Consider the following 248,776-nt stretch of genomic DNA (forward strand, 5'->3'; position numbering starts at 1 on the left):
ATGGCCCTGTGCTCACTCACCGCTCCCATGACTGCCTTCTCCATGGGCACATTGTCATGGTTATTTCACAACCACACCATTTCCCTCAGGAGGCTGAGAGTTCCTTCTGTGCCCCAGTTTACTCATTTTTTGAAATTCCAACTCCTGGCACATCGTCTGACAGTTACAGAGCAAATGTTATAAAAATATGGAGTTGTTGGAGCAGTAAATAACACAATACCTCTCTATGTCGAAACAGCCTATAAAAGGCAGCTTGCTCTTCCCTTTCCCCAAATCAAGGTACCCTCTTTAATTCATATATTACACATGTAGAAGTTGAGAAAAATCAGAGAAGCCTAGTTGGGTAGTTTCTTTGAAACCATCTGATATAGTTTGGCTCTGTGTCCCCACCCAAATCTCACCTCGAATTGTAATCCCCATTATCCCCACGTGTGAAGGGCAGGGCCAGGTGGAGGTCATGGGATCATGGGGGTGGTTCCCCCATGCTATTCTCCTGAGAGTGAGTGAATCTCACGAGATCTAATGGTTTTATAAGTGTCTGGCATTCCCCCTGCTTGTGCTCACTCTGTCCTGCCGCCCTGTGAAGAAGGTGCCTGCTTCTCCTTTGCCTTCCGCCATGATTGTAAATTTCCTGAGGCCTCCCCAGCAGTGCAGAACTGTGAGTCAATTAAACCTCTTTCCTTCATAAATTACCCAGTGTCAGGTAGTTCTTCATAGCAGCGTGAGAATGGACTAATACACCATCCATAATAAGTGACTAATCTCTCTAATTCTTAGCGTCTCCCTCTGTTAGATCAGGGTAATAACTATCCACACTAAGTTGATGTGAGGATTAAAAGAGACAATGTGGGCAAAGTGCTTGGTGCATAGTAAGTGCTCAGTAAAGGGGAGTTCTTATTCTTACTTTTACAAGGTAACATGAAATCTCTGGCAGAAGGGGCTATAAATTGTGCTCTGTGGGAGTTCAGAGGAGAGGGGAAGCACATCTGATGGAGGGCTGGGGAAGTTGTGAAAGCAGCAATGGGTCAAGGAGCATGGCTAGGAGCTGCCTGGTGGAAACAGGAAGGCCATTTCCAGGGAGAGACAGGCATGTGGTCGGGTTTCGTCTGGTGTGTTGGGTTCTGGGGGAATAAGCACCAACTTTTCCATCACTCTCAAGCATTTCATTCATACATGATGAAAATGCTGATTGCAAATTTTCTCTTTGCATGCATTCCAGAAGGCAGCAAGAAATTTGACTAGGCAAATTCTATTTTGTTAGCTATGTTGCTGTGGGTATCTTTAAAGTTCTCTTAAAAATCATCCAACAGTCTATAATTCAGCCTCTTGCCTTTGTCAGATAGAGCTCTACGCAGTTATCTAAATTGGGGTGGCTTTTGGAAGATGGAAGCTGCCAACCACTTACAGGGACCACCTACTCTTCCTGGTCCCTCTTCAGAGATTACCTGGGAAGCACACAGATGACACCAACCTCTCTCCAGGTGTAGGACTTTGTGGAAAGCACTGGTCTCTCCAGGCAAATTGCTAGTAGGCTCCAATATTTGTCTTCATCCTTTCACAGACTTCTATGAGCCAACGATGGCTCCAGGTACCAGGGATACAAAAGTGTTCACAGTTTGAACCTTGCCTCTGGTGCTGATGGCCTGAAACTGGCTCCACTCCTTGGGGCAAAGGTCCCCTTCCTCCCTTCCCCCTTGCCCACTGCCACCATCCACATTTCCCATCCCTGTAGGAAGCATAGGCAATTTTAGTGCTCATTAGATCATGGAATGTGGTGGTTAAGAGCATGGAGTCAGTAGCCGGCTGCAGTCCTGGCTTCTCCCCCCATTTTAGCTGTGGGACCTTGAACAAGTCTCTTAGCCCTTGTATTAGGCCATGCTTGCATTGCTATAAAGAAATATCTGAGACTGGATAATTCATCAAAGAAAAGAGGTTTAATTGGCTCATGGTTCTGCAGGCCATAGAAGCATGGCACCTGCTTTGCTTCTGGGGAGGCCTCAAGGAGATTTTAATCATGGCAGAAGGTGAAGTGGGAGTGGATACTTCACATGGCCAGAGCAGGAGCAAGGGAGGCAGGTGCCACATACTTTCACACAACCAGATCTGATGTGAACTTAGAATGAGAGCTCACTTTTCACCAAGGGGGTGGCCCAAGCCATTTATGAGAGCTCTACCCCTATGATTTAAATACCTCCCACCAGGTCCCACCCCCAACGTTGGGGATTACATTTTGAAATGAGATTTGGAGAGGAGAAATATTCAAATTATATTATTCCACCCCATCCCCCACCCCAATCTCATGTCCTTCTCACCTTTCTAAATACAGTCATGCCCTCCCAATGGTCTCCTAAAGTCTTAGCTCGTTTTAGCATTAACTCAAAAGTCCGAAGACTAAGGTCTCATCTGAGACAAGGCAAGTCCCTTCCACCTATGAGGCTGAGGCTGCAAAATCAAAAACAAGTTAGTTACTTCTTTTTTTTTTTTTTTTTTGAGACAGAGTCTCACTCTGTCACCCAGGCTGGAGTGCAGTGGCAGCATCTCGGCTCACTGTATCTTCCACCTCCCCTCCTGGATTCAAGTGATTCTCATGCCTCAGCTTCCTGAGTAGCTGGGACTACAGGCATGTGCCACCACATCTGGCTAATTTTTTGTATTTTTAGTACAAACAGGGTTTCACCATGTTGGTCAGACTGGTCTTGAACTCCTGACCTCAGGTGATCCACCCGCCTCAGCCTCCCAAAGTGCTGGGATTACAGGCGTGAGCTACCCATGCCCGGCCACAAGTTAGTTACTTTTAAGATCCAGTGGGGATATAGGCATTAGATAAACATTTTGAAAGGGAGACATCAGCAAAACAAAAGCTTTCAAACCCCATGCAAGTTTGAAACCCAGCAGGCAGTCATTAAATTTTAAAGCTCCAAAATAATCTCTTTTGATTCCATGTCACACATCCAGGGCACACGGGTGCAGGAGACAAGCTCTTAAGGCCTTAGGCAGCTCTGCCCTTGTGGCTTTGCAGGGTATAGTCCCCATGGCTGCTCTCACAGGTTGTACCCTGTGGCTTTTTCAGGCACAGGGTACAAGCTGCCAGTGGATTTACCATTCTGTGGTCTGGAGGATGGTGGCCACCTTTCCACAGTATCCACTAAGCAGTGCCCTGATGGGGACTCTGTGTGGGACCTCCTACTCCATATTTCCCTTTGGCACTGCCCTAGTAGAGGTTCTCTGTGAAGGCTCTGCCCCTGCAGCAGGATTTTGCCTGGGCACCCAAGGTTTCTCATATAGCCTCTGAAAATTAGGCAGAGGCTGCCAAGCCTCCTTCACTCTTGCACTCTATGCACCTGCAGGCTTAACACCATGTGGTAGCCATCAAGGTTTACAGCTTGTGCCCTCCAGAGCAGCAGCCCTAGCTGTACGTGGGCCCCTTTGAGCCATGGCCGGAGGTAAGACAGCCAAGATATGGGCAGCAGTGTCCTGAGGCTACGTAGGACCTGGCCCATGAGACCATTGTTTCTTCCTAGGCCTCCCAGGCCTATGATGTAGGGGCTGCTGTGAAGGTCTCTGAAATGCCTTTAAGGCCTTTTGCACATTGTCTTGGCTGTCAATACTTGGCTCCTTTTTTTTTTTTCTTGAGATGGAATCTCACTCTGTGTCCTGGGCCGGAGTGCAGTGGCGTGATCTTGGCTCACTGCAACCTCCACCGCCCAGGTTCAAGTGATTCTCCTGCCTCAGCCTCCTGAGTAGCTGGGATTACAGTCGCCCACCACGACACCCAGCTAATTTTTTGTATTTTTAGTAGAGACGGGATTTCATCATGTTGGCCAGGCTGGTCTTGAACTTCTCACCTTGTGATTTGCCTGCCTTGGCCTCCTAAAGTGCTGGGATTACAGGCGTGAGCCACCGCGCCCAGCCATCCTCCTTTTCAGTTATGCAAATCTCTCTAGCAAGCAGTTGCTACATAGTCTGCTTTAATTTCTCTTCTGAAAAAGCTTTTTTTCTTTTTTTTCTCTGCCGCATGGCCAGGCTACAAATTTTCTAAACTTTTAGGCTATACTTTCTGTTTAAATATAAATTCCAACTCTAAGTCATTTCTTTGCTCCTGCATCTAAGAATAGGCTGTTAGAAGCAGCCAGGCCACATATTAAATGCTTTTTTTGCTTAGAAATTTCTTCTGCTAGATACCCTAGATCATCACTCTGAAGTTTAAATTTCCACAGATCCCTAGGCATGGACACAGTGCAGCCAAGCTTTTGCTAAGGCATAACATGGATGATCTTTGCTCCAGTTCCCAATAATTTCCTCATTTTCATTTGAGACCTTAGTAGCCTGGACTTCACTGTCCATATCACTATCAGCATTTTGTTCACAACCATTTAACCAGTCTCTAAAAAATTTCAAACTTTCTCTCATCTTCCTGTCTTCTTTTGAGCCCTCCAAACTCTTCTAACCTCTGCCCATTTCCCAGTTTCAAAGTTGCTTCCACAGTTTCAGGTATTTTTATAGCAATACCACACTTCTCGTAGCAATTTTTTTTGTATTAGGCCATTTTTGCATTGCTCTAAAGAAATAGCTGAGACTGGGTAATTTATAAAGAAAGAGGTTTAATTGGCTCATGGTTCTGCAGGCTGTATAGGAAACGGTAATGGGATCTGCTCAGCTTCTGGGAGGCTTCAGGGAGCTTTTACTTATAGCAGAAGGCAAAGGGGGAGCAGGCATCTCCCATGGTAGAGGAGGAACAAGACAGAGAGTGGTGGGGGAAGTGCCACATTCTTTTAAAGACCAGATCTCATAAGAGCTCACTCACCAACACAAGGACAGCACCAATGGTGCTGTCCAATGGGATGATGCTAAACCATTTATGAGAAATCTTCCCCATGATCCAATCACCTCCCCCTAGGCCCCACCTCTAACACTGAGGATTACATTTCAACATAAGATTTGGGTGGGGACAAATATCCGAACTATATTTAGCCCCCATGCCTCAGTTTCCCCACCTGTAAAATGGATATAATAATGGCACCAGCTTCACAAGATGACTATGAGCATTTGTTGAACTAACAATTATAAATTTCTTAGAGTAGAGCCTGAGCCAGGGGAGCACCACCTAAAAGTTTATTAGATTATATTCATTTATTATTCATTCATTATTTATTAATATTACCCCACTCTTTCACTCATTACTTTTTCAGTTATTCTTCATGCAATTATTATTGTTCATTTATTCCCTTGGCATTGAGTGCTTGCTGAAATCCAGGCCCTGTCTTCAATAATACAGCCACGAACAAGGCCAGGCTCCTGCCCGGGAGCTTCAGCAAGGGACATTCACGCACATGCAATTTGCACCACCCTGCAAAAAGCATCACTCCCACCTTTTTACATTTGAGGAGCTGGGGCTTTGTGGAGGTTAAGTAACTGGCCCGGGCCTCATAGCAAAAGGTGGCAGAGCCAGGGTCTGAGCCTTGAGGCATCCCACTTTGTTAGACGCCTAGGCCTCCTGGGTTCAACTGACATGTTCCCCTCAAGGGGCAGCTTGAGGGGGCCAGGTGCTCAGCCCACCTGCAGGCCCCAATATTTCCAATGCCTGCTCTGGGCTGCCTGGGGCAGATGGGAGCAACAGGAAGGAACAGTGGCTGCAGGGTGCCTGGAGTGACCCATGGAGCTGTGCTGAGGCTGCTGATTTCACAAGGCAGCTAGGAAAGTCAACCGCAGAACATGCTTCTGGAGCAGCCTGTTGGGCATTGATGATGGAAACACCCAACAGTGCGAGATCCGCTGCCCTTTGGTATTCAGCACCCCCACTGCATTGCGGGAGCCAGCAGCCGTCAGGTTAACGTCAGGGACTGAATGTTTTCATACCCCCCAAACTCCTATGCTGAAACCTAATCCCCAACGTGATGTTATTAGGAGGTGGGGCCTTTAGGAGGTGATTAGGTCATTAGGCACAGCCCTCATGAATGGGATTAGTGCCCTTATAAAGAGGCCCCAGAGGCTGGGCATGGTGATTCATGCTTGTAAACCCACAACTTTGGGAGGCCAAGGTGGGAAGATCACTTCAGCCCGTGAGTTCAAGACCATCCTGGGCAACATGGTGAAAACCCATCTCTACAAAAAATAAAAAATTAGCCAGGCATGGTGGTGCACACCTGTAGTCCAGGTTACTCAGGAGGCTGAGGCAGGAGGATTCCTTGAGCTTGGGAGGTTGAGGCTGCAGTGAGCTGTGTTCGCACTACTGCACTCCAGCCTCTGCAATCAAGCAAGACCCTGTCTCAAAAAAAAAAAAAAAAAAAAATGGCCCAGAGAGCTCCCTCTTTCCTTCTACTGTGTGAGGACATCTATGAACCAGGAAGGCCACCTTTCTCCCTGTACTAAGTTGAAAAGTACCCTCAAAAATTCTTGTCCATGGCTGGGCATGGTGGCTCACGCCTATAATCCCAGCACTTTGGGAGGCCAAGGTGGGCGGATCGCCTGAGGTCAGGAGTTTGAGACCAGCCTGGCCAACATGGTGAAACCCCACCTCTACTAAAAATATAAAAAAAAAAATTAGCCAGGCGTGGTGGTAGGCACCTGTAATCCCAGCTACCTGGGAGGCTGAGGCAGGAGAATCGCTTGAACCCTGGAGGCGGAGGTTGCAGTGAGCTGAGATTATGTCACTGCACTCTAGCCTGGGCAACAAGAGCAAAACTCTGTCTCAAAAAAAAAAAAAAAGATTTTGAATAAAACTATACCGAATTCATGGATTAATCTGGGGAGAATTGACATCTTTAGGATATTCAATCTTCTCAAGTATAAATATGGTATATTCCTCCATTTATTTAGAAAAAACTTTAAATACAATTTGCAGTGTTTCAGTGTTTTCACTGGATTTATTCCCAGGTACCTTATAATACTGTAGCCATTATGAGTGGAATTTCCTTTTCTCTTTAATTTTACTTTCTAATTGGTGAGTGTTTATATAGAGAAACATTCCTGATTTTTGTGTAGTATTCTTGTATCCAACAATCTTGCTGATCTTTTATATGGTTTAATAGTTTGTAAATTATTTTTGGCTTTGAATAGCGACTTTTATTCTCCTTTTTTAGTCCTCTACAGTCACATGGCAGAGATTCTTAGTTGTCCCCTATTATCCATTCTCCCCTCCTCTACAGTAATAGTCTGGTGTTTTCTGCCACTAAATATGTTCTTTTTTCCTCTGACACCAAATGTGTGATGTCTTTTCCAACAACAAATGTGTCGTTTCAACACCAACCAATTATCTCCTTCTCCAGCCCCAACTGAGTGTCTGTCTTGGGCCGGTTGGGCTGCGGTAACAAGACACCATAGACTTTGTGGCTTATAAACAACAGGACCTTATTTCTCACAGTTCTGGAGGCTGGGAAGTCCAAGATCAAGGCTCTGGCAGATTCAGTGTCTGGTGAGGGCCCGCTTCCTAGTTCATCTTCCTGCTGTGTCCTCACACGGTAGAAAGGATGCGGGGTCATTTAGGCCTCTTTTGTAAGCACACTAACCCCATTCATGAGGGTTCTGCCCTTGACCTAATCACCTCCCAAAAGGCCCTCCTAATAGCATCACTTTGGGGCTTAGAATTTCAACATGTGATTTTGGGGGGACACAAACATTCAGTTCATTGCAATGTCCAGCAATTCAATTCAATTCTGACACTAACTACTACTTGGAGACAGAACAGATCCTACAAGTTAATGGCCTAGTGCCACAAGATTGTCCCCACCAGACACCAGCTGCAAATGGCCCCAGACTACCTGTACTTCTGCTTGTTGGCTACAAATTTGGTTCCCATGACTCCTACCCATGGTTGAATAATTCTCTAGAATGACTCAGGACTCAGAAGAAAGTGCTCTATTTATGATAACAGCTTTACTATAAAGGTACATTTCAAGAACAGACAAATGGAAGTCATGCATAGGGCAAGGTTTGGGAGGGAGAGGGGAGCAGAGCTTCCATGACCTTTCTGGGTTTGTCACGCTCCAGCACCTTGATGTATCAACCTCAAAGCTCCATGAGCCCTGCTATTCAAGAATTTTTATCAGGCTGGGTATGGTGGCTCATGCCTATAATCCTAGCAGTTTTGGGAGCCTAGGTGGGAGGATCCCTTGAGCCTAGGAGTTTGAGACCATCCTGGGCAAGATGACAAGACCCATCTCTACAAAAAAAAAAAAAATTAGCCAGGATGATGGTGCACACCTGCAGTCCCAGCTACTTGGGAGACTGAAGCAGAAGAGGACTTGAGCCCAGGAGGTGAAGGCTGCAGTGAGCTATGATGTTGCCACTACACTCCAGCCTGAGTGATAAAATGAGACTGTCTCTAAAGAAAAAAAAAAGAGTTTTTATCAAAGTTCCATTTTTGCAGGCATAATTGATTAAATCATTGGTTATTGGTGAACATACTCAGTCTCCAGTCCCCTCTCCCTGCCACAGAGGTAGGGTTTGGGGCTGAAAAGTCCATCCCCCTAACCATGTACGTGGTCTCTCTGGTGACTAGCCCCCATCCTGAAGTCATTTGGGACCCCAGCAGGAATTACCTCATTAGCATAAACTCAGGTGTGGTCAATGGGAGTCATTTGAATAAAAAAAGATACTCCTATCACTCAGGAAATTCTAACGGTTTCAGGAGCTCTGTGCCTGAAACTGTGCACAGAGACCAAATATATATTTTTTATTATGCCACAAATAGAAATTCCCATTTTTAGCTGGACATATGACTGCCTAGTTTAAAGACTATACTTTCCCACTTCCCTGTGGCTAAGATGACCACAGAAGTCATGTACTGTCAATAGAGCGTGGGGGACTGTTGTGCGCAGCTTGCAGAATGTGTCCTTAACGGAAGTGTCAAGAGACTTTTGAACCAGAGTGACTCCATCTTGGATAGGGGCTGGGAAAATGAGTTTACGGCCTGCTGGGCTGCATTCCCTGGAGGTTAGGCATTCTTAGTCACAGGAAGAGATGAGACAGGAGGTTACAAGATGCAGTTCTCAAAGACCCAGCTGATAAAACAGGATTCAGTCAAAGAGCTGGCCCAAACCTGCCAAATCCAAGATGGCAACCAAAGTGACCTCTCATTGTCCTTACTGCTCATTATACCCTAATTATAATAGATTACAATGCTAAAAGACACTCCTACCAGGGCCATGACAGTTTACAGATGCCATGGCGACATCCAGAAATTACCCTAAAAGTCTAAAAGGAAAAGAAACCTCCATTCTGAGAATTCCCCACACCTTTCCTGGAAAACTCATGAATAATCTACCCCTTGGTTAGCACACGATCAATAAATACCATAAAAACAGCCAACCAGCTGGGCGTGGTGGCTCATGCCTGTAATCCCAGCATTCTGGGAGGCTGAGGCAGGCAGATCACTCTAGGCTAGGAGTTCAAGACCAGCCTGGCCAACATGGTGAAACCCCGTCTCTACTAAAAATACAAAAATTAGGCGGGCGTGGTGGCTGGCGCCTGTAATCCCAGCAATTCGGGAGGCTGAGGCAGGGGAATTGCTTGAACCCGGGAGGCAGAGGTTGCAGTGAGCCATTGTGCCACTGCACTCCAGCCTGGGCGACAGAGAGAGACTCCGTCTCAAAAAAAACAAAACAAAACAAAACAAAAAAACAGCCAACCAGCAGCCCTGAGGGCTGGAGGAGCCTATGGAGTAGGCATTTTTCCATTCCTAATTTTTCTATTCTTAATAAACGTGCTTTCACTTTACTCTGTGGACTCATCCTGAATTCTTTCTTGCAGGAGATCCGAGAACTCTCTCTTGGGGTCTGGATTAGGACCCATTTCCGGTAACAAAAGGGGCATGTTCTTCCTCACTTTCTCCACTCCACTGCCAGGAATGGGGCATGGTGGCAGGCCATGGTGGACTATAGGATGAGGGCAGCACTCCATGATACATGGAGACCTAGACGGACCATGATGGATGGTGGACCATAGGATGAGGGCAGGTCTGCACGATAGATCTATCGTATTGTTTTATGACACATGCAGTCTAGGTCTCTGCACGATCTCATGGAGATCAAGTGCCAGCCCCGGGCCACCTCCAGATACTCATGTGAAAAAGAAATATCCATTTCAGTTTTTTTTTTAAATAGCTTTATTAAAAACTTTATTTGGATCACTTGAGTTCAGGAGTTCGAGACCAGCCTGGCCAATATGGCAAAACCCCATCTCTACTAAAAATATTCTTTAAAAAATATTAGCCAGGTATGGTGGCGTGCACCTATAGTCCCAGCTACTCGGGAGGCTGAGGCATGAGAATCGCTTGAACCCGGGAGGCAGAGAATGCAGTGTTAAATGTCTCCTGGGAAGCAAAATCGTTTCCCTCCCTCACTTTGTTTAAGTCACTATCAATTCTCAGTGGTGTCAATTAAATCAAGACAAATAAAAAAAAATTTTTTTTTTGAGACCAAGTCTCTTTCTGTCACCCAGGCTGGAGTACAGTGGTGCGATCTTGGCTCACTGCCACCTCTGCTTCTGGAATTCAAATGATTCTCCTGCCTCAGCCTCCCGAGTAGCTGGGATTACAGGTGTGCGCCACCACGCCCAGCTAATTTTTGTATTTTTAGTAGAGGCAGGGTTTCAGCATGTTGGTCAAGCTGGTCTTGAACTCCTGACCTCAAGGGATCTGCCCACCTTGGCCTCCCAAAGTGCTGGGATTACAGGCGTGAGCCACCACACCTGACCCTTAAATGAAGCCAAATATTTATCCAAAGTAATTTTTGCTGTTATTATTGTTTATTATGTTGGCTGAAAATTTCTGTAAAATATTAAATTAAAATGATGAAGCAGACATACTTATTTTGTTATTGTCTTTTTTTTTTTTTTAAGAGATGGGGTCTCACTATGTTACCCAGGCTGGTCTCAAACTCCTGGTCTCAAGTGATCTTCTCACCTTGGCCTCTCAAAGTGCTGGGATTACAGGTGTGAGTCACCGCCTGGCCTCAACTCTAATCTTTATTTATTTATTTATTCATTTTGAGACGAAGTCTCACTCTGTCACCCAGGCTGGAGTGCAATGGCACACCAGGGTTCAAGTGATTCTCTTGTCTCAGCCTCCTGAGTAGCTGAGATTGCAGGCATGCATCACCATGCCTGGCTAATTTTTTATATTTTTAGTAGAGGGGGATTTCACCATGTTGGCCAGGCTGGTCTGGAACTCATGACCTCAAGTGATCCACCCGCCTTGGTCTCCCAAAATACTGGGATTACAGGCGTGAGCCACTGCACCCAGCCTAAAGAAAATAATTCTAATATCTTACCATTAAGTGTGATGCTTTAAAGAATGTGACAGAATTTAAAAAGTTTATTAATTTGTTTCAAATTCTACACTGAAACTAACTTTTAAAATATATAATAGTGGTACACATGTGGGGGGTACATTAGGATGCTTTTTTTTTTGGTAGGGTTTTGGTAGATGTTTCATATTGGTTTAAGAACGTTTCTATCTATTCTTGTTTGCTGAGAATTTTTAAAATCACGATTGGGTATTACATTTTATTAAACACCCTTTTTGCATCTAATAGGATGAGCATATGGACTTTCTCCTTTAATGTTTCAATGTGGTGGATTTCTTTAGCAGATATTTTAGTGTTCGACTGTCTTTAAATTCCTGAGTTAAAGTCTTCATGTTCATAACGAAGTGTTTATGTACAGATTGCCTGATTTGCTTTGCTAATTTTGATTTGAGACTTGTGTGTCTGTGTTCCTATTTTTTTTGCAGACATCATTCTTGCCTGCTTCTGGCATTAATTTATGCCACCCTTTTAAAAGCAGTTAGGGAGCCCCTCCTGCCCCTATCCCAAGAAACTTCTATGGAACAATTTGTATGTGATAGGAGTTATTTGCTCCTTAAAGATTGGGTAAGACTCATCTGTAATGCTGTCTGACTTGGTACTTTTGTTGCCAATGGGTTTGTGACTACTGATTTAATGTTTGAATGCTTACAGATTTTCTACTACTTTTTTAAGATAGTGTTGATAATTTCTACCTTTCTATGCATTTTTCTATTTCATCTGTTTTAAAATTTTTTGCCCCAAAGTTTTTAATAGTCCTTTTTTTTGTTTTTCTAAAGAATTTTGCCATATATTCCTTCCTTTGTATTCATGATATTTATATGTGATTTCCCTTTTTTCATAATCTTTATTTCCAAAAGTTCATCTACTTTGTCTTCTTGAAGAATTAACTTTACATTTGTTAATTCTTTCTTTTGTACATTTTCTGTTTCATACATTTTTGTCTTTATCTTTATTATTTTTTTTTCCTTACATTCTTTTTTTATTTTGGGGGTATTTTTTCTCATTTTTTTGTGTTGAATGCTTGCCTTATTAATTTTCACTATTACTTGCTACTGAATGTTTTTTGTTTGTTTGTTTGTTTTTTGAGACAGAGTCTTGTTCTGTCGCTCAGGCTGGAATGCAGTGGCATGATCTCAGCTCACTGCAGCCTTCAGCTCCTAGGTTCAAGTGATTCTCCTGTCTCAGCCTCCTGAGTAGCTGGGATTGCAGGCACCCGCCACCACGCCCAGCTAATTTTTGTATTTTTAGTAGAGATGGGGTTTCACCATGTTGGCCAGACTCGTCTCAAACTCCTGACCTCAGGTGATTTGCCTGCTTCAGCCTTCCAAAGTGCTGGGATTACAGGAGCGAGCCACCGCGCCCGGCCTGTAATGAGTGTTTTAAATTATTCTTTTTCGCAATTTCTAAAAAATAGAGACGGGGTCTCGCTGTGTTGCCCAGGCTTGTCTGAAACTCCTGGCCTCAAGTGATCCTCCTGCCTCGGCCTCCCAAAGCAACTGTGTCCAGCCTCATTATTCTTATCGCCTTTAGCTGTATCCCACGGGAGGGTACGCCATTCTTTCACTGCCATTTACTTCTAAATGTTTGATACTTTTATTATGATTTATCTTTTGGATTATTTAGAAGTGTGCTTTTTAGCTTCCAAGTATTTGAGATTTCTCATTTTATTATTTAGCATCAGAGGAGGTAGTCTGTATATCAGTTCTCTGGTGTTTATTGAAATTTCTTTTGTAGCCTAATATCTAATTGTTTTCAGTGTCAGGCATGTGTTTGAAAAGAATGTTTAGTTCCGAAGGGTGCAGCGGTTCATGCCTATAATCTCAACACTGGGAGGCCGAGGCTGGAGGACTGCTTGAGCCCAGGAGTTTGAGACCAGCCTGGGCAACATAGCAAAACTTTGTCTCTATAAAATAAAATAAAATAGCCGGGTGTGGTAGCACATGCCTACGGTTCCAGCTACTCAGGAGGCTGAGTGGGGAGAATTGCTTGAGTCCAGGAGGTCGAGGCTGCAGTAAGCCATGATTGAGCCACTGCATTCCAGCCTGGGTGACAGAGCAAGGCCCTGCTTAAAGAAAAAAAAAAAAAGAATGTTTAGTTTCTATGGATGTCTAGATCAAGCTTGTTAGTTGTGTGGTTTGAATCTTCTATATTCCTACTAATTTAAGCTACAGTTTTGTAACAAAGATATGTTAAAATTTTCCACTGTAATTGCAAGGTGGTTTCTCCTTCAGTTTTGTTTCTATAGTTGAGACCAAATGGTTAGATGCACAGAGGCTCAGGATTAGTACATTTCTTGAAGAATTATTTATTTTATAATTGACTAGCAACTTGCTTTTTATCTTAATGACTCATTTGTCTGGTATTAATATTGCTATACCAGCTTTCTTTTGTATACATATTTCTTTCAACTTTTATTTTTAATCTTTCTGTGTTGTTTGGGTTTAGTTGTAACTTTAAACTTTTGATGGCCAGGTGTGGTGGCTCACACCCATAATCCCAGCACTTTGGGAGGCCAAGGCAGGTGGATCACGAGGTCAGGAGTTCAAGACAAGCCTGGCCAACACGGGGAAACCCTGTCTGTACTAAAAATACGAAAATTAGCCGGGCATGGTGACACGCTCCTGTAGTCCCAGCTCCTCAGGAAGCTGAGGCAGGAGAATTGCTTGAACCCAGGAGGCAGAGGTTGCAGCGAGCCGAGATCGCACCATTGCACTTGAGCCTAGGTGACAGAACGAGACTCTGTTTCAAAAAAAAAAAAAAAAACTTTTGGATAGATGGATTTTTTTTTTAATTCTATGAGTCTCAGTCAATTAATAGGCAAGTTTAATACATTTACTATTATTGTAATTACTCATATATTTGGACTTACTTCTATTAACTTACCTATCAGTCTTTTCTCTAATTTTGTCCTCGCATCTTGCACGTTATTATTGGCTAGCTTTTTTTCTTTTCTTTTTTTTCGAGACAGAGTTTCACTTTGTCACTCAAGCTGGAGTCCAGTGGCGCGATCTCGGCTCACTGCATCCTCAACTTCCCAGGCTCCAGTGATCTTCCCACCTCAGTCCCCCAGGTAGCTGGGATTACAGGCATGCGCCACCACACATGGCTAATTTTAATATGTTTAATAGAGACAAGACCTTGCCATGTTGCCCAGGCTGGTCTTGAACTCCTGGACTCAAGTGATTTGCCCATTATTGGCTAATATTTTATTTTTGCTTTTTTTCTTCCAGTTTTGTAGTCAATTATCACATTTTATTCGTCCCCTGAATCTTGATGTTGTAATGAGGCTATACTGCCCCCATGTGGTATGGACTGCCCAGGAACTTTATTCTGAACTAGTAGTCTGCAAACTTGCTGTAAAGGGCCAGTTAGTAAATATTTTAGACTTTGAGGGTCTATAGTCTTTTTTCTTTTTCTTTTCTTCTTTTTTCTTTTTGTAGAGATGAACCCTCACTATGTTGCCTAGGCTGGTTTCAAACTCCTGAGTTCAAGTGATCCTCTGCCTCAGCCTCCCAAAGTGCTTGGATTACAGGCATAAGCCACCATACCCGGCCAATTTCACTTTGTTTTTAATCTTCTGGGCTAATTGTCATGATCATTATTAATATTAGTATTATTTATAGCAATGCTTGTTAGGTTAACTATCATTTAAATTCTCCTGGATTTAATTTCCACTCCAAGGGAAGCAAACTTCTTAATAGTACATTCAGTGAGGATCCACGAATGGTAAATTCTCTGCCTTTGTCTGAAAATGTCTCCATTTTAGCCCTCCCTTTTGGATGGTAGTTTAGCTGGGCATATAATTCTAGGTTAACAGAGACACTCCTTCAGTGCTTTGAAGATATTAAAGGCTTGTCTTCTGGCATCCACTGACAATGCTGAGAATTCTATTAATCAAAGTGTTATTTCTTTTTAGGCAAGTAGTTTTATCTCTTTGGTTTCTTTTTTTGTTTGTTTGTTTTGTTTTGTTTTTTCATTTGTTTATTTTTGAGATGGAGTCTTGCCTTCTCGCCCAGGCTAGAGTGCAGTGGTGTGATCTCAGCTCACTGCAACCTCCGCCTCCTGCCTTCAAGCGATTCTCCTGCTTCAGCCTCCCGAGTAGCTGGGATTACAGGCACACGCCACCACACCCGGCTAATTTTTGTATTTTTAGTAGAGACAGTGTTTCACTATGTTGGCCAGGCTGGTCTTGAACTCCTGACCTCAGGTGATCCGCCAGCCTCAGCCTCCCAAAGTGCTGCGATTACAGGCGTGAACCACCACACCCAGCTGGTTTCTTCTAAGATCTCTATGTCTTTGATGTTCTCTAGTTTCTCCACAGTGTATCCAGATGTGTATTTACTTTTTATTTACCCTGTTTGGATAATGTGATACTTTGATGACTTGTTCCTTCAGTTATGGAAAAATCCTGTCATTTTGCATTTTGAATTTGCCTCTCCCCACCTCACGTTGTCTTTAATCTCTTCTAAATCTATAAAACACGTGCTCAACCTACTCATTCTGTCTTCCACATTTCCTTATTGTGCTTTCATATTTTCATACTTTTCATCTCTTTATATCTCTGTGCTACATTTTAGATGATTTCCTTTTATTTATCTTCTATTTCTGTAATTCTTTCTTCGATGTGCTCTTCTCTGCTATTTATCTCAGAAATTTAATTTATAATTTCAATGAAAATATTTTTTACATCTAGATCTATTTGATTAGTTTCCAGGTCTGCTTACTCTATTTTCAAAATGTTTTTTCTTTATGATTTTGATTCCTTCTTTTTCTTCTCATGTCATTTTAAACACATTTCAAAGGCATGTCTGCCTTGTCACATGTGGAAAGAAAAAATATTCAGTTATTGGTGCACCAATTCCCCTTTTGTTATGTTTGTTTATTTATGTATGTATTTATTTATTGAGTCAGGGTCTCACTCTGTCACCAAGGCTGGAGTATAGTGGTATAATCATAGCTCACTGCAGCCCCAAACCCCTGGGCTCAAGTGATCCTCCTACCTCAGCCTCCTGAATAGCTGGGACTACAGACACACACCACCATGTCAGACTAATTTTTTTTTTTTTTTTTTTTTGGTAGGGACAAGGTCTTGCTATGTTGCCCAAGCTGGTCTCAAACTCCTGATCTCAGACAATCCTCCTGCCTTGGCTTCCCAAAGTGCAGGGATTACAGGTGTGAGCCATCAGGCTCAGCCTCCTTTTGTTAGTTCTAATGTCTCTCTTTCAAGGTGGTTTGTTTATTATATGTTTTGTCTATTTTTGGAGGGGGCTTATATTGAAAGCATTTGCCCCCACTCCTGTGGAAGTTCAGTGTTCTCTAGTTTGTGTAACTGTCCCTGAAGGGCACTTTCATCTTTGCTTCTGCCAAGGCTCACATATGTCAATGGTTCTGGACCAGTTTTGATATTATTTTCTTGACTCAGACCGCCTGAGCTCTCACATAGTATAAAATCACACTCTGCCCCAATTTTTGGCATAGGATTTGGATTTTGATATCTGACAACTGGCTTCTTTTTTGCTATCCAAAGCCCTAAGTCCCCGGTCCAAAAGGTGAAGTTTTTCTAGTCCCCTTTTCACCATCTTAAGGGCAGTAATCTACAGCTCCAGGCTTTGAACTGGGGCTCCATTCCCACCACATTACCTCAAGTAAGCTCCAAATGTCACCTCCTGTTCCCACCTTGGAACCTCAGTCCCACCTGAAACCTTGAGGATTGCCAGTCTCTGCTGTCCTGCTGTGACCTGGAACTCTACTTCCCATCCTGAGGATTTATCTTTCCTTCTTTTGAGTGTTTGTTTTGAGTAGTTGTTTTTTTTGTTGTTGTTCTTTCCTCTTTGTGTTTGAAGAAGGAGAAAAGCCCAGGTCCACTTGGTCTGCGCGGTGATTGGAAGCCCTTCTTCCCCTCCAGTCACCTGGGTTCACCTGGTTCTGTTTGTCTGTGTGGTTTTTTTGTTTTGTTTTGTTTTTGTTTTGAGATGGAGACTCACTCTCAGGCTGGAATGCAGTGGCACAATCTCAGCTCACTGCAACTTCTGCCTCCCAGGTTCAAGCAATTCTCCTGTCTCAGCCTTCCGAGTATCTGGTATTACAGGCACGCGCCACCACGCCCAGTTATTTTTTGTATTTTTAGTAAAGACGGGGTTTCACCATGTTGGCCAGGCTGGTCTCAAACTCCTGACTTCAAGTGATCCACCCACCTCAGCCTCCCAAAGTGCTGGGATTACAGGTGTGAGCCACCGTGCCTGGCCTGTTTGTTTGTGTTTTTTGAGACAGGGTCTCTATCTGTTGCCCAGGCTAGAGTGCAGTGGCGCCATCTCAGCTCACTGCAGCTTTAATCTCCCAGGCTCAAGCGATCCTCTTGCCTCAGCCCCCTGAGTAGCTGGGACCACAGGCATGTGCCACCACACCCGGCTTAATTTCATTTTATTTGTTGTAGAGACAAAAGTCTTACTACGTTGCCCAGCCTGGTCTTGAACTCCTGGCCTCAAGCTATCTTCCCACCTCGGCCTCACATAAATGCTGGGATTACAGCGTGAGCCACTGTGCCTGGTCTTACTTGGTGGAACAAAAACACAAACATCATTCGAAGAGCCCTTATAGAGAGGAGACCAGAGGGAAGGGCAAGGCCAGAAAGAGAGAGACTGAACAATGATGAAAGAATGGGGCTGCGGGGCCTCAGGGGCAGTTTCTACAGGGATGAATTTGGAGAGACCAGCTTTGGGATCAGAGAAGGGCTTACTTACATTAACAGCCCAGGGGATGGGAGAGTGTGTAATCTGAGAGGCAGCTTTGAAGAGTAGACACTGTGTGCCTATCTCTAGTTACCTCTCTCTCTCTCTCTCTTTTTTTTTTTTTTTTTTTTGAGATGGAGTCTCGCTCTGTCACCCAGGCTGGAGTGCAGTGGTACAATCTCAGCTTACTGCAACCTCCACCTCCTGGGTTCAAGGGATTCTCCTGCCTCAGTCTCCTGGGCAGCTGGGATTACAGGTGCATGCCACCACGCCCAACTGATTTTTGTATTTTTAGTACAGACGGGGTTTCACCGTGTTGGCCAGGCTGGTCTCGAACTCCTGACCTCAAGTGATCTGCCTGCCTTGGCCTCCCAAAGTGTTGGGATTACGGGCATGAGCCACCACGCACGGCTATCTCTTTTCAGCTGTCACATGACCTCATGGGAATCACAGCTGCGGTTGCCATATGTCAGCACCTGGGAGTCACCTGCCCCCTGCAGGGGTCCAGCCTGCAGGCCATGTGGGCCCCCACGGGCAGTGCACTGAGCCCCACAGCTCTAGATGTCAGGACAGAAAGAGGACGCTGGAGGGGGAGCTTCGCAGAGAGCCACTGGCAGTTGGGAGAAGCCATCAATCTCTGGTAAAATGGAAGCCTGCCTGTTTCCGGTCGCCAATCAACCAGAGGAGACAGAAGAGGCGGCTGTCACCAAGCTGCCACCACTCCGGAATCACTGCTGAGTAATTGCTCGGTGCTTCAAGTCCTGGACTGGGGGCTCTCCAAGCAATATTTCATGTGCAAGATATTGAGCCCTCATCGAGAAGAAGAAATATGGTTGTTAAACAGGCAGCTAATGGTGCACCATCTATCTGATGGCAAGTCGGGGAGGCTCATTAAGCTGGCCAGCTCAGCCTCTGAAGGGGAATGCAAAATTAGCCAGACGAGGGAATAAGTTAGGAAATTAAAGGGGAAGGGCCAGGCGCAGTGGCTCACGCCTGTAATCCCAGCACTTTGGGAGGCTGAGGCGGGTGGATCACTTGAGGTCAGGAATTCGAGACCAGCCTGGCCAACATGGTGAAATTCTGTCTCTACTAAAGGTATAAAAATTAGCCTGGCGTGGCAGCGTGTGCCTGTAATCCCAGCTACTGGGGAAGCTGAGGCAGGAGAATTGCTTGAATCTGGGAAGCAATTGCAGATCGCTGGTTGCAGTGAGCTCATACGCACCAATGTACTCCAGCTTGGACAACAGAGCAAGACTCCATCTCAAAAAAAATAAAAATAAAAATATATATAAATAAGCAAACAAATAATAAAGGGGAAGGGGCAGAGAATGCTGATCGTACAAATCGGTGTGGTTCCAAAACACTGAAGGGAAGGAATTGCAAGTTTGCTTTCTTCCCCGCTCCTCAGAGGGAGTATTTTGACTCTGCAGCACGGACTTCTGAGAGGAATCTCCAGTAAGTGCCTCTGAGACCCCTCCACAAATTCAGCAACTTCCATTGTTAAATTCTCGCCTTACAACCATCCCCGAACCCAGAAAGCTACTCTGCAAAAACCTGCACAATCAACCCAGCCTCTGGATAATCAGAAAATCAAGAACAACCTCACCTTCATCAGGGAAAAGCTAGGAACCTACCTGCCCTGGGAAATCTATATGTAAATTCAGATTTGCAGCCTTCCCTAGCACGGTGCCGTTCCTGATCTCCAGCCAGACGCCAAGCTAAGATGACACAGAGCCAGCAGCAGATCGCAGTTCAGAGCTGAGGGGTTTCTGTTGGGGTCGGGTGAGGGGAAGGGGTGTCCAGGCTGCTTCTGAAAGTCATAGAAAGTCAAATGGTCTCTACGTTGTCCTAGGGAGCCCAAACCTACAGCTCATATTCTAGTTCTTAAAATTGTAATTTGCAGTTGAAAAAAAAATAAAAGGAGGCTGCTGGTGGGGGAAATCAATCATTTTGAAATATTACAAAGCAAACTTTCTCTTTTTTTTATTTCACACAGGGTCATGCTGTCGCCCAGGCTGGAGTGCAGTGGCACGATCACGGCTCACTGCAGCCTCAACCTCCTGGGCTCAAGTGATGCTCCCACCTCAGCCTTCCGAGTAGCTGGGACCACAGGTGCACATCACCACACCCAGCTAACATTTTTTACTTTTTTGTAGAGATGTGGCCTCACCATGTTTCCCAGGCTGGTCTCAAATTCCTGGGCTCAAGAGATCCTCCCACCTCGGCCTCCCAAAGTGCTGGGATTATCAGGCAAGAGCCACCATGCCCAGCAAAAGCAACTTTTTTTTTTTTTTTTTTTTTTGAGACAGGGTCTCACCCTGTCCCCCAGGGTGGAGTGCACTGGCGCCATCTCGGCTCACTGCAAGCTCCGCCTCCCGGTTTCACGCCATTCTCCTGCCTCAGCCTCCCGAGTAGCTGAAACAACAGGCGCCCACCACCACACCCTGCTAATTTTTTGTATTTTTACTAGAGACGGGGTTTCACTGTGTTAGCCAGGATGGTCTCGATCTCCTGACCCCGTGATCCACCTGCCTGGGCCTCCCAAAGTGCTGGGATTACAAGCAAGAGCCATGGCGCCCGGCCCTTTTTGTGTGTGTTTTTTTGTTTGTTTTTTTTTTTTGAGACAGCGTCGTCCTCTGTCGCCCAGGCTGGAGTACACTGGCGCAATCATGGCTCGCTGCAACCTTCGCCTCCAGTGTCAAGCAAAATCTCCTGCCTCAGCCTACCAAGTAGCTGGGATTACAGGCATGCACGACCACGCCACGCTAACTTTTGTATTATTAGTAGAGATGAGGTTTCACCATGTTGGCCACGCTGTTCTCAAACTCCTGACCTCAGGTGATCTGCCCGCCTCAGCCTCCCAAAGTGCTGGGACTACAGGCGTGGGCCACCCCAGTTGGCCTTATGGTACTTTAAGGTATCCTGTCAAACTGAAATAACCAAAAGGATCAAAATCCAGTTTAAGAGAGTTGATTTAAGCTAAAAGCTGAGAATAACCAGGGACACAGACCCCACAGGAACAGGGTCAGTGCTCCGAAGTTAAAAGTTAAGGTCTTAGCTGGGCACAGTGGCTCACGACTGTAACCCCAGTGTGTCCGGAATTTGTGGGTTCTTGGTCTCACCGACTTCAAGAATGAAGCCGCGGACCCTCATAGTGAGTGTTACAGCTCTTAAGGTGGCGCGTCTGGAGTCTGTCCCTTCTGATGTTCAGATGTGTTCGGACTTTCTTCCTTCTGGTGGGTTCATGGTCTGGCTGGCTCAGGATTGAAGCTGCAGACTTTCGCAGTGAGTGTTACAGCTCTTAAGACACTGCGTCTGGAGTCGTTCGTTCCTCCCGGTGGATTCATGGTCTCGCTGGGCTCAGGAGTGAAGCTGCAGATCTTTGCAGTGAGTGTTACAGCTCATAAAAACAGCGTGGACCCAAACAGTGAGCAGTAACAAGATTTATTGCAAAGAGCAAAAGAACAAATCTTCCACAGTATGGAAAGTAACCCGAGCGGGTTGCCAATGCTGGCTCGGGTTGCCAATGCTGGCTCGGGCAGCCTGCTTTTATTCTCTTATCTGGCCCCACCCACATCCTGCTGATTGGTAGAGCTGAGTGGCCTGTTTTGTCAGGGCGCTGATTGGTGCGTTTACAATCCCTGAGCTAGATACAAATGTTCTCCACGTCCCCATCAGATTAGTTAGATACAGAGTTTTGACACACAGGTTCTCCAAGGCCCCACCAGAGCAGCTAGATACAGAGTGTCGATTGGTGCACTCACAAACCTTGAGCTAAACACAGAGTGCTGACTGGTGTGTTTACAAACCTTGAGCTAGATACAGAGTGCCGATTGGTGTATTTACAATCCCTGAGCTAGACATAAAGGTTCTCCAAGGCCCCACCAGAGCAGCTAGATACAGAGTGTGGATTGGTGCACTCACAAACCTTGAGCTAAACACAGGGTGCCAATTGGTGTATTTACAATTGCTGAGCTAGACACAAAGGTTCTCCAAGGCCCCACCAGAGCAGCTAGATACAGAGTGTCGATTGGTGCACTCACAAACCCTGAGCTAGACACAGGGTGCTGATTGGTGTGTTTACAATCCGTGAGCTAGATATAAAGACTCTCCACATCCCCACCAGACTCAGGAGCCCAGCTGGCTTCATCTAGTGGATCCCGCACCAGGGCTGCAGGTGGAGCTGCCTGCCAGTCCTGCACCATGTGCTCGCACTCCTCAGCCCTTGGGCGGTCGATGGGACTGGGCGCCGTGGAGGCATTCGTCGGAGAGGCTTGGGCTGCACAGGAGCCCACGGAGGCGGGGGAAGGCTCAGGCATGGCAGGCTGCAGGTCCCGAGCCCTGCCCCGTGGGAAGGCAGCTAAGGCCCGGCGAGAAATTGAGCGCAGCGCCGGTGGGCTGGCACTGCTGGGGGACCCAGTACACCCTCCGCAGCCGCTGGCCCAGGTGCTAAGCCCCTCACTGCCCGGGGCCGGCAGGGCCGGCCAGCTGCTCTGAGTGGGGGGCCCGCCAAGCCCTCGCCCACCCGGAACTCCAGCTGTCCCGCAAGCGCTGCACGCAGCCCCAGTTCCTGCTCGCGCCTCTCCCTCCACACCTCCCTGCAAGCTGAGGGAGCCGGCACTGGCCTTGGCCAGCCCAGAAAGGGGCTCCCGCAGTGCAGCAGTGGGCTGAAGGGCTCCTCAAGTGCCGCCAAAGTGGGAGCCCAGGCAGAGGAGGCGCGGAGAGCGTGCGAGGGCTGTAAGGACTGCCAGCACGCTGTCACCTCTCACCAGCACTTTGGGAGGCCCTGGCAGATGGATCCTTTGAGCCCAGGAGTTTGAGACCAGCCTGGGCAAGATGATGAGACCCCTATCTCTAAAAAAAAGTTTAAAAATTAGCCGGGTGTGGTGGTGCACACCTGTGGTCCCAGCTAGTAGGGAGGCTGAGGTGAGAGATCACTTAAGGCCAGGCAGTCAAGGCTGCAGTGAGCTGTGATTGTGCCACTGCACTCCAGCCTGGGCAACAGAGCAAGACTGTCTCAAAAAAAAAAAAAAGTTAGTCTTGCTTGTATAGTCAGAAAACAAAGAAATTTAGTAGGAATATAGCACTTTGTATACAAGTCTAGTTTATGAGTTACGATTTATTTTTATTTTATTTTATTTATTTATTTATTTATTTATTTATTTATTTATTTATTTATTTTTTGAGACGGAGTTTCGCTCTTGTTGCCCGAGCTGGAGTGCAATGGTATGATCTCGACTCACTGCAACCTCCACCTCCCGGGTTCAAGCGATTCTCCTGCCTCAGCCTCCTGAGTAGCTGGGACTGCAGGCACCCACCACCACGCCCGGCTAATTCTTTGTATTTTTAGTAGAGGCGGGGTTTCACCATGTTAGCCCGGACGGTCTTGATCTCCTGACCTCGTGATCTGCCCACCTCGGTCTCCCAAAGTGCTGGGATTACAGGCGTGAGCCACCGCGCCCGGCTTAGTTACAACAATTTAATCAGTCACAATTTATTTTCTGTACAACTTGTTTTTATTTCCTTTCCAATTTAAGAGTCTATTTAATGTTCTTAGACAATGTGATAGTCATGAAGTCTTTGTACGAGAAAGGAAAGGGGGAAGTTAATCTATGATGAAGACCAACAGTGAAGAGGGAAGGGGTCTTCCCTGCCACACTTCAGTCACAACATTTTCAAAACAATGTAGGTAAGGAAAAATGCTCATCTATAATCAGAGAAACAAAGGTTATAGCTGCCTGTTTATGTCACTTATGTCCTATAATCACAATCCCTTAGGGCTCAAAATATTTTAAAGTTTCAACAGCTTAGACTTTTTTTTTTCCTCGCTCTGTCGCCCAGGCTGGAGTACAGTGGTGCAATCTCAACTCACTGCAGCCTCTGTCTCCCGGGTTCAAGCAATTCTTCTGCCTCAGCCTCCTTAGTAGCTGGGATTACAGGTGCCCACCACCACACCCAGCTAATTTTTGCATTTTTAATAGAGACAGGGTTTCACCTCTTACTTGTTGACTCCATACGTGGGTGGCAAGAAAGAGTGAGCTGGTGCCATATGCTGCTATTGCAATTTCAGTGAAAATGTATTACTATTGGCTGGGCTCAGTGGCTCACACCAGTAACCTCAGCACTTCGGGAGGCTGAGGCAGGCAGATCACTTGAGGCCAGGAGTTTGAGACCAGCTTGGCCAACATGGCAAAACCCTGTCTCTACTAAAAATATAAAAATTAGCTGGGCGTGGTGGCGGGCACCTGTAAGCCCAGCTACTAGGGAGGCTGAGGCGGGAGAATTGCTTGAACCTAGGAGACAGAGGCTGTGGTGAGTTGAGATTGTACCACTGTACTCCAGCCTAGGCAACAAAGAGCAAAACTCCATCTCAAAAACAAAAAATTAGCTGGGCGTGGTGGCACGCACCTGTAGTCCCAGCTACTTGGGAGGTTGAGGCATGGGAATTGCTTGAACCCAGGAAGCAGAGGTTGCAGTGAGCTGAGATTGCACCTCTGCACTCCGGCCTGGGTGACAGAGTGAGACCCTGTCTCAAAAAAGAAAGGGGAGAGGGGAGGGGAGAGGGGGGAGGGTTAAAATTAAGTAAAACTAAAAATTCAGTTGCTTAGTTGCACTAGCCACATTTTAAGTGTTCGGGGGTCACGTGCAGCTAGTGGCTACATATTACACACACACACACACACACACACACACACACAGAAAGAAAGAGACAGCCAAGTGAAAGGCCTTTCATAAAGTAGACTCGAAGTCACACAGCATCATTTCAACCTCATTCGGTTCGTCAGACAGTCACAAGCCCAACCAGGTTGAAGGTGAGGGGAAACAGACACCAGCTCCTGAAGGAAAAGCATGCAGACATGGAAATATTGCTGGGGCCATTTTTGGAAACCAGCCACCCCTCCTCTGTGCATCTCCCGACCCTACACCCCACTCTCTTGCACCCATATTCCTGGCCTGGGATGAATCCTCAGCTGAACACATTACAGGGGCCAGCACTTGGCAGCTTGCCTGGAAAGGGCCTGCCGTCAGTGGGGTGCTGGGCACCAGGGCTGAGGACCGTTGTATTGTATGATTCACTCACTAGGTTTACTGTCTATTTTCTCCCGCTAGGATGTCGGCTTCTCAAAAGAGATTATTAATCTCTTTGGTCACTGCTCTGTCTCCAGGGCCTCGAATAGGGCGAGATACATCGTAAGCATTTGATAAATATTTGCTGAATGAATGAATGAATGAACCCATGTCAGGCGTCCCCCACCTGGGAGGTCTCCGGGAGAGTGATGGCATGGTGACTCATTACGTTCCTGTCTTTGTTCTTCCGCAGCCAACCAGGCCAGGGCACAGTTTGGGATAGGATAAAGCCTAAGCTCCTTGTGTAACTGAACTATGGACCCTGGGGGTGGCGAGAATGCTGCTGCGGGTGGAGAGTCAGCCTGGGTGCAATTCTGGAAGCAAAGGACATACAGTGTGGGTGGTCTCCTTAGTAATGGGATCTGCGCCCCAGGAAGCACCAAGGCCAGGGCTGCCCCAGGGTTCTGTGCCAGCCTCGGGGAACAGCCTGAGGCCAAACCCAGTGTGCCGTTGAGGGTGGGGGGCACTGCTCCATCTAATAATGTCAGGCAGGGACCCATCTGAGAAATACTTCACACCCCTTCTGCCATCACTGATCTAGCCCATCTCTGAGAACTGATACTAGGTTTTGGAGGGGGTGGGGTGTGGACGGCGGTCACCCCCAAAAGACCTATAAAGATCCTCATCACTGCATCATAAGGGAGGCAATATGGAGGAAACCCTGCCCCGCAGGTCCAGAGCCCTGTTCCCCTCTCGTTCCCCTGGGGTTAGGTCTACACTTGTAGGACATGCTCCTTGGGATCGCTGTGGCCCATGGATAGAGGGTTAGGTTTCTTGGTGCGGATGGTTCTCGTGTTTTTTTGTTTTGCTTTGTTTTGTTTGAGACAGGATCTCACTTCATTGGCCAGCCTGGAATGCAGCGGCAGGACCATGGCTCACTGCAGCCTCTACCTCCCAGGCTCAAAATATCCTCCCGCTTCAGCCTCCCAAGTAGCCAGGACCACAGGTGCATGCCAGCACGCCTGGCCAAATCTTATATTTTTTGTAGAGATGGGGGTCTCAGGGTTTTGCTATGTTGCCCCGGCTGGTCTCAAACTCCTGGACTCAAGGGATCTTCCCATCTCTGCCTCCCAAAGCGCTGGGATTACAGGCATGAGCCACCATGCCTGCCCTTGTTTTATCTTGTTTTGTTTTGTTGGGTATATTTTTTCCTTTCCAACATTTATTTTAGGGTCAGGAGGTACATGTACAGTTTTCTTCCATAAGTAAATTGCATGTCTCTGGGGTACAGATAGGTCGTTTGACTTTCTCTTTCTTTCTTTCTTTCTTTCTTTCTTTCTTTCTTTCTTTCTTTTCTTTCTTTCTTTCTTTCCTTTCTTTCTTTCTTTTCTTTCTTTCAGATGGAATCTCACTCTATTCCCCCAGCTGGAGTGCAGTGGCACGATCTCAGCTCACTACAGTCTCCACCTCCCTGGCTCAAGTGATTCTCCTGCCTCAGCCTCCCGAGTAGCTGGGACTACAGGTGCATGCCACCATGCCTGGCTAATTTTTGTATTTTTAGTAGAGACGGGGTTTCACTATGTTGGCCAGGCTGGTCTCGAACTCCTGACCTTGTGATCCGCCTGCCTCGGCCTCCCAAGTGCTGGGATTACAGGCATGAGCCACTGTGCCCAGCCGATAGGTAAGTTTTCAATCCTCGCCATCCTCCCACCCGCCACCCTCAAATAGACCCTGGTGTCTATTGGTCTCTTCTTTGTGTCCAGGTGTACTCAATGTTTAGCTCCCACTTATAAGTGAGAACATGGTTTTCTGTTCCTGCATTCATTCACTTAGGATTCAGTGCTTTTTTTTTTTTTTTTTTTTTTTGAGACGGAGTCTCGCTCTGTCTCCCAGGCTGGAGTGCAGTGGTGAGATCTCAGCTCACTGCAAGCTCTGCCTCCCAGGTTCACGCCATTCTCCTGCCTCAGCCTCCCAAGTAGCTGCGACTACAGGTGCCTGCCACCACGCCCGCCATCGCACCCAGCTAACTTTTTGTATTTTTAGTAGAGACGGGGTTTCACCATGTTAGCCAGGATGGTCTCGATCTCCTGACCTTGTGATCTGCCCACCTCGGCCTCCCAAAGTGCTGGGATTACAGGTGTGAGCCACCTCGCCCAGCTGGATTAAGTGCTTTTTAACTTTATTATTTATTTATTTATTTACTTATTTACTTATTATTATTATTATTTTGAGACAGATCTCACTCTGTCACCCAGGTTGGGAGTGCAGTGGCCCAATCTTGGCTCGCTGCAATCTTTGCCTCCCAGGTTCAAGCAATTCTCCTGCCTCAGCCTCCCAAGTAGCTGGGATTACAGGTGCCCTCCACCATACCCAGCTAATTTTTTTTGTATTTTTACTAGAGACGGGGTTTCACCATGTTGGCCAGGCTGGTTTCGAACTCCTGACCTCAAGTGATCCTCCCACCTCAGCCTCCCAAAGTGCTAGGATTGTAGGTGTGGGCCACTGCACCTGGCCTAGATTAAGTATTTTTAAATTTGCAGATTATATAACAGATTATATAACCGCCTGGCCTTGGGCAGGTCACAAAACCTCAGTGTCCATCTACCTCCCCATCTGTGAAGCAGAGATCGTGACAGCATCTGTGGTGAATTCTGGAAACTCTATGGTCAGAGGGTACAGGTCCCACAAGGCAGCCCCCACTTCAGACCCCAGCCACAACGATGAGGGTCCCAGGACCACCCTCACTTTAGACCAGCTCGCTATGAATGTGGGGGCCCGCACAACCACCGTCTCATTTGATAATTTTCTAGAATGACCTATAGAACTCAGGAGAGTGCTATACTTAACAATTATAGTTACCGCAAAAGGTTACAAATTAATGGCCTGGCGCAATAGCTCACACCTGTAATCCCAGCACTTTGGGAGGCTGAGGCAGCCGGATCACAAGGTCAGGAGTTCAAGACCAGTCTGGCCAACATGGTGAAACCCCACCTCTCCTAAAAATACAAAAATTAGCCAGGCACGGTGGCGCACGCCTATAATCCCAGCTATTGAGGAGGCTGAGGCAGGAGAATTGCTTGAACCCAGGAGGTGGAGGTTGCAATGAGCCGAGATCAAACTACTGCACTCCAGCCCAGGTGATAGAGCAAGACTCTGTCTCAGAATAAATAAATAAATAAATAAATAAATAAATAAATAAATAAATAAATAAGTTACAAATTAGGACCAGCCATGGGACAAGATGCACAGGCCGAAGTCTGATGGGATCTAAACGCGGAGCCTCTGGCCGTCTTCTCCCCAGGGAGCCCTGGGCGGTCTTCCCACCTCCTGGCCCTAATGCCTGACAACATTCAAGAGTGCTTCCTGCCAGGGAAGCTCACCTGAGGCTTTGGGGTCCAGAGCTTTTCCTGGGGCTCCATCACACGCTAACCATGTGACTCACCTATCCTCTTCAGTCCCTCTGGAGGTCGGCACTGATACGGGATGTCCTGAGGCCCCCATCATAAACCGCATTGCTGGACCCTCCAGGGGCCAAAGCCGTTGCGCAACAAAGACACTCCTGTCAGGAGAGACATGGTGGGGCCTAGAGATCACCCTCCTCCCCGGTAACCAGGTCAGAGGCCAGGCATTCTTTGGGTCAGTTCTCTCTCCTGCACGCAGTGTCTAGCTCCTAGGGCTGTGAGGGTTCTGCAAGCTAATCTCTCAAAGTGTTTGTCGCGGTGAATGCTTGATACACGTGAGTTGCCATCATATCACAGCACTGTATTTAGAAAGGATGCTGTCTCAGGCTGTTAGAGCAGGGCTGAGTTTTGGCTGGAGAGATGATGCTATAGATACCAGGGACCCTGCCCTGCCAGGTGCAGGATTTACAGCAGGATGAAGGAGAACCGCCCCGGTCTCTTGAGCCCCCTCACTCTCTCCCAGAACCCTAGAAGGGAGAATTTCCAAGAGCACAGTGTTCCCAGCCAGTGGACCCTCAGAAAATAGAAGTTGACCGAGAGTCTAAGATGGGCTTGAGCAAGGCAGTTTATCAGGGCTTTCAGCTAGAGCAGCAAGGGGGACAGTACAGGAAGAGACCTGCAGCTGGCTCCCCAAAGCTGGTCGGACCGTTGATTTATTTTCCTTCCGGCCTCCTCCAGATGACGTCATTGCATGTTTAGGGTGGTCTGTCCATCATGACTGCACAGTCTCTGTCACGCTTCTTTACGCCACGCATGTCTCATTAGCATCTCAACTCTCCATCCGGGGTATGATGTTTACCATTAAAATGAAGCAAAGGTGCAGTTAGGGCGGGCTAGGACCTTGCTGGGGGTGTGCATTTGGGGATTGTGGAGAGTCCCTACTGTTAACAGCCACGACACTTGTGGTTTAAGAGCTCTGTGTGTTTTAGATTTACTTGGCCTATTTTTGTGAAAGGAAGAGTTTGTGGTTACAGGGCTGCAAGGCTGAGTATGGCTGCAGTCAGCATGGTGTGTAAGGAAAACAGGGACCCTTCCCCCGTCCCTGTCCTGCTTTCCCCAGCTGTCTCAAAAAGGGCACTTACAGCGGGGCACCAAGCGAGGGGAACGGGCAGCTAAGGCTGAAGACCCAAACTCCCGACAGCTCACAAGCAGGGGTTTTGTTTGTTTGTTCGTTTGTTTTGAGACAGAGTTTTGCTCTTGTCACCCAGGCTGGAGTGCAGTGGAATGATCTCGGCTCACTGCAACCTCCGCCTCCCGGGTTCGAGCTGTTCTCCTGCCTCAGCCTCCCGAGTAGCTGGGGTTACAGGCACCTGCCACCACGCCTGGCTAATTTTGTATTTTTTAGTAGAGACGGGGTTTCACCATGTTGGCCAGGCTGGTCTTGAACCCCTGACCTCAAGTGATCTGCCCACCTTAGCCTCCCAAAGTGCCAGGATTACAGGCGTGAGCACAAGCAAGGGTTTTTAAAGGCAGGGATGCATTTCAGGAAAGTGAGGGGTGCATTGCAGGTAAAGTTGTAAACCCATACATGGAGGCTGTACCTCAGTGTGGCCATGGGCATGATTCTCCAGGCCTCTCAGGATGAAATTCTGAACAAAGAACGGCAGTCAGAGTGCCGCCCTCCATTCCCCGCATCTGAGGTCTATGGGATAGAGGCTGGCAGTGGGGGTTTCTGAAAAACAACTCGAGAACATATGTGAAGATGTTATCTTTAGTTTCTGTAGGAACCAAAACACCTTGTTCCTCTGGCTTGCTTGGGAGGCTCCTGTTGCTCTCATCTTGTTTGTTGCTATCTTCCTGCTTATCCGGCTGCTCATTTATTCTCCAAGGCTAGCTAGTGCCTGGAATTTCTCCTGAAGGAACTCAAGATTTTTCCTTTATTTCCATGCTGTGGTTGGGGGGTGGGTGCGGGCAGACCCCTAGGCGGGTCCCCGCTCTGTCTCTGCATCAGGAGAACTCATGGGCCCCCCCCCCCCCACCCAGAGAGCCTTGAAATGTGTCTCCTGCAGCAGAGAAATGCAAAGCATGGACACCTGGCCCAGCCTGGAAACGCATGAGTGAGGGAGCCAGGGGTCTGCCTCCCCCAGAAACATCTCCATGGTGAGGAAATGGCTGTGGCCATTCAGGTGGTGGAGCGGGAGCCCTACAGGCCCAGGTTTGTGTGTCAGAGCAAGGAGATGGGAGTGTTCCTTGCAGACTAGAGAGAGAATCACGAGGGGCTGCCCAAGGACCCTACCAGTGGGGCCGTCTGGAAGGGGATGGGGCAGTGCCCAGAAGGATGCTCAGGGGGGCTTCTGCTGGACGTCACATGGGACTACCCAGGATTTGAGGAGCATCCCCCAGGGTCACAGGGACCCAGAGCCCAGCAGGGAACCTTCCAGGAGCCCTTGGAAGCCAAGAGGGGAAGCTGTCCAGGCGAGTGAGGACCACCCTAGCAGGTTCCCACCTCCTTCCCCCCCAACCCCCTCTCTCTGCCAGGGCTGGGGCAGATCATCCGCCCCATCCCCTTCCCATTGCAGCCTCTGGACTGGAGCAGGCTGAGCTGGGGAAGGGAGAAGATTCAACCCCTAGTTCCCTTGAGAGATATGATTAAATATCATGGGCTTGTAGGGGTGGAAAACTCATTTGTTCCTACAATACTCATAAGTTCTCAGCTGGAACAGCCTCCTGGAACAAAAAGACAGATTAACAAGAGAAAGGCAGACATGTATCAGCATGCATGCTGCCTTTTTCTTTTCTTTCTTTTTTTTTTTTTTTTTTTTTGATATGGAGTCTCGCTCTGTTGCCCAGGCTGGAGTGCAGTGGCAGGATCTCAGCTCACTGCAACCTCTGCCTCCCAGGTTCAAGCAATTCTCCTACCTCAGCCTCCTGAGTAGCTGGGATTACAGGCATGCGCCACCACACCCAGCTAATTTTTGTATTTTTAGTAGGGACGGGGTTTTGTCATGTTGGCCAGGCTGGTCTCAAACTCCTGACCTCAAGTGATCTGCCCACCTTGGCCTCCCAAAGTGCTGGGATTACAGGCATGAGCCACCACACCCGGCCTCTGTTTTTGTTTTTTGTATAAAAAGGAAGGCACTCAGGATAGGGAGTTTTCCTTTGCAGCTGAATTCTGGAGTCTTGGTATGAAACAGGCAAAGCTGGTCGACCGTCTGGCCTGCTCAGGGAGGCTTCCCCCAGAACCCCTCAAGGTGGCCTCTGGTGTGGGGACTCTGGGATTTTCTGCTTTTGAGCTGGAATTTTTTTCCCCTGCATGTGGCATCCTTCACAGAGATCAGAACAGGGCAAAGGCAATTTGAAGTAAGGAGCCCAAGATAGTGGGAGAAAAGGAGAAAAATAAAACCTCATTGTCTTTGACATTTCTGGAAGGCTCTGGGTTAATTGCAGTGCCGGAAACTGTGTGTGGGAACCACAGAGCCTGCTCCTCCCCTGTGGCCAGGGCAACTTCTGGAATACTCTGTCATTAATAGTGTCCTTTCCGGTAGTGGCTTCGGTAGTGGCTTCTCAGTCTCTCATCAGGCCCATCTCCTGGAAACAAAGACCTGTTCAGGGGTGCTGGGCCTTCTGGTAATTTCCTTCCTCAATCCGTTTGTCTGGAGAAGAGTTCACTTGAAAAGGACTTCCAATGAATTCCATTTTACGATCACAAAAGCACTGGGGGCAGTTGCCATAGCAACCAGGATGGGCCAGTCTATTAATTTGTAGAGGAACAATGATGGATGTCCTGACCCTCACAGGAAGCCTGAGGTCGGCATGACCATTGTTTCTCCGATTCTCCTCCCATCATCTCTGAGCAAGGGAAAAATAAACCTGTGTGGTCAGCACTGGACCAGAATAAGAGAATTATCCAGAACCTCCGAGGCCCCTGGTTCGTCAATGTCCCCTGCTCCGGCTTCTTTCCAAATATGTTTATATCCTGTCCCCGACTCTCCGAAAACAAGAGGCACAAGTGTCAGCTGTGTGTTTAAATAAATAAATCTCCATCAACCCCAAAGGACAAATCCGGAGATGCCTGGTAAAGAAAACAGCTTCCCAGGGCAAGGCCTTGGGGGAGGGTGGGGTGGGAGGCCTCTGAGGGATTTCTCAGTATCCACCTGCCTGCCTTCACAGTCTTGCAAAACTTTTTTTTTTTGTTTTTGAGACAAGGCCTCGCTCTGTTGCTCAGGCTAGAGTGCAGCGGCGCAATCGTGGTTCACCTCAGCCTTGATCTTCCAGGCTCAGGTGATCCTCCCACCTCAGCTTCTCAAGTAGCTGGAACTACAAATGTGCACCACCAAGCCTGGGTTTTAAAAAAAAAAATTACTTATAGAGATGGTGTCTTGCCATGTTGCCCAAGCTGGTCTCAAACTCCTGGGCTCAAGTGATCCTCCTGCCTCAGCCTCCCAAAGTGCTGGGATTACAGGCATGAACCACCTCACCCAGTCCCCAGTCTTACAAAACTTAATGTTGACTTTCATTTTATCTAAGGATGAAGGAAAGTCAGGGGGGTGTAGGGTTAGAGCTCAGGAAAACCTTGCCTGAGGTTGTGCTAAGAGCTGGAAGGAGAGGCCGGGCACGGTGGCTCACACCTGTAATCCCAGCACTGGGAGGCTGAGGCAGGAGAATTGCTTGAACCGGGACCTGGGAGGTGGAGGTTGCAGTGAGCCAAGATTGCACCGCTGCACTCTAGCCTGGGCTACAGAGCGAGACTCTGAAGAGCTGGAAGGAGAAGCCCAGGAAGACTGGGAATCCCTTCCCCTAAGATGCTATACCAGAGAAGAACCAGGGGAGCCAGCGATTGCTCCTCTCATCTGTAAAACCTTCCATAGGAGCCCCCATGCTTGGTTCAATACAAAGCCTACAGCCTCTCCTCCACCTGCAGAGCTGAGACCGGCAGAGACCAGGGAGCATGGTATGTCTTGGACAAGAGATGGGAGGGGCAGCAACAGGGCCACCTCCCTGGCCCCAGTTCCAACTTGGCCTTTCTTTCTTTTCTGGCACTTTCCCAGGCAGACCAGAGCCATGCACTCAATTAACCCTCAACACTGGAGAAATTGGTCTTCAGCCAGAAAAATATAAATATAAATATAAACAGGCACCTCAGCGTTTTCTTAATCTTCACAACAGTTCTGTGGGCTAGGACTGCCACTGCCCAGAGGGGGACCTTTTTCAGATTTACCCAAAGGTACCACATAAAGCCAACAGCCACCCCGGTAGCCTCCACTTTAGACAGGAAGAAACTCAGAGAGGTTAAGTAACATATATAAGATCACACAGCTGGTCAGTGGTCATTGGGATTCAAGCTAAGTCTTTCCATTTCACCGGTGGAGAAACCGAGGCTCAGAGAAGTGAATTATCTGTCCAAGTTATACAGCCAAGAGGTGACTGAGCAAGGCTTCGACCTCATCTTTGATTTCTAAGCTTGTGGTTCCCACCGTGTTATGTTGCTGATGCTCCACCCAGCAGAGTCCCTGGTCTCTGGACATTTCCCTTTAAACACGGCATCTGTTGAGGTCTTTTGCTCAGCAGAACCTTGCTTTAGGCAATGCTATAGAATGCAAAGACCAGACTTGGATCCCAAGATCACTGACCAGCTGTGTGATTTTAGACATGTTACTTAACCTCTCTGTGTTTCTTCATTTCTAAAATGGAAGCTGTCAGGGTGGCTATCATATGGTACCTTTGGGCAAATCTGAGAAAGGCTCCCCTCTGGGTGATTGCAGCCTGTGTGTGGGCTCCCAGTTGGGTGCATGGAGCCCAGGCTGGATTTCAGCCCCGCTCAGCATTTGGCCTTTTGCTCTTATGCAGTAAAAACCTGCACAACTGTACAGGGCGGCCTTGGGAACTGCAGAGGGTCTTGGATGCAGTGAAAAACAAGCTTTGGAATCAAAGATGAGGGCCTGAACCCTTGCTTGGTCATATGTGCAAAATATCTTGTGCAGCAAAGGTGCAACGAATGGGGGCGAAAACAAGAAGCAATGCCTTGAGCAGAAGCAGCTCTGATGGCCAGAGCGTGAACTAGGGTTCCAGGGCCACGCTGTCTCCACATTTCCAGTCCACATAGGACCTGCTCCTGGCTAAGGGCAAGAACAGACTTGGGAGAAGGCAGGGAGCTGCCCCATGATGGGTCCCTTCCTGGCCACCCCAGAGTCGAGCCGGAGAGTTAGACCAACCAGCAGTGTATAGCCAGCCCTGCCTGCCTTCTCCCTGCCCACCTCCACTGACGCAGGGCTGTGGTTACAGAAATGCAAAAAGCCCTTGTATTCCTCTGTTCTCACATTGCTATTAAAAAACGCCTTGAGACTGGGTAATTCATAAAGAAAGGAGGTTTAATTGGCTCATGGTTCTGCAGGCTGTACAGGAAGCATGGCGCTGGCCTCTGCTCGGCTTCTGGAGAGGCCTCAGGAAACAATCATGGTGGAAGACGAAGGAGGAGTCGACGCCTCACATAGGGAAAGCAGGAGCTGGGCCAGGAAGGTGCTACACACTTTTATTATTATTTATTTATTTATTTTGAGATAGAGTCTTGCTCTGTCGCCCAGGCTGGAGTGCAATGGCTCGATCTCTACTCACTGCAACCTCTGCCTCCTGGGTTCAAGCGATTCTCCTGCCTCAGCCTCCCAAGTAGCTGGGATTACAGGCGTGCGCCACCACGCCTGGCTAATTTTTTATATTTTTAGTAGAGACAGGATTTAGCCATGTTGGCCAGGCTGGTCTCTAACTCCTGACCTCAGGTGATCTACCTGCCTCAGCCTCCCAAAGTACTGGGATTACAGACGTGAGCCACTGCACCCAGCCTGCTACACACTTTTAAACAAGCAGATCTCAGGAGAGCTCACTCTCACTGTCCTGAGGACAGCATCCAGGCAATGGTGCTAAACCATTCATGAGAAGCTGCCCTCATGATCCAGTCACCTCCCACCAGGCTCCATCTCCAACACTGGGGATTACAATTGAACATGAGATTTGGGTGGGGACACAGACCCACACCATGTCAGCTCTCAACCTCCCACTTCAAGGTATGTAGCCCCATCCACGCCAAGTCCTGGGGCTTGGGGCTCAGCCCTCCAGCATGCCTTATGCGTGGCCACGCCCTCCACAGACTCCAAAAAACTGGAATCAAATTCCCTCCAGAGTCAGGAAAGGCCTCCACGCCAGTCACAGGGTGTGGCTGCAGAATCATGGCCCCCAAAGGTGCTCATGTCCTAGGCCCTGGAACCTGTGACCATATTACTTACATGGCAAAAGGGACTTTGTAGATGGGGCTAAGTTGTGACGCTGAGATGTGGAGACTGTCCTGGACCATCCAGGTGGCCCAATCTCAGCATGTGGCGGCTCAAAGGGGAAGGGGGAGGAGAAATGATGGCGATGTCTGGCGTCTCATCACACATCCGTGTGGCAGGAGGTCACGGGTCCTGAGCACAATGGAAGCTTTGCAGGTGGGACCCTCCGAGATGCCACCCCACACACCTTACCCTGTGGCTGGCTGATTTGTATCCTTTGTTAAAATAAAACTGAAATCCTAAATTGAATAGTTTCCTGAGTTCTGTAAGCATTCTAGTGGGTTGAAACTTAGGGGGTAAGAGAAACCCCTGAATGTACAGCCAGCTGATCAGAAGTGAGGTGACTGGGGACCCCGACCTTGCAGCTGAAGGGAGCGCAGTCTCCTGTCCTTCATCTGTGACGTGTGGCCCAAATCATGGTGACTCCCTGCCCTGGAGGAAGGGTGTCCCAGGGGTGGCCAGAGCGTGGCCTTCTGCAGCCTGGGGCTCAGGGCAGGGGTCCCACTTGCTTAGGTGGAAGGGTGGTCCCCAGCTTTAAGGGACAGCTGTATTTTAGGATAACAGGCTCTGAGACAGTGCAGGGGAGGAATTGGTAGGAGCAAGCTGGTCCAGGTGGCACATAAGGGTCTCAAGGACAGTGAGGACAGGAAGAGGGGAGCCCCTAGGCTCTGCTAAACCTCACACAGGTAACCTGGGGTCACCCCACAAGCTTCTACCAAATAGCCAGTGGTTCCCTTGACCTGAGGACTTAAGGGATAGCAAAGCCCCGCAGAAGTGCAAATAGGGCCGAGTGCTCCAAAGTCCCCTGAGGTACTGTCTGGAACCCTGGAGTATTTGGCTGGGCCATAGCTTCCTGGAACTTCCCAGTGATTTTTCTCATGCTTGGATTCCACTCTTCCCAGCCCCAAGCACAGAGAAAAATTGAAAATCAAATTTACCAAGAAGGGATAAAAGAGAAAGCTGACTTGCATTATAATGATTTCTTTTTTTTTTTTTTTTTTTTTTTGCCACAGCTAAAATTTCCCTTTTAAATAGCGAGCACCCCTGGGGCAGTGGAAATGGAATTCAGCTTACAAAATCAGGGTTCACGCTCCAATTTTAGGGACCCCTCTACTGCACTGGGTAAAGCCAACCTGGCCTCTGAAGATCATATTTTGGAAGGTGGAGGAAGAAGCCGTTTGCATGTTACCCATCAGACAGCGGCTCTGAGGCAGCGCCCACAGAATGACAGACGTCATTCTTCCCAGTTTCCTAAACCCTGGCGATTTCAGCTATTATATTAACAGATAAATATTTTTGCAGGAGATTCTATTTGTGCTCATGCGATTTTATTCTTTTTAATAAAGGAGAGTTGTTCAATGCGTAACAGAAAGTGACTTAATGTTTACGGCTGTTTGGGTGACGCTCCCGGGATGCACTGTGGTTGCCTCAGTCATGGCAGCGGGAGGGGGAGTTCTCGTTATTAGAAGGAATCTTGTGCCTGCCGAGGAACCAGGGATAGCTGAAGCCCCAGGCTGGGATGAGCTGCAATGAGGCAGGCCAGATGGTGCAGACCTGGCTCTTGTCATCTTTTTCTTTTTCTTGAGACGGAGTCTCGCTCTTGTTGCCCAGGCTGGAATGCAACGGCGTGATCCCAGCTCACTGCTACCTCCGCCTCCTGGGTTCAAGCGATTCTCCTGCCTCAGCCTCTCAAGTAGCTGGGATTACAGGCACGCGCCACCAAGTCTGGCTAAGTTTTGTATTTTTAGTAGAGACGGGGGTTTGCCATGTTGGCCAGGCTGGTCTCGAACTCCTGACCTCAGGTGATCCCCCCGCCTCGGCCTCCCAAAATGCTAGGATTACAGACGCGAGCCACCGCGCCCAGCCTCTTGTCACCTTTTTTACCTAAATGCATTCTCAAGTTGAAGAAGGGAATCCAGAGCCATCATTTTTGGCTCAGAAAATATAGAGTTTTTCCCTTAGTTTTCTTTTCCCCTGCCTTCCCCAAGATGAACTTGACTTCTCTGTACAGCTGCTCCAGAAGGAATTAAATTGCTCCTCTACATCCGGGGATCCCAGTTGCTATTGCCCCTCGGGTACTCGGACACTGTCCTCCAACTACCTGGTCACTGCAGAGGCCCTCTCTCCCCATCGCTACCTCCCCCACCGACTGTGGCAAGGTGGGCTGTGGGCCTCTTTCTCTACCTCAGTAGGGAAGTCTTGGCTGTTTGCAAAAGCTTGCCTGAGGCTTCTTTAACAAGAGGTGGGGGCAGATGCTTGAGCCCAGGAGTTCAAGTTCGAGGCTGCAGTGAATGAACCCTGATCGCCGCACTGCCCTCCAGCCTGGGTGACAGAGTGAGACCCTGTCTAAAAAAAACAAAACAAAACAAAACAGCAACAACAAAACAAAAGCTATTCAAGAAAAAGCCTTTTCTGGCAATTTAGCTGTGAGTGTGTGTCAAAGTTGAGCACATATCAAAAATCGGCACACACACAAGTTCAGAATCCTCTCTGGAGAGGGGTGGGGCCTTCCAGGCCCTCTATCTGAGCGTGTGGTGCAGACACCGCTGAGCTCAGGGCAGAGATGTCACTCCTAATTTGGGCTGGGGTCTTTGAGCGAATGTGGGTGGGAGTTTGTCTCTGAGGTTTCTGAGACACAGGGCTGAGTGCGAGTGTGATCTGATGTGGGGGACCAGCAACTGAAGAGTGGCAGCCATTCCGGGCAGCATCTCCGGGCAGCACTTGCAGCCTGTGGGCACCCACATGTGTGCATGCTCACGCACCTGCCCAGCCTGTGTGCATGAGCGCCCGAGGCCCACACACACTTCCCCTGCTGGGGCTACGTGGAGGAACACACACACATCAGTGTGCGCACTTTGCCAAGCATTCGGGGAACAACGGGCAGACTGTTTCGAGGGAGTCCCACCTGGTGAGTGCTCTCAGCAGCCCCTGGGTGCCCACAACAGAGATTCTTTGCCAAGGATGCAGGCGAAGCCCTTTTCCCCAGCCCTGGCTCCCTCCATCTTCCTTCATCAGAGAGTGGCCCCACGTGGACTCCTGCAGGCTGACCCATCATCTCAGGCAGTTTGTAGTGGCCTGAAGTCTTGATTCCCACGAGTGACTCTAGCCTGGCCTCAGGGGCTCTGTCATTCTGGCAGCAGCAGGGGTGGGGTCTGCCCTCCCAGTCAGGAGGGTGCATTAAGAGGACTCATGGGGTGGAGATGGCCACGTCCCCTGGAACTGCCATCCCTGGGAAGAGAAGCTGGCAGACCGGACATTCTCCTTAGATTGCTGGGGAAGGGTTATCATGGGGGCTTCTGTGCAAAGGAATTAGAGGTACTAGAGTCCTCTAAGTTGTGGTCAGTAGATAGAAAAGGGCAGAATAAATGCTGCCTGTGAATTCCCTCCCAGGGTTTGGACGAAGCAGTCTCAACAAACTCTTTGGCCCTCGTCAAGCCTCAAGGTAAGGGATGGGGATGTGTCTGAACCCGGGGCCCCAGACAGAATCTCAAAGCCCAGCTTCTGATGCTCAGAGGCAGAGACCAGATAGGCAGCCCTTCCTTGCTTCAGAATTCTGTCCTAACAGGGCTCTCATTTATCTGGGGACGCTCAATGCTAACAACAACAATAGTAATGGCTGTCTTTCAGGGAATCCAGCAAAAAAACCACCACCGGCTCCTTGGGGCAGGCTCAGGAGCAGATTGATGTGTATCACTTCCCCAGGGAAGCCCCCAGCCCTCTTTGTCCCCTGCCCATGGTCCTGGAAGGCTTTGGGGCAGGAGAGCTGTCAACCACTGGGCTCCCAGGAAGCTCTCTGGCCGCCAGCCTACAACAGGCTGGGGAAGTATCAGAGGGAGCCCAGACTCTAGTAACCTCTCAGCTGGCAGCAGGCAGCAGAGGGGCGGGGGACATCGTGATACACTGCAGATGGAGGAACGGCTCAGCAGCGGGGCCTGGAAGCATCCCTGGGACTTGCAGCAGGCCCCGAGCTGGATTCTCAGAGTTGTTTCAGCTTCCACATGGCCTTCTCCCCACTTCTAGGGCCTTGGGCCAGGGGAGGGGGCAGTAAAGGGCTCTGCCTGCTGGGAGCCGAGCAGGATGGAAGGTCTAGTCCAGTGACCAGGGGAGACGCCATGACCAGGAGCGTCCTTGCACCCAGGCCCTGCTTGGGCCCCACACTGGAGAGGGCCCTATTTGACTAGGCCTCACCTTGAGGGCGAGGGTCTGGGGCCACAAAGGCCCTACAGTCTTTTGTATACTCAGAGGGAATTATTTTCTAGGAACTTTATTGATTTTTTTTTTTTTTTTCTGTCTTTGAGACAGAGTCTCACTCCGTCACCCAGGCTGGAGTGCACTGACTCGATCTCGGCTCACTGCAACCTCTGCCTCCTGGGTTTAAGCAATTCTCCTGCCTCAGCCTCCCAAGCAGCTGGGACCACAGGCACCCACCACCACGCCTGGCTAATTTTTGTATTTTTAGTAGAGACGAGGTCTCACCATATTGGCCTGGCTGGTCTCGAACTCCTGACCTCAGGTGATCTACCCACCTCGGCCTTCCGAAGTGCTGGAATTACAGGGCATTACAGGGGTCAATCACCACACCCTGCCAGGTTTTTTTTTTTTTTTTTTCAATTGTGGCAAAAAACACATAACATAAAACCACCATCTTAACCATTTTTAAGTGTACCCTTCAGTAGAGTTAAGTACATTCACGTTGCGATGCAACCCATCTCCAGGACCCTTTATCTCGCAAAACTGAAACTCTGTCCCCATTAAATCACTCCCCATTCCCCCTCCCTCCAGCCCCTGGCAACCACCATTCTACTGTCTGTCTCTAATTTTAACTATTCTAAGAGTCTCATATAAGTGGAATCATACAGCATTTGTCCTTTTGTGACCAGCTTAATTTATTTAACATAATGTCTCCAAGGTTCTCCGGTGTTATGGCCTGTATCAAAAATTCCTTCCTTGGTGCCAGGCATGGTGGCTCAGGCCCTGGTGCCGGGCATGGTGGCTCAGGCCTGTAATCCCAGCACTTTGGGAGGCCAAGGCAGGTGGATGGAACACTTCGAGGCAGGTGGATGGATCAGTTTGAGACCAGCCTGGCCAACATGGTGAAACCCCGTATCTACTAAAAATACAAAAATTAGCTGGGTGTGGTGGCGCATGCCTGTAATCCCAGCTACTCAGGAGGCTGAGGCACGAGAATCACTTGAGCTTGGGAGGCAGAGGTTGCAGTGAGCCAAGATTGTGCCATTGCACTCCAGCCTGGGTGACAGAGGGAAACTGTCTCAAAAACAAAAAAAGAAAAAAAAAGAAAAAAAAATTCCTTCCTTGGCCAGGCTCAGTGGCTCATGCCTATAATCCCAGCGCTTGGGGAGGCTGAAGCGGGAGGATCGCTTGAAGCCAGGAGTTCAAGACCAGCCTGGGCAACATGATGAGACCCCCCATCTCTACAAAAAATAAAAAATTAGCAGCGTGTGGTGGCTCGCACTTGTAGTCCTTGCTAGTCAGGAGGCTGAGATGGGAGGATCACTTGAGCCTAGGAGGTTGAGGCTACAGTGAGCCATGACGGTGCCACTGCACTCCAGCCTGGGTGACAGAGCAAAACCGTCTCAAATTAAAAAAAAAAAAAAAAAAGAAAAGAAAAAAAGAAAAAAAAATTCTCAGGCCAGGCGCGGTGGCTCACATCTGTAATCTCAGCACTTTGGGAGGCTGAGGTGGGCAGATCACCTGAGGTTAGGAGTTCAAGACCAGCCTGGCCAACGTGGTGAAACCCCACCTCCACTAAAAATACAAAAATTAGCTGGGCATGGTGGCACGCACCTGTAATCCCAGCTGCCTGGGAGACTGAGGCAGGAGAATTGCTTGAACCTGGGAGGCAGAGGGAGGCTGCAGTGTGCTGAGATCATGCCACTGCACTCCAGCCTGGGCAACAGAGTGAGACTCTGCCTCAAAAAAAAAAATTCTTCTTTTGTAAGGCTGAGTAATGTTTCATTGTATGGATAAGCCACATTTTGTTTATCCGTTCATCCATAGGTAGACACCTGGGTTGCTTCCACATTTTAGCGATTGCAAACAATGCTGCTATAAAGTTTGAAGGAATTATTTTTTTTTTTTTTAGATGGAGTCTCGCTCTGTCCTCCATGCTGGAGTGCAGTGGCGCAATCTCAGCTTACTGCAACCTCTGCCTCCCGGGTTCAAGCAACTCTCCTGCCTCAGCCTCCCGAGTAGCTGGGATTACAGGCATGCACCACCACACCTGGGTAATTTTTGTATTTTTTTTGAGTAGAGACAGGGTTTTGCCATGTTGGCCAGGCTGGTCTCCAACTCCTGACCTCAACTGATCTGCCTGCCTCAGCCTCCCAAAGTGCTGAGATTACAGACATGACCCACTGCATCCATCCAGGAACTTTAATTTGGAAATATTTTCAAACTTATTTTAAAAAGTTGGAAGAACAGTACCAAAAAACTCCTGTGTATCATTTACCCAGACTCATCATTTTTTAAAAAATAAATTTTTATTTTTGAATAATTTTAGATTTGCTGAAAATGCAAAGTAATTACCACTCCCATCTCCATTTCACTCAGCTTCCCCCGATTTTAACATCCTACCTAACCGGGGTGCATACATCTGTCAAAACTAAGAAATGGGCACTGGTACCAGACTGTTAACTAAACTACAGACTTTATTAGAATCCCACCAGTTTCTCCTCTAAAGTCTTTTTTTCTGTTGCAGGATCTAATCCAGGGTCCCACGTTGCCTCTAGTCAGACACCAGTCAGAATTGGTAAGAGATGACACAAGCCAGCTGAGACTGAAATGTCATTAATTGTCAAGTTCAAGGTGAAATCTCTCCCTGGTTGCGAGGAGGTGTAAGCAGGGCTCTAAGGAGGATTAGAGATTGGAAAGGAAGCTGCTGTCTCTGACTGTCTGTGGAGAGGTGATGTGAGCACCTTGACCGCCTAAGGGGAAGACTTGGCCCAGGGCCTCTACGAACCCCACAGCCAGGGGCGGGAGGGTGCATAGGTCAAGGGTCCACGTGGGGAGCTATGCCTCAGCAGCCTCTTCCAGGCTGGAGGAGAAGGGAGGAGGGCAGCGGGTGCAGGGCTGGGGCGATGTACAGGAAGCCAAGGGAAGCAAGCCTGGAAGCCTCTGCTCTTCCCCAGGAAGCAGGGTCCTCGGGTCATCTGCTAAGTGGGAGGGGAGCGGGGTGGGGTTTGGGAGCCTTGCTGTGGCCCGCTGCTGAGGATGCCCCAGAGTGTGGGGCAGGCACGTGCTGCCTCCAGGGAGGTGCGCTCCAGAGGCTGTGCAGGCCAAGGTGACACGAGGAGGCGGCCACAGGCTGATGCAGGGCTGGGTGGACTGGCAGCTAGGACTGAGGGTACAAGGAGGGGCAGTTAGGTGAGCAGCTTTGTTGTTAGAAAAACAAAGTGCTGTCCCTGTTCCACCTCAGACATGCAAAAGCAGCCACTGGCAAAGGCCTCCACCCCCTGGGTGGGGTCATGTGAAGAAGGCGATGCCCCTTCCCCGGTAAGCTGGACAGCTCTTTTCATGGCAATGGGTTTGTCTGACTCCCCAAGGTTTTACGTCTGTCCCCAGGGAGCTGCTCATCTACCCACAAGTGTTCTCTGAGCAGAACCTCCCAGGATGCTTGGATGAGAACAGGCGGGGTTTAAACAAAGGAAACCCCCAAAAGCCAAGCCTGGGCACTCGTGGTGGGATTCTGGCTGTGAGAGTCTGGGTGGGTGGGTAGAGGGACTGCCACCTCCCCTCAGAGTCTGTGACCTTCCTGCGTCTTGCCTCTGCACAAAACAAGCATGCTTTTGGGTCCCACGTCAGCCTGGAAATGGGCGGGTGGGGCTCTGTTTGTGGGTGCCTGTGACCTGCATTTGAAGACGGTGCTGCATTGCTTAAAATTGCAAACCCCTGTTTCTCTGATCACCAGTTTCCGGGGCTGCTGGTTTCTTTTTCCATAGCATCTTTCACACTATTTATCATGCATGCACTGTCTACTGTCCACTGCCTGCTTCCCCTGCCAGAATGTAGGCTCCTTGAAGGCAGGTTCCTTCTCGGATGTGTCCACTTCTGCATCTCCAGAATAGCGCCTGGCAGAGGAGCTGTTCGTGGATGCTGATCCAAGGAGGGTGTGCACCTCGGCCTGGTGACCCCAGGGAGTCAGCCTAGGGCCTCTCCCTGCAGATGCAGGATCTCCCAGGACAGAGGACAGATGCTCAAATGACACCAAGCTGCCCTTCTCCATCCTCCCTCCCACCTTCGGCTGCCTCTCTGTCAAGCATGAGCCACAATTCCCCCAATTTGCTAGCAAATAGTGGATTATTCCCTCCAGTACCTCCCTACTGAGCCCAGGAGAGACTGTGAGGTCTAAAGCTGTTTCTATGGCAACGGGATCAGGGATCAGGGATTTGATGCTACAGGAGCTGGTTAGGAGGCAGCTGGCTGCCTCCCCGCTCCTGGCGAGGGTCTTGTCTGAACTGGGGTGTGGGTGGGGTAGTATTGTCATAGAACTGCGTCATGAGATGGAAAACATCCAGACATTGACGGACCTTTATCCCAAATTCATCACCTTCTTTACTTCTCTAAGCCTCAGTTTCCACATCCCTAAAATGGGGATTAAAAGGCTGTTTTAGGAGTCACTGAGAAAGCTGCTATAAGGTACCAAGCATGGCCTGGGCAGAGCAGGGCTCGTGGATGTGAAACTGCCTGGCACCGAGAAGAACCTTGCCATGGCAGGGGCAGGGGTGGGCAACACGTGGGCAGGCTGTGGGCTGACGCCACTCAGGGCTGAGGGAGCTCAGGGCTGGTGGGAAAGCAGCCTTTGGTTGTAGGCAGTTTCCCCATTTCTCTTTCTGAATTCTCTCCCCAGTCTGCCAGCGGGCAAAAAAAGCCCCTCTCCAGCTCCAGAATACTTTATTTTCCCAGTCGCATCCCCGCAGCTAAATTTCAAGGCTACGCTTTACTCTCTTTCAAACGATAATCCCCCCTCCCCCCACCCCAGCCTCCCAAAGTGCTAGGATTACAGGCTTGAGCCACTGCACCTGGCCAGGGATCCACTCTTTTAGGGGCTGGCTCTCAGCTGGAGAAAATGTATGTGGGGCTAGTTAAGGCACCTCACTCCCTGCCAGAGTGTTTCCTAAATGGCATCTTGCCTTTCCCAGGAGACATGGCTTTAATCCATTTGAGGGGCACGAGTCCCCAGATGGCTCCAAAGAGTGACTCCTACGGCTAGGGTTCCAGGCTCCTGGACAGGCCCCAGCAGAGACCTCTACACAGCTGAAGTCTAGACCAGGGGCTCAGCTGGCCAGATTTACAAATGTGAATAAGATGAGCCTAATAGGGCTGTCTTCCCATCCCTCTCAAGTGCTGTGATTAGCCACAGAAAAGGCGAGTACTTGGCCAGGTGCAGTGGCTCATGCCTATAATCCCAGCACTTTGGGAGACCGAGGTGGGTAGATCACCTGAGGTCAGGAGTTAGAGAGCAGCCAGGCCAACATGTTGAAACCCCGTCTCTACTAAAAATACAAAAATTAGCCAGGCATGGTGGTGCGTGTGTAATCCCAGCTACTCGGGAGGCCGAGGCAGGAGAATTGCTTGAACCCAGGAGGCAGAGGTTGCAGTGCGCCAAGATGGCGCTACTGCACTCCAGCCTGGGCAATAGAGCAAAAACTCCATCTCAAAAAAAAGAAAGAAAGAAAGAAAGAAAAGGTGAGTGCTGGAAAGGCCTGGAGAAACCACTAAACTCTGGCTGCAGACACCCAGCTACAGGGCCATGTAGGTGATGGGAGTGGGTGGGGAGAACCATAGGGCATGGTGGAGCCTGTGGCAGACTGGAGAGCACGTGACCCTTCTCTAGGGGCAGCCACTACCCAGCTCCCGTGGGCTGTTACCACGTGGGCACGTGACCCTTGTGGATGGATGATCTGTAATCCCACCTACTGGCACCTGTAATCCCAGCTACTCGGGAGGCTGAGGCAGGAGAATTACTTGAACCCAGGAGGTGGAGGTTGCAGTGAGCCAAGATCATGCCACTGCACTCCAGCCTGGCAACAGAGCAAGACTCTGTCTCAAAAAAAAAAAAAAAACAAAAAACAGAAAAAAAGTTGAAGTCCAATTTTTTCTCTTATGGTTTATGCTTTTTATACCTTATCTAAGAAATCTTTGCCTAACCTAAGGCCACTAAAATTTTCTCCTGTTTTCTTCTAGAAGTTTCATAGTTTTAGGTTTTCCATGTAGGTCTATGATCCAGCTTCAGTTATTTTTGTATATGGCAGAAGATATGGCTCTAGGCTCATCCTTTGGCATATTAATGAGCAATTAATTGTCCAACCATTTGTTGATATAATGACTTTTTTTTTTTTTAGAGACAGGGTCTTGCTCTGTTGCCCAGGCTGGAGTACAATGGTGCAATCATAGCTCACTCCATCCTTGACCTCTTAGGCTCAAGCACGCTGGCTCACGCCTGTAATCCCAGCACTTTGGGGGGCCGAGGTGGGTGGATCACCTGAGGTCAGGAGTTTGAGACCAGCTTGGCCAACGTGGTGAAACGCTGTCTCTACTAAAAATACAAAAAATTAGTGGGCTTGGTGGCGGGCACCTATAATCTCAGCTACTCAGGAGGCTGAGGCAGGAGGATCGCTTGAACCCAGGAGGCAGAGGTTGTGGCGAGCCAAGATCGCGCCACTGCACTCCAGCCTGGGTGACGGAGTGAGACTCCATCTCAAAAAAAAAAAAAATTGCAAAATAATCTCACAATGTGTCAGGTGTGGTGGCTCATGCCTGTAATCCTAGCACTTTGAGAGGCTGAGGAGGGAAGATCGCTTGATCCCTGGAGTTTGAGAGCAGCCTGGGCACCATAGTGAGACCCTGTTTCTATTTTAAAATTTCATTTATTAAAAAGTATGTTTTAAAAAAAAATCTCATGTTTTAAGAAAGTTTACAGATTTGTATGGGCTGCATTCAAACCATCCTGGGCCACATGTGTCCCATGGGCCACAGGTTGGACAAGCTTGTTCTATAGGTTTATTTTCACATTGCCCATCTTCCTTTGAGTGCAGGAGTCTGAGATGGAGATTAGCATGTAAGAGGCTTCTAGGGAGCACTCTTGGACCAATAGCTTTGAGAGGGAAAGGAAAGAAGCAGAACTGAGCAAAAAGAGAATTTGAGCTGGCACTGCAGTGTCAACAGAGGCCTCAGCCTACCCTACGGACATGCTGAAAAAATCAGACAACCCTTCTGAACTGCTTGGGTTGCGGTGAGAAGGCCAGGCCTCTGTACCCTGCATCAATCAGTCAGTCCAGTCTGAGCAGAGCCAATGACAGTGGCAAAGGACTAACAAAGTTCCAGGTTCTGCAGAGTTTGAGGGAGAAGCCCAGGAGAAGCCTCAGCCTTTTCCCAAGAGGATTATCCTACTTGTGTTCAAGGTCACACAATCTATGGACTCCAGACAACTGGCAGGACGTATTTGCATTCTAGCAAAGCTGAAACCACAAATGTTTTCTCTCTTCTATGCTTACTTTCTGTCTCCTTCCTACAGGTGATATGGGTGGCAAGGCCTATGTGGGGACGCTGCTTTTCTTAGGATAAATTTTGGGGAGGGGTAACAGCTGTTTCAGGATGATGAGTTATCCTGAAAAACCTCCCTCTCAACCACACCTAAAACTGCAGGTAAAACATTTTAAACACTCTTTGGCATACAAAGGTGAACTCAGAAGAAAGTGAAGGAAGTCCTCAGAGGTCCCAAATGAAGCAGGAGCACAAATCCATGGGGCCATCTCAGGGACTCGTTAGAACTTCGGGGAAGTGTTACACTGGAGACATTTGAAATTGGTTTATCATGGAAACCAAATCTGGTTCTAGTGAAAGGCAGCTTGGGCTCTAATGGCTAAAGAAGGAACACAGGTGTTTGGAACTTGTTGCTTTGGAAATTTAACTTCCATAAGGAGAGGAAGATTTTGTTTGGCATTCTAATTCTTGGCGGAAACTTGCTCAGGGAAAGGTGTTTGTATCCACACTTTGGACACTGGGTATCTGGGCTTTCTGATCTCATGCTGTGCAAGGTAAACCCCTCCTTAATGACCTAGGTGTCTGTATTAGTCTGTTCTCATGCTGCTGATAAAGACATACCCAGACTGGGCAATTTACAAAAGAAAGAGGTTTAATGGACTTACAGTCCCACATGGCTGGGGAAGACTCACAATCATAGTGGAAGGCAAAGGAGGAGCAAAGGCACATCTTACATGGATGGCAGCAGGCAGAGAGCATTTGTGCAGGGAAACTCCCATTTTAAAAACCATCAGATCTCATGAGACTCATTTACTATCATGAGAACAGCATAGGAAAGACCCGCCCCCATGATTCAATCATCTCCCACTGGGTCCCTTCCACAACACATGGGAATTGTGGGAGCTACAAGATGAGGTTTGGGTGGGGACACAGAGCCAAACCATATCAGTTTCCAATGTAGCTCAACATAATTTGAGATGGAAATAACCTAGAGTACAGGAGTTACTCGATGCTTTGTCTATCACTGGATTGCAGGAGCTTCAAGAAGCCTTTTTATTTGTTTTTGTTTGTTTAAAATGAGAGTCTCACTATCTTGCCCAGGCTGGACTCAAACTCCTGGGCTCAAGCGATCCTCCCGCTTCAGCCTCCCAAATAGCTGGGACTACAGGCATGAGCCACCACACCTAGTTCTAGAGGGCTTTGAAGGGTCCTAACAAGGACTGCAGGTGTGTCCTAACACCTGCACTGGTCCTAACAAGACATGCAGGTGTGAGGACAATTACTGGGGAAACAGTCATATGGAAGTAAGTGCAGGGCTTTCTTAAGATTTGATTATTCTCTTCCCTGGAAGGAGTGGCTATAACTTGAAGCGGCCATAGGTTTTGCTGTTGATATGGTTTGGGTGTTTTGTTCCCTCCAAACCTCATGTCAAAATATGACCTCCAATATTGGAGGTGGGGCCTAGTGGGAGGTGTCTGGGTCATGGGGGCGATCCCTCATGAATGGCTTAGTGCCCTCCCCACGGTAATGAGTGGTAATGAGTTCACCAAGAGCTGGTTGTTTAAAGGAGCCTGACTTCTCTGCCCCCTTCACTTCTGCTCTCTCCATGTGATGCATCTGCTACCCCTTTGCCTTCCACCATGACTGGAAGCTTCCAGAGACCTCACCAGAAGCAGATGCTGGCACCATGCTTCCTGTATAGCTTGCATAACTGTGAGCCAGCAAAACCTCTTTTCTTTATAAATCACTCGGTGTCAGGTATTCTTTTATAGCAACAAAAACAGACTAATACAGTTGTTAAACCCAATGGAATGAAAACAGAGACTGGAGAGAAAATCTTCATCCCCTCCCCTCAACCTCTTAGTCAGCATTCAGGGCTGTTGTGGCCTCAACTGTGTTCCCCTAAAATTCATATGCTGAAGCCCGAACTCCCCTTCCCCTTCTATGTGACTATATCTGGAGATAGGGTCTTTAAGGGGCAGGTAAGTTTAAATGAGGTCGTAACGGTGGGGCCCTCATGGAACTGGGGCTTTATAAGAAGAGGAGATTCTCTCTCTGTCTCTCTTTTTCTCTCTCTCTCCTTCTGCCATGGGAGGACACAGCAAGAAGGTGACCTTCTGTGAGCCAGGGAGGGAGCTCTCACCAGAACCCAAACATGCTGGCACCCTGACCCCTAATTTCTAGCCTCTAGAATAGCATGATAAAATGCATTTCTTTTGTGTAAGCCACCCCATCTATATTATTTGCTTATGACAGCCCAAGCAGACTAATACAAGGACATTGATGGAACACACTTACTACTCAGCATAGAGAACCTGGAGGAAAATGATACACTCTTCAAGCCTCTGTTTCTTCCCCCGTGACCTCCATGCCGTGGGATAGGAAGGTTGAACCAGGGCCTCCCAGGGCACCATCTTGCTTCTTCTTGTCCCTCAAAGCTTGCCTAAGTGCAGCCTTTATTACAGCCCAATTCTTTACAGGGAGCCAGCCAGAGGGTGGTAAATTCCCAAGATCTGTGTCTGTTTTGATTTTGTTTGCTTTTATTTCAGCCTTTATGAAGATAACATATGCCTGTTGAAAAAATCAAAAGGTACAGAGAACTTATAATAAAAAACAACAGCCTCCTGTCTTATCCTTCCTTCCTTCCCTGGTTCACCCCCTGGAGGTATCCTGGAGGGTTAGACTGCAGTCTAGCCACTTCTAATTGCCCTATTTCTGGTGGTTATCTCTGAAAGTCTAGATAATGTACAAATATTACTATTTCTTGATTTTTCAACTTTAACCAAAAGCCATTGGATTCCCACTGTGAAACATGAAGATTCAGCTCACTTCCTTCTCTTCCCCCTCTGCCTCTCCTAGTTTGATGGTGGTTGTTATTTGGGTTGCACTGTATACCTTTTAACTCTAGTAAATGAATCTCTATTTTATGTGGCATCAACTTTTGACAGTATCTCTTTGTAATTCATCTCTTTTCCCAGCAATTCTTTCCACTCCTGATGACCATTTTGATTTTTACATTGTCAAAGTTCTCCACAGTTATCATCTGTCCCTGAACTTCAACCAGGTCTTCTCTGTGTTATCCATAGCTTGATTCTAAAAGTTGAAAAGAATAAGATGTTCGTATTTTTATCCACGCAAATATTTTTTGCTGTTGAATCAAGCAGTATACTAAAATATTCACTTTGGGTCCAATGTCCAACCTTGGATCACTCATAGATTATTTCTAACATCAAGGACCAATAGATTCTCTTTTCTCACACTGAATCAATAGTTTACAATCATGTCACATTTAATATTTTTTGAGTTGGGTCATCATTTTCTCATATAATTGTTTATTTTTCCTAGAGTTTCTAATTGCCTTTTTTGTATTATGTACTTTAATCATATCTCCATCATACTATAAATTCTATGGCATTCCTTTTTCCCTAGGCAACCTCCCTTATAGAGTCTACTCTTCTTGCTACAATTTTCACTGGTTGGTCTCTAGGCCTAGGGTTACAGGATCCTTGGTGTGTCAATTTTTTTTCCAGAAACCTCTGTGGCCAGTGGCACCTTTGCCCGAGTTCTTGTCCTGTGTCCAGGAAGAATGAGGTACACAGACAAGTGAAGGGTGAGCAAGACGAAGAGGAGCTTTATTGAGTGTTACAACAGCTCAGTAAGACCCGCAATAGGTAGGTCGTCTCTGTAGGCAGGTTGTCCCATCAAGTGTTCAGCAATCAGCAGAGAGGAGGCCTTGGAAAGTGTGGCTCCCCTCTGCAGGTAGGTCATTTGGATGTCTCTGCAGGGCTCTGAGGTTCTCAACAGAGAGGGTAGCTCCTTTCTGCAGCCGGCTGCCCTGTCATATATCTGCTCAGCTCTGGCTGATCCTGGGGCTTTTATGGGCCTCAGAGAGGAGGAAGTGTATGGGCAGCCATGGGTGGGCTCGGAAAAGGCACCAGTTCCCACTTCAGTCAGTGGGACTGGCAGCCTGGCCCCTAGCCTTCAGGACCTCCCTGGCCTGAAGGTGATGCCTCACCAGGGACCTGCCCACTTCTGCCGGGAATCTGCCTCCTGCTGCTGTTCATGGCACCTGGGCTCAGCCTGACTTTTCTCCAAGATCAGAGCAGGCATTGACAGCAGAAAGAAGCCAGACAGTGGGGGCAGGCACTTCTGAGCCTGCGAAGGCAGGGGTGCCTTCCTGGGACCCCAGCAGTGCAGAGATGCCTGAGTCTGCTGCTGCAGTTTGGGTGGCTCCAGTGGCACCTGGGAGGGCAGGGCTCCTGCCTGCTTCTGGCCCCCCAAGAGCACAAGGAAGCTCAGATCTGCAGCCACAACTTGGGTGGCTGCTGCCCCACCAGGAGGGCAGGACTCCTGCCTGCTCTGTAGAGTGTACAGCCCCAGCCATGCCTCCCAGCATGATGGCAGCGCCAGGCCATCTGGAGCAGCTGCTGCCATCACTAGGGTCACCCATCACCTTGGTTTTCCCAGGACTGCAAGGTTCCCCAGGAGATGACTTTCAGTACTGAAACTAAAAAGTCCCAGCCAACTGGGATGAGTTGGTCACCCTGTCTAGGCCTGAGATCAAATCTCAGAACTTCCCTTGACTCTCTTCTAGGTTGGATTCAGTTTCCTGGATCTTCCTCTTTCTTTGTTTACTCCCTGATTTCTCTGGAGAACATTATCAAGCAACTTTTAAAGAAAGGCAGCTGGGTGCAGTGGCTCATGCCTTCAATCCCAGCACTTTGGGAGGCTGAGATGGGTGGATCACAAGTTCAGGAGATCGAGACCATCCTGGCTAACACGGTGAAACCCCATCTCTACTAAAAATACAAAAATTAGCCAGGCGTGGTGGCGGGCGCCTGTAGTCCCAGCTACTCAGGAGGCTGAGGCAGGAGAATGGCATGAACCCGGGAGGTGGAGCTTGCAGTGAGCCGAGATGGCACCACTGCACTCCAGCCTGGGTGACAGAGCAAGACTCCATCTCAAAAAATAAATAAATAAATAAATAAAATAAAGAAAGGCTGTGTTTGTATATGTATATCAAATCATCACATTGTACACCTTAAATATATACAATTTCTATTTGTCAATGGTACTTCGATAAAGCTGGGGAAAAATGTTTAAGTGGGTGTGTTGAAGATAATCTCTGTCCTTACGTGTTTGAAATGTCTTTATTCTGCCATGAGGTTTTTGACAGATAATGTAGCTAGATATATAATTCCAGGTTGAAAATAATTTTCCCTTCTAACATGCAGCCATCCTGCACCCATTCCCTTCTAGCACCCAGTGTTACTGGTAGGCAATGGGGTCCTAGTCTGCCCTCCTTTCTTTCTGTACAGAGCCTGCTCCTCTTCTTTCTGGGTTCCCCAGCTCTGTTTCCTTTAGCTTTTGCATTTTGAGATTGTGTATGTTCCAGTCCTTCTATTGAACTTTTCATTTTAGCAAGCATATTTGTTCATCTCCGGCGCTCTTTGATGGTTCTCTGGGGTTTTCTTATTCCAAGAAAACTGAGCTCTCTTATAGATGGAATATATTCTGCAGTCTCCCTGAGTATATTCATTAGAGGGCTTCAATGCTATCTTCTGTTCCGTGAATTATTTCTGCTTCCTCTGGGCCAGTGTTTTTATTGCTTTCCTGCTTTTTCTCCTTCGCATGGATGGTCTTCAAATGCCTGGGGATCCTTCATGGCTCATTCACGTGTAAGAGGGAAGGACACGTGTAAGAGGGTGGCAGGTTGGCATTTCCTCTGCTATGGAGTCAATTGGCCTCTCCATCCCCTCCTGTGTAGGCTGGGGTGGGGGCCTGTATGTGGGATGGGCAGGGATTTTCTCTGGAGCATGAACATCTTCACAGGTGCACACCCATAGTTGGCGGCCTTGCGGTTCAGAGGCCTTAGCTTTCCCCAGAAGTTTTCTTCTTTAGCGAGGAGCCTTCCAGAGTGTCGCTGAGTGAAATGCACAGAGGGCGGGAGAGGGTGAACCGCTACTTATGCAGTTATTTCATAAACAGACCGTCAGTGACTCCCCTGTGCTCAGCAACCACATGTTGCTCTACAGAATCTCTTGCCCCTGAGCCCCGAGTCTCGGAGGCTCTGTCTGGTCACTGCCCCTCTCTCTGCAATTCTATCCTGAGCTGCAGCACTCTCTACCTGTGTAGCAAGCAACGCCTCCCATCCACTGTCTCCCAGGGATTGGTGACCCCCCCCACCCCTGTCCTGGTGTTGTGGGTTTATTCCTTTTAGTCTATTACATTTGCATTTCAGGGCCAGGGGGCGGAGGGGAGCTTGGAAGATTCTCACATGCACAGCCTTCAAAACAGAAGCTTCGCCTCAAGATTGAATTGGGGCTTGCCACGAAATACAGGCTCCCATGACACAAATAAAATTGGACATTTATGGACGCTTGTAACACGCGAGGCTCTGTATTTCACATGCTTTGTCTTTTTTAGTTCTCATTGTTTTTATCCCCATTTTACAATTTAAAACTGAGATGTATAAAAATTAAGTAATTTGCTCCAAATCACATGGCAGGTAAAAAGTGGAGGCAGAATTCTAACCCTCGCCCACTCAAAGTGAAATTAGCCAAGTACCTGCCAAGCAGCTGGAGAGATGTTCCTGTGGGGCTGCTTCCAGAATCCCCACCCACATTTGTGTTACAGGAAAACTGCACACACCAGGCTTCCTCCAGAAGCTTCCCCCAAGAGAGGCAGCCTTGGGAGCCATCTGACCCAGCCTGGGGCAGGTATGGGGGCTGCATCCTGCCCCTTCCTCTCTTCCATGCCATTAATGGGCCTCAGCTAGAGCCTCCCCTGGGGCCACCTCCTGCTCTGACAGCTAGGGAGGAGGAGGGAGCTGAGACTTCCTTCAAGCTGAGCCTAAGGCAGAGCTGTTCCACCGCATTCCCTCCCCCGGGCTGCAGGTAACACCACCCGAATGAGACAGGAATAAACACAGGGTGGGTTACAGGATAATTACAAAATTCCAGGCAGCAGTTTTGTCAGAAATGTTGGAACCAGAGCAACTCCATCTTGAATAGGGGCTGGGTAAAAACAGGCTGAGGCCTGCTGTGAGATAAGAGGTCGGCACAAGATACAGGTCATAAAGACCTTGCTGATAAAACAGTTTGCAGTAAAGAAGCCCACCAAAGCCGAAACCAAACCAAGATGGCAACGAGAGTGACCTCTGGTCGTCCTCACTGCTACACTCCCACCAGCACCATGACAGTTTACAAACGCCATAGCAACATCAGGAAGTTACCCTATATGGTCTAAAAAGGGGAGGCATGAATAATCCACCCCTTGTTTAACATATAATCAAGAAATAACCATTAAAATGGGCAACCAGCAGCCTCGTCTGTAGAGTAGCCATTCTATTATTCCTTTGCTTTAGTAATAAACTTGCTTTCACTTTATTCTACAGACTTACCCTGAATTCTTTCTTGCACAAGATCCAAGAACCCTTTCTTGGGGTCTGGATTGGGACCCCTTTCCTATAACAGTGTCACACGACTAGAGGTTATGGGCCGGTAAAACCCTGAAAACCAGGGTGTGTGGACCAAGCTGGCTGAGACCAACGGGACCCAACAAGGTGCTGGATTTGAGCCGGGTTCCTCCTAGGACCTCGTTATATGCTCATTAACATCCTAAATCACACACCTGCCAGCGCCAGGACAGTTCCAAGACCACCCGTATTTGGTGTAAAAATGAGTGGCACCACAATTCTGAGAAACGTCCACCTTTTTTCCAGGAATTTTCATGAATATCCCATCCCTTGGCTAAAGAAACCCATAAGGATGAAACCCCAAACCCCACTGTGCGATCCTGTCTTGAGAACGCCGCACTCCCCTTTCTTGAGTGTGTACTTTTTGATTTGCAATAAATCTCCATACTTTCACTGTTTTCTGACTCATCCTTGAATTCCTTCACGAAATGGTGTCAAGAGCTGGGGTTGAGGTCCCAACGGCATTCGGGGACCTCCCCAGGCCCATCGGTATCATGAAGAGTAAAGTGACAGCCACTGCGTACTGAAGGACTACCATGGTCAAATACATCAGCTCCAATTCTCCATAACCCTTAAAGATAGGGACTTGCATCCCCATTCTCCTGATAAGAAAACTGAGGCTCAGCGGTGAAGGAACTTGCCCAAACCACCCAGCTGGTCAGCAGCAGAGCCGGACTTGAACTGGGTCTGAAATGTGCTCATGCCAGCGTGCCCTATAGACAGCGACAGGACTTCTACCTCCTCCACAGCCTGGCATGGCCCTGTTTAAATTTCAGTGCTGCAGAAGGAATAGCACTCGAATATAAAATTTTCTTTTTTAATTCTTAGCAAGGCAAGTTACTTCTATAGAAGGGTGCGCCCTTACAGATGGAGCAATGGTGAGCGCACACTCGGACAAAGGAGGGGAAGGGGGCCCTTAACCCTGAGGCACGTGGCCCCTGCTGCTGTGTCGTTCCCCTATTGGCTAGGGTTAGACCGCACAGGCTAAACTAATTCCGACTGGCTAATTTAAAGAGAATGATGGGGTAAATGCTTTGGCAGGAGTCAGGGCAGAGCAGGTAGCAGGTAATCTGAATGAGTCAGGGTGGAGCAGGTGATCAGAATGAATCAGGGTGGAGTACATAATCAAAAAAGGTTGCTTTACGAGAAAGTTAAGTTTAAAAGTAGAAGGCAAAGAATTGAATATACTGACATATTAATTCTTTGCAAATAAATTTAGAACTCATATCTAATAGCCCTAAGGGGCAGCCAGGCCCCAAAGCCCGGGCTGAGGCTCAAGAGGCCCCTAGCCAAGGCGTTCCCAACGCCACTGGGTTTCGACCCTTGGGAGTTTTCAAAGGTGAACTTTGGGCACTGCCCCCTTCAGACCCATTGTCTGGGAAAAACAGCCACCTGATTGTTGGCCAAGATTCCGGATTAATCCTTCACCTGCCTGGCCCCAGCTGGCCACTTGACCCAGTGCTGTGCCCCAGCCAGGGATGTGTCCTTGCAGCCAGCAGCGCTTCCTTCAGCATTAATCACATTTACAGCTGGCTCACAGAGCGGCCAGCCTGGAAGATGCAGCTGCGGAGAATGTGAGTTGAGGGGTGGTGGTAAAAAAAAAAAAAAAAAACAAAACAAAACTCGCGGACTCCAGGGAAGGGGGAGGGGGTGTGGGTGGGAATGACAGGAAAGGAACAGGATGTAAGGTCTAACTTTTAAGGGTAATTGTCACAAAGACTGGAGATTGTAGAGAAAACATTTGCAAAAGCATCTAGCCCACTGCCTCCCCTCTCCCAGAGGAAGTCTGTGCCAGAGACCAAAGAGGTAGGGAGGGGGTCTTGGTGCAGAGGGTGCACCAGGAAGGGCTGGAACGGGGCACTAGGTTCTCCGGGCAGGAAGCGCTGCACAGAGCCACTGGGCGGAGCGGCCGGAACCCCAGGGGAGCTCCCGCTGCCTGCCAGGCTCTTAGCAGGCTGAGCTCATGCAATTGCCCTGAAGACCGCGAATGGAGATCGCACAGTGCCCCCCTCACCGATGAGTCTCACTCCACTTTATGGCAGCCTTGCCTCAAGAAATTTCTATTTTCACCACCAAGGGTTGGTCTTGGGCTTCAGCCTTGGATCCTGCCCTCTGGGGACCCCTCTCCTCCTTCCCGACTTGGGAGGAGGAGAAGGCAGGGCTGGGGCGGGTGAGCAGCCGAGGGTCTCCAGGCACAGCTCCTCATGCATAAAACAGGAGGGCTTTTCCTCCGCAGCTAATCAGAACCTCTGGGCCGAAAGATGCAAATGAAGGGCCTCGTCAAGTCATTTCCCTTGCAAATGAAGCTGCCGCTCCGGCGCTTTTTCCTCTTTAATACCTCATCAACACCGCAGGTGACCCGGAGCCCGCTGCTCCGCTCGGCCCCGCGCCGGGCAGCTATTTGGCACATTTCAATTAGCGTAACGGGTGCCTGGTAAACAGCCGAGGCCGGCTGCGGGCACCTGCGATCCCCGACCCCCGACGCCCTCCCCGAGACCCTGGAGACGCGGCTCCGCCCCCACCGGTAATTAGGAGATTTTCAAGGCCGATGTCCCCAAAGCCCAGCCCAGCTGGAGAGATCAGCCCTGCGGTCTTGCCGCGCACTCCACCGCCAGCCTCTCGGGAGTCAAGGGATCCGCCTTCAGGGTGTAAGTGGGGCTGGGGAGCCTCTGGAGAGGAAGGGTGGTGTTTGGGGAGTCCAGGCCAGTTCTTAAGGCAGACAGCTACGGGCCACGTCCGCTGGCAGAGCTCAGCTTCAGATAAACCCAGAGATGAAGAAAAACTCAAGCCGCTCACCCTCTGGGTGCCTCAAAGTCTTTCTATCTGTAACATAGGCTAATGAAATTACCTACCTTGTAGGGACTTAGGAGGGAGTAAATGAGATGATCTGGGTATAGCCTTTGCAACAGTATCTGGAACTTAGGAAGTGCTCAATAGGGGCCAGGCGCGGTGGCTCACGCCTGTAATCCCAACACTTTGGGAGGCCAAGGCGGGCAGATCATCTGAGGTCAGGAGTTCGAGACCAGCCTGGCCAACATGGTGAACTCTTGTCTCTACTAAAAATACAAAAAATTAGCCGGGCTTGGTGGCGCACGCCTGTAATCCCAGCTACTCAGGAGGCTGAGGCAGGAGAATCGCTTGAACCTGGGAGACGGAGATGGCAGTGAGCCGAGATGGCGCCATTGCACTCTGGCCTGGGCGGCGAGCGAAACTCCGTCTCAAAAAAAAGAGAAAGTGCTCAATAGATGCTAGCCACAATTTTTGTTAATATTCTATCAGCGCTTTCCCTGAGTGCAGATATCAAACCCACCACAGAGTGTACAGTGATCCTACTGCAGAAATAGCCACTTACCGTGAGAGGGAGGATGAATTACTTAACCTCTGTGCTGCTGTTCTTGAGCATAAATAATGTACCTATTTTGCCTGGCGGGGTGGCTCATGCCTGTAGTCCCAGCACTTTGGGAGGCCGAGGCAGGAGGATCGCTTGAGGTCAGGAGTTCGAGGCCAGCCTGGGCACCATAGCAAGATCCCGACTCTACAAAAAGTAAAAAAATTAGTTGGGCCTAGTAGTGTGCACCTGTAGTCCCAGCTATTGAGGAGGCTGAAGTGGGAGGGCCACTTGAGCTCCTCAGCCTCCTGGTTGAAGCTGCAGTGAGCTGTGATCGAGCCACTGTAGTCTAGCCAGGGCAACAGAGTGAGATCCTGTCTCTAAAAATAAAGTACCTATTTTGTGGGGTTACTTGGGGGACTGACAGATAACAGAGCTCAAGTGCTCTTTAAGGACTTTGAACCAGATTGCTGCATCCAAATCCTGGCCCCACCCCACCTAGCTGTGTGACCTTGGGCAAACTACTTAAAGTCGCTATGCCTCTGTTCCTCCTCGTAGCATGAGGGCATGTAGTAGTTCTCACTACTAGGATTATAAAGCATTGCTAGAGAATACTTTTTATAAAGGAATATCATGGCTTCATCAAATAGAACAAACACGTGTCCATGATTTTATTTAACTCATTAATTCACGAGGGATCCTGCAAGGTGCTACAACCAAGTTCAAAGGAGAATTCAAAGAGCATTCCTAAGTAAGCAGTCAGGAACGTGGAAATGAATTTACAAATAGATGCAAAACTGGCCACAAGGCAGGAATCAATTGCATTCCATCCAAAGCTTCCTTCTTGGCACTGAGCTTGGGTGTGGGGACCCCTTGCCAGGGCTTCTGAGGCCAGAGCTCCTGGGGTCATCATGGCCTGTCCAGCCATCCCTTTTCAGGACCTGTCACCTTGTAGGGAGCCTCCTAGGACTGGGACACAGGTTCCCCCACCCTCCGAATCATCTGCCCTCAAAGCTCCAATCCTCTTCCTTTCTGGGGAACATTTAGTGACATTTAGTGAAACTGTCTCCCATTCTCCAAGCCTCAGAGCCGTCCCACCCTCAGAAGTTTATCTTCCACCCTCCTAGCCCTTAGGGGTGGATGAGAGAGGAGAGAGAGGGGAGAGAGGAGAGAGAGGAGAGAGAGGGGAGAGAGAGATCTGAATTCGGATTCTTTTAAAGTGAGGACAAATGACACATTACCATGCTGGGAAATTATCCTGCCCCAAATGGTCACCACTACTTTAAAATGTTGCCTTGCGTCTGTTCAGAGGGGGGCTTCTCAGTTCACGCAGGAGGGAGAGACCCTCAGAACTCTGCCAGTCATCTTCTCAGGGAAGCCTTTCCTGTTCTCACCTCCCACCTCGTCCCAGCAGCCCGGCTCTGCGTTGCCAGAACTCCAGGGCTTAGCTCAGGCCCTACAGGTGTGGTCTGTCTGCCTGCAATGACCCAGGAGCTCCCTGAGGGCAGGGCTGGGTCTTCATCTCTCCACTGTCTGGCATCATCCTAGCAGGGGTGGAGCTCAACACATAGCCCAGCCGAAGTCCCCCAAATGAATGAGCAAACCCTGAGTCTTGGTTCGAGGCTTGGTTCATGCAGCAGGCTCATGCCTTGGCCCTGGGAAAGCTCCCAGATGAGTAGGGCTGGGCAGAGGTGCAGGGCCCTCAGCCTCTGGCTTACCCCACTCTCTTCCACTTTACTCCACTCTCATCTCCTCCATCCACCCCACCTCTGCTAGTTAGCAAAGCTCCTTGGAGATTCCTCTTGAATTTTCATTAATTTCTATTGAATAATTAAAACCAGGAAATTAATACTTTCATCCTAAACCTGAATTGCAGTGTGTGGTTTTTCATAATTATAATTCCACTGTAGCATTAAATGTTCAAGTGAGGCATCTCTCGAGGGGCAGAGGGGACAAAGGGCTGTGTCCTGGGTGCTTAAACACAGTATTTGGCTCAGGATAGGCACGCAATAATTACTTTTTAATGGATGGATGGATGGATACATGGGTGGGTGGAAACAAAGACCTTTCCAGGCCCCAGCAACTGATACCCCAAAACATGGCGCTTTGACATGAGGTGGCCTCAAGGTCTCTCTGACCGCCCCGCAGTCCTCTGTCTCTCTCAGAGCACAGGATGAAGCCGTTCTCTGAAGTTTCCTTATCTACCCGGAAACCAGACCTGCCAAAGAAGGATGCAATTGCCTTCCCTGAGGCTTTTCTTTTCTTTTCTTTTGAGTTTTTTTCTTTTTGTTTTTTTTGAGACAGAGTCTCACTCGGTTGCCCAGACTGGAGTGCAGTGACATGATCTCAGCTCACTGCAACCTCCGCGCCCCAGGTTCAAGCAATTCTCCTGCCTCAGCCTCCCAAGTAGCTGGGACTACAGGCACACGCCACCACGCCTGGCTAATTTTTGTATTTTTAGTAGAGACAGGGTTTCACCATGTTGGTCAGGCTGGTCTCAAACACCTGACCTCAAATGATCTTCCCGCCTTGGCCTCCCAAAGTGCTGGGATTATAGGGGTGAGCCACCACACCCAGCCACTTCCCTGAGTTTTCATTACTAACTCATATTGCAGGAAGAAAGACTGCTGTCTGTCAACACACCTAGGCAGACTTGACACATTGCTCTGTGGGCCCAACAGACTCTGTCCCAGGCCATTATATGTTCTCCAAGCCCACAGAATCCCCCTAAAAATCATTTACCCTCTTAAAACATCCTTCTTGAAATCATCCCCATTTTCCCACCTTCCCTTCCCCTATGACAAAAGGTACATAAGTATCTGTGCTGGACACAGTAGCTCACGCCTATAATTCCAGCACTTTGGGAGGCCAAGGCGGGTGGATCACCTGAGGTCAGGAGTTTGAGACCAGCCTGGCCAACATGGCAAAACCCTGTCTCTACTAAAAAGACAAGAAATTAGCTAGGCATGGTAGCAGGTGCCTGTAATCCCAGCTGCTTGGGAGGCTGAGGCAGGAGAATCGCTTGAACCCAGGAGGCAGAGGTTGCAGTGAGCCAAGATCACACCATTGCACTCCAGCCTGGGGGACAAGAGTGAACCTCTGTCTCAAAATTAAAAAAAAAAAAAAGGTATATAAGTATCTGTAAGCCACCAAGTTACTGGGTGATCATTCTACAATTCCCCCGTGCTATGCACATTACAATAAATTGTGAATGCCGTTTCTCCTATTAATCTGCCTTTGGTCAACTGATTTTCAGTGAAGCTTCACCCCTACATATCAACAGCCAAGAGAGCTGTTTGGAAGCTTCTGAAATTAGGGCTGACACCTCTACTTCCTGGGCTTTGTTTCTTTCATCGAAATAAAATGGAAATTGCAGGATACCAAGAGGGAGGAACCTGGTCAAAGAGGCTTTGCTTTTTCTGTCTTCCTTTTTTTTTTTTTTTTTTTTTGAGATGGAGTCTCACTCTGTCGCCCAGGCTGGAGTGCAGTGGTACAATCTTGGCTCACTACAACCTCTGCCTCCTGGGTTCAAGTGATTCTCCTGCCTCAGCCTCCCAAGCAGCTGGGATTCCAGGCCTGTGCCACCACACCTGGCTAATGTTTGTTTGCTTGTTTGTTTTTAGTAGAGATGGGATTTCACCATGTTGGCCAGGCTGGTTTCGAACTCCTGACCTCAGGTGATCCGCCCGCCTTGGCCTCCCAAGTGTCGGGATTACAGGCGTGAGCCACCGTGCCTTTTCTTTGCTTTTCCTGTATTCCTACCCAGTGCCAGGCCACCTCACATCCAGGTGTTCCCTGCCCTGCATCCAGCCTTGCCCGAAAAGTGGGATTCCTCAAACACGGCATCTATTCCGGGCTCTGGAACAGGCTGACTGATGAGAGGGAGCAGAAAGGTTTGGTCGCAGCTCACAGCCTGGACCCTCGGGGACAGCCAGGAGATTGCTCTCACAGGTGTGGACACCCTTCTAATCCCGATTACTACCTCTCTCGCTCCTGGCAGGAATTGGGGTTCCACCATGTCACCCTCATGGAGCTTTCGTTAGCCTTGTTTGGGATACAAAGGGGTAAGTGTCCCCTCATTTTAGAGAAAGATCAAGAGCCAGTGAACAGGATTTCCCAGCCAGGGACGTGGAGCAGGGCACCTGCAGATGGTCCACGTGCTCTTGGCTGATGGCAGCCCACCTCCGGGAGGGGCCTGTGCACCTTTCTCCCAGGAGGAGGGAAGGACCCAATCATTATCCAGAGTCAACGGTGAGTCCCAGCCTCATGTTGTGGGTTGGGGGCAGCAGTGGTTTCTAAGGGGGTCTCAACAGGAAGAGGGTAAGGCTGACATAGCCAGGGAAGCAGGAAGAGAAGCCAGTGGGAGAGAGATGGGAAATGAGTGGGATATAGCCTCTAAGGTGAAGCTGCCTCCTAGACCCACCTTGGGGGCTCCTGAGAGGTGGGAGATGCGGAGGGAGGGCTCTCCAGGTTCCACCTGCCCTTGTGTAAGTCAGGATGCCCAGGGTTTTTTTTTGTTTTTTTTTGAGATGGAGTTTCACTCTTGTTGCCCAGGCTAGTGTGCAATGGCATGATTTCAGCACACCGCAACCTCCGCCTCCTGGGTCAAGTGATTCTCCTGCCTCAGCCTCTCAAGTAGCTGGGATTACAGGCATGTGCCACCAAACCGGCTAATTCTGTATTTTCAGTAGAGACAGGGTTTCTCCATGTTGGTCAGGCTGGTCTCGACCTCCTGACCTCAGGTGATCCGCCCGCCTCGGCCTCCCAAAGTGCTGGGATTATGGGTGTGAGCCACCACGCCTGGCCAAGCTTTTCAGGGCAGTGCTCCCACCTGGCCAATCAGAAGCCCCCGGGAGCCACATACCTCACCACCAGCCATCTAAGTGTTTCTCCATGGTGGGGCCCTCCCCATAGACACTGAGCTCTTTGAGAATGAGGATGGCTATGTTTACCACTGTATCTCAAGGTTCAAGTCCAGGGCCACCCACAGGACTGGAGTTCAGCAACTCTTAGAACAGGTCTGATCCTCACTCTCCCCTCCCTGCTCTGCTCCACCCATGCTAGCCTCTTTCCTCCATCTTGCACCTGCCTCAGGGCCTTTGCACAGGCTGTTCCTGCTGCCTGGGTGCTCGTCCTTTTGGCTCACTCCCTCACTTCCTGCCCAAATGTCATCTCCATGAGATCGCCCTGGAAACCCAGGACTACCTTCCCACCTTCCACACTCCCTTGCCCTCTTGCTATAATTTTCTCTATGGCATGTATTAAATATTTGTTTATTGTCTGTCTTCTGCCAACTGCATTATAAGCTCCCCGAGAGCAGGCACCTTCTTTTGTACACAGCTGTATCTCCAGAGTGGTGCTTGCGGGCAGCAGTTTCTCAATAAACTTGATGAATTAATGAATGAATGACCATCCCTGGCCAGGGAAGGAGCACAGGGCATTGGGCCTAGTAGGGGAAACCTGTTCCCTTTAGACCCAGCTGGCACGCAGGGGCCAAGTGGCCTGAGTTTGGCACCAGGGATTTCATCCTCTCCCTCGGTAGCAAATGGTCACCTGCTTCCAGGCCATCCTGTTCCCTCTCTGCTGGTGGCCATGGCTGCAGCAGCCCTCTCAGACTGAAGGCCCACTCTGATCTTTGGGACCACACGCCTCCAGGTCCTCCCCATGCTTTCTGGCTGTACCCTCATCCTCAGGACGAACCTCCCCACCTCCTCCCATCATCTCAGGCTCCATCTGCAAAGTTGGGATCAGAGAGAGGCCCAGACTGCGCTGGGCAACCGAGCCAGTTTTCATTTCAAATCGAAGTTGAAAAGATGCCACTTTTAATTATGCTTGAGTGCAGTGTACCCTGAGGCCTTTTGTGGTAAATGGCTCTCAATAATCCCAGTTTATTCATTAATTATTATTATTTTCTTAAGTAGTGGCAAGGGGAGGCAGGGCCCCGCTCAGACCGCAAGTCGCACATTGACTGTCAAATCCTCGATGAGCAGGCTCTGAAGAGTTGCCTGTGCCGGCTCCAATCTGGCTTGCCTGGGCCCGGGCTAGGGTGCCAGGAGCACTCTGGACTGAGGCGGGGCTTCCAGAGTGTGGGGCAGGGCTGGGGGAAAGGAGGGCCTGGAGGAGCCACAGGCCACACTGGACAAAAAAACCTTCCACCAGGGTGGCACTTCACCTTCGGGAAGCTCCTTCACTGGATAATGAAGACTTTTGTTTTCAGCAAAGTGAGGAAGAAAAGAATTACCATTACCACCAGCCAAGGCACCTGACACATGTGGTCAGTGGTGAACTGGTAAACTCGCTCTCCAGAAACAAAACAATCATCTAAGTCATCTAACATTTCTTTCCTCTTTTTTTTTTTTTTTTGATACAGGATCTTACTCTGTCACCCAGGCTGGAGTGCAGTGGCGCAATCTTGGCTCACTGCAGCCTCAACCTTCCAGGCTCAAGTGATCTTCCCACCTCAGCCTCTTAAGTACCTGGGACTACAGGCGCACACCACCATACCTGCCTAATTTTTGTATTTTTTGTAGAGATGGGGTTTCGCCATGTTGCCCAAGCTGGTCTCAAACTCCTGAGCTCAAGTGATCCTCCCACCTCGGTCTTGAGGCTTGAGCCACTGCACCTGGCCTACCATTTCATTATTTATGATTCTATAATATTCCACTGTAGGGGCATACAGGTCCCTTAACTTCTCGGTTCCTTACTACTGGGCCATTTCCCACTTTTCATTATTCTAAACAAATTTGATGAACAGGCTTTTGCATAGATATCTACCCATACCCTCGTTCACTTACCTAGGTGACATTTCTAAAGGTGAAATTAACTGATCAAAGGATGTGTGTTTTTAAGGCTTTGATGCACATTACTTAACTTTAACCTCAGGAAAAACGGTGATAAATTATACCCCAAGGCCAGCACTTGGGAAGCTGAGATGGGCCGATCACTTGAGGTCAGGAGTTGGAGACCAGCCTGGCCAACATGGTAAAACCCCATCTCCACTAAAAATACAAAAATTAGTGGGTGTGGTGGCATGTGTCTGTAATCTCAGCTACTAGGGAGTCTGAGGCAAGGGAATCACTTGAACCCAGAAGGCGGAGGCTGCAGTGAGCCAAGATCACAGCACTGCATTCCAGCCTGGGCAACAGAGTGAGACTCGGTCTCAAAAAAAAAAAAAAAAAAAAAAAAAAAAAAAAATATATATATATATATATATATATATGTATATGTGTATACACACACACCCACACACCCCAAGGATAGATACTTATAGGGGATCACACTGATCTTTATATACGAGGTCTAGAACAAGGCAAAATGCAAATAAGAAAAAGTCCTGAATTCTAGTACTTGCCAGTTTCCATGGTATAATACTCCCATCCTGGCCAGCCTGGAGATACTAACAATTTAACAACTGGCTTGCAAAATTCCTGAAAATCTAACAACCGTCTCTGGGAGCTCATGGGAGCTGACCCCGGCACCTTAGTGTGTGTGATGAGATTTCCTCCTTCTCTGAAAGGAGGTCATAGTAATTTCATCTGTCAACTTGACTGGGCCACGGGGTGCTAAGGTGCTGGTCAAACATTCTGGGTGTTTCTCTGAGAGTGTTTCTGGATGAGATTAACATTTGAAGTCTTGGTGCAGTGGCTCATGCCTGTCATCCCAGCACTTTGGGAGGCCAAGGCGGCCAGATCGCTTGAGCTCAGGAGTTCGAGACCAGCCTGGGCAACACGACAAAACCCCATCTCTACTAAAAATACAACAATTAGCTGGGCGTGGAGGCGCATACCTGTAGTCCCAGCTACCTGGGAGGCTGAGGTGGGAGGATCACGTGAGCCTAGGAAGTTGAGGCTGCAGTAAGCCGTGCTCACACCAGTGCACTCCAGCCTGGGCAACAGAGTGAGACCCTGTTTCAAAAAAAAAAAAAGTGAAAGAGGGAGGCAGGAGAGTCAGCATCAGAGGAATGAGATACAGGAAGGAGTCGACTGGTCATTGCTGGCTCTAAAGATGCAGGAAGGGGTCGAGAACCAGGGAGTGCCGGCAGCCTCTAGAAAACACAAGAGGAAGAAAATGGATTCTCCCGCAGAACCTCCAGGAGGGATGCAGGCAGCCCTGCCGACACATTGATTTTAGCCCAGTGAGGGCCGTTCCGGGCTTCTGATGTTCAGGACTAAGATATATTGTGTTATTTTATGCCACTAAGTTTGTGGCCATTTGTTTCCAAGACGGTGGTATTGTCCCCATTTAACCAGGTGATGGAACAAAATTTCAGAGACGTGAACTCTGTGGGTCACAGCTAGTGATGGGGGCCCAAAACAGGGTTTGACCCCAGGGCTGTCTGACTCCATGGCCCACGTTCTTTGTTGTATCCCAGAAGAGAAGCCACTCTTTACGTGAAAGCACCTCCGGGAAGGTTAACAACTTCGTCATGTGTCAGGCACGGGAACTGCGTAGCCTTTCTTTGTGAAACACCAGAAAACAAAAGAAACCGGCCGGACACGGTGGCTCTGTCACCCTAGCACTTTGGGAGGCCAAGACGGGCAGATCAGTTGAGGTCAGGAGTGTGAGATCAGCCTGGACAACATGGCAAAACCCTGTCTCTACTAAAAATACAAAAAAAAAAAAAATAGCCAGGAGTAGTGGTGGGCGCCTGTAACCCCAGCTACGTGACAGGCTGAGGCAGGAGAATTGCTTGAACCCAGGAGGTGGAGGTTGCAGTGATCCAGGATCGCACCACTGCCCTCCAGCCTGGGTGACAGAGCACAAGGCTCAGTCAAGAGAAGAGAAGAAAAGCGGAGGGGAGGAGAGGGGGAGAAGAAGAGAAAGGAAGGAAAGGAAAGGAAAGGAACCACCACAAGCATCCACATCCAGCTTAAGGCAGAGATGAGTTTGCAGGAAGGAGGGGAAGCCCAAGGGCCGGAGTGAACCAGGAGCTGAAAACCAGACGGTGGCCACGTGAGTGTGGCCAGCGCAGGCCGAGGCTTCCTGGTCCTGGGGTCCAGGGCTTGGACTCTGACTCCTCCACGGAGATGAGAGGTGTGGCCTGGGGGATGGACATGCAGAATCGAGACCCCTGCATAAAGCCAGGCCCCTTCAGGACTGCGGTCTCTGTGGAAGGACAGAGCAAAAACACCCATCCCCAGCACAGGGAGATTGGGAGAGGGGCCTGTCACTATGGGAGAAGGAAGATCAGAGATATTGGCAGGGTGGTCTCCAGAACTGATTAAAACCAGGCACCAGCAGATTCAGGAAGCCCACCTGAGTCCTCAGCAGGCCCCAGCCCTGGACACAGGGGCTCAGGACACAGCCACTAGACAGGAGACTGTACCCTCCGGGCCTAGTGCCTTACCAAGCACTGCTCCTGGGAGAATGTTTGCTGAACGGATGGTGATGGGGAGAGGGAAAAGAGAGGGGAAAGTGAGAGTGTCTAAGTCCAGCTTGAGACAAGGCCGGGGGATTCATAGTCTCCACCCACCCTCTGCCTTCAGAGGTCCAAGGATGGGGTGGGCACCAGCATGGGGCTGGGGGAGCCACGGGGGCCAGGGGTATCTGCTGTGGGCTCAAGGAGCCCTCCCAGGGCTCAGACCCCAGCCTGAAACTCTCCCAGCACTCCAAAAGCCAAATCCCACCCAGCTCTGGGCTGCTTCGTGGGGCCCCAGACTGGAGAAGACACCCCACAAAGGGTCTCTAAGGAAGAGGCGGCTGGTGGTCAGGCCTGGGCAGCTGTGGGAGCTGAGAGTTTAATGCGGAGAACGTGCTCTGTTGGCTTCATGCTCCAACATCAGGGGGAACCAGCTGCATCGTTTCCCCAGAATCACGGTCTCTTGAGCCCAATATTCAAATATATGCAGACGTCGGAGCCTGGACTATTTTTAGCTGAGACTCAGAGGGAGATGATCTCAGGCTGACTCGGAGAGTGGCCCAGTCCCAGAGGAGCGCAGAATCAACCTGAAAAGTCAGGCTTGGGGACCACCCCCTTCTCCTGCTGTAAGCGCCTGGATTCTGCACCCCAGGTGCCCTGAAGGTCTGTGTTGTGGGTGTTTATTTGGGGCGGAGGGACTGGTCTGCATCCCTGGGGGGCTGTGTTCTTTTTCCTTTGAGGCCTTTTTTCAGCAAACACTTTGCTTTTCTGTGAAAAGACAAAGTGGGCTGCATGCTGGAGCCAGCGGCCTGGCTAGGGGGCCATTTACCTCCCGACTCGGGATGCGTGGCTCAGCCTCTTATTATCTTGAAAAGCAGCAGAAGTCTGACCCCTTCTGTGTGAGCTTCCCATGGCTGTTATAGTCACTTACCACCGGCTGTGGCTTAAAACCGCAGGAGCCTATTTCCTCACAGTTCTGGAGGCCAGAAGTCCAGCATCAGGGTGCCAGCAGGGCCGTGTTCCCTCTGAAGGCGCCAGAGAAGGGTCCATCTTTGCCCTCCCAGCTTCCGGCGGTCACCAGCAGGCCTTAGTGTTTGCTGGCGCAGCTGCATGGCTCTGATCTCTGCCTCTGTCTTCACAGGGATTTCTTCCGTGTGTGTCCCTGGGCCCTCTTCTGATAACGACACCAGTCATTGGACTTAAGGCCCATGCTAATCCAGTCTGGCCTCATCTCAAATTGATGAACATCTGCACACACCCTATTTCCAAGTAAGATCCTATTCACAGGCACCAGGGGTGCCTTCAATGCATCTTTTGCGGGGAACACAATTCAACCCACAGCATCTTCTGTGTTGTTCTGCCCAAGGACAGCCACCCCCCAGCAGCCGCGGTGAGAAGTTCCCCCAGGTTTGGGGTTTCCAATCTTGGGTGGCGGCAGGCTGGGAGCCAGGGACCGCTTGAGCCTTACTGTGCTCTCCTGCTAGGAGGGGCGGCAGCTCCTTGCCCCTGGAGACAGCACGGCTCCCCAGAGCAGCTGAGTGTCTTGCAGTCATCAACAGCCACCTCATCTCAGAAGCAGCACCTGGAATCTTACCTGCCTTACCTCCTTTAGTCCTCAAAACACCTGTGTCCCAGGATTATGTCCCTTATTCTACAGAGGAGGAAGCTGAAGTGCAAACTAAAAGGAAGTTCCGAAGCAGCAGGTTGGGGTGCCGGGTGCCAGCCTGGCGAGGAGCTCGGGGCTCTCGCGAGGACCGTGACGGGGCTTTCACCCCATCTTCCCTTCTGAGTCGGGCTTGTCGGGATGGGGTGGTGGGGTCTGCACCTGCACAGCCAAGGAGGAGCAGGGCAGCCTCACCCTAGCACAGTCCTGAAAAGAGGGCCCCGCCCCCTTTAAGGGAATACGTTGATTCCCTTTTAGAGAGTGCTAGGCCAATACTTGGAGGAGCCAGTGTGGTCGGGCAGAAAGGGGTGGACAAACCTAAACCCTACGGACCTCTTTTTTGAGACCCCAAACTGCCTGGGCTCTTGCCTCCCAGAAGTCAGATCTTCCCCAGGGGAGGGTGTGAGAAGGTGGGGTTAGGGAACATACGGGGTCTTTGGGAGCCTTCTAAGTCAGCCAAGGGAGTTGGGGCAGCTGCAGGGCCAGAGCACAGGGAAGGCAGGTCCACCAGGTCTAGCTGCTCGGCCTCCAGCCCTGCCAGGCCCAGCTAAGAGGGTGCTTTGGCTGCCAAGAGAAGAACCCAGGGTGGGGACTGCCTCCTGGACCTCCACAGGCAGCTGGCCTCCTACAGTCCTGCTGGGACCTGGGACCCCGTCCTCTCTGCTACCCTCCAGCTTCCCTGGCTCTGAGGGACAGAACTTGTTACCAGCCTCCCACTCATGTTATTTCTCCTGCCCTTGAACTTCAGGACTGTCTTGGAGCCAGCCGAGGCCTGTTTGCATCCTTTGCCCCCAGGTCCAGCTGGATCCCCCGCCTTTCCCTCCACTGGGTTCAGCCTAGTGGGCCCTGGGCTGCAAGAGAAGTTGCTTCAGCCCAGGGGCTGGGGCTGGAGGCCAAGGCTTCAAATGAGGCCTCCCCAAGTTGGTACTCAACCTCCTCTCCCTCCTTGGAGGGCAAAGCCACGAGGGCTGCAGAGAGGAGCTAGCCAGGTATGATGGGTAAGTGCAGTGGTTCACAGTAGAACCACACTAGACACATAGAGGAGTGCTTTATGAAATGCTGATGCCCAGCTGGGTGTGGTGGCTCACGCCTGTAATCCCAACACTTGGGGAGGCTGAGGTGGGAGGATCACTTGAGCCTAGGAGTTTGAGACAAGTCTGGGCAACATAGTGAGAACCCCCCCCACCCCCATCTCTATAAAAAAAATTAGCCAGGTTTGGTGACGCATGCTGGTGGTCCCAGCTACTCAGGAGGCTGAGGTGGGAAGATTGCTTGAGCCCAGAAGTTTGAGGGCTCCAGCCTGGGTGACAGAGTGAGACTCTGACTCTAAAAATAGGAATTTTTTTTTTTTTTTTGAGATGGAGTCTCAACCTCCACCTCCTGGGCTCAAGTGATTCTCCTGCCTCAGCCTGCCAAGTAGCTGGGATTACAGGCGTGCACCACCATGCCCAGCTAATTTTTGTATTTTTAGTACAGACGGGGTTTCACCATGTTGGCCAGGCTGGTCTCGAACTCCTGACTTCAAATGATCTGCCTACGTCGGCCTCCCAAAGTTCTGGGATTACAGGCATGAGCCACCCTGCCTAGATATTTTGGTTTCTGGTTTAATTGGCTCCTCAGGTGAGTCCACGGGCTGAGGGGCTTCATCACACCTGTTTCCTCACCTGTGAGTGGGGAGGGGTGGTCACCTGGCAGGGTGGTGGTGAGGCCGGCCCGTGCCTGCCCTTCCCTCCACTGTTCAGAGTTGGACCAGGGCTGAAGGAGGCGTGGCCAGCTTCAGAGGAAGGTGTGGGAGCCGCGGCTCTGCCTGGCACTGACATCTGGGCTGTAAATTCTTTCTAATTCTCAACTTCTCCCCCACTGCCAGCCAGCCCCTCCAGCTTCATTTAAAAGTTCAGACAGGATTCAAAAGTAGGCTGATATATAAAGACCTATTAAAACTCAACACTAAGAAAACAACTCAATTAAAAAATGGGCAAAAGACCTGAACAGACACCTCGCCAAAGATGATACACAGATGGCAAATATATATGTCACGTCATATGTCATCAGGGAAATGCAAATTAAAACAGCAATGAGATACCACTGCACATCTATCAGAATGGCCCAAATCCAAAACACTGACAACCCCAAGTGCTGGTGAGGCTGTGGAGCAACAGGAATTCTCATTCAGGGCTGGTAATACAAAATGCTATAGCCACTTGGGAAGACAGCTTGGCAGTTTCTTACAAAGCTAAACATACTTTTACCATACGATCCAGCAATCGTGTTCCTTGGCATTTACCCGAATTAGTTGGAAATTTTGTCCAGGAGCTTCTGGACAGCTGAACATGTGGAGGTTCCTGGGAGGTGGCCGTCCAGGGAAGGCACGGAAGTTCCGTGTCCTCCGCCCCCCTCATACCTCACCCTATGCATCTCTTCATCTGTACCCTTTGTAAAATCCTTTACAATAAACCGATAAACCTAAGTATGGCCATGTGACTAAGCTCTGGCCAATGGAGCACAATCAGAAGTAGCATGAGCTGACTCCCCCTCTCCTTTTTCTCTTTCATTGGATGGAATGAGGCCTTAGAAGGGAGCCATCTTGGACTGGATGAGGACAACAGTCCAGAAATGCTGGAAGACCAAGATGCATCTTTGGCAGATTATATTTTCCAAAGATAGAGACAACACTATATCCCATTCCACGAGCACTTCTTCTGCTGTGACTTTGACACCCCTCCCATTGAGAGGTGGCATCTATGTCCCCTCCTCATGAGCTGCAGCAGGAGCTTTGTGACTCTCTTGACCAATAGAGTATGCCAGCATTGACAGCGTGTGGCTTCCAAGGCTAGTTCAAAAAAATGCCTTTCACTTCCACCTTGTTCTCCCGGGATGTTCACTCTTGGAACCCAGCCACTATGCTGCAAGGAAGCACAAGAGTCCTTGGAAAGGCCTACATGGATGGGAACCACGGCCCCCAGCCCAAATCCCCTGCTGAGCTCCCCAGCTGACAGCACCAACTTGCCAGCCACATGAGTGAGCTGTCCTGGAAGTGATTCTCCAGCCTTGGGGCGAGCCACCTCAGCTGATGCCATGTGAAGCAGAGACAAATTACCTCCACCAAGCCCTGCCCAAATTGCAGATCTGTGAGCAAAACAAATGACTGTGACTGTTATAAGCAGAAAATAGAAAAGAAAATGGATTCCACTCAAAAACTTGGACGTGAACATTTATAGCAGCTTTATTCAGAACTGCCAAAACTTGGAGGCAACCAAGATGTCCTTCAGTAGGTGAATTTGTAAACAAACTGTGATCCATCCAGACAATGGAATATTATTCAGTGCTAAATGGAAATGAGGCACCGGGCCACGAGAAGATGCAGAGGAATGCTAGATGCATGTTACGAGGTACTAGGGGAAAGGAGCCAACCTGAGAAGGCTACAAACTGTAGGGCTCCAACTACCTGATGATCTGGAAAAGGTGAAACTATGGAGACGGTTGGAAGATCACGGTTTTCCAGGGTTAGGAGGAGGCAGAGATGTATAGGGGTAGCACAGAGGATTTTTAGGGCAATGGAACCACTCTGTATGGTGCCATAATAGTGGATACATCTCATTAAAGATTTGTCAAAACACATAGAATACACGGCACCAGGAGTGAGCCCTAATGTGAACTGTGTTTGGTTGATGATACGTCAGTGTAGGCTCATAGATTGGAACACATGGACCACTCTGGTAGGGGATGTGGATGGTGGGGGTGGCCTGTGTATGTGGGGGAGGTGGCATATGGGAAATCTACTTTCCACCCAACTTTGCTGTGAACATAAAACTGCTCAAAAAAATAAAATCTTTTTTTTTTTTTTTTTTTTTTTTTTTGGAGATAGGGCTTCACTCTCAGGCTAGAGGGCAGTGGTGCGGCATGATCATAGCTCACTGTAGCCTGGACCTCCCGGGCTCAAGTGATCAAGCGATCCTCCCACCTCAGCCTCCTAAGTAGCTGAGACCACCGGCACTTGCCACCACACTAGCTAATTTTTAAATAATTTTTGTAGGCCAGGTGCCCTGGGTCACGCCTGTAATCCTAGCACTGGGAGGCCAAGGCGGGTGGATCACCTAAGGTCAGGAGTTTGAAACCAGTCTGGTTAACATGGCGAAACCCTGTCTCTACTAAAAATACAAAAATTAGCTGGGCGTGGTAGCAGGTGCCTGTAATCCCAGCAATCCCAGCTACTCGGGAGGCTGAGGCAGGAGAATTGCTTGAACCTGGGAGGCGGGGGTTGCAGTGAGCCAAGATCACACCACTGTACTCCAGCCTGGGTGACAGTGAGACTCCATCTCAAAAAAATAAATAACAATTTTTGTAGAGATGGGTTCTTGCCATGTTGCTTGAACTCCTGGGCTTAAGTGATCCTTCTACCTCAGATTCTTCCACCTTGGCCTCCAAAAACGCTGAGACAACAGGCATGAACCACCGCACCTGGCCTTTTTTTTTTTTTTTTTTTTCCCCTAACTAGGCTCAGTTCCTAAAAGAAGGCCTTGGCCAGGTTTCTGAGCCCTACCCACCTCCTGCTGGACAAGATCATGGAAAATGCCTGGCTCAGCTATTCTTTTCTCAGCCTCTTTTAAGCAGCACAGCAGAGAGGGACAGAGATCTGGGCTCTTCCTCCAGCTGTACGATATGGACCAGGCCCCTGTTCTCTTCGGGCCTCCATCTGTAAAATGAGGGGACAGGGGGAATTCTGATGGCCTGTGGCTTTGATCTCTGTGAGCAGATTTGGTTGTATGAGGTCTCTCCCCTGGCATTACATGCTGGAACAGAAGAAAATGGCCATAGTCACTGTTAATTAAAAACTGGTACCAAGTTATTGGTACTCTCATGTTTGAAATACCTACTAGTACCTGCTTGGTCTAGACCAGCTGTTCTCAAAGTATGGGCCCTGGCCCCCTGTAGTAGCAGCAGCACCCAGAGGTTTTTTCTGTTTTTGTTTTTGTTTAGAGAGATGAGGTCTGTGTTACCCAGGCTGGTCTCTAACTCAAGCATCGGCCTCCCAAGTGCTGGGATTACAGGTGTGAGCCACCATGCCTGGCCTTTTTCTTTTTCTTTTTTTTTTTTTTTGAGACAAGGTCTTGCTCTGTTGCCCAAGCTAGAGTGCAGTGGCACAATCATGGCTCACTGCAGCCTCAAACTCCTAGGCTGAAACCATCCTCCCACCTCAGCCTCCCGAGTAGCTGGGAACACAGGCGCATGCCACAAACCTAGGCCTTTTTTTTTTTTTTTTTTTTTTGTAGAAACAAGGTCTCATTATGTTGCCCAAGCTGGTCTCAGACTCCTGGGCTCAAGCAATCCTCCCGCCCACCTGGAGCTTATTAAAGACCCAAATCCCAGGGCCCAACCCCTGATCTGCTGAATCAGAAACTCCACAGGTGGGGGCCAGCAACATGTGTTTCAGTAAGCTCAGGAATCAGGTGATTCTGATGCATGCCAAAATTTTAGAACCACTGGCCTGGAATAGGGTGTGTGAAGCTTGGCGCTGCTGATGCTCCAGGCCAGATCATCCTACGTGGTATGGCTGTCCTGTGCACTGGAGGATGCTGCCAACATCCTTGGACTCTACCCCACTGGAGGCCAATAGCATGCCACCCCTGTCTCAAGTCACAACAATCCAAAACAGTGCCAGCTGTCCTCCAGGGAACAAAACTGCCCCAGTGGAGAACCCTTGGTGGGAAGGAAGGCCCTGATTGTGCAGTGACTCAAATACAGGATCACATAAAACCTGGAGCGAAGGCCTGGCACGGTGGCTCATGCCTGTAATCCCAGCACTTTTGGAGGCCGAGGCGAGTGGATCACCTGACGTCCGGAGTTTGAGACCAGCCTGGCTAACATGGTGAAACCCCGTCTCTACTAAAAATACAAAAATTAGCTGAGTGTGGTGGCACACGCCTGTAGTCCCAGCTACTCGGGAGCCTGAGGCAGGAGAATCACTTGAACCCAGTAGGCAGAGGTTATAGTGAGCCGAGATTGTGCTACTGCACTCCAGCCTGGGTGACAAAGCGAGACTCCATCTCAAAAAAAAAAAAAAAAGCCTGGAGCGAAGACGTGCATGCAGGGTCACCATGCCAGGCTGTCACTCTATCCAGCCATTTGCTCCTCACCATGACTTGAAAATGATCCCAATTTTATAGCAAATCCCACCTCCCTGCTTACAAGCTGTGTGACCTTGGGCAAGTTACTTGAACTCTCTGTGCCTCTCGCTGTAAAATGGAAATATTAACATAATAGTACTTACCTGCTAGGGTAGCTGAGGGCTTGAAATGACAACTCAAGCATGGGACAAACTCTCAGCCCAGTGCCCGAGGCGGTAAACACCGGCTCATTTTCTCATTATGTGGCTCAGGCTCTTATCAAAATGGATTTGTGTTCTCTGACCTCGTGTGGCCACTGTCACAGCCAGCTGGAGGTAGGCAGAGGCCAGCCTGAGGTAGGCATAGGCCAGCCTGAGGTGAACATGACTGAGTTCACCACTGCTTGTCAGGGTGCCTGCAGTCACGGCTCTGGGGCAGCCAGGAGATGACCCTGGGTCACTGCCACCAGCAGGGACTTCCTTTGGGCGGCTTGGAGCAGACAGCACCCAGCTCTGCAAACCTGAGCACCCCATGTGCCCCAAGTGACATGGAGCAGAAGCTGAGGACCCCGGCTCTCTGCCCTCCACCCTGGGCGAGCTCCGGATGCCGCAGGAAAAGATGAGAATCCAGCACAGTTCCTCTTCCACATCTCACATCCCAATAAAATATTTATTATTTCAAGAAATAAATCTTTAAAAAAAGAGAGAAAAAGAGTGTCTCTATTGCTTTCCCCCACAGGTTAGTCCTTGGGAACCAATGAGATTTTTTGCCATCGTGGTTTCTGTGGCTGCAGGGGCCAGCCAGGTCTGGAGGGGACTCCCACGGGAAGTGTCCAGCCTGGCCCCTCCACCAACTCTCAGCATCCCGGGGCTGCCTCCCGGGAAGGGTGGAGGAGCAGGCCTAGGTTGGTGGGTGGGGTTGCCTGGAGAGGGAGCGGGATTATAAAACTGGGTGGGTGGCAGTGTTCTGAAGGCCTCACCCGCTGAGGCAGGCGGGGCTCTGGGCATGGGGGGAGGGAAAGGGGGCATCCTGGGGCAGGCGTGCCACTCGGAGAAGGACAGCTAGATCCAGAGGCGGTTTGAGGCTGGAGGAAGCTGGAGGTAGGGACAAGGACTCGGCACTGATGGGGTGGGGGGCTACCTAGGGTAAGTGGACAGGGCAACTGGAAACTGGGCAGGGCGTACCATGGGGCTGAGGGTCCATCCCAAGCCCTTGTCTGCAAAAAATGCCAGGGAGTGGGGGAGTCAGCACCTGCGGAAGTGGCTGGTGCATGAAGGCCACCCCCGGATGGGGGTCCCAGAGCCTGATCTCTGAGGCTGGAGTGGAAACCTGCCCCTTGGAGGCGGTAGGGATTGAGGCTTTGGAACAAATCCACCGTCTGGAGTCGCAGGTCATGCCAGGATGGGTTTTGGGAGAAGCCCAGAGTGAAAAGGGTTGGAACAAGCAGGAGAGAGAAACAATTCAACGAGGGTCTGGGTGGTCCCTACACCCCCAACTGTGGTCCTCAAGTGTAGAGGGAGGGTGGGGGAATCGGGAAATCGGGAGGGAAGGAACTAAGGGGAGGCACAAACAGGACCCCTCGGCTTAGCCTTCTCCCAGCCCCCTGCCCCTCTGTCCACATCCCAAACACCAATGGGCCCTGTGTGCCTGGCTCCCCTCACAGGAGAAGGGCGAGCCCCCAGTTTCCCTGCCTGGAGCAGGTACCACCCAGGCCCACTCTCCAGGGCCATGGAGAGGGCCCCTCCTTGGACCCTTCAGGGACCGTGGGGCAGCCTGGTCCCTGCTCCTCTCCCTTTCAAGTCTAGAGGCCCCATCCTGGGCCCAAGAATGACTGGGCCCCTTTCGCCACCTGGCCCAGATCCGGCCTTGCACAAAGCCAGGGGCCTCCAACCACCTGCTCCTGGGCCATGCGGACTCTGAGCAGTCCGACACCTGCTTGGCCACGATGCTGCCGTGAGTCCCCAGGAGAGAACTGGAGCCTGCCTGGGAGGTCCCAGGGGCTCGGCGTGCTGCCTCCTCCTATTCCCGGGCACGGCTCTCCTCTGCCAGCTTCCTGGCTAAGGAAGGAAGCTCCGGCCCGGAGGGGTTGCGAGGAGGACAAGCAGCCAGGGCTCAGAACCTGCTGGTGCTTTCTCCTGCGGCAGGAGAGAGCCAGCGTGGGTGCCAGGCAGGGCGGCAGAGGCGGACTCACAGACAGCCCTGGCACAAGGCCACCTGGCCCTTGCGGAAGTCGCGGCAGGGGCAGAGCCGGCGGTACTTGGTGTTGGAGCCAGCGCAGCTGAAGAGCAGAGGCTCCTTCTGCAGGTAGCACTCCTGGCCAGGCTGGGCGAAGGCCGGGTACAGGTGGTTCATCTCCGACTCGGTGCTGTCACAGGGCACCTGCAGCCTGGCAGGGACCGCACAGCACCGTCACTCAGCGTTGGTCACTTGGGCAGAAGGGCTGGGGCGGGGTAGGGGCTGCCCCCAGCCTAGTCCTGCCTGCTCCCCTTCTCTGGCCCATCCCATCCCAGACTGGGTAAGGAGATGTGTTACGGCTCCTTTATCCCACCTGCTGTCCAAGGGACCCCTGGAGAAGAGAGGGGCCTGGCCTGGAGGGCTGGGGACCCAGGCAGACCCAGTAGGAGGAGCACCTGGGACAGCTTTCATGGTCTGGGACAGGACGATGCCCACAGGCTGGGCAGGGGGCTGAGTGGGTGGAAGAGAGCAGGCAATGGAAGGAGCTTTCCCTGGTAGTTTAGGGCTTGGCCAAGAGTAGGGCAGCAATGACCTGGATAATGGCCTGGAGGATCCCTTCTGGATCCTTCGTGACTCATTGGAAAGCATTACATCCCCCGACACTGGCAGGGCTGAGGGCCGGTTCTGGGCATGAGAGCTCTCAGTGAACCCGGCTGGGCCAGTGATGATAGCGGCTGGGTGGGGAGGGTGGGGGAACACTCACTTGAGGAAGGCGTCCTGGCTGTTCAGGAAGGGGAAGAAGGAGGGCTCACAGATTAGCCCGTGGTCCAGGCAGGTGTCGGTGCAGGCCCTCCCAGGCACGGCCAGCCAGGCCCGCAGGGCGTGCGCGGGGGGCCAGGACCCAGGAGCCAAGCTGGTGTTCCGAGCCCACTCGAGGTGGGTGGCATTGGGGGCCAGGACAAAGGGGCTCTGCGGGGCGTGGGCCTCTGGTAGGGCAGGGCCTGGAGCTATGCAGAAGTCCTGCAAGGAGGAGAGCAGTGTTAGGGTGGGGAAGTGCGACCCAGGTGTGCCTGGGAGACACCTGAAGGTGTGGCCCTGCCGTGCCAGTATGAGCCACCACTACTGGGCGCTTACTGAATACCAGGTAGCTTTACCTGCATTATTTCATTTACTTCTCATGGACACTCGTATCTCCAGATCGCTTACAGGAATTATGGAGGCTCAGAGGTCACAGCATCCGCCCAGGGCCTTGGGGTTAGATGGCAGAACAGGACTTGGATTCAGGGCCCTCTGCATCCTGTGTGCCCTGGAGCTGCCTCGATGCTCAGGTCAGGCTGGGGTTCCTACCCTGGGGCCCACGAGCCCTGCCCTCCATGGGGACAGGGCCCCAGGCTGGCCGTGAGGCTCTCCCTGCAGGGTTCAACTCCAGGGGCCGGAGGGCCCCATGAATGCTTTTCTGTGAGCTTCCAGTCTGGGTTCAGTCCTGGGTTCTGGCCACGGCCCTGACCCTCACCCCCTCACCTGAATACGCTCTCCCTTCTGGGGGTCTCAGTATTCCCATCTGTAAAGGGACAGGGGAGAACCAGACTCTCTCGGCCCCTAATATTGGTGGGGCCAACAAGATGGAAAGGGAGGTCACGTACTATCTGTGGAAATTTCTTACAGCCATACGGCCACCTGCCCCAGGGCCCTGAGCCCAAGGCCCACCCCAGGCATCACCCTGGACACCCAGAGCCTGCAGAGCCACGCTCCATCTGGGCCACCTGCAGCCCTCATGGTGGCTCAGATCCGCCAGGATGCAGTGGAGGGCCAGGACTCCCCAGGAACAGGGCACGCCCTCCTCCTCACCCACGACTTCCAGGCACTCTGAGCATCTGTGGGAGGAGGAGTGTACTCCTCGGACAGCTGCCTGCCAGGGCGCTCCCTCGGGGGCTGAGGTGGCCAAGCTTTTGAAACCGTGGGGCTGTCCCCTGGTTTCTCAGGGCAGAGATCCTAATCTCCCATTCCAGTCTCACTGCCATCCTTAGCAGGTGGGCGGAGCGTCTGGGGATCTTCACTTCCCATTCAGTTACCAAATCTCAATCAGTTAGAAGACTTTCGAACCACTGTTTTCTAAGAACGAAAGTCTGTGTGTTTCTGTTAGTGCCGTGGAGTTGGGCTCTAAGGCTGGGCCCAGACAGCAGGAGTGCCCGGAGTGTGCTGCTTTCCAGGCCCGCAGTCAGGCCTGCCTGTCTCCAGCCCTGAGGGAACTCTGGGAAAAGAGACTGGACAGGCTGGAGGAGGGAGCAGGGAGCTGGATGGTTTCACGGGTGCAGGGCCCTGGGCAGACAATGAAGCTGGCTCAGCCCCTCCTCTGGTCTGACAGGATCTGGGGCAGGGACCAGAGGGCTCACCGACCTGGTGCTGGATGTAGGCGTGGATCCGCTCCAGCATCCCCTCGCAGGTGTACTCGTAGGGTAGGTAGGGGTCTACCTGTGGGAGGGATGGGCAGACACATGGGGCGGGAGAAGGCCCAGCCGTCGGGGGCCCTGCCATGCTCGGCATTGGGGGTGGAGGTCTGGTGGGCTCTCACATCCTAATGGGGGATGTGACCCCATTAGGGAGCCGACCACCCCATCCACCTGGCCCTTCCACCCAGCTCAGAGTCCCTGTTCCCCGCACACCCTCCAGTAGCCCTCCGGGACTCAGGCTCAGGACCCACGAGGCCCAGCCTCATCCCTCCCCACCCCCTCCCAGGTCCCCGTCCCAACTGCACCGAGGATAAAGCTCAGCGCTCTATCCCCTCCTAGGCTTTGACACCTCCTCTTCCCACAGCCCACCCACCCTCTTAGGCATCACCTGCTCCAGGGAGCTTTCCCTGAGCCCCACCCCTACTCCTGTTACAGGAACACTTTCCTTGGTGACTCCCAGCACCCCAGACTTCCCCCAGCACAGAATGAGCCCCTGTGTTATTGTCTCCTGTGTATTCCTCATGTCTCTCATAAACTTATGGACCCCTTGAGGGTGGGGACTATGGCTTGTTCACACTGAATCTCTGGTGCCTGGCACAGTGCCTGGCATACAGTGGGTGCTCAGGAAATAGTCATGGAGTGAAAAGGCATCTCCAGCTCTGCCTGTATCCTGCCCAAGACATGGGACATTCATGCAGAGGAACACAGGGGCATCTCCCAGTCGGCGGGAATGAGATGACATTTGTAAAGTACCCTGCCCCCACAGGCACAAACCCCCAAACAGAGGCCACAGGTTGTCTGTCTAAATATCTAATAGTTGGCCCGGCACGGTGGCTCATGCCTGTAATCCCAGCACTTTGGGAGGCCGAGGTGGGCGGATCGCCTGAGGTCAGGAGTTCAAGACCAGCCTGGCCAACGTGGTGAAACCCAGCTCTACTAAAAATACAAAAAAAATTAGCTAGGCATGGTGGCAGGTGCCTGTAATCCCAGCTACTTGGGAGGCTGAGGCAGGAGAATCACTTGAACCTGGGAGGTGGAGGTTGCAGTGAGCTGAGACTGCACCATTGCACTCCAGCCTGGGCAACAGAGTGAGACTTTGTCTCAAAAATAAATAAATAAATAAATAAATAAATAAATATCTAATAGTCACACAGCAACCTGTCCTGTGGGCAGATGCATGCAGTAGCTTGGGTAAAAGAAACCAGGGGAATGGAGGGAAGAGTGACATAGGAGTAAGGGGGTACTCCTGCCTCCCCCCGACTTCTTAACCAACCAACCCCTTCCTGTTCCATTAACCTTCTCAGGCCCAGTGCAGAGCCACCGTGGAGAAAATCACTGACCTGAAAGGGCAGGGGCAGCAGTCAGGACTCAGGAAGGAGCCATCCCGGACTCAGAGAAAGGTCTGTTTTAGGCTTCAACCTCCCCACCCCACCATGCCTGGTGGCACCTGACCTGGCCCAGCCCATCTCCTAATGAGGCCGCTTTCCCGTCTTTAGCCAGTGGGTGAAATCTAACTGTTTGACTCAAGCCTGCAAACACCTCCTTTCTTCCTCATCAGCGTTGGGTGGTGCTAGAAAGTCCAACTGCGCCAAACTCGGTCCTGCTTTCTGTGTACCCCACTTCTTAGGAGACCCATCCTGGGGCCTCTGGCCAAGGGGACATCCCTGACACTCAAGGGTCCCAGGGAAGCGGCAGTCACTGATGTCCTTGAAGCCAGACATTGCCCCAGCACTGACGTCCCCCTGCACTGTGCGTGGGTATTCTCAACGCTGGGGCAAGTTCGAAGTCCCGGAGAATCTGCAGGTCCCATCCCCAGCCCAGCCTTGAAGCCCCATGCTCTGCACAGCCCTGTCCCGACCTGCTCTCATTCCCGAGCCGATGGCCCAAGAAGACCCTGGCAGCCAGTTGCTGCCCCAGCTGGTTCCCTAAACACTCATGACGAAGTCCTGGGAGCCTCTGAGCCCCACACACTTCTGGGGGTCTTGCGGGGACAAGGCATCACTCTCAGGTTATAAATAAAACTCCCCAGAGAAGAGTTTCCCCTCCAAATGCCGCTCCCCAGCTCCCTGACAGCAAATCTCTGAGTTACTCTTGCTCCTGTGTCTGTAAGCCCTTGTCACAAGATAATTCAAAGGTCCCTGTGTGAAGCAAACACTCACAGCCAACGACGATGTTCCGCCTGCCACGAATCTCCTGCCAGAGGAGCCAGCCTGCCTGGCCTGGAAATTACCCCCATTAGGTCTAATTACAGGTGTGCGCCCTAATCAGTCTTGACAGAGTGACAGGTGCTGATCCTGCCTGGGAACTGCTGGCCTGCGGGAATGACAGCAGGGAGGGGTGCAGCGGAGGCCAGTGTTGGCATCACCTTGAATGGCCTTGCTCTGGACACAGAGATGTCCACAGGCAAACCCGGGGAGGTGCAGAGACACAGAAGGGGTGCCGGGCCCTGGTTTTCCATGGCTGTCAGGCCGGGGGCCGGCTCGCTGTGTCTTAGACTTCCCTCTTCTCACCTCTTCTTCTCACCTCTTTCTCCCCATCCTGGCCGCTCCTCCCTCCCTCTCCCTGTAAAAGGCCACACGACTTGCAGAACAAGCCACTCCCCATGATGGCAGCCCTCATTTGCTCTCAGCCTCCACCAGCTGTCCCTAAATCTGTTTTCTAAAATAGAATTATTAGGCCGGGCATGGTGGCTCATGCCTGTAATCCCAGCACTTTGGGAGGCCGAGGCGGGAGGATCGCTTGTGCCCAGGAGTTCAAGACTGGCCTGGGCAACAAAATGAGACCCCCCCGCCCCACCCCATCTCTATTCAAATAATATAAAAAGAAAATTTTAAAAAAATAATAAAATGGGATGATTAGAATTACCCAGAGTTCTTGTTTAAAATGCAGATTCCCACGCGAAGCTGGGTCCTATTAAATGGGAAGGTGTGGGACAGGCTCGAGAATCTGCATTTAAGGCCCTCCCCCCGGGTGACTCTTCGGCACATAAATGTTTTTGAGCTGCTGTGAGCTGAGGGGGTGAACTGTTATGCGGAGGGGTGGGGCCCACAGAAGGGAGGGGTCTGAAGGCAGAGGGGCCTCCGCTGGTTTGGGGCCCAGCACAAATCTCAGCTGGTCAGATGTGCAATACCTTGCTTCCTTAATCCTTTTGTAATTGTTATTTTTTAATTAACTAATTAACAAAGTTAAACAGATGTTCATGTAAAAAAAAAAAACAGGAAAGCAATGAAAGGGAAGTTTCCTCTCACCGCAGACAGTCAGTCCTTCCCCCAGTTATCAATTTCTGGTGTGTCCAACCAGAAATACCCGCAACTATCCCAGCACCTTCACGCACACAGCCCTCCCCCGACCCCGCTTTCTGGGCCTCCCGGGGGGGCAAGTTATCCCCAAGGTGGAGTGTCTCGCTCTTTTAGCTTAACAATGTGTCTTGGAGGTTGGGCCAAACACTGCTCCCCACATTGGAAAAGTCTATGTAGTCCCCCTCCCCAGCCTTGCCCGAGCCCCTCTGCAGGAGAAGTCTTGGAGGATTGGTTTGCAAGGGGAGGGGAGAGGGAGGAGAGCAGAGGGAGGTGGGTGGAGAAGCAGGGAGAAGAAGCCGGAGGAGACTGTGGGGTGACAGGAGCCCCCTTGCCTATCTGTACGCCTTGTTGCCAGCTTCCCCGTGCAGGGGGCTGGGGTTGGTCAGTTTCCAGCAGTGAAATTAATCAGTTAACCCCCTTCACTCTTCTTTCCTATGCACTGAGGCCTCCTTCCTGGCACTGGTACTTCTAGCCCCATTTAAGCCTATAAGCTGGTACCAGTCAAATACCTGGCCCTCTTCCTAGGGCGTGGCCAAGGGGCCAAGTTCCTATTTATCTTTTTAAAATTTTTTTGAGAGGGAGTCTCGCTCTGTCACCCAGGCTGGAGTGCAGTGGCATGATCTCGGCCCACTGTAACCTCCACCTCCCAGGTTCAAGCGATTCTCCTGCCTCAGCCTCTTGGTGGATCACAGTCGTGTGCCACCACGCCTGTCTAAATTTCTTTTTGTATTTTTAGTAGAGATGGGGTTTCACCATGTTGGCCAGGCTGCTCTCAAACTCCTGGCCTCAAGTGATCCGCCCGCCTCGGCCTCCCAAAGTGCAGGGATTACAGGTGTGAGCCCCTGCACCTGGCCTCTAGTTGCTTTTGCTCTACAAGGCCTTGCCAGAACTTAAGCCACCAGCCCAGGACAGGGGACAACACTGCACTGAGAGCTAGCAAGGGAGCTTTTTATCCCTCCCCACTCTGTCTAGGCCGGTGCTTTGCTAGGATCCAGCATTACAAGGTCACACAACCTCTCCCTGCAGCAGGGCCATCAGCGCCCCACCCTCCGTCACCGGTGACTCCACCTCAGGGCTGTCTCTGGCCTGCCGAGCCCACCCGTGTGCAGGCCAAAAGTGTCAGGAACTGGCATCCCAGGCACCACCCTCAGCCACAGATGGATGGGAAGAGGAGAATACCTACCCTAGCCTCTTTCTCCTTGGGCAGGACAGCTCTGGGATGTGACCTACCCCATCTTGCAGGGGCTCCCGTGGTGATGAGCTCCAGGTGCCAACTGCTGATACACACCCTGCCTCACCTGGCACCTCCGTGCCTGCTTCCTGGGGTTGCCTCCCAAATAAACTACTGCTAAAATCCCTGTTTTCATGTTACTTCCTGGAGGAATCCAATCTCAGACAGTCCCTGACTTTGAGAAACCTGCCATGTTGGCCAGGCTGCTCTCAAACTCCTGGCCTCAAGTGAGCTGCCCGCCTCGGCCTCCCAAAGTGCTGGATTACAGGCGGGAGCCACCATTCCCGGCCTGGAGCAATTATTTTTGCTCAGCCTGTTATCTGAGCTATAGCAAGAAGGGGATCCAGGAGAACCACAGTGAGAGGAGGCTCTCTCGTTCACCGGGTCTGAGCCTCCCCAGAATGAAGGAACCAGCCAAGCACAAAGCACAATCAAAAGCCACAAACATGTCCACTGCGGAGATGAGCATCAGGCACAAGCCCCTCCTCACTCTCACCCAGCCCACACATGTGCACCTACACACACCAGCACCCACGTTCGCTGGAGACCCAAGGTGTTCTGCCCCCTTGCTACTGGAAGCGTTGCCCCGCATTAACAGATGCTCTGTGCGCACATTATATTTTGAAATGTGCTGTGTAAAGGCTGCAAACCCACACCTGCAGCAGTTTAAAGAACCTCCACACATCCATCGTGAAAACATTCAGTTAGCACCTGGCCCTCAAAAGTGCTCCATAAACAATTTGAGATCCAGGGCTGCCACGTAAGGTTGTGCAGGTTGCTCACTGCACAAAGGCATTCCCCACACATCACACCTGAGTAGATGAATGGGGTCCCCCATTCCATTCTCCAATCCACATGCCCTGGCTCAGGGCTGTGTCTGACCAGGGGAGGGATGGACACCTTTGCCAACCCAGGCCTGCAAGTCTGAACTCACCCAGAGGGGGACACCGTTTTCTAATCAGAGTGAAGATCAGCAGTGTGGACTAGTGAGGGGTCTCAACTGTATGTGGCTGCTCTCACCTGAGTTCTCATAATGGCCTTGATGGCTGCTTCAAACTCCTCTGAGTTGTTGTAGTCGACTGTCCACACGTGGGGCTTGCCGATGAAGTTCTCCGCGTAGGGATGCTGGGAGAACACCTGGCAAGGGTACAGAGATCGCAGATGCCCCCTGTGCCTGCCAGTGGGACAGGGACAAAGAAAGGTACCCCATACACTTGTCCTATCTCCTTTTGCCCCACATCTCAGTCTGCCTCTTCCAGGACCTGCAGGGGTCTCTGTCCCGGCCCCTCCTGATCGGGGACCAGGATGCTTTCCACTCACCTCTCTGGAGGTGGGCTTGCCTCGGAAGAACTCGTGGTTGAGGGAGCTGTGGGGCGGGCTGAAGCGGGACTGCAGGAAGATGCAACCATTGGCGATGGCCTCCAGGGGGGCGGGGCCCTCGTAGGGGAAGCCAAACCCGATGAAGAGCTGCAGAGTCAAGGGGCGCGGTGATCAGGAAGGGCTGGGCCGCCACAGCCCAGTAAGCACCAGGATGCCGGGGACAAGGTTAGGCTTCGGGATATTCACAGGAGGCAGCTGGGCCTGGAGCGATTATTTTTGCTCAGCCTGTTATGTGAGCTATAACAGGGCTGGAAAAGCCAGCCCAGAACATCTTGTGCCACGGGCAAGCACTTCCCCTCTCTGGGCCTCAGTTTCCCCATTTGTGAAATAAGGGGGTCTAATTAGGTATTATCAATGGTCTCTTCTTGCTCTATCAGGCTATGATTTATGATTCTGGAGGGAGGAAGAAAAGAACAAGGGTTTCAGGCCGAGAAAGCTGCAGGCCCGCACCTGCAAGAGACCTTCAGGAACCTCACTCACTCATCCCAAAAACATTTATTCAGCATCTAACTTGTGCCAGGCTATTTACAATAGCAAAGACATGGAACCAATGCAGATGCCCATTAACGGTGGCTTGGATAAAGAAAGTATGGTACATAGACACCATAAGATACTACGCAGACACAAAAAAAGAACAAAATCATGTCCTTTTCAGCAATATGGATACAGCAGGAGGCCAATATCCTAAGTGAATTAAAGCTGGAACAGAAACCAAATACCGCATATTCTCACTTATAAGTGGGAGCTAAACATTGGGTACTTATGGGCATAAAGATGGCAACAACAGACACTGGGGACTCCTGGAGTGGGGAGGAGGAAGGGGGTAAAGACGGAAGAATTAACTACTGGGTACTATCCTCACTACCTGGGTGACAAGATCCTTCATATCCCAAACCTCAGCATTATGCAATATACCCAGGTACCAAGCCTGCATATGTACCCCTTAAATCTAAAATAAAAGTTGAAAAAAAATTTTTTTTGAGACGGAGTCTTGCTCTGTCACCAGGCTGGAGTGCGGTGGCACCATCTCATCTCACTGCAACCTCTGCCTCCCGGGTTCAAGCAATTCCCCTGTCTCACCCTCCTGAGTAGCCAGGACTACAGGCGCCCGCCACCACACCCAGCTGATTTTTTGTTTGTTTGTTTGTTTGTTTGTATTTTAGTAGAGACAGGGTTTCACCATGTTGGCCAGGATGGTCTCGATATCCTAACCTCGTGATCCGCCCACCTCGGCCTCCCAAAGTGTTGGGATTACAGGCGTGAGCCACCACACCTGGCCAAAATTATTATTTTTTAAGTAACTTGTGCTAGGAGTGCACAGGGCTGGCCTCGAAGGCACTTAATAAATGATTCTGAATCCAGGGCTGTTCTGTGAGGTTGTTCAGGTTATTCACTGCATGCAAGCATCTCCACTGCCCCCAACACACACACACACACACACACACACATCCAAGATGCCTTGGGAAACAAGCTATGGTGAGATCAAGAGAGGGCCTGGGGCCAGGTGCAGTGGCTCACATCTGTAATCCCAGCACTTTGAGAGGCCGAGGTGGTAGGGTCGCTTAAGCCCAGGAGATTGACACCAGCCTGGGCAATGTAGGAAGACACCATCTCTACAAAAAATTTAAAAATTAGCCAGGTGTGGTGGTGTATGCCAATAGTCCCAGCTACTCGGGAGGTGGAGGTGAGGGGACTGTGTGAGCCTAGGAGTATAAGGTTGCAGTGAGCCCTGATTGCACCACTGCACTCCAGCGTAGGTGACAGAGCAAGACCCTGTCTCATAAAAAAGAGGGTGAGGGGGTGCCTAGAAGCTGGCTGGAGACTCTCCAGCCTCAGCTGATACTCCAGGGTCCAGTCAGGGTTTTGCCACTGTGTCAACTGCTGCTCCAGGAGTACAGCTCAGGGACCCCTGAAGCAGTCACTCAGGACTAGTGGCTCAATGGCACTCTAGCCAGGACCCTTCTCTCCACCCACCCACCCACCCCCCAGCTCAGTGTCTCCAAAAGCTAGGCCTGACCCAGGAGTCCATTTGGCTGGACTGGTACTGCAAGGGGGCGGATGGGCAGTCCAACTCTACTTCCCCATCACTGAGCCACGGCTCTGCTGCTCTGCTGGCCCTGCCCAGGTCCCTTTCTCTATAGGACCTCTCCTGCCTGGTTGGCACCCACATCTCTGCCCCTGGGCTCTGGCCAGATGTGGGGCTCAGGGCAGCAGAGCATGCTGGGGTATGTCCATATGTGGAAGGGGCCTGAGTGGTGGTGGCAGGCATGGGTGGTGACCTCAGTGTCTGCAGCCGGCAAGTGTGAGAATGGTGCGGGGGATGGGAGCTCACTTTGGCCTTGCGCAGCAGCTGCTGAAACTCAGGCTGCGGTAAGAGGCCGTGGTTCTTCACAAAGGCTGGCACCTCGGGGGGTCGCTGGCTCTCGTAGTACACGGTGCCATGGATCTCCATGTATTTGTTCAGGATGCCCAGGAACTTCTCCTTCCCCTGGAAAAAGAAGAGGAGGAGATGGGAACCACATGCAAACCACAGAAGGCAAAGTCCATGGAGGAGATCCCTTTGGTCTGGAAGTCAGAAGATGTGGACCCAGTCTCAGGTTGGCCATTAACTGGCTGTGGGACACTGGGAAAGGCCCCTCCCCTCTCTGGCCCTCAAAACCTATGAGTGGCAGAGATTGGACTAGAGCAGAGGCTTCAGGATTACTTTTAGCCATGAAACTGTTTTCTTTCCAAAGGAACCCTATGGGGACCAACATTTAAATGGATTCACGTGGTGCCACTTGGCCTCTGCTGAACCCCTAATGACCTCTAAGCTCCTCTGAGGAGCTGTGGAGCTCTCTGTAGTCCATTCATCCATCTCTCTCTCTCACCCATCCCATCCATCCTATCCATCCATCTACCCACCATCCATCCATGCACCCACCATCCATCCATGCACCCACCATCCATCCATCCATCCATCCATCCATTTGTCCACCTGCCCATCACTCTATGCGTCCACCCACCCATCCATCCATTCACCCATCCATCCCTCTCAAACATCCACCCATCCACTCATCCACCCACCCATTCATCCATCCATCCCTCTCACACATCCCTCCACTCACCCATCCACCCATCGACTCATCCATCTATCCATCCATCCTCTCATTCATCCATCTTATCTGCCCATCCCTTCTTTCATTGAAGGAGGGGGACCTCTGATGGAAGCTCCATATTTGGAATTAGAACTCAGAGGAATTCCACCCTAGAGAAAAGGATGAAACAGAGCTAGACCAGTCCTTGCAGGGGCTGAATCCATGTTGTCTTAATCACCATATTGATCAAGGTGATCCGAGATTGCTAGGGCCCCCAGCTACAAGCCAAGAGTAAAAGTAAATTCTCTCTGGAGTAAAATAGAGTCATCCTTGATCTTAAATTATCTCTACAATTTTTCATATTCATTTTCCAGAACTCAAAAAAAAAAAATTGAAATCCCAATCAAACTCCCAGTACTTTTTTGTAGAAATTGATAAGCTGATTCTAAAACTCATTTGGAAATGCAAAGAACCTAGAATAGACAAAACAACTTTGAAAAAGAACACAGTTAGCAGGCTTATATTACCGATGTCAAGACTCATTATAAAGCTACAGTAATCCAGATAGTGTGGTATTGGCATCAAGATAGACAAACAGATCAATGGAACAGAATACAGACTCCAGAAATAGACCCACACACAGTGTGGTCAACTGATTTTCGACAAAGGTGCAAAACATTTCAGTGGAGGAAGGATGGTTTCATCAATAAATGGTCATGAAACATGATATCTATATGCAAAAAAGTAAAAGAACTTTTTACTTATTATATGTAAAAGTTCATGCAAAATGGATCACAGACTTAAATGCAAAACCTAAAACTATAAAACTTATACAAAAAAACAGGAAAAAAATCTTTGTAACCTTGGGTTAGACAAAGATTTCTTAAATACAACACCAAAAGCACAATCCCTAAAAGAAAACACTGGACTTCATTAAAATTAAGAACTTTTCTCTTTGAAAGACATTGTTTTGTTTGTTTGTTTTTGGGACAGAGTCTCCCTCTGTCCCCCAGGCTGGAGTGCAGTGGTGCTATCTCGACTCACTGCAACCTCCGCCTCCCGGGTTCAAACAATTCTCCTGCCTCAGCCTCCTGAGTAGCTGGGATTACAGGCGCACGCCACCACACGTGGCTAATCTTTTGTATTTTTAGTAGAGATGGGATTTCACCTTGTTAGTCAAGCTGATCTCAATCTCCTGACCTCGGGATCCACCCCGCCATGGCCTCCCAAAGTTCTGAGATTACAGGCGTGAGCCACCGTTCCTGGCTGAAAGACACTGTTAAGAGAAAGACAAGGCCAGGCGCAGTGGCTCATGCCTGTAACCCAGCACTTTGAGAGGCTGAGGCGGGAGGATCGCTTGAGCCCAGGAGTTTGCGACCCGAATGGGCAACATAATGAGACCCCGTCTCTCTGTCTCTATCTACATACATATATATATATTTTATATATAATGTATAATATATATAGTATATATTATATACTATATAATATATATAGTATATATTATATACTATATAATATATATAGTATATATTATATACTATATAATATATATAGTATATATTATATACTATATAATATATATAGTATATATTATATACTATATAATATATATAGTATATATTATATACTATATAATATATATAGTATATATTATATACTATATAATATATAGTATATATTATATACTATATAATATATAGTATATATTATATACTATATAATATATACTGTATATAATATATAGTATATATATTATATGCTATATATAATATATAATGTATATAATATATAGTATATATAATTATATAATGTATATAATATATATATGTTTAAAAAGAGAGAGACAAGCCACAGACCAGAAGAAAATATTTATAAAGCATATATTTGATACGAGACTTGGATCCAGGATATATAAAGAACTCTTAACAACTCCATAGTAAGAAAATAAACAACCTAATATTTTCAATGGGCAAAAGTTTTTAAAAAGACACATCACCAAAAAAAAAAAAAAAGATATATGGAAGACAGATAAACACACAAAAATATCTTCATCATTAGTCATTAGGAAAATGCCAGTTTAAACCACAAGAAGACACCATTCCATGCCTGTTAGAACGGCTGAAATTTACAAGACTGACCATCCCAAGCATTGATGAATTTGTTCAAGAATTGAAAGCCTCGTACATTGCTGGTAGGACTATAAAATGGCATGACCACCTTTTTAGAAAAAGTTAAACGCACTTCTACAGTATTAACCAGCCATTATATTCTTGGGCATTTACCCAGGAGAAATGAAAGCATACGTTTCTACAAAAAATTGTACACGAACCAAAAAGGCTAGTCAAGACTCCCTGAGTTGGCTTCACAATTTATCCATGGGTTGCCACCTACGGATTGAAAAGTTCCACCCAAGCTCACCCAGATGACTGTCTGAGGGCCTGGAATGTTTCCTCCAGGGATGAGGGTGGGTTTGCCCCGGGCCTGAACCAGCTGCCTTTGCCTCCTTCCTGCTTCATTCCCTTGATCCCTCACCCCTCGCTTCCTGGGACTACACTCTACTAAAATAGCACCTAAGCCTTAGCCTCAGGCTCCACTTTCTGGGGAATGCAGAATAAGACAGACCCGCTTAGCACAAAAATCACCCAACGCCTTGCCCTGGGTCCCCAGCTCCTGCTCCCTGGAAGGATGATAAATGACTTGACCTTCCATCTCCCCTCCTTCCTCCTCTGCTTCTCGGCCACCTGATCCCCTGTACTCTGGAAGGCATCTCTCCCAAGATGCTGCTTTCATTTTTCTCTCCATCCAGCCACCTCTGACTTCCTTTGGTTACAAACACCAGAGCAAAGATGTCTTTTTTTGGAAGCAGTTTCTTTGAGGTCTCTAGCTGAACAGGATTGCCTCAGGCTATCACAGAAGTTCCAGCGCTAGAGATAAAACCTTTCTCTTTCCAGACTTCATAACCTCTCATTCTCTTGGGCCAGTTTCTTAATAGCATTTTCTGATAAAAGTAGACCCTGTGTGTTCCACGACCCTCCGACTCTGCCCTCTTCTCCAGCGCCCAGTGCCCACGGCTTCCCGGGCTTCCCTGCAGCTGTGGCAATCAGCATGGGGAGCCTCATCTCCCAGCTCCCCGCTCCACACCCCACAGTGACCTCTGACATCTCAGCAGAGGTCTTGGACCTTGATTCCTGCTTTCAAGCCTTCTCTCTGCCATTCTCCAAGGCTTCATAATGCTGAACAGGCTGTGGGGTCAGGGCCAAGCACCCCTGGCTCTGGACTTAGATTGATGTAGGCTGGAACATCAGCTCGGCGCTTACTAGCTATGGGTCACCTTCTAACCCACTGTGCCCTGGTGTCCTCATTTGTAGAGTGGGCAGGATCACATGCAGCACCTACCTCATGGTGCGAAGGTTAAATAAGAGATGCACGTGAGCCCTTAGCACAATGCCTGGCACATAGCAAGCTCTCAGTGAACAGTAGCGTCTTGGGTGGACACAACCCAGACGGTGAGATCCCCCTGAGTCCTCCTTCTCTCCTCCTTCCTCAGCCATAGAACCCAGAACAGGGCTGGGCACATTGAGCTGAGCTGCCTGGAAATAATGCCACCCAGCATCCCCTGGAAGTGGGCATGGCCCTGTGGCCAAGATGGAGCTGATGAGCAGCGTGGGAAACGTGGTGTCCCGCTCTGCTCTTTCCTTCTCCTTGTTGGCTGGGATGCAGATATAATGACTCGAATACCTGTAGCCATCTTGAACCATGAGGCAAGGCCAAGTGGAAACTAAACACGATGGGTCAAGGTAAGAAGACCCCGGGGAACGCCACACCAGCCCTCCCGACCTCTGAAATTTGCAAGCAGGAAAGAAAATATACTTCCATCTTGTTTAAATCACGATTGTTTTGGGGTTTCCCTGAGACAGCCGGATCTAATCCTAACCAGTACAGCTGGGAGAGTGATTAAATCCAATAATCATGTAACAGGCCTGACGTAGAATACAGGGGCTTCCCCCGATCAGTAGCTTCGTTATTAACCTTGACCTCATGCCATCTGCTTGATGTAATAACCCATCCAACGCTGGTCCCTCTCACGCCCAGGGGCTGCCCTGTGGCCGTGCCAAGCAGGACCTTGACCTCCCGGGGCTTGCCTCCCTGTGACAGAGGAACCAGGAAAGACGGCTCCTAGGACTCTGCTGTCCCCATCACCCTCTTCCCCACCTTGGTCCATCCACAGGAGCCACAAGCCCCAGAGAGCTTGAGTCAGGAGAACAGCACAAGGAGAGACCCCTGGAGCGGCTGCTGGAGAGGGGAAGGGAGCAGAGGGTAGAGGGGGCAGGCGGCAAGTGGTTTCCATACCTGGAGCTGCCTCATGGCCAGGGGGAGCACAAGGAACACAGAGAGAGACAGCAGGTTAGTGATGATTCGCAGACAACACCCCATGCAGGCAGCTCCTCTCTGGGGACCCCCAACCCTGAAGATGGGGTTGTAAACTCTAAGCCTCTCCTGCTTCTCTCTGCCTCTCATCTCACAGAACTCCCAAGTCTAGCCTGACCACCCCCCCATCCACCGAAGACGCCCTTGCTGGGCTTACATTGTCTATTGATCTGTTTCTTGGGAGGGTGGAAGATTTAGTCACAGTCCTCGATTAAGGAATCATTTATTACGAGAGTCCGGGGGACAAGCTGTCAGCTCCTAGGCTGGGTGTCTTTAAATAGCAGTTAGGAACTTTTTGTCCTGAACTGGTTCATGGGAGACATTTCCAGCATGCAGGGCTGGGGCGGGAGGAGGGCACCGCATCCTGGAAGGAGGAGATGCGGGACCCAGGCGGGGGCCTGTGCCGAGCAGGCTGGTGCTTCCCGCGCGCAGGGGCCGCGCTCACCTTCCAGATGCTCGCCTCCTTGCCGTACACCACGGCCATGTTGCTGGCCTTGCCGCCTTTGATGAGCCGCTTCTCCGTCTCGTTGAGCTCCTCGGACACGAAGCCCATGAAGGAGTTGTCGGGGGTATGAGCTGCAGCCCGAGCACGCAAAAGGAATGGGGTCACCAAACAACCAATGGCAGCCCCAGGCCTCCCTGGACTGCCCCGCCCAAGAGGTCCTCTTTTGGCAGGGGTGGGAAAAGGGGCGGGGCACAGGAGTGCGGTGGGGAGAGTGTAATCAGTGCCCTGGCCTGCGAACCCCCTTCCCAGAGACTGCTACAAAGATCAGAGCGGAAGGAAACCTAGACCTGGCATGGTGACTCACGCCTATAATACCAACACTTTGGGAGGCCGAGGCGGGAGGATCCCTTGAGCCCAGGAGTTTGAGACCACCCTGGGCAACATAGTGAGACCCTGTCTCTATTTAAAAATTAAAAAATCAGCCAGGCATGGTGGCACGCGCCTATAGTCCCAGACACTCGAGAGGCTGAGGTGGGAGAATCGCTTGAGCCCGCTAGTTCAAGGCTGCAGTGAGCTATGATCGCACCACTGCACTCCAGCCCAGGCAACAGAGCGAGACCCTGTGTAAGAAGAAGAAAGAAGGAGAAGAAGGAGAAGACAAAGAAGATGAAGACAAAGACGAAGAAGGAGGCGGGGGGGCGGGGAGGAGGAGGAAAAAAGAAGGAGGAGGAGGAACAGGAGGAAGAGGAAGAAGAAAGAAGGAAGAAGCACCAGCAGCAGTAGCAGCAGTAGCCTAAGAGGTCATCAAGTCCCCCTGTTTGAGGCTGAGGCCCCCAGGTGACCAGCAGGGACTCTGCCCTCCTCACAGTCCCTGGAGCCCCAAGCTTCTGACCCATCTTTTGGCCCTCCACCTGCGCCCATAGGCAGCGTCTGTCATCCCAGGTAGAACTTTCTCCACCTTCTCCGTGACTGCACCCCGGCCTAGGCCATATAAGCTCTCAGTGGGACCACCCTGACAGCTGCCTCCTCATTCCTGTGGCTCTCTTGGTAGAGTCTTTTCTCTGAAATGACACTTTTGAATCTAGGCCATATCAGGTTCCTCCTCCGCACAAAACCCCATATGCCAAAGTCCGCCCGACAATCACCAGGCTCTGCCTCCATTTCCCTCCCACCGCACCTTTGACCATCCAGCCCACCCAGAGCCCTGCTGGACACAACCCCTCTCCATACAGAACTGTGCTCATGGGCCAGTGAGAGGTCTCTCCTGACCCCAGTCACTCATTGTCCCCTAACAGCTTTATTTTTCATCACAGCACTTACCGACCAGACATTAGACTATATATTTATTTGTTCATGTATCATTGTCAGAATAGGCCGGGTGTGGTGGCTCATGCCTGTAATCCCAGCACTTTGGTAGGCCGAGGCAGGTGGATCACCTGAAGTCAGGAGTTCAAGACCAGCCTGGCCAACATGGCAAAACCCCATCTCTACTAAAAATACAAACATTAACTGGGTGTGGTGGCGCACACCTGTTATCCCAGCTACTCAGGAGACTGAGGCACGAGAATCACTTGAACTTGGGAGGCGGAGGTTTCAGTGAGCTGAGATCACGCCACTACACTCCAGCCTGGGCAACGGAGCAAGACTCCATCTCCAAAAACAATAATAATAATTGTTAAAATAAAAGCCCCTTGTGGACAATGGTTCTGTTTTGTTCACTTCTGTGCCACCAGCACCTGAAACAGAGCCTGGGCTGGCTTTATGAATGCTGGACAAAGATGGATGAGACAGGGGAGAAGCCTCCCATTCCCACCTCCAAGCGTTGCCCCTGCTGCTGTCCCCTCGGCCTACACTGCCCTCCTCCCTTGTCTCGGATGATGAAATTCTACTCAGCCTTCGGGGCCCCTCTCACACGACACCTCCTCCTGGAAGCCTTCTCTGGGGTGGACTGTGCCTCCCTTTGTGGCCCCATCTGCAGCAGTTAGGTCTCTGTTACAGCAGGGATTGCCCCGGGATTTCCTTGCCATTTGACTTATTTGTCCATAAGGACACACACCCTCCTGCACACCAAGGCCAGGGAACATGTTTGATCTCACGCTCCAATTCCATGGCCATGTGTGGAGTGCAGTGACTGCTAAAGCTCTGTCTGCCACAGAGGGGTTAAGAGGAACATGAGACCTACGAATCTGCAGGCACACGAGCCCTGCCTTCTGCGCACTAGGATCCCGAATAAACCGTTTATTGAATCCAGTGATATTTAATCTACCTTCCCGCACGGAAGGGGCTATGGTGAGTGAGGAGGCTGGGAGCAGCTGCCCAGCCTTGATTTCCCACAACGGCCTTGATTCTAAATACCCTATTTCTTCATTTTGAATGCACATCCCCCACATTTTAACGTTTCTCCAATTGGGATGCGTGCTTTAATCAAATGTGTAAATCTACTGTAGTATTTCCACCCACCCCTCAAGGCCCACAAGACGTAATAATCAACATCTGGTACAGCTTAGAAGAGATGATGGTTTCCTGTGTAAGTGCCCCCAAAGCTCACAGATTCTTGGGCCTGAAAATTCAACTACAGAACCAAACGATCTCTCCTCTAGAGCTTTGGGAGGGTCAGGAGGAGCCCTGGAGGCCTGGAGTTCTTTCTGTGGGTGGTCAGGGTCAGGACAGCTCTCCCGTCTCAGGAGGCTCTGTCCATGCCAGGCAAAGCAGCCCCTGCCCGACCCTGTTTACCTGTCCGGCACCATCTTCCCCTCCCCTCTAGCTTCTCCAAGGCTGCCACCCAGCCCTCTCCCCTGTTTCCACCACTCTCTGAAGCTGAAGAATCTTTCACTAAACTGCCTTCATTCCACCAACTCCACCAGAAGAGGCAGATTTAGAACACAATTAGCTAAGCCAGTCAGAGGGGGACAGGGAAGTATTGCAACCAATTAAAATAACAGGGACCATTAAGCCAAGAGCTCCTGGGGGCAGAGCGAGGGTAAGGCCAGGAGAGGCAGCAGCCCCCCAGTTAGCTCCCTGGGGAAATCAGCCAGCTAGATGGGAACAGGCCTGCTCATGACTTCCTTCCTGGACTCTGTGCCATTAAAACTGGCCAGCCTCCCTCTTCCCTTTTGTCCCCACTTTCTTCGATTTATCCAATCAATTAATGCTCTCTGAGGACCTAGGTTGGCTCCAGAGAGATTAAGATAAACCAATTAGTGGCCCCTTTTTGAGTGGCTCATGATCTATCAGGGAAAAGAAATGTATAAGCGAATAACTAGCATACTTCAACATATGCTTTAACGGAGTTAAGTTTAAGAATTATAAAAATAGAGGTAAAGAGGCAATACATTCTGCCAGGAGTAGGAGATGAGGGGATCAGTGAAAGTGATGGTAAAAAGAGGAGACATTTCACTTGAGGTTTTGAAGGATGAGTAGGAGTTTGGCAGGTCTGGAAATCCACATCCAGCAGGCTCCACCCTGGGACAAGTCCTCATTTTCTCAGTGCAGGATATTGCAGAAGCCTCTTAACCCATCTCTGCTTCCCCCTCCTCCCTGCTTCATCGTCTTTGGCCACCTGCAGTCCGACAGGATAATACACCTCAATAAAAATGTTGCCCTGGCTGGGCACAGTGGCTCACGCCTGGAATCCCAGCACTTTGGGAGACTGAGGCAGGTGGATCACCTGAGCTCAGGAGTTCGAGACCAGCCTAGGCAACAAGGTAAAACCCTCTCTCTACTAAAAATACAAAAATTAGCCAGGCTAGGTGACGTGTGCCTGTGGTCCCAGCTACTCCAAAAGCTAATGCACAAGAATCGCTTGAACCCAGGAGGTGGAGGTTGCAGGGAGCCGAGATCGCGCCACTGCACTCCAGCCTGAGTGACAGAGTCTCAAAAAAAAAAAAAAAAAAATATTCAGTGGTCCTCCGACGTGAATTCAGGAACCTTGGCTAAAACACCCCACTCCTCCGTGCCCTGATCCTCCATGCTCCTCTTACCAGCCTCCAATCTGACTGCTTCCCTTCCTTTTTTTCTTTTTTCTCTATTTTGTTTTTCCCCCAAGACAGAATCTTGCTCTGCTGCCCAGGCTGGAGTGCAGTGGCACGATCTCAGCTCACTGCAACATCCACCTCCCGGGTTCAAGTGATTCTCCTGCCTCAGCCTCCTGAGTAGCTGGGATTACAGGCACCCACAACCACACCCGGCTAATTTTTGTATTTTTAGTAGAGACGGGGTTTCACCATGTTGGCCAGGCTGGTTTCGAGCCTCTGACCTCATGATCCGCCTGCCTCAGCCTCCCAAAGTGCTGGGATTATAGGTGTGAGCCACCGTGCCTGGCCTGACTGCTTCCTTTCTAAGTGATCTAAATACCCAAGCCTCTCACCTCCGTAGCTTTTCCTCTTCCACAGCCCAGAGCACCATCATTTCCTCCCTGCCTCTATTTCCACTCCCCATTTCCTTTCCCTCCAGAAATCTGCTCCCTGTGCTTGCTCTACCCCAAGCACTCTTCTGCTGGGAGGACAGTGAGAAGTCTCATGCAACCTTGAAACGGGCCCTGCAGAAGGAGTCTGGTCCCGACTGAGCTGTGTGACCTCAGGCTGCATGCTCTACCTCTCTGGGCCTCAGTTTTCTCAACTGGACTGCATGAGCCCCAGGAACCTTCCCATTTTCCCAACCTTCTGGGATTCAATGATGCCATTACTTATTTATTCAAAAATCACATCTGCCCCTAATATAGCCTAGAGTCTAGAGAATCAGAAAAAAAAGAACAGTCCAAGCACCCACAAGAGATGCCATGAATTTGACAGGCCAAATACAAATCACATACTTTACTCACAAGCAAGTCCGTCAGGACTCCGCTCAGAGTCTACGTTGCTCTTAGTTTAACAGATGCAATCCTAACAAGGCTGCTTATCTAGCTTTCTGGCCTGGAGCCTTCAAAGAGCCACATGCAAGATGCTGCTGGAGGCAGATGTACTGACAACAATTAAAAGTGACAGCTGAGAGCCTCCCAACAAGGTGGAAGAGCGCAGCGTGAACCAGACACAAGGAAGGGACGCAGTTCCGCACACCTCTGCCATCCAGAAGGGCAGGCCCATGAGCCCGGGAGGCAGAGAACTGACCCTGAGTTGTCAAGAAAAGGTGAAATTGTTTTCAGTGAGCTGCGTTTAACAGGATAGGTCAGTGTGTGTATACATTTTAGAGTATCATTAAAAACAGCTGAAACCCGGCACGGTGGCTTGCACCTGTAATCCCAGCACTTTGGGAGGCCTATGTGGGCAGATCGCTTGAGCCCAGGAATTCAAGACCAGCCTGGGCAACCTGGTGAAACCCTTTCTCTACAAAAAATACAAAAATTAGCCGGGCATGGGAGCAGATGCCTGTAAAGCCAGCTACTCGGGAGGCTGAGGCAGGAGGATCACTTGAGCTCAGGAGGTCGAGGCTGCAGTGAACTGAGGAGATCACACCACTGCACTCCAACCTGAGCAATAGAGCGAGATCCTGTCTCAAAAAACAAACAAACAAATAGCTGAAGCCCAGCTCCACTCACGTTCCTTGCCTGGAGCCCTGGAAGCCAAGCCCACTCCTGCATTTCCAGAACCTTCCAGTTCTTCCCACATCCCTCTTTACTGCATCTGTTCCCACTGCCTGCCTGCTCCTTTCCACCCAAGGAAGTTCTCCAGCCTACTCTGGAAAGCCTCTCTTTCTGGAAGGCCGCGGAGTCCCCTGTGTTCTGGAACTGTGTGCCCAACCTCCCTCCTGGAGGGTGAAGGCTACATCTGCTGGAGTCGGGGAGGTCACCCCGCCCTGGACACCCCCTCCATGCTTCCTGCTCCCCAAATAGCACCAGAGGCTTCCTTCCTGGTTCACACACTTATGGAGCCGGAGAAGGCGATGCTTGCTGGGTCCCACCAACCCCACTGGCTGGAGAAGGAAAGAGAGGGAGGAGTGAGACCCTGGCTGCCTCTCGTGTCACCTCTGAGAACCATGAGGAGGACCCCCGACCCCACCCCTGCCCTGTGGGGCACTCACGAAACATGGTCATGAACTGCTTGGGGTTGAGGTTCCAGTAGCCCCAGTTGGTCCGGTAGCCGTGCAGCGTGGCGTACTCCTCGTGGTTGTACGCAGGTTCCGTCCCGAAGGTGTCGATGACCCTGATTCGGCACCTGCCCCCCCAGGGGACCGGGAACCAGGGTCAGCAACCTCCCTGCGTGTCCCTGGGCTGAAGTTGCCCCAGCCACGAGCACTGTCACCAGCCAGTGGTGGGGTCAGAGTAGCACAGTGTGTGTTAGCACTTGGACTAGGACACTGCCCTGCTGTGTGACCACAGGCAAGTGCCTTCACCTCTCTGTGCTGCCTCATCTGTCCAGTGGGAAAAACAACAGCCCAATTGTCTCAGGGTTGTAGGGAAGCTCCTGGCCCATGGTCCTTGGTTAGCACTCAGGAACTGTAGCCATTACTGCCACCCAGAAGGGAGGCACTGCTTGGAGAGGGGGTCCCTCTCTGGTGTCCCCTGGGTCCTCTATACAATTTGCATCTGCCTGGGTAGGGAGTCATAGCCCCTCTGCTCAGGAGCCTGACACCCCTGGATGTGCCCAGTCTATAGGGCCAGGATGCAAGAGGCAGGGTCCCAGGCACTGCCCATGGGCTGTCTTTGGGAGGGCAGTGTTTCTGAGCCTCCTCTGCAAGGCTGGTCCCAGCAGGGCTGGACCCTGCAGCTGGGCAGAGACTCTGCTCCACAGGGCCCTTCTCCCTCTGCTGTCTCCAGGGGTGGAGGCCCAAGTTCAAAACCCAGAGGGGTCTTGTCCCTATAGATAAGCCAACCACGGGGCCAGACGAACTCCGAGGCCATTCTTAATGGGCCACAGCCCCAGAGCCACCCCCTCTGCCCACCCTACTCCCTGGAAGGGGCACCTGAAAAAAAGTGCCAAGACTCAGAGGCCCTGCAAGGAGCTCCTCACCCCAGCGTCCTTCCTGGTGACCCAGAATTGTCTGCAGAGTGCTGAGGTTGGCACTTTTCCCCCAGGGAAGAGGCCCGGGGTGGGAGGAGAGAGCCGAGTGCATAGAAAACTCGCATTAATAATAAAAGCAATAACACTGCCTGTCACTTTTTTCCCTAATAAAATCATGTGGGATCGTCAATGGGACTGGAGCACACGTAATAAATAGCAGGGCTCTCTGTGCTAAATTATGCCCCACATCCCACTGGCTGCAGTGAGACAGGGAGCGATGGCCTTGGCCTTCCTCCAGACGGAGAGAGGGTGGGGTGGAGGAAGAGAGGGGTGTGCTAAGCAACTCTCCCCACCCCAAGGTCCCCACAGCAGGGTCACAGCCCTGGTTAATGTCCTGTTCCCTTATACCCCTCTCTCCAATTCCTCAGCCCCGCTCCAGGTAGATGACCCCGGCCCCCTGCCCCCAGCCTCAAAGCAGCAGAGGGGCGATGGAGCGACTCCCTGGGTGGTTTATTAATTATCATTGAGTTAGCCGGGAGGCAGACATGGAAGTGGCAGGGGAGGGGAGGGGTGGGGAGGGGAGGGGAGGGGTGGGGAGGGGAGGGGAGGAGTGGGGACAGGAGAGGGAAAAGAGGGGAGGGGGGAGGTGGGGAGGGGAGGGGTGGGGAGGGGAGGGGAGGGGGAGGGGAGAGGAGGAGTGGGGACAGGAGAGGGAAAAGAGGGGAGGGGGGAGGTGGGGAGGGGAGGGGTGGGGAGGGGAGAGGAGAGGGGAGGGGAGGGGTGGGGAGGGGAGAGGAGAGGGGAGGGGAGGGGTGGGGAGGGGAGATGAGAGGGGAGGGGAGGGGTGGGGAGGGGAGACGAGAGGGGAGGGGAGGGGTGGGGAGGGGAGACGAGAGGGGAGGGAAGGGGCAAGCAGAGGGGAAGGGAGGGGGAGGGGAGGGGGGAGGGGGAGGGAGGGGGAGGGAAGGGGAGGTGAGGGGAGGGGGAGGGGGAGAGAAGGGGAGGTGAGGGGAGGGGAAGGGAGGGGAAGGGAGGGGAGGGGAGGGGAAGGGAGGGCAGAGGGGAGGGGAGGCGAAGGGGGAGGGGAGGGAGGAGGGGAGGGGTAGGAAGGGGAAGGGGGATGGAATGGGAGGGGAGGGGGAAGGGGGAGGGGGAGGGGAAGGGAGAGGGGAAGGGAGAGGGGAAGGGAGAGGGGAGGGGGGAGGGGAGGGGAGGGGTGGGGAGGGGAGAGGAGATGGGAGGGAAGGGGCAAGCAGAGGGGAAGAGGGGGGAGGGGAGGGGAGGGGAGGGGAAGGGAGGGGAAGGGAGGGCGGAGGGGAAGGGAGGCGAAGGGGGGAGGGGAGGGAGGAGGGGAGGGGTAGGAAGGGGAAGGGGGATGGAATGGGAGGGGAGGGGGAAGGGGGAGGGGAAGGGAGAGGGGAGGGGAAGGGAGAGGGGAGGGGAGGGGAAGGGAGGGGGGAGGGAATGGGAGGGGAGGGGAGGGGAAGGGAGGGTGGAGGGGAGGGGAGGGGAAGGGGGGAGGGGAGGGAGGGGAGGGGAGGGGAGGGGAAGGGAGGGTGGAGGGGAGGGGAGGGGAAGGGGGGAGGGGAGGGAGGGGAGGGGAGGGGAGGGGAAGGGAGGGTGGAGGGGAGGGGAGGGGAAGGGAGAGCGGAGGGGAGGGGAGGGGAAGGGGGTAGGGGAGGGAGGAGGGGAGAGGGGAGGGCAGGGCGGAGGGCAGGATGCAGGACAGTATGTTCTCCCACCTGGGCCCAGCTGGCTGAGTGGGGACGTGGGGGCAGGGCGTGAAGGAGGAGCTTTCTCCCCTGGCATGTGGGCCACGTGCCCACCCTCTGGCCGCCCTCTCACCGGTACTTCTTGAAGGAGAGTCCCATGTGCTGCTTCATCTGCTGCAGGCCGTGGTAGTCGGTGTAGATGAGGTCGAAGGGCAGGGGCATGGTGAGCGGGCAGCTTCCCCGGCCTGGCGGTACCCCTAAGTTACTGAGAGAAGAGCCCTTCAGATTCTGGGCCCCAAGAAACCCACCTGCCCAACCAGCCACCCCGGTTCCTTACAGCCCAGAATGAACTGTAAAAGTGCAGAGAGCTTAGCACAGACTCTCAGAAAGGAAGTGAGCAGGATGGCCCTGTACGGTAACGTAGGTTTTTCACTGCACAAGGCAATCCAGCAAGGGGCAGGTGGGACTGAGGTCAGCGTGGGCTCCCGTGCACCCAGCCTGGGCTACCTGCCAGGAAGAAGGGGCACCTTTTGTCATTGACACAAATGTGCTCCCGCAGGGCTGTGGCTACCCAGAGAGGGAGCCTTTCTCTAACTTTCACAAATCCCATGGATGCTGGCTGCAGTCCTCAGCGCAGCTACGTGTTTGTCTGGATGAGGGCCCCAAACCTCCTGCCTCAGAAAAGTGCAGTCTTGCAGTGCTGACTGAGCTCCTGGCGCCCAGGGCTGGCTGAGGCCGCGAGCTGCTGCAGGCCACTGGTTACCTGTTTCCCACCCCGGGCACCGCACAGGACCTGCCTGCCTTCACCTGCCGGGTTATTTACACACAGGTTTTCATCTGGGACAAGGTTGCCTCTGGTGACCTGGAAGACGCAGCTTGGCCAGAGGAGGGGTGGTGCCCCTCTGCCATCTGGCATCCCATCCGGCTGGAGCTGCTGGGTCATCTCCTCCTGCTGGACCCCCCAGGCCCCCAGCTCCAGGGGTATGGACAGGAGGACATGGAAGGACATGACCACACCCCATGGCTTCCTCTAGAATCCCCACATCTGCTCAGTCCACCTCCCTGGAGAAGGGTTCAAAGCCCCCTGTCCCAGCAGCCTCAGCTGCCAATTTAAACTCCTCTGCCCACAACCCCCCCTGCCAGCATCCGTACAAACCAGCTCCTCCCGCCAGAAGCCCCTGCTTATTCCAACTCCACAGCCTCGGTTTCTCCCCTGCAGGGGATGACGAGGCATCCGGTCACTTATTCATTCAGTTAAGTCTATGCCGAGCCCCTGAGTCAGGTGGGATGTACTGTCCTCCGCAGAGATGGCCTTCCACATTCCCATCCCCATTCCACCAGAGGAGGACGCCTGGGAGCTCAGAATGCATGCAGAACCCGGTCAGGCACCCGCTTCCCCAAACACCCCCTCCCCACTGGGTCCTCAGGATAATTCTCTTTAACAAATGTTTCTTGAGTGCACGTCGGGTGCCAGGCCCTGTGCCCATATCACAAACTCAGAGACACGTGGGATGTGTCCCCAGCCCCAGGAGCACAAGCCGTGTGAGGTATGTACACCTGGGGGTGATGGAGCGGAGACCTGATCAGCGTGTGCTGAGGCACGGTGGAGGCGTCCTGAGGAGAGACCCATTGGTGGAGGGATGGGCAGGGGGGATGCCCAAGCAGAGAAGGCCACGTGCCCTGTCTTCATCTTCCTCTCTCAACAGCTCTTGGTGGGTGCATCACCTCATGGGGCTGGATGTGACCATCCTTTGCTCCCAACCCAGACTGGGAAGCAGCCAGGCCATCGGGCCCCATCTCCCGGGGATGCCCACCTCCCCAGGATTCAGGGTTCAGGTGCCAGCTCTGCAGGAGGCCCAGGACACCTCCTACTAGGGAGGCCCTTCAGGGACCCACATCATAAGCAGAGTCAGGCTGGGGAGGTGATGAGCTTTGACAAGGTCACCTCCTCATTAACGGCAAGTGGCCAGGATTGATCAGTTTCCTGGGCTGTGTCTGGGCTCCTTGAAACCATTCAGGCCAGGTGGAAAAGTACCGGCCCGAAAGGTGCATGCTCGCTTTGCGCATGCTCAGAAGCTCGGGGAGGGGACTGTGCACACCATCCCATTAGCACACCGTCCAAAGTGGTGCCGTGTCAATGATGTTTCTTTCTGGTCACCTGCCGACAGCGCTGTGATGGAAAGAGGTGGGGAGAAGCTGCCAGCACAGGGACTAAGCCATCAGAGGTCAGCCTTGCCCTGCAGAGAAGGGCAGCAAGAGGGGAGGCGCTTTCTCTGGGCCTTGTCCCCCATCTGCAGCTAGTACCCCCACCAGCCTCCTGAGCTGTCCCCACACTGGCTTCCCCGCCATGTCAGAACCTTTGCTGCTAAGTGTGAGAGGGGAATGTGAAAACCTAATAACCATTTCCTCCTCATTTCTTGTCTATAAACTTAAAATGGCCAAGGGCTCCTCCATCCCTCCAACCTTCCTGTCTTCCCCTCCTTCCAACACAGACCACCTGCCACACGGGATTCTCTGATCCAGGGCTTCTAAGGCAGTGCCTGCCTCTTCAGCTTTTTGGTTGAAATACCCAGAAAGCAAAGGAGAAGAAACACAGACCCCAGGGGTCTGGAGCCATCACAGGGAACAACTCCCACAACCTGGAGACTTCATGAAATATTTGGTGGTAGGTTTAAGTGTTGAACAAATTCTGCATTCACTCTGCAAGACATCCCTGTTGTTTCCTGTGAAGCATGGACTTTCTCACTCCCAAAACTCCTCCAGTAAAACTGATGGCCCAGAAAGAAGCTTCATTTGTTTGCCCTGGGTCTCCAGAAGTCCCCTCTTCCTCACCTCTCCAACCCAATTGAAAACCACACACAAAAGAACACAAAGACGCTCCCTCTGTATCCTTCCTTGCAGAAACCAGGAAGGGGGTGGCTGCTCCTCCCACATGGAATCTGGGTCTAGTAAAATTAAGACAATCCTGAAAACACAAACCGTAGGTGGGTCTAGGAGCTGCTACCTGCACCAGGAACATGACTGGCTTCCCTACAGATCTCTGGTTGGTTTCCAGGCAACATGTTATCTCTCTGTCCTGGGAGCTTCCTTTTGCTGCCCCATCACTGAGCACACCCCTGACCCTAGTCCCAGACACCAGGGCCACTGAGAGGACAGAGGGGTTGCAGCACGTCACAGCCCTCCCCTGGGAGACCACCACACTGCGGTTCTAAGGTGAGTCCATTATCCTCGCCATCTTCAAGGCTAACATTTTGGACACAGGCATCATTCTATGTGCTTTCAACTTACTGATTCATCAACTCCTTTCATCTTAGCAACTACCCTACCAGATCAGACCCATTCTCATCCTGTTCCCATCTTTACAGATTAGGAAACAGAGAGGCTGAGTAACTTACCCAAGGTTACACAGCCAGGAAGGAGCAGAGCTGGGATCATAGTCTTTATACGATGGAAACTTGATCACATCTCCCCAGGGTTCTGACCCTTTCCGAGGCTTCCCACTGCCTCTGAGCCAGGACTTCGAGGATGCTTCCCCACCTAACCCCTGTGGAAGCAACAGCTGCAGCCCCTGCACCACACCCTGTGCCCCCCAGGGTCTGCAGCAGCCTCTCCAGGACAGGCCCACTGGGTGTGCAGGAAGGGAGCAGGGAAGTGGGTGGAAGGTGGACCCCCGCTGAGCCCCACCTGATGCAAGACCCGCTTGGGCAGTCAGGCCTCACCCCACGAAGCATCGGCCCTAAACCTTGGCACCCAGATCCAGAGCCGGGCAGGAAAAGGGGCCCCCTGCTGAGCAATCACTTCCCCCATGCACCCTGCTCAGTGTGAAGTCAAAGTCTTGACTAAACCAGAAGAAAGGGAGGAATATTAATGGATGGGGGAGAAGGAATCTGCAACAAGACAGCAGCTGTCACCAGCGTGCGACTAAGATAAGTGAGACCAGACACTTCCTGTACCTGTCACATGTGAGGCCAGGTGCCGCAGAAATTTCAAGGTGGTCCCAGCCAAACCCTCCCCTCTGATCCTACCAAGGTTCTCCCGCGATGGTGCCCTGTTTTCACAGAAACTGTTCCCTGGGTCTAGAAGACTCTTCTCACCTCCACGTGCTTAACTCAAATATCGCCTCCTCCTCCAGGAAGCCTTACCTGAGACACCCCTCCCGCTATGCTCCCTCCACACCTGGGACACACCTGGTCAATGTCCCAAGTCACCTCTTCCCACCCAGAGGCCCCTTTGAGGAGGGCAGGGTCAGGTCATCTTTAACATTCAGGACCAGGGACAGGACCTGACCCACTAAACATCTGCTGTATTTATGAAGCAATACACAAAGCAGTAGATGAGAAGAACTGGTTTCAATGTTTAATAGTTGGCCAAGAAAAGCCTCTCTGGAGAGAGAGTATGGGTGAGTGAGGGGCCCAGGGGTGAAGGTGCCTTGGTCACTCACTGGCCTTTGGGTCTGGACCTGAGCCCAGTGGCCTTCCACGTGCTCAAAGGACATCACAGGAGAGGAGGGAGACAAATCGGCCCGGAGACAGCAGCATCCCCTTCCCAGGAGGAGTTAAGGAGAAGCCCACATGTCCCCAGCCCTGGAAAACAAGGATTTTCAATGGAAGGGCAGGACGTCCCTGGAGGTGTCTGCAGCGGCCTCATTGCTCTTATCAGAAGAAATCTGACCCTCACCCCCTGGAGAGCAGAGAGGTCAGCTGCTGGGAGAGGAGGCTATAGTTTTATCACTTGTAATTTAAGTTTACTTTTATGGGCAATTTTACGCTAAGTGATTGGCTGGAGCAGTGACATGAATTGAAAACGCCATCCCCCGACAACCTTCAACCAAAGGTGCCCGGGAGGCTCGGCTGTGCATTTCCACCAATCCTGCTGAAAACTCAAAACGCTCCCATCCAGACCTTTCTGCACCTCCAAGGCCAAGTCCTCATTTCTCTTGTACTCTCAGTCGAGGGCTGGGTCAAGAGGACGGTTCAGCAGCCCCCACAGATAGGAGGGTGGTGGGGGGAGGACCTCAGGGGCAGAAGGAACTTGAAATGCATCTGCTGCATACCCCTCCATCTGCCCACTGCCAACAGCCAGTGCTTGGGAAGGACGGGGAAGTTTGCGTGGAATTGCCAAACTGGCTGGTTAGAATATATTTCTGAGTGTCCCCAGGCCAGATGAACAGGAGTCTAAATCCCAAGAGGAAAGGGGTAGGGGTAGGGTGGTCCAGGGGAATGGAGCATTTCCGCAAGTCACCTGGTTAGAGTTGGCCCCTGCACTGTGCCCAAATTAATCCACCCAGAAAAGCTACCCTCTCGGGGGAGGAAGGAATAGGAAATTATTGTTTAATGGGTATGGAGTTTCAGTTTGGCAAGAAGAAATCTGGAGATGGATGGTGGCGATGGTTGCACCACAATGCGAGTGTGCTTTGCCACTGAACTGTGCACTTCAAAGTGGTTACAGCAGCACATTTTATGTTATGTGCATCTTACTACAATTTTTTAAAAAGCCAGCCCGGCACAGCGGCTCACGCCTATAATCCCAGCACTTTAGGTGGCCTAGGTGGGAGGATCGCTTGAGTCCAGCAGTTTGAGACCAGCCTGGATGACATGGCGAAACCCCATCTCTACCAAAAATACAAAACATTAGCCGGGCATGGTGGCATGCACCTGTCATTCCAGCTACTCAGGAGGCTGAGGTGGGATGAACCCGGCCTCATCGTTTGAACCCGGGATGTTAAGGCTGCAATGAGCTGTGATCACACCGTTGCACTCTAGCCTGGGCAACAGAGTGAGACCCGGTCTTAAAAATAGGAATAATTTAAAAATAATTTTTAAGTCAACCCATTCACATTCCTGGCTCCCGTGCCAAGCACTCTGCCTCCCAGAGGGGCTGAGGTCCCATCTTCTCCAGCTGTCACGTTCCCCACCTGCCTGGGACTCCCAGCTGGCCATAAACAATATAGGGGCTCTGTAAATATCCAGGGAAGGACTGGCTCAGGTACTCTTTGCTAAAATATCAAAGAGGAGGATGGGGAGATGGGATGAGGGAGAAGAAAAATAAACCTTCACTTAATAGAAGAAACCCTCGGCTAGGAATTCAAATGCTGAATTCTGGCAATGAAAAATATCCCTGGGCAGGAGCTCCAGCAGGCATTTGGTGGGTAGCCTTCCACGAGCCACCACATCGCTCTGGTGTCCGCCTCCACATGTGGGACACGTGCTCAGGCAAATCTCCACGGTCTCTTCTAAGCTAAAAATTCCCTGGTTTTATTTCTCTCTGTGCTTTGGTCTGTGGCTAGAAATAATCTCTCCAGGTAGTGCTCAAATTGTGGAACACACTATTCTCTCTCTCTTTCTCTTGTGTGGGAGGGACCTAATTAAAAAGAATCCTTGCAAAGTAGTCAGAGATCTTTGACTCCAGGGGCTGAAGTGCAGGCAGGATCCGCAACTTCACTGGGTGCCTCTCAAGGGGAACACACAGCTGGGGCAGCCTGGGACATTCTGTCTCCCCAGGGCCCTGAAATCCTCCAAACCTGACCAGTGCCCGTTTCCCAAGCATCATGGGCAGCCCCCAACCCTGCCATGGCCCATTACCACAACAGGCCACTGTCTGGTCCCTGACAGACCAGATGGGGGCAGAAAGAAGAAACTCAGAGGTTGAACTGGACATCTAATGAGCTGCTTTAGGAAGCAGGGGTTAGGATCACTAACGAGGAAAGAATTACACCGTCCTGCAGCATTTTCTTCCTGCCCAGGATGGACTGACCTCCCTGTACCCAACAGAAGCAGCCCAGAGTTGCTTTATGCAGCCACTGGGATGGCCCTGCCCTCAGCTCCCATCTCCTGAAAAGGCGATGCCCTTGAGCATCCCCAGCATGTACCCTGTGCCCTCGAGGGTTCAGGGCTACAGCTGAGAACTGCCAGGCCCCCTCAGGGTCCCTGGCTCAGAGGAAAGGGGAGTTCAAAGGCAGATGGAGGCACAGTCTGGGTGCTCTTTAGCCGAAGCGACCACAAAGCACGGGTGCGGGGGTGGGGGTGCGGTGCAAGGCATGCAGTTGTTGGGGGAGAGCCTCCGAAAGGGAAACTGAGGGAGCAGTGTATCCTCAACACTGCAGAACCAAAGTGGGGCTGGCATCCAAAGCTGGCACTTTCTTCCCCAGCATTCTTTCCTAGTAAGCAAACTCAGGGCTAAGAATAGGGCCATGCTCCCAGGAGAGCTGGAGGAAACCGCACACTCACCCCCCTGGCTGCCAGCACGGCTGCAGGAAGAGGAACGGGAACTGGGCCCTCCGGTCGTTCCCAGTCCTCTTCCTTACAGACAGGCCTCAATTTCTAGAATAAATGCCTGTAAATGCTGAGCCCGAACCCAGGTTTTCTCATCCAGGCTTTAGCTCCTGGTGCTCAGGCCACCCCGAGGGTCCCTCTATTTGCTCCGGGCTGGGGCCTGGGCGTCGGGGATTATTTTCAGTTCCTCGGGTGATTCCTGTGTGCCAGGGGCTCTTGCTATTCTATCCGGTTCCACCAGCCTTTGCGGAGAACCAACCTGTGCAGGGACCTTGGGGTAAGACTCTGCTGTCAATCCCACTCGAGCAGTCTCAGTGGGAGATGAGGGCCAAAAGCTAAGACGCAGCCCCTGCATCCTGGATTCGGATATTGAGGGCCGCTGGCTCCACACTAGAGATGCCGAGGAAAAAGCAGTCTGGCACCCAGGAAAATGCATTCCTTTTACCAAAGCTACTCTGACTTGAGGGGCAGGTGGTGATAGAGGATAGTGTTTTGTGATCCTAAATAATCTCAAAATGGAGTCACTTATGACAAGTGACTCAGCCCACGGTGAAACTGCTGATCCTTCAAAGTGATAAATGTATGCTGGACTGGGGTGACGAGATACCTGCTGTGGGAAGGCACCCCCAAGACCCAACAAGAAAGTGAAGCCAGGGGCAGCTGAGAAATGACTATGGACGGCCCTGCGGAGGCTGGAGACACAGCAAAGAAACTGACATTCGGACCTGCCTGGCTCATCAGTCAGCGCACTCGTATCCCGAGCCACTGGCCTGTGTGTGCTGAATATATTTGCAGTGATGGTTGGTGTGCAAAATCCTCACACTAAACCCAGACTTGAAAGCATTTAATTGGCCACTGAGTCATAGTGAAACCTCCCACCTGGCGTTGGACTTAGCACAACTAGGCTGACTCAAACCTGACAGCGTAGTCGGGAGGAGTGCTAGGGGGTTATTCGTACCACCCTGTGCTTCTGCCGGCTTCACCCAGAATAAAAAGCCCCAGACCAGCCCTGGCCCCAGTTTCTAAGAGGCGGGAACCCCTGAGTTTGACCCTTCCTGTGGGTGGCTCCTTCCAGTCTCCCTGACAGATGGTTCCTGAAGCTCGTCCACTGCCACCTTCCTCCTCTCCAGCCACCATCTGACAAGACGCTATCTTGGTCTGTCCTTGGCAGAGGAAGAACACTGGTCCCCTCATCCCTTCTCGAGAACCCACGACCCCTGAGATTCACAGAGGCCCTGATGCCTCCTCCCCAGGGATGAATCCTGCCTCCGTCAGGAGCATCCAGAAGCCAGCCCTTCTCATTTCTTTCTGAGTTTTTTCTTGTAGAGATGAGGTTTCACTTGCTCAGGTTGGTCTTCAACTCCTAGACTCAAGGGATCTGCCTGTAATCCCAGCCTCCCAAAGTGCTGGGGTTACGGGTATGAGCCGAGGGCCTGGTCTGTCCTCATTTCTTATCTGATCTCCCCAAGTTCTCCCCACTCCACCTGGGGTGCATGGATCTCTCATGAGGGCCAGCGACGTCATTTCCATGAGTCTTCCCTTGCAGCCCTCCCCAACACAGGCCAGGCCAGAGCTGGGAAAGGCGACACGGCACAGCCTCCATCGGTCTTCCTTATCGGTCAATGTTCAGACTTGGCCGGGGGGCCTTGACTTGCAAGAAACAGACTCCCTGTGACGCCAGTGCAGCGCGTGGAGCACGAGGGGAGGCGAGGCCCTTGCAAGGAAAGGTCTCTCCTGGATCCCGAGGAAGAATGAAGGGCAGAGGCCAGGGCAGTGCAGCGTGTGGAGCATGAGGGGAGACGAGGCCCTTGCAAGGAAGGGTCTCTCCCGGATCCCGAGGAAGAATGAAGGGCAGGGGCCAGGGCAGTGCAGCGTGTGGAGCATGAGGGGAGACGAGGCCCTTGCAAGGAAGGGTCTCTCCTGGATCCCGAGGAAGGATGAAGGGCAGGGGCCAGGGCAGCCCCAGGCCCCAGCAGCAGAGGCCCACGACATTTGGCGGCACTCAACGTGACCCCGCCACGCTCGGCATGCCGGCGCCTGCTCCCTCTCTGTCCCCTTACCCGCAGGCTAGTTAGGTCTTCTGCCTACCCAAGTCTGAATTTCCTGGGGAAGGGTTCTGACCGCCAGCCAACTTGGGTCAGGTGTCTGGCTGCCAGGCCTCTCCGCTGGGATGTGTGCTCCTGCGCTCGCTGCCTGCTCAGCCAGGAGGTTAAAAAGGCTCCTTGAAACTGAAGGAAGGGGAAGGAAAAAGGAGACAGGAGAGGGGCCGGGGATTTTTAGTGAATTGTAATCGTCGGCCTCTCGTGCCTCCTCTTGGAACGGGGAGGATGATGCAGGAGAGCAGCCATTCACAAGTATAGGTGCCAAGATGCGGTTCTTCCCCACCTTTTCCTAATCTGTGTGCTTATAAGTTACAAAATATTCCAAGCATCCAGAAAATTATAGAAAATCATATAATGCTCCAATGCTCCCACTTCCCAGCCTCGTCAAGCCTTAACATTTTGCCATATTTGGTTTGAATCCTGTTTGTTTCGAGGGATAGCATATTACAAACCCTGGTAGAGCCCGAGGGTTGTTTTTCGGTCTTGTCCACTTCCTCGCGTCTCCCGCTGCCTCCACCTGGCTTGTGGGAAATGCTCTCCCCTTCGGCATCAAAGATAAAATAGAAACCATCAGAGAGGAGTGCCCGATCCCCGGCCCCCAGCCCAGGCCCCCCACCCCGCTGCATTTACAGTATACTCTGGTCTGTTCTCCTTCTCTCCTCTCAGGGCAGAAGAGCTGTCCCTGTCCCTCCTCCTGGGACCCTCCCCTGAAGCCACTGCCAGCGATACTCTCTCCCTCCTATGTCCACAACCTCCCTACTGTTCCGGCTCCTTTGCAGCCACATTTAAACATGAGTGCACTCTCTTATCTCCAAAAATAAACAAGCACACCTTTGACCATGGGCTGAACTGTGGCCGCTGAAGGAGGGTGAAGTCCTAATCCCCGTACATGTGAATGTGACTTTGTTTGGAAAAAGGGTCTTTGCAGAGGTAATCAAGTTAAGATGAAGGCATTAGGGTAGACCCTAATCCAAGTTGACTGGTGTCCTTATAAAAAGAAGAAACGTGGCCGGGGGCAGTGGCTCACGCCTGTAATCCCAGCACTTTGGGAGGCCGAGGTGGGTGGAACACCTGAGGTCAGGAGTTTGAGACCAGCCTGGCCCACATGGTGAAACCCTGTCTCTACTAAAAATATAAAAATTAGCTGGGCATGGTGGCACATTCCTGTAGTCCCCACTACTCGGGAGGCTGAGGCAGGAGAATCACTTGAACCCGGAGGTGGAGGTTGCAGTGAGCCGAGACTGCGCCATTGCACTCCAGCTGGGGGACAGGGCAAGACTCTGTCTCAAAAAAAAAAAAAAAAAAGAGGAAGAAGAAATGTGGACACAGAGTCATGCATGGAGGGAGGAAGAGATGCGGACGTAGGGAGAACACCGTCTACCCCTCTAAGAACACCTGCAGCTACCAGAAGACGGGGAGAGGCTGGGACTGACGCTTCCCTAGTGCCTTCAGAGGGAGTCTTGATTTCAGACTTCCAGCCTTCAGGACTGTAAGAGGACACATTTGTGTGGTTTACACCCCCCAGCATGTGGTCTTTTGACTGGTCACCCCCAGGAGGCAAACACACCTGCCTGCGATTCTGTAACCCCTGCTCCTGCGCTCTTTCTCCTCCCGGCTCCTGGCCAAGCTCCTTGGAGGAGTGCAGACACTCACGACCGCTGTGTCCTCCCCATCCCGCCTTCCACACTCCCACAGCCCAGTGGGTTTAGGACCTTTGTCCCCACGACTGCACCACAATGCTCTTCCCAAAGTCAGCAATGACATCTTTGTGGCCAAATTCTCTTTCTTTCTCTCTCTCCTTCCTTCCTTCTTTCCTTCTTTCTTTCTTCTTCTTTTTTGAGACAGAGTCTTGCTTTGTTACCCAAGCTGGAGTGCAGTAGCATGATCACGGCTGACTGTAGCCTCGACCTCCCAGGCTCAAGTGATCCTCCTTCCTCAGTCGCCTGAGTAGCTGGGACCACAGGCGCACTTGGCTAATTTTTTTGTTTTTGGTAAAGACCAGGTCTCACTATCTTGCCCAGGCTGGTCTCCAACTCCTGGAATCAAGCAATCCTCCCGCCGTGACCTCCCAAAGTGCTGGGATTACAGGAGTGAGCCGCCCCACCCAGCCCCATGTGACCAAATTCTTTGAACATTTTTCAGTCTCCTTCTTACTTGGCTTTTCAATGAGCAATGTGTTGCTGGCCACATCTCCTTCTAGAAGCATCTTCTCATGGGCACCCATGACTCCACATCTGGCTTGCTCTTGGCTACTCCTCAGTCTCCTTTGCCTGTAAGAGGCCTTTCTGTGTTGATATTTCCCAAGTCTGTGCCCCTCAAGCCTGTTTTCCCATCCTTTGACAATTTCAACCACACTGTGTTCAACCATTGTCAACGGCCGAGACCCCATCTCCATGCCACACCTCCCCTGGGCCCATCACCCAGTGGCCTCCATGGGGCACCTCTGTTTCAACATATGTGCCCCAAACCCAGTGCTTTTCTCCTCTCCCCTCAGAGAAGAGCAGCATCCTCCACCCTGGAGCTGGTTTGAGCTGCCCAGGTCAGCCTGGTTCTGGTCAGCTCAAGCTGGTTTCCAGAAGCTGGACCCAGTTTGCATTGGTTCAGATCAGTCTGTGCCAGTCATATCCAGAACTGATCTCTGGGTTCCAAACCTAAGACCTGCCTCAGCTGGTCACAGTGGACTGTGCGGGAGGAAGCAGATGGAGTCCCCACCTTCGTCATTCTCTGGGGATCCTCCCCAGCCTTTCCTTTGGGCACCTGGCCCCAGGCAGGAGGCGGATTTCCAGCCTGGCTGCATGCTTGACAGCCAGGAGTTGTCCCTCCTAGTCCTCCTTATTTAAACATTCTCCTCTCAAGCTTTCATCATTTGCCAGTTAAGTCAACTAATTTTCTACTAAACCCAATTTCACTCATGGATGGAGGAAGAGCTCAGTAATTTTTCCTCATGCCATGTACTATTAATGATGCTTGAAATTATGCAAATAAAATTGATGAGCACAGCTGATTCTGGGAAAGCAGGAAGGGAAAGACTTAACTTTAAAACGCCCACCCTGGACCTGCACATGCACGAGGCCGTCTCAGGATGCAGCGGCTGGGCAGGCACTAGGGTTTGACTTCTTCCCTCCGCGCACGGCGGGGACGCGGGCGGGGACTGGCTGACATCACCTTGCTGCAATCTCATCACAGAGCGCATGGCTCCCTCGTGCCACCTCCCTCACCCCGGAAGCATCTTGCAGCAGCGAAGCCAGATGTAGATCCTGCACATTGCCCCAAACGTCACTCCAGTGAGCCAGTTAATTGAAACACCGAAACCCGAGGAGCAGAGCGGGACCGGCTCATCCGTCCAGCCTTGTTGCTCCATCAGTGGCCAGGACATCTGCCGTGAACATCTGCGAATAAACTACAACAAATGTACAAGCCGCGTCTTTGTCCCACCGCCTCCCACGCAGGTCATTTCGCCAGCCAAGGGAGACATTTCTGTCGCAGAAACCAAGCTGAGACACTCGGAATTCAGATTACCTTCACATCCCATTGACCTGTTTTCAAATTAACCTGGTGCTGCTCCCACAGAATGGCTCCCAGGGCAGAGAGGTGAGGCCCTGGGTGCTTCTGCCTCTCCCTGAAGGGCTCGCGGTTGCTCGGTGGGAACTCTGCCCAGGGCCCCCCAGTGGTTGCCATCTTATTATGGGTTTACATTGTGTCCTCCACCCCCCACATTGACATATTGAAGTCCTAACCCCCAGTTCTTCAGGCTATGACCTTATTTGGAGTTGGGGTCCTTACAGAGGTAACGGAGTTAACATGAGGGCATTAGGGTGGGCCCTAATCCAATAGGTCCTTATAGGGAGGGGAAATCTGGACACAGACACGCTCACAGGGAGGCCACCAGGCAAAGGCAGAGATGATTGTAGAGATGTAGCTGCAGGACAAGGGTCACCAAGTTCCTCACTAGGAAACCACCAGGAGCCCAGAGAGAGGCCTGGGGCAGAGACTCCCTCGCAGCCTCAGGAGGCCCCAGCCCTGCCCTGCCAAAACCTGGCTCTTGGACTTGCAGCACGCTCCAGCGCCAGGATTCAGTTCATGCATTCCTGCTGTTCATTCATTCCTGCTGTGTAAGCCCTGCAGTGTGCACTCCATTGTTATGGCAGCTCTAGGAGGCTCATCCACATCTGAAACTGTATTGCCATCTCCACTGTGAGGAAAGGCCTGCATTTATGTATCAGAGAGGCCCCGGCAGGGAATGTGCCTGGGAGCTCACAGTTCTGCCTCCACCCTGGCCACACATCTGTCACTGACCCCGCCAACTATGGGGACCAATGCAATGCCCCCACTTTAGAAAGGAAGAAGGAAGAAAGTACATCCAAGAAAGTGTGTGGCACAAAGTGCATTCCAGGCCAGCAGGTTCCCACCTGATGCCCTGGGCAGGATGCCAGAGGCCCCACCATCTGGGCCACCTCCACAGGGTGCCTCTGTGGCCCAACCCCCCCTCCCCCACTAAGCCACACTCCAGCAACCAAGGGTATCCTGGGTGCTCTCGGGATGAATCCTCCCATTCTTTCTACATCTTTTCTAGGGCCCTGAGCCTGGGGCCTCAATCCCATCCCCCAGGACTGCACTGGGGACACAGACAAGGTCTTTTGAAGAAGCCATGCATTCTACAATGTCCCAGCCCCACCGCCACCCAGACTGTGTACTGGGCTGAGGGGCTTAGAAAAGCCACAGCCTCAAGCTTTTCCAATTCCCAACCTTTGGTGCCCATTAGAATCACTGGGAGCTTCAACTTGTTACCCGGGCCCCCACCCCAGATGGAAGAAGTCAGAGCTGCCTAGACAGGGGCCCAAACACTGGTAAGTTTCTCAAGTGCTTCAGGTGGTTTTGCTGCAGCCAGGGTTAAGAACCCCCACCCTGAATGTATTCCAACCATAGCTGATGCTGTTACTTTTGTAGGCATAACTGGGGAATTCTCCTGGGGAGGGTGGTTTTGCTTTTATTTTTATTCTTTTAGTTGTTTTTAAATTGTATTTGGTAGCAGATTTAGAAATCACCTTCCTAAGATCCCCTGAGGTAGCTGAGCTGTTTACACTATTCTGCCCTGTCTGAGCAAGATCGTTCATTCACACATACACCCCACAGGGGACCAAGGGCCAGGGCATCTGAGCACAGCCCTGGGCCTGCCCATTTAACAAACTGCAAACCAGAGATGGGGCAACCTCTCCCTGGAGCACCTTTAGATCTGCAAGAGCTTGAGAGGAAGTGGAGCCTTGCTTGGTAGAAAACACTGATTCTCTGTGGGGTGTGGACATGCATGTGTGTGCAAGAGAGTGTGCATGTGTGTCTGTATAGATGCATCATGTCTGCACATGCAGGAGCATGCATTTGCACATGTGTATGTGGAGTGTGTGCATATTCAAGTGTGTGAGTGGGTGTGCATGTGTGGGTGCAGAGGCTATGAGTATGTGTCCATGAGTGTGCATGTGAGTGGGTGAGTATGCATGTATGTGCACACATGTGGTGGATATGCACGTGTATGCATGGGTGCATGCAGAGGCTGCATGAGTGTATACACCTCTTTTCATAATCTGCAAATGTTAACTGCCTCTGCAGCGTTCTACTCCACAGACAGCATCGATGCATATTCCAGGCTCTCTGTTCAGAGGGAGCCGGGGGCAGACAGTTTAGTGTGCAGCAGTGGGTGCAGGCGGGCGAGTGGGCCCCACACCTTGGCTCTGAAGTGGCCTGCACAGTGCGAACAGCTGGATCTGACAACAAGATGTCACCAGGGTGAGAGCCAGAGTGAGGGACGTGCTGTTTCCCTCTCCCAGCATTGGGAGTATCTGTGGGTTCAGCACTAGCACTCAGGGACAGCTCCCAGCCGGGTTCCTTGCAGCTCCTGGACCTGCTATTTCAAGGTGAGAATTTCCTCCCCCAGAGCCCGCCCCCGACTTGGACAGTGCTTCTCAACACAGCCACAGGCGTGCAGCTGCCTCTTTAGTCTCTGGCACCAACCTGCCTCTGCCCCATAGCCTCACTTACACGTGCTGTTCCTCTCTGGAGACACTTTTTCTTTACTAAGCCTAATCATAGAATGCATTCACTTAAAAGGATGACTCCAGTGCTGTGAATTTCAGGCCACAGGGATGAAAACCTTCAAAGCCCTGGGTCATTTAGTGGCCTCCTAAGCAACACAATCCAGACCCAGCCTCCTTCTCCCACTACTCAATACAACTGGCCCAGACTCCTCCCGCTGATCGGAGTCACAGACGTTCTACCTGAGTTACTGGCAGACTCTGAGTTGCAGGGAAGAAGTGCAGAAACTGAGTAGCTGCCCAAGACTGGTGCTTGCTGGGCCCTAGTGACCTAAGATTGTCATGGCTCTGTCCTCATCAGCATCCTCTGCTCTCCAACACTCCTGTGCTACAGAGCATTAGCATTAGTGGAGAGAAGGCCAATCAGACCAGCAAGAGAGTAGGCAGGCTCTGGTGGGGACTCACAAGGAAACCACCTGAGTAGAAGTTAATGAAGAAAAGCTGATTCACATGCAAACAATTCTGGGGCCCTGAAGGAAGGCCCTGAGGAATAATCTCATCAAATGTGGTGGGGAGGAGGGATAAAGAGAGGTTGGTTTGGTTAATGGGTACAAACATATAGATAGATAGAAGGAATAAGTTCTACGTTAGATAGCAAAGTAGGCCGGGCACATGGCTCATGCCTGTAATCCCAGCACTTTGGGAGGCTGAGGCAGGCAGATCACTTGAGCCCACGAGTTTGAGACCAGCCTGGGCAACACGGCGAAAACCCATCTCTATTTTAAAATAAATAAGATTTAAAAATATATATATAGCAGAGGCTGGGCGCAGTGGCTCATGCCTATAATTCCAGCACTTTGGGAGGCCAAAGCAGGTGGATCACCTGAGGTCAGGAGTTCGAGACCAGCATGACCAATATGGTGAAATCCTGTCTCTACTAAAAATACAAAAATTAGCTGAGTGCGGTGGCACCTGCCTGTAATCCCAGCTACTCAGGAGGCTGAGGCAGGAGAATTGCTTGAACCCGGGAGGCGGAGGTTGCAGTGAGCCGAGATCGCACCACTGCACTCCAGCCTGGGTGACAGAGTGAGACTCCATCTCAAAAAAAAAAAAAAAAAAAAAAAAAGATAGCAGAGTAGTGTGACTATAGTTAACAACAATGTATTGTAGATTTCAAAATAGCTTGAAGAGTGGACTTAAAATGTTCCCAACACATAAAAATAGTAAATACTCAAGATGATAGATCCCCAATACCCTGACTTGATCATTACACACTGGATGCATGTAGCAAAATATCACCCATCCCCATAAATATGTACACATATTATGTATCAATAGAAACATTTTTAAGTCAATGAAAAGGAGGAATAAAGCCAAGCACGGTGGCTCATGCCTGGAATCCCAGCACTTTGGGAGGCTGAGGTAGGCGAATTTCTTGAGCCTAGGAGTTCAAGACCAGCCTAGGCAACATAGTGAAACCCTGTCTCCACTAAAAATACAGAAATTAGCCAGGTGTGGTAGCATACACCTGTAATCCCAGCTACTCAGGAGGCTGAGGTGGGAGGGTTGCTTGAGGGGAAGGCTGCTGTGAGCCATGATTGTGCCACTGCACTCCAGCCTGGGCAACAGAGCGAGGCCCTATCTGAAAAAAAAAAGAAAGAAAGAGAAAGAAAGGAAAGAAAGAAAAGAGAGAACAGAGAACTCCATCAAACACAAAATCGCTAACTATAAAGAAAAAGATGGATAACTTTTATTACATTAAAATTAAGAATTTCTGTTACTGCCCAAAAAAACCATAAAGAAATTAAAAAGGCAAGCCACAAATTAGAAGATTTTTTTTAACACATGTAACTTCCACAGAATTTATATCCTTAATATATAAAGAGCTCTTACAACTCAATATGAAAATGATAACCCTTATCATATGCTGCCCCTATCAATGGGCATCTCATCAAGACGAAAGAACCACAGGACAGGATGCTCAGCCCATTATCTTTCAGGAAACGCAAGTTGCAGCCATAATAAGACATCATCATGCCTCAATCAGAATGTCTGACAACCCTAAGTGTAGGTGAGAATGTGAACCAGCGGAAACTCATGCACTGGTGAGTCTCTGAATTGGAACAATCACTTTGGAAGACAATTCGGCATTATCTTGTAAAGCTGAATTTTCACCATGCCAAGATCTAACAATTCTGCATCTAAGTCTATACCCAGAAAAACTTACACAGGTACATCAGGTGACATGTCCAAGAATGTCCACCAGGGCAACATTCAAAACCATTTCAAAAACAGGAAAAAATATCCACAGACAAGAAAAACTGATACATAATTATGGCACATTCACACAATGGAATATTATATAGCAGTGAAAATGAATGAAATAAAGCTACATGCAAGAACATGGATGGATGAGTCTTTGAAACAGAGTGAGTTTGAAGAAAGCAAGTTAGGAGACCACATAGAGTAGATGCCATTTTCTCAAAGCTTGAAACCAGAACAAAACAAAAGCAAACCATAAACTGTTTATGGATACACTATTAAGAAAAAACAAAAAGCTTTTTTTAAAAAAGCAGGCTGGGTGCGGTGGCTCACGCCTGTAATCCCAACACTTTGGGAGGCCGAGGCGGGTGGATCACAAGAGGTTGAGAGCTCAAGACCAGCCTGGGCAACATGGTGAAACCCCATCTCTACTAAAAACACAAAAATTAGCCTGGCGTGGCGGCGTGCGCCTGTAATCCCAGCTACTCAGGAGCTGAGGCAGGAGAATCGCTTGAACCCGGGAGGCGGAGGCTGCAGTGAGCCAAGCTCACGCCACTGCACTCCAGCCTGGGCAACAAGAGAGAAACTCCATCTAAAAAAAAAAAAAAAGCAAAGGAATAATATACACAAAGTTCAAGTTAAGGTTTCATCTGGGGAGGAGGCAGAGAGATCGGCAGACACTCTCAGGCAAACACAGAGTCCTTGGTGACAGCATGATCTTAAATGGATGGTCACACATGGGAGGTGATTTGACTGTTGTGTTTCACAACATACTTTACATAGACTTTGTATGCATCATATATCTTACAATAAATATTAATAAAGAGAAAAATCTCCTGTATTCCTACATCCCAATTAAAAATAAACCCAATCACACACTCTTACCCCCTTGACATCCCCACACTCTCAGCCTCACCCCCATCCTACCCTCAAACACTCAGGGGAGCCTCTAATCACTGCCCTTCCACCTCCCACAGCATCCAAGGGACCGTGAAAAGCCCAGCACTGGGTAAGAGACAGGCACCACCCACCCAACCACACCCCTTCATCCTCCACGTCTTACTGGTCTCCAGACCCTAAAGTAGACCCAAGAAGGAGCCCAGGTTCAGAAGAGAAACCAAGCCTTCCAGGACGGCAGGCAGAGGGGACCCCATGTGCAGACGTGGCTCAATTCCACAAGCCAACACGTGTCAGCCCCTGAGCAGAAACACCAGAGAAGGAGCCAGGCCCTGGCCAGACAGCGCTATGCAAATACACTTCCCTTCCACATCCCCCAAGACCGGGCAGGAGGAGAGGGATTAGGAGTGGTGATGTCCTGCGGAACACCAGGATGTCTCCCAGGGTCTCAGGGCCGTGGGACCTGCAGGCAGAGCAGGTGCTCCCACAGCCCCCGGGAGGGAGGGGAGGGGTTCCCCTTCATCCCCTCCCTGCCCCACTTGATGCCAGTGGCTTTCCCCAGCACTCACCTCTGCAGCTCCTTCAGGGAGACTGTGACCCGCAGGCCATGGCCCAGGACATAGAGTGCAGTCAGAATGTCCGCCCACTGCACCATCTCCCCTAGGGGCCCGCCCTTCAGGACCCGAGGGCTGAACACGTCCCCGGACTCCTCCGTCAGGAAGCCGATGTGGACCAGGATCTGGGTCGGCGGAACACAGAGGGTCAGCAGGGAGGAGCAGCAGCTCTGAGCCCCGCCCCCCCCGGGGCACCGGCCAGGAGACCAGCCGGCAGCAGACCCTGTCTCCAGGCTGGGCCCCAGCAGGTGCTTTCTGGCACCAGAGTGACCAGATCGGGCACTGGGGACACGGGCGAACAAGATAGTCACATGCTTGCCCTCATGGAGCTAATGTTCCAGATGGAAGAGGTAGACAACAGTGAACACAGACAAGAGATAATTTCATGAAATGATAAGGGCTCTGAAAGAAATAAAAGGGCAATGTGAGAGTCACGTAAATATCTACTGGGTGGAGGGAGGGAGGGAGGGAAGGAAGGAGGGAAGGAAGAATGGAGGCATGAGCTAACGAAGCTCCCCAGAACATTCCCAACTTTCCAGACCAATACCATGACTTTTCTGCCTGACATGAACCAGATGTACACAGAATGCAGGACTTCTTGGGGGCTTGTCATTCGGTCCCAACCTTGAAAAGGGCCAGGGGCCACCACCACAGACATCTATCCCGACTCTGCCATCCCTACCCCTCTCTCCCTCTGATCAAATTCAGAAGCCCACTACAGCTTGTTTGAAGACCTATTCCATGCCCACTCAGAAGCGGGGCCCTGAGCTTTCTCAGCTCCTGCACATGAGGGGGCAGGGGCCACGCACCTGCTTCTGGTCCCTCTGGGTGGCCCCCAGCTTCTGTGCCAGGCGCCGGGCAGCCAGCGCCCACTGGGCCATGAGCCTCTTGGTCCGCTTCTTCATGAAGATCAGGGACTCCTTCCCGCCGCCCATCAGGTCCAGAAGGTGGGACAGGTTGCTTCGGAAAACTGCCTGGAGGGGTCCAGACCTCAGCTCTCTGCCCCTCAACCTGCGGCCACCATCATTCCCCGCTGGCCTGGGGACACGGGCTGGCACCCTCCCATGAGGCTGGGGCCTGCTCCAGCTTCTCCTGCACTTTCTAAGGGGCTCATTAGCCCCCAAAACCAGGGAGCCCTGCCCGCCCTGTCAACACACCCTCCCCAGCCCAGCTCTAACCACGGGACCCTAGCCCTTCCACGGAGGTGGCCGACCATAGCAGTTTCCAGCTTCCCAGCCATGACAGGGAGGCAGTGAGGGTGGTGGTCATAGCCAGGACTCCGATGGCAGGGGACAGACGTGGCCACCACAGCAACTATGCGCCTTGAACCCATTAATTCAACTGTAAACCTCAGATGCATCGTCTGTCAAATACGATCATACGAGGATGGCTGGGAACTTTAAGTGCAAATAAAGCATCTGGACACAGAAAACCCTCAATAAGTGACAGCTGCTATTACTACTATTCTAGTCCATTAAGGGGGCATCTCCAGGCCCCCCACCCGCCCTGCAAACAGGCCCAGCTTGGTGGCATCTCAAAGAAGGCAGACAGACCTTGGCAGGCTGGCCTCCCGTCTGCCCGGTAGGGTGGGCTCGGACCTGCCCGCACACCTGGCAAGCAGCTCAGTCTCATTCCCTCAGGACAGAGGTTTCTGTCAACTGTCCTTGAGACTGTCCAGCCACACCAGCCCCTCACCGGCCCACCCACCTCCCAGGCCCACCTGGACTTTGGGGAGGGGCTTGGGTGCCCTCTGGGCAGCCGTCTGGTTCCTCCAGGGCAGCGGGGGGCAGAACCACTCGACCTCACTGAGGTAGATGAGGAAGGAGCACTCGGTGCCGTCCACCCCGAAGAAGGCGTAGCAGGGGTCAGAGGTCCAGCGGGCACGCATCCACTGCAGAGAGGGCCAGGCTGGGCAGGGGGCTGCACCAGCCCCACTGACCCTCGGGGACTCCCCCGCACGTGCACCCCCAGGGGTCCTGAGGTCAAGGATGGGGCCCGTGTGGCCCACCCTACTGATGCAACAGGGGACAGGGCAGAGAAGAGATTGAACCAGGACCTGCCTGAAGGACCCCAGAGATGGCAGGGGCAGGACCACCAGCCCTCATGTCTGGAAAGAGGAGAGACTGGGAGAGAACACTGGCTCAAAGGTCTGGGGCAAAGAGCCAGGAGGCCTGGCTATCTCCCTCTCCCTTTGGTCCCCGTCTCCCCGCTACCAGAACAGGACTGGGCTAGAGGCCAAGGTCAGGGAGCAGCCTCCAAGGTGGCCAGGGCTGGAGCCAGGGCAGGATCCACCTGCAGTGATCCCAGATGGTCACCAAGAAAGGGGTCTGCGGCACCACCGCCCACCCCTTAGGGTGTTCAGAACCAGTGGGGAGCTGACTTCACGGCTGTGGACGACTCCTACAGGGGCAGACTTCGTGCAGCCAGTGGTGGCCCCAGAAATGGGGCAGGAAGCCTCTCCGTCTAGCCGTTGGCTGGGCCAGGAGGAGCAGGAACAGGGCAGCCAGGGCCACTCCTCTGAGTCTCTGGGGGAATCCAGCTGCTGGCGGTGACACTTGGAGATTTAATCATTTGCTGTGAGAAAGCACCGACACCTGAGGGCGACTCTTCCTGGGGGATTTGGATTGATGGGTGGGGTGGATGCACTGAGCAGAGAAGCTGTTTCCCTGAGGTTGGCCTCTGCCAGCTTGTGCCTGGGTTAGGGGCTGGGGCCAGACAGAGAGGCCCTAGCTGTAGACATCCCCGCCCCTCAGCCGCAGGCCTCACCTCCACCTTCCCTGAGCAGTCAGGGAACTTGGGGTCACTGGGTGCCTCACACTGGTCCCGCCGGCCTTCTGACACTGTAGGGAGAGGTCACCTTGCTGAAGTCCCTGGTCCAAGGAGGAGCCCAGGGAGGGAGGCCTGGGTGCGGGAGGCAGCTTCCCACACAATCCGCTGCCAGACTTTCCCACCTTAAAGCTCATCAGCCGCACAACCCACCCACAAGGTCATCCCGGGCCTAGGTTGCCCCCGGCCTCCTCAGGGGGTTCAGATGCAGTGAGGAGCTGGTGCGAACAGCCACTCAGCAGCTGCCTGGATGGGCAGACCTCATGCACCCACCCGAAAGCATCCCCAGCGTTTTCTGAGGAGGCAGAAATGAGGTTTGCAGCTCCCAGCTCGCTGCTCCCCACATCACAGGGACTGGAGGGGCCGCCGAGGGACCCTTCCCCAGGTGGCCTCACTCCTGGAACTGTGGACCCCAGAAGCTGAGACTCCAGGGACCTCCTCTGTCCTCAGCACCCTCCTGCCGGGTCGGGGGTAGTGAACCCCCAGTTGTCCTGCTGAAAGCCTAAACTGGGGCCCCAAAGAGCCAGCAGAGCTGCTGTCAGGAGAAGTCGGCCACGCCCCAGGTGTCCCACCCTCCCAGGGCCCACCCAGCACCCAGTTCATTGGCCCCCTAGGGGTAGAGGGTACCCCCGCCCCCTGGCACCCACCCTTGCTGTGCAGGAGCAGACCGTGGCGCAGGATCTGGTCCACCTTCACAGCGATGTCGGAGACGTTCTGGGCAATAGCCTGGATCCGCTCCATGAGGCCGGCCCCAGGGGGCATCCTAAGTGGGAGAAGCCAGAGGTGAGCCACAGAACCGGCCGGGGTGACCTTCCCATGAGGGTCCTGCCAGTAAGGCCCACGGGCAAAGGCAGCAGGTTCTGCAATGCCCCAGGCTCCCAAACCCTGACCCCAAGCAGACCAAATGGTGGGGAGTGGATCGGGTGAGAAGATGGAGCTGGCAGCCCACCCCATCCAGTACACACATTACAGACATATGGGAAAGCCCATATCTGCACATGTTGGTCACAACTGCACGTGTGCCCACAACTGCTTGTGTGATCATATCTGTAGAGAGCCCTTTAGTGGACATCCCCCACCCTTCGGCCCCAGGCCTCACGTCCACCTTCCCTGAGCAGTCAGAGAACATGTCTTCATGTGGCCACAACTGCACGTGTGCCCACAATTGTACAGGTGCCCACATCTGCACATGTCCCCACATATGCACACGTGCCCACAACTGCATGTGCGCCCACAACTGCACACATACCCATAACTGCACATGTAACCATATTTGCATGTGTGGCCACAACTGTACATGTGCCCACATCTGCACGTGTGCCCACAACTGCACGTGTGCCCATATCTGCACATGTGACCCTATCTGCACGTGTCAGGCATGTCCGTGCATTACTGCATGTGTGCTGAAGGGCAGTGCATGGGGCTGAAACAGGCAGAGGAATTCCATTCAAGAGCCTGGATAGGTTCTGTCCAGGGACCACACAGGTGACAGATGCCTTTTCCTAGGCACAGCCGGGCCTCTCCGAGTCTGTCTCTATTTCCTCCCAAGAGGCCATATTGTGCCAAAATAAATTCTACCCACAGAAGCCTGGGAACTTGCCAGGTATTAAAACTCCGGTAAATTATCACTGGCTTCCTGAGAACAAATCCTTCCCAGGATCTTAAAGGAGGTGACTGCCACCACCACAGCCCTCCACCTCACCATCGATACCAGTGTTGCTTTTATTTTTGGAGGATTTATTTCCTGTGTTGATTACTACTCAGCTCTCAGGGACATTTATTAGCCGTCATATGCAGTATTTATCTCATTGCAAACTTCTATTGAGATGGATTGCCCTCAGCTGGCAGATCTTCTCACACAAAGATAGCCCTGGGGGTCTTTCTCCAGGAAGCTGCTTGCCTTTTTTTTTTTTTTTTAACATATTAATTCGGTTTCCTTTGATTCTCACCTCACCCCGTGGCTTTGCAGGCCCAGTTTAAGCTCCGTTTATCCCTATACAAGGTGCTGGTCTTTATGGCTGCACATAATGGGAATTCGATGAAGGATTTTTCCAACCTGGGCTCCGTTCGGGTCTGCAAACCCCACCTCTCCTCCTCTTCTGAGCCTAGTGAGCTGCCCACTAGAGAAGGCATAGCAGGAACCCTCAATGGCCACCCGCCCTCTACAGCCATCACACTCTCCCACCTCCACCTTTCCTAAGGAAAGAAAGGGCAGTGGCCCCATACACATCGGGGGACTAGTCAGGGTGACAGGTGGGGGCAAAGCAGACACCGAAGTGGAGGGGACAAAAGGCAGATGACAGGAATGGGGAACAAGCCCCCCATGTACACACATGCACACACACATGCACACATGTGCGCACACACACACACACACGCACGCACACACGCGCACACATGCACACACACACAAGCAAACACACACGCACACATGTACACACGCACACACATGCACACATATGCACACACACGCACACATGCACACACAATCCAGTCTGTCCTGTCACTCTAGTTCAGTGCCCAAGGCAAACTTTGACAAAAACAAACAAACACAAAACTCTTAAAATAAAAAATGCCACCATTTTTGTATTAGTTTCCTGGGGCGACTGAAATAATTTCCACAAACCAGGTGGCTTAAAACCACACCCATTTCTCCTCTGGCAGCTCTGGAGGCTGGAAATCAGACAGCGAGGCGGCAGCAGGGCCGGCGCCTTTAGACTCTAGGGGAGCCTCCCCCAGGCCTCCCTCCCAGCTTCCGGAGGTAGCAGCAGCCCTCAGTGTTCCTCAGCCCGTGGCTGCTCCACCCCGACCTCTGCCTCCGCCTTCACACGGCCTTCTCCCCTGTGTGTGTCTGTGTCCACTTTCCTCTCTTTATAAGAACACCAGCCATGGAACCAGGGCCCATCCAAATCCAGTAGCACCTCCTCTTAATTTGATTACATCTGCAAAGAGCTTATATCCAAATAAGGTCATAGTCACAGGTCCTGGGGCTAGGACTTGGACATGGCTTTTTGGAGCACAAAGTTGAATGCACGACAGCCTTCTGTGAGATTGCAAAGAAAGAGAAGAGACGTAAAAGCTACCTGCTTCGTTTGCTCAAAAAGTCCTCAGGCAGAAGGAAGTAGGAGTATTTTTCATCTGTCCAAAACTCATCAAGGTTCATTACCAGTATGATACAAGGAGATGAGAGGAAGCTCAGACCCCTATGAGCTGTGTGACCCTGGGCAGGTCACCGAGCCTCTCTGTGCTCACCAGTCTCATCTTTTAAGACATAATGGCAGCTACCATGGTGAGGACTGAATGAAGAGAGCTGTAAAGTGCATGGCCAGCGGCACCTGTGTGACATCAGCACTGTTTGCATTCGTGATCAGCACTGATATTGATGTGGTTGAAGCAGCAGCCACAGGGACTTGGGTTAGACCAGGGCACATCAACCTTTTCTCATTATTGCTGGTCTAGGATGTTTCTTACAACTAGACTGTTTCTTACAACAAGATTGTTTCAAGAACCAGTGTTCTCCCTTTTGGCAGTGATGTGCTCCCACCGAGAATGCCTGGGTTCACTCCAAGAAGAAACATGCCGATTTGATGTCTGCCAGGCTCTGACATCAGTCCAGATGAAGCCCATGGAGCTGCTTTCCATGCTGACCTACAGGGGCAAGATGGACACTCCTTTGACAGGAATGAATATTTTTTTATATACACACAGAGAGAGAGGGAGAGAGAGAAGGGCTCTCACTCTGCCACCCTGGACAGAGGCTGGAGTGCAGTGGCACAATCATGGCTCACTGCAGTCTCAACCTCCCGGGCTCAAGCCATCATCCCACCTCAGTTTCCCAAGTAGCTGGGACAATAGGCATGAGCCACCACGTCCAGCTAATTTTTTTTTAATTTACTGTAGAAAATATATTGCCCAGGCTGGTCTCCAACTCCTGGGCTCAAGTGATCCTCCCGCCTCAGTCTCTGAAAGTGCTGGGATTACAGGTGTGAGCCACCATACCCAGCCTGGAATGAATATTTCAAGGACAGAGTGCAGAGGCAGGGAAACCTCCACTGCTGCAGGCTCAGAGCTGGAGACGAGCCGGGCTCTAAGGCTCCCATCATGACAGGAGGCACGCAAAATGGAGAAAAACTGGGCGCCTGTCCTACCTTCTAACCAGAGACCCCAGGGCACAAACAACCTATGTCAAGACAAGCCAAGCCAGGGGTCCTGCCAGGTCAACTAGAGACTTTGGAACGGACCTCAACCCGTTTCAGCCCTTCCTGGAGGCACCTCTCCCTGGAGCGAGGCTCCTCTCCATCCGTCCTGCAAGAGCCAGGTCACTTTCTGAACCCCCTGACCCACCGTGGGTGTGGTTGTGAGTGGCCAGCCTGAAACCCCGAACAGAGTCCTGAGTCCTCCAGGACAGGGACTTGGCTTTCCTGTGTGGAACCAGGCGCTGCCCAGCGTGGGCCCTGTGCTTGGGGCTCCATCACTTAGGCTGAAGAGTGTCTCCAAAATTCATATCCAGCTGGAACTTCAGAATGTGGCCTTATGTGAGGGATAAAAGACTACACATAGGGTGCAGTGTATACTGCTCAGGTGATGCGTGCACCAAAATCTCACAGATCACCACTAAAGAACTTACTCATGTAACCAAATACCACCTGTACCCCAATAACCTATGGACATAAAAAAAATACTAAGCTACTGCTATGTGCAATGACATAGACGAATCTCAGAGTCACAATGTTGAGCATGATAAGCCAAATAAAAAAGATTATGGGCCGGGCACAGTGGCTCACGCCTGTAATCCCAGCACTTTGGGAGGCCGAGGAGGGTGGATCACCTGAGGTCAGGAGTTTGAGACCAGCCTGGCCAAAAAAAAAAATTAGCTGGGTGTGGTGGTGTGCGCCTGTAATCCCAGCTACTCAGGAGGCTGAGGCAGGAGAATCGCTTGAACCCGGGAGGCAGAGGTTGCAGTGAGCCGAGATCACGTCACTGCACTCCAGCCTGGTGACAGAGCAAGACTGTGTCTCAAAAAAAAAAAAAAAAAAAAAAGATTATGTACTCTGTGACTCCATTTATATGATGTTCAAGAACAGGCAAAAGTAATGCTGATAGAAGTCAGGGTGGAAGTTAGGTTTAGGGGCTAAGAATGACTTCTGCTGACGGAACACAGGAAATCTTGTGTACTAGAAATATCCTATGTAACCTGATCTTGGTAGGCGAATCTGTCCATATGTAAAACTCCATCAAAACTCCATCAAGTTCTAACTTTAATATTAGTGTACTTTATGAAAAATATACCTCAATAAACTTTTTTTTTTGAGACAGAGTTTCACTCTCGTTGCCCAGGCTGGAGTGCAATGGCACAATCCCGGCTCACTGCAGCCTCTGCCTCCTGGGTTCAAGTGATTCTCCTACCTCAGCCTCCCAAGTAGCTGGGATTACAGGCATGTGCCACCATGCCTGGCTAATTTTTGTATTTTTAGTAGAGACAGGGTTTCACCATGTTGGCCAGGCTGGTCTCAAACTCTTGACCTCATGTGATCCACCTACCTCGGCCTCCCAAAGTGCTGGGATAACAGGCGTGAGCCACCATGCCCGGCCAATAAACTTATTTTTTAATAAACCAAAAAAAAAGAAAAAAGAAAGAAAGAAAGAGGCCTTACTTGGGAATAGGGTCTTTACAGATGTAATTAGTTCAGATGAGGTCATATTGGATCAGGCTGGCCCTAAGTCCAATGACTGGGGTCCTTCTAAGAAGGCCACATGCAGACACCCAGGGGAGAAGACCATGTGACGAAGCAGGCAGAGAGTGGAGTGATGCATCTGCGGGACGAAGAAGGCCAGGCACTGCCAGCATCCACCAGGAGCAGCCAGGAAGGGGCAGGGAGGAGTCTCCCCTCGAGCTTTGAAAGGAACACGGCCCTGCTGACACCCTAATTTCAGACTTCTGTCTCCAGAACTGGGAAAGAGTAAATTCATGCTGGTTTAAGGCATCTGGTTTGTGGTCATTTTTTACGGCAACTCTACGAAACTAAGATAATCACCATCTGCAGAATTGAGGGGAAATGGTTTTTAATCCACCACAAAAGAGAGTCCAGGACCAGGCCCAGAGGCTCACGCCTGTAGTCCCAGTACTTCATTCAGGAGGGCAAGGCAGGAGGATCACTTGAACCCAGGAGTTCGAGACCAGCCTGAGCAACAGACTGATACCCTATCTCTATAAATAATTTTAAAAATTAGCTGGGCATGGTGGTGTGCGCCTGTGGTCCCAGCTACTCAGATTGAGGCAGGAGGATCGTTTGCGCCCGTGAGGTCAAGGCTGCAGTGAGCCGTGATCACACTGCTGCACTCCAGCCTGGGTGATAGAACAAGACTTTGTTTAAAAAAAAAAGAGAGAGAGAGAGAATCTAGGTTCTCCTGGATGCTCCTGCTGTCAAGAAGTTCTTTTCAGCAACCATGTTCCTCTTGCTGAAGGCCAAGCTTTAATTCTCCTGCCGCTCTCACAGGAAAGAAAGAAATCAAGGGATGTCCTTGAGTTTCAAGCCCTGGGTCAGTGACTCTCCACATTAGCCAGAGATGTATTGGAAAGAGTGAAACCCTGGAAGTCAGAGGTCCTGGGTTCAAATCCTGGCTACACTTCACATTTGTGTGACCTTAGGCAAGTTACCTAACCTCTCTGAACACAGGCTTTAACTCCTGTGAAATCTGAGTAATGGAGTTATTGGTGAGGATAAGCTGTGAGGCCAAATGCAAAGTACTCAGCATACAGAAGGTGCTCAATACATGCTTGATATGCTTTTGCTCCCCAGGGACAGCAGTCATCCCATTCCTGAGAGGAAGCATCATACAAAGCAAAGCACTTTACTTTTTGGGGGATTCAGCAATTTTCCTGCGACAAGCATGTCTGTGTAAAACCCATCGCCAGCACAGGCTTTAAATAGTGCAGATGGCATCTGTCTGATTTAACAAGTTCAACTTGTTCAAAACACAATTACTTGGCATCACTATTATTATACTGGACTTAGCATTTGCACAGCCCTTTCTATTTTCAAATCATATACAATTAGGCTTCTCTCCCTGAGAGGTTTTTCTAAAAGTGACAACAAAAGTAGATGTCGTAAAGCCTCAAACCTCAACAGATCTATGACCTGGGAAATGCTTGGTTGGAAAAGAAAAAGAGGGGCTGGACTGGGGGGATGGTGGCCAATGGCCTTCAGCCAATGTGGTCTGGGGAACCCAGGGCCTTGGTGTTGTCACCGTGGGGTAGGCAGCACCAGCGCTGACTTCTCCAGCAGGGCCAGGAGGTGCAGGCCAGGGCCCACGTTGCTTTTAGGGGCCCTCGAAAATGTTTGAATTTCTTTAAAAATCGGGGGACAAAAAAACCCCTTGTAGATCAAAGAAAATGTTTTAATATGTGATTTTCATATATTATAAAATATAATTTTTGCCATGGGTTAAATGATGCCCCCCCTTCAAATTCGTATGTTGCAGCCCTATCCCCCAATAGCTAAGAATGTGACTTTACTTGAAAACAGGGTCACTGCAGATGTAATGAGTGATTATATGAGGTCATACTGGAGTGAAGTGGGTCTCTCATCCAATATGACTGGTGTTTTTATCAAAAGGGGAAATTTGGTCTGAAACTCACATACAGAGAGGACACCATGTGAAGACCCAAATTGTGCTCCCATCAGTCAAGAAACTACCAGAAGCCAGGAGCAGGGCCTGGAACAGATCCTTCCCTAGCACTGCCTGCTGACGCCTTGATCTCAGACTTCCGGCCTCCAGAACTGTGAGACAATCAATTTCTGTTGTTTAATCCAGTGGTTCCCAACCTTTTTAGCACCCAGGACTGGTTTCGTGGAAGACAATTTTTCCATGGACCCAGGGAGAGGGGCGGTGGGGATGGTTTCAGGATGATTCAAGTATATTACATTGACTGTGCATTTTATTTCATTATTATGAAATAATTATACAACTCACCACCACGTAGAATCAGTGGGAGCCCTGCAACTCATTTTCCTGCAACTAGATGGTCCCATTTGGGGGTGATGGGAGACAGTGACAGATCATCAGGCATTAGATTTTCATCAGAAGAAGGCAACCTAGATCCCTCACATGTGCAGTTCACAATAGGGTTTTCACGCCTATAAGAATCTAATGCTGCTGCTGATCTGACAGGAGGCGGAGCTCACGTGGTAACGCGAGCGATGAGGAGCAGCCGTAAATACGGATGAAGCCTCACTTGCTTGCCTGCCGCCCTCTTCCTGCTGTGCAGCCAGGTTCCTAACAGACCATGGAGCAGTACCAGTCCATGCCAGGGGGTTGGGGACAGCTGGTTTAACACAATCAGTTTGTGTTGCCCTAGGAAACCAATGCCATTTAAAATCTGTTCTTTTTTTTGCCTTTTTTTTTTCTTTTTTTTTTTTTTTGAGACAGAGTCTCACTCCGTCACCCAGGCTGGAGTGCACTGGTGCAATCTCAGCTCACTGTAATCTCCACCTCCTGGGTTCAATGAATTCTTTGCCTCAGCCTCCTGAGTAGCTGGGATTTACAGGTGCACCACCACGCCCAGCTAATTTTTGTATTTTTAGTAGAGATGGAGGTTTCACCATCTGGCCAGGCTGGTCTTGAACTCCTGATCTTGTGATCCACCTGCCTCGGCCTCCCACAGTGCTGGGATTACAGGCATGAGCCACTGCGCACGGCCTAAAATCTTTTCTATGGAGGAAGGTACCTGACATCATAAGGCCACCCAGGGAGGCAGGACTTTTCCTAGACTTTTAGGAGGACACGAGAAAACCATGCCACTAACGATAATGACAGTTACACAGCCAACAGGTATTGAGCATTTGCTTGCCAAGCTCTTTCTATACTCTGATCTCATTTAATGCCCATGGCAACATCCTGGTCCCTCTTAATGCTCCCATTGGACAGATCAGGAAGGAAACAAAGGCACAGCAAGGCTGAGTGACTTGCTCAGGATCACACAGTTATTAAATGAGAAAATCAGTCCAACCAGGCAGCCTAGCCCCAAAGTTCACCCCGCCCAGCCCAGAAGGCTGCTGAACAGGCAACATGGCTGGAGACGGACAGCTGGAGAGGATGTTCCTGGCGGGGGAACAGGGAGCCGGGTGGCCCTAATGAATGCCTGGACACAAGTGCAGTGCCCACAAGCTTACAAGGGGCCTCCAGGCCTTGGTCTTCAGCAAAGGAAGCAGGCTGGAGCCACGAGTGGAACACTGGCTTCAATCAATCAGAAAAAGCTGCCCTGAGACATGCTGGGTTGCCGGAAGAAAATCCATTTTCCACCTCTTACACCCCGGGAAGGTGGTGCCAACAGGTGGGCTCTGAGACAGGCAGGAATGCACCATTTCACCTGGAAGGGGTCCATGCACAGGGTGGGGGCAGGACATCAGGACCAAGGCCAAGACCGAGCAAAAGGCCGGCACCCCCCGCCCCCAGTCTAGAAAGTGACATCCTGGGGGATGGGACTTTCAGGGCTATTTCCACTGGGATAACAGCCAACACTCCCCACAGGAGGCAAGGCCGAAACTGCTCTGGCAGAAGGAGTTTCCCAGGCAACAACCACCCTAACCCTGAAGAATCCATTACCAGGGTACAAACCTTGAATTCAATCTACCCCGGCACGGGGGACAGGGGACAATCCCCTGGGCCTTACTCCCACCACCAAGCGCACCCAGTCTTTCTCCAGCTGGTGCAGATGCCCCTGAGCCCTTTGGTCCTGCTTATAGTACATTTTCCTTTCTTTTCTTTTATGTCTTTGTTACGTGCATTTTAAGAGAGGAAGGCTGTGAACCCAGGTGAGCTTGAACCGGCGGCTTCTGGCAGAGCAGCGTGAACATGAACAGTGAAGATCTGGCCCATGACAGTCAGGGAGAGGGGAGGCTGGAGAGCTCAGGAGGGGTGTCCCCAGAGGAGGCCCCATCATCCACGTGCATACACACGTATTTACCACATGCCTGCTCGGTGCTGGGCTCTGGGCACAGAGGAACCAAACACAGATGAACCAAATGCAGGCCCAGCCTCAAGGACACCCTGAGGGGGGTTATCAGGGAGAGGGGGCAGAGGAGAAAGCAATCTGGGGTGTGTCTGTGTGGGTTGACCCTGGGGTACATCAAGGGATATCACTGAGCCACTCAAGGGCCAGAGGGAAGAACACGCAGGTACCAAGAGCCCGTACTGTGCGTGCAGTTAACAGGTGAGCTGGGCAGCTCCGGGATGTCCACACCCACACATTAGAAAGAAAGGCCTGCCCTGGACCTGCTCCCGGGAGCTCACCCCTCAGCCCTTGGAGTGTCCCCTGATAAGAGTGTCCTTTTCTACCTGGGGCCTTGGGCCACCCCCGAGAGTCTGTGCTTCCCTGTGATTGATGGTGGGACATGCCGCCTCAGCTTGATCTCTGGAAGGGCCAGAGACTGAGGTCAGCCCCTGAGTGGTCAGTCATGTCTCTGAGACTGAGCCCCCATAACATCACTGGGCACCAAGGCTGGCAACACCCATGTGTGTTGTCCCATATCGTTGCTGGGAGAGCAGGCGCTGTCACAGCTTCACCGGGAGAGGAACACCAGTGCTCCATGCGGGTCTCCAGGGCTCTGCCCCGCCCGTGCGCCGCTCCCCTTGGCTGATTTTCATCCATATCCTTTCACAGGAATAAGCTGTCACCGTGAGGATCATGGCTGTGCTGAGTTCTGAGTCCTCCTAGCAAATCACTGGACCTCAGGGTGGCCTTGGGGATCCCAAATGTTCTGTGCCAGTGCCCTGCATCTGGAGCCCCAGGACCAGCCTGAGGTCACCTTCTCCTCTCCACACAGGCTCTGCCAGTTTCCTTCTTGCCTGGTACTTGGGGCTTCATTGCGGAGCAGAGGTCACTGGCCCAGCACAGTCCTGGAGCTTCCTTCTAAAGACTTCCTACCTGGCCGAGCGTGGTGGCTCACGCCTGTAATCCCAGCACTTTGGGAGGCCGGGGCGGGCGGATCACCTGAGGTCAGGTGTTCGAGACCAGCCTGGCCAACACGGTGAAACCCCATCTCCCCTAAAAATACAGAAATTAGCCAGGTGTGGTGGCACATGCCTGGGGTCCCAGCTACTCTGGAGGCTGAGGTGGGAGGATTGCTTGAGCCCAGAAGGTTGAGATCTTCAGTGAGCCGTGATCAAGCCACTGCACTCCAGGCTGGGCAACAGAGCAAGACCCTGTCTCAAAAAGAGACTTCCTACCTCCTGGCCCTGATACCACACCAGCCTCACTGTGCTGGCTTTTTCTTATTCAGTGGGGTCAGGGGACACACTCCAGGAAGCCCCCTGCCCTCCTCAAGGCCTGTTAGGGTCACAGAGGGCTTAGAAGAGGAACAACCCTGTGTTCGAAGCACCGAGAACTTTGGAGCCACCAAGCCACCAGGCTGGCCCTGTGCTGCATGTCCTAGACCCCACGAGCCTCTCTGAGCCTCAGCTCCCTTGTCTGTCAAAGGAGGCAACCCTTGGAGGGCTGCGTGAAGGAGTAAGCAATAGAAGGCACTTGTCTTGCCTGCTGCTATGAACCATGTCTGTGTCCCCACAAAATTTGTATATTGAAATCCTAACCCCCAGGGCCGGGCGCAGTGGCTCACGCCTGTAATCCCAGCACTTTGGGAGGCCGAGGCGGGCAGATCGCCTGAGCTCAGGAGTTTGAGACCACCCTGGGCAACATGGTGAAACCCTGACTCTACTAAAATACAAAATATTAGCTGGGTGTGGTGGCAGATGCCTGTAGTCCCAGCTACTCAGGAGGCTCAGGCAGGAGAATCGCTTGAACCCAGAAGGCGGAGGTTGTAGTGAGCCGAGATTGTACCACTACACTCCAGACTGGTTGACAGAGGGAGACCCTGTCTCCAGAAACAAAAAAGAAAGAAAGAAATCCAAACCCGCAATGTGATGGTATTAGGAGGTGAGGCCTTTGAAGGGGGATTAGGTCATGAGGGTGGAGCCCTCATGAATGGCATTAGTGCCCTTATAAGAGGCCCCTGACTGGGCACAGTGGTGCACACCTGTAATCCCAGCAGTTTGAGAGGCCAAGGCAGGTGGATCACCTGAGGTCAGGAGTTTGAGACCAGCCTGTCCAACACGGTGAAACCCCATCTCTACCAAAAATACAAAAATTAGCTGGGTGTGGTGTTGTGCACCTGTAATCCCAGCTACTCAGGAGGCTGAGGCAGGAGAATTGCTTGAACCTGAGAGGCAGAGGTTGCAGTGAGCCAAGATTGTGCCACTGCACTCCAGCCTGGGTGACGGTGGGAGAATCAGTCTCCAAAAAAAAAAAAAAAAAGGCCCCCAGAGAGCTCTCTCAGCCTCTTCCCACCATGTGTGAAGACACGGCAAGAAGCTGATCATCTATAACCCTGGTCTCAGACCCCCAGCCTCCAAAACTGTGAGAAATGAATGCTTGAGGCCGGGCACGGTGACTCACACCTGTAATCCAAGTACTCTGGGAGGCTGAGGTGGCCCAATTGCTTGAGCTCAGGAATTCAAGACCAGCCTGGGCAACATAGTGAAACCCTATCTCTACAAAAATATAAAAATTAGCCAGGGATGGTGGCATGCACCTGCAGGCTCAGCTACTCAGGAGGCTAGGGCAGGAGGACTGTTTGAGCCTGAGAGGCAGAGGCTGCAGGGAGCTGTGATTATGCCACTGCACTCCAGTCTGGGCAACAGAGGGAGACCCCGTCTCAAAAAAAGAAAGAAACAAAGAAATGTCTGTTGTCTATGAGCCCCCGAGGCTATGGAACTTTGCTATTGCAGCCTGAACTCCTAAGACACCTATAGGTAGTTACAGGTATACCCATACTTAGGTGTACCTAGCGCTCATACCTAGGTACGAGTTATGTACCCAGTAGTCATTCAGGAGCAAGTTGTTCAGTTTCCATGTAGTTGTGCGGTTTTGAGTGAGTTTCTTAATCCTGAGTTCTGTTTGATTGCACTGTGGTCTGAGAGACAGTTTGTTATAATTTCTGTTCTTTTACATTGGCTGAGGAGTGCTTTACTTCCAACTATGTGGTCAATTTTGGAATAAGCGCTGGTGGTGTTATTACTATTATTATTATCACTACTTGTAATGGACATTCAGTCAAAGTGACGTCTCACCCGCTTCTGGATGAAGTCCCAGTTAGACCTGCCCAATAGCAGAATGGACCACATCAGAAAGCAGTGAGTCTCCCGACCCTGAAATTGCTCCACCCGAGGTTTCAATGGCTCAGAGGGACCAAGGACAGGACTGCAGCCCCTTCTGAGGGGGTGACCCTGAGATCCACCACTCACTGTCCCTCTTCAGACCCAGGACTCTGTGGGGCCTGGGTTCTTGGTGCCGGTGAGTCTGGCCCAGGCCTTGGCACGCGATCCTGTAGTGACAGGTTATTCCCAAGCCAGGCCAGGAGACCACCCACGGCATGGCCAACAGGAGGGGAGTGAAGGTCTCTGGTCCCGCCCTGCCTTCAACAGAAAAGCTGGGGACATTCGTCATGATCAGGAAGCCCTCAGGGCCAACAGGACATACTTGCAGACTGAAGGGTCCCACCTCCCTCCCAGCCCGGCAGGGACTGCACTGGGAACTTGGGGCTTTTTCACACCCCATCCCCAATAAACGTGGCTGTCATGTGGTTGGTCCGGCTCTCAGCACAGTGGGGCTGTGACAACAGTGCAGGCCTGGCTCAGACCTGGACGGGATCCTCCTCACCAAGCTCTAGTGAGCTTGGTGCCCAATAGAGGGTGGCTGTTATTATTATTTACTATTGTCATTGATTATTATCATCATTAATTATTATGATGATTAATAATTATTACTTCAGCCAGCTCTGCAGCAAAGTCCGTTGGAATCCAGAACATGCCCCTGGGGGCCAAGGGCCGCCCTTGGGTGGCACTGGCTGAAAGAGGCCTCTGACCTGCCAACCACACGCCTCTGTCCCAGTGAAGGTACCCACGGTGGCCCGAGACAGCTTCTGAGACCAGAGGGCTTTGCAGACAGCTCTGGGCAGGGATGGGGAGAGGGGACGGTGACTTCCCAGGTTATCAGGTGTGTTCCCTGAGAGCTCTTCCCTCCCTGCCTGCTGGAGCCACCCCTTGGTGGGCCCAAACCCATCACAGTGACCTCCCGTGGGCTCAGTCACCTCCCATGGGCACTGTGACCTCAAGAGCCTGCCTGGGTCCCAAGGTCCCAGGATGTCTGACAGATATAGTGGCTTTCCCAAGGTCACACGGCGAGCTCCCAGGACTGGCACTGCCCCCGCGCCAGCCCTGCATCTTCTCACTGCATCTGCAAAACAGCTCAGTGCACCTGGCATGGGAGACCTGGGCCTGAGTATATTTTCTGCACATATACTAAGCCCCAGGCATTCTACCAAAACCATCGTTTCTTACTCGGAGAGTAAAAGAATGCCAAGCGAGGCCTCTGATCACCGCCCACCCCTCTTCCCAAGGCCGACCCTCGTGCAGCCAGCCTCCGGGCACTGTCCCAAGGGAACAAAGAGCAGCCAACACTGCAGGCCACATGCCGGACCCAGATGCTCTGTTCCCTCCACCACCTGAGGCCTAGGGTGATGGGCCGGGGCCAGCGGGGAACTCTGGAAGGCAGCTATGCTCACCACTATACCACCAACGCGGCCCTCCAGCGGGGAACTCTGGCTCTGCAGGTGGCCAGTGGCAGGTCACTACCTCCTCGCAGGCCCCAATCCTCAACTCCCTTCAGGCTGGTCCCTCAAAGAGGCCCCTGAGGCTCAGTCCCTTCCTCCCTGCCCCACGAGGTAATCACTGATTCCGGTCCAGTCTGCTTCCCCTGAGAACGAGCTCTCCAGGCCACCTCAGGAAAGAGATTTAATTCTGACTTCCTCTCCTGATTTACGAGAGTTGCATTCAATTAACGGGGATATTGATCTCCCCGCCGCTGGCTAGGGTGCTTGCTGGGGCTGTTATTTTGTTATGAAACTGATCACTTTTCTTTTAAAACACAGAGACTCACGTACACAGGTGCCTACAGACACGCATACCGGGAGACCTGAGTGCACACGGCTGGAAACATGAGCGCCGGAGCGGGGGAGACGGATCCTCTCTGTCGCCGTGTCTCTGCGTCCGCCTCTGTCTCTTTCACACACACCACACGGGACATGGAGCCCCCACCCCAGCATCCAGCCTGGCTTGCATTCGCACTGCTCTCTTCTGCTTCAGCTCCTCCTTGGCCCATCCAGAGCTCCCCCCCACCACCGATGCTGGGGAGGCCCCCTCCCCAAGTGAGAGCAGAGAGGACTCCTCTCTTCCTAACAAAAAAATAAATGCATAAATACACCCGTGCACACATGCACTCCCCCTGTTAAAAGGAGCAGAGCTGGGGTTGGGCTGTGTGTGGTGTCATTACCACCTACCCAGGGAAGCAAAGTCTGAGATCACTGTGCTCCAGGGACAGTGGCAGAACCAGCAGGAGGAGCCAGAGGGACATGGGGCCAGGCATGGTGGGGCCAATGGAAGGACCTGGGCTCTTACTCGAGTGAGCTGGGGGGCCATGAGGGAGCGGGGAGTAGAGGAGGGACCTGGACACTTATTGATGACTTAGAAAGACCCCACTGGGCCAGACACGGTGGCTAACACCTGCAATCCCAGCACTTTGGGAGGCCAAGGCGGGCAGATCACATGAGGTCAGGAGTTCGAGACCAGCCTGGGCAATATGGCGAAACCCCGTCTCTACTAAAAATACAAAAAAAATTAGCCGGGCATGGTGGTGCACGCCTGTAATCCCAGCTAATTGGGAGGCTGAGGCGGGAGAATTGCTTGAACCCTGGAGGCGGAGGGTGCAGTGAGTCTAGATCATACCACTGCACTCCAGCCTGGGCGACAGAGCAAGTTTCTGTTTAAAAAAAAAAAGAAAAGAAAAAAGAAAGGGAGGGAGGGAGGGAGGGAAAGAAAGACCCCAGTGGCTGCTGAGTTGGAATCGCTGGTTGGGGTCAGTCGGTGGGCTCCTAAGGCGTATTCTGAAGGTGGGAGAATTTGCTGAGGGACGGGGCAAGTGTATGAGAGAGAAGAGCCAGGGGTGACTGCAAGGTTGGGGTCCGAGCCATGGCAATAATGGCACTGATACAGCCTGAGATGGGGGCTGGGAGAGAAGGGGATCCTGAGTGCAACCAGGAGACCCCACGTCTGAGTGTTCCCAGGACACCCAGGTGGGTCAGCAGGTGCCTATTCTGAGAGCAGCAGCATCCAGGGCTACAGCCCCAGCTTAAGACATAAACTGGGGAGTCTAGAGGACAACAGTGTTTTTTCGTTTTTGTTTTTTGCTTTTTGTTTTGTGAGACAGACTCTCACTCTGTCACCCAGGCTGGAGTGCAATGGTGCGATCTCAGCTCAGTGCAGCCTCCGCCTCTCAGCTTCAAGCGATTCTCCTGCCTCAGCCTCCCAAGTAGCTGAGACTACAGGCTTGTGCCACCACGCCTGGCTAATTTTTGTACTTTTAGTAGAGACGGGGTTTCATCATGTTGGCCAGGTTGGTCTCGAACTCCTGACCTCAAGTGATCCGACCACCTCGGCCTCAAAGTGCTGGGATTACAGGTGTGAGCCACCACACCCAGCCTGAAGGTGGTTTTTAGAGCCATCAAAGTTCAGGGTTCAAGCCCACCCCTGCCCCTCACTCACCAGGTCCTCCAGGCACAGTGCTCCCAGGTGGCCCCTCCTCCCTGGTCCACCTCCCTCGGGCTCAGCCACCTCAGCCATCTGCTCCTTCCCGCTGTCCAGAGTGCTGACTGTCTCCCCAGTCAAAATGTCTCTCCTTCAAGGCTATCCCAAACTCCCCTGTGCCGTGGGGACTTGGTGATTCTAAGCCTCCCAAAGAGTGGTTGGGTCACCCCCTTCTCTGGACCCTCACGGTACAAGGAAAGGAAAGGAGACAAACTATTCTTCTGAGCGCCAAGCACAGGGCCCAGGCCTCCCATCAGCATCATCTCTAACACACACGTGAAGAACCTGAGGCTCGCAGAGCCCAAGGCCGCCCAGGTCTGCCCCACTCCCAGGGGCCACCGGCCAGGCTGGGCACCGGGCATGCAGTGGAATTCCATCTTTTTTGTGTCCCCTCCACCTGCTCTCAAACCTCCAGCCCAGACTCTGCACACACTAGACATTCAACAAATACGGACTGACCTCTTCAATCCAGACAGCCTCAAATTTCGGTGGTTTTATGGCCTTATGGAAAATTCAAAGATCATTACTATTTGGCTTTAGGATACATAATACGATGCCATTTGAAGCAAATCTGCCTCTCTAATTATGTTTTCCTAGGCTAAAATTGCAAATTTACTTTCCCTGAGGAAACACCAGCCATGAGTGGAAGGCGGCAGCCCAGAAGCTTCCAAAAGGGCTGAGGAAGAACAGGGGACGTGTTTTTTTAAGCCACAGGAAATTTCTAAGTGGGGAATCCAAGTGCAGGCACCTGAGAGTTTTCTGGAAATGCAGCAGCAGGCACTCCTGCAGGATTCTTGCCGGTCTAGCTGCAGGTTGGTTAACCTGGAGTCAGGTTCAGGGTGGGGAGGGGGTAGCAGTGTTTGTGCACAGGAGCGTGTCAGCAGGGGGCTTTCACAGGCCCGGGACACACCCACCATTTCTCTCCCTGAAACCAGCAACCACAGTGTCCCTGAAATTGATGGCTCTTCCTGTGGGTGTGATGGGCTCTGCCGGTCGTGATGGATGGTTGCTATTTCCCAGGAGGGAGCTGGGAGGTGGCGCATGTTCCCCCTCCCCCTACAAGTTCCCTCCTTCCCCGGGAGGAGACAAAGGGCAGGGCAGGGGAGGGAGGCACAGGCCAGGACCGGAAAAAAATCAGAGAAACACTGGATGCGCCAGCAGTACCACCCCCAGCCCAAGAAGGCAGACCTGGAGTCCAGGGGTCCACTGGACCCTCAGCTCTGCTGCCTGCAGCAATATCCTCAACAGAGACCAACAAGGCCTGCTCCTGACCTGGGGAACAGGCCTGCGGACAGAGGCTGCATCAGAGGCACCGCTGGGGGCAGACAGGAAAGCAGAAAGAATGAAAGAGGGGCAAAGGACTGGATCTGAGGGAGAAAGATGGAGCTGGGGGGCAGGGGCTGGATCCGAGGGCACACAGACAGTGTCAGAGAAGAAGGATCCATGCACACAGAAAGGAAAACGGCCTCATGCCTCAGGGGGATTTCCAAGGAAGCTCAGATCCCTTTGCCGGCACTCCCCATCTCCACCACGGCCTCGCTGCTTCCCCTCCTGCCACCCTGTTAATCCAGTTTTCACACAGCAGTCAGAATGATCTTTTTAAAAAATAAATCCAGTAGGCCAGGCACAGTGGCTCACACCTATAATCCCAGCACTTTGGGAGGCCGAGATGGGCGGATCACCTGAGGTCAGGAGTTCGAGACCAACCTAGGCAACAGGGCAAAACCCAGTCTCTACTAAAAATACAAAACTTAGGCCGGGCGCAGTGGCTCACACCTATAATCCCAGCACTTTGGGAAGCCGAGGCAGGTGGATCACGAGGTCAAGAGATCAAGACCATCCTGGCCAACATGGTGAAACCCCGTCTCTACTGAAGATACAAAAATTAGCTGGGCGTGGTGGCATGTGCCTGTAATCCCAGCTACTCAGGAGACTGAGGCAGGAGAATCGCTTGAACCCGGGAGGCAGAGCTTGCAGTGAGCCGAGATCATGCCACTGCACTCCAGCCTGGGCAACAGTGCGAGACTTTGTCTCAAAAAAGAACAAAAAACAAAAAACAAAAATTAGCTGGGCATGGTGGCACACACACCTGTAATCCCAGCTACTCAGGAGGCTGAGGCAGAAGAATTGCTTGAACCCAGGAGGCGGAGGTTGCAGTGACCCAAGACCGCGCCACTGCTGGTCTCCAGCCTGGGCAACAGAGCAAGACTCCATCTCAAAATAATAAATAAATAAATAAATAAATAAATACAAACCTCTTAGAAAGGGACAAAAACCAAACCACATATAACCACATATTTAATCAATCATCAAGAGCACAGTGCTTAGAAATGTGGGCTGTGGAGCCAGTCAGCCTGAACCCAAAGCCAAGTCCAGCCTCTTACAGCTGTGCAACTTTGGGTGAGTTTCTGAACTTCTCTGTGCCTCAGTTTCTTCCTCTGGGAGATTAAAGCTTCCTCCTCTGGGACAGTAAAGATTTAATTAAATCTTTAAAGATTAAACCATAAGATGGTTGTGAGGTAGGTAAGATCTATCTTATCTTACCTATCTTCAGCTTATGCAGTAAGAACCATGCCAGGTGCTTAGTGTGTTTTGAGTAAATGTCAGCTAATATGAGGGTAATGATGCTCACACCAGGCTGGCCTACCAGGCATCCAGGACGTTCACTCAATCGGCAAGGCCAGTAAGAGGTTGGCCCCACGGCCAGCAGCCCAGCACCAGCAGGCTACATGGCAAAGGATCCCACACCAGTCCACATGGGCGCACTGTGTTTCAGGCCTGACTCAGGCAGGCCTCCCTCCAACCCTCCCATGGGCACAGTGACCTCCTGTGGGTCATCATTTTCTTCCGTTTCACCCAACTCCGTACTTTAGAAATGCCTAGAGCTTTGGCTTTTCCATCACACACGCTGGCTGAGAAATAGCTTTTCTGCAAATTGTCTAAAAGTGCGTTTCAAGCTTAATTTTTAGCAGCTAGAATACATTTAGCAAATCAATTTCACAAAGAACCCCAATATATAAAAGAGGGAAAGTGGAGCTCGTCTCCCTGGAATAGGGTGGGGTCAAAGCCCCTCCTTCCACATCCACCTCTAGGGGCCAGTCGGGACAGCCTGACCTCCCGCACTCCTGTTCTCTGAGGTCCCAGGAGATGCCTTATATACCTAGGACACATGATTTGGATGTCACACCTCATGTGTCCCTGGGGCTTGTAGGATAGCAGCACAGACTCTGGGCTCTCAGACATCCTGGCCGAAGCAGGAGAATATTTAGAAGAAATAAACCAGAAAGTTCTACTTGGCAAAAATGGCCAGGGGTACATAGTATCCACACATGCCCCTCAACACAGAGTTCAAAATCATCATGAAAAAATGTTTTTAAAAAAGGCCGGGTGGCTCATGCCTGTTATCCCAGCACTTTGGGTGGCTGAGACGGTTGGATCACCTGAGGTCAGGAGTTCGAGACCAGCCTGGCCAACATGGTGAAACCCCATCTCTACTAAAAAGAACAGAAAAATTAACTGGCATGGTGGTGCACTCCTGTAATCCCAGCTACTCAGGAGGCTGAGGCACGAGAATCACTTGAACCTGGGAGGCAGAGGTTGCAGTGAGCCAAGATCGTGCCACTTCACTCCAGCCCAGAGTAAGAGTGTCTCAAAAAAAAATTTTTTTTTAATTTAAAAGGCAAAGATGTAATCCCAGCACTTTGGAAGGCCAAACGGGCGGATCACGAGGTCAGCAGTTTGAGACCAGCCTGGCCAACATAGTAAAACCCTGTCTCTTCTAAAAACGCAAAAATTACCGAGGTGTGGTGGTGGGTGCCTGTAGTCCCAGCTACTCAGGAGGCTGGGGTGGGAGAATCGCTTGAACCCGGGAGACAGAGGTTGCAGTGAGCTGAGACTGTGCCATTGCACTCCAGCCTGGGTGACAGAGTCAACCAGACTCTGTGTCAAAAAAAAAAAAAAAAAAAAAAAAAAAGTGGAATATGTCCTGTGAGATGCCACTTACATGGAATTTGTTAAAATCACACACTATGCATATATAATGTGTGTGTGTGTTAAACATATGTGCAAATGTGCTTGGAATGGACTGGAAAAACTTACAGCAAATTCAGGGAGGCACTTGTCTCTAGGGAGAAGTCATTAAAGGGCCCTTTAGTTTTCATCTGTGACGTTTTATTTAAAGAGGAAAACAGGCCATAAATGTGACCAAATGTTAACGGTTGTTAAATTTGGGTGGTAGAAATGCACTCTGGGCTGTATTACGGTGTGGTCCAAATCTTCTCCAGATTCACAAAAGGAGATGACGGACAGCACCCCGGGTGGAGTGGCAGGTGCCACCGCTCCCCTGCTCCGTGTGCCTCCTCCCCACGTCCCCTCACCTGTCTGCGGGAAAGTGCAGGTCGCCGCCGGCCCGGTGCAGCTCACTGCTGTTCTCCAGCCTGGCCAGTGCGTCCATGCGCTTCACCATCAGCTCCAGCAGGTCGCTCATCTTGCGCAGGACGCCGCGGGACTCGGGGCCCCCCATCACTGTGGGCAGAGTGCGGGTATGGTTAGGGGAGGCCCAAGCAGCCTGGAGGCCACCTGGTGTCCGAGCTGGGGCAGCTCAGACAAAGCTGGCCCCAAAGTCCCCCAGCACCAACCAACACCAGACCCCAGCCTCAGCTCCATCTTCCCAGGCACTGCTGACCCCTTTGCTGCATTGTTTTGCGGTGCAGAGAACAGCATCGTGGTGGAGTGCAGAGCCCTGGGCAGCCCTGTTGCCCACTAGCCATGTGACATTGGGATCATTTCCTAAGCCCTCTGGGCCTCAATTTTGTCAACCGTAAAATGGAGCTTTAGATGTAACCTTTGAGGTGCTCTGGGGCCCAACAACCCTCATGTCCGTGAGAAGGCAGAAAAGGCCCAGCCCTGGGACAGAAGCCCCAGAGCCCCCAAACGGTAAGCTCCAGGCAGGACTTCTAGATCAGGGTTCCTAGAAGTGTGGCCAATCACCCAGCAGCATCTGAATCTTCTGGCCGGGCTGTTAAAATTCGGATTTCTGGGCCTTGGTCTAGATTTGCCCATTCAACTCTCTAGGGCCCGGGGCCCGGGAATCTGCACTTTCCTTGCTCCCCATGGATCCGGACATGCAGGGAAGTTGGGAGCCTGTGTTCAGGGCCCCAGGGCCCTGTTGCTTCCCCAGCCCTCCTTCTCCTGCCCGGCCTCTGGGCCCTAACTCCATCTCTTCCCCATCCCTCTTCCCTGGACCCTCCTGTTGGAAACCATAATGCATGTGTTCTGAATCTCAAGCTGGTCTTTGGATTTCCAAAGATCAACTGACAAGGGCAGGTTCCCTGGGGCTGAGGCGGCTGCTCTTCCCTTTGCTCCCAGCCTGGGGAGGGGAGACCTTATGAAGAAGAAAATTATGTGAAAATGAGGCACTTCGACCAAGATCCCATCAGCCAGCCTGCAATCCTCCACGGCTTCCTTTCTAATCATTCCCAATCATTAGCGCTGCACGTGCCAGTGTGCGGGAGCGAGTTCTCGCCTTCCTTTTTAATTAAATCTGAAGGCTTCACATTGCCCCTCCACACAGTCCATAGGGTGCTGGGCTCCAGGCACTAAAATCCCCAACTCAGCTCCTCCCAAACCCCTATGGATCAGGCTTGAAATCACTCCCCCAAAACGAGCCAAGTCACCTGGGAACATGAACCTTCGATGCTCCCAGGCTGCCAGTCCAGGGGCCCAATGGAGGATGCCGTGGGTTGGGCTCCCCAGAAGCAGAGCCTGGGACAAGGGTTTGAGGGTGAGTAGTTTAACCGGGAGCTAATGGAAACCCCAGCAGGAGAGTGAGGAAGAGAGACGGGGAAGCTGTGGAAAGCTGCATTGCCGAGAATGTTACCACCCGGGCGCCCAAGCTCAGCCCTGCTGGGGAGCCCTGAGACCGTATAGAACACACTGCAGTCTCCCCACCTGGGGAGGGGCAAGGGGACTGGGGCCTCTGCCCGCTGACCCCTGTGTGACCAGGGCAGTCATTGAATGGCTCTGAGCTTCAGCATCCCCGTCTGAAGGCAAGAATAACAGGCCCCGTCTGCAGACCACAGGACCAGGAAGGTGACTAGAGAGGCCACTGAGAAGAGGCAGAACAGGGAGAGGAGAGAAGGAGCTAGAGGCGGTGGGTGGAGCAGGGGCAGCCAGCGGCTTCTGCATCACCGGGGCTGCTCTCACACCTCTGCTTTGCTTCTGTCCTTCTTCCCTGGCTCCGGCTGGCCCAGCCACTGCTGCCACGTTCCCACCCTGATATAAGTCACCCCCTGGCTGGGCTCCCCTGCCAGGTGAACCCGCCTGAGGTCAGAAGGGAGGCCACAGGAGCTGGGGCGGGACCACTCACACAGCTTGGAAATGCCGGCCAGGCTAGGGCTGCAAAACAGGAGAAGCTGCGATTTCCTTAAAGACACAGGGCTCCTGGCTCTGAAGAACGGGCATGAATGGGAGCAGGGGGGATGTGGCGGGCAGAAGAAAAGGAGGAGAGAGAGGCAGAGATGCCCAGGAAGGCTCACGGATGGGGTCGGGTATTGGAGAAAATGGGCATATTTCCTCCCCACCCCAAGAGCTGAAGCAGCAAAGGACCTCCCCACAAGTCCCTCTACGGAAAACAGAGTGGATTTTCAAAAACTCAGCTGGGACCGGGAAATTTCATACTAGCGTTACATGACACTAACTCAGGTCTCTCCAGCCTCTCAGGCCCTCCCCACACACTCACACACTCAATCGGTTAATCTGGGCAGCCCTGGTGAGCCATCGCTCATAACTTGGGCTGGAGTAGTCCTTCTCCAAAGGAGTGGGAGAAAACAGGATATAGATAGCTCCCTCTCTCTTTCAGCTTCCCAGAGGCGGGGGCAACGGTTTACTTTTTCAGATCACTCTCATTTCAGAGATGTCTGCCCAAGCCCATCATCCAAATTCAATACCGAGCTTGCAACCAGTGCTTGTAGCACAGAGTAGATGAAGAGATTTCCATCATTTCAGCTAAAACAAACTGGAGGACATCAGATGACCTGCCTGGCCACTGCTTTCTACAACTCCACAGGACACCACTGGTATTGTGGCCGCCTAAAGGGCGTCTGTCGTGGAGTCGTGCAGTGCACAGCCTGCCTGGCCTCACTGGGCAGCCCTGGTGGGCTGTCGTTCATAGCTCGGGCTGGAGTAGTCCCTTCCCCAAAGGACTGAGATGAAAAAAGGAACGTTTCATGCCATACGGTGTCTCACAGCTGGGACACCGTAGCGGTGCCGCGGCCAGAGCACTCAGGCCTGACTGACCACAGAGCCTGGTCAGCAGCTCGTTCCTGCAGACGCAGCACCCCAGTGGTGCTGAGCCCACAGCGTGGCTTTTGGGGTGACGCTGTGTTCCCTGGAGCGCCTCAGGCCTGGCACCCTGCCTGCTGCACTACCGGTCCCACTCTCCAAGCCCATCCCAAGCTTCCTCTGCCCCTGCCTATCGCCTGAGCCCCTCCCAGAAACCTCACGGTCACAGCTCCCTACCGACACCCCACGCTCCCAGTCCCATTGCGCAGGCTGAAAAACAGATGATGGGCCAAAAACTATGAGGTCTGGCCTAGAGCTGCAGAGGCCCCTGAAAGTCAACAAAGTGGAGGCTCCAGCAGCAGCATGGTGGCATGGGCCCGGTCAAGGGGGATGGGGCAGAAGCTTGGACTCCAGGCTCGCTCTGCTGCGGACCAGACAAGTGAGCAGGTCACCGTCTTTCTCTTGGCCTCAATTTACCCTCATGTAAAATGAGGGGGCTGGGCTCATTGAGCTCTGAGTCTCTATCGCCCTGACTTCTGTTTCTGTGTCTTCCCCTAATTGCCTCCGGAGATTAGAGAAATGGGAAAAGAAAGAAACGCTCCTATAAAAACTGGCAGCAGGCCAGGTGCAGTGGCTCATGCCCATAATCTCAGCACTTGGGGAGGCCAAGGTGGATGGATTGGTTGAGCTTGGGAGTTCAAGACCAGCCTGGGCAACATGGCAAAACCCCTTTTCAATAAAAAATACAAAAATTAGCTGGGCATGGTGGCATGTGCCTGTAATCCCAGCTACTTTCAGGGCTGAGGTGGGAGGATTGCTGGAGCCCATGAGATTGAGGCTGCAGTGAGCCATGATTGCACCACTGCACTCCAGCCTGGGTAACAGAGCGAGACCCTCTCTCAAACGAACAAACAAAACCCTGAGGACATACAGAGGCATGGGTCACTGCAGCCTGGGTTTCACAATGACCATGCCTGCAGAGCCAGATGCCCCTTCTGTAGTTCTTCAAGCCCCGCCCCATCAGACTGGACCAAGTACCCCCGTGCCAGGGGCTCAGGAGCTGCTCCCATCTTCTGCAGATGGCATGGAACTCCAGAAACCCCTGAGACCTGGGGAGACAGCCCCTACCCCTTCCCAGTGAGCCCTCGGGGTACCAGGCACATTTTGTGCTCTGGAAATGCCCAAAGACTAGGCAGGGGGTGGGTACCCAGGAGGGAAGCAGGTCAGGCCGACTCTCCCCCAGTGACCCACTCCCCTAAAAGCCACCACTGGCCCCGGGACTGTCAGCAGAGCAAGCTGACATCGCTTCCCCAGAGTCACTTCACCACTCTTGGCATCAGCTAAATTGAAATATATCTAATGTGAGGCCCCAGTGATACAACTCAGAACAGGCACATGTTCCCTCCATATTTCCATATAAATAAGGAAAGCTGGGACGCTGGGAGATACAAATAGATCCTCTCATTTACAGACGGGATGTGTTTATTACCCACAGAGGCCCCGTCTCCTCCCCAGACTCTCTTCGTCTCTCTCTGTCTCTCTCATCCTCCTTCGTCCCCCTTTTCTTGTCCCCATCCCCACCCTTTACCATTGCAAATTGAATGAGCCCCCATCTCTCCAGAAAGCAGAGACCTCCCTGGCACTGAGAAGGGAACTGTGACTGGGTGTTCGTGCAGCTGGAGAAATGCGCGCATTTATCTCTCTGTACTCGCTCACCGCAGAAACCAGCTGAGGCCACGGGAGCTCTGGGCTCCGGGCAGCAGAGAAGACAAGGACAGGCCGTGGGAGGCCACACCAGGCTCTTCCTCAGACCTCCGGGCCCCGGTCCCCCATCCATCAAGCCTGAGAGAAGAGCCCCAGGGCCCCTTAGTACCAAGGGCCAGAGCCAGAGCCAGAGCCATCCACAGAGCCAGGGAGCCTTCCCCAGGTTCAATCCCTGGTGGAGGCCTGGGAGGTCTGGCAGGGCCCAGTAGACACATGCAGCTGTGCCATGGACCTTCAGCCTACAGACCCCTCCCAAAAGACAGCCACCTACCACTACTTTTTTTTTTTTTTTTTTTTTTTTTAAGCCGAGACAGAGTCTTGCTCTGTCACCCAGGCTGGAGTGCAGTGGCGCAATCTCAGTTCACTGCAACCTCCTCCTCCCGGGTTCAAGCAATTCTCCTGCCTCAGCCTCCCGAGGAGCTGAGATGATAGCACGTGCAACCACACCCTGCTAATTTTTGTATTTTTAGTAGAGATGGGGTTTCACCATGTTGGCCAGGCTGGTCTCGAACTCCTGACCTCAGGTGATCCACCTGCCTCGGCCTCCCAAAGTGTTGGGATTACAGGCGTGAGCCACCACACCCAGCCTCCTACCACTGCTTCTTCAAGACAAGTCAGAGGGCAGGAAACAGCCTCACAGCCCTATCTGCAGCCACATGGGGAAGGAGGCCTAGGCGAGAAGGGCTGGAAGGGCAGGAAACAGGAGGAGGACCTGGGGTGGGAAGTGGGGCAGAGCTGCCTGGGAGGGGGCAATGCCGGAAAGCCCTCCCCAGAGCCTAGGCCCAGCCCAAATGTAGCAAGAGGGAAAGAAGTCAGATCTCCTCCGGGTCACGATTCCCCATGCAGCCTCCTCTCTTGAATCTTGAAGATGAGTGTGCAGAATACAGAATGAGATGTCAGTCACATTTCATCCCCAAAGTACGCAGTTTATCATGAAGTATAAACAGGCACAGAGGAGAATTTGGAGGCCCCGCACATAGACCACAGTCCACAAGAGGCTGAATGACGCCCTCCTCTTCTTTTCGAGAAAAGCCTTCTCCTCCCTCTCCCTTCACAGCCACAGTCCATGTGGGACCCCACTTCTGTCACCGGTTTGACAGGGGAGGAGAGATTGTTTTTCCCATTTGTATACAGATTGTTTTGTTGACCAATGCAATTTTTTTTTTTTTTTTTCTAAATAGCAGGGCCTTAGAGGGTTTCCTTCTCCTGATTCTGCTCTGGGGTTGTCTAGACTCCGCAGATTTCTTCTGGGTAACAAAACGTGCATTATCCAACAATCCAACCTTGGCCCAGGACTTCCAAGATCCCTCCCCAGGCCTGATTCAGCCAAGCAATTTGCCAAGCACCTCCCGTGAAGCCCTAATCCTTCCCTCAGGCATCTCCTAAGTGGAAATGCTGGCACCTCCTAGGTTTTCTGCAGGGCTGCCCCAGGCACTGCGTGGGGATGTAGTTTGAGGGGCTTCTCTTGCAGGATCAGGATGTTAAACCCACATTGCACACTGCTTTCCCGGCCTAAGTCCCTGCCTTGGGTCTGCCCAAGCAGATTAACTTGATCCAAGGGTATGAAAGAAATCATGGAGGACAATGCGAGTCGGGATCTAAAGTGAATCAGGGTCAGCTCTCCAGGGTTCTCAGCGGCCCTTTTCTTGTCTGTCTCCTCCTTCTCCCGGACTTCCGTTCTGTATTCCAGGCACTCAGCTTCTGAGGCCTGGGAAATGTGAAAAGACTGGCTTGGATAAACTTGGTCTGAGAACTAATGTTACAACACGTAGAATCTCCACTCCTAGGTATACCCAACAGAAATGCCTACGTATGTTTACCAAAAGACGTGCACTAACATATTCATAGCAGCACTGTTCGCAAAAGGCCAAAACTGGAAACGACCAAATGCCCACCAATGGTCGGATGGATAAAAATATGGTGGTGTACTCACACAATGGAAGGCTACACCGCAAAAAAAAAAAAAAAAAAAAAGTGCAAGTGACTACAACCACATACAAGATAGTGAGTCTCACACATGTACTATTGAGAGAAAAGACACACACAAAAGACTACTCCTGTATTAGTTCATTCTCAACGTTGCTACTAAAGACATACCTGAGACTGGGTAATTTATAGATGAAAAAGGTTGAATTGACTCAGAGTCCAGCATGGCTGGGGAGGCCTCAGGAAACTTACAATCATGGTGGAAGGGGAAGCAAACTTGTCCTTCTTCACACGGCAGCAGGAAGGGGAAGCACCGAGCAAAAGGGAAAAAGCCCCTTATAAAACCATCAGATCTTGTGGAAACTCACTGACCATCACAAGAACAGCACCAAGGTAAACCACCCCCATGATTCAATTACCTCCCACAGGGTCTATCCCACAAGAGGTGGAGATTATGGGAACTACAATTCAAGATGAGATTTGGGTGGGGATACAGCCAAACCATATCAACTCCTGAAACGATTCCATGCTCATAAAGTCCAAAAAACAGGCAGAACTCTTCTATGTGATCAGAAGTCAAATCGTGACTATCCTTGGGTGAGTAATGACTGTGAAGTGGCATGGGGACACTTGGGGACTGATCACGTTCTGGTCCTTGCTCTGGGTTGTTAGTTGCATGGATTGTTCATTTGTGTATATGATACCCCATTAAAAAGTTTAAGACCATGTACACGCACACACACATGCACATGTACACACGAATGCACACACACCTCTAGTCCAATTGTATGACCTTGGGCAAGTGCTCTCCTATGTGGTTCCATCCATCTTTAGACCCAGACCTGCAGCTGGGGTTGGACCCCCACCCCCATACCCAGGCAAAACTGCATAGCACGGAGCACAGCAGGGCTCCTACACCCCTTGCACTCTGGGGCACTGAGCCTGATCCTGCCCAGATGGGGCAAGAGCCATGGGGTAGGTGAGTTACCTTGACTCTCTAACCCCCTTAGGGAGATAGGCATAAAAATCAGAGCCCGGCCCAAAACCCCTCCTCTCCCCCATCCCTAATTCCCACCTCTTAGACCCCTGACCTTTCTGGAGGTTCAACTTCCTCAAGGCCTCTGTAGCAGCCCACCCAGATAGGCACACCTCCTTTCCAGGGGTGGCAGCCAGGTAGTTTATGAATCTCTGTCTACACCCCATCTTCCCATGCACCACTTTTCCCACCAGCCCTCCCCCAAGCCACCCTTCCGGTTCACCTTCACGACTGCTCCCTCCCACCCCCACCCACCTCAATCCTCAGCCTCTCCCACATAGACACTCCAGCACCTCCTTGGTCCTCTTTCATAAACACGCTTTGCTGCAGTGCCCCCATTTCAGACTCAACACATCCATTAAGTATTGATGGAGTGCTCACCGTTTGACAGATGCTGCTGAGGCCCCTTCCCATGCTTTATCTTTGCACAGCCTCGCGACGAGCCTGGGAAGTGGGTATTACCATCCCCATTTACCAGAGGAAAATTTGGAGGCTCAGAGATTGAGGAATCTCTGCGAGTCAGAGACGGGATAAATTAACTTACACTCAGGCTTGAATGACTAATAAGCGTGAGATTCCTTCTGAGAGCTTTTGCAAGTTTAAAGAAGTGCATGTGAAACCAGAGGAATGAATCTAATGATGAGATGACAGATGGCATAATAAGAGCCCCTCAGCACCCACCCAGATGACAACCTATTTAACTTGGGATGTCTACAGTATTCATCGCTCAGAAGAGGGGAGCCAGACAGCCAAGCCCTGCAAGTTCAAGAAGGTAGACTTCAAGGAGAGACTTCCCCAGAGGGGCAGGGGAATCTCACAGAGCCAGCCCTCGAACAGCTCCAGAAACCTACTTGCCTCAGTTTCCCCACTACCCCATGTCCCTCCTTTTGACCAGTGACCAAAAGAACCCCCATGATACAGTGAGCAGGACTCTGTTCTGACCCCCACCCCTTCTTAGGTGAGATGAGGTGGGGCTGGGCCCAGCTCCAGGAGGAGGGCTCCCAGCTGGTCACTCTTGTGCCATGTGGCACCAACCATGCTGGGTAATGTCCACGTGTGAGCCCCTTCAATCCAACCTCTGCAGAAGGTCACTGCTGTCCTTCTCTGTAGGGAAGCCAGGTGACTCAGCCAAAGGCACACAGCTGGTAGGTGATGACAAGGATGCAAGCCCAGACCCACCAGACCCCCAAAGCCCATGCTCTGATCTCCATTCCACTGCCTTGCAAATATCGTGTGGGCAAGGAGTGATGGGGCCTGGGAGGGAGCTATGTCCCAAGAGCTCAGAGATAAGACATTTAAGCCCATGGCCAGGCCCGTTCCCACATGGCCACAGCCTGGGCCAAAGGCAAGGAAATGTGTGCCTCAAGGAGACAGGTGTCATATCCAGAGACCTCTCACCCCTGACACCCAACTAAAGAAGCAACACTGGCAGCCTCTTCTGAGGCCTGGAAGACCCTGGCTTAAAGGCCCTAGCCTGGCCTGAGAATCCAGGCCAGAGGAAACCTGATGACCGCAGCCAGACCAGAGCCAAAGTGCATGGAGGGTCATACGGCCCAAGCCCAGGCCCCCTCCACTCACATCCACCTACAGGGCGGCCAGAAAGCCAGGTGCAGGGCTAGGCTCAGAGGCACTTCCTCTTTGACCCACAAACACCCTCACTCATCTCACACTCCCCTTGCCCCACCAAGGTACCTTCTGTGCGGATGGTGAATGGCGAGTCCCCCAGGCGCCGGGCTGAGAACTGGCCTCCCAGAGACGTCATCAGGAAGCAGAGAGTGAAGAAGCCGATGCCCAGGACAAAAAGCCTGCGGAGAGGAAGGAGGCGGGTCAGGAGGGCAGGAAGGGCCATCGTGCCCTGATGCTCCACCACGTACCGGCTGCACAAATGCTTTACGAATGAGTGCATGAGTGAAGGAAGCAAGGGAGAATGAAAGGATGGGGGCTGAGCTCCAGGCCCAGGAGGGCCCCCCCTATAGGATAAAGAGAGCTCAACTACAAGATGCTGGCCTCGAGCCACACGAAAAACCACAAGGCAGAATGACGCACACTTAGGCATGAGGCGGGCGGGCTCTAGCCTCCAGGCAGAGCTGGTTCATTAACAGCTGCAGTCCTGAAAGTGCAGTCCCCAGACGAGCAGTCAGCATCACCTGAGACTCCTTAGAAATGCCAATGCCAGGCCCAGACCCCAAATTACTGAATCAGATACTCTGGGGTGGAGCAAGCAAGCTGTTTTAGCAAAGTCTCCTGAAGATTCCACTGCATGCTAAAGTTTGAGAACCAGTGATGGACACAGCAGGGCCTGAGGCCAGCCAGACCGCATCAATCACTCAGGCCAGCCTTGGTGCAGTGTGCAGAGGCCTTGCTGCGGCAGTCATGAGCTTGTTTGAACACCCCCCTCCACTTCCACCACTAGATGGTAAGATGTCCAGGGCAGGGCCACACGGCCCATGCCCAGGCTTCCCCCAACACACATTTCCCCTAGGCAGGCACGCCCAGGGTCATCAGCCTGCACCACGGACTGGCCAGGGTGTCCTCATACCTGTGTAAGGGGTGTCATACAGATGTGTGTGCTGTCACACTGGGTGGGAGGGAGGGCTGGTCAGAACAGGACTCCTGTTCCTGCCTTTAACACGTAGTTATTGATTATCCAGCAGGAGCCAGGCTCTGGGGTAACCCCAGGGGGACAGCAGGGAACAAGGCACAGAACCCTTCCTTCCTCAAGTCCAGACCCAGGGTCTTGCTGCTTCCCTCATCAATCCTAGGCCCCAAACAGGCAAGCTGAGCTCACCAGCACAGCCTTGGGGCTCTTCTGGGACCTTGAACCTATCAGAGGACTTGATGAACTGGTAGAGCTGAGAGGGGCGCCCTCCCACCAACCCCAGATCAGGGTGAGGAACCCCATCTTGTGTGGAGTCAGGCTCCCTGGAGAGAGCCCCACGTCATGCCAGAGACCTCCAGGCCTTGCCCCTCCACTCCCCGCCCTCAAGTTCCATGCTTGTTTGTGTCTTTATGCAAGACTTGCTTTATGCATTTTAATCTTCATTATTTGAAACTGGCAGAGCAGTATTTAATTAAAATTTGGTCCATTAAAGAAAACATATAATTGCAGAAGAAAATAAAAAGCACAACAAAATTCCCAGCCCATATTTAAAGGAAGCTGTTAGGGATTTTGGCAGAGAAGAGGAGAACCCCAAAGCAGAGAGGGGCTTGGGAGCCCCAAGGAGAGACTCGAAGACCACACCCCCCAGCAGGAAGGACAGGAGACATGATTCAGTAGGCGAGACCGCGCAAGGGACACTTCCCTTAGCGCAGAGGGACGCCTCACGGAATTCCACCAAGCCTGGGGGTGGGCCTCAGATCTTGGGGTCCCTCGGAGGAAGTCAGGTGGCTCTGGAGACAACAGCCACGGCCATGGCACAGGAGAGGTGCTGTCCCATGCTCAGGGAGATCCCAGGGGAAATCAGCTATTTGTCCTCCCAGTCTGAGGACAAGGACGGACTTCCCCCACTCATGTCTCTAGTCCCTGGAGAAGAGGCCAGGGGAGTGAAGGAGTTGTATTTAGAGCTGGGGACCTGGGCTGCCTGCCAGGATCCAACAACCCTGCTAAGAGAAAGGTGTCTACCCCCTTCAGCCCAGAACCTGAAGCCCCCTAACACACCTCATCTGCATCTCCCTCTGCCAGAACCCCATCCTGGGGTTCAATGTCCCCCAAGGCAGCTGGGGGCCATTTGGAGTGGATTCAAGTTAAAATGGTTTCAGCCATCCATGTATCCACTCAAGCAACATTCCAGGGGCACCTATGGAATAAAGACCCTGCCAGCAGCCCTGGGAAAACCACAGGGAACAGGACCCCAGCCTGCCTTTGAGGATGAATAAGCTGGGGTGCTGTGATTGCAGCCTGCCCCCAACCTCAACTGAAGGGACTCACTGATGGCTGCGGGTCTCCGGGCAGCCCAGGGAGACCCTGGGGTGAAGTTACACAACTTTGGGGACCCATGCACCTCCACCCCCAATCCTGCCTTCAGATAAGGGCCTGAAAGAAAACCAGGGCAGGACCAGACAGGGAAGCAGCCCTGGGTGGCGAGCACTGTCCGTGGTGCTGGGGTCTCGCGGCTGCTTCCAATCGCGCCAGGAAACACCCAGCGGCCCGGAGGGCGGGACCGGGATGGGGTCGGAAGAGAAGGGGCGAGGACCCTCCAGCGTTCCCAGTCAGGCCAGGGATTCAAGGGCTTCCCTGGAGGAGCAAGGCCCTTTCCAGAGACGCCTGCTTCCCGCCCTGCTTCCCATGGGCTCCCGACGCCCCCATCACCGCCCACGGCCTGCACCAGCTCTCCGGGCCTCCCGGACCCCCGGACCGCAGCGGTCCAGCCTGACCCCTGCCGTCCCCTGGGGTTGCCTCCTCGGCCCAGCAGACAGGCCCGGTGTGCTGGGAGGCGGGCTCCAGGTGAGCCACCGTCTCCCCGCCCCCATCCCCATCTGGAGCCGGCAGGAGGACCACAGTGGGGCTGGGCGGGACCGGGGCTCCGGCCGAGACCTGGAGGGCAAGAGTTCAGGGCCCCTGCAAGCTCCGCCTTCTCGGGCTCCTTCCCGCGCCCGGAGCCCACCTGTGGCCACGTCCCGAGTCCGGCCCCCGCGCCGGGGCGGTCACTCCCCCAGCTTCCTCGCTGCCCAGCTACCCACGGGGTGACACTCGGGCCCCGCCGGGCGTCCACTGGGCAGCGCCCCCTCCCCACCCCGCTGCGGGCCGGCTCCGCGGAAGCCTGGGAGGAGAGGGGGCTGCCCCGGCACCGCTGGGCCCTGGGGGCCCCTCGCTGGGTCCAGTGAGTCCCGCGCGGCCCCAGCCCTGCCTGGCCTGGGCCCCCAGGTGTTGGCCGCCCGAAGCATGTCGCCTTCGCCACCGCCCGCCCGCCACGCTCCGCCGCAGCCTCGGCTCCAGCCGCCCCGTAGCCCCGCAGCGCCGCCCCTGCCCCCGCCTCTCCGACGCCTGCGATCGGGGGCGAATCCTGGGATGAGCGAGTCCTCGCTCTAATCTCGGGACCCTCTCGTCGGAGCCAGGCCCGAGCCCCGCGGGGAGGAGAGCAGTGCCACCAAAGGCTGGGGAGAGGGTGGCACAGGCGGAGGGGTTGGGGGGTAGCTGACCTAGGGGCAGACGGGCGGGACGGGAGGGACCGGAGGGGGAGCTCCCAGGCGCCGCACACTAACTTTGCCACCCGGATGGGACCGTCCGCGGGGTGAGGAAGGACCCTGAGGGGCTGGGAAGGGGCGCGCAGGCTGGGGCAACTTTCTGGGCCCAGGACCACGACCTGGGGGTTTTCTGCCCCCATTCTTACCTCTGCACCCCGAGTCCTCTCCAACCCTGCCCAACTCGGGACAGGTCCCCGAATAACACAACCCTCCCCATCCGCACCCCGAACCCCAACGCCATCCGTTTCCCCAGCCCAGCCCCACTGGTCATCACCAGGGGTTGAAGTGTGAACCGCCCCCTCTGCCACCGGGACTTGAACGCTCGCAGGAACCGACCTCGCCCACCTCCACCCGGCGCCCCCCTGGGGAAAAAACCAACCAGGAGGGAACTTTACCGAAAGGGTCTCAGGGTGACCAGGCATCTTCTGACCATTATCTTCCCATCGGGGTTGACGGTGATCATTGTTCAAACTTGTTGGTGCGAGCAGCTGCGGGCGAGGCCGGACGCACCGTCCTGGGCCCAGCTCTCGCCGCGTCCGGGCCACGAACCCTCTGCGGGCCGAAGCCGCGTCCGAGCGAAGCTGGGAGCGCGCGGCCCGGTGGCCTCGCTGCTCAGGCCTGGGCGGGCAGCGGAGGGAGCGGCGCGGCTGCCGGAGGGCGGCGAGGGCGCCCGGCCGGGCCGTCTCTGCGTCTCCGCCCTCCCCGCTTCACATTTTGGGGACCGGGAGGCGGCGCGCCACCAGACCGCCGGCCGCGCGTCTGCCTGCTCGGGCTCGCTCGCTGGGCGGGAAGGTGCCGCGGCGCGCAGACGGGCTCCCCGCGGCGGGCGCCCTCATCCCCGGCCCCGCGCCCTCGGTGCCGGCTAAAGGCGGCCCCGGGCCCGCGCCCCGGTCCCCAGCGCCTCCGGGCCGCGCCGATCCTCGGCCCCGCGCCGCGCCGCGCCCATGGCTCTCGACGAGGGCAACCCGCGCCCGCCGCGCGCTCTCTCGCCCGCTGGCTCCGCCGCCCGCGCTCTGGTGTCCGGCGTCCGGCCCCGCGCGACGCTACGCCCGGAGGCGCCGCATTGTTCCTCGGAGGAGGCGGCCGAGCGGCGCTGGGGCGGCCCGGGAGCTGCAGCTGCGCTTCCAAGGCGCGCCGGCGCCACCTCGTGGCCGCAGCCCCGCTGTGCGCCCTGCCCGGGGCCGTGCGGGGCTGGCACGCCGAGGACCAGCTTCGGGGACGGGCGGGCGGGGGTCCCTGCTCCTTCCCCTGAGCCAAGCAGCTTCCCAGGGCGCCACCAGCCCCGAGGGCCGAAAGCTGCTTTGGCTCCCGCAGAGCACAGAAGAGATGCCCACCCAGCGGAGACCCTTCTCTTCTGCCAGGTGCCTCCATGGGCTTCCTCATCAGCCGCTTCCCACGACTTCGGTTGGCAACACATGCCCATCTTCTGCCCCTCCCTGGTCAGAAACTCTCGTGGCTCCTCTTTGCTTACTGATCTGAGTATAAACTCGGCCTGTGGTGCTGGGGCCCGCTCACAGAGCCAGGCGCAGGGGCGTACTGAGTTCTAGCCCCAGATCCTCCACTAGCCAGTGGGCGATCAAGTGTGCACGTCTCAGAGTCTCCATTATGAAATGATAGTGACCAGAAGCTCACCAAGGTCCCTTGCAACCCTAAAGCATGTGGGATCTCATGTTGTCTCTTAGCATGTAGGCGTCCTCCCCTCCCCCTCCTCGTAATTCCTGGCTCTGGAGATGTGTTTGCAGTTGCAGAGACAGAGACTCCTGGGACTCGCAGAGCCAGCCTGAAGAAAGCTCTCCGGCTTCAAAAGCACTTCCCGAGGTCATATCTGACCACCCCATCCTGGGAAGTGCCCAAAGCCTCAGTCACGTGTCAAATGACTCTGAGGGTCTTCCCAGCTCAGGCCACGATGCTGCAGCCTGGCTTATGTGAGGAGGAGACTTTATTTTCCTCCAGCTGGGCCTGGTCCCCTCCAATCCCCCATATCCAGGCCCCTTGCTGCCTGCCCTGCCCACCTCCCGGCCCCCTTCCTGGGCCATTACTCACTGGCCGTGACTCATGCTCTCTGCTTTGCTGCTCCTTCTTCATCAAAATTTACCGGTGCTGAGTTCCATTATCTCACTGCCTTGCTCTCTGCTAATGTGAAAATGGGTGATAAACTGGTGTTAGCAGATATAATGTGTTACACAGGCTAGGTAACAAATTTGCATTGAACAAGGACATGCTGACCGTGCCTTTGTGCAGAAGAGTGATGAATGGTGGCAGGAAATTTGGGCATCGTGGCAGGCTGGCTAAGGAGATGTTGGAGGGCAGAGGTCTCTGCCAGGCCTGTAAATCACATCTCATGCCTGGGTGCCTACATCTGCCACAAACCCTGGCAATAAGCCATAGCTACACTAAGGAATGAAATGGTCCTTCTGATTAGGTGTCTCTCTTCTGATTGGGGGTTCTTCTGATTGGGTAGGCTTAGGGGGTGGCATTTATATCTGGTTGCCATTTTAGGCCAAAGGGGAAGCCTCTTCCTCAGTGGTGGAGATGGGGTTCCCTAGAAGGCATGGCCACCTCTGGTGTGGGTCATCTGGGGAGGTGGCCTACCCTCCACAGAAGCCAGAATTTAGAAGGTAGGGGAGGGTACTCCCCTCTTCCGCTGGGCCACACTCCCTTAGATCTGGACTTTGAAGTTGGAGTGGGAAAGCCTCTCTGCCATTTGACGGCTGGCTTGGGCCAGGGAGGGAAGCAAGCAGAGGACAGCCAGTGACTTTTTTTTTTTTTTTTTTTTGAGATGGAGTCTCGCTCTGTTTCCCAGGCTGGGGTGCAGTGGCGCAATCTCGGCTCACTGCAAACTCCGCCTTCTGGGTTCAAGAGATTCTTCTGCCTCAGCTTCTTGAGTAGCTGGGATTACAGGCATGTGCCACGATACCTGTAATAAATGCCTATAAAAATGCAAAATTTTTGTATTGTTAGTAGAGACAGGTTTCGCCATGTTGGCCAGGCTGCTCTCAAACTCCTGACCTCAAGTGACCCACTTGCCTCGGCCTCCCAAAGTGCTGGTATTACAGGCATGAGCCACTATGCTGGGCCAGCCAGTGGCATTTTGCAAGCCAGATTGTCCAGCTGCCTGTCCCTTTTGAAGTCTGTCCCCTTTTTTTGGTCTCTTGTCTGCAGTAAAGTTCAGTGTAAACAGTCCTGCTTGCTCTCCACTGTGCTGTAGGCATTAGGAGAAAAACTGTGAATCCCACATCATGCAGTCTTGGGTATAACCTCTTCATGCCTCAGTTTCCTCAACTATAAGTGGGGCTCCTTATAACCTGCTTCATAGAGCTGTTCTGAGGATTGAGCCGCTTAATGCAGGTAAGTAGCCCGTTGCCAGGACCTCCTGAGCCTTTCAAGCATGGTGGTTCTGATGGTTGTTACTGTCCGTCAGGAACAGATGCTGTTTGTGCCCAGTCCTGGTTCCCACTGCAGTCACCTCTGCAAGCTAAGAGGCAGGTTACTGAGAACACCTTCAACTCTCTGCCTGAGGACTTTTTTTAATGGCTGTGGGAATATGCTAGAACATAAAAGGGCAAGAAAAAAGGACCCTGGACAAAGGATCAACACCCTGGAAGCAGCCCTCAAGCAGTGGATAGACACCCCCACTCCCTCTTCCTAAGGAGGATACTCCGCGACGTGTTACCCCGTGGCTCCCCAGGTTCCCAGCAAGTTTGAGCTCCAGTCACTGGTGGTGTAGCCAGCCCTGTGATGCCCCTGTGTTCACTCCCTTCCCTCCTGTCTCATTCTACTCCCCGGTCAATGTTCCTGGGGTCACCATCCAAATAAACCACTTGCAGAGTCCTATTCTCAGCATCTGTTTCTGGGGGACCCACACCAAGATCCCAAGATCCTGCCTCATCGACTGGTGGTTCTCAGCCCAGATTCCAGCAGAATCACCTGCAGAATTTAGCAAAATTGTCCTTATTCTGATCCAGTACCTGAGGTGCGGCCTGGGCACGCTGGTGCATCGATGCCACAGGTTATGCCGACACAGGCAAGGTGGGGAAGCACTGTTCTGGACAAATACTTGTGGCCTCCTGAGGAGGAAGGAAAGTCTCTGGAAGCAAGCCAGAGAACAGGGGAGTAGGAACGGCGGCACCTGCTGCAGGGCCCAGCCAAGGACTGACGGTGGGCCAGGCGCCGTGACTCACGCCCGTAATCCCAGCACTTTGGGAGTCTAAGGCAGAAGGAATGCCTAAGCCAAGAGCTTGAGACAACCAGCCTGAGCAACATAGTGAGACCCCATCTCTACCAAAAACTTTAAAACTTATCCAGGTGTGGTGTCATGCACCCGTAGTCCCAGCTACTCAGGAAGCTGAGGCAGGAGGATCACTTGAGCCCAGGAGATCGAGGCCGCAGTGAGCTATGAGCGCACCACCGCACTCCAGCCTGTGTGACAGTGCGACGCCCTGTCTCTTATAAAATAATAAATAAATAAGGACTGACATCAGGTGTACCCATTTCCAAACCCCATCCCTCTTCACTGTTTCTCTCCTGAAGCTATCAACAGACCCACAACCAGCCAAATGCAGAGCAGGATGCACATTCACCCGGGTGCCCTAAATATAGCAGTTCCTGGCAGGGCGCGGTGGCTCATGCCTGTAATCTCACCACTTTGGGAGGCCAAGGCGAGTGGATCACAAGGTCAGGCATTCGAGACCAGCCTGGCTAACATAGTGAAACCCCGTCTCTACTAAAAATACAAAAAATTAGTTGGGTCTGGTGGCAGGTGACTGTAATCCCAGCTACTCAGGAGACTGAGGCAGGAGAATCGCTTGAACCTGGGAGATGGAGGCTGCAGTGAGCTGAGATCACACCACTGCACTCTAGCCTGGGCCACAGTGCAAGACTCCGTCTTAAAAAAAAAAAAAAAAAAAAAAAAAAAAAAAAAAACCCAGGTGCAGTGGCTCACGCCTATAATCCCAGCACTTTAGGAGGCCGAGGTGGGCAGATCATGAGGTCAGGAGTTCGAGGCTAGCCTGACCAACATGGTGAAACCCCGTCTCTACTAATACAATAATCCCAGCTACTCAGGAGGCTGAGGCAGGAGAATCGCTTGAACCTGGGAGGCAGAGGTTGCAGTGAGCCGAGATTGTGCCACTGCACTCCAGCCCAGGCAACGGTGCAAGACTCCGTCTCAAAAAAAAAAAAAAACAACAACAATTAAAAAAAAAAGCATTTCCAGCCCCTCCCCCTGCCCTTGGGTCCTGCTGGCCTGGCTGGAGGGGTCAGAAGAAGCCCACAGTCGGCAGAATTCCCTGGCCAGGCAGTGGAGGCCTGTGTCCAAACAGGCAGAGGACTCCGGGGAAGGGATTGGGGTGCAGTGAGGTAAGTCCTGCCATTCAGAGGTCCAAACTCAAAATACTGACAGGGTGGGCCAGGAAACAAGGGAAGGGGAGTGGGGTGTTTCCCAGGCAATCGCAACAAACCACAACAACCTGCATGGTTTAAGGCAACTGGAATTTATTTCTTCACATTCACCCTGCTCAAGGGGAGGGGCTGGAAGTGCTATATTTAGGGCACCTGGGCGAATGTGCATCCTGCTCTGCATTTGGCTGGTTGTGGGTCTGTTGATAGCCTCAAGAAACAGTGAAAAGGGAAGGGGTTTGGAAACAGGGACACCTGATGCGAGTCCTTGTTTATCTATTTGTTGTTTTATAAGAAAGGGCATCGCACTGTCACACAGGCTGGAGTGCGGTGGTGCACTCATAGCTCACTGCGGCCTCGATCTCCTGGGCTCAAGCGATCCTCCTGCCTCAGCTTCCTGAAGGCCAGAAGTCTGAAATCAAGGTGTTGATAGGGTCCGTTTCTTCCAGGCTCTGAGAGATAAACCACCCCAGGCTTTTCTCCCAGCTGCTGGTAGCCCCAGGCAGCCCTTGGCTTGTAGCTACCTCACTCCAGTCTCTGCCTTATCTCCATCTGGCCTTCTCTGGGCGTATCTCTGTGTGCCTGAAAATCCCTCCTCTGGTAAGGACATTACTCATTGATTTAGGGCCCACCCTAATCCTACAGGACCTCACCTTAACTAGTTAAATCTGCAAAGGCTCTATTTCCCAAAAAGGTCAGAGTCTGAGGTTCTGGGAAGACATGGATTGGGGAAGACACTGTTTAACCCACTACGGGGACCTAGTTCAAATGACCAGCGTGGCTAAAGACCTTCAAGGGCTGCAGCCCCCGAAGGGGACACGTCACCATTGCATTGTGTGACTGTGGGCCCAGTGATTTCAAGAGAAGCCAGAAATCTGGGCTTCTCCTGTGAAGTCGCATAATTTTAAAATGTAGGCTCAGTATTTTTAGAACATTGTGCAAGACCAATAAAATCCACCGGAAGGCCTACCATCTGGGCCCCCTGCGCGTGTTACTGGAGGGCAGAGCAGTGAGCCCACCAGCCCACCCACCTGGCAAGTCCAGCTTCCCTGAACTACCCCACCACCCTCAAGCCTCAGGCCAAGCTGCCCAGACACCTGCCTGCCCCAGCGAGGAAAGTCAACAGTCCTAGGTGCACTCTGGGGGTGGGAAGGCTGGGCTGCTTCCTAGGGACCCCTGGACCCCCTCACTGGTCCCGCTGAAGCCTCACTGGGCATCAGAGCCTCGACTGCCACTCCTACCTTCTGTAGGCTTCAAGGTTGTTTTTAGAGCTCACAGACGGGGCCTGGGGTGTGTAGAGGGAGAAGAGAAACAAGCCGTTTACCATGTTTGAAATCCCCATTTAATGTGCTCCGACTGCAGCAGCACACAGCACATTACGAGGCAATAGGCCATTGTCCTTTGCCGGAGTGTGCAGCATTAATAATGTCATAACAGCATTTACTGACACCGCGTACAAATCAGCAACAGCGGCACTGCGCGGGGACAACTGGCCCTCACACACCAGCCACCTCGAGTGCAGAGGCCACGAGGTGGGGAGAGCTGCTTCTCCAATGCATATTTTATGCTTTCTGTTTCACAACATTTAGGCTAATCCTCTGATTGAAAGGCAGCGTCTAGGATTTATTTTTATTTATGACAGAAGGCCATTCTACCGCACAGCTTGTGGGAGCTGCGAGCAGAGCTATTGTACTTGCCCTGTTCTGCAGGAAAGGTAACCACTGTGTCTGGGGTGTGTGTGGCCAGCCAAGCAGGCACCAACCAGACAGGCAGCCCTCCTCCTCCACATAGGCCCCATCGCAGTGCTGGAAACACAGGTGAACACTTTACCATGATCAGGAGATTCCATTTATTGAGCATCTACTATATGCCAGTGATACGGTTTGACTCTGTGTCCCTACCCAAATCTCATCTGGAATTGTAATTCCCATAATCCTCACGTGTTGAGGGAGGAACCCCGTGGGAGGTGATTGGATCATGGAGGTGATTTCCCTCATGCTGTTTTCGAGATAGCGAGTGCGTTCTCATGAGATGTGATGGTTTTATAAGAGGCTCTTCCCCCTCATTCCTCATTCTTCTCTCTCCTGCCACCTTGTGAAGAAGATGGCTGCTTCCCCTTCCGCCCTAATTGTAAGTTTCCTGAGGCCTCCCAGCCACATGGAACTGTGAATCAATTAAACTTCTTTCCTTCATGAATTACCCAGTCTCAGGTAGTATCTTTATACCAGTGTGAAAACAGACTAATACAGCCAGGAAATGAACCAGGGACTCTAAATGTGTTATGTTCACATCATTATTTTATTTAGAGTTACAGGGGATTAAAAAAGTTAGCAGGGCAACTATTTTTTTAATGACACTGATATGGTTTGGATTTGTGTCCCCACTCAAATCTCATGTCGAATTGTAATCCCCACTGTTGGAGGAGGAGCCTGGTGGGAGGTGACTGGATCAGGGCGCAGAATTCCCCCTTGCTGTTCTCATGATAGTGAGTTCTCACAAGATCCAGTTGTTCAAAAGTATGTAGCACCTCCCCACTGCCTTCCTCCTGCTCCTGCCACGAAGCCGCTGCCTGCTTCCTCTTTGCCTTCCGCTGTGATTGTAAGTTTCCTGAGGCCTCCCCAGCCATCCTTCCTGTACAGTCTGTGGAATAGTGAGCCAATTAAACCTCTTTTCTTTATAAATTACTCAGTCTCCAGTGTTTCTTTATAGCAACGTGAGAAAGGACTAATACAGACCCCCTTTCTTTCTGAACAGTTTCTCTGGTTAGATCACAGATCACTGCAGAAATATGGGATCAGCAGAATCAGCCCCCAAAGATGTCCACCTCTTAATCCCCAGAACCTGTGAGAATTAGGTTGCTAATCAACTGAGTTTAAAATGCAGAGATTAGGTCAGGAGTGGTGGCTCACACCTGTCATCCCAACACTTTGGGAGGCTTAGGTGGGTGGATCACCTGAGGTCAGGAGTTCGAGACCAGCCTGACCAACATGGAGAAACCCCGTCCCTACTAAAAATACAAAAATTAGCCAGGCATGGTGGCACATACCTGTAATCCCAGCTACTCAGGAGACTGAGGCAGGAGAATCGGTTGAACCCAGGAGGCGGAGGTTGCAGTGAGCCGAGATCATGCCATTGCACTCCAGCCCGGGCAAGAGCAAAACTCTGTCTCAAAAAAAAAAAAAAAAATGCAGAGGTTATCCTAGATTATCTGGGTGGGCCTTCAACCGAACCCAGGTTCAGCTGCTTGCCACCCAAAAGCCAGACATGAGCAGTAAGTTTGGACAGAGGAAAAGCAGGTTTATTCAGGAAGCCAGCAAAACCAGGAAGATGGTGAACTAGTGTTCAAAAGTAACAACTCCAATTTTTTAGGCTAGCCAGAGGGTTTTTGTGGGAAGGGGATACGGGGAAGAGGAGGGCGTTGGGATCTAGAGGTGATGAAGGACCACAGACATCTGGACATCAGTCAGGGTCAGAAGAGGTTGAGAACTTATTTGTCCTTGGTCCGGTCACAGTGTGCCTGTAAACTGTCAATAAAACATAGCTAGTTGTTTACAGACTTCGCCTTTAATCCCAGAGTTTCAAAAACTACATGATTGCTGTTTTGCATTTTGTCTCAGTGCTCTAAAATTATCCTAGCAGACGTGCAGGAATGAGTAAAGGCCTCTTAAACACAAATGGAGGGAGTGATGTTTGTTCTTTGCTTCTTCACTGTTACAGGCCTAATGTAACCTCAAGTGCTGGAAGTCAGAAAATGACACCCCAAAATATGGCGCTTTGACATGCTAAGTACAGTCATCCCTCAGTATCCATGCAGGATTGGTTCCAGCACCCCTGCAGGTACCAAAATCTAAGGATGCTCAATTTCCTTATATCATATTTGCATGTTATCTGTACATATCCTCCCATATACCTTACAGCATCTCTAGATTACTTATAATACCTAACACAACATAAATGCTATGTAAATAGTTATATTTTTAAATGTGTATTTTTTTTTTGGAGACCGAGTCTCGCTCTGTCGCCCAGCTCACTGCAACCTCTGCCTCCCGAGTTCAAGCGATTATCCTGCCTCAGCTTCCCAAGTAGCTGGGATTACAGCCAGGCACCACCAGGCCTGGCTAATTTTTGTATTTTTAGTAGAGACGAGGTTTCACCATGTTGGCCAGGCTGATCTCAAAACTCCTGACCTCGACCGATCCACTCGCCTCAGCCTCCCAAAGTGCTGGGATTACAGGCATGAGCTGCCATGCCTAGCCAGTATTATTTGTAAATGTTGTATTGTTATGATTGTTTTTTAATGTTTTCCGTTAGCAATTGGTTGAATCTGCAGATGTAGAATGCACCGATGCAGAGGGCTGTATTTTGAACTGAAGAAGCAGCCTCAGGACGAAGGTCTCTCTGCCCTTCTCCAGTCTCCATCCTGTGTCTCCATCCTTTCTTTCCCAAAGCACAGGGAGGGGCTTTCCTGAAGCTTAGATAAGGGGAAGTTCCTCCAGAAGGAATGAAATTGTCTTGTCCCCGGAACCCACACTAACCAGAGGAGAGACTAATGCCTTTGTTCCCAGTGCAGCTCCTGCCCTCACCCTCCATTGCTGGTCGCCACCACCCTCCAGGAGCCTGTAAGCCCCTAATTCTTTCTGTAGCTCAAAATGCTATTTAAGCTTCAACCATCCGGTCCTTCTTGGAGGCGCCTACCCTGTGTGACCCCTATGCACATGCACCTCATAAATGTGTGTCTTTCCTCCTGCTCATCTGTCTCCTGCTGAGTGCATTTTTCAGGCTCGAATATTGAACCTCCAGGAGAGAGAGAGAAGGTTCTGTCACTCCTACACAAGGATCCTTATATATAGAAGAGGGAGGCAAAACAAGAGTGTCAGAGTGAGACAGCACCAGAAAGACTCCACCAGCCATTTCGCTGGCTTTGAAGGCGGAGGAAGAGGCCACAAGCCGGGGGATCCAGGCAGCCTCCAAAAGCTGGAAAAGGAAAGGAGGTAGGTTCTCCCCTAGAGCCTCTGGAAGGAACGCAGCCCGGCCAACACATTGACTTTAGCCTCTGCGAGCCCAGAAGGATCCAAGACAGGTCTCAATCCATCTAGAAAGTTCATTTTGCCAAGGTTAAGAATGTGCTCATCACACAGCCTCAGGAAGTCCTGACGACATGTGCCCAAGGAGGTCAGGGCACGGCGTGGTTTTACACATTTTAGGGAGACATGAGACATCAATCAGATACACTTAAAATATACATTGGATCAGTTCAGAAGGCGGGATGACTTGAAGCAGTGGGAGGGGAGGGCTTCCAGGATATAAGTAGATTTAAATTGTTTCTCAGCCCAGCGTGGTGGCTCATGCCTGTAATCCCAGCACTTTGGGAGGCCGAGGTGGGAGGATCACCTGAAGTCAGGAGTTCGAGACCCACCTGGCCAATATGGTGAAACCCCATCCCTACTAAAAATACAAAAAATTAGCCAGGTGTGGTGGCGCATGCCTGTAATCCCGGTTACTCGGGAGGCCGAGGGAGGAGAATCGCTTGAACCCAGGAGGCAGAGGGTGCAGTGAGCCGAGATCACGCCATTGCACTCCAGCCTAGACAACAGAGCGAGACTCCCTCTCAGAAAAAAATAATAATAGTAAAATAATAAATTAAGAAATAAAATGTTTCTGATTGGCAATTGGTTGAAAGAGTTATTATCCATAGAAAGGAGTGTCTGGGTTATGGTAAGAAGTTGTAGAGACCAGAGTTTTATCATGCAGATGATACCTCCAGGTCGCAGGCTTCATAGAGAGTAGATCATGAATGTTTCTTATCAGATGAAGTCTGTGTTGATGTTCAATGTTAGTCAGCTTTTCCTGAATTCCAAAAGGGAGGAGGGCATAATGAGGAGTGCCCTGGCCAAGAGGAGGGAATCCATTCAGATGGTTGGGGGGAACTTCGAATTTTATTTTATTAATTTGTGTTTTTGTTTTTGTTTTTTTGAGATGGAGTCTCGCTGTGTCGCCCAGGCTGGAGTGCAGTGGTGCCATCTCAGCTCACTGCAAGCTCCGCCTCCTGGGTTCACGCCATTCGTCTGCCTCAGCTCCCAAGTAGCACCGCTACCATGCCTGGCTAATTTTTTCTGTTTTTAGTAGAGACAGGGTTTCACCGTGTTAGCCACGATGGTCTCGATCTCCTGACCTCGTGATCCGCCCGCCTCGGCCTCCCAAAATGCTGAGATTATAGGTGTGAGCCACCGCGCCCAGCCAGAATTTTATTTTTGATTTACACCTTCAAGAGACCATTTTGGACCTCCAACCTCCAGAACTGTAAGATGATAAATCCGTGTTGTTTTAAGCCGTGAAGTGTGTGGTGACAGCAGGCGTAGGAAACTGACACATGCAATCCTGTTAGAGCTGCTGTGTCCAGGCACTGTGATGCTCAGTGCTCCCCATATGTGAGCTCATATCCCCATTAACAGATGAGGGAAACTGAGGCTCGGAGCAGTGAAACATCTTGTCCAAGGGCTCACCACTGATCCAAATGCAAACGCAGGCCCAGTAGACCTCAGAGCCCATGAACTTACCTTCTGTCCCTTGCTGGACTCAAAACCCTGGGCCAGGAGTCCCAGGGGCAGGCATGAGCAGGCATGGCCCTGGGAAGTTCAGGCCCCAGGAAAAGGGCTCCCTCCCAGAGCTGCAGGTGCCACATGAGGAGGGGCTGACACAGCAGGCCACCAGGCACAGAGGTGCTTCTCCACCCAGCTGCCTCGGTTTCCTCCTCCTGCTCCCTGAACGCCCCCAGATCGTCTCAAAAGAGCAGCTGCCCAAAGACACCTCCTGCTCTGGTTGTGATCTGGGCGAGGGTGCTGCAGGATCTCAGGCCGTGGCAGAGCTGCCTCCCAAGACCACCTTGAAATCCGTCCCTGTCTAGCAAGATTTTATGGTGTCCAGTTCCAGGTGGGAGCTTGCCACACTGAGACACCCATGACCTTCCCATCTTCAACAGAAGGGAAGTAGATGGGGGGTGTGGCAGATGGACCCCTTTGTTGGTCCATCTCTGCTCCAGCCTCCGTGGCTGTATAGAGGATGCCGTGGGCGAGCCGTGGCCCCTGCTTTGTCCTCTGAAGTTTGAGGAGAAGGTGGGGACGGACACATGCACCCCCTCCAGCTAGGAGGAGGAGTTTAATCTATTGCCCACTGAGGCCTCCCAAGTGTCCCAAACAGCATCTAACATGAGCCGCATCTAACATGAGCCGCATTTGACAGAGGGGTTTTCACTGAATGAATGAGTGTGGGGACGAGGCAGGGGAAGGTGGGGATTCAAAGGACCCCAGTCCCTAAGCCCAGCCCAACATGGTGGTCAGCCAAGGCTGTTTCCTTCCACCTTGCCCTCTGTGCCCACTGCACTGTGCATGCCCCCTCTTCTCGTGAACCATTCACCCCACACCTCCAGCCCATGCCAGGCAAAGAGTGTCTGCCTCACACCGCCTCCTACTCTCCATGTTCCTCCACGGGCTCCTCTGTGCAGCACCCTGACACTGGACGTCACCGTAGGGGCAGCTTCCCGAAACTTCCCGATTCATCTCAGACTCTTCTTCTCAGACTCTTCTCAGCCTGCATTTCATCATCCACTAGGTGTTCATCCACACAGCCACCCCCAGGGCCGGCCCAGCCCCTTTCCCTGCCTATCAGGGACAGGCAGCACATGGGGTGAGGGTCTCGCCTGGGCAAGCCTGGAAGCACAGCGGTGCCTGCAGGATGGGCCAGGCTCTTCTCAGCTTCCTCGCTCTCTGTGAGACCTCGGAGCCCAATGGGCCTTGAGTCCTGCCTCCCCTTCCCGACCCAGACCTTGGCAAATCACCCTCCGAGCCTCAGTTTCCTCACCTCTAAATTGAAGATCGCACCTGTGGACTTCTCATGGGGCCTGACACAGAGCTGGCTTCTCTTTGTGGCTTGTGTCTACTAAATTATAAGCTCCTGAGGACGAGAATCAGGCACAGAGAAACAAAATCATTTTATCATTAGCTTCCATTTCTTTAACACCCACCTTGTACCAGGCAAATATCTCAATCAGTTCATACAAATAACCATGTGAGAGCCTGATCCTGTCTTATAGGCAAACACTGAGGCCCAAAAAATGAAGTAACTTCACGGCTAAGTGCATCTCCAAGAGAAATGAAAACACATATCCGCATAGGAGCTTGTACATGCATGTTCATAGCAGCACGACTCTTTTTTTCTTTTTTTTTAGATGGAGTTTTGCTCTTGTTGCCCAGGCTGGAGTGCAATGGCATGACCTCTGCTCACTGCAACCTCTGCCTCCCGGGTTCAAGTGATTCTCCTGCCTCAGTCTCCCGAGTAGCTGGGATTACAGGCATGTGCCACCACGCCTGGCTAATTTTGTATTTCTAGTAGAAACGGGGTTTCTCCATGTTGGTCAGGTGGTCTTGAAGTCCTGACCTCAGGTGATCCGCCCACCTCGGCCTCCCAAAGTGCTGGGATTACAGGCATGAGCCACCGCGCCGGGCCAGCATCACAACTCTTAACCAAAAAGTGGAAGTAATTCAAGTTTTTCATCAATGGATGCATGAATAAACAAAATGTGATTTATCCATGTGATGAAATATTATTCAGCCTTAAAAAGGAATTATTCTCAAAAAAACTAAAATAGAATTACCACATGATTCAGCAATTCTTCTTCTATGTATAAACCCAAAAGAGTTGCAACTAGAGTCTCAAAGAGGTATCTCTTCACCCATGTTCATAGAACGTTATTCACAACAGCCAAAGGGGGAAACAACCCAAGTGCCCACCAGCAAATGAAGAAAGAAACAAACTGTGGTATGTCCCTACAGTGGAGTATTATTCAGCCTTAAAAAGGAAGGAATTTGGCCAGGCGCGGTGGCTCACGCCTGTAATCCCAACACTTTGGGAGGCCGAGGCAGGTGGATCCCAAGGTCAGGAGATCAAGAGCATCCCGGCTAACATGGTGAAACCCTGTCTCTACTAAAAATGCAAAATATTAGCTGGGCATGGTGGCACACACCTGTAATCCCAGCTACTCGGGAGGCTGAGGCAGGAGAATTGCTTGAACCCAGAAGGTAGAGGTTGCAATAAGCCAAGATCACACCACTGCATTCCAGCCTGGGCAACAGAGTGAGACTCCATCTCAAAAAAAAAAAAAAAAGGAAGGAATTTATGTCTGGGTGCGGTGGCTCATGCCTGTAATTCCAGCACTTTAGCACTTTAGGAAGCCAAGGCAGGCAGATCACCTGAGGTCAGTAGTTCGAGACCAGCCTGACCAATATGGTGAAACCCTGTCTGTACTAAAAATACGAAAATTAGCCAGGCGTGCTGGAGTGCACCAGTAGTCCCAGCTACTCAGGAGGCTGAGACAGGAGAATTGCTTGAACCAGGGAGGCGGAGGTTGCAGTTGAGTCCAGATTGTGCCACTGCACTCAAGCCTGGGCGACAGAGCGAGACTGTGTCTCTGCCTCAAAAAAAAAAAAAAAAAAAAGGAATTTCTGACACATGCTGCAACATAGACAAACCTTGAAGACATTATGCTGAGTGAAATAAGTCACGCACAAAAAGACAAATACTATGGGATTCCACTTACATGAGGTTCCAAAATAGTCAAACTCAGGGAGACAGAAAGTAGAACGAGGGTTCCCAAGGGCTAGAGGGAGGAGAGAATGCAGAGTGGTTTGTTGGGTATAGAGTTTTGTGGGGTTTTTTCATTTTGTTTTGTTTTGAGACAGGGTCTCTCTCTCTCTCTCTCTCTCTCTCTCTCACCCAGGTTGGAGTGCAAATGGCATGATCACAGCTCACTGTAGCCTTGACCTTCTGGGCTCAAGCTATCCTCCTTCCTTAGCCTCTCAAGTAGCTGGGGCTACAGACATGCACCATCATGCTCAGCTAATGTTTTTAAAAATTTTTTTAGAGGGGTCTCTTTATATTGCCCAGGCTGCTCTCCAACTCCTGGACTCAAGTGATCCTCCCACTTCAGCTTCCCAAAATGCTGGGATTACAAGCATGAGCCACGGTGCCCAGCCTGGTTTTACGAGATCAAAGAGTTATGAAGATGGATGGTGGTGATGATCGCATAGTAATATTTAGTACTTAACACTACTAAACTGTACACATAAAAATGACTAAGATGAGGCCGGGCACAGTGGCTCACACCTGTAATCCCAGCACTTTGGGAGGCTGAGGTGGGTGGATCACCTGAGGTCAGAAGTTTGAGACCAGCCTGACCAGCATGGTAAAACCCCATCTCTACTAAAAATGCAAAAATTAGCCAGGCATGGTGGCACATGCCTATAATCCCAGCTACTCAGGAGGCTGAGGCAAGAGAATCGCTTGCACCAGGGAGGCGGGGGTTTGCAGTGAGCCAAGACCACTTCATTGCACCCCAGCCTGGGAGACAAGAGCAAAACTCCAACTTAAAAAAAAAAAGATTAAGATGGCTGGGCACGGTGGCTCATGCCTATAATCCCAGCACTTTGGGAGGCTCAGGCAGGAGATCAGCCTGGACAGCAGAGGGAGACCCCATCTCTACAAAAAATTTTTAAAAATTAGCCAGGCATGGTGGCTGTTGTCCCAGCTACTCGGGAGGTGGAGGTGGGAGGATGCCTTGGCCCCAGGAGGTTGAGGCTGCAGTGAGCCATGATGGCACCACTGCACTCCAGCCTGGGTGACAGAGCAAGACCACATCTTAAAAAAAAAAAAAAAAAAAAAAATTAAGATGGTAATTTTATGTTAGGTGTATTTTGCCACATTTAAATTTTTAAAGGAATGAAATACTAATATGTGCTACAATGTGAATGAATCTTGAAAACATTACATGGGGTGAAAGAAGCCAAACACAAAAGGGCAAATATTGCAGATTCCATCTACATGAAACGTCCAGATAGGCAAAGCCATAGAACCTGAAAGCAGATTCATGGTTCCAGGGCCTAGGCGCAGGGGGAATGGAGGATAACCACTAAAGGGTACGGGGTTTCTCTTGGGGATTCATATGGTTTGGCTGTGTCCCACCCAAATTTCATCTTGAATTGTAACTCCCACAATTCCCACGTGTCGTGGGACGAATCCAGTAGGAGGTGATTGAATCATGGAGGCGGGTCTTTCCCGTGCTGTTCTCGTGATAGTGAATGAGTCTCACAAGATCTGATGGTTTTATTTTTTATTTTTATTTATTATTATTTTGAGATGGAATTTTGCTCTTTTTGCCCAGGCTGGAATGCAGTGGCATGATCTCAGCTCACTGTAACCTCTTCCTCCCTGGTTCAAGTGATTCTCCTGCTTCAGCCTCCTGAGTAGCTGGGATTACAGACATACACCACCACAATGGGATAATTTTTTTGTATTTTTAGTAGAGACTGGGTTTCACCATGTTGGCCAGACTGGTCTCAAACTCCTGACCTCAGGTGATCTGCTCACCTCAGCCTCCCAAAGTGCTGGGATTATAGGCATAAGCCACCATGCCGGGCCGATCTGTTGGTTTTAAAAAGAGGAGTTTCCTTGCACAAGCTCTCTCTTTGCCTGCTGCCATCCACGTAAGATGTGGCTTGCTCCTCCCAGTCTTCCACCGTGGCTGTGAGGCCTCCCCAGCCATGTGGAACTGTAAGTCCAATAAACCTCTTTCTTTTGTAAATTGCCCAGTCTCAGGTATGTCTTTATCAGCAGGGTGAAAACGGACTAATACAGGGATGATGGAAATGTTTTAACTGGAAAGTGACGTTTGCACAACGGTGAATATACTAAGAATTTGTAAATATACTAAAAACTACTGAATTGTACACTCTAAAGGGTGAATTTTATGTGAATTATATCCCAGTTTTTTTTTTTTTAATGAAGTAACTTGCCCATGATTATACAATTAGTAAGGAGAGTCAGGATTTGAACCCAGACTCCCTGGCTGCCCTGTGCTCTGACATCTTACAGACATGGTGTGTTTGTTAACATGGAGGACCAGCACTGAATAAATGTCGCATCTCTGATGAGAGCTTAATAAAGAGAAAACACTTAAGGAAGAAAGACTCGAACCCATCCTCGGATTCCCACGGTGAAGACAGCTCTCATTACTGCCAGCCACCAAACCCTCCCAAGGGCCTCTGACATATTATTTTGGGCACTTAAACCTTTCCTTCTAGAATATGGGTCATAAGCCCTTTCTCTCCCCCATCTTCTCTCCTCTGACTGATGACAAAGAATCTTAATTAAGTGTCCCTTGGCTGCTGGTTTAATTTGATAAATATAAAATTGAAGCATGTTAATAAAGCCATCCATCATCCCAGATCTCAGCAGTTCTTTGAGCTGAAGGCTCTACTTTTTTTTTCCCTAAATCAATTTTTAGGATGATAATGAATTGGGTCTTGTTCAGGAATATCAGAGAACACAGGGACTCAGTCAGATGTCAGTGGGGGCTGCTGGAGACCCAGGAAAAGGGAACATCTCCAGGGACCTCTGCTCCCGTTGTCCCGAACTCTCTCTCTTTTTATATTTTTTTCTTGAGACAGAGTTTCGCTCTGTCGCCCAGGCTGAAGTGCAATGGCGCGATCTCAGCTCACTGCAACTTCCACCTCCTGGGTTCAATCGATTTTCCTGCCTCAGCCTCCTGAGTAGCTAGGATTACAGGCGCCTGCCACCACGCCCGACTAATTTTTGTTTTTGTTTGTTTGTTTTTTGTTGTTGTTTTTGAGACAGAGTCTCGCGCTGTCGCCCAGGCTGGAGTGCAGTGGCATGATCTCGGCTCACTGCAACCTCTGCCTCCCGGGTTCAAGTAATTCTCCTGTCTCAGCCTCCCGAGTAGCTGAGACTACAGGTGCCCGCCACCACGCCTAGCTAATTTTTGTATTTTTAGTAGAGACGGGGTTTCACCACATTGGTCAGGCTGGTCTCGAACTCCCGACCTCAGGTGACCCACCCACCTCAGCCTCCCAAAGTGCTGGGATTACAGGCATGAGCCACTGCGTCCAGCCTAATTTTTGTATTTTTAATAGAGATGGGATTTCACCATGTTGGCCAGGTTGGTCTTGAACTCCCGACCTCGGGTGATCTGTCCGCCTCAGCCTCCCGAAGTGCTGGGATTTCAGGTGTGAGCCACTGCTCCTGGCCCCTGCCCCCGAACTGTCTCTTACAGAACCCCATAATGCCCACCCCGCCCCTCCTCTCTGCACCTTCCCCCCACCTACCCCACCTTGTGGCCCATCCCCCGCCTCCGCACCTGGCCCCAACCCCTCTGCCTGTTCCTCTAACCGCCAGGCCCAAGCCCTTATCAGGTGCCTCTCCCACCTCCTCACCCAGCTTCTAAAACTGCCCCCCTCTTAGTTCCACTCTCCCACTCCATGGAGTAGAAGGCATTTTGTGTGACTTGCAAGTCTCAGAGAAGCCAGGCCCAGCTTCTGGGCTGTGCTCAGCCCCACCAGGGGCACCTGAGCCCCAGGCATAGCTCGTCCAGCCCTAGACTTACCCTTGGCCTGCCAAGCTCAACAGCTTTGGGCGGTAGGATGTCCTGACTGTCCTTAGCGGCTCTTGCCTTGAAGGAAGAGTTGAGTCAACACAGGTAGGGACCACTCAGACATGTAGGGGCTGCCCTCCAAGCTCCCTGTCCTGAGTTGTCCAAACTTCTGTCTGCCTCAGGGCTGCTGGCTGTCCAGGGACCCGGATGCTCAGCATCATTCTCTTCCAAAAGGCCCCTCCTTGGTTTCCTGACAATCCGGCCTGTGATATTTGAAGCACGCAGAAATACCACTTGCACGTGGTTGAGAAGAAGGTCATCGCCTCACACTGAGTGCGTGGTCAGCTCGCGCTGCGGTAACAGATCAAAGACCAGGGGCTTAAACAACGGGCATCGCTTTCTCACAGGTCTGGCAGCCGGAAGCCCAGGATCAAGGTGTTGGCGGATCTGAAGGCTACTGAAGGATTGTCTTCCTGGCTTGCAGGTGGCCTCTCCTTGTTGTATCCTTACTGGTGAAGAGCGGAGCGGAAGCAAGCTCTCTCTTGTCTTTTTATAGGGGCTTTCATCCATCTACACGGGCTCCACCCTTTTGACCTAATTACCTCCCCAAGGCCCCATATTCAAATACCGTCACACCAGTTGAGGTTTCAACATTATGAACTTGGCGGGGGCAGAAGGCAAACATTTCAGCCATAGCCCTGAGCTAACCCTAAGACTCCCCAGCATAGGGGGGAGGTTGCAGTGAGCTGAGATCACGCCACTGCACTCCAGCCTGGGCAACAGAGCAAGACTCAGTCTCAAAAAAAAAAAAAAAAAAAAAATGACTCCCCAGCATAGTATCTTATGTAAAAGCACAGACTTTGGATCAGACAGCCCTGGGTGCACATCTCAGCACTGCCGCTTACAGGTTGCCTGGGCTGGAGCACCTCTCCTGCCTGGCTGGGCTTGGCCTCCTCAACCATATAAATGACGTACATCATAAGGCTGGGCTCAGCTGCTCACACTTGGAATCTCAGCACTTTGGAAGGCCAAGGTGGGAAGATCGCTGGAATCCAGGCATTCGAGACCACCCTGGCCAACATGGCAAAATAAAAAATACAAAAATTAGCCAGGTGTGGTGGTGCACACCTGTGGTCCCAGCTCCTAGGGAGGCTGAGGTGGGAGGATCACTTGAGACTCACTGCAGGACTTCGAGACTGCAGTGAGCCATGATTGTGCCATTGCACTCCAGCCTGGGTGATGGAGCAAGACTCTGTCTCTAAATAAGTAAATGAATGATGTCATAAGATCACATCCTCCAGCCGGGCGCGGTGGCTCACACCTATAATCCCAGCACTTTAAGAGGCCGAGGTGGGCAGATCGCCTGAGGTCAGGAGTTCAAGACCAGGCTGACCAACATGGAGAAACTCAATCTCTACTAAAAATACAAAAATTAGCTGGGTGTGGTGGCAGATGCCTGTAATCCTGGCTGAGGCAGGAGAATTTCTTGAACCTGGGAGGCGGAGGTTGCAGTGAGCCGAGATCGCGCCATTGCACTCCAGTTTGGGCGACAGAGCAAAACTCCATCTCAAAAAAAAAAAAAAAGTATCTCCCCCCTCGGGCCGTGGTGAGGACTGTGGGGCACTCAGCGGGGCCTGCACATATAGCTTTCAGGATTAATATCTCACAGGGGAGCCCCAAGGCTCTGGTGCCTTCTCTCTTCCTCCTCAGCTAAAACCAAAGGCTTGACAGCCACCAAGATCTGTCCTCCGGGTGCTGAGGCCCCACTTCTCCTTCTAATTTGGTTGTTTTATCAACCAAGTCCAGAGTCGTCCTCAGGCCTAATGGGTAGAGATAAGAATATTCTTCATTCCTGTTTCTTAGAAAAAGCAGACACTGCCTGGAGGGACCCGAAGTAGATGGGCTTGCAGTTGGCTCCCCGGGTGACACTGATGCTTCCCTCAGTGCAATCCATCTGTGAGCAGCGCAGTCTGGAGATGCTGCAGGCCTGAGGTTAATGGCAGACTCTGTCATTTCCTTGTACATTCTGCAACTGCAGTTATTTGTAAGACACGGCTGGGAGTTTGCCCCTAAGTGCTATTTTGGTTGATTGCTGGTTAGGCATATATATGGTGCATCACGGCATTTAATTGGCATGATGGTGCACACTGTTGACGTACCCCCTTTGATGTCTGGAACCTGGGAAAGCCAGGGACCAACCAGGTCAATGAGTGGAGACATGGGGCCCCAGTGTGCGCTTGGCCAGTGCACCTAGAACTCCAGTCCCTCTAGAGCTCACGGTAATTATGGACAGGGCACTTCCCCCTGAGCTGAACCTTACCAGAGCATACTCTGTTTCTTGTTTAAAAAAAAAAAATCAAGGAGAAATTCACATAACATAAAATTAACCATTTAAACATATACAGTTCGGCCAGGGGCAGTGGCTCACACCTGTAATCCCAGCACTTTGGGAGGCCAAGGCGGGTGGATCACCTCAGGTCAGGAGTTCGAGACCAGCCTGGCCAACATGGTGAAACCCTGTCTCTACTAAAAATACAAAAATTAGCCAGGCATGGTGACATGCACCTGTATCCCAGCTATTCAGGAGGCTGAGGCAGGAGAATCACTTGAACCCCGGGGTGGAGGTTACAGCGAATCGAGATCGCGCCTACTTCACTCCAGCCTGGGAGAAAGAGCGAAAGTCCGTCTTGAAATAAATAAATAAATAAAATAAAATATACAATTCAGTAGCATTTAGTACATTCACTTTTTTTGTGCAACCACCACTTCTATCTCCAAAACATTTCATCACCCCAGAGGAAGACTCCATTCCCACTAAGCAGCCACCCCTCATTCTCCCCTCCCCCCAGCCCCTGGGGACCACTAACCTGCTTCCTGTCTCTATGAATTTGGGATATCTCACATACATGAGATTATAAAATATGCGCTCTTTTATGCAGTTTTCTTCTTTTTTTCTTTGAGACAGGGTCTTGCTCTGCCACCCATGCTGGAGTACAACGGCATGATCACGGCTCACTGCAGCCTCCACCTCCTGGGTGCAAATGATCCTCCTACCCCAGCCTCTCAAGTAGTTGGGACCACAGGCATCCACCATCCAGCCTGGCTAATATATTTTTTTTTTTTTTTTTTTGGAAAGATGAGGTTTTCCTATGTTGCCCAGGCTGGTCTCAAACTCTTGAGCTCAAGCAGTCCTTCTTTGGCCTTCCAATATGATGGGATTACAGACATGAGCCACCCATGCCCGGCCTTTTGTGTAATGTTTTAAAGGTTCATCTACATCGTAACAGATATTAGAACTTCATTCCTTTTTATGACTAAATAATATTTCATGGTATGGCTACACCACATTTTGTTTATCCTTTCATCAGATGATGGACATTTGGGTTGTTTCCACCTTTTGACTACTGTGAATCATGATGCCCTGGCTCTCCACCACCACCTACTCCTTCTCCTCCCCCTCCTCCCCTTGTTCTCCTCCTCCTCCTCTTCATTTTTCTCCTTCTCCTTCTTATGATTATTCTTATTTCTCTCCCTCATCCTCATCTCCTTCCTCCTCATCTCCTTCCTCTTCCTCCTCATCTCCTTCCTCTTCCTCCTCCTCCTCTTCTTTTAGTTAAAAATTTTGGCTGGGTTAAATAGCTCGTTTGTAATCCCAGCACTTCAGGAGGCAGAGGTGGGAAGATTGCTTGAGCCCAGGAGCTCAAGACCAGCCTGGGCAACGTAGTGAGACTCCCATCTCTACAAAAACTCTAAAACTTAGCCAGGCATAGTAGCATGTGACTGTAGTCACGGCTACTGAGGAGGCTGAGGTGGGAGGATCACTTGAGCCTGGGAGGTTGAGGCTGCAGTGAGCTTCGATCACACCATTGCACTCCAGCCTGAGCGACAGAGTGAGACCCTGTCTTAAAAAATAATAGAAAAATAAAATAATTTTGTTTGAAAAAGTAATACTTGTACACAGTACAAGGCTTGTACACAGTAAAGGGCTCTCACAGAGCATATGGTGAATTGTCTCTTTTCCACACCTGCCCCTCACAGCCATCCAGTTCCCCTCCATGGAGTCAACCTACGGCACCAGTTTCTTGTACCTTCCTGTATCCTTAGTACTGTTTGTAATGTGCGGCAACAGACACTAACACAGGCACTTCCTGCTCTGTGGGTTGAATGTTTGCGGAAAGCATCTGGAAGAGCTGTTCAGTTAGAAAGAGTTCATTCTCTCCCTGGCTAGAACCCCCCTCAAGAAACAATCCAAGCCTCAAGTTAAGACCCATTATGGAGGTGTTAGGAAAATTTATCCAGAGTGGTAGAAATGGTATGAACACAGCAATAAATTAAGAGTCAGTTGTGGCCAGGCTCAGTGGCTCATGCCTGTAATCCCAGCACTTTGGGAGGCGGAGGTAGGTGGATCACCTGAGGTCGGAGTTCAAGACCAGCCTGGCCAACATGGTGAAACCCTGTCTCCACTAAAAATACAAAAATTAGCCAGGCATTGTGGTGGGTGCCTATAATCCCAGCTATTTGGGAGGCTGAGACAGGAGAATCACTTAAACCCAGGAGGCAGAGGTTGCAGTGAGCCGAGATTATGCCACTGCACTCCAGCCTGGGCAACAAAGAACGAAACTCCATCTCAAAAAAATAAAAATAAAATAAAATAAGTCAGTTGTGAAGATGCAAAGACTAATTAGCAGAGGGAGAGGCTCTTCAAAACAGGCACGGAGAGCCCCATTCAACAGCTGTGCCTTAAATACGATGAGAGGTCCCCATGGCAGGGAGGGAGGAAGCCAAGGGTCGCAGCTGGAAGAAAAGTGAGCTAAGAAGAAAGCAACCCCATAGTTGATCATTTATTTGGGAGAGCCGGGCCAGGTCCTGACTGAGAAAAGACCTCATGGACTTGAGGCCCAGTGCTGCTATCTTTAAAACAGTCCACCCATGAGGTCAGCTCTGAGCTGGCTTCTGGGAACTTGGCACTTGAACCACTCCTCCATTCCCTGGCTGATAAGGGTGACTCACTGTGCCTAGCCTGTGTATGCAAACAATATGGGTTAGGATAAATAACTGCTTTTTTTCTTTTCTTCATTTATTTATTTATTTTTGAGACAGGGTCTTGCTCTGTTGCCCAGGCTGGAGTGCAGTGGTGTAATCTTGGCTCACTGCAACCTCCACCTCCCAGGCTCAAGTGATCCTCCACCTCCTGAGTAGCTGGGACCACAGGTGCATGCCCCCATGCTGGGCTAATTTTTTTATTTTATTTTTGTACAGATTGGGTCTTGTTATGTTACCCAGGCTGGTCTAGAACTCCTGAGCTTAAGCAAGCCTCCTGCCTCAACCTCCCAAAGTGCTAGGATTACAGGCATGAGCCATTGAACCTGGCCCAACACCTGCTTTTCTTATGGGAGAGTTTTTTTTTTAAAGTTGCTCAGTAGGGATTGCCTATGTGACCAGCCCTCAGTAAAAACCTTGGGTTCTGAGTCTCTAAGGGGTATCCCTGGGCAGACATATTGCACATGTGTTTCTCTCGGCTGGGGAAGGAGCATGCTCTGTGAGCGCCCTCGAGGAAAGGAGGAAGCCCCTGATGGCTGTAACAGAATTCTGCAGACTCCACTGGGTCCCATGAGCCCTTCTGGCAAATCACCAAGTGTGTGGGCCGTCCCAGGGACCGCCACAACCAGGACCAAAAGGAAAGATGGAAACTGAGTAGCAATCTAACAAAAAGTGTCTCAGGAATCAAGAATCAGTTTGTGCTATATTTATGGGTTGCCTTGGTTACGAATAGTCAAAAAATTTAGAACCCCTGTGGGCTTAGCAAGGCAGTCATGAAAGACTGGCCTGGGTGAGGTTCGTGACGAGAGAATGCAGAACAGGACCTAGGAGAGGCATTGCAGGGAGTCGAGCCCTCACAGAACTGCCCAGCATCCCAGGTCACAGGTCCGGCACGGCTGTACTGTCTGCTGTTTGGGGACCACCAGCCATTCTTCACTGTTAAGACAGGAGCACCCCACAGCAGCCTGACCACATCCCCCACTCCAGGCCATCCCTGCTCATGTCATGGCCCTTTTCCAGGGCTGTGATTCCAATCTGTCCCGCAGGGGGTCTTCCTGGTGACTTGTCTCCATATCCGTCCCCCTTCTCTCTTCCCCAGAATACGTTCAGTCATCAGTGATTCCTCCTAACAGCAAATCTCCCGGGCCTGGGGCCTGTCAAGGAGGAGCCCCACCTGCCTCTTGTCTTGGTCCACAATGCATTTAGGGCATCACGATTTTGCAGTGACCTTCAGAAGGTCTCTACAATAAGAGTGCCCAGCAGGCCCGACTGTGACCATGGAGGTTATGGCAAGAGTATGACTCAGAGTTCCAGAGGGGCGAGGAGTCATCAGAAGCTCTGCACAAGCTCCACTCCTGCCTCTGGCATCACAGAACAGATGATCTGGGGACAGGCACACTCCAGGAAACATGAGCTGAACTCAGCTGCTCCTGCCCTGATGGGACACCTATTGATTTTCTGAGATCCTTGTAGAAATGGTGCACTGTGTGCTCTGTGGGCTAGGGAAGGGGTGTAAGCTTAATCGCTAAGCCTGACCAGTCTCTCCTGTTTGAACACACACAAGCACACAGACACGTTCCCATGTGCACACCTGGCACCTGCATGGGTCGACTGGCTGTGATGCAACTGAGTCCCCTTCCCCAGGAGGCCACCAGATGTCCCCACCTCCAGGGTCAGGCCAGCAAAGGGGCCCACCTTCACTTGACCACCCCGACTGCTGGTCCTGGAACTGGGTTCCTGGAGGGGCTTCCTCAGAGGCAGAAGTGCTTCCTGCCTCCCAGACAGCAGCCGCATGGCTCCCTCGCAGCCGAGGATGCTAGAGAGCCACAGACCATGTGCCTCAACCAGCAGAAATCTATTATTTCACAATTTTTCTTTTCTTCTTTTAGAAACAGAGTCTCGCTCTGTTGCTCAGGCTGGAGTGCAGTGGTGCAATCATGGCTCACTGCAGCCTCAACCTCCTGATCTCAAGCTATCCTCCCTCCTCAGCATCCGGAGTAGCTGGGACCACAGGTGCATGCCACCATGCCCAACTAATTTATTTTTTTTTAAAAGATGGGGTCTCAGCTGGGTGTGGTGGCTCATGCCTGTAATCCCACACTTTGGGAGGCCCAGGCTGGTGGATCATCTGAGGTCAGGAGTTCGAGAACAGCCTGACCAACAGGCTGAAACCCTGTCTCTACTAAAAATACAAAAATTAGCCAGGTGTGGTGGCACACACCTGTAGTCTCAGCTACTTGGGAGTCTGAGGCAGGAGAATCGTTTGAAGCCAGGAGGTGGAGGTTGCAGTGAGCCAAGATTGTGCCACTGCACTCTGCCTGAGCGATGGCGAGACTCTGTCTCAAAAAAAAAAAAAAAAAAAGATGGGGTCTCACTGTGTTGCCCAGGTTGGTCTCAAATTCCTGGCCTCGAATGATCCTTCTGCCTTGGCCTCCAAAAGTGCTGGGATTACAGGCAAGAACCACCCAGCCCAGCAATTTTTCCACAATTCTGAAACCTAAAAGTCCAAGTTCAAGGTGTTAGCAGCGTTGGGTTTTTGTTCATGCCTCCTACGTTGGCTTGCATGACCTTCACCTGGTCTTCCCTCTGTGTCTGTGTCCCTCTTCTTATAAGGACACCCATCATGTTGCATAGGGCCCATTTTCACTTAATTTTTATTTTGAGACAGAGTTTCACTCTTGTCGCCCAGGCTGGAGTGCAGTGGCGCAATCTCAGCTCACTGCAACCTCCGCCTCCCAGGTTCAAGCGATTCTCTTGCCTCAGCCTCCCAAGTAGCTGGGATTACAGGTGCCACCACCATGTCCGGCTAATTTTGTATTTTTACTAGAGACGGAGTTTCAACTGTTGGCCAGGCTGGTCTCAAACTCCTGACCTCAGGTGATCCACCTGCCTTGGCCTCCCAAAGTGCTGGGATTACAGGCGTGAGCCACCGCACCTAGCCTAATTACCTCTTTTTTCTTTTCTTTTTTTTTTTTTTTTTGAGATGGAGTAGCCCTCTGTTGCCCAGGCTGCAGTGCAGTGGTGTGTGATCTCAGCTCACTGCAACCTCCACCTCCTGGGTTCAAGTGATTCTCCTGCCTCCCGAGTAGCTGGGATTACAGGCACATGCCACCATGCCTGGCTAATTTTTGTATTTTTAGTAGAGACAGAGTTTCACCATGTTGGCCAGGCTTGTCTTGAACTCCTGATACCCCCACCTCAGCCTCCCAAAGTGCTGAGATTACAGGTGTGAGCCACAGCGCCTGGCCCTAATTACCTCTTTAAAGACCCTGTCTCCAATGGTCACATTCTGAGCTACAGGGTTCGGGGTTCTAACATACGAATTTGGTGAGGGGAATGCAATTCAGCTCTTAAAAGGTGCCCACTCAGAAAACTGCCACCCAGCAGCAAAAGGGTTAAAGGCAGAAGCCGGGTAGGGGTGGAGAGCTGGGGGGAGTGTGTCTGCATTAAGTAGATTAAGTGGGAGGGACTGCTCCAAGCCTCAGCTATAATTAGAGAAATTAAAGTCCCGGCTGGAAAGAGCAGGCGCTCTCCTGCCTTATCATTAATGGGGAGTGTGCTGGTGCTCCGGGGAAGTTTGGGTTTGCTGCTGCTGGGATCTGTAATAAGGGGAGGAAGTGAGCCAACTCTAGCCAAGGTGCTTGGTGCTTGGCTCAGAATAGACCTGGGTATACATGAGACCATCCTAAGGTCTCTGGGAGCCCAGCCTGCAAGCCTCCAGGTTCCCCCAGCCAAAGCCCATCCCAAGTGATGCCCCCACCCTCTACCAGAGGAGCACTGGCCGGTCCAGCTCTGACTGGTCAGGGCACTCGGCCCCTCTCCCCACGAACAGCGCAATTTGCTGCCTGAGCTACAAGAGGTGTTTGTTTGAAACATGAAGGTACTGAAGGACTGATCCAGGTGCCCTGGACCCACTGGGTACAAGGGGAAACTAGTCCCTTCCGGAGGATGCTGCTGGAGGGGGGTGGGGTTGGGTCCAGTAAGGAGCAGAGTGGAACCCCCTTGCGTGGCTGCATCAGAGGCCACCCAGCGGCCACAGCATGGGCAGTCACAACTCCAGCGTGGGGGTAGTGATGACTTCCCTTGCTCAGGAATTCCAGCTTTTGTCTTCCTTCTACCCTTCACCCTAAAGACCGGAACCGGGGGAGAAAAAAAGGGAGTGTCCTGGGGCAAAGGGAGACACAGCCCTCCACAGACATGGGTGGATGGGGGGAACAAAAGGAGAGAGAGAGGGGGAGAGACTGAGAGGCAGAGAGAGAGAGAGAGAGAGAAAGGGAGGGAGAGGCAAAGAGAGAGGGAGAGACAGAGGCGGGGTGGGGGAAGGGAGAGACAGAGAGGCAGAGAAAGAGAGAGAGAGAGGGAGAAAGAGGGAGAAAGAGAGGGAGAGACAGAGGCAGAGAGAGAGAGGGAGAGACAGAGAGAGAGAGGGAGAGACAGATGCAGAGAGAGAGAGAGGGAGGGAGAGGCAAAGGGAGAGGGAGAGACAGAGAGGCAGAGAGAGGTGGGGGGAGGGAAAGAGGCAGAGAGAGAGAGGAAAAGAGAGACAGAGAGGGAGAAAGAGAGGGAGAGACAGAAAGGCGGAGAGACAGACAGACAGAGGAAAGAAAGAGGCAGAGAGAGATAGAGACAGAGAGAGGGAGAGAGAGACAGGGAGAGGGACAGAGAGAGAGAGGGAGAGAGAGGGAGGGACAGAGAGGCAGAGAGAGAAAAAGAGGCAGAGAGAGAGAGAAGCAGAGAGTGAGAGAGAGAGAGAAGCAGAGAGTGGGAGAGAGAGAGAGGCAGAGAGAGAGTCGGGGGAGAAACAGAGGGAGAGAGAAGGAGAAGAGACAGAAATAGAGAGAGACAGAGAGGGAACAAGAGGGCGGGGAGAGGAGAGAAAGAGACTGACTGAGGGAACAGAAGGAGTCAGGGAGAGAAGGAGGGAGAAAAGGAGAGAGAGGAAGAGACAGGTGGGGAGAGAGGGAGGTGGAAAAGAAGAGAGGGAGGAAGGGACAGACAGCTTGGCTCAGGGAGGCCAACAAGACTGTTTTACCAGGAACACAGTGATGAGAACAGAGCTCTGGCCTGGAGGGGCTGATGCTCCCTGTGGAAGTCACTTCTTCGGAGGGGCTGCGTGCTCTCTACAAGGAAGACGACGTGCTGTGCTAGTGAGCGTTGGGACAAGACCTCTTTGAGGAGGTAACACTGAATTCAGACTGGAGTGAGGAGGAGACACAAAGGTGCCAGGGAGGTAGTTCCAAGCAGCAAATGCAGGAGCCCTGGGAGGGGTCAGCACTGGGCAACTAGAAGGGGAAGGAGGAGATGGGGTGGGAGAGCTGAGCAGGCCAGACCACAGAGCAGCTGGGATGGATTCTGGTTGCAGCTGGGGGTGCAGGGAGCGAGGTGCTGGGATTTGTGCTGTAGCCGGGTCACTCTGGCTGCTGGGCTGGGGGACATGGGACAGGAGTGGGGAGGCAGAGAGCTGGGAGGGCCAGCCTGATCCGGAGTGGGCTGAGGCAGTGGGGGTGGAGGGAAGTGTAGGTTGGGATATGTCTGGAGGGACAAGCCTAGGTGACCGGCTCAGGGCAGGAGAAAGAAGGAAACAAATGCAACTCCTGAATCTGGAGGCTGAGCAGTGGCGGGTGCCGTTCTCTGCGATGGGGAAGGTGGGATCAGAGAATTTCCACGTGCTCAATCCATGTGCCTATGAGGCACCCAGGAGAGGTGTCAAGAAGAGATGGATCTCATGGGGGCTCAGGGGAGGTGTCAGCGCAGGGAACAGAAATGCAGAAGACAGCGGCAGATGCTCTACAAAGGCACGGCACAGGTATTAACAGCCTCCTAGGAGGCGCTGTCCAACACCGCAGCCAGCAGCCACTGTGGCTATTTACATTTAAATTCATTAAAATGAAACTAAAAGGAAACCTCGGGCCGGATGCAGTGGCTCACGCCTGTAATCCCAGCACTTTGAGAGGCCGAGGCGGGTGGATCACCTGAGGTCAGGAGTTAGAGACCAGCCTGGCCAACATGGTGAAACTGTCTCTACTAAAAATACAAAAATTAGCTGGACACGGTGGCATGCACCTGTAATCCCAGCTACTCAGGAGGCTGGGGCAGGGGAGAATCGCTTGAACCCAGGAGGCAGAGGTTGCAGTGAGCCGAGATCGTACCACTACACTCCAGCCTGGGTGACAGAGGGAGACACTCCATCTCAAAAAAAAAAAAAAGAAAAAAGAAAAAAAAAAAGGAAACCGGTTTCTCAGTCACACTGACCACCTTGCACGTGGCTCATGGCTACTGTGTTGCACAGCACAGAGAGAGAACATCTCCAACATGGCAGAAAAATCTGTTGGGGCCGGGCATGGCGGCTCACGCCTATAATCCCAACACGTTGGGAGGCGGAGGCAGGCAGATCACTTCAGCCCAAGAGTTTGAGACCAGCCTGGGCAACATACTGAGACCCCCATCTCTACAAAAAATAAAAAATTAGCCCAACGCAGTGGTGCATGCTTGCAGTCCCAGCTGCTCAGGAGGTTGAGGCATCAGTGAGCAGTAACTGTGCCACTGCACTCCAGCCTGGATGACAGAGCAAGACCCTGTCTCAAAAACAAAAAAAAAAAGCACCTCTGTTGGACCATGCTAAGATAGAAAAGACAGCCAAGAGCTGAGCCAGGCACAGGCCAGCATTGAGCGCTCAGAAACGACACCTGGAAAATGTGCTGTCTGGGGGGCCTGGAGCTGAGAGGTGACGTTGCTCATCAGAGACCTTGTCAAAGGCCAGCTCAGTGAAGAGCGGAGCGGACTGAAGTGAGCGGAGGGGAGGAAGTGTAGACCACGAGAGGAAAGAAATAAGCATCAGGCCGGGCGCTGTGGCTCATGCCTGTAATCCCAGCACTTTGGGAGGCTAACGCAGGCAGATCAAGAGGTCAGGAGTTCGAGACCAGCCTGGCCAACATGGCGAAACCCCGTCTCTAGTAAAAACACAAAAATTATCCAGGTGCAGTGGCGCGTGCCTGTAGTCCCAGCCCCTCGGCGCAGGAAAATCACTTGAACCCAGGAGGTGGAGGTTGCAGTAAGCCGAGATGGCGCCACTGAAGTCCAGTCTGGGCAACAGAGCAAGACTCTGTAGCGAAGGGAAAAAAAAAAAAAAAAAGAAGCATCAGCTCAAGGGTGGTCACCTAGGACGTGTCATCATCACAGGAGGAAGGACTGAAGTCTTCAGGCCTCTATGCCATTGACTGTTCACGGCCTGGCTGACCCCTTTCTCAGGATGTCCTACAACAGCCGGAGCCCAGAGGACAGAGCCCAGGCTGAGAGTCAGCAAGCAGAGGGGGCACTCTGCCCTGAAGCCTGGGCTCACTCCCTGCACTGTGAGTTAAAGATGGCACTGAGCTGTCTTTCTGCTTATTCTAGATCCAGTTTCACTGGCGCTGGCCACGTCCAAGGCCAGGCCCTGAGCTCACCAGCTGAAATGGAACCTGTCTCAGGGGGTCCAGGCCAGCAGAGCCATTTCAACAGGGTCAAGCCTTCTCAGCCCAGAGCAGACCCCAGAAGCAAAGGGCTCCCACTCCAGGGCCCTGTGACAAGGCTCTGAGCCACTTCCTTGCACCGTGTGCTCAGGGCGAAGGTGGACAGCCCCAGACAGGGCCCGGGCATACTTTGGGTGGCCTCCTACGTCTTTCCTCTGTGCCCCTTCCCTGTTCTTTGTGTGTCTGAATTTCCTCTTTTCTTTCTTTCCTTTTTTTTTGTGAAACAGAATCTCACTCTGTTGCCCAGGCTGGAGTGTAGTGGCATGATCTCAGCTCACTGGAAACTCCGCCTCCCAGGTTCAAGCGATTCTCCTGTCTCAGCCTCTCGAGTATCTGGGATTACAGGCGCGTGACACCACGCCCGGCTAATTTTTGTATTTTTAGTAGAGACGGGGTTTCACCATGTTGGCCAGGCTGGTCTGGAACTCCTGACCTCAGGTGATCCACCCACCTCGGCCTCCCAAAGTGCTGGGATTACAGGCGTGAGCCACCATGCCTGGCCTGAATTTCCTCTTTTTATAAGGACACCAGTGAGACTGGATTATTGCCCGCTGAGCCTCATTTTAACTTAATCACCTCTTTAAAGACCGCATCTTTAAATACACTCACATTCTGAAGTACAGGGGTTAGGGATTCACTATGAGTTAGTTTAATTTTTTTTTTTTAGAGATGAGATTTTACTATGTTGGCCAGGCTGGCCTCAAACTCTTGTGCTCAGGCGATCCTCCCACTCAGCCTCCTGAGTAGCTGGGCCTACAGGTGCATACCACCAGGCCCAACTTTCATCATGAATTTTTTTTGAGAGAGGCAAATCAGCCCCTCACACACAACCTCAGGTCCTATTCCAGGACACTGTCAGAATGTGAAGAAATAAAAAGGCACAAGCCCCCTTCCCCACTTGGCCTGGCTCTGTCTGAGCTCTGGGTTCAAATCCTGCTTTAGAATATAAAACTGCACAGACAATACGACTCAGGTTATGGAAATTAAATATGAAGACAAAGCAAATATTCTAAAAGATTAAATGGCAGGCTTATATGGGCAGATTAAACTTTTTCATTTTCCATTTTTTTGTATAGTATGTATTAGCTGTTTTTTTGTTTTTTGTTTTTTGAGACGGAGTCTCGCTCTGTCACCAGGCTGGAGTGCAGTGGCACGATCTCGGCTCACTGCAAGCTCCGCCTCCTGGGTTCACGCCATTCTCCTGCCTCAGCCTCCTGAGTAGCTGGGACTACAGGCGCCCGCCACCACGCCCGGCTAATTTTTTGTATTTTTAGTAGAGACGGGGTTTCACAGTGTTAGCCAGGATGGCCTCCATCTCCTGACCTCGTGATCCGCCCACCTCGGCCTCCCAAAGTGCTGGGATTACAGGCGTGAGCCACCGTGCCCAGCCCTAACTGTTGTTTTTAATAAAGAAATGTTTTTAAAAATCCCAATTCAGCTGCTTAATGTAAAACCATGGACAAATTATTATTATCATTATTTTGAGACAGATTCTCACTCTGTCCGCCAGGCTGGAGTGCAGTGGCAAAATCTTGGCTCCCTGCAACCTCCACCGCCGGGGCTCAAGCCATTCTCCTGCCTCAGCCTCCCAAGTAGCTGGGATTACAGGCATGCGCCACCACGCCCGGCTAATTTTTGTATTTTTAGTAGAGACGGGGGCTTCACCATGTTGGCCAGGCTGGTCTGGCCTCAAGTAATTTGCCCACCTCAGCCTCCCAAAGTGCTGGGATTACAGGCGTGAGAAACTGCACCCGGCCAAGACATGCTTTTTAAATCCCAACTCAGCTGCTTAATGTAAAATCCAAGACAAATTCCTTCTGAAAGGTTTCCCTTCTCCATCTCTTTCAGATTTCATCTGAAATAGGGCTTATGCTGCCTCCCATAAAGGAAATTGAAGGATTAAATGACACAACTTACATCAGTGATTTTCTAACTTATTGGCTATAGAAACCCTTTACTCTCCTAAAAATTATTGAAGCCTCAAAGTGCTTTTGTTTCTATGCATGTTACTCATCAATATTTATTGTATTAGAAATTAAAACAGAAATTTAAAATTTTATTTAACTCCCTTAAAATAGCAACAATAAACCACTACATGTTAACATAAATCACATCTTTTTATGAAAAAAAAACACCTCTGTCTTTTAAAACAACACAATGTTAGTCAGAAGGTGCTGTTTTAAAGTAGCGCAAGTCCGGGCGCGGCGGCTCACACCTGTAATCCCAACACTTTGGGAGGCCGAGGTGGGCAGATCACTTGAGGTCAGGAGTTCAAGACCAGCCTGGCCAACATGGCGAAACCCCGTCTCTCCTAAAAATACAAAAATTACCCAGGCGCCATGGCGCACACCTGTATTCCCAGCTACTCGGGAGGCTGAAGCGGGAGAATCGCTCAAACGCAGGAGAAGGAGGTTGCAGTGAGCCGAGATCACACCACTGCACTCCAGTCTGGGCAAGAGAATGAGATTCTGTCTCAATAAATAAATAAAGTAGTGCAGATCTCTTTAATGTCTGGCTTAGTGGAGAGAAGCAGGTGGACTCTTCTGTCTGCTTCTACATTCTGGCCATTGTGATATGTTGTTTTGATTGAGAAGAATGAAAACCTCGTCGAGGCCAGGCGTGGAGGCTCATGCCTGGAATCCCAGCACTTTGGGACCACAAGGCAGGTGGATCACCTGAGGTCAGGAGTTCAAGAACAGCCTGGCCAGCATGGCAAAATGCCGTCTCTACTAAAAATACAAAAAATTAGCTGGGCATTTGGTGGACGCCTGTAATCCCAGCTACTTGGAAGGCTGAGGCAGGAGAACTGCTTGAACCCGGGAGGTGGAGGTTGCAGTGAGCTGAGATCATGCCATTGCACTCCAGCCTAGGAGACAGAGTGAGACTCTGTCTCAAAAAATAAATAAAATAAAATAAAAACTCCTTGGGTCTCAGAGGGCCCCACTTTGAGAACTGCTGACTTACACAAAGCCCCTGGCACAGGGCTGGGTGGGGTACCCCCGGCCTGGGTCCTATAGGGACAGTCAGGACTGTTCTGGTCCTGATTCCAATTCAGCAGCACAGGACTGGCCTCCCACCAGAGCCGAGGGACAATGGCAAGTGACAAGAGCCGCGGAGGCAGCTTGGGAGGTGGCGATGACAGAGGATAGAATCGACCCAGAAAAGCAAACTTTGATTTGCTAAAAATATCCCTGAGTTAGGAGAGTCTCCCCCAACGGCCCCTCCCAATTCAAATCCATGAAAAGCCAGATGCAAGGCACCCAGCCAGGATTGAGATCAGGCAATTAGACCATTTCAGACAAGCTTGCAAGCTCTCAGACGCACAGACATTTCAACCGTACAAAGAAAATGTGCACTTTGTGGATACAATGACAGCAAATCGTTTTCCCTTTTTGTCCCTCTTCTTCGTCCCTGTTCATAGACAAATGATGGAGAGAAATAAGCAGGATTCTGTGCAGACAAGACGAAAATAAGTTTAACAACAAAAGGAACATCTTTTAGGGAAGGTTTCGGGCTGATGCAGCCCCGTCGGGGTGGGGAGCAACTTCCCCCGAGGCACAGCCCGCTGGGGTCTGCCTGGCCCCTGAGTCCACGAAGTCCCTGGATGACAGAGGCTTGGGTCGTGGAGCATCTGCCCTGATGTGGGGTGCACAAGGGGACCTGAAGGCACCAGCTGGAATCAGAGAGACCACTCTGTGGACGTCCTTGCCAAAGCTGCAGGTATCAGGCTGGAGAGGACCCCAAAGAGCCTCTCACAGACTCTGTAGTAATGGAATTTGCAGCCGGCCACTGGACGAACATAATCTAATCACTGCTCTAAGATACCTACTTAACTTTGCCCCAGCTTACTACCCATATACCTTTCTCTCAATTATGAGAGGCCACTCAATATCAGGGGTTCCCAGCCATGCCTTACTGTCCCCCCTGCCATTCCCTCCTCTGCTGAACAATAAGCAACCTTTTCCCAAGAAGAGTGGCTTCACTCCCCTCCTATGCTTCTGGGTACCAGCCTCCAGCAGAAAGAGACATCCCGTAACTACGCCGTATGGGAGCTGCCAGCAGCAAGGCTCAGGAGGGGCTGCTGGGAAGCCTCTCTGTCCTAGTGGGCTCCGGCTACCATTGCAAACCACAGACTGGGAGGCCTCATCACAGGCATTTGTGTCTCATGGTGCTGGAGGCTGGGAAGTCCAAGATCAAGGTGCTGGCAGATTTTGTTCTCAGGGAAGCCTCTCTTCCTGGCTTGCAGATGGCCACCTCCTTGCTGTGTCCTCACATGGCAGAGAGAATTCACGCGCAAGCTCTCTGGGTCTCTTCTTACAAGAGCACTAATCCCATGGAGAGGGCCCCACCCTCATGCCTTATCTAACCTAATCACCTCCTAAGGCCCGTCTCCTAATACCACCATACTGACAGCTATGGTTTCAACATAGGGATTGTCAGGGAGATACAATATTCAGTCCAGAGCATTCTCTATGGCTACTCCACCATCCCCCACCGCGACTCTTCACAAGGGACCCTCCACCATCCCCCCAACCCCTCACAAGGGACCCTCCACCATCGCCCCAACCCCTCACAAGGGACCCTCCATTATACCCCGAACCCCTCACAAGGGACCCTCTACCATCCCCCCAACTCCTCACAAAGACTCAGCCATAGAACTCACTGCAGAGGAATTGACTGGGCTGTCCTGGGGAGGGGCTGGATGAGTGCCACCATCTGTCATGCAACAGGAGGCCCCGCCCAGGACAGCATGATCATTTGCAGGGAGACACAATGCTCTGTGCTCCCTGTCTCCATTGGGCCGCCCTCCCAGCCCCTGCAAATGCATACACCCTTTCCACCTTCCTCACTTCCCACACAAAAAGGAATGTCCTTCTGCAACAAGCTCCACATGGAAAGTCAGCATTCAATATCAGAAGAGACGCTTTGTTTTGGGGAGGGACGAGGAGGGAGGAGAGAATTGAAGAGTCATGTGACCCTAATCTATCTGTGGTTCTGGCAGGGACTTCGTATGTAGGCATCATCTCATCCTCCACGTCTGACGAAGTAGGTGGCATTATCCCCATTTTACAGAGGGGAAATCTAAGTTCTCACAGCTGGGGAGTCAGGAGGCCAGGATCCTCAAGGGTCTATCCAGTCCCAAAGTTACTCACTTTCTTTCTTTTTGAGACGGAGTCTTGCTCTGTCACCCAGGCTGGAGTGCAATGGTGAGATCTCGGCTCACTGCAACCTCTGCCTCCCGAGTTCAAGCGATTCTCCTGCCTCAGCCTCCCAAGTAGCTGGGATTACAGGTGCCCGCCACTATGCCCAGCTAATTTTTGTATTTTTAGTAGAGATAGGGTTTCACCATGTTGATCAGGCTGGTCTCAAACTCCTGACCTCAGGTGATCCACCCGCCTTGGCCTCCCAAAGTGCTGGGATTACAGGCGTGAGCCACCGCACCCGGCCAAGTCATTCACTTTCCACCACACCACACTTTCAGAATAACTGGAAGCTCCCCCCAGGCTGAGCAGGGCCTCCCACAAAGTGCAGAAGATGATGGGGGAAGGGATGGGGTACAGAAGCAGAAGTCATGTCTGCCCGACGGTGCTGACGTAAGGTGGTCACTCTTGGGGTGTCCCCTGTGATGGTTAATATTGAGTGTCAACTTGGTTGGATTGAAGGATACAAAGTATTGTTCCTCTGTGTGTCTATGAAGGTGTTGCCAAAGGAGATTAACATTTGAATCAGTGGACTGGGAGAGGCAGACCCACCTGCAATCTGGGTGGGCACCATCTAATCAGCTGCCAACGTGGCTAGAATAAAGCAGGCAGAGGAACGTAGAATAAGGACACTCTCTGGATCTTCCGGCCTTCTTCTTTCTCCTGTGCTGGATGCTTCCTGCCCTCAAACATCAGACTCAAAATTCTTCAGCTTTTGGACTCTTGGACCTACACCAGTGATTTGCCAGGGGCTCTCAGGCCTTCGGACACAGAGTAAAGGCTACACTGTCGGCTTCCCTACTTTTGAGGTTTTGGGACTCAGGCTGTCTTCATTGCTCCTCAGTTTGCAGAAGGCCTATTGTGGGACTTCACCTTGTGACTGTGTGAATCAATTCTCCTAATAAACTCCCCTTCATATATACATCTATCCTATTAGTTCTGTCCCTCTAAGAGATCCCTGACCAATACATCCCCTTTAGTTAAATGGAATGGGACAACATGCCCAAGACCTACCCTGAACATTCCCAGGACTCTGAGTTGCTTTAAAATATGCTTTTGTCAGGACACAGTGGTTCACGCTTGTAATCCCAGCACTTTGGGAGGCCAAGGCTGGTGGATCACCTGAGGCCGGGAGTTCGAGACCATCCTGGCTAACATGGTGAAACCCCGTCTCTACTAAAAAAATACAAAAAAGTTAGCCGGGCGTGGTGGCAGGCACCTGTAGTCCCAGCTACTAGGGAGGCTGAGGCAGGAGAATGGCGTGAACCCGGAAGGCGGAGCTTGCAGTGAGCCGAGTTCACGCCACTGTACTCCAGCCTGGGTGACAGAGCAAGACTCTGACTCAAAAAAAATAAATAAATAAAAATTAAAAATAAAATATGTTTTTGTTCTGCAAAGCAAGAGAGTAGCCTGGCACTGCTTGCCCTCCCCAAGTACTCAGCCCAGTTACTAAGGAGCTGGCCCAGCCTGCTCAGTGGGGTCAGATGAGGCTTGCGAAGTCATTCTCACCAGCGGCAGAATGAGAGGGAACTCACCGCCTGAGGACCTTGATGTTCAGGACAAGCACCAGCCTGTGGATTCATTAATGCAGATCTACCCAGCTGCCCTGAAGGATAAACTCTCGCCCACCTTTCAGGCAGAGCCCCCATCTAGAAGCCTACGATCTTTGGCAAAACATCTTTTCATGCCGACATTTTATAACTGATGTTTTCATGTATGTGCAGCTGCCTGCTGTCACACGCATCTGTAATTTGTGGATTTCAACCGGATGTTCTATCACAGGCAGGAGCAAGTTGTTTGCAAAACATACAAGTCAAATAAATTAATGGACCATTAAACGAGGCTCTCCTTGATAGCCTAGAGAATGCTCCTGATCTATAAATCTGCAGATATTAATAGCATCTGCAGGCCAGGCACAGTGGCTCACGCCTGTAATCCCAGCACTTTGGGAGGCCAAGGCAGGTGGATCACCTGAGGTCAGGAGTTCCAGACCAGCCTGGACAACATGGTGAAACCCCATCTCTACTAAAAATACAAAGATTAGCCGGGCATGGTGGCGGGCGCCTGTAATCCCAGCTACTTGGGAGGCAGTGGCAGGAGAATTGCTTGAACCCGGGAAGCAGAGGTTGCAGTGAGCTGAGATCAAGCCATTGCATACAGCAGAGACTCCATCACAAAAAAAAAAAAAAAAAAGTACCTGCAAAACCAAAATCCCATGTTTCTCCTGCCAGCATGCGTACACTCCCCTAACCAGTAGAGACGAGGCAGCAGCCTCCCGCATGGCCCCAATGGTCCTCACCCCCTGGTATCCATGCCCTTGTGGAATCTCCTTCCCTTGGGTGTGGGCTGGACCTGCTTCCAACAAATGTAACACAAAAATGATAAGATGTCACTTCCAGGTTACGAAAAGAAACCATGGGCCAGCGTGGTGGCTCACACCTGTAATCCCAGCACTTTGGGAAGCCGAGGGGGGAGGATCACTTGAGCCCAGGAGTTAGTGACCAGCCTGGGCAACATGGCAAAACCCCAACTCTACAAAAAATACAAGAATTAGCCAGGCGTGGTGGCAAATGCCCATAGTCCCAGCTACTCGGGAGGCTGAGTCAGGAGGATCACTTGAGCCTGGGAGGTGGAGGTTGCAGTGAGCTGTGATCACACCACTGCACTCCAGCCTGGGCAACGGAATCAGACCCTGTCTCAAAACAAAAAGGAAAAGAGAAATAAATGATGGCTTCTGTCCACTCACCCCTCTCTCACTCTCGCTGGCTCTGAGGGTGACTCTTCCTGCCATAGCTGCTTTACAAAGAGGCTTCTGCAGCAGGAAACTGAGGGCAGTCCTTGATCAACAGCCAGCAAAGAAAGTTCTGCCAGCAACCAGGGAGCAAGCTTAGAATTAGATCGTTCCCCAGTGGAGCCATCTGATGACAATAGGACCCCAGCCAACTCCCTGACCACGGGCTTCCTGAGAGACCTGGAGGCAGAGGCACCCAGCTAAGCTGTGCCCAAATTCCTGACCCATAGTAATAAAGGAGACAATACATGTTTGCTGTTATAGGCCTCTGCGTGTTGAGGCGCTGAGTTACACAGCAATAGCTCCCGGATACACAGACATACACGCGTGCTATACAGACAATTACCAAGTCTCACATCAGTTCTTACACACATAGTCACAAATAAGAGGTACAGCCAGAAAAACATGAGCACAGATTTCTATATCAAACCTTCAAGGTTGGATGTTGTATTATTGTGGTTTTTTTGGTTGGTTGGTTGGGGTTTTTTTGTGTTTTGTTTTGTTTTTGAGACGGAGTCTTGCTCTGTTGCCCAGGCTGGAGTGCAGTGGCACGATCTCAGCTCGCTGCAAACTCCGCCTCCGGGGTTCAAGCAATTCTGCCTCAGCCTCCTGAGTAACTGGGACTACAGGCACCCACCATCATGCCCGGCTAATTTTTGTATTTTAGTACAGATGGGGTTTCACCATGTTGGCCAGGCTGGTCTGGAACTCCTGACCTCAGGTGATCCACCTGCCTCGGCCTCCCAAAGTGCTGAGATTACAGGTGTGAGCCATCACGCCTGGCCTTTTTTGTTTGTTTTCAGACAGGGTCTTGCTCTATTTACCAGGCTGGAGTGCAGCAGGTCAAACACAGCTCACTATAGCCATGACGTCCTGGGCTCAAGTGATCCTCCTGCCTCAGCCTCCTGTGTGGCTGGGGCCACAGGTGCACACCACCACACCCCAGCTATTATTGTCATTTTCATATATAAACTTTCCAAATTCTTCCAAAGTCAAAGCAATCCACTAACCCTGAGGCAGGAGGAAGTGGGGCAGGAGAGGCAGATAGCTTTCGTTTTCAGATTTTTTTCTTTATTTTTTTTTTTTTTTGAGTCAAGGTCTTGCTCTATCACTCAGGCTGGAGTGCAGTGGCACAATCACAGCTCACTGCAGCCTCAACCTCCTGAGCTCAAACGATCCTCCCACCTCAGCCTCCCAAGTAGCTGGGACTACAGGCATGTGCCACCATGCCTGGCTATTTTTTTTTTGGGGGGGGTGGGGGGAGAGACAGGGTCTCACTATGTTGCTCAGGCTGGTCTTGAACTCATGGCCTCAAGCGATCCTCCCTTCTCAGGCTCCCAAATTGCTGGGAATACAGGTGTGAGCAACCATGCCCGGCCTGTTTTCAGGTTTCTGAAGCTAAGAAGCTCAGTTTGTCTGACTTACCTACGATGACTCTCTCTCCCTCTTCTACATAAAAAACAGCCTATTTCGGAGAAAATTTAGTGCCAGCCAAAGGGGTATCTACCTTGCTTACTGTGGGACATTACTTCTATTCCAATTCAAGCTTTTAAGAATAATTTTTATTTTAATATCTTGAATGTATGAGAAGAATCCATCCATAAAATAGACTGCTCGATATTTCATTACACTCAGATCCCAGCCGAAGTACCCTGCTGGCTGCCTGCCTTCCCTCGGCCAGGAGGGTGCAGGTGTCCCCATGGAGAGAGGCAGCCTGGACTCCTTGGCTCTGCCCAGATCCAATGCCAATACCCTGTGCCAGGCCCTGCTAGCTTCAAAGATTCCCTCCACACCCCTGGCATGTCCTACTGACTCATCCTCTTGCTGCAGGATACATAAGCATCCATCTTCCTGAAAGTCATTTATTAAAAGAGAGTCTATCTTAGAAAGAGCTCTAGGCTGGGCACGGTGGCTCACGCCTGTAATCCCAGCACTTTGAGAGGCCAAGATGGGTGGATCACGAGGTCAGGAGTTCGAGATCAGCCTGGCCAAGATGGTGAAACCCCATCTCTACTAAAAATACAAAAATTAGCCAGGTGCAGTGGCAGGTGCCTGTAATCCCAGCTACTCGGGAGGCTGAGGCAGGAGAATCGCTTGAACCCAGGAGGCGGAGGTTGCAATGAGCCGAGATCGCACCACTGCACTCTAGCCTGGGTGACAGAGCAAGACTCCGTCTCAAAAAAAAAAAAAAAAAAAAAAGAAAGAAAAGAGCGAGCTCTAGCGCCCCAGGAGAGGCCTGCTGGGGTGCATGCTCAGGTATGTGTAACTGAGCTCGCCTTGGCTAAACTCCAATCGCAGAGGCAGCCTGGAAATTGGCCCAAGGGGAAGGGAGAGTGAGTAAGAAGACACTGGGGCGGGAGCAGGGTGGACCTGTGGCCTGGAAAGAGAAATGGGATGAGCACGGCACGGCAAAGGGCCCATGCAGATGAGGCGTCTCCAGTCAAGGTGGCCCAAGAGAAAAATTATCTGTGGGGACTGATCAAGAACCACCCACGTTGGGAGGCTGAGGTGGGCAGATTGCTTGAGCTCAGGAGTTCAAGACCAGCCTGGGCAACATGGTGAAACCTCATCTGTACTAAAAGTTGTTAAAATTAGCTGGGCATGGTGGCACGCACCTGTGGTCTCAGCTATTGGGGAGGCTGAGGTGAGAGGATCACCTGAGCCCGGGGAGGTCAAGGTTGCAGTGAGCCAAGATCATGCCACTGTACTCCAGCCTGGGCAACAGAGTGAGATCCTATCTCAAAAAAATAAAAATAACAAGAGCCACCACGTGGGGAAGGGACAGCCAACCTCATCTGAAGAACCAGTGTCAGGACTGAGGGGTCATCCAGAAGGCTCAGACCAGCATCCTCAGCCCTTCCCACTAGCACAAGGGACCAAAGGTGGATGGGATCATTGGCCAGGAGCTTGGTCAGCCCCGTCCCAGTGGCACCCTCATACACAGCACACAGAGGCACCCACAAATACCCACACAAGGGCCAGGCGGGCATGGAACACACACTCTGACACTCCACAGTCAGATACAAGAACAGCCCACAAGCACCGCTGGGACACCCAGGGGCCCCCTGCTCAGCCCAGACCTGCCATCAGGCATGGAGAGGCCACTGCCCCGAGCAGAGGCAGGATGGAAACCGAGTCTCCTGAGGCCTCCCTGCGGAGTGCAGGCCCTCGTCAATGGAAAAAAGGAAGGAAGAGGAGGCTCCTACTTCTCTGCAGGAGAACTTTCTAGAGGGTTATTCCGCTGGCCTCTCCTGTGCAGGACATTTCCAATTCTCTGTGACTTCCGGATATGCAAGGATTCAAAGCCACAGAACTGATCAGCTTCACCGCACCCCCTACGTGCACGCCCCAGCCCCGGGAGCGTGCCTTCCACTCCCGGTGCTCCACCAGAGGAGAGGCCGCAGCACTCCTGTAACAAGACGCCACAGTGATGGTTCCATCTCCTGGAAGCTGGTGAATAATTCAGGAGAAATACTTACTCCCGTTTTAATTAATCCACATGGAATTTCAGCAGCAGAAATGCACCATCACTCCGGCCAGGAAGCAGCAGGTACAGGCATCTTATTACTCGGCATTTGATAGCCCGGCTCTCGCTTGGTTGTTAACAGGCTTCACAAGAAGAAACCTCAAACTGCACCGAAATGATGAGGCCGCTGCAGAGGGAGACATCCCGGAGCCTGGACGCCTTCAGGCCTCGTTTCCTCCCCAGCCCACCCTCAGCGCAGAATGGGGGAGAGAAGTCCTGCTTGCCTCATGTTGGACAGCAGCCGCCCTTGCATGCGGAAGTTACACACACTCACTCACAGGGACCAGCGCAGGGAGAAACAGAATTGACTACCTCCACCTCAATGCTCCCATTCCGCTCACGGGCACCTGCCACTGCTCTGTCCAGTCCTGCCCTCCACGGTGCCTTGAGGGCCTGGGTGGTACAGCCGAGCACGCCAGGACCCAGCGAAGAGGTTCCTCCCTCAACACTGTCACATAGCTACGAAGGGGTCAATCTGAGCTGGTACTCGACCCCCAGTGGGTCCATGGATGCTAAACCGGGGAGCGTCATGAGGCTGAGGGAGGGAATCCCTCCGCCAACTCCCACTACGCAAAACACAGGAAAGAGACAGAGGATGCCGAGTCCAGGAAGAGAGACTCCGTGTACCTACCAGGGGGCTGTGGGTGCCCCTGGGAAAGCAGGCTCCCTGGCAGATGGCACAGAGTAAAGAGGGCAGGGCCCACGGTGGTGACACAAGGAATGTGAGTGGCTTTTCTAGGCAGTCTGGGAGCTGAGGAAAATTGGATGCATGGAGTTCAAGGGGTCATGGTCTTAAGAAAAATGGTCTTTTGGCTGGCGCGGTGGCGCACGCCTGTAATCCCAGCACTTTGGGAAGCCGAGGTGGGCGGATCACTTGAGTTCAGGAGTTCGAGACCAGCCTGGCCAACATGGCAAAACCCCGTCTCTACTAAAAATACAGAAATTAGCTGGGCGTGGTGGTGGGCACCTGTAATCCCAGCTACTCGGGAGGCTGAGGCAGGAGAATCACTTGAACCCAGGAGGCGGAGGAGGTAATGAGTGGAGATCAAGCCACAGCACTCCAGCCTGGGCAACAGAGCGAGACTCCACCTCAAATTTAAAAAAAATAAATATGGTCTTTAGTTTGTTAATATGTTCAAGAGGGAAAGCGTTTATAAAGTGAGGCAAAGGTGCTGGAGAGAGGGAGATAGGAGAGAGAGGCTGCCCCAGGACGTTGCAGCCCCACTTGTAGAGAGCCCCTGGAGGGAAGGACAGCTCAGAAACACAGCTGCCGCTGCACCCAATGCACACGCACCTCCTCTGCAGTGGGTTGAATAGTGACCCCAAAAAAGCTACATCCACATTCCAGAATCTGTGAACGAGGCCTTACTTGGAAAAACATTATTTGCTGAAGTAATTAAATTAGGGTCCTAGAGATTTAAGAAAATCCGCCTGGATTTTCATTGGAAAATGAACATTTTCTCTTTTTTTGAAACGGAGTTTCACTCTTGTTGCCCAATGGCATGATCTCAGCTCACCGTAACCTCTGCCTCCCAGGTTCAAGTGATTCTCCTGCCTCAGCCTACCGAGTAGCTGGGACTACACGTGTGCGCCATCACGCCCGGCTAATTTTTTTTATTTTTAGCAGAGACGGGGTTTCTCCATGTTGGTCAGGCTGGTCTAGAACTCCTGACCTCAGGTGATCCACCCGCCTCAGCCTCCCAAAGTGCTGGGATTACAGGCGTGAGCCACCGCGCCCGGCCCATTTTCTCTTATAAGGACACTTGTCATTGGAGTTAAGCTCCTCCTGGAAAATGCAGGAGAAAGGAGGAGGAGGCCACGTGAAGACCGAGGCAGAGACCGCAGTGATGCGGCCACAAGCCAAGGAGTGCCTGGAGCCCCCAGATGCTGGAGGAGGCAAGAAACGGACCCTACCCTCGAGCCTTCAGAGGGAACACGGCTCTCCCACACCTTGATTTTGGATGTCTGCCTTCTAGAACTGAAATAAATACCTGCTGTCAGCCGGGCGCAGTGGCTCACGCCTGTAATCCCAGTACTTTGGGAGGCCAAGGCGGGAGGATCACGAGGTCAGGAGATCGAGACCATCCTGGCTAACACAGTGAAACCCTGTCTCTACCGAAAATACAAAAAATCAGCCTGGTGTAGGGGCGGGCATCTGTAGTCCCAGCTACTCTGGAGGCTGAGGCAGGAGAATGGCGTGAACTCGGGAGGCAGAGCTTGCAGTGAGCTGAGATCGCGCCACTGCACTCCAGCCTGGGCGACAGAGTAAGACTCTGTCTCAGAAATAAAAAGAGAAAAAATACCTGCTGTCCAGACATCCGGTTTGTGGTCATTCATCACAGCAGCCACAAGAAACTAACACCCCAGCTATGCTCAGCCACATGAGAGGACAGGAATCAGTCAACCGATGGGCCATCAAATGGCAGGGAGGGAGGGACCCTATTCAGCCCGGCTGACTGTGAGGAGAGGAGCTGAAGAGGGAAATTTAGGATGGCATTGAGCTCAGGAAAGCATGAGGCGAACCCCAGAGCAGGGGGTAGGTTTACGGTGGAACACTCAAGGTGGGTGGAAGGAGGTTGAAGGCAAGGCTGCGGGCAGCTGAAGGACAGTCAAGAGGAGACACAGCCCAGGAAGGGCAACTGGGGTCGGGGGAGCAAAACGGAGGGTGAGCAGATCAACTCCACTTCCAGACGTGTCTCAGCAAAGCTCTACCATCCAAGAGCAGGAGCAGGGGGAACCAGCAAGGTGCTCTGGGCAGGTGCGTGTGTGCAGAGGTGTGCAGGACAGGGAGTGTGTGTGGTGTGTGTAGGTGTGGTGGGTGAGCGTTTGAGTGTGTGCAAGACTTTATGAGGGGCCCGGCGCGGTGGCTCATGCCTGTAATCCCAGCACTTTGGGAGGCCGAGGTGCGTGGATCACTTGAGGTCAGGAGTTTGAGACCAGCTTGGTCAACATGGTGAAACCCTGTCTCTACTAAAAATACAAAAATTACCCGGGCGTGGTGGCACATGCCTGTAATCCCAGCTACATGGGAGGCTGAGGCAGGAGAATCGCTTGAACCCAGGAGGCAGAGGTTGCAGTGAGCCAAGATCATGCCATTGCACTCCAGCTTGGGTGACAAGAGCGAGACTCTGTCTCAAAAAAAAAAAAAAAAGAGTTGATGAGGGAGAGTGTGCAAGTGTACAGGTGCATGTGCAAATGTATAAGCGGGTGAATGTGTGTGTGTATGTGTGCACAGGCACCCAGGAGAGGGGAATACAGAATCAAGGTTAGAGGCCAAAAGCAGTGACTTATGCCTGTAAACCCAGCGCTTTGGGAGGCTGAGGCAGGAGGATTGCTTGAGGCTAGAAGTTCAAGATCCACCTGAGTAACATAGCAAGACCCTGTCTCCACAAAAAAATTAAAAATTAGGCAAAGCACACTGGCTCATGCCCGTAATCCTAGTACTTTGGGAAGCCAAAGCCAGAGGATCACTTGAGCTCAGGAGTTTGAGACCAGCCTGGGCAACACAGTGAGACTTCAACTCTATTTAAAATAATTATGGCCGGGCGCGGTGGCTCACGCCTGTAATCCCAACACTTTGAGAGGCTGAGGCAGAAAGATCACTTGAGTCCAGGAGTTTGCGACCAGCCTGGGCAACATGGCAAAACCCCACCTCTATAAAAAAGAAAATACAAAAAGTAGCCGAGCATGATGGTGCCTACCTGTTAGTCCCAGCTACTCGGGAGGCTGAGGTAGGAGGATTGCTTGAGCCTGGTTGGTTGAGGCTGCAGTGAGCTGTGATCGTGCCACTGGACTCCAGCCTGGGTGACAGACGAGACCCTGTCTCAAACAACAAGAAAAAATATTCACTTTTCCTTACCTTGAATGCTACTGGGTGAAAATGGTGGTCAGAGTTCCTCAAATCAACTCAGTTGAAATAGAAATGTTCCAGGGGGCCCCTAAGACACGTCACTGAGAGTGGGAATTCCAAATTTCCCAAAAGCCCTCCTGCCACTTCCCAATACCCACCTCCTCCACCTTCCACCTCATTCTAAAGCCCAGGCTCATACCCAGAGGGTGCTAGGCCCAGTGGCCCCACACCTCCTCCTCACTGGCCTCCTTCAGAGGCCCAAGTGACAGCTGGGCAGTGCTTGTGGGCGATCTCAGCATGAGCACCCACGTTTTTAGCTGAAGAGAGGAGCTTGAACTAGATGATTGCAAAGATGAGGGACAGCTCCAACATAATGCTGCTGGCTGTACACTGACAAAGTGCCTTGAAGATCACGGGCTTGATGTCACCATCAAGTGATGCTGGGTGGAGGCCAGCATCCACTGGCCCCGTGCCAGAAGAGGAACAGAGCCTCCCGCATTCCACTCTGCCGGGTCCAGAGTTTTGGAGCCTCTCTGCCACAGCCAGGGCTGACCCCACCCCCTTTCCCATCCTGACCCAGGCCTCCAGGACCCCAGCTCCGGATCAAGTGGCAAAATCCATTGTTTAAAAGGAAAAGGTGGGCCGGGCATGGTGGCTCATGCCTGTAATCCCAACACTATGGGAGGCTGAGGCAGGTGGATCACCTGAGGTCAGGAGTTCGAGACCAGCCTGGCCAACATGGCAAAACCCCATCTCTACTAAAAAATACAAAAATTAGCTGGACGAGGTGGCAGGCGCCTGTAATCCCAGCTACTCAGGAGGCTGAGGCAGGAGAATCGCTTGAACCCGGAAGGTGGAGGTTACAGTAAGCCAAGATTGCGCCATTGCACTCCAGCCTGGGAAACAGAGCAAGACTCTGTCTCAAAAAAAAAAAAGAAAAAGAAAAAGAAAAAAAAAAAGAAAAGATGGGCCAGGTGCGGTGGCTCACGCTTGTAATCCCAGCACTTTGGGAGGCCGAGGCAGGTGGATCACTTGAGCTGAGTTCAAGAGCTCAGGAGTTCAAGACCAGCCTGGCTAAGATAGTGAAACCCCGTCTCTACTAAAAATACAAAAATTAGCTGGGCATGGTGGCAGGCGCCTGTAATCCCAGCTACTTGGGAGGCTGAGGCAGAGAACTGCTTGAACTTGGGAGGCGAAGGTTGCAGTAAGCTGAGATCATGCCACTGCACTTTAGCCTGGGCGACAGAGTGAGACTCCATCTCAAAATAAATAAATAAATAAATAAAAGATGGCCAGGCACGGTGGCTCACGCCTGTAATCCAAGCAGTTTGGGAGGCCCAGGCAGGTGGATCACGTGACGTCAGGAGTTCAAGATCAGCCTGGTCAATATGGTGAAATCCCATCTGTACTAAAAATACAAAAATTAGCTGGGTGTGGTGGCGTGCACCTGTAGTCCTAGCTCCTCTGGAGGCTGAGGCCAGAGAATTGCTTGAACCCAAGAGGCGGAGGTTGCAATGAGTGGGGATCATGCCACTGCACTCCAGCCTGGGCGACAAAGCAAGAGTCTGTCTCAAGGAAAAAAAAAAAAAAAAAAAAAAAAAGGACGACCAGCATTTTGATCTTGGCTGGCATTGGTCCACATGCTCCTTCTCTCAGGAGAAGGGGATAATTGTGATGTTTCTGATTCACTGAATTTATTGAGGGTCTCCTCTGTGCAAAGTGGTCTCACTCCTTATTTATACCTCATCAAAGGACCATTTGAGCACCCCCTAAATGATGCTCACCTTAACCCCATGAAGTAGCCATTTCTTGAGAGCTGCGGTGAAATCGAGGCCTGGAAAAGTTACACCTTTTGCTCAGGGTGACATCTATGAAGTGGGGGGATGTGATGTGAACCCAAGCTTCCCTGTCGCCAAGGCCCCTCTCGGCAGCATAGGGAGAGGATCATCATGTTGGCAGCCTGTGCCCACACCGCATGGCTTCCTACTCTGCTCCTAGAAAAGGGGCCCTCACAGCTGGCCCCTGGCCAGGAAGCCTGCTCCCAATAGCAGCAGATGCCCCAGGAATGGCGACCTCCTTGGCAGGGTACCGGAGGTTAAGGGCAGAATGGTTTCTGCTAGCAAGGCAGCCCTGGGGCAGGTGCCAGATGGACCTGAGAGCATGCCAACTGCTCTGGAGTGATTTCCTCCTGATTGCCTCCTGCATGGCAAGGACCTGCCCTCTCTACCTTAATAAAATTGGATCCCCATCCTACAAAACTAGACATAGAGAGAGACCCTGTCATCCAAGGGGAGACTGAATCTTGGATTCTAGAAAAAGAAGAGTTGGGACTGCAAAGTCAATTCCCTTTATGCACCCCCGACTCCAACTTTCCCTCCCCACACTGCGCCGTCCATCCCCCACCCTTCATAACCTAAGGACAGACAGTTGATTTTTGTTAACAGAGTAAGTGGTTCCAGTAACCACCTCTCAACACAGCCCGGAGGAAAAAGGGAACTTCTCTGCCTGGCATCCTTCCCACTGTGGTGCCCCAGGGGAAGCTGTCCCTTGAGACACTGTGGAGAGCCCCAGGCTGCCCACCTGCAGAGCACTCCAGAGGCCTCTGGACTCCCCCAGCTGCTGAGGTTGGGTAGAGCCTTTGCTATCCCCTCTCCTGCAAGCCCAGAGGCGGCAGCTCAGAGCAGAAGGGAACCTCTGTCCTTTCAGAGCTTGGCCCCAGGTTAGGGCAAAGGGGATCCAAGTCTCTCCTTTCAGAGCAGGGCTCACCTGGGCCAAGCACTCCGGGGCCCTCTGGGACAACCCTTGCCATTTGCCCTCCCCTACAGGAGGGACTCACAGCAGCTGCCGAGCTCTTGCCTGTCCCATCTATCCAACAGCATGGGACCTGGCAATTATGGCAAGCTAGGAAGTTATTAAAAGGTAAAGTCTATTTTTAGGAAATCAACAGCAAACTGAGGACAAGGTAGGAGAAAAAAATATCTGCCTTCTGGGACTTTGCAGCTTCTGACGCATGTGATTGAGCCTCAAGATGTAAGCAGCCCACCCCAGTGAAGTGAGGGAAGAGGCAGCCCTCCACCCACCAGGCATCCCGGAGCAGAGCCTGCTGGGAGGTGACCTCTGGGAGGAGAAGTGGTGCCAAGGGAAGTCTGCAGTGGCCCAAGGGAAAGGGACACAGAAGGGAAGCATCTAAAAATGGAAGTCTTAGAACATAAATTATTCAAAAACAGGATTATTTATAACTGGAAGTTAAAAATGAGAGAATCATTACACACCCTTGCCCATGTTAATGCCTTGGAGAGAAGGCGTATTACTTTCCTCGGGTCACCATAACAAACTGTCACAAGCTGGGTGGCTTAAAACACCAAACAGGTATTTTCTCACAGTTTGGAAGCCAGAAATCTGAAATCAAAGTGTTGGCAGGACTGGTTCCTTCTGGAGCCTCCAAGGAAGAATCCATTCCACGCCCTCTCCCAGCAACAGCTGGAGTTTCTTGGCTTGTTGACGCGTCGCTCCCATCTCTGCCTTCATCTTTTTTTTTTTTTTTTTTTTGAGACCGAGTCTTACTCTGTCACCCAGGCTGGAATGAAGTGGCATGATCTCGGCTCGCCACAACCTCCGCCTCCCAGGTTCAAGTGATTCTCCTGCCTCAGCCTCCCAAGTAGCTGGGATTACAGGTGCACACTACCACACCCAGCTAATTTTTGTATTTTTAGTAGAGATGGGGTTTTGCCATGTTGGCCAGGCTGGTTTCAAACTCCTGGCTTCAAGGGATCCACCCACCTCGGCTTCCCAAAGTGCTGGGATTATAGGTGTGAGCCGCCATGTCTGGCCTCTGCCTTCATCTTCATTTCACCTTTCCCTATGTGTCTCTGTGTCTCAAATCTCCCTCTCCTTTCTCTTATAAGGATGCCAGTCATTAGATGTAGTAGGTACTCTGAATCTAGGATGATCTCCTCTGGGGATCCTCAACTTAATGACATCTGCAAAGACCCTATTTCCAAATAAGGTTAAGTTCACAAGTACTGATGGTTAGGACTTGGACATATTTTTCTGGGGGACATGACTTCACCCACTACAGAAGGGTAACCGACTCACCCTAAAAAGAGAACAGGAAAATTCATCTAAATTCCAGCAAGGGCAGCTTAAGTTGGATGGCAGCTACGTCTTTCTGATGGCAAACATTGAGGATGGGAGAATCTATTCCTTGAATGCAGGTGAGGGACAAATGACCTCCAGAATCAGCCTGATAATTCCCATACTAAGTTCACGTAGAAAAGCAAAGGGGCTGGGCTCAATGGCTCTTGCGTGTGATTCTTGCAATTTGAGAAGCCGAGGCAGAAGGATGACTTGAGCTCAGGAGTTCGAGATCAGCCTGGGCAACATAGTGAGAACCCATTTCTTAAGAAAAAAAAAAAAAATATATATATATATATATATATACATATAATTAGCTGTGCATGGTGGTGCACACCTGCAGTCTCAGCAACTGGGGAGACTGAGGTGGGATAATTGCTTGAGCCTGGGAGGTTGATATGGTTTAGATTTCTGTCCCCACCCAAATCTCCTGTAGAATTATAATCCCCAGTGTTGAGGGAGGGGCCTGGTGTGAGGTGACTGTGTCATGGGGGTGGACTTCCTCCTGGCTGTTCTTGTGCCAGTGAGTTTTCATGAGATCTGGTTGTTTAAAAGTATGTAGTACCCCCCCTCTTCCTCCTGCTCCAGATACGGAACTTCACCTTCCACCATGATTGTAAGTTTCCTGAGGCCTTCCCAGCCATGCCTTCTGTACAGCCTGCAGAACCGTGAGCCAATTAAACCTGTTTTCTTTATAAATTACACAGTTGCAGGTATTTCTTTATAGCAGGGTGAGAATGGACTAATACAGAGATCGAGGCTGCAGCGAGCTGTGATTGCACCAGTGCACTCCAGCCTGGACAACAGAGCAAGACCCTATCTCAAAAAAAAAAAAAAAAAGAAAAGAAAAGAAAAGAAAAGGGGATTGCAGCAGTCACTGAGGGCTAGAGGAAAATGTCATTGAATGACTACAAGCAGCAAAACTCCCCAACAATAAGGGCCACTGAAAAGACGACAATGGTAAAGGCACAAATGACAGTGGACTAAAGTCTCTCCTGTGCACACAACTTTCCACTCTCCAGGCTCCTCTTAGCAACCTGAGGCAGCATTAAGTGTCGTTGTTGTTGTTGAGACGGAGTCTTGCTCTGTCATCCAGGCTGGAGTGCAGTGGCGTATTTTCAGCTCACTGCAACCTCCACCTCCCAGGTTCAAGCAATTCTCCTGCCTCAGCCTCTCGAGTAGCTGGGATTACAGGCATGTTCCACCACACCTGGCTAATTTTTGTATTTTTAGTAGAGATGGGGTTTCACCATGTTGGCCAGGCTGGTCTCAAACTCCTGACCTCTGGTGATCCATCTGCCTTGGCCTCCCAAAGTGCTGGGATTATAGGCATGAGCCACCGCACCTGGTCTAAGTGGTTTTGATGTAAAAAAAAAATGTATATACATATATATATATACCTGTTCTACTGTAGGAATTCTAGTGCTGAAGAAAAAAAAAAGACTCAGTTCAAAATGAATTTATATATTTAACTGTGACTTTCTAGGCTTCCTGTTAGATGTTTTCTTCTGAGGTCAAAGGCAACAAGAGCTAAATGAATCTCACTCTTACTAGAGTTTATTTGCTGTTATGTTTTTTGGCAAAACCACTTTCAAAACAGTAATATCTGGAAAGGTTTTCAATTTTCCCTGAATTGAGTTCTCAGTGCCTTTCAAAGAGGAAATGACAGATAAGGACAGTGTATGAACTCAGGGATTTAAATAGGAACATCAGATACCTCCATGCCACCCCAGAGAAGAATTGAGGAGGGGTGTCAGGAGAGCGCAGCAGAGCCTCATTTGAAAGGCTGCACTGAAGTTCAAATTGCATTTTAATTTACTATGCCAGTTCAATTCCTCTTCCGTCCCAGCCCTGGGGGTTAGCCACATGAAAAGGAGGCACACTTCACAGTAACTCCCTCCAAATACAGAAAATCCGACTGCAAGAGCGGGTCGCCCTCTGCAGGGCACGAAAGGACGTGAGCCTGGTCTCCGAGCCCTGAGGTTTCTTTCATGCAAGACTCCAGAAACAGCACAGTAATTCCTACACACTTCAAGAGACCATTTCCGCCTGGAACTTGTTAATTTGGTAAGCCATGAAGGATTAGAAGGCCAGAGGGCCATGGCTAAAACTTTTGCCTAGGCATTTGGAATTCATCTGAAGCTACTAGCTAAGGGTTGGTGGTGTTTGGTTGACTAGGGACATAGAAACAGTGGTGAGCATGGGTCCTGCAGGGGCTCCACCTGGGTGAGAATCACAGCATTTTCTTTTTTTTTTTTTTTTTTTTTTCAGACGGCGTTTTGCTCTTGTTGCCCGGGCTGGAGTGCAATGGCGCGATCTCGGCTCACTGCAACCTCTGCCTCCCAGGTTCAAGTGATTCTCCTGCCTCAGCCTCCCTAGTAGCTGGGATTACAGGCATGTGCCACCACGCCCAGCTGATTTTGTATTTTTAGTACAGACTGGGTTTCTCCATGTTGGTCAGGCTGGTCTCGAACTCCCAACCTCAGGTGATCCGCCAGCCTTGGCCTCCCAAAGTGCTGGGATTACAGGCGTGGGCCACTGCACCCATCCAAATGAGAGCATTTTCCTTCCTTTTTCTGTCTTCCTTCTTTCTTCCTTCCTTCTCTCCCTCTCTCCCTCCCTTCCTTCCTTCCTGTCTTCCTTTTCTTTTTCCTTCCTTCTCTCCTTCCCTCCCTCCCTCCCCTCCCTCCCTCCCTTCTTTTTTTTTTGAGATGGAGTTTTGCTCTGTCGCCCAGGCTGGAGTGCACTGGCACAATCTCGGCTCACTGCAACCTCCGCCTCCCGGGTTCAAGCCATTCTCCTGCCTCAGCCTCCCGAGTAGCTGGGATTACAGGCACCCACCACCATGCCCAACTAATTTTTGTATTTTTTTAGTAGAGACAGGGTTTCACCATGTTGGCCGGGCTGGTCTCGAACTCCTGACCTCACGATCCACCCACCTCGGCCTTCCAAAGTGCTGGGATGGATCTTGCTCTGCTGCCCAGGCTGGAGTGCAGTGGCACAATCATAACTCACTGTAACCTTGAACTCCTACGCTCAAGCAATCCTCCCATCTCAACCTCCTGGGTAGCTCGGACTACAGGTGCATGCCACCATGCCCAGCTAATTTTTATTTTATTTTTTGTAGAGATGGGGGTCTTGCTATGTTGCTCAGGCTGGTCTTGAACTCCTGGCCTCAAGCAATCCTCCCGCTTTTGCCTCCCAAAGTTCTGGGATTACAGATGTGAGCCACCACACCAGGCCCAGAATATTTCTTGACTAACAGACACCCTGGAAACCATCATGTCCAAATCTTTATTTTCAGATGAGGATATTTGGTCCAGAGTGTCTATGACTTGCCCACAGATGCCCACATGGGACCAGAATCTAGGTTTCTCTGTTGTCATCCTTCCTCAGACCCTGACAGGGCAAGCAACAAACTGGAGGAAAGAGGAAACCTTGGGAGAGAAAACCTGCCCAGGGGTCGGGCATCCTGGAGCTTGGCCTGGCCTTGTTTGACATAGGACTTTGCTAGGAGCTGAAAGCTCAGCTCGAGTGTCTTATAAGGAAGTTGTGTTGTTTTATCTGGGCAAATCCTGGCTTGTTCCGGGTGTGCAGACTGTGCATAGCCAGTGTTGCTGAAGCTCTCTGTGTGATGCTGTGTTGGATTGGAGGTTCTGGGAGGGCACAGCTCTGTGGCTTTTGCTCTCTGGTGTATTCCTTTCCTCTAACCTACAGCAGGAGCTGGGGATTTGCAGAATTTATCCCAACAAGGAGGCATGCTTTAAACATTTTTCATACACTTGGGGTGATTTTTACACTGATCTTTCTTGCCTGCTCCTCCTTATAACAAATAATTTAGTAGACAACTGGCCAAAGTTATAGGTGCTGGGTGAAGCTGTCTGGGAATGACACTGGGTACCTAGTGAGTGAGCCAATACCAACAATGCTAGCATTTCTTGTGGTCCGGTCTTCATTAAAAGTAAAATTTTGCTGGGGTGCAGTGGCTCACGCTTGTAATCCCAGCACTTCAGGAGACTGAGGCAGGTGGATTCCTTAAGGCCGGGAGTTCGAGACCAGCCTGGGCAACATGATGAAACCTTGTCTCTACAAAAAATACAAAAATTAACTGGCATGATGGTGCACACCTGTAGTCCCAGCTTCTTGGGAGGCTGAAGTGGGAGGATCGCTTGAGCCTGGGAGGCAGAGGTTGCAGTGAGCCAAGATCACACCACTGCACTCCAGCTTGGGCAACAAAGCAAGACTTTATCTCACAAAAAATAAAAAAAATAAAAAACAAAATTTTGCCCAGCACAGCGGCTCACACCTGTCATTTCAGGACTTCGGAAGGACCACGTGGGCAAATTGCTTGAGCTCAGGGGTTACCAACCCGGGCAACATGGCAAAACTCTTTTTCGAGATGGAGTCTTGCTCTGTCGCTCAGGCTGGAGTGCAATGGCGCGATCTCAGCTCACTGCAACTTCCGCCTCCCGGGTTTAAGTGATGCTCCTGTCTCAGCCTCTGAAGTAGCTGGGATTACAGGCGTGCACCACCACCCCCAGCTAATTCTTTGTATTTTTAGTAGAAACGAGGTTTCACCATGTTGGCCAGGCTGGTCTCGAACTCCTGACCTCCTGATCTGCCCACCTCGGCCTCCCAAAGTGCTTGGATTACAGGCATGAGCCACTGCGCCAGGCCTGGCAAAACCCTGTTTCTACAAAAAATTCAAAAATTAGCCGGGTGTGATGGCGTGTGCCTGTAGCCACAGGCTGAGGTGGGAGGATCACTTGAGCCTGGGAGGTCTCAGGCTGCAGAGAAGTTGCAGTGAGCCAAGAGTCACACCACTGTGCACCAGCCTGGGGCAACAGAGTGAGACCCTTTCTCAAAAAAAAAAAAAAAAGGTAAAATTTCGGTGAAACTATTCTATGTGACACTATAATGGTGGACACATGCCATATAGATTTGTCAAAATCCATAGAATCAAGAGTGAACCCTCGTGTGAACTAGGGACTTGGGGAGATGGTGATGTGTTAATGTGGGTTCATCAGTTGGAACAAACCCACTCTATGGAGGACGTTGATAGTCGGGGGGTTATGGGTGGGGAGGAGGAATAGGGGATATGTGGGCACGCTATGCTTTCTGCTCAATTTTGCTATGAACCTACACATGCTCTAAAAAATAATGTCTCTTTAAAAAAAATTTTTTTTTTGAGACAGGTTCTCTCTCTGTTGCCCAGGCTGGAGTGCAGTGGCATAAACTCAGCTCACTGCAGTCTTGACCTCCCGAGCTCAAGCAAACCTTCCACCTCAGCCTCCCAAGTAGCTGGAACAACAGGCACACACCACCATGTCTGGCTAATTTTTGTATTGTTTTATAGAGATGGGGTCCCACTATGTTGCCCAGGCTGGTCTGGAACTCCTGGGCTCAAATGATCTGCCCACCTCAGCCTCCCAAAGTGTGAGATTACAGGTGTGAGCCACCGTGCCTGGTTTCTTGTTTCTGCTTCTGACATGACATCATCACGTCTCCTTCTCTGACTCTCCTGCTTCCCTCTTACAAGAGCCCCATGATGACACTGGGCCCACCCAAATAATCAAGGACAATCCCCTTCTCAAAATCATTAACTTAATCACAGCCATATAAGGTAACAGGCTCTGTGTATTAGGATATGGGCATCTTTGGGCACTCATGATTCTTCCCACCACACCCACCAAACAATTAAGTGCTAAATTATGTGAAAACTTTTTTTTTTTTTTTTGGAGATAGGGTCACTCTGTTGCCCAGGCTGGAGTGCAGTGGCACAATCTCGGCTCACTGCAACCTCCGCCCTCCTGGGTTCAAGCAATTCTTGTACCTCAGCCCCCCCAGTAGCTGGGATTACAGGCGCCCACCACCACGCAGGCTAATTTTATTTTCGTAGAGATGGGGTTTCACCATGTTGTCCAGGCTGGTCTCGAATTCCTGAGTTCAAGCGATCCACCTGCCCTGGCCTCCCAAAGTGCTGGAATTACAGGCGTGAGACACCACACCCACCCCACGGAGACAATTTTACTCAAAGAGATAAACTTGACCCATTCCAAACCCCAGCAGTCCCTTTTCAATTCTGAGTGCCTCAGAAGTCTTCAGACTCAGCTAACTCTTGCCACTCCCCACAACAGTGCTTCTCAGGGAGCCAGGGAGACAGTTTTGCTCCCAGGAGACATTTCACAACACCTGGGGTGGTTCTGGTTGTCATAACTTCAGGAGGGAGAGCTCCTGGTATCTACTGGACAGAGGCTGGGAGCACTGCTCAACATCCTGCAATACACGGGACAGCCCCCCACGACGCCATACACAACCACAAAAAATGATGAACTCTGAATGTCAAAGGGGCTGGGCTGAGAAACCCTTCTGAGAATAGAGAGAGGATTGTCCAGGGAGCACTGTAGCTCACACCTGCAATCCCAGCATTGTGGGAGACCGAGGCATGAGGATGGCTTGAGGAGTTCAAGACCAGCCTGGGCAACAAAGCAAGATCCCACCTCTACAAAAAAGAAAAAAAAAATTAGTCAGACATGGTGGCACATACTACTAGTCCCAGCTACTTGAGAGGCTGAGGCAGGAAGATCGTTTGAGCCTAGGAGTTGGTGGCTGCAGTGAGTTATAATTGCACCACTGCACTTCAGCCTGGGCAGCAGTGCAAGACCCCATCTCCTAAAAAGAATCCCGGCTGGACGTGGTGGCTCATTCCTGTAATCCCAGCACTTTGGGAGTCTGCAGTGGACGGATCACCTGAGGTCGGGAGTTCAAGACCAGCCTGACCAACATGGAAAAACTCCGTCTGTACTAAAAATACAAAATTAGCCGGGCATGGTGGCAAATGCCTGTACCCCCAGCTACTCGGGAGGCTGAGGCAGGAGAATCGCTTGAACCTGGGAGGCGAAGGTTGTGGTGAACTGAGATGGCGTCATTGCACTCCAGCCTGGACAACAAGAGTGATACTCTGTCTCAAAAAAAAAAAAAAAAAATCCTAGCACTTTGGGAGGCCAAAGCAGGTGGATCACCTGAGGTCAGGAGTTTGAGACCAGCCTAACCAATATGATGAAACCCCATCTCTACTAAAAAGACAAAAATTAGCCAGGCGTGGTAGTGTGCGTCTATAGTCCCAGCTATGTGGGAGGCTGAGGCAGGAGAATGGCTTGAACCTGGGAGGTAGAGGTTGCAATGAGCTGAGATCGCACCACTGCACTCCAGCCTGGCGACAAAGCTAGACTCCATGTCAAAAAAAAAAAAAAAAAAAAAAAGAAACAAAGAAAAAGAGCAAGGCTCCAGGAACTAGGAAGGCCCGCAGCTGCTGCAGAATTGAAAACATGTGCCTTCAGATCAACCAGCAGCCTAAAAACCAGTGACAGGGACTCCGAGAGGCATCTCTCTGACCCTGAAGACATATTGACTGTGTAATTCCCACCTCCCCCTTCTTAGACAGCACAGAGCAGCACTGACACTGAAGTCCCCTGCTTGGCACACACCCTGCTCCATTGATCACTTCTCCCCCACCACCTGGGACTGCTGGTTTATTCGCCCAGTGCTGGCACTTGAAGATACTTTATTGCCTTGAAATGTTTTTAACCTTGTTTTTCTTTGCATGAAATGAAATTCATTCTGCAGCTCCCCCAAGGTCATTTTTCATCTCTTCACTCCCGGCAACACTGGTAAAGAGAGCTCTGAGGCCTTTCTTTGGCAGGCTCTGTCACTTTACCATTTTCAAGCAGAAGTGTTAATTAATGCTTGCAGGCTCGACTGAGTTTAAATTGGCTTTACCGGCCAGGCGCCGTGGCTCCTGCCTGTAATCCCAACACTTTGGGAGGCCGAGGCGGGCAGATCACAAGGTCAGGAGTTTGAGATCAGCCTGGCCAACGTGGTGAAACCCTGTCTCTGTTAAAAATACAAAAATTAGCCAGGTGTGGTGGCGGATGCCTGTAATCCCAGCTACTCGGGAGGCTGAGGCAGGAGAATCCCTTGAACCCGGGAGGCAGAGGTTGCAGTGAGCTGAGATCACACCACTGCACTCCAGCCTGGGCAACAGAGTGAGAATCTCTCTCAAAAAAAAAAAAAAATTGGCTTTACTGTGAATACCTTGCAGTTTCCAACAGAGACAAGTGGTAAAAAAAAAAAAATCTGCACAGGACAGCTGGGTGTGGTGGCTCACACCTGTAATCCCAGCACTTTGGGAGGCCGAGGCAGGAGAATGGCTTGAACCCATGAGTTCAAGACCAGCCTGGGCAACATCGTGAGACACACCTTGTCTGTATAAAAAATAAACAAAATTAACCAGGCATGGTGGTCCACACCTGTGATCCCAGCTACTCAGGAGGCTGAGGTAGGAGGATCACTTGAGCGCCTGGAGATCAAGGCTGCAGTGAGATCATGCCACTGTACTCCAGCCTGGGCAACAGAGCAGGACCCTGTACCCAAAGAGGGGGGAAAAAAAGATAGTTAACAGAAAAACCAAACTCTGTAAAATGTTTTAAAGAGGTTTATTCTGAGCCAATAGGAGTGCCTGTGGCCTGGGGTAACAGTCTCAAGAAGGCTTAAGAAAGTGCACCAGAAGTGGTTGGGCTACATACAGTTGGTTTTTTTGTTTGTTTTCTGAGACAGAGTCTCGTTCTGTCACCCAGGCTAGAGTGCAGTGACACGATCCCGGCTCACTGAAACTTTTGCCTCCTGGGTTCAAGTGATTCTCCTGCCTCAGCCTCCCACGTAGCTGGGATTATAGGCACGTGCCACCACACCCAGCTGATATTTTATATTTTTGGAAGAGATGGGGTTTCACCATGTTAGCCAGGTTGGTCTAGAACTACTGACCTCAAGTGATCCACCTGCCTCGGCCTCCCAAAATTCTGGGATTACAGGCGTGAGCCACTGCCCCCAGCCTACAGTTTGATTTTATGCATGGAAGATATACATTGGTTTAGTCCAAAAAGGTGGGATACCTTGAAGTAGGGGCTTACAAATCATAAGCAGATTCAGAGGTTCTTTTTTTTTTTTTTTTTTTTTTCTGAGGCAGAGTCTGTCACCCAGCCTGGAGTGCAGTGTCACAATCATAGCTCACTGCAGCCTTGATTTCCCACGCTCAAGCAATCCTCCTGTCTCAGCCTCCCAAGTAGCTGAGACTATAGGAGCACGTCACCACACCCAGCTAACTTTTAAATTTTTTGCAGAAATGGGGTCTTGCCATGTTGTCCTGGCTGGTCTCCGACTCTTCAGCTCAAGCGATTTTCCTACCTTGGCCTCCTAAAGTACTGGGATTATAGGTGTGAGCCACGTTGTCCAGCTTCAAAGATTCTTTTTTCTTTTTTTTTTTTTTTTAAGACAGAGTCTCACTCTGTCGCCCAGGCTGGAGTGCAGTGACACGATCTCAGCTCACTACAACCTCCATCTCCCGGGTTCAAGTGATTCTTCTGCCTCAGACTCCCTAGTAACTGGGACCATAGGCACACACCACCACGCCTGGCTAATTTTTGTATTTTTAGTAGAGATGGGGTTTCACCCTGTTGACCAGGCTGGTCTCAAACTCCTGACCTCAAGTGATCTGCCTACCTCTGCCTCCCAAAGTGCTGGGATTACAGGCATGAGCCACCACACCTGGCTTACTCAGAGATTCTTTAATCTGCAATTGGTTAAAGGAACATAACTTTGTCTAAAAACTTGGGAGTTAGCAAAGGCCAGGCACGGTGGCTCACACCTGTAATCCCAGCACTTTAAGGGAGGCCGAGGAGAGCAGATCACTTGAGGTCAGGAGTTCGAGACCAGCCTGGTCAAAACACTGGAAGCCTGTCTCTACTCAAAATACAAAAATTAACTGGGGCGTGGTGGCAAACACCTGTAGTCCCAGCTACTTAGGAGGCTAAGGTGAAAGGATCACTTGAACCTGGGAGATAAGAGGTTGCAGTGAACTAAAATCACACTACTGCACTCCAGCCTGGGTGACAGGGCAAGACTCCATCTCAATAAAAATAAATAATAAATAAATAAATAAATAAATAAATAAAACTTGGGAGTTAGCAGAAAGGAATGTCTACTTTAAGCAGTCAGCCACAATATGACCTGCACAATATGAGGAGGTTACAATGTGCTGGATGGCCTTCAGGCATGACTTAACCCCTTGCCTGCCATGGCTTTACATCTTGTTTATAATTTGGTGTCTTATTGCCACAAAGAGGCTGTTTTGTCAGCCTCCCGATCTCTATTTCATTGTTAATGTTGGTTAAGTTGTGGCTCCAAAAAAGAGGAGATATAACAAGGTGTGTCCAACCTCCCTTCCCGTCACAGCCAGGAACTCCATTTTATTTATTTGAGACACTCTCGGTCTGTCGCCCAGGCTGGAATGCAGTGGTGGGATCTCGGCTCACTACAGCCTCCACCTCCCAGGTTCAAGCGATTCTCCTGCCTCAGCCTTCTGAGTGGCTGGGATTATAGGTACCTGCCACCATGCCCAGCTAATTGTTGTATTTTTAGTAAAGATGGGGTTTCACCATGTTGGCCAGGCTGGTCTCAAACTGATGACCTCAAGTGATCTGCCCGCCTCGACCTCCCAAAGTGCTGGGATTACAGTTGTGAGCCATCACGCGTGGCCAGGAACTCAATTTTAAATGTTTATCTAAGGTCCTCTTGGTCAAGTGGGGGTGTTCTCGTTTGGTGGGGGGGCTTAGGGTTTTTAAGTTTACAGTGTCATATGTTTAATTCAACTTCTGAAATTCTAGTTCATCCGACTGTATTTAGTAAACACCTGGGAAAAGGCTCTGTGGAGAGGCATCTGAACACAAGTGCAGGGCAAGGAAGCCCATTCTGGAGCTGACTGTGCCACCCACCTGTCCTCTCAGGCAGGTCCCCATCTCTCTGAGCTCCATTCCTGAGCCATCACATGAGGATACGAATCCATCTCCTAACTGGGAGGCTCAAGTAAGGATATACTTGAAAGGAGTCTGAAAAGTCAGATTCTACAAATGCCATCTTATTCTACAGAGCAAGGCTGTGGGAGGAGACTTACCTTCCACTCAAAAGCACAGGCAACAGAAATTGCCTGGGGGACACAAAATTCCAGGGAGAGGATTAAGCCCAAACGTGAACTTCACCAAGCTGACCCAAGTCCTCACTGCAGTTCGGCTGACCCACCCTTGATTGGGCCCCGTAATTTAACCACCTCCGTATCATATTGTGTCCGGAATTAGTGGGTTCTTCATCTCACTGACTGCAAGAATGAAGCCACGGACCCTCGCGGTGAGCGTTACAGTTCTTAAAACCAGCGTGTCCAAAGTTTGTTCCTTCTGATGTTCAGATGTGTTCAGAGTTTTTTCATTCTGGTGGGTTTGTGGTCTCACCAGCTCAGAAGTGAAGCTTCAGGCCTTTGCGGTGAGAGAGTTACAGCTTTTAAGGCAGCACTTCCGGAGTTGTTCGTTCCCTCCTGTAGGTTCCAGCTCTCGCTAGCTTCAGGAGTGAAATTGCAAACCTTTGTGGTACTACAACTCACAAAGGCAGTATGGACCCAAAGAGCAGACAGCAGCAAGACTCACTACAAACAGCAAAAGAACAAAACCTCCAGGAGACCGGAGCGGGTTGCCACTGCACCCTCAGGCAGACTGCTTTTATTCTCTTATTTGGCCCCTCCCCCCCACCCACATCCTACTGATTGGTCCATTTTACAGAGAGCCGATTGGTCAGTTTTACAAACAGCTGATTGGTCCATTTTGACAGGGTGCTGATTGGTGCGTTTACAATCCCTGAGCTAGACACAAATGTTCTCCAGGTCCCCACTAGATAAGCTAGATACGGAGTGTCGATTGGTGTATTTACAAACCCTGAGCTAGACACAGAGTGCTGATTGGTGCATTTACAAACCTTGAGCTAGATACAGAGTGCCGATTGATGCATTCACAAACCCTTAGCTAGACATAAAGATTCTCCAAGTCCCCACCAGATAAACTAGATACAGAGCGCCGATTGGTGCATTCACCAACCCTAAACTAGACACAAGGTGCTGATTGGTGAGTTTACAAACCTTGAGCTAGATACAGAGTGCTGATTGGTGTATTTACAATCCCTTAGCTAGACATAAAGATTCTCCAAGTCTCCTCCACCAGACTCAGGAGCCCAGCTGGCTTCACCCAGTGGATCCCACACTGGGCCACAAGTGGAGCTGCCTGCCAGTCCCGCGCCATGCGCCTGCACTCCTCAGCCCTTGGGTGGTCGATGGGACTGGGTGCCCTGGAGCAGGTGGCAGTGCTCATTGGGGAGGCTCGGGCAGGGCAGGAGCCCACGGCGGGGGCAGGGAGGCTCAGGCATAGCAGGCTGCAGGTCCAGAGCCCTGCCCCACAGGGAGGCAGCTAAGGCCGGGTGAGAAATTGAGCACAGGAGCTGCTGGCCCAGGTGCTAAGCCTCTCACTGCCCAGGCTGGCACGGCGGTGGGGCTGGCCGGCCACTCCGAGTGCGGGGCCGCGGTGCCCACACCCACCCGGAACTTGCCCTGGCCCGCAAGCGCCACGCGCAGCCCCGGTTCCGCCTGCGCATCTCCCTCCACACCTCTCCCGCCACACCTCCCCCGCCACACCTCCCGCAAGCTGAAGAAGCTGGCTTCAGCCTTGGCCAGCCCAGAAAGGGGCTCCCACAGTGCAGCGGTGGGCTGAAGGGCTCCTCAAGCGTGGCCAGAGTGGGCAGCGAGGCCAAGGAGGCTCCAAGAGCGAGCGAGGGCTGAGAGGGCTCCCAGCACACTGTCACCTCTCAATATCTTCACATAATAACAGGAATAAGGGCCGGGTGCGGTGGGTCACGCCTGTAATCCCAGCACTTTGGGAGGCCAAGGCAGGCGGATCACCTGAGGTCGGGAGTTCGAGACCAGCCTGACCAACATGGAGAAACCCCGTCTCTACTAAAAATACAAAATTAGCCGGGCATGCTGAAGCATGCCTGTAATCCCAGCTACTCGGGAGGCTGAGGTGGGAGAATGGTTTGAAACCAGGAGGCAGAGGTTGCGGTGAGCTGAGATCACGCAGTTGCACTCCAGTCTGGGCAACAAGAGCGAAACTCCGTCTCAAAAAACAAACAGGAATAAGATTTGTTTCTTGCATTTGGGGTAAGGTATTTTAGCAAGGATAAAGCACTCTGCCAAAGTGGGTAGTATTTCCTCACATCTGGCCAGGCGTGGTGGCTCATGCCTGTAATCCCAGCACTTTGAGAGGCCGAGGCTGGTGAGTCGCATGAGGTCAGAAGTTTGAGATCAGCCTAGCTAACATGGTGAAACCCCATCTCTACTAAAAAATACAAAATTTAGCCAGGCATGGTGGCATATACCTGTAGTCCCACTGCACTCCACCCTGGGCCAGAGTGAAACCCCGTCTCAAAAAATGGTGAAAAAAAAAAAAAGGCCGGGCGCAGTGGCTCATGCCTGTAATCCCAGCACTTTGCGAGGCCAAGGCAGGCAGATCACCAGAGGCCAGGAGTTTGAGACCAGCCTGTCCAAAATGGTGAAACCCTGTTTCTACTAAAAATACAAAAAATTAGCCGGGAGTGGTGGCAGGTGCCTGTAATCCCAGCTACTCAGGAGGCTGAGGCAGGAGAATCGCTTAAACCCAGGAGGTGGAAGCTGCAGTGAGCTGAGATCGCACCATTGCACTCCAGCCTGGGCAACAAGAACGAAACTCCATCTCAAAAAAAAAAAAAAAGAGAGAGAGAGAAAAAAGTATTTCCTCGCATCTCACCTAGTCAAAACCCAGGGCCCACATACCCTACCTATCCCATGCATGTGAGACGCTCACACTGTCAACATAAAAAGTCCCTTAGTATCACCTAATTACCAATAGCAGCACAACAACAAGTCAAGTTAGAGGTGAAGCTCAGCTCACCAATCAGGTTATTCTGATTTGGATCAGTTAGAAGGAAAGGCAGGAGAGGCTCAATATCTTGAAAACAATGCTCATTTGCATACATGGATAAATACTTAATGGCCCAGCATGAGTTCCATCAATACAGAGGCAGTGTGTATTCACTCCTCACTGTGTTCCGTGAATAGATCTTCTCTTGGGGCCTAAATTACATTTCCTATAATCATGTTAACAAAAAGGACAGATGTGTAGAACAATCTATCAGAGGCAGTCATAAAAGTATTTAAAGTCTCTGTTGCCAGAAAAAGGGGTCCCTACCCAGACCTTAAGGGAGGGTTCCTGGATCTTGTGCAGGAAGGAATTCAAGGCAAGTCACAGAGTGCAGTAAGAAGAGATCATTGGCCAGGCGCAGTGGCTCACACCTGTCATTTCCGAGCACTTTGGGAGGCCAAGGCAGGTGGATCACAAGGTCAGGAGTTCAAGACCAGCCTGTCCGAGATGGTGAAACTCTGTCTCTCCTAAAAATACAAAAATTAGCTGGGCGTGGTGGCGGGCACCTGTAATACCAGCTGCTCGGGAGGCTGAGGCAGGAGAATCACTTGAACCCAGGAGGCAGAGGTTGCAGTGAGCCAAGATTGCGCCACTGCACTCCAACCTGGTTGACAGAGCAAGACTGCATCTCAAAAAAAAAGAGAGAGAGAGAGATCATCTATTGAAAGCTACTCATTTTGCAAGTAAGCTTTACGATATAAAAAATAAAACTAATTTTTTTAAATAAATAAGTAAAGCTACTCAGTTAGGCGGGGAGTGGTGGCTCACATCTGTAATCCCAGGACTTTGGGAGGCCGAGATGGGGGGATCCCTTAAGCCCAGAGTTCAAGACCAGCCTGGGCTACAAAGCAAAACCCCATCTCTACAACAAATACAAAAAATTAGCTGAGCATGGTTGTAACTGACCAACGGGCTCACCTTGCCCACGGCCTAGACAGAGCCAATTTATCAAGACAGGGGAATTGCAATACAGACAGTGTAATTCAGGCAGAGCCGGCTGTGTGGGAAACCAAAGTTTTATTATTACTCAAATCAGTCTCCCTGAGCATTCTGGGATCACAGTTTTTAATTCAGGATAATTTGGTGGGGGTGGGAGGGAAGGCCATTGAGTCAAGAGTGCTGACTGTTGGGTCAGAGATGAAATCACGCAGAACTGAAGCTGTCCTTTTGTGCTGGAGTCAATTCCCAGGTCAGGGGCCACAAGATCAGATGGGCCATTTTATCTATCTGGGTGGTGCCAGCTGATCCATCAAGTGCAGGGTCTACAAAACATCTCAAGCACTGATCTTAGGAGCAGTTTAAGGAGGGTCAGAATCTTGTATCCTCCAGCTGCATGACTCCTAAACCATAAATTCTAATCTTGTGGCTAATTTGTTAGTCCTACAAAGGCAGTCTAGTCTCCAGGCAAGAAGGAACTTTGTTTTGGGAAAGGGCTGTTATCGTCATTGTTTTAAACTATAAACCAAGTTCCTTCCAAAGTTAGTTCGGTCTGTGCCCAGGAATGAATAAGAACAGCTTGGAGATGCAAAGCAAGATGGAGTTGGTTAGGTCAGATCTCTTTCACTGTCTCAGTTATAATTTTGCCATGGCACTTTCAATCTCTTGCTTTGGGTTTTTTTTGTTTGTTTTGTTTTTGTTTTTGTTTTTTTGAGACGGAGTCTCACTCTGTCACCCAGGCTGGAGTGCAGTGGCACGATCTCGCCTCCTTGCAACCTCTGCCTCCCGGGTTCACACCATCCCCTTCCTCAGCCTCTCGAGTAGCTGGGACTACAGGTGCCTGCCACCACGCCCGGCTAATTTTTTGTATTTTTAGTAGAGATGGGGTTTCACCGTGTTAGCCAGGATGGACTCGATCTCCTGGCCTCGCTTTGGGTTTTATAACACCTTAATCTTAAGGTGTTGGCTAATGAATATGGAAAAAGGGTGAAGACTGCTCTAACTTCTTCCTGCTGATCATGGGTGTAATAGGGGTAGGTGTTGACCCCAAGGTGAGAGGAGTGGAACTCCTTTGCAATTGTCTGAGTGTACTCATGCAGTAGCTGGGATTACAGGTGCATGCCACCATGCCCAGCTAATTTTTGTATTTTTAGTAGACAGAGGGTTTCACCATGTTGTCTAGGCTGGTCTTGAACTCCTGACCTTAAGTGATTCACCTGCCTCGGCCTCCCGAAGTGCTGGGATTACAAGTGTGAGCCACGTGCCCAGCCCTCCACTGTATGGATAAACCACATTTTATCCATTTACACGTGGATGGCATGTCAACTGTTTCTAGTTTTTGACTATTATAAATAACACTGCTCGGAACACTCAAGTGCATGACTTTGTGAAAGTAAATTTCTAGGAGTTAGAGTTGCTGAGTTGTATGGTCGGTTTATGTGTAATATTTTGAGAAACTGCCAAATTGTTTTCCAAAATAGATGTACCATTTTACATTCTTGTTAGCCATATGTGAGGGTTCCAGTTTCTCCAAATCTTCATCAATACTTGTTATTATCTGTCTTTTTTATGACAGTAATTGTTTTTGTTGTTGTTGTTTTTGAGACAGAGTTCTGCTCTGTCACTCAGGCTGCAGAGCAGTGGCACAATCGGGACTCACTGCAACTTCTGCCTCCTGGATTCAAGCGATTCTCCTGCTTTAGCCTTCCGAGAAGCTGGGATTACAGGTGCCCACTACCACACCTGGCTAATTTTTTTTTGTATTTTAGTAGAGATGGGCTTTCACCATGTTGGCGAGGCTGGTCTCGAACTCCTGACCTAAAGTGATCCGCTCACCTTGGCCTCCCAAAGTGCTAAGTGTGAGCCACCGTGCCCAGCCCAGTAATTGCCTCAGAGGCATCTGAAACCAGAGCGACTCTATCTTAAATAGGGGGTGGATAAAATGAGACCAAGACCTAATGGGCTGCATTCCCAGGAGGTCAGGCATTCTTAGACACAGGATGAGACAGGAGGTCAGCAGGACTGGTATCACAAGATACAAGTCTTAAAGACCCTGCTGATAAAACAGAATGCAGTAAAGAAGCCAGCCAAACCCACCAAAACCAAGATGGTAACTAAAGTGACCTCTGGGCCAGGCTCGGTGGTTCAGACCTGTAATCCCAGCACTTTGGGAGGCCAAGGCAGGTGGATCCCTGAGGTCAGGAGTTTGAGACCAGCCCGGTCAACATGGTGAAACCCTGTCTCTACGAAAAATGCAAAATTAGCCAGGCATGGTGGTGCATGACTGTAATCCCAGCTACTCGGGAGCCTGAGGTAGGAGAATTGCTTGAACCTGGGAGGTGGAAGTTGCAGTGAGCTGAGATCATGCCATTGCACTCCAGCCTGGGTGACAGAGTGAGACTTGGTCTCAAAAAAAAAAAAAAAAAAAAAAAAAAAATGCTGCTCTGCCTATGCAGTAGCTATTATTTCTTTTTCTTCCTTTTTCTTTTCTTTTATTTATTTATTTATTTTTTTTTTTTGAGACAGAGTCTTGCTCTGTGCCCCTGGCTAGGAGTGCAGGCCATGATCTCAGATCACTGCAACCTCTGCCTCCTGGGCTCAAAGCTGGAACTACAGGTGCATGCTACCAAGCTTGGCTAATTTTTTAAGTTTTTTGTAGAGACGGGGTTTTGCCATGTTGGCCAGGCTGGTCACGAACTCCGGGCCTCAAGTGATCCACTCTCCTCGGCCGCCCGAAGTGCTGGGATTACAGACGTGAGGCACCACATCCGGCTGGAGTAGCCATTCTTTTATTTCTTTTTTTTTTTTCAGACAGAGTCTCCCTCTGTTGCCCAGGCTGAAGTGCAGTGTGCCATCTCGGCTCACTGCAACCTCTGCCTCTCAGGTTCAAGCGATTCTCCTGCCTCTGCCTCCCAAGTAGCTGGGATCACAGGCACATGCTGCTGCGCCCAGCTGATTTTTATATTTTTGGTACAAATGGGGTTTCACCATGTTGCCCAGGCTGGTCTTGAACTCCTGACCTCAGGTGATCTGCCTGCCTTGGCCTCCCAAAGTGCTAGGAACACAGGTGTGAGCCACTGCACCCGGTCTGAGTATGGTATTAATAGAAGGATAAATACAGGAAATTCTAAGTATACCCTCTACACTGAAACATAGAAACACATCTTAAGGTTATTTTACTGCAGTCAATCAGTTCTGTAGCAGCAAGAAAAGTGTATAGACAGCTATGCACTGCCCTCACTGTTCTGTAGCCAGAAAACAAATAATAATGTACCATTAAAGGGCTTTTTCAAACAGGTTATTATGTGTGTCATTTTCTTTCTTGAAAAAAAGATTAATAGCAGCAACAATCCATTGCGAGTTGGCTATTACCCACAGACAAATGGCCACACCAATACAAAGAGACTACAGCACAAAGGAGAAGGCTGTTTAATTGGAAAGGATTTCATAGGTGACCATTACAAAGGCAATGCTTCCCTCTGTGCCAGTTTAAGTGATTCCTTACTGGACACTTAAGCCAGCTTTTGGACTTTTTACCTCCCTTAAGGATACCACTTCAGTACTAGCTCCAAGAAAACCCTTTTAGCCAGATACTTAGTAAAAAGAGAAAATAGCAAAACCGAAGGCTAAGCCGGGCACAGTGGCTCACACTTGTAATCCCATCACTTTGGGAGGCCGAGGCGGGTGGATCACTTGACACCAGGAGTTCGAGACCAGCCTGGCCAACATGGTGAAACCCGTCTCTACTAAAAATACAAAAATTAGCTGGGAATGGTGGCGGGTGCCTGTAATCCCAGCCACTTTGGAGGCTGAGGCAGGAGAATCACTTGAACCCAGGAGGCGGAGGTTGTAGTGAGCCAAGATCACACCACAGTTCTTCAGCCTGGGCAATGGAGGGAGACTCGGTCTCAAAAAAAAAAAAGAAAAGAAAACGAAAAGAAAAAGAAAAAAAGAGAAGAAAAGGCTATAGGAGTGGCTGGAATAGCAAGAAGAAATGCAGGAGAAATCATGGGGAAAGGGGGTATGAGATGATGCATCTGATCAGATAATAAAACATGCTGGAGTTTTTTCCCCCAATAGAAGATTTAGGTGACTTGTAAGCTTTAAGCTTTGGGCAAGGTTGGGGGTGGGAACAAGGTGGGAGAAGAGAAATGCTTTGCAATAATGTTTAGGACACAGAGGTGTGGTTCTGCAATATAATTAGGAACCATGAGCCCAGCGCAGTGGCTCACGCCTGTAATCGCAGCACTTTGGGAGGCCGAGGTGGGTGGATCACTTGAGGTCAGGAAACCCAGTCTCTACTAAAAATACAAAACATTAGCCGGGCGTGGTGACACATACCTGTAATCCCAGCTACTCAGGAGGCCAAGGCAGGAGAACTGCTTGAATCCAGGGGGGCAGAGGTTGCATTGAGCTGACATGGCTCCAGCCTGGGTGACAGAGCAAGACTCTGTCTCAAAAATAATAATGAGGCAGGACGTGGTGGCTCACACCTGTAATCCCAGCACTTTGGGAGGCTGAGATGTGTGGATCACTTGAGGTCAGGAGTTCAAGACCAGCCTGGCCAACATGGTGAAAGCCCATCTCTACTAACAATACAAAAATTAGCCGGGCATTGTGGTGGGCACCTATAATCCCAGCTACTTGGGAGGCTGAGGCACGAGAGTTGCTTGAACTGGGAGGCAGGGGTTACAGTGAGCCAAGATCGTGACAATGCACTCCAGCCTGGGTGACAGAGTGAGATTTTGTCTCAAGAGTTCCCTAAGTTTTAAATGTTCTCCAAGATTCCTTCTGTGTCTACATCTTATGATTCTGAATCTATTGCATTTCCATATTTTCTTTCTTTTTTTTTTTTTTGAGATGGAGTTTCACTCTTGTTGCCTAGGCTGGAGTACACTGGTGCGATCTTGGCTCACTGCAACTTCCGCCTCCTGGGTTCAAGCAATTCTCCCGCCTCAGCCTCCCGAGTAGCTGGGATTACAGGCATGTGCCACCATGCCTGGCTAATTTTGTATTTTTCGTAGAGACGGGGCTTTGCCATGTTGGTCAGGCTGGTCTCGAACTCCTGACCTCAGGTGATCCTCCTGCCTCAGCCTCCCAAAGTGTTGGGATTACAGGCATAAGCCACCATGCCCCGCCTCATTTCCTTATTTTCTAAATCATAATAGAGCAACAGCTCACTGGTTGCTAACCACTTCCCGAGAGTCACCTTGAGGCTCAGACCTTTACTAGATGTGATATAATAAGAAATATATTTGGTCTTTGTCCTCAGTGGCACAGAACTCCTACAAGCCTTGGAATTTCCTGAAAGACAGGAGTGTCTTTGGTTGTTATGAGGCCCTTGATCACATATGTACTGAGGTGACAAAGGGTGGGGTTCCCATATAGCCTCACAAATGGACTGGTCACCAGAAAGACCAAGTGATTAGAAGGTTGGGTGTTTCATCCCACCCACTGGTCTCCTGAAAGGGCAGGGAGGAGGCTGCCATTAAGCTGCATAAAATCTCTCGAATCTGGAGACGTGATGAGTTTCGAGGTTGGTGAACACATGGGGTGCTGGGAGGGTGGCATCCCTGGACGGGGCATAGAGGCTCTGCACCCCCACCCCAAGCTCACCTTACACTTCTCTTCCATTTGGCTCTTGAGTTGTATCCTCTACAATAAACTGGCAATTTTAAGTAAATTGTTTTCCTGGGCCAGGCATGGTGGCTCTGACGTGTAATCCCAGCACTTTGGGAGGCTGAGGTGGGAGGATTGCTTGAGCGTGGGAGTTCAAGACCAGCTTGAGCAACATAGTGAGACCCCATCTCTACATAAATTTATTTAAAACATTAACCGGGCGTGGTGGTGCACACCTGTGGTTCTAGCTACTCGGGAGGCTGAGGTGGGAGGATCACGTGAGCCCAGGAGTTTGAGGCTGCAGTGAACTATGATACGACCACTGCACTCCAGCCTGGGCAACAAAGTGAGACCCTGTTTCAAAAAAAAATTGTTTTCCTGAGTTCTGCAAGCCATTCTAGCAAATTATCAAATATGAGCTGGGGATTGTAGGAACTCCCCTCCCTTTACAGCTGGTCAGTAAGAAGTATGGACGGCCTGGATTTAGGACTGGCATCTGAAGTAAGTTGGGGTAGTGTCAGAGGCATTTGAACTGGGGCAACTCCAACTTAAATAGGGGCTGGGTAAAATGGGGCTGAGACCTGCTGCCCCGCATTCCCAGGATGTCAGGCATTCTTAGTCACAGGATGAGACAGGAGGTCCTCAGGACTGGTATCACAAGATACAGGTCATAAAGACCCTGATAATAAATACAACAGGATGCTGTAAAAGAAAAAGAGCCAGCCCAAACCCACCAAAACCAACACAGCGACTAAAGGGAACTTTAGTCATCCTCAACCTCATTATATGCTAAGTATAACATATTAGCATACTAATAGACACTCCCACTAGCGCCGTGACAGTTTACAAATGCCGTGGCAATGCCCAGAAGTTACCCTATATCCCTATATTGCTTAAAAAGTGAGGAACCCTCAGTTCTCAGACTTGCTCGCTCCTTTTCCAGAAAACTCTTAAAAAATCCATCCCTTGCTTAGCAACTGATCAAAAAACGACCTTAAAATAAACCAACAGTCCTCAGGGCTACTCTGTCTATAGAGTAGCCATTCTTTTGTTTCTTTACTTTCTTTTCTTTTTTCTTTTTTAATTGAGGAAGAGTCTCGCTCTGTCGCCCATGCTGGAGTACAGTGGTGCGATCTCAGCTCACTGCAACTTCCACCTCCTGGGTTCCAGCAATTCTCCTGCCTCAGCCTCCCAAGTAGTTGGGACTACAGGCGCCTGCCACCACAGCCGGCTAATTTTTTGTATTTTTAGTAGAGATGAGTTTCCACCATGTTGGTCAGGCTGGTCTCGAACTCCTGACCTCATGATCTGCCTGCCTCGGCCTCCCAAAGTGCTGCAATTACAGGCATGAGCCACCGTGCCCAACCGAGCCTCAGCTTTCCAAGTAGCTGGGGCTACAGGCTCGTGCCACCATATCCAGCTAATTATTATTTTTATTTTTTTTTTTTTTTGGTATTTTTAGTAGAGATGGGGTTTCACCATGTTGGCCAGGCTGGTCTTAAACTCTTGACCTCAGATCCACTTCGGCCTCCCAAAGTGCTGGGATTATAGGCATGAGCCACCGTGCCCAGCCTCGGAATTCTTTCTTGTGTGAAATCCAAGAACCCTCTCTTGGAGTCTGCATCAGGATCCCTTTCTGGTAATGGTAGTCTTGTGGGACTGAGACCTTACTTAACCTGTGGGGGTCGGTGCTAACTCCTGGTAGTGTCAGGATTGAACTGAACTGTTGAACCCCCAGCTGGTGCTGCAGAGTTGGTTGGTGTGGAAGAAAAACCCCCAGAGATTTGGTGTTGGAAGTCATCAGACTAGTCAATGTCGAGGATATTAGACTGTAGACTGTACGATGTAGACTGTAAATGACAGTCCTTCCCCCCAAGAGTTAATGTAGTTGTGAGAACAAGAAAAACACATGGGGGAAAAGGAAGCAATGCAAGATGAGGTGTGATTCAGTCTGTGGGAACTTCACTAAAGTCAGGAAAAGGCTGCTGTGGTCCGAAAAGGCTTCACAGGGAGGTGGGACTTATGCCAGGTCCTGAAGATGAATAGGATTTGGATAGAAGGAAGGAGAAAGAGAGGTCATTCCACAAAGAAATACAATATGAACAAAGGCAGAGATGTTGAAGTAAAACGTATTCATGAAACAAGAATAAAATAAATGTGTCTACAGAAAAGGGTATGTTTTGGAGACTGGCATGGTTTTAGAGTCTTGAAGTTTTGGTTTTGCATGGAGCAGGTATGGTTTTGCAGGATGAGGTTTTAGGAATTGTTTGGTGTCAGGCAAAGAAGTATGGGCCTGATTGGCCAGGCGTGGTGGCTCACGCCTGTAATCCCAGCACTCTGGGAGTCCGAGACAGGTGGATCACGAGGTCAGGAGATCGAGACCATCCTGGCCAACATGGTGAAACCCCGTCTCTACTAAAAAAATACAAAAAAAAAAAAAAAAAAAATTAGCCGGGCATGGTGGCGGGCACCTGTAGTCCCAGCTACTCGGGAGGCTGAAGCAGGAGAATGGTGTAAACCCGGGAGGTGGAGCTTGCAGTGAGCTGATCTGGTAGGAAATTAGAAAGCACCACCATTTTCTGAATGAAGAAATTTAATCAAAATTACAACATCCCTCATCTTCCACTGACTGTCAACATCATGAAAGATGTGTAGTCATCCCAGTCATCCCTCAGATACCAAAACCCGCAGATGCTCAAGTCCTTGATATAAAATAGCATACTATTTGCATATAACCTACACACATCTTCCTGCATACTTTATAATTTTTTTTGGGGGGGAGATGGAGTCTCGTTCTGTCACCCAGGCTGGAGTACAGTGGTGCAATCTCAGCTCACTGCAACCTCCATCTCCCAGGTTCAAGCAATTCTCCTGACTCAGCCTCCCAAGTAGTTGGGATTACAGGCTCATGCCACCATGCCTGGCTAATTTTTTTTTTTTTTTTTTGGTAGAGACGGGTTTTCGCCATGTTGGCCAGGCTGGTCTCGAACTCCTGACCTTGGGTGATCCGCCCGCCTCAGCCTCCCAAAGTGCTGGGATTACAGGCATGAGCCCGTAATTACTACAATTCTAGATTACTTACAATACCTCATACAATGTAAATGCTATGTAAATAGTTGTTATACACTATTGTTTAGGGACTCATAAGAAAAAAAGTCTGCACATGTTCAGTACAGATACAATTTTTTTCCCCATATTTTCGATCCATGGTTGTTTGAACCTACAATACAAAATGGTTATGGAGGACTGACTGTGGTTAAGAGTACATTTTCGGCTGGGTGTGGTGGCTCATGCCTGTAATCCCATCACTTTTGGAGGCCGAGGCAGGTGGATCACGAGGTCAGGAGCTCGAGACCAGCCTGGCCAGGATGGTGAAACCCCGTCTCTACTAAAAATACAAAAAAAATTAGCTGGGCGTGGTGACGGGCACCTGTAATCCCAGCTACTTGGGAGACTGAGGCAGGAGAATCGCTTGAATCCGGGAGGTGGAGGTTGCAGTGAGCCCAGATCACACCACTGCACTCCAGCCTGAGTGACAGAGTGAGACTCCATCTCAAAAAAAAAAAAAAAAAAAAAAAAGAGTACATTTTCTTCAGATGATTTTTTTTTTTTTTTGAGACAGAGTTTTGCTCTGTCGCCAAGGTTGAAGTGCAATGGCGTGATCTTGGCTCACTGCAACCTCTGCTTACCAGGTTCAAGTGATTCTCCTGTCTCAGCCTCCTAAATAGCTGGGATTACAGGTGCCTGCCACCACGCCTGGCTAATTTTTTTTTTTTTTTCTTTGAGACGGAGTCTCGCTCTTTCACCCAGGCTGGAGTGCAGTGGCGTGATCTAGGCTCACTGCAACCTCCACCTCCTGGGTTCAAGCGATTCTCCTGCCTCAGTCTTCTGAGTGGCTGGGATTACAGGTGCGCGCCACCACGCTCGGCTAATTTTTTAGTAGAGACGGGGTTTCACCATGTTGGCCAGGCTGGTCTCGAACTCCTGACCTCAGGTAATCCGCCCACCTCAGCCTCCCAAAGTGCTGGGATTACAGGTGGGAGCCACCGCACCCAGCCCAGATGAGATTTTTAAAAATCCATCTCTCCTTGTATTAGCTTGCTACTGCTGCTATAGCAAATTATCACATTGAGTGGCTTAAAGGCAACACAATTTTATTATCTTACACTTCTGGAGGTCAGAAGTGCAAGACGGGTCTCCTGGGGCTAAAAGTAAGGTGTCAGCAAGGCTGCTGCATTGTTCCTGGAGGCTCTAGGGGAGAAACTGTTCCTTTGCCTCTTCCACCTCCTAGTGGCCACCTAGATTCTATGGCTTGTGGTCCCTTCCACTGTCTTCAATGCCAGCAACAGCAGACTGAATCTTTGTCCCAATGCATCACTTTGACCCTGACCCTGACCCTCCTGCCTCCATCTTCTGTTGTGGGAAGTCAGGGACCCCAAATGGAGGGACCGGCTGAAGCCATGGCAGAAGAACATGGATTGTGAAGATTTCATGGACATTTATTAGATCCCCAAATTAACACTTTTATAATTTCTTATGCCTGTCTTTACTGCAATCTCTGAACATAAATTGTGAAGATTTCATGGACACTTATCACTTCCCCAATCAATACCCTTGTGATTTCCTATGCCTGTCTTTACTTTAACCTCAATCGTGTCATCTCGTAAGCTGAGGAGGATGTATGTCGCCTCAGGACCCCGTGATGATTGCGTTAACTGCACAAATTGTAGAGCATGTGTGTTTGAACAATATGAAATCTGGGCACCTTGAAAACAGAACAGGATAACAGCAATGTTCAGGGAACAAGACAGATAACCTTAAACTCTGACTGCCGGTGAGCCGGGTGGAACAGAGCCATATTTCTCTTTTTTCAAAAGCAAATGGGAGAAATATTGCTGAATTATTTTTCTCAGCAAGGAACATCCCTCAGAAAGAGAATGCGCCCCTGAGGGTAGGCCTCTAAAATGGCCCCCTTGGGTGTGGCCATCTTCTATGGTCGAAACTGTAGGGATGAAATAAGCTCCAGTCTCCCATAGTGCTCCCAGGCTTATTAGGACGAGGAAATTCCCGCCTAATAAATTTTTGGTCAGACTGATTGTCTGCTCTCAAACCCTGTCTCCTGATAAGATGTTATCAATGACAATGTGTGCCCGAAACTTCATTAGCAATTTTAATTTCGCCCCATCCTGTGGTCCTGTGATCTCGCCCTGCCTCCATTTGCCTTGTGATATTCTATTACCTTGTGAAGCAGGTCATCTCTTTGACCCACACCCTATTCATACACTCCCTCCCCTTTGAAAATCACTAATAAAAACTTGCTGGTTTTGCAGCTTGTGGGGCATCATGGAACCTACCGACATGTGATGTCTCCCCCAGATGCCCAGCTTTAAAATTTCTCTCTTTTGTACTCTGTCCCTTTATTTCTCAACCCAGCAGATGCTTAGGGAAAATAGAAAAGAACCTACGTGACTATCGGGGGCAGGTTCCCTGATAATCTTCCACTTTAAGGACCTGACATTATATTGGGCCCATTCAGCTAATTCCAGAGAATCTCCCCATCTCAAGGTGAGCTGATTAGCAACCTTAATTGCACCTGCAACCTCAATTCCCCCTTGCCATGGAACTAACATATTCACAGGTTCCAGCAATCAGGACATGGACAAATTTAGGCGGGTCCTTATCTGCACTTACCTGCTCTGCCATCTTGGATATGTTACTTGATCTCTCTGTGCCTTGGTTTTCTCATCTATAAAATGGGGATAATGGTTTCTAGTTGATAATTACTTGTAACATGCTTTAAAGAGAGCCCGGAAAAAAAAAAGAAAGAAAGAAAAGAAAAATAAAAGAACGCCTACACCGGGTGCAGTGGCTCATGCCTGTAATCCTAACACTTTGGGAGGCTGAGATGGGTGGATCACTTGAAGTCAGGAGCTCGAGACCAGCCTGGACAACATGGTGAAACCCCCTCTCTACTAAAAATACAAAAATTATCTGGATGTGGTGATGCACACCTGTAATCCCAGCTACTCAAGAGGCTGAGGCAGGAGAATCGCTTGAACCCTAGAGGCAGAGGTTGCAGTGAGCCAAGATAGTGCCACTGCACTCCAGCCTGGGCAATATAGTGAGACTCTGTCTCAAAAGAAAAAAAGGGTGCCTGGTATATAGGTAAGCACTCAATATATATTAGTGATGTCTCTAGCAGAGAAAATTCGCTTTGGAAGGTCAGGCCGTGGAGGGCACCATGGCACTGTATGAGATGTGCTGGGCTCATCTAGCATATTAAGGATTCAGTGTTGAATAGACGTGAGTGCCCTGCACTGGGCTATTCTTCTTTCACTGGTTTCAATGGTTTCTGATCCAGAAAGGAATAAAATGAAAGAGCTGATCTCTCAGGGGGGGGAAAAAAAAAAAGAAAAAAGAAAAAAAAAACAAGCAAAAAAACAAAACCAGCTGTATAGCAAACCCAAAGCACTTCATTCTGCAAAATAATGGGACAGGCCAAAATGGTTCCTAAGTCAAAGGGTTTGCCAGAGCCAAGGCAATGTTCTTTAGTGGAAAGCAAGCTCTGGCTGCCAAACAAATCATTTCCTGCAGAATAGGGTACAGCTTGGGGGGCAGCCACCTGTGGGAGGAGAGCCAGCCCAGACACCCCGTGCGGCTCCCCCACGGCACATGGATTCAGCAGGCTACCTCCCCAGCGCGCCAACCACAAACAAAGAAGTAGAGAAGAAAACATCTGTTTTTTCCTCAACATGTTCTCACAGTGTCTACAATATGAGTCATCAAATTGCTTTCGGTTCAGTGACAATTATCCCAAAAGATCCCTTTCTAAGATATAAAACTGAGAAAACTAAACCAATTAAAAAAAAAAGTTAAACAGGCTTAGAATGTAAACAAAAAAGACTGAAGAATTGGAAATATCTGACATTTTCAGGAAGTAAAAGAAAGAGGAAATGTGAATTGAAATGAAGTCAAAAATAAATGCTCAAAGGAGCCTCCTCTGGACTAGACTTCTCTAAAGCTGCAATCTGCTTGTTCTCTAAATTATCACACAGAATAGGGCAGAACTACTCTTGATAAGAACATCAAAACTTCCAGATTTAATAGCAGCTCAGAAAACCAGTAAATCATAGCCCAATGCTGCAGGGAGGTGTCCAGGGCACATTCACACTATTTGCACACGAAGTTAAAAAGAAGGTCAAGTTTGACCTTCTACCTTCACACAAATATACATCCTAGTATTAAGATTTAGTATATTGTTGATCAAGGACCAAAAAGCACACAAAACACACAAAATGTCAAGTTAGAATATTTCTTTTTTTTTTTTTTTTTGAGATGGAGTCTGGCTCTGTCGCCCAGGCTGGAGTGCAGTGGCACGATCTTGGCTCACTGCAACCACCACCTCCTGGGTTCAAGGAATTCTACTGCCTCAGCCTCCCAAGGAGCTGGGACTACAAGTGTGTGCCACCACGCCCGGCTAATTTTTGTATTTTTAGTAGAGACAGGGTTTCACCATTTTGGCCAGGACGGTTTCGATCTCTTGACCTCGTGATCTCAAAGTGCTAGGATTACAGGCGTGAGCCACTGCGCCCGGCCGAGTTAGACTATTTCTAGGGAATATGTTTCCGATATTTATCAAGAAATATGAGTTTTAGGCTGGGCACGGTGGCTCACGCCTGTAATCCCAGCACTCTGGGAAGCTGAAGCAGGTGGATTGCTTGAGCCCAGGAGTTCAAGACCAGCCTGGCCAACACGGCAAAACCTGTGGTGGGTATGGTGGCGCGCACCTGTAATTCCAGCTACTCGGGAGGCTGAGGCATGAGAATCGCTTGAACCCAGGAGGCAGAGGTTGCAGTAAGTTGTGATCACGCCACTGCCCTCCAGCCTGGGCAACAGAGTGAGATGGTGTCTCAAAAAAAGAAAGAAAGAAAGAAAGAAATATGAGGCCGAGGCTGAGCATGGTGGCTCATGCCTGAGGTCAGGAATTTGAGACCAGACTGGCCAACATGGTGAAACCCTGTCTCTACTAAAAATACAAAAATTAGCTGGGCGTGGTGGCTCATGCTTCAAAAGGCTGAGCCAGGAGGATCACTTGAACCCAGAAGGCAGAGGTTGCAGTGAGCCAAGATCACGCCACTGCACTCTAGCCTGGGTAACAGAGTGAGACTCTGTCTCAAAAAAAGAAAAGAAAAAAAAAAAAGAAAAGAAATGTGAGTTGTAGACAAAAGAGTTGTCTAATTATTTTACATGCTGGAAACCCAACCAAAATAACCCAAACAAACAAGCCAAAGTAATTATGTTTTATTTTAATGAGACATTAACTTTTCAAAGTTAATTATGTCTTAACCAATAAACACAATCCATATTCACAACCATGTTGATGAACAAAACCAAACTCTGCAAGATATTTAAAGAGGTTTATTCTGAGCCAATATGAGTGACCATGGCTGGGAGGACAATCCCAAGAGGTCCTGAGAAAGTGTGGTCAGTTACAGCTTGGTTTTACACATTTAGGGAGACAGAAGTTGCAGGCCAAGACATAAATCAGTATGTTAGAGTAGGCAGTTAGGCAGAACTGAGCAGGGCAGGAGAGGGCCCCTATCAGGGCGTCAGGCAACCATCAGGTGATGGTCAGGCAGTTGTTAAACTGTGTCTCTAAAATTATAATTGGTTGCAGCTGGTTCCAGGGACCTGCAGTCTCCCAGTAGATAGAAAATACCTGGAGCTAGTGATCAGCAGCTTCCTGATAAGATCTCAGGAGCTAGGCGAGTCGGTTCAAACATGTGCACTAAGAGGCAAAATGGGAGTTTAACTGGTATATGACCTTCCTCTGGGAATGCTTGACTGGTAAGAGAAAAATGCCTCAAACGAGCATACACACAACTTCAGTAAACGCACTGCACATGCGGCCCCTCCCAAGTGCTGGCAGGTCACTGTGCATGCAGACAGCCTGCCCCAAGGGGAAAATTAAGGGAAGAAAAACACAAACCCCGGAACCATGCCAATGTATAAAACCCCAAGCCCAAGGCTGAACAGGGCACTTGGATCTCTTATGTTGCCCACTTGACCCTCTTCCAAGTGTACTTTGCTTCCTTTCATTCCTGCTCTAAAACTTTTTTATTTTTTATTTTTTTGAGATGAAGTCTCACTCTGTCACCCAGGCTGGAGTGCAATGGTGTGATCTCAGCTCACTGCAACCTCCGCCCCCTGGGTTCAAGCGATTCTCCTGCCTCAGCCTCCCCAGTAGCTGGGATTACAGGCGTGCATTACTATGCCCAGCTAATTTTTATATTTTTAGTAGAGATGGGGTTTCACCATGTTGGCCAGGCTGGTCTCGAACTTCTGACCTCAGGTGATGCGCCCGCCTCAGCCTCCCAAAGTGCTGGGCTTACAGGCGTGAGCCACCACATCCGATCTTATTTATTGATTGATTTATTGATTGAGACGGAGTCTCGCCCTGTTGCCCAGGCTGGAGAGCAGTGGTGCAATCCTTCTCCCAGGTTCAAGTGATTCTCCTGCCTCAGCCTCCCAAGTAACTGGGACTACAGGCGCGTGCCACCAAGCCTGGCTAATTTTTTTCTTGTTTTTAGTAGAGACGGGGTTTTGCCATGTTGGCCAAGCTGGTCTCGAACTCCTGACCTCGTGATCCACCTGCCTCGGCCTCCTAAAGTGCTGAGATTACAGGCATGAGCCACCACACCTGGGCAGGAGTAAGAGTTTATTAAAAACTTTGGCTGGGTGTGGTGGCTCATGCCTGTAATCCCAGCACTTTGGGAGGCTGAGGCAGTTGGATCACCTGAAGTCAGGAGTTCGAGACTAGCCTGGACAACATGGTGAAACCCCGTCTCTACTAGAAATACAAAAATTAGCCGGGCGTGGTGGCAGGCACCTGTAATCCCAGCTACTTGGGAGGTTAAGGCAGGAGAATTGCTTGAACTTGGTAGGCAGTGGTTGCAGCGAGCCAAGATCATGCCATTGCACTCCAGCTTGGATAACACAGCGAGACTCTGTCTCAAAACAACAACAAAACAACAAAATATATACATATATATTTTGGGCTGGGCATGGTGTGTCACACCTGTAATCCTAGCATTTTGGGAGGCTGAGGTGGTTGGATTGCCTGAGCTCAGGAGTTTGAAACCAGCCTGGACAACATGGCAACACCCCGTGTCTACTAAAAACACAAAAAATTAGCCAGGTGTGGCAGCGTGCGACTGTAAATCCAGCTACACAGGAGGCTGAGGCATGAGAATCTCTTGAACCCAGGAGGCGGAGCTTGCAGTGAGCTGAGATCATGCCACTGCATTCCAGCCTGGTGACAGGCCACTTCACTCCACCCAGGGTGACAGAGCGAGACTCTGTCTCAAAAAACAAACAAACAAACAAAAAAACAAAACCATGTATTTGGGGGTAAAATATTTGTATTTCCCTCAGGTCTCCTATCTGTCATGTGATGCTATGCCAGAGTTAGGTTGGAATTTGGTATCTTATTGCTACAGAGTCTGTTCTGTCAGTCTTATGATTGCTATTTTAATGTTAATGCTGGTCAGTTGTGCCTAAACTCCAAAAAAGGTGGGTATAATAAGGCGGCTGACCTTTTTTCCCGGTCATGGCTGGGAATTGTTTTGAGGTTTCTCTAGCATCCTCTTGGCCCATTAAGGGGTCTGTTCAGTCAGTTTGGGGTTGGGGGGTTAGGGTTTTATTTTTGGTTTTCAATCATTTCACTGCTGATTATATAACAAAAGCTCATAGTATTATATTTACCTAACCATATGGCTGGAATTTGATCCAGCTTGATCAAGCCTTTCATTTTCTTGGAGGACCAAAAGTAACAGAACTAGACACTTACGCCATATTGCAAAGAATATTTTCTTTCAATTACATAATGAATCTCTCAGTTTGAGAAAATAAGGAAGGATGTCCGTGTTCTATTGAAATCACTCGCATCTGGTCGGGTGCGGTGGCTCATGCCTGTAATCCCAGAACTTTGGGAGGCTGAGGTGGGTGGATCACCTGAGGTCAGGAGTTCAAGACCAGCCTGGCCAACATGGTGAAACCCCGTCTCTACTAAAAATACAAAAAATTAGCTGGGCGTGGTGGTGGGCGCCTGTAATCCCAGCTACTCGGGAGGCTGAGGCAGGAAAATCGCTTGAACCCAGGAGGCGGAGGTTGCAGTGAGTCGAGATCGCACCACCGCACTCCAGCCTGGGCGACAAGAGCGAAAGTCTGTCTCAAAAAAAAAAAAAAAAAGAAATCACTCACATCCTGTTATCCTTTGATATCTGTTTCTGAGAGTCATGCCTAGAAATAGGGGTTCGAGACATAAGAACCCTTGAGAACATTTTTGTTGTATTGATACAAAGCCTGCATGAAACCCCATCTCTATTAAAAATACAAAAATTAGCCGGGCATGGTGGTGGGCCTGTAAATCCCAGCTACTCCGGAGGCTGAGGTGGGAGAATTGCTTGAACCTGGGAGGCAGAGGCTGCAGTGAGCCAATATCGCGCCACTGCACTCCAGCCTGGGTGACGGAGCGAGACTCCGTGTCAAAAAACAAAAAAACAAAAAACATCGTGGCTAATGCTAAATAAACACCTGCTTTCCTTCTGGAGTACGGAATGTTGGTACCAGCTGGGCAGAGGCTGCCTATGTGACCAGACTTCAGTAAAAACCTTTGGTGCTGTGTCTCTAGTGGGCTTTCCTGGACAGAAACATGGCATACGCCTGTGTTTCTGCATCTTTGTTGCTGGAGTAAGAGTGTGTTCTGTGTGACTCCTCGGGCTGGAGAGAGCGTAGGAAGCCTGTGTCTGGATTCCTGTATGCTCTGCTGAGTCCTTTTCCTTAAGACCCAGCTGTGCATTCTGACCACGTCACTGTGAGTTCAACACGTGCTGAGTCCTGTGAGTCCTAGTGAATCCCCAAGTTAAGAGGTGGGCCTCAGCCAGGCGCGGTGGCTCACGCCTGTAGTCCCAGCACTTTGGGAGGCCGAGGCGGGCAGATCACTTGAGGTCAGTTCGAGACCAGCCTGGCCAACATGGCAAAACCCTGTCTCTACTAAAAATACAAAAATTAGCAGGGCATGGTGGTGCATGTCTGTAGTCCCAGCTACTTGGGAGGCTGAGGCAGGAGAATCGTTTGAACCCAGGAGGCAGAGGTTGCAGTGAGCCGAGATCACGCCACTACACTCCAGCCTGGGTGACAGCAACACTCCGTCTCAAAAAAAAAAATTAGGAGAGCTTCAGGAGTGCTTGTGTCTCAGGTACTCAAGGAACACCTCTATTTTTTTTTTTTTTTTGAGATGGAGTCTTGCTCTGTTGCCTATGCTGGAGTGCGGTGGCTCGATCTTGGCTCACTGCAACCTCTGCCTTCCTGGTTCAAGTGATGCTCGTGCCTCAGCCTCCCAAGTAGGATTACAGGTGCCCACCACCATGCCCAGCTAATTTTTGTATTTTTAAGAAACAAGATTTCAGCACGTTGGCCAGGCTGGTCTCAAACTCCTGACCTCAGGTGATCCACCTGCCTTGGCCTCCCAAAGCGCTGGGATTTTAGGCATGAGCCACCATGCCTAGCCGTTAATTGTGATAAAAATACTCATAAAATTTACCATCTTAACCATTTTGAAGTGTACCGTTCAGTGGTATTAAATACATTATAATGCTGTGCAACCATCACCACTGCCCATCTCCAGAACTCACCTTGCACAACAGAAACTTTGTACTCATTAAATACTAGGCCAGGCACAGTGGCTCATGTCTGTAATCCCAGCACTTTGGGAGGCTGAGGTGGGTGGACCGCTTGAGCCTAGGAATTCAGGACCAGCCTGGCAACATGGTGAAACCCTGTCTTTACAAAAAATACAAAAAAATTACCTGAGTGTGGTGGGATGCGCTTGTGGTCCCAAGCTACTCAGGAGGCTGAGGTGGGAGGACCGCTTGAGGCCAGGAGTTGGAGGTTGCAGTGAGCTGTTTGTGCCACTGCACTCTAGCCTGGGTGACAGAGCAAGACCCTGCCTCAAAAATAAAAAATGAAGACAATAAACACTACCTTCCCACTCTTCCGTCCCCAGCAGCCCACCATTCTACATCTGACTCCATGAATTTGTCTACTCTAGGTACTTCATATAAATGAAATCAAGCAGTATTTGTCTTTGTGTGACTGGCTTATCTCACTCAGCACAATAATGTCCTCCAGGTCCATCTATGTTGTAGCATGTGCCCAAATTTCCTTCCTTTAAAGGCTGAATCATACGGACATACATTTTGTTCCATCCACTGATGAAGATTTATTTTCCCACTGTTAGGTAATTGTGAATAATGCTGCAGTGAATGTGGGTGAACAAATATCTCTAAGACCCTTTCAACTACTTTGTGTATATGCCCAGAGTGAAATTACTGGATTATATGTAATTCTATTTTTAGTTTGTTGAGAATAACTTTTTTTTTTTTTTTGAGACGGAGTCTCACTCTGTTGCCCAGGCTGGAGTGCAGTAGTATGATCTCTGCTTGATGTAACCTCTGTCTCCTGGGTTCCAGCGATTATCCTGCCTTAGCCTCCTGATTAGCTAGGATTGCAGGCACATGCCACCATACCCAACTATTTTTGTATTTTTAGTAGAGACAGGGTTATACCATGTTGGCCAGCCAGGCTGGTCTCGAACTCCTGACCTCAAGTGATCCACCCACCTCAGCCTCCCAAAGTGCTGGAATTACAGGTGTGAGCCACCATACTCAGCCTGAGGATAACTGTCTTTTAATGCTGAATGCTATTCCATCGTATGGAGAAACCACATTTTGTTTATCCATTCTTTTTTTTTTGAGATGGAGTCTCACTCTGTCGCCAGGCTGGAGTGCAGTGGCACGATCTCAGCTCACTGCAACCTCTGCCTCCCAGGTTCAAGCGATTCTCCTGCCTCAGCCTCCCAAGTAGCTGGGACTACAGGCAGCACCACCATGCCCAGCTAATTTTTGTATTTTTAGTAGAGATGGGGTTTCATTGTGTTGGCCAGGATGGTCTCGACCTCTTGACCTCATGATCTGCCTGCCTCAGCCTCCCAAAGTGCTGGGATTACAGGCTTGAGCCACCGTGCCTGGCCTGTTTATCCATTCTTCTATGGATGAATAACTTGAGTTGTTTTGACTTTTTGGCTATTGCGAATAATGCAGCTATGAATATGGGTGTACAAATATTGCTTCAAGTCTGCTTTTAACTCTTTTATGTATATACCCACAAGTGAAATTATTGGATCACATGGTATTTCTAGTTTTTGAGGAACTGCCATACTGTTTTCCCAGCAGCTTCACCATTGTACATTTCCACACACAGTGCACAAGGGTTTCAATTTCTCCACATCCTTGCCAACACCTTCCTTTTTTCTTTTTTTTTCTGGGTAGCAGCCATCCCAACAGGTGTGAAGATCCAAAAAAAATGACTATTAATGGGGACTTATTTATATTTTGAGAACTTAAAAACTCCCAAGGGGGTCAGGCGTGGGGGCTCATGCCTGTAATCCCAGCACTTTGGGAGGCCAAGGCGGGCAGATCACCTGAGCTCAGGAGTTCGAGACCAGTCTGGCCAACATGGTGAAATCCCGTCTCTACTAAAAATACAAAAAATAAATAGGCTGGGCGTGGTGGCAGGCATCTATAATCCCAGCTACTCGGGAGGCTGAGGCAGGAGAACCGCTTGTACCCGGGAGGCAGAGGTTGCAGTGAGCCAAGACTGTGCCATTGCACTCCAGCCTGGGCATCAAGAGCAAAACTCCGTCTCAAAAAACAAAAGACCTCCAAGGGACTTACTATAAGTCAACAAACAAACCAACCAACCAACAAAAACTCCTAGAGGAAAGAAATCCTCTGTGTGGGCAGCCGAAGCCCTGGTTTAAAGGCGTTCAAGTTGGGGTATGGGAAAACTCGGGAGGGGAGGGGAGAATGTTTTCATACTCACAGAGAAAAACACCTGTGGTTCAATAAACGTTGCTTAAGGTCTAAGCCAAATCTAAATATAGACAATATGAAACTTGCAATAAAAGAGCGGGACATCCACACACACAAACAAGCACACACCCATGGGAGACCCAGCTACAGCATTTACTTAGCTACAAGTATGAAGACAAAAGTTTTGAACAGCATATATAAGACAAGCATAAAAATTAAACTCTTTATTTCATTGTCACATTTCTTTTTTTTTTTTTTTTTTTGGAGCTGGAGTGCAGTGGGATCTTGGCTCACTGCAACCTCTGCCTCCCGGGTTCAAGCAATTCTCCTGCCTCAACTTCCTGAGTAGCTGGGATTACAGGCTCCTGCCACCACACTTGGCTAATTTTTGTATTCTTAGTAGAGATGGGGTTTCACCATATTGGCCAGGCTGGTCTCGAACTCTTGACCTTGTGATCTGCCTGCCTCGGCCTCCCAAAGTGCTATGATTATAGGCGTGAGCCACCGTGCCTGGCCCCACATTTCATCTTTAACTCAAGTAATGCAAAGAATTTAAAAGATGACCTTAATGTTATCCAGTCATCTAAAGAGTCAACCAAGATCAAAACTATAGACACAAGAACTGAATAAAAGCAGCCCAGCGCGGTGGGCTCAAGCCTGTAATCCTGGCACTTTGGGAAGCTGAGGTGGGCGGATCGTGAGGTCAAGAGTTCGAGACCAGCCTGGCCAACATGGTGAAGCCCCGTCTCTACTAAAAAATACAAAAATTAGCTGGGCATGGTGGTGTGCACCTGTAGTACCAGCTACTCGGGAGGCTGAGGCAGGAGAACTGCTTGAACCCGGGATGTGGGGGTTGCAGTGAGCCGAGATTGCACCACTGCACTATAGCCTGGGTGACAGAACAAGACTCTGTCTCAAAAAAAAAAAAAAAAGAAAAGAAAAGGCTGGGCGCAGTGGCTCACGCCTGTAACCCCAGCACTTTGGGAGGCTGAGACGGGTGGATCACTTGAGGTTGGGAGTTCAAGATCAGCCTGACCAACATGGGGAAACCCTGTCTCTATTATAAATACAAAATTAGCTGGGCGTGGTGGCACATGCCTGTAATCCCAGCTACTTGGGAAGCTGAGGCAGGAGAATCGCTTGAACCTGGGAGGTAGAGGTTGCCGTGAGCCGAGATCGCGCCATTGCACTCCAGCCTGGGCAACAAGAGTGAAATTCCGTCTCAAAAAATAAAAATAAAAAAAAAAAAAGAACTGAATAAAAGCAAAACAAACTCCCCACGGCGGGGGGTGGGGGGGAGAAAAAAAAGCATAGTAGCTCATTCCTGTAATCCCAGCATTTTGGAAGGCCGAGGCAGGAGGATCACTGGAGTCCAGGAGTTCAAGGCTAGCCTGGGCAAGATAATAAGACACTGTCTTTACAAAAAAAAAAAAAAAAAATTATCCAGGCATGGTGGTACATGCCTGTGGTCCTAGCTACTTGGGAGACTGAGGCCGGAATATTGCTTGAGCCCAAGACGTCGAAGCGGCAGTGAGCCATGATTGTGCCACTGTGATCCAGCCTGGGCAACAAAGCAAGACCCTGTCTCTAACAAAAAAGCGAGTACGAAACTGAAAATGAATACCATAGCACAAAGCCAGTAGGAGGCAGGCTAGGAAAAGCTGGGTTCCTGCTATACTGCACACAGCACTTCACTTCATTTCCTTTCCCTTTTGACAATAATCACCAGGAATCCTAGGGGTGACAAGATGCCATGGCTTCCACAGATTAAAATTCTCAGTGTCATTAACAGAGGTGGCTTCACCTCCTTCTGCCAGCAGGGTTGTACAGATCCATTATGAGCAAACAGAGCAAGGGCCTGGAGAATTCGAGGCTTGGGAATACAGGACCCAGTTGTCACCTTCCATGTAAGTCTCAGTGTGACAGGTGACAAGGTGGGCAGCCTTGTAAGATGCTCCCCACCAATTCCCTCCCTGAGAATAGGCTGGAACTAGTGACTGGCACCTAACAGGCAGAGTGCAACAGTGATGAAGTTATGAGAGACTGCAGCTTTTGTGTTGCTCTCGCTCTCTCCGGCTGTCCTTGCTTGTGACCTTTGATGGAGACAGCTGCCATGTCGTAGGCTGCCCTGAGGACTACTCTGTAGCATGACGAAGGGCAGAGGGCGATCTTTAGCCAATAGCCATAAGAAACCAAGATCCTTACTTAGCCCGACAGCCTGTGAGGAACTGACTCCTGCAACAACTACACGAGTGAGCAGGGAAGCAGGCCCTCCCCCAGTGAAGCCTGGAACACACCTTCACTGCAGCCTGCAGAGACATGGACTGCAGCCTGGAGAGACGCCCAGGACTCAGCTCAGCCATGCGCAGATTCCCGACCCACAGAAACTGTGATGAAATAGATGTGTGTTATTTTAAGTGGCTACGTTTTGGGGTAATGTGTTATGGCACATTAGAAAACTAATACACCTTGATAAATAATGTGCTTAAAGAGATAATAAGTCACTACTGTTAAGTCTAAAAGGGCATTTGTAAATTATTTATATAGGATCAACTAAGCCAATGGAGGTTATATCAGCTTCAAAAAGGAAAACCAGAACTTCAAAATCTGGAACCGCTGGGCGCAGTGGCTCACGCCTGTAATCCCAGCACTTTGGGAGGCTGAGGCAGGCAGATCATAAGGTCAGGAGTTCGAGACCAGCCTGACCAACATGGTGAAACCCCGTCTCTACTGAAAAGACAAAAATTAGCCAGGCGTGGTGGTGCATGCCTGTAATCCCAGCTACTCAGGAGGCTGAGGCAGGAGAATCGCTTTAACCTGGGAGGCGGAGGTTGCAGTGAGCCAAGATTGCGCCACTGCACTCTAGCCTGGGCAACAGAGTGAGACGCTGTTTCAAAAAAAAAAAAAAAACACAACAACCAAAAAACAACAACAAAAAAAGTGAGCTCTTCCTAGGCACGGTGGCTCTTGCTTGTAATCCCCCCAGCACTTTCTGAGGCCATGGCAAGAAGATCACTTAAGCCCAGGAGTTCAAGACCAGCCTGAGCAACATAGGGAGACTCTGTCTCTACTAAAAATTTGAAAGGAAAAAAAAAAAAAACTGAGCTGTTTCATTTACATGAAATGTTCAAAATAAGCAAATCTATAGAGACAGAAAGTAGATTCGTGGTTGCCATGCCAGATGAGAAAGAATGACTGCTGACAGGCAGCGACTGCTTTTTGGGGTGATAAAATGTCCTGGAATTAGATCATTGTGGTGGTTATGCAACCTTGTGAATGTACACTTTAAAATGGGACATTTTTATGGTTTCTGGACTTGATTTCAATTAAAAAAAAAAATTTAAGTGAGCACTTATGGAGGGAAGCTAACACTTCCATTTCAACATCTCCCCAAATAGTTATGTTCCATTCCCGCACTCAGGATGACAGACTGGCACTGCTCGAGGAGGACACATAAGTGACGGTGTGACACTGGCCTGATGACGCAGCTCAGATCTCATTCCAGGTTTGTTTGGGGGTTTCTGCATTGCATCTTCCAGGAAAATTGCTAGCAAAAGTCCTCCCTCAGTAAATATGTTTGTCTTTTTCAGTGTTTTCGTTGTTACAGATGTTAGATCCCTGTTCTTAAGACTTAAAGGACCGGGCATGGTGACTCACCCCCGTAATCCCAGCACTTTGGGAGGCTGAGGCGGGTGGATCACCTGAGGTCAGGAGTTCCAGACCAGCCTGGCCAACATGGTGAAACCCCATCTCTACTAAAAATACAAAAATTAGCCAGGTGTGGTGGCACATGCCTGCACTCCTAGCTAGTTGGGAGACTAAAGAATGAGAATTGCTTGAACCCGGGAGGCAGAGGTTGCAGTGAGCTGAGATCGCGCCACTGCACTCTAGCCTGGGCGACAGAGTGAGACTCTGTCTCTAAATAAATAAATAAAAAATAAATAAATTTTAAAAAAGACTTATGACAATTTTTACCTTATTTCATAATACTTAATTGGCTACTCCTTGCTATGAGCTTACAAGGTAAGAAAACTTATCAAATGAAACATTTACAGAGGAAGACATCTTTTCAAAATCAAGATTTCATTTCAGCATCTTGTTATTTATTTTTCATTATTTTAAAAAATTATCATTATTATTTTCTTTTCTTTTCTTTTCTTTTTTTTTTGAGATGGAGTTTCACTCTTGTCACCCAGGCTGGAGTGCAATGGCACGATCTCGGCTCACTGCAACCTCCGCCT

General features: G+C 50.9%; 1 protein-coding gene and 3 long non-coding RNA genes across 7 annotated transcripts; 1 reads left to right on the forward strand and 3 right to left on the reverse strand.

Moving 5' to 3' along the window:
* The first annotated feature begins 57,134 nt into the window (after positions 1–57,134).
* LOC134758487 (uncharacterized) lies at positions 57,135–75,809 on the forward strand. 2 transcript variants are annotated; one of them, XR_010133710.1, is made up of 3 exons: positions 57,135–57,449; positions 62,130–62,380; positions 75,724–75,809. It is a non-coding gene; the product is annotated as an uncharacterized lncRNA (long non-coding RNA). The 2 variants fall into 2 exon arrangements; XR_010133711.1 differs by lacking the exon at positions 75,724–75,809 and adding an exon at positions 63,224–63,524.
* Positions 75,810–75,904: 95 nt separating this feature from the next.
* On the reverse strand, positions 75,905–159,366 carry MGAT5B (alpha-1,6-mannosylglycoprotein 6-beta-N-acetylglucosaminyltransferase B). 3 transcript variants are annotated; one of them, XM_055388837.2, is made up of 17 exons: positions 158,672–159,366; positions 154,785–154,897; positions 145,462–145,609; positions 125,035–125,150; positions 124,328–124,401; positions 123,282–123,452; positions 122,371–122,535; positions 121,517–121,686; positions 102,523–102,654; positions 99,758–99,891; positions 93,743–93,873; positions 88,122–88,277; positions 85,730–85,876; positions 85,430–85,546; positions 79,827–79,901; positions 78,193–78,449; positions 75,905–77,640 (listed from the first exon to the last, which is right to left on the reverse strand). In XM_055388837.2, the coding sequence occupies exons 1-17, from the start codon at positions 158,737–158,739 to the stop codon at positions 77,442–77,444; spliced, it is 2,373 nt and encodes a 790-aa protein (XP_055244812.2). In that variant the 5' UTR covers positions 158,740–159,366; the 3' UTR covers positions 75,905–77,441. The 3 variants fall into 3 exon arrangements, with proteins under 3 accessions (XP_055244812.2, XP_055244813.2, XP_055244811.2); XM_055388838.2 differs by lacking the exon at positions 145,462–145,609 and having other exon boundaries at positions 158,672–159,364; XM_055388836.2 differs by lacking the exon at positions 158,672–159,366 and having other exon boundaries at positions 154,785–155,569.
* A 6,584-nt stretch (positions 159,367–165,950) lies between these two features.
* Positions 165,951–171,627, reverse strand: LOC109026871 (uncharacterized). Its single transcript, XR_002005924.4, has 3 exons — positions 171,531–171,627; positions 169,432–169,520; positions 165,951–166,313 (listed from the first exon to the last, which is right to left on the reverse strand). It is a non-coding gene; the product is annotated as an uncharacterized lncRNA (long non-coding RNA).
* A 49,101-nt stretch (positions 171,628–220,728) lies between these two features.
* On the reverse strand, positions 220,729–228,825 carry LOC109026889 (uncharacterized). The gene is made up of 3 exons (XR_002005942.4): positions 228,325–228,825; positions 221,894–223,669; positions 220,729–221,554 (listed from the first exon to the last, which is right to left on the reverse strand). It is a non-coding gene; the product is annotated as an uncharacterized lncRNA (long non-coding RNA).
* Between the last annotated feature and the right edge of the window lie 19,951 nt (positions 228,826–248,776).

This window comes from Gorilla gorilla, chromosome 4, assembly GCF_029281585.2.
Source record: "Gorilla gorilla gorilla isolate KB3781 chromosome 4, NHGRI_mGorGor1-v2.1_pri, whole genome shotgun sequence".
NCBI classification, from domain to species: domain Eukaryota; kingdom Metazoa; phylum Chordata; class Mammalia; order Primates; family Hominidae; genus Gorilla; species Gorilla gorilla.

What these genes read in the sequence shown, in the direction of transcription:
- MGAT5B (XM_055388836.2), bottom strand. Translation starts at nt 155,148, where the DNA reads ATGCCTAAGTGTGCGTCATTCTGCCTTGTGGTTTTTCGTGTGGCTCGA. An exon ending in TCCCTGAAGGAGCTGCAGAG is followed by an intron (nt 102,655 to 121,516) that starts GTGAGTGCTGGG and finishes CTCTTCTCTCAG; the next exon opens with TAACTTAGGGGTACCGCCAG. An exon ending in AGCCAGGACGCCTTCCTCAA is followed by an intron (nt 77,641 to 78,192) that starts GTGAGTGTTCCC and finishes GGTCCCTGCCAG; the next exon opens with GCTGCAGGTGCCCTGTGACA.